At 46.4% G+C, this 284,999-nt stretch overlaps 10 protein-coding genes, 2 long non-coding RNA genes and 2 other non-coding genes across 16 annotated transcripts; 6 read left to right on the forward strand and 8 right to left on the reverse strand.

The window, feature by feature from the left end:
• Positions 1-43,359: 43,359 nt before the first annotated feature.
• LOC135371373 (zinc finger protein 391-like) lies at positions 43,360-58,280 on the reverse strand. The gene is made up of 5 exons (XM_064605443.1): positions 58,235-58,280; positions 54,865-54,965; positions 53,805-54,013; positions 52,221-52,373; positions 43,360-44,474 (listed from the first exon to the last, which is right to left on the reverse strand). The coding sequence occupies exons 3-5, from the start codon at positions 53,941-53,943 to the stop codon at positions 43,360-43,362; spliced, it is 1,407 nt and encodes a 468-aa protein (XP_064461513.1). The 5' UTR covers positions 53,944-54,013; positions 54,865-54,965; positions 58,235-58,280.
• LOC135371368 (zinc finger protein 845-like) lies at positions 48,402-50,904 on the reverse strand. Its single transcript, XM_064605439.1, has 2 exons — positions 50,196-50,904; positions 48,402-50,151 (listed from the first exon to the last, which is right to left on the reverse strand). Exons 1-2 carry the CDS (start codon positions 50,902-50,904, stop codon positions 48,920-48,922), a joined length of 1,941 nt encoding a protein of 646 aa, XP_064461509.1. The 3' UTR covers positions 48,402-48,919.
• Positions 58,281-59,620: 1,340 nt separating the features above from the next.
• On the forward strand, positions 59,621-82,991 carry LOC135371372 (zinc finger protein 107-like). Of its 2 annotated transcripts, XR_010415575.1 has the most exons (10): positions 59,621-59,957; positions 60,030-60,188; positions 61,043-61,124; positions 61,254-61,444; positions 65,680-65,832; positions 67,431-67,577; positions 76,582-76,734; positions 77,287-77,439; positions 79,483-82,424; positions 82,505-82,991. XR_010415575.1 is itself a non-coding variant. In XM_064605442.1 (9 exons), exons 4-9 carry the CDS (start codon positions 61,339-61,341, stop codon positions 82,314-82,316), a joined length of 3,546 nt encoding a protein of 1,181 aa, XP_064461512.1. In that variant the 5' UTR covers positions 59,621-59,957; positions 60,030-60,188; positions 61,043-61,124; positions 61,254-61,338; the 3' UTR covers positions 82,317-82,991. The 2 variants fall into 2 exon arrangements, 1 of the variants encoding a protein (XP_064461512.1); XM_064605442.1 differs by having other exon boundaries at positions 79,483-82,991.
• Positions 82,992-95,956: 12,965 nt separating this feature from the next.
• On the reverse strand, positions 95,957-98,421 carry LOC135371382 (zinc finger protein 235-like). The gene has a single exon (XM_064605451.1). It carries the CDS (start codon positions 98,238-98,240, stop codon positions 96,753-96,755), a length of 1,488 nt encoding a protein of 495 aa, XP_064461521.1. The 5' UTR covers positions 98,241-98,421; the 3' UTR covers positions 95,957-96,752.
• Positions 98,422-107,091: 8,670 nt separating this feature from the next.
• LOC135371374 (uncharacterized) lies at positions 107,092-109,542 on the reverse strand. The gene is made up of 2 exons (XM_064605444.1): positions 109,468-109,542; positions 107,092-109,382 (listed from the first exon to the last, which is right to left on the reverse strand). The coding sequence occupies exons 1-2, from the start codon at positions 109,475-109,477 to the stop codon at positions 107,092-107,094; spliced, it is 2,301 nt and encodes a 766-aa protein (XP_064461514.1). The 5' UTR covers positions 109,478-109,542.
• Positions 109,543-115,147: 5,605 nt separating this feature from the next.
• Positions 115,148-121,833, reverse strand: LOC135371375 (uncharacterized). The gene is made up of 5 exons (XM_064605445.1): positions 121,716-121,833; positions 121,395-121,505; positions 117,937-118,169; positions 116,002-116,154; positions 115,148-115,329 (listed from the first exon to the last, which is right to left on the reverse strand). Exons 3-5 carry the CDS (start codon positions 118,091-118,093, stop codon positions 115,148-115,150), a joined length of 492 nt encoding a protein of 163 aa, XP_064461515.1. The 5' UTR covers positions 118,094-118,169; positions 121,395-121,505; positions 121,716-121,833.
• A 1,296-nt stretch (positions 121,834-123,129) lies between these two features.
• On the forward strand, positions 123,130-138,083 carry LOC135371384 (zinc finger protein 436-like). Of its 2 annotated transcripts, XM_064605452.1 has the most exons (5): positions 123,130-123,145; positions 123,247-123,324; positions 125,174-125,372; positions 126,797-126,940; positions 135,821-138,083. In XM_064605452.1, exons 3-5 carry the CDS (start codon positions 125,198-125,200, stop codon positions 137,368-137,370), a joined length of 1,869 nt encoding a protein of 622 aa, XP_064461522.1. In that variant the 5' UTR covers positions 123,130-123,145; positions 123,247-123,324; positions 125,174-125,197; the 3' UTR covers positions 137,371-138,083. The 2 variants fall into 2 exon arrangements, with proteins under 2 accessions (XP_064461522.1, XP_064461523.1); XM_064605453.1 differs by having other exon boundaries at positions 123,134-123,324; positions 125,144-125,372.
• Positions 138,084-141,874: 3,791 nt separating this feature from the next.
• On the forward strand, positions 141,875-149,558 carry LOC135371376 (zinc finger protein 664-like). The gene is made up of 6 exons (XM_064605446.1): positions 141,875-141,936; positions 141,984-142,659; positions 143,707-143,835; positions 144,101-144,161; positions 146,169-146,278; positions 149,412-149,558. The coding sequence occupies exons 1-6, from the start codon at positions 141,875-141,877 to the stop codon at positions 149,556-149,558; spliced, it is 1,185 nt and encodes a 394-aa protein (XP_064461516.1).
• Positions 149,559-151,737: 2,179 nt separating this feature from the next.
• LOC135371378 (zinc finger protein 208-like) lies at positions 151,738-183,354 on the reverse strand. The gene is made up of 17 exons (XM_064605447.1): positions 183,255-183,354; positions 183,062-183,182; positions 170,744-170,827; positions 170,394-170,655; positions 165,866-166,018; positions 164,569-165,336; positions 164,205-164,504; positions 161,432-161,542; positions 157,077-157,328; positions 156,657-156,740; positions 156,489-156,572; positions 156,298-156,404; positions 155,893-155,940; positions 153,785-155,422; positions 153,467-153,656; positions 152,207-153,346; positions 151,738-152,129 (listed from the first exon to the last, which is right to left on the reverse strand). Exons 4-17 carry the CDS (start codon positions 170,527-170,529, stop codon positions 151,738-151,740), a joined length of 5,403 nt encoding a protein of 1,800 aa, XP_064461517.1. The 5' UTR covers positions 170,530-170,655; positions 170,744-170,827; positions 183,062-183,182; positions 183,255-183,354.
• Positions 163,572-163,643, reverse strand: Trnas-gga (transfer RNA serine (anticodon GGA)). The gene has a single exon. It is a non-coding gene; the product is annotated as a tRNA-Ser (tRNA).
• Trnas-gga (transfer RNA serine (anticodon GGA)) lies at positions 164,071-164,142 on the forward strand. The gene has a single exon. It is a non-coding gene; the product is annotated as a tRNA-Ser (tRNA).
• Positions 183,355-187,897: 4,543 nt separating the features above from the next.
• On the forward strand, positions 187,898-192,707 carry LOC135371387 (uncharacterized). The gene is made up of 3 exons (XR_010415580.1): positions 187,898-188,303; positions 192,116-192,219; positions 192,641-192,707. It is a non-coding gene; the product is annotated as an uncharacterized LOC135371387 (long non-coding RNA).
• On the reverse strand, positions 190,910-194,513 carry LOC135371386 (uncharacterized). Its single transcript, XR_010415578.1, has 3 exons — positions 194,228-194,513; positions 194,054-194,129; positions 190,910-191,130 (listed from the first exon to the last, which is right to left on the reverse strand). It is a non-coding gene; the product is annotated as an uncharacterized LOC135371386 (long non-coding RNA).
• Positions 194,514-221,039: 26,526 nt separating this feature from the next.
• Positions 221,040-233,550, forward strand: LOC135371379 (keratin-associated protein 4-8-like). The gene is made up of 8 exons (XM_064605448.1): positions 221,040-221,101; positions 229,900-229,972; positions 230,042-230,092; positions 230,517-230,564; positions 232,634-232,828; positions 232,902-233,096; positions 233,170-233,364; positions 233,438-233,550. The coding sequence occupies exons 2-8, from the start codon at positions 229,936-229,938 to the stop codon at positions 233,548-233,550; spliced, it is 834 nt and encodes a 277-aa protein (XP_064461518.1). The 5' UTR covers positions 221,040-221,101; positions 229,900-229,935.
• The last annotated feature ends 51,449 nt before the right edge of the window (positions 233,551-284,999 follow it).

Consider the following 284,999-nt stretch of genomic DNA (forward strand, 5'->3'; position numbering starts at 1 on the left):
GGCTTTTAGTTGAATCTCACGCTCTGACAGGAGGATACCACGTTCCACTTCACGTTCCTGACGACACCCACTGAAATGCCTGTCCACCAGCGCACTACTGAAGAGGCCACAAGGAGGCCCAAAACAGCTGTGCGTGCTGGTGTGGAGACGTTTGTGACCTGTAAGCACATGTCGTACTGCAGGTCAATTGAGTTTCGACTACCTTTTTTCCTCCTGTATATGTGCTTCACTGGCTTTCCACTGGGCTTTCGGTGGTGAGTTTTTTCACTCCTACGGGTGGACTTGACGTTTCACGTGGCCTTCTTGCGATACCTACTCAAGCGCTGCTCGCCTAGGCAATGCTGATGAGGCCCAATGAGAGCGAAACAGCTGTGCAGTGGTAGTTGTGGCAAAGTCTGGACTTGTAAGCAATGTTGTACATGCTCCTGAACTACTTTTTCCTCCTGTATATGTATTTCACTGGCTTTGCTGCCTGTTTTAAGTCGTACGTGTGCAACACCTGGCATCCCCTTGAGCTAACACGTTCTCCACGTCGGTTCTGAGTGCTCCAAAAGTAGACACTTGTATTCATAAGTCCAATGCTTCCGCTGCTATCCACATAGTGTCCTTGTTGCATGTCCTGAGTCCTACGTGTGCAACACTTGGCAGTTCTCTTGAGCTAACACGTTCTCCACGTCGGTTCCGAGTGCTCCAAAAGTAGACACTTGTATTCATCAGTACAGTTCTTCGCCATGATCCACCGGCTGTGTCCTTCCTACATCTTCTGGGTACTAAGTGTGCAACACTTGGCATCTCCTTGAGTTAACACGTTCTCCAAGTCGATTCTGAGTGCTCCACAACTAGAAACTTCCATTCACCAGTACAGTTATTCCGCCATGATCCACACCGGCCGTGTCCTTGCTACATCTTCTATGTACTACGTGTCCAGCACTTGACATCCCCTTGAGCTAACACGTTCACCAACTCGATGCCTAGAGTACTCGAAAAAGTAGACACTTCCATTAATGAGTACAGTTATTCCGCCATGATCCACACCGGCCGTGTCCTTGCTACATCTTCTATGTACTACGTGTCCAGCACTTGACATCCCCTTGAGCTAACACGTTCACCAACTCGATGCCTAGAGTACTCGAAAAAGTAGACACTTCCATTAATGAGTACAGTTATTCCGCCATGATCCACACCGGCCGTGTCCTTGCTACATCTTCTATGTACTACGTGTCCAGCACTTGACATCCCCTTGAGCTAACACGTTCACCAACTCGATGCCTAGAGTACTCGAAAAAGTAGACACTTCCATTAATGAGTACAGTTATTCCGCCATGATCCACACCGGCCGTGTCCTTGCTACATCTTCTATGTACTACGTGTCCAGCACTTGACATCCCCTTGAGCTAACACGTTCACCAACTCGATGCCTAGAGTACTCGAAAAAGTAGACACTTCCATTAATGAGTACAGTTATTCCGCCATGATCCACACCGGCCGTGTCCTTGCTACATCTTCTATGTACTACGTGTCCAGCACTTGACATCCCCTTGAGCTAACACGTTCACCAACTCGATGCCTAGAGTACTCGAAAAAGTAGACACTTCCATTAATGAGTACAGTTATTCCGCCATGATCCACACCGGCCGTGTCCTTGCTACATCTTCTATGTACTACGTGTCCAGCACTTGACATCCCCTTGAGCTAACACGTTCACCAACTCGATGCCTAGAGTACTCGAAAAAGTAGACACTTCCATTAATGAGTACAGTTATTCCGCCATGATCCACACCGGCCGTGTCCTTGCTACATCTTCTATGTACTACGTGTCCAGCACTTGACATCCCCTTGAGCTAACACGTTCACCAACTCGATGCCTAGAGTACTCGAAAAAGTAGACACTTCCATTAATGAGTACAGTTATTCCGCCATGATCCACACCGGCCGTGTCCTTGCTACATCTTCTATGTACTACGTGTCCAGCACTTGACATCCCCTTCAGCTAACACGTTCACCAACTCGATGCCTAGAGTACTCGAAAAAGTAGACACTTCCATTAATGAGTACAGTTATTCCGCCATGATCCACACCGGCCGTGTCCTTGCTACATCTTCTATGTACTACGTGTCCAGCACTTGACATCCCCTTGAGCTAACACGTTCACCAACTCGATGCCTAGAGTACTCGAAAAAGTAGACACTTCCATTAATGAGTACAGTTATTCCGCCATGATCCACACCGGCCGTGTCCTTGCTACATCTTCTATGTACTACGTGTCCAGCACTTGACATCCCCTTGAGCTAACACGTTCACCAACTCGATGCCTAGAGTACTCGAAAAAGTAGACACTTCCATTAATGAGTACAGTTCTTCCGCCATGATCCACACCGGCCGTGTCCTTGCTACATCTTCTATGTACTACGTGTCCAGCACTTGACATCCCCTTGAGCTAACACGTTCACCAACTCGATGCCTAGAGTACTCGAAAAAGTAGACACTTCCATTAATGAGTACAGTTATTCCGCCATGATCCACACCGGCCGTGTCCTTGCTACATCTTCTATGTACTACGTGTCCAGCACTTGACATCCCCTTGAGCTAACACGTTCACCAACTCGATGCCTAGAGTACTCGAAAAAGTAGACACTTCCATTAATGAGTACAGTTATTCCGCCATGATCCACACCGGCCGTGTCCTTGCTACATCTTCTATGTACTACGTGTCCAGCACTTGACATCCCCTTGAGCTAACACGTTCACCAACTCGATGCCTAGAGTACTCGAAAAAGTAGACACTTCCATTAATGAGTACAGTTCTTCCGCCATGATCCACACCGGCCGTGTCCTTGCTACATCTTCTAGGTACTACGTGTCCAGCACTTGACATCCCCTTGAGCTAACACGTTCACCAACTCGATGCCTAGAGTACTCGAAAAAGTAGACACTTCCATTAATGAGTACAGTTATTCCGCCATGATCCACACCGGCCGTGTCCTTGCTACATCTTCTATGTACTACGTGTCCAGCACTTGACATCCCCTTGAGCTAACACGTTCACCAACTCGATGCCTAGAGTACTCGAAAAAGTAGACACTTCCATTAATGAGTACAGTTATTCCGCCATGATCCACACCGGCCGTGTCCTTGCTACATCTTCTATGTACTACGTGTCCAGCACTTGACATCCCCTTGAGCTAACACGTTCACCAACTCGATGCCTAGAGTACTCGAAAAAGTAGACACTTCCATTAATGAGTACAGTTATTCCGCCATGATCCACACCGGCCGTGTCCTTGCTACATCTTCTATGTACTACGTGTCCAGCACTTGACATCCCCTTGAGCTAACACGTTCACCAACTCGATGCCTAGAGTACTCGAAAAAGTAGACACTTCCATTAATGAGTACAGTTATTCCGCCATGATCCACACCGGCCGTGTCCTTGCTACATCTTCTATGTACTACGTGTCCAGCACTTGACATCCCCTTGAGCTAACACGTTCACCAACTCGATGCCTAGAGTACTCGAAAAAGTAGACACTTCCATTAATGAGTACAGTTATTCCGCCATGATCCACACCGGCCGTGTCCTTGCTACATCTTCTATGTACTACGTGTCCAGCACTTGACATCCCCTTGAGCTAACACGTTCACCAACTCGATGCCTAGAGTACTCGAAAAAGTAGACACTTCCATTAATGAGTACAGTTATTCCGCCATGATCCACACCGGCCGTGTCCTTGCTACATCTTCTATGTACTACGTGTCCAGCACTTGACATCCCCTTGAGCTAACACGTTCACCAACTCGATGCCTAGAGTACTCGAAAAAGTAGACACTTCCATTAATGAGTACAGTTATTCCGCCATGATCCACACCGGCCGTGTCCTTGCTACATCTTCTATGTACTACGTGTCCAGCACTTGACATCCCCTTGAGCTAACACGTTCACCAACTCGATGCCTAGAGTACTCGAAAAAGTAGACACTTCCATTAATGAGTACAGTTATTCCGCCATGATCCACACCGGCCGTGTCCTTGCTACATCTTCTATGTACTACGTGTCCAGCACTTGACATCCCCTTGAGCTAACACGTTCACCAACTCGATGCCTAGAGTACTCGAAAAGAAGTAGACATTTCCATTAATGAGTACAGTTCTTCCGCCATGATCCAGACCGGCCGTGTCCTTGCTACATCTTCTAGGTACTACGTGTCCAGCACTTGACATCCCCTTGAGCTAACACGTTCACCAACTCGATGCCTAGAGTACTCGAAAAAGTAGACACTTCCATTAATGAGTACAGTTATTCCGCCATGATCCACACCGGCCGTGTCCTTGCTACATCTTCTATGTACTACGTGTCCAGCACTTGACATCCCCTTGAGCTAACACGTTCACCAACTCGATGCCTAGAGTACTCGAAAAAGTAGACACTTCCATTAATGAGTACAGTTATTCCGCCATGATCCACACCGGCCGTGTCCTTGCTACATCTTCTATGTACTACGTGTCCAGCACTTGACATCCCCTTGAGCTAACACGTTCACCAACTCGATGCCTAGAGTACTCGAAAAAGTAGACACTTCCATTAATGAGTACAGTTATTCCGCCATGATCCACACCGGCCGTGTCCTTGCTACATCTTCTATGTACTACGTGTCCAGCACTTGACATCCCCTTGAGCTAACACGTTCACCAACTCGATGCCTAGAGTACTCGAAAAAGTAGACACTTCCATTAATGAGTACAGTTATTCCGCCATGATCCACACCGGCCGTGTCCTTGCTACATCTTCTATGTACTACGTGTCCAGCACTTGACATCCCCTTGAGCTAACACGTTCACCAACTCGATGCCTAGATTACTCGAAAAAGTAGACACTTCCATTAATGAGTACAGTTATTCCGCCATGATCCACACCGGCCGTGTCCTTGCTACATCTTCTATGTACTACGTGTCCAGCACTTGACATCCCCTTGAGCTAACACGTTCACCAACTCGATGCCTAGAGTACTCGAAAAAGTAGACACTTCCATTAATGAGTACAGTTATTCGGCCATGATCCACACCGGCCGTGTCCTTGCTACATCTTCTATGTACTACGTGTCCAGCACTTGACATCCCCTTGAGCTAACACGTTCACCAACTCGATGCCTAGAGTACACGAAAAAGTAGACACTTCCATTAATGAGTACAGTTATTCTGCCATGATCCACACCGGCCGTGTCCTTGCTACATCTTCTATGTACTACGTGTCCAGCACTTGACATCCCCTTGAGCTAACACGTTCACCAACTCGATGCCTAGAGTACTCGAAAAAGTAGACACTTCCATTAATGAGTACAGTTATTCCGCCATGATCCACACCGGCCGTGTCCTTGCTACATCTTCTATGTACTACGTGTCCAGCACTTGACATCCCCTTGAGCTAACACGTTCACCAACTCGATGCCTAGAGTACTCGAAAAAGTAGACACTTCCATTAATGAGTACAGTTATTCGCCATGATCCACACCGGCCGTGTCCTTGCTACATCTTCTATGTACTACGTGTCTAGCACTTGACATCCCCTTGAGCTAACACGTTCACCAACTCGATGCCTAGAGTACTCGAAAAAGTAGACACTTCCATTAATGAGTACAGTTATTCCGCCATGATCCACACCGGCCGTGTCCTTGCTACATCTTCTATGTACTACGTGTCCAGCACTTGACATCCCCTTGAGCTAACACGTTCACCAACTCGATGCCTAGAGTACTCGAAAAAGTAGACACTTCCATTAATGAGTACAGTTCTTCCGCCATGATCCAGACCGGCCGTGTCCTTGCTACATCTTCTAGGTACTACGTGTCCAGCACTTGACATCCCCTTGAGCTAACACGTTCACCAACTCGATGCCTAGAGTACTCGAAAAAGTAGACACTTCCATTAATGAGTACAGTTATTCCGCCATGATCCACACCGGCCGTGTCCTTGCTACATCTTCTATGTACTACGTGTCCAGCACTTGACATCCCCTTGAGCTAACACGTTCACCAACTCGATGCCTAGAGTACTCGAAAAAGTAGACACTTCCATTAATGAGTACAGTTATTCCGCCATGATCCACACCGGCCGTGTCCTTGCTACATCTTCTATGTACTACGTGTCCAGCACTTGACATCCCCTTGAGCTAACACGTTCACCAACTCGATGCCTAGAGTACTCGAAAAAGTAGACACTTCCATTAATGAGTACAGTTATTCCGCCATGATCCACACCGGCCGTGTCCTTGCTACATCTTCTATGTACTACGTGTCCAGCACTTGACATCCCCTTGAGCTAACACGTTCACCAACTCGATGCCTAGAGTACTCGAAAAAGTAGACACTTCCATTAATGAGTACAGTTCTTCCGCCATGATCCAGACCGGCCGTGTCCTTGCTACATCTTCTAGGTACTACGTGTCCAGCACTTGACATCCCCTTGAGCTAACACGTTCACCAACTCGATGCCTAGAGTACTCGAAAAAGTAGACACTTCCATTAATGAGTACAGTTATTCCGCCATGATCCACACCGGCCGTGTCCTTGCTACATCTTCTATGTACTACGTGTCTAGCACTTGACATCCCCTTGAGCTAACACGTTCACCAACTCGATGCCTAGAGTACTCGAAAAAGTAGACACTTCCATTAATGAGTACAGTTATTCCGCCATGATCCACACCGGCCGTGTCCTTGCTACATCTTCTATGTACTACGTGTCCAGCACTTGACATCCCCTTGAGCTAACACGTTCACCAACTCGATGCCTAGAGTACTCGAAAAAGTAGACACTTCCATTAATGAGTACAGTTCTTCCGCCATGATCCAGACCGGCCGTGTCCTTGCTACATCTTCTAGGTACTACGTGTCCAGCACTTGACATCCCCTTGAGCTAACACGTTCACCAACTCGATGCCTAGAGTACTCGAAAAAGTAGACACTTCCATTAATGAGTACAGTTATTCCGCCATGATCCACACCGGCCGTGTCCTTGCTACATCTGCTATGTACTACGTGTCCAGCACTTGACATCCCCTTGAGCTAACACGTTCACCAACTCGATGCCTAGAGTACTCGAAAAAGTAGACACTTCCATTAATGAGTACAGTTATTCCGCCATGATCCACACCGGCCGTGTCCTTGCTACATCTTCTATGTACTACGTGTCCAGCACTTGACATCCCCTTGAGCTAACACGTTCACCAACTCGATGCCTAGAGTACTCGAAAAAGTAGACACTTCCATTAATGAGTACAGTTATTCCGCCATGATCCACACCGGCCGTGTCCTTGCTACATCTTCTATGTACTACGTGTCCAGCACTTGACATCCCATTGAGCTAACACGTTCACCAACTCGATGCCTAGAGTACTCGAAAAAGTAGACACTTCCATTAATGAGTACAGTTATTCCGCCATGATCCACACCGGCCGTGTCCTTGCTACATCTTCTATGTACTACGTGTCCAGCACTTGACATCCCCTTGAGCTAACACGTTCACCAACTCGATGCCTAGAGTACTCGAAAAAGTAGACACTTCCATTAATGAGTACAGTTATTCCGCCATGATCCACACCGGCCGTGTCCTTGCTACATCTTCTATGTACTACGTGTCCAGCACTTGACATCCCCTTGAGCTAACACGTTCACCAACTCGATGCCTAGAGTACACGAAAAAGTAGACACTTCCATTAATGAGTACAGTTATTCCGACATGATCCACACCGGCCGTGTCCTTGCTACATCTTCTATGTACTACGTGTCCAGCACTTGACATCTTCTTGAGCTAACACGTTCACCAACTCGATGCCTAGAGTACTCGAAAAAGTAGACACTTCCATTAATGAGTACAGTTCTTCCGCCATGATCCACACCGGCCGTGTCCTTGCTACATCTTCTATGTACTACGTGTCCAGCACTTGACATCCCCTTGAGCTAACACGTTCACCAACTCGATGCCTAGAGTACTCGAAAAAGTAGACACTTCCATTAATGAGTACAGTTATTCCGCCATGATCCACACCGGCCGTGTCCTTGCTACATCTTCTATGTACTACGTGTCCAGCACTTGACATCCCCTTGAGCTAACACGTTCACCAACTCGATGCCTAGATTACTCGAAAAAGTAGACACTTCCATTAATGAGTACAGTTATTCCGCCATGATCCACACCGGCCGTGTCCTTGCTACATCTTCTATGTACTACGTGTCTAGCACTTGACATCCCCTTGAGCTAACACGTTCACCAACTCGATGCCTAGAGTACTCGAAAAAGTAGACACTTCCATTAATGAGTACAGTTATTCCGCCATGATCCACACCGGCCGTGTCCTTGCTACATCTTCTATGTACTACGTGTCCAGCACTTGACATCCCCTTGAGCTAACACGTTCACCAACTCGATGCCTAGAGTACTCGAAAAAGTAGACACTTCCATTAATGAGTACAGTTATTCCGCCATGATCCACACCGGCCGTGTCCTTGCTACATCTGCTATGTACTACGTGTCGAGCACTTGACATCCCCTTGAGCTAACACGTTCACCAACTCGATGCCTAGAGTACTCGAAAAAGTAGACACTTCCATTAATGAGTACAGTTCTTCCGCCATGATCCAGACCGGCCGTGTCCTTGCTACATCTTCTATGTACTACGTGTCCAGCACTTGACATCCCCTTGAGCTAACACGTTCACCAACTCGATGCCTAGAGTACTCGAAAAAGTAGACACTTCCATTAATGAGTACAGTTATTCCGCCATGATCCACACCGGCCGTGTCCTTGCTACATCTTCTATGTACTACGTGTCCAGCACTTGACATCCCCTTGAGCTAACACGTTCACCAACTCGATGCCTAGAGTACTCGAAAATGTAGACACTTCCATTAATGAGTACAGTTATTCCGCCATGATCCACACCGGCCGTGTCCTTGCTACATCTTCTATGTACTACGTGTCCAGCACTTGACATCCCCTTGAGCTAACACGTTCACCAACTCGATGCCTAGAGTACTCGAAAAAGTAGACACTTCCATTAATGAGTACAGTTATTCCGCCATGATCCACACCGGCCGTGTCCTTGCTACATCTTCTATGTACTACGTGTCCAGCACTTGACATCCCCTTGAGCTAACACGTTCACCAACTCGATGCCTAGAGTACTCGAAAAAGTAGACACTTCCATTAATGAGTACAGTTCTTCCGCCATGATCCAGACCGGCCGTGTCCTTGCTACATCTTCTAGGTACTACGTGTCCAGCACTTGACATCCCCTTGAGCTAACACGTTCACCAACTCGATGCCTAGAGCACTCGAAAAAGTAGACACTTCCATTAATGAGTACAGTTCTTCCGCCATGATCCAGACCGGCCGTGTCCTTGCTACATCTTCTAGGTACTACGTGTGCAACACTTGGCATCTTCTTGACCTAACACGTTCTCCAAGTCGAATCTGAGTGCTCCAAAAGTAGACAGTTGCATTCATCAGTTCAATGCTTCCGCTGGGATCCACAGTGTCCTTGCTAGATGTTCTAAGTCCTACGTGTGCAACACGTAGCATCCCCTTGAGCTAACACGTTCTCCAACTCGATTCCTAGAGTACTCGAAAAAGTAGACACTTGTATTCATCAGTCCAATTCTTCTGCTAGTACCCATACTGTGTCCTTATTGCTGGATGTTCTAGGTGCTACGTGCACAACACAGTCCCCTTGGGCTAACATGTTCTGCACGTCCGTTCTGAATCCTCCAAAAGTAGACACTTCCATTATCAGTCCAATAGACTGTGAACGAAAGAAAGGCTCCTGCATCAGGGCGGCATATCTTTTTGTGATCGAGCGAATGACTGAGCGCGTGATTGACAGTGATATCAGTGATGTCGATGAGTGAAGTGTTGGCCAGACGGCTTCCTTCTCTTTATATCCACAACACACTCCCGGCGACAGAAATGGTGAAACAATTTGATGAAGGCATGCGAATTCAGACAGAAGGTAATGATCTCGATGGTCATTTGGTGATGAATTCATGAGGCAGTCATCCGCGTCGATGTTTCACGACTGGCGACAGTAAATAATGCCGGAAGTTCTGAAATTTTGGCCTGGTTGGGTAGATATGTTTATGTCACCATCCGGATCCGTAAGCAGGACGTCGCAAGAGGTATCGGTCTCTTCTGGGTCAATGGATTAAGGAGGACGAACAATGTGGCTGACCTCTTCAGGAATTACGACAGCACGGATGGTTCCAGGTTGTTGTTGTCCAGGTCATTCCATCCAATAGATAGCAGGTGCGCCAGGATCGTGAGGTGTCCTTTTCTCCAATCCGACGGGGTTCTCGGGTTTCGGCACCAAAATGAGAACGAAAGAGAGGCTCCTGCATCAGGGTGGCATATCTTCGAGTGATCGAGCGAACGACTGAGCGCGTAATTGAGGGTGATATCAGTGATGTCGATGAGGACGGTTGGCAGATGCCTTCCTCCTCTTTATTTCCACCACAAAACCTATGCCAGAGAAATGCCGTCATGACGTTGGTAGACAGAATGAAACCGAAACAATGCGGAAGGGGAGGGCTGGGTTCCACGAGCGGGCACTTGTTCACTGCCTCCCATTGGAAGAAAAGTAGGAACGAAAGTCGCGTCAAATCTATCAATCGTATCTATCTATTCTGCAAGGATCCACGCCGTGTCCTTATTGCTGCATGTACTAGGTGCATCGTGCGCAACTCTAGACAGTCCCCTTAAGCTAACAGGTTCTTCTCGTCGGTTCGGAGAGGTCCAAAAGTAGACATTTCCATTCATCAGTCAAATTCTTCCGCTAGGATCCACACCGTGTTCTTAGTGCATGCTCTATATGAACACTTGACAATCCCCTCGAGCTAACACGTTCCCCACGTCGGGTCTGAGTGCTCCAAAAGTAGACACATCCATTAATGAGCCCAGTTCTTCTGCTAGGATCCACACTGCGTCCTTGCAACATGTTCTATGTACTACGTGTGCAACACTTGGCATCCTCTTGAGCTAATATGTCCTCTAAGTCGGTTGTGAGTGCCCCAAAAGTAGACACTTCCATTCATTAGTTCAATTCTTCCGCCAGGACCTACACATTGTCCTTGCCGCATGTTATGGTACGTACATGTGCAACACTTGGCAGTCCACTTGAGCTAACACGTTCTCCACGTCTGTTCTAGGCGGTCTAAATTTGGTGCTTCAGTAGTACACTCTTTCATATATGAATCCAGTTTTTCTATCAAGACCCACACTGTGTCCTTGTTACATGCTCTAGGTGGTACATGTGGCACATGTCGCAATCCCCTTTAACTGGGACTTCCTCCACGTCGGTTCTGGGTAGTTCAATAGTAGACTGATTTATCAGTTCAATTTCTCTGTCAGGACCCGCACCTGTGTCCTTCTTACATGTCCTTCTTGAGTGTCCTAACCGATACGTGTTACACACTTCGCGATCCCCTTGAACTCAGACGTTCTCTATCGTCGGTTCTGCGTGTGCCTCAGCTAAATGCGAACATATCTTTTCAGCTTTTTAATGCAGGGAAAAAAGCCATTAAAGAAACAAGTAGATGACACTAGACGCGTTTGAAATTCAAAATTACATATTAAGATGGCTTCTATGGCTGCACGCAGAGAAACAGATAGTCATGGAGCGATGCGACATCACCTGAGGACACGTGTTTCGCCGTGTTTGCGGCTCGTCAGCTCTGGGTAGCTGCGCATCGTTCGGAATTGGCAAACCAGGGGTCGCTCAGCGAGCGATACATACCTGTGAGGGTAGGGTGACTGAGCACTCCTCAATGCCACAATTTCAAACACGTTTAGTGTCATTTACTTGTTTCTTTAATGTCTCTCTAATGAATTTATAATTCACTTTCTTGCACTGTGGCATTGAGGAGTGCTCAGTCACCCTTCCAGGTAATAAAGATATTCAATAAGGATGAGAAGCGGAGACAGTGCTTTTACAGGACAAAGTATAAAGGGGGAACGTTATTAAAAGCTATGAGGGGTTATTCGACGTTTCGACAGCAGCGCTGTCTTCAACAGGAATGGGATACTATGGTGACGCAAGACAATTCCAAAGAATGAGAGGGGAATATGTACAAGGGGAGAGCACGTGCTTGTCAAACAAAGGTAAAACGGTACAATGAATCGCTCCATGCCCGTCAGACGGCTATTATATCAGACGGCTACGAAGTTGAATGAAAGTGAAATAATAAGACGTGGACTACAGAACAGGATTACAAGAACGTTAACAAAGACTAATTTATTTAATGGGTAATTTAACACATAGATTAAAAAAAGAGAATGGTCGACGTTTCGACAGTGGCACTGTCTTCGTCAGGACAAACTTTTGTCCCGACGAAGATGTCTGCGTTTTTGTCTGAGGCCCTACTGGTCTTCACAACATTGCCATTTACATTATTCTCACTTCAGAGTTAATACATTACAACTAGGGAGCAGGCCCGGTGCTAGGGGTGTCCGGGGCCTGTTTCACACCAGCAGTAATGAAAAGATAAGAAATGATAAGATTTTCGCAGTGGGATATTTTAGCAGTACGGGAAATGGTAGCAGGAGAGAAGGGTCTGAGGAGGGGGGTCACGTGACGCTGATCGAAAGAGGAGGAAATGGGAGAGGTGGCTTCTTCCTTCTTGTGTTCTCAAGTTTTCTCCAAGGTCGGAGCGGTCGGTTGGGTACGTCACGCGGGGCTCCGCTAACGGAGTGCAAAAAGTGAGCCCTCCGGAAGACGCGAAGGGCAACAACGATGCCAGGTGAGGGCCGGACGCTCCGTCGGAGCATAACATGACTTCACAAACGATGAAAGAAGAAAGTCACTGAAAAGGTTAGCCAACTGTAGGACTGTAGGAACCCACGTCTTCTGGATTGGCGATCCAAGGCTCTACCACTTGAGCTAAGCTAACACACCACCCCCAGCGACTTCCAAGGGAGCGTCATCTGAAGGGACAATTGTGCCATTTTCTCCTCACTTATTCTGCTTTCACTCTTACATTTTTGCTCACCCATACACACATTTATAAGACGGGTCGACGCAAGCCCCAACTGTTGAACATGAGAGAACTGATGTCCTAGAGCCCTGGACCGGTAATCCAGAAGCTGTGGGTTCGAGTCCTGCAGCTGGTTAACCTTTTCAGTGACTTTCTTCCTTCATCGTTAATTCCTTAGGCAATTTGAGGCTTTGTATGTATTTGTCCCTTCTGTGTTGTTCCCTGCCACATCGGTTCTCTCATGTTATGACGTCACAGTTCTCAAAAATAAAAAATTACTTTACTCTAACTTTCGCAATACGTAGAGCCAAAATATTTTGCAGGAATGTAAAGTGAGACGAGAAGATCTTAGTAACAGGACTTTGGTAGGATTCTGAAGACACGAGATTTAGTCCGTAGTGGCACTTTAACGTTGTCTTCGTGTCACCTGTTTTGTCGTCAGGGGGAGGGGAATATGTTTATTAAGAAAAAGAAAGGAAAGGTCGGCTTGCTATTCCAACGAAAAAGGAAAAGAAGGGAAGAAGGCAAGAAAAAGAGACGAAAAGGAAATGAAAAGAAGAAAAGGGAAAGGGAAGAAGAAAGGATCAAAGGCGAACAGGAAGGAAAAGGAGAAGAAAAGAAAATGCGAAGAAAAGGGAGAAAAGGGGAAGGACAAGAAGAAAAAATGGTAAATAGTTAAAGAAAAGGAAAGATCAGCCAGAGGATGTCGGCTTGCTATTCCGAAGAAAAACGAAAAGAAGGGAAGAAGGCAAGAAAAGGAAACGAAAAGGAAAGGAAAAGAAGAAAAGGGAAAGGGAAGAAAGGAAAAAAGGCAAACAGGAAGGAAAAGAAGACAAGAAAATGCGAAGAAAAGGGAGAAAAGGGGAAGGAACAAGAAGAAAGATGGTAAATAGTTAAAGAAAAGGAAAGATCAGCCAGAGGATGTCGGCTTGCTATTCCAAAGAAAAAGGAAAGAAGGGAAGAAGGCAAGAAAAGGAGACAAAAGGGAAAGGAAAAGAAGAAAAGGAAAGGGGAAGAAGAAAGGAGAAAAGGGGCACAGGAAGGAAAAGGAGAAAAAGAAAAGGTAAAGAAAAAGGAAAGGGGAAGAAAGGAGAAAAGGGGACTAAAGAAGAGGGCAGAAAAGGAAAAGAAGCAAAGAAAGGAAAAGAAAGAGAAGAAAAGGAAAGGAGAAAACAAGGGAGATAAGGAAAGGAAAGGCAGAAAACAAAACTGAAACTGAAAAGTCACACGCACAGTCACACAATCAGAAGACGTTGACAAAGTTCGAAGCGGGGAGAAAGGTCTGTTTGTCATCATGGTTCTGAATCGTGGTTACGGGAGAGTGGCTTATGGTTCTGCAAACTTGACAGAGTCGAGCTTGCCTTATGGATTCCTACAAAAGGTACACACGAGTCTTCGTGGTGTTGGGGTAGTGTTGGGGTGGTTGGGGTTAGGTTCCCTGAGGTTGCGCCAACAAGGTCAGGGGTTCGTCTACGCTGTTTCTGTGCTTTTTTTTTCACATGTCCTGCTCCCCTCAATAATGATTCTGCCCTGAGGGTAATAAAAATCATGATTGATCGGCCATTGGTGGATTTAACAGAAGTGCGTTCATTAAAACTTGAAAACCCTTTGGTGACTCCCCTTCACCACGCTACACAACCCTTCACACGACCGTGCACAACGCTAACGCAAGACAGCATCCGCAGGCAAACGAGCCTTTCGGGCTTCCTCCGATTCAACTTGGCGGCGCCGCCTCGCAGCCTCAGGCTTCTTTCGCCGCCGCTCCTCCGCACAGCTTTCATGACCCATGGCACGCCCACGCAGACACGTCTGAACTTGTCGACCACTACAGCTGCACTGCCGACGCGTCGCGTGTCGTGTTCTCCACGCGCCCTCTCCTTCCCTCCATCCCTCTCCACTCACCGCGCTTGCGCACCGCGGCTTGGCTACAGACAGACCACGCCGCGATTCTTTCGTAGCGAGGACTCTAATGCTATCATTAATAGGTAATTTCTTAGTGGGCAGTCAAGTTCCCGGGGTAGTCAGAGACAAGCGATGTGGTATCGGAGGGTTTCCGCCGTCCACACTGTCAGAGGCTGCTGAGGTATACCGCAGGTAGTTCAGAAGCTCTGCAGTAATATCATGGCTGTAATTTTAACGCGTTCCTTCAAAGAGAGAGAGAGCAACATTTATTTAGCAATCGGACAGCAGCGAGGAGTCGTATTTCTTCTGTTATTCCCTGACGACTTCTTCAGAACCTGAAGAGCGGAACGTCGCGACCTGTGAGAGGACGATTCAGATTTCTCTGCATTGACCTTTTTTGACGAGTTCAAGCTACTGACATTGTAATATGAAGTATAGTTCCTCTCGATTACCAGTTTCCAGAGTGAATAACCGTGTGAGTAACCGGGTTCGATGACCATTTCAAGTGCCGACGAATTCAGGGATTTCCCTACGCCCCCCTCAGGGTGGTGTCCACCCTCCCTGCATTTTTGCAACACCCTCCCCCCGAAATTTCTCAGGTGACCTCAACCAGCCCGGGCACCAGCACGTTCTAGCTTGTAGTGAGCCCGGCGCAGCAAATTACATCCTGTACTGTCAAACTTGGGCTGTAGGACCACAGCCATGCAGATGATCGTACCGTGCATTTGTCCAAAATCTTTTGAAAGGGACTGTTTCATTGCATATATTGCGCGCATATACTAGCAAAAATCTGTGCTGGTACGCAAACTCAATGTAGATCATCAAGAACCATTTGCGCCCAACTCAATCGAGCGAGGTATTCTGCTTTTTTTCGTCTAAGGTTTTCACCGTTGGTTGCTACGTATTCATTGAGCTTCGTGAGACAGGGTGCCAGTACTTTTTCTTTGTCGATCGTGTCATTATGCATCTTAATGTTGAAATGCCGTTCATAATGAATATGTGTTCTAATGTACTGTGTTCTAACATGTACAAATAAAACGGGAAAGCTGTACATATATATCACCATTATGCCACGATTCTTTCCGTGTCTAATAAAAATTCCGTAAATGGAACCTTTACCAAGCATACCACACCCCCTTAAAAGCTTGGCACTCCCCTCCAGCAGTGAATTTCTGGGGAAATTACTGCCGACGATGAGCAGTCCCAGGGAACAACCGAGGCCAGGCAAGTCACCTCACTCCCTTATCCGTGTATTCGCACGAGTAACATTCCCTCAGAAGCGGAAGATGCGAGAAGCGGTATAACTTTCTGCTGTCACGTGATCGTGAGCGCTCAACGTCGTGTCTAAATGTACACCGCTAGCAGTGGGGAACATCTTGCTACACAGCCACAAGATATTCCGTAGCAGACGACAGGGAAACATGCTGGCGGTGTCGTCTGCTAAGCGTCGTCTGCTAAATGCGCAGTTCGCCACTCCCGATATTCCGCACCGTGTGAATGCTCAAATAACACAGGTCGGAACTTGGCCTATGTGAGCAGTGTTTTCGTTTTTTCTTCCACTAGAATATTCCGTGGGGGTGTCGCTCGTGTGCAGGAATTCGTGCACTGGCTATAAAACACACGTACATCTCCGAAAACAAGGAAAAGTAATAGGAACATGTGGGCTCAAATCCGCAGCGGGAACCATGGTCGTTGGATGTGCTTAAAGGATTGAAAGGTTAGCGCTCCGGCCTCACAAAGTTCTATTCATACCCAAGTGGCGAATACAGGGGTCGCACGCCAGTGGCGCTGCTATGGGTTACCAGCTATGAGTGCGATAAATCGCGATATCCACACTCACAATCACCGAAGCGAAGAGTCTAACGTGATTGTAATCATTTTGACAAGGCACTTGCGATTATCTTAAACAAGGTTGATGGAACATGAATGAGGTGGGAAGTTCTTACGGTTGCGCCCAGCTGTCATCTTATCTCGCTGGTTCGAGTATTACGATCACACTGTGGCGCCCCACGGCGGCGCGAAAAAAGCAATCTCAATACAACCGGACTACGTGATGGCGCGCTTCATGTAATGATTTCGTAAGTGCGCCATCACAAGCTGCGACGCTTTGAAGGCCGGTGCTCTTTGCTTGAAACTGAAACAGCTCGGGCTTACTTTATTTTCTTTTTTTTAAATCTTTTTGTGGCATGGTCTATTCTTCTGCATTGTATCCCGTATCGATGCCGATGCGCATTTGTTGTACTGGGGGTACAATTGCACAATTGGTTCTTCGTTAGATCTACATTGTTATGTAGCCTCACGTTTTTATTATAACGGCTTTCACCAGACCTTCAAGCAAATCACAATTTGTCCTGTTGCCAGAACACTAGTTTGCGTGTGCACAAACTCCCCTGCATGTCCCTTGCGGAATGCAAATCGCTATTGAGCGTTTGAAGCGCAGCATTTCCGGAGCCGGCGACAAAGTCGTGGCACGAGTTATAGTGCATCGTACGCTATCGTCTTTGCGTACGTAAGGGACAGCATGATGGTTCTGTGCACTGCGCGAAACTCTCTTTATGTATTTCGCGTGCCCAAAACCGCCAACGCTATCCCTTACGTACGCAAGGGCGATAGCGTATGATGCACTAAACCCTCCAATGTCTTTGTAGTTTGCTACATGAAACGTCGTTCTACATTGCGCACGTTTTGGTCATCAACGGCCTCGGCGGCTCATCGGTGTAGCGTGTTCGCGTATGATCACAAGATCGCGGGGTCGAATCCGGCCGAGAAACTTTGTAGTTGGGTACAAATTGGTTGGAAACGCCGTCTTCCGCAAGGGACGTTACATACGAAGTGCCGTGTGGTGAGCCTTCATCACAGGTGACCCTCGGGTGAGCAAAAGCAATCTTCAGACCGACCACTGTGGCGCCGCTCATGATCTCAGCTGCCTCGTGACGTAGACCCCTACTACTACTAATAATAAAAGACCCACCAATTATTATTGTTACTATTATTATTATCGTCGTTTTCTTCTTTTACTTTCTTTTTTTTTTTTTTGTTCCTGTGCAAAGGACTGGAAGCCCGCTTTTATTGTAGCCCCTCTACGCCAGACTTTACAACCAACAGATTGTCGCTATTTATGATAACATACCCTCTCTCCCCTAAAAATGAAGTGTTTTTTTTCTCTCACAAACCACTCCTGTACCATATCACAACAATCACAGCAATCACAACATCATAAATATCCTGCTTGGTTTTCTTTGGAACTGAAACGATTATCACCGTATGTTTAGAAAGAACCTAACACAGTACTGGTATGACAAGTTCAGTGTGGCACGTGCGTTGTCTAAGAGGCTCTTTGCAAGAGATAACCCAAGCAGCAAAATGTACTGAAAGTCGAGTGCAATAGGGGTGGACGGGTAGGTGGATGGCCTTGAACAGGCTCGTGAAACTGAAGTACTCTGATAAGACGAATACCGACCACCCCTATTGCACTCGACTTTCAGTACATTGTGCTGCTTGGGAAGGCTTTGTATTTGGAATGAACCGAACATAACCCTCGTGACTTCTGGAAATATGTTAAGCAGCACAAGAAGCACAATTATCAGGATAACATTACACTGAGAGAACAGGGTGGTCTAGTATCTGATGCCCGCAGTGTGAGCAATTTATTTGCTGCCCATTTCAGCTCTTGTTTTTCTTCTTCAACTGTATCTGTGCAGCCTTCAGTTATACAATGTAATGACTGCCTTCCTTCGAAGGAAGTTGATGATGATGAGGTTCGATGCGCAATTAAGAAACTTAAACCGAAAACTACGTCAGGAGTTGACAGTATTCCCAGCTTCATCGTCAAGGGTTGCACGGATTTACTGTTACCGAGTCTTACACATATTTTCAATATTTCATTGTGTTCTGGTCACTATCCCATCACTTGGAAATCAGCAATTGTTGTACCTGTTTTCAAGTCTGGCGATCCTTGTATTGTTAACAATTATCGTCCAGTGTCTTTACTTTGTGCGTTCTCGAAAGTATTTGAGATTATTCTCTATGAACGTTTCTATAACTACTTTTGTAGAAAAATTGAGCAATGTGGATTTATGAGAAATCGATCTGTGGAATCGAATCTGTGTACGTTTATGAGCTATACGGTCCCGTTCATTTGTAACCGTGAGCAAGTGGACACAATTTATTTCGACCTTACCAAGGCGTTTGATAAAGTTAATCATGAGTTACTTCTTTCGAAATTACAACTGTATGGTTTATGTGAAGAGTACTGCGCGTTATTGAAGAGCTATGTTTCGGACCGAGGTAACATTGTACGAGTTGGCACTGCGTCATCTGATCCATTCATTTCTGTCTCTGGCGTACCTCAGGGTAGTAATTTAGGACCGCTCCTGTTCTTAGTGTTTGTTAATGACCTTGTAAATGTTGTTAAGCGGTCTCGTGTACTCTTATTTGCGGACGATGTAAAAATATTTCGTTCCGTCTCAACTATGCAGGATAGTTTATTGCTGCAAGAGGATGCAGTAGAGATTAAGAACTGGTGTAAAGTTAACGCATTGTGTCTGAACGTGTCCAAGACTAAAATCGTATCGTTTACACGGAAGAAGACCCGAGCAGCACAATTCAATTATGTTCTTGATAACTTGTCTATAGAGAGGGTTGAGGTTATCCGTGATCTTGGTATCTTTTTCGATAGTGCATTGAAGTTCAATCACCATGTTTCGTATGTGTACTCTGCCAGTATGAGGTCTCTGGGGTTTATTTCTCGTATCTCTAAGGTATTCAAGAATATGCATTCACTTCTTAGTCTGTATTATAGCCTTGTGAGAAGCAAATTGGAGTTTCCTTCTGTAGTTTGGAACAGCTTATCGAAATCATCGTCGGACCATTTGGAAACTATACAAAAGAGACTTGTTAGAATTGTTTACGACAGATTTGTGAGTCGGACGTGGTACTTCAGCTATAACAATATTCTATCTAAGCTGAGCATGATGCCCCTAAGTAACAGACGACAGCTGCGTGATATGATATTTTTTCACAAGCTCGTTCATGGAACAATGGATGCTCCTGGACTTTTGTCTGAAGTTTGCTTTTACGTCCCTCCAAGGCTAACTAGGTTTCCTTCTACATTTTACCCTGGTTTCCCTTATATATCCTCTCCGATTGTTCGAATGCAGTGTTTTACAATGACTTACAAAATAATGATGTTGATATTTTTTCTAATTTTAAGGTTTTTAGAACTGCTGTCTATTCTTGTTTGTGCGTCTAATGTTGCTTAGCGCTTTTCTGTTTTATCTGTTGTATTTACTGTATTGGTGTTCTGTCAATTAGAGCGCACCACCGTGTAGGCTTCAGCTGTTGGTGGGCACTGACAATAAATAAATAAATAAATATCAGAGATGATACAGCGTCAGCAGCTGGCGCTGCGGGGTGGCACGTGTGTTGTTATCGCTATCGCACGAATGCACTCGTAATGCCCCATGATCACGCTTTATAATAACGCCAACGTGTGACTGCAGTCACCAGTGTCACCGTTTTTTTCTAGAAGCGTCTTAGCCTGCGGTAACCAGCGATCCTCGGCTGAGTAAGTACAGTATCGCACCGGCGCTGCAATTAGTTTCCCGTGAGTACGAGATGACGGACGCCATAGCAGCCACCGCTGATTACGCGTGCGACTGAAATGGGCGCACACTTTATCAGATGATTGTGATCGTCAGTTAGCGTGAGTCAAAATGCCGAGCGCTGTGGGTTACCCACTGGATTAAGTGATTGCACGCTTTCCCTGATGGCAAATGAGGTGTCATACTTGGTTTTTACCATATGCTTTTCGATGCGCTGTCAAGATTGCTAGCAAGAATAACACACGCACACAAAGACATCCGAACAAACAAGGACACGTCCGAAGAAGCACAATTTACTGAAAGTCGAGTGTAATAGTGGTGGACGGGTAGGTGGAAGACCTTGAACAGACTCGTGAAACTAAAGAACATTGATAAGAGGCATATCGGCCACCCCCATTGCGCTTGACATCTTGACAGCATTTCTGGCGCTTGCGATGGCCCGATACGTCGCGCCTGATAACGATAACAATTCCCCCTTTCTTTCTGAAGTTTTCCTTCAATCCCTCATCGACGCCCCCTTACTCTGCACCTTCTGCCGATTCATATGATATTCCTAACCGATCATCGTCATTTGTCACTGAGGCTGGTGACGTCGAACACTCCTGGGTATACCAAGGTTAGGCGTCCAGTCCAAAGTCAAGCCGTGCAAAGGTTAGGCCACTTCATCTTCAGCTGCTTGGTAAGTTGATGCTCGCTGTTGTTCTTCCTGAAGGTGTTGTACGTCTTAAAGGGGGTTGCGGCAATCTTGAGGTGGGCTGTTGACGGTAGTTTTTGCTATAATTTCGCGGCTTGTTTTGTACGTTGAAAACTAGCGAAGTGAAAAGAACCGACCCTGTTTCAAACTTTACAAATGCCGTAACAACTTGGCGTTCCCGATGTTGCATATTTGGGATAACGGGGCAAACGGTAAAGGAACATTAGGATTGCTTAAAGCCTTGGTCTTTTTCAGGATTGCTGGTTTATCTTCAGTGTGTGTCACCACATGGATCTGCGCTGGATGTGTTGTCTGTGTGCTTTGGAGGCACTACGGTGACGTCGCTGGAGTTACTCTGCCTATGGTGGACAGCCGTTGACGGACGGGCAGAGATTCCTTTCTTAGCCAAATACGGCCAAGTTCCTCGCACATTCTGTAAGAAACTGTTTAATCTCCGTTAGCGAATATTGGTTCCAGTGGTTGCGCCCCGAGTTCCAGTGGTTGCGCCCCGAGTTCCGGTGGTTGCGCCCCGAGTTCCGGTGGTTGCGCCCCGAGTTCCGGTGGTTGCGCCCCGAGTTCCGGTGGTTGCGCCCCGAGTTCCGGTGGTTGCGCCCCGAGTTCCGGTGGTTGCGCCCCGAGTTCCGGTGGTTGCGCCCCGAGTTCCGGTGGTTGCGCCCCGAGTTCCGGTGGTTGCGCCCCGAGTTCCGGTGGTTGCGCCCCGAGTTCCGGTGGTTGCGCCCCGAGTTCCGGTGGTTGCGCCCCGAGTTCCGGTGGTTGCGCCCCGAGTTCCGGTGGTTGCGCCCCGAGTTCCGGTGGTTGCGCCCCGAGTTCCGGTGGTTGCGCCCCGAGTTCCGGTGGTTGCGCCCCGAGTTCCGGTGGTTGCGCCCCGAGTTCCGGTGGTTGCGCCCCGAGTTCCGGTGGTTGCGCCCCGAGTTCCGGTGGTTGCGCCCCGAGTTCCGGTGGTTGCGCCCCGAGTTCCGGTGGTTGCGCCCCGAGTTCCGGTGGTTGCGCCCCGAGTTCCAGTGGTTGCGCCCCGAGTTCCAGTGGTTGCGCCCCGAGTTCCAGTGGTTGCGCCCCGAGTTCCAGTGGTTGCGCCCCGAGTTCCAGTGGTTGCGCCCCGAGTTCCAGTGGTTGCGCCCCGAGTTCCAGTGGTTGCGCCCCGAGTTCCAGTGGTTGCGCCCCGAGTTCAAGAGTTCTCCCCCCCCCCCTCGAAGCAGCCGATTGGGCACGAGTCACTTCCGACAACCTCAAGCTAAAAGGTCGGGGAGTTCTCTCGCTTTGATCGTGTCGATGTCCATCGTGTCGGCTTGATGTTCGTAGCTTCGCACCTTCGTAGCGGCGGGCGCCATAGCATCGCCGGCTCTTGCAAGCAGGTACAAACAAGGAAGTTATGGCGTACGCGCAACTATTCCTCCTAGGGTAGGAACCGTAACCATAGAAGATACGTAGCATCAAGGAGGGCTCTCCAGCAGATATATATTGGATCGTCAACGTATAATCAAGGTACGAACAGTTACTGACTGCTCTTTTTTCGGATATGCAACGCACAAAGACTGTACAGCTACAACTGCGGCTATGTCCTCTTCGACATTGAGCACAGCGACGCCAAAAACTTATGTGGTGACACCAATTTTACGGACGGTTTCGCAGACGCGTATTACATCAAGAAGTTTGCAAAAGTGATTTGGGGAGTGCAGTTCGCTTTGAAGATCTGTGAATACTCTCTTATATGTGAGACTGTGCTGTGGTACCATAAAGGTCAGAACGTACATATATGTTCAGCATCTTCCTCTCTACCCCAACGAGATCACGTTTCATCGCTGTATATTTATGTCCACACAGAGTATCGAAGCAACCCGCAACAGACATGTTACAGTAAATTACAAAAGTAATCACATGTTACTTTTACTGACATTACTCATAACTTTTACAAAACTATCGTGTGTGTGTCCTGTGCTGGCACTTGGCAGAAAGAGAGTTGCCGACTGGCGAGTTAAAAGATGTAGATGAGGATGATGACTATGAGTACAACACCGCGTTGCCAGTGTCCGCATCGACACCGAGAATCTTCCGCATGGCTGAAGACGTGTTTCCTCATAAGAGGGGGTAGCCCAAAGACTGCCACTTCGAGAGTCCGTTGCTTCTATGCTCCAAGAAGAACTTTCTTTGCAATAAGAGAGAGTGACAATACCTGTGATGAACAGAATAAAATGTCTTGTTGTTACAACATAGTGCTCTTTGACAATTATTTTCCACATCCTCAATAGCGGTGCGATTAACTTCGCAGTAATGACTCTGTAATGTAGTTACTGTTTCGTAGTAATTCTAATATAATTTCATTACATTTCAAGTGCAGTAACGAGTAATGTAATATATGTATAATTAAATTCTAGCTGGAGTAATGAGTAATGTAATTTAATTACATTTTAGAAGTAATTTACTCTGGTATGTTCCTGATGTAACGCAGAGAGCCGTCCCAATGAAGAATACGCCATTGCCGAATTCCGTAAACTCTTGTTCCAAGCTGTACCAGCAAAGGCTGTACAGCTACTTCCAATTCCCAGTTTCTCCTGCCTTCCTTTAGCCAGGTTTAACAGTAAAATGCTATGTGCCTCATTACAAGCGGACTTTCCAGGGAAAAAAGAATGCCATTCATAATGTTTCAACGTTACTGTCCAGAATTAACATCGTGCATTGTGTATAACCATTGTGCAGCCATTATTGCGTTTTATTTCGCTCGTAGAAAAATGTGGGATATCCATTCCTTTAATGATTTTTGGACACATTGAGTGCGAAACTCGGGATTGCAGCATGTTAGCTCTACAAAGCATGCCATGAACAGCATATTGCACCATGTACAACGAAACAAGCGAGAAGAAATAATGTTTCATCGCATTCATCCACACATATATGTTTTTAACACATATAAACTTTACTGTTCACAGTGCTGAATTCTTTATGCCAGGGTAGTTGAACTGTACAGGGCTAACGTTTGGGGTCCGTCTTCTTTTCCAGCAAGTACACTTCTCCTGTTTACTGTTGGTGCTGACACTAACAACCGAAATGAGAACATTTTTTACAAGAAGTCAAATCGAACGCTCGCAATATAGAAGGAGTAAAAAAAAATGAGGGAAAATTTCCTTTTGGAATGTGCCACATGGTCACGCGGTACGTGTTACTAGCTGTGGAATGAAATGTTGAGATGGCTGTCCGCTTATACGCGTTTTCTTCTTGTTATATCACGGCGCATATCAGACCTACTCGGTATGTTGATTGGTTCATATTTCCTGTGGGAAGACACTGTCGGAGACCCTGTGTCGTAACGCCACACATTGAGTAACCAGAACACATGGACACAGGAGTAATGCCGATGATGAGCTGTGCTCACATCAAAAGCTTCCACGGAAACCCACAGAAAATCACGGAGGATGATTAAACGCAGTCTTGACAATGTATACACTGGAACAGTTTTCACACCTTTAAGGCTACGGTTTCACGGTAGCCATCTTGAATGTACTTACGGGCTTCCTACGACGGGGCGCCACCTTCGCGGTTTCCGTGGATGACCCCGTTACGCGTGGAGCAGCTGGGGACTGCATCGTTTGACCTTGGGTCTCTCCTCTATGCTATTGTACCCGGTGTTTATGCGTGTGTAGAAGGGACGATTGTCTCGTAAGTCTTTTGAAACTGTTGTGCAAGACGGCGAGTTGATTTTCGTGCTTTCGTGTTTTGGGTAGAGCGCGTAGAGTGTGACGAAGACTATGCAAAATGTAATATATTTGAGATACATAAAAATATATATCTCAAATGCAAAATGGTCAACCAACAGTCATAAAAAATTGACTAAATAATTGCAGTCAACTGTAAAGAGTGCAGTCAGCAGTGCCGATCGGTAACAGTTGTTTGGTAACAGGTGCCCCAAGAACCCACCACATTAATGAGATTATCTGGACAGTTGATGTCCCTCAACACGGAGCGTATCCTTTGTTCCTTAACCATCCCGAATGTGTTCGAAACATCCATAGACAATAACAGCCCAGAGTTGTCTTCCATCCACGCTTTCCTTAATTTGCCAATAATTAGATGTAATGCTAACGTACCTGATTGTCCATGGGAAAATCCAAACTGTCCACCTCTGAAGAATTTTGCTGTAGTTAAGACCCTGTATAGCCCTGTATAGTAATTTTTCCAAAATTTTCCCCATAAGGAAAGGAATACAGATCGGCCTATAATCCCGATTAAGAGTTTATTAAGTTATTAAGAGATTAAGTCGATTTAAGAGTGACCGTTAATACGATGAAAGGTACACAGTAAATCTTTTTGCACCCTTTAGGGTGTAAAAGGGGTGTAATTTGCGGATGACACCCCACTTTTTTCAGTTACACCCTTCGCTACACCCTTGTCAAGCTACAAGGGTGTTTCATGGGTGTAAAATGGGTGTACATTATTATTCCATGCTGAAAGGGTGTCCACGTTAACACCCTTAAAGGTGTTCGCCATGGGAAAGCTTAAAAAACACTCTTAAGGCTGTGAAAAGTTTTACTGTGTAGATAACCCTCCGGGCACATTTATAACGCTCAGGTCATTAGCGAAAATGAAGTCCACCACTTCGTCCCCCTACTATCCCCACGATGCCCCCCACACACGGCTTGCTTTTAGCATGCCACTCATCCAAGCCAATAGACCACACCGGACATGTTCGGCAGGAGTTGGTCTATAGAAAAAAAGCATTGGGATGAAAAAAGTAGTCAACGGCAGAAACAGGCATAGAGACCAAACAGACAGGCACACGGAGAGTCGAACTCGGATCGCTAGATTCAGAGTCCAGAATGCTGACCATTACACCATGAGACCTCATATTCCGATGCCGGGCCTCCTGGGTGAAAGTTAGGTATCCTAGCCACTAGACCACACTGCACATGTTAAGCAGGAGTTGGTCAATAGAAAGAAGATGAAAAATAGTCAACGCCTGAAACAGGTATACATGCAAGAACAGACAGTTCCCATGGAGAGTCGAACTTAGATCGCTGGATTCGGTGTCCAGAGTGCTCACCATTACACCATGGGACCTTATATTCCGATGCCAAGAATCGATCCCGGGCCTCCTGGGTGAAAGCCAGGTATCCCAGCCACTAGACCACACCGGACACGTTAGGCAGGGGTTGGTTTATAGAGAAAAGGAATTCAGATGAAAAAAGTAGTCAACGCATGAAACAGGTATAGATACAAAAACCGACACGTCCCACCGAGAGTCGACCTCGGATCGCTGGACTCAGAGTGCTCACCATTACACCGTGGAACCTCATATTGTGACGACGATAACGAAGACTCATGCCACGCGACTCATGTCTCACGCATTCTCATTCTGTCCATTAAACCATTGCCATCACCACGCTGTACTGCCCGTATCATTTTGGTGGAGGTGCTGGCTCGCCCCGACGGAACTGCTGCCGCCAGGGTCATCGACACCCCAGCCCGACCTGCCAACAGACCTATGAGACCCAAGATGACCCGACCTGACCAGAAGTCCCCATCCCCGTTGAGAACCGACGCCCATGACAGCAGCACCCCGCGATGGCTCAGCTCCCGCCCTCGGACCACTGACCCTACAGCGAGCAGCACAGCGTCCCCATCGCCTCATCACCCCATGGTCGCCGAACATCGTTCCCCTGTGCATGCTCGTCCTCATCGTCATCACCCTTCAACCCGTTAGCATCCACGCCGTCGACGCCACCTTCCACCATCCTCGTGTCTTTTGGCGCAGCCGCGTTGCGCGCCGACTGGAGCACTTCAGAAACCAAGAATTTGAGCACGCCTACGACAGAAAACCGGGTGCCTGCTCCCAGAGTTTCAACAAAATTGGCCTTCAGTAAGATGCGATAAATACGACCTCACTGTTCTGATGGCCCGGGTCGTCCTCTTTCACTTGGTAGTGTCAGCCATTCCACGACTTCATATGTTGACGCTTGAGAGGTTAACGACAAACTGCCAGCATAGAGCGGCGAGCCCGAGGCGGCGATGGGGGATGATCCTCGTCTCTTTTGGGGCAGCCGCGTTGTGCGCCGACTGGAGCACTTCAGAAACCAAGAATTTGAGCACGCCTACGACAGAAAACCGGGTGCCTGCTCCCAGAGTTTCCACAAAATTGGCCTTCAGTCAGATGCGATAAATACGACCTCACTGTTCTGATGGCCCGGGTCGTCCTCTTTCACTTGGTAGTGTCAGCCATTCCACGACTTCATATGTTGACGCTTGAGAGGTTAACGACAAACTGCCAGCATAGAGCGGCGAGCCCGAGGCGGCGATGGGGGATGATCCTCGTCTCTTTTGAGGCAGCCGCGTTGTGCGCCGACTGGAGCACTTCAGAAACCAAGAATTTGAGCACGCCTACGACAGAAAACCGGGTGCCTGCTCCCAGAGTTTCAACAAAATTGGCCTTCAGTCAGATGCGATAAATACGACCTCACTGTTCTGATGGCCCGGGTCGTCCTCTTTCACTTGGTAGTGTCAGCCATTCCACGACTTCATATGTTGACGCTTGAGAGGTTAACGACAAACTGCCAGCATAGAGCGGCGAGCCCGAGGCGGCGATGGGGGATGATCCTCGTCTCTTTTGGGCAGCCGCGTTGTGCGCCGACTGGAGCACTTCAGAAACCAAGAATTTGAGCACGCCTACGACAGAAAACCGGGTGCCTGCTCCCAGAGTTTCAACAAAATTGGCCTTCAGTAAGATGCGATAAATACGACCTCACTGTTCTGATGGCCCGGGTCGTCCTCTTTCACTTGGTAGTGTCAGCCATTCCACGACTTCATATGTTGACGCTTGAGAGGTTAACGACAAACTGCCAGCATAGAACGGCGAGCCCGAGGCGGCGATGGGGGATGATCCTCGTCTCTTTTGGGGCAGCCGCGTTGTGCGCCGACTGGAGCACTTCAGAAACCAAGAATTTGAGCACGCCTACGACAGAAAACCGGGTGCCTGCTCCCAGAGTTTCAACAAAATTGGCCTTCAGTAAGATGCGATAAATACGACCTCACTGTTCTGATGGCCCGGGTCGTCCTCTTTCACTTGGTAGTGTCAGCCATTCCACGACTTCATATGTTGACGCTTGAGAGGTTAACGACAAACTGCCAGCATAGAGCGGCGAGCCCGAGGCGGCGATGGGGGATGATCCTCGTCTCTTTTGGGCAGCCGCGTTGTGCGCCGACTGGAGCACTTCAGAAACCAAGAATTTGAGCACGCCTACGACAGAAAACCGGGTGCCTGCTCCCAGAGTTTCAACAAAATTGGCCTTCAGTAAGATGCGATAAATACGACCTCACTGTTCTGATGGCCCGGGTCGTCCTCTTTCACTTGGTAGTGTCAGCCATTCCACGACTTCATATGTTGACGCTTGAGAGGTTAACGACAAACTGCCAGCATAGAGCGGCGAGCCCGAGGCGGCGATGGGGGATGATCCTCGTCTCTTTTGGGCAGCCGCGTTGTGCGCCGACTGGAGCACTTCAGAAACCAAGAATTTGAGCACGCCTACGACAGAAAACCGGGTGCCTGCTCCCAGAGTTTCAACAAAATTGGCCTTCAGTAAGATGCGATAAATACGACCTCACTGTTCTGATGGCCCGGGTCGTCCTCTTTCACTTGGTAGTGTCAGCCATTCCACGACTTCATATGTTGACGCTTGAGAGGTTAACGACAAACTGCCAGCATAGAGCGGCGAGCCCGAGGCGGCGATGGGGGATGATCCTCGTCTCTTTTGGGGCAGCCGCGTTGTGCGCCGACTGGAGCACTTCAGAAACCAAGAATTTGAGCACGCCTACGACAGAAAACCGGGTGCCTGCTCCCAGAGTTTCAACAAAATTGGCCTTCAGTAAGATGCGATAAATACGACCTCACTGTTCTGATGGCCCGGGTCGTCCTCTTTCACTTGGTAGTGTCAGCCATTCCACGACTTCATATGTTGACGCTTGAGAGGTTAACGACAAACTGCCAGCATAGAGCGGCGAGCCCGAGGCGGCGATGGGGGATGATCCTCGTCTCTTTTGGGGCAGCCGCGTTGTGCGCCGACTGGAGCACTTCAGAAACCAAGAATTTGAGCACGCCTACGACAGAAAACCGGGTGCCTGCTCCCAGAGTTTCAACAAAATTGGCCTTCAGTAAGATGCGATAAATACGACCTCACTGTTCTGATGGCCCGGGTCGTCCTCTTTCACTTGGTAGTGTCAGCCATTCCACGACTTCATATGTTGACGCTTGAGAGGTTAACGACAAACTGCCAGCATAGAGCGGCGAGCCCGAGGCGGCGATGGGGGATGATCCTCGTCTCTTTTGGGCAGCCGCGTTGTGCGCCGACTGGAGCACTTCAGAAACCAAGAATTTGAGCACGCCTACGACAGAAAACCGGGTGCCTGCTCCCAGAGTTTCAACAAAATTGGCCTTCAGTAAGATGCGATAAATACGACCTCACTGTTCTGATGGCCCGGGTCGTCCTCTTTCACTTGGTAGTGTCAGCCATTCCACGACTTCATATGTTGACGCTTGAGAGGTTAACGACAAACTGCCAGCATAGAGCGGCGAGCCCGAGGCGGCGATGGGGGATGATCCTCGTCTCTTTTGGGGCAGCCGCGTTGTGCGCCGACTGGAGCACTTCAGAAACCAAGAATTTGAGCACGCCTACGACAGAAAACCGGGTGCCTGCTCCCAGAGTTTCAACAAAATTGGCCTTCAGTAAGATGCGATAAATACGACCTCACTGTTCTGATGGCCCGGGTCGTCCTCTTTCACTTGGTAGTGTCAGCCATTCCACGACTTCATATGTTGACGCTTGAGAGGTTAACGACAAACTGCCAGCATAGAGCGGCGAGCCCGAGGCGGCGATGGGGGATGATCCTCGTCTCTTTTGGGGCAGCCGCGTTGTGCGCCGACTGGAGCACTTCAGAAACCAAGAATTTGAGCACGCCTACGACAGAAAACCGGGTGCCTGCTCCCAGAGTTTCAACAAAATTGGCCTTCAGTAAGATGCGATAAATACGACCTCACTGTTCTGATGGCCCGGGTCGTCCTCTTTCACTTGGTAGTGTCAGCCATTCCACGACTTCATATGTTGACGCTTGAGAGGTTAACGACAAACTGCCAGCATAGAGCGGCGAGCCCGAGGCGGCGATGGGGGATGATCCTCGTCTCTTTTGGGGCAGCCGCGTTGTGCGCCGACTGGAGCACTTCAGAAACCAAGAATTTGAGCACGCCTACGACAGAAAACCGGGTGCCTGCTCCCAGAGTTTCAACAAAATTGGCCTTCAGTAAGATGCGATAAATACGACCTCACTGTTCTGATGGCCCGGGTCGTCCTCTTTCACTTGGTAGTGTCAGCCATTCCACGACTTCATATGTTGACGCTTGAGAGGTTAACGACAAACTGCCAGCATAGAGCGGCGAGCCCGAGGCGGCGATGGGGGATGATCCTCGTCTCTTTTGGGGCAGCCGCGTTGTGCGCCGACTGGAGCACTTCAGAAACCAAGAATTTGAGCACGCCTACGACAGAAAACCGGGTGCCTGCTCCCAGAGTTTCAACAAAATTGGCCTTCAGTAAGATGCGATAAATACGACCTCACTGTTCTGATGGCCCGGGTCGTCCTCTTTCACTTGGTAGTGTCAGCCATTCCACGACTTCATATGTTGACGCTTGAGAGGTTAACGACAAACTGCCAGCATAGAGCGGCGAGCCCGAGGCGGCGATGGGGGATGATCCTCGTCTCTTTTGGGGCAGCCGCGTTGTGCGCCGACTGGAGCACTTCAGAAACCAAGAATTTGAGCACGCCTACGACAGAAAACCGGGTGCCTGCTCCCAGAGTTTCAACAAAATTGGCCTTCAGTAAGATGCGATAAATACGACCTCACTGTTCTGATGGCCCGGGTCGTCCTCTTTCACTTGGTAGTGTCAGCCATTCCACGACTTCATATGTTGACGCTTGAGAGGTTAACGACAAACTGCCAGCATAGAGCGGCGAGCCCGAGGCGGCGATGGGGGATGATCCTCGTCTCTTTTGGGGCAGCCGCGTTGTGCGCCGACTGGAGCACTTCAGAAACCAAGAATTTGAGCACGCCTACGACAGAAAACCGGGTGCCTGCTCCCAGAGTTTCAACAAAATTGGCCTTCAGTAAGATGCGATAAATACGACCTCACTGTTCTGATGGCCCGGGTCGTCCTCTTTCACTTGGTAGTGTCAGCCATTCCACGACTTCATATGTTGACGCTTGAGAGGTTAACGACAAACTGCCAGCATAGAGCGGCGAGCCCGAGGCGGCGATGGGGGATGATCCTCGTCTCTTTTGGGGCAGCCGCGTTGTGCGCCGACTGGAGCACTTCAGAAACCAAGAATTTGAGCACGCCTACGACAGAAAACCGGGTGCCTGCTCCCAGAGTTTCAACAAAATTGGCCTTCAGTAAGATGCGATAAATACGACCTCACTGTTCTGATGGCCCGGGTCGTCCTCTTTCACTTGGTAGTGTCAGCCATTCCACGACTTCATATGTTGACGCTTGAGAGGTTAACGACAAACTGCCAGCATAGAGCGGCGAGCCCGAGGCGGCGATGGGGGATGATCCTCGTCTCTTTTGGGGCAGCCGCGTTGTGCGCCGACTGGAGCACTTCAGAAACCAAGAATTTGAGCACGCCTACGACAGAAAACCGGGTGCCTGCTCCCAGAGTTTCAACAAAATTGGCCTTCAGTAAGATGCGATAAATACGACCTCACTGTTCTGATGGCCCGGGTCGTCCTCTTTCACTTGGTAGTGTCAGCCATTCCACGACTTCATATGTTGACGCTTGAGAGGTTAACGACAAACTGCCAGCATAGAGCGGCGAGCCCGAGGCGGCGATGGGGGATGATCCTCGTCTCTTTTGGGGCAGCCGCGTTGTGCGCCGACTGGAGCACTTCAGAAACCAAGAATTTGAGCACGCCTACGACAGAAAACCGGGTGCCTGCTCCCAGAGTTTCAACAAAATTGGCCTTCAGTAAGATGCGATAAATACGACCTCACTGTTCTGATGGCCCGGGTCGTCCTCTTTCACTTGGTAGTGTCAGCCATTCCACGACTTCATATGTTGACGCTTGAGAGGTTAACGACAAACTGCCAGCATAGAGCGGCGAGCCCGAGGCGGCGATGGGGGATGATCCTCGTCTCTTTTGGGGCAGCCGCGTTGTGCGCCGACTGGAGCACTTCAGAAACCAAGAATTTGAGCACGCCTACGACAGAAAACCGGGTGCCTGCTCCCAGAGTTTCAACAAAATTGGCCTTCAGTAAGATGCGATAAATACGACCTCACTGTTCTGATGGCCCGGGTCGTCCTCTTTCACTTGGTAGTGTCAGCCATTCCACGACTTCATATGTTGACGCTTGAGAGGTTAACGACAAACTGCCAGCATAGAACGGCGAGCCCGAGGCGGCGATGGGGGATGATCCTCGTCTCTTTTGGGCAGCCGCGTTGTGCGCCGACTGGAGCACTTCAGAAACCAAGAATTTGAGCACGCCTACGACAGAAAACCGGGTGCCTGCTCCCAGAGTTTCAACAAAATTGGCCTTCAGTAAGATGCGATAAATACGACCTCACTGTTGTGATGGCCCGGGTCGTCCTCTTTCACTTAGTAGAGTCAGCCATTCCACGACTTCATATGTTGATGCTTGAGAGGTCTATGCATTTGACAATAACGAACAGCGGAAGGCGTACATCGTCCTTTTCTCTTGTGGCGTTACCCGCGCGATCCACCTCGGATTGGCGACCGGGATGTCCACTCAACACTTCCTCGGCGCATTTAGGCGTTTTGCGTCCCGACGCGGGGTCCAGTCACTGATCATGTCAGACAATGCTCGCACCTTCCATCAGACGACACGGATTCTCACCACCGTGTCCTCAGAAGTGCAAGACTTTGTCGCAAGGAATCGCATCAAATGGAGGTTTATTGTCGAAAGAGCACCCTGGTGGGGCGGATGGTGGGAGAGGGTGGCCAGATGCGTGAAGGACTCCCTCAGGGGTTGCTTAGGAAGGCGCCATTTGACCTATGAAGATCTTACAACGGCCTTATGCGAAGTAGAATGCATAGTGAATTGCCGGCCGCTGACGTATGTGGATTCCGATCCCGCCGCCCTGCACCCTTTGACTCCTGCAGACTTCCTCGTAGGGAAGCGCTTGACTGCCACCCCAACACCGGGCGAAGTTGCACAGCCGTTGGACGCAGGGAGACTCAAGCACTACCTGAAAGCACAGGATAGTCTTCGCCAGCAGTTCTGGAGCAGGTGGCGCAAGGAATACCTCTTCCAGCTGAGATCCGCGCATATGGCGAAACGGGACCCGGAGAGTCAACTGAGGGTCGGAGATGTGGTCGTTATCCACGAAAAAGGACCGCCGCTACTGTGGAAGCTCGGCCGCGTAACTCAGACCATTCCCGGACGCGACGGTGTTGTTCGTGCCTGTGCGGTCATGCTGGCCAACAAGACCATTCTTCACCGTCCCGTGCAGTTGCTGCACCGCTTGGAAGGGGATATCGCACCACCCGGGAGGATGTGGAAGAAAGAGGAGGAGGAGAGGGCTTTTAGGCTCAGTGGTGGACGAAGACGAGGAGCGAGAGGAATAAAAGTTCAGTTTGTAGAAGGCATCAGATCTGTCGGTGACGAATTCTTGGGTCCGATTCGAAACAATGATCACAGTTCCCCAACAAGTTTTAATTCCTGAGGGTGTATACTGTAGAGGTGGGCTAGATCTACAACAGTTAATACAAGGTATTATATACTATGAATACCTTTAAAAATATCATGTGACACATATGCTTTTACTTTTTGGAGGTGCTGCGGTGATCGAAGTTTGTGGGCACTGCTCAGGTTTTGCACCCATTTCTTGAGTATGTCGAGGCAGCTGTGAAGGAGAGAACACTGGTTAGGATGCAACTAGTTAAAAATAAATATGATGTTTAGCAAAAGCATTGCATAAATGTTTAAAACATCAGTTTAAAACGGGGTTTACAATCCCGATATCTTTTAGAAATTGCAACGTTTAAACGCCGTTTTAAAAAGAATTATAGCTTCATCACCAAGACAATGCTGGGTGAAGGGGCCTAAGGTGCATATAAAACTCTCTGAAGTGATGTGATCCATGATGTGAACATGTAGAGAGAATGTGCAAAATTGAGAGAGGCTCACCACAGTGCGTGCACTGAGGTGATTCCTCCCCATAAAGTAGGAACCCGTGGATGAGGAACACATGATACTTATCTGCAAGCTCGATCGCATCACACTGCACAGACGATCCTCTGGGTAGCCCCCGTGAGGAAACCTGTATTGAGAGACCACTTTTGCCTTAAACACAGCTACAAATTATTATTAACATTATTAATTATCAATAAAAATTATTATTATCGCAACAAGCTTACAACATAGCTCAGACACAAAGGTGGTATCCATAAGTCACACCACAGCACCGTTACGTAGGATTCTTTGTCACAAATCAAACCAAGGCACAAAACAATACCAATACATGAAAAAGATCGACTCTCTTGGTCTCATTACGTCGTAATACTGAACTTGTGCGCGAAAGTGATTCAAAGAAATGACTGTGCACTTGCTTCCGTAGAGAACACCGTGTACCGTGCTAGCAATGCATGCAGAAAAGCGCTCCAGTGCTCGCACATATTGATGACGACACTATCAGTGTAGTGTAACATGTTCTCTCCAGCAAATTATGCACTCAAACTGTATTTGCCGGGTAAAATGGAAGTGTGTTCGATTGAACCTCGGAAGAGCGATCAAACAACTTGCACCCAGTGCTGGTTCTGGGGAAAAAACACTTGGTAATTGTCAAATAAATGTACAAAATGGACGCCTATTTATTCCTTGATAAAGAATGACTCACCTGTAGAAATTTTGGCCCTGTATCCTTGCCGGTACGGTTGGTACGAGCGTAATTGCAAGAAGTTGCCATGATCGCTGCAGCGACTGTTTTGGGTACATTAAGATGGCGGCCGGTTGCCGCACGCTCGCGCTCCCTATCCGCGATCCAGCGTTTTACAATCGAGATCAGTGGCACGGACGTGTCGGTTTACTGTGTGTATTCATCTTTGGACTATTGTTGTCTTCGGAAATACGTGCCTACATTTGTTACGATGGATAACGATTTATTGATTTCGCTCGCAAGGCATACAAACGCCACTTCAACACGCCATAGGCGGTAAGCATCTTCATGTGTGTTAGTCGAAAGCGAAGGGATGGCGGTGTTGCATGTAATCTCATAGATAAAATATGATTCACGTTTCATATGACAACGTTTACCTTGCGATTCCGGTAGCACTACTGAATTCTGCACGTGTTGCGAAGGTTCATACGTACTCAACGTAATTACACGGGTTGCCTCGCTTCCTACGCTGGGCGTTATTCCCTCCATCGGCTTGTTTCCCCGTTTGTTTCCCACGTGGCTACACAGGGTTGGCAACAAATGGAGCAGCTCCGCAGTAGCTAAGGGGTAGAAATTCGTCCACTAACACTGTCCATGACCAATGGATGGCTGCGCCCGGGAGGTCACGCTCGGGGCTAGGAGAATACCATTGACGGCGCGACAATTACGTTCTCTAGCGTCTTCCTATATTAACTCTATGGTTTTAAAACTGAATCGTCGTTGTCGTCACCGCTGCGTGCCGCATAGCGTCGGGAGTGGCGAACACTTTCCTTCTTAAAGCTTATGTGACACCGGCAAATTTGGATAACAGCCAGTGATTATATGGAGCCGTGGTCGATCTTCAACTCAGTTCTTATAGCGATATTCGCAGTAACATTTCAAAATTTCGAAGTTCGTAAAAGACGAGTCAACAGTAGAAATACAAAAACAGTACAAAACAGTACATAGAAACAGTACAACAGGATATAGGGAGTGGTAGGCTAAAAGATAAGGAAGATGGCTCACTAATTTTGTGACTCATCTAATCAGTCAACAATACAAAAACAAAAAACAGTACAAATGTTTCGGTCTCTCTCCTGTCTCAATTGCTTCAAGACATTTATCTCCTCGAAAGAATGGAGAAACTCTGAATTAATCTCCATTTCTTAAAACGATCGACCATAACCAGGCCGCCGAACATTTCGCATCTAATGGGACTCCGTAAAAGAAAACTCTGGTCATAATACGCAAATATGCATTTCGTTCGGTTCATACCAGCTCGCAATGACCCATATAACTGAACTTTCAAAGATGAGTAGCCAGCGCGCCTCTTTCCATCATGCGTACGTCAAATGGCTACGTAGCCTTTTGCCGTCCAATCGCGGGGCCGAGCTTCGAACATGACGTTTCAAATTACCAGCCAATAAACGCGCTTCATTATCAGCTGTGAGCATAGGGCTCTCATAATAACTAGAAACAGCCAGCAGAGAGGGGTATCTCAACATGTGGACCGCCGTGATCGATACGGTAGGCCTAGCGTGTTACGAACGGTGGCTCCTACGAGTTCTCTGCGCTGCTCTTTCATGTCGCAGCGCAGGGTTTAAACTGTGCGATACTCGTTCCCTAAACAATTCAAACGCACAGGTGATGACAGACAAAACAAATACACTTCGCACAGGGCGTGGCACACGGAGCCCAGCGGAAGTGACTTGCATTGGATTGGATATCATTGCACCGAACGCACCCTGTCTTCACACTTGGAAATGCTGTGGCAAATCCGACTGAATCCAGAATCTCTATCAATGCGCCTCCCGGACTTGGACATTGGGAGAGGGTCTCGGCCCTGTACAAATACCTTTGCTCTTCCCCATTACTCTCTCTCTCCTAGCTTTTCTTCTAGCCTCTCTCCTTATGATTTCTATGGCTGTAAGGCGGAGCGCTTCGTTTGTTTTCTATGGAACTTGAGTCTGCGCTCCGCGGTTCTGAAATTGAGCGTCATGATATCTCCAACATTTTCGCCTGGAGCAAACGCCAGCAGATGGACTGCTGTCGTTGGACGCGGTTCGAACCCGGGTTCCCAGGAGGAACCCGTGTGTGACATGGCGACATGGTCCTGGGTGACATGGCGAGCACGCTAACCACTGTACCAGGCGAGCTGGAGACGCGATGCCGCGTGACTCAAACCAAAGTACGACAGCGCCCTCGTCGGAACCATTCGAACATGACGAAGACGGCCCATCGCGCTCCTACCTTAGATTCCGTAACTGTAGTGACGGATCCATGCGCGCTCGCGGCGTGCTGCGTGCTACTGCGCGGAAAACGTAGTGCGCGTGTGATACCTAAATTAAATGCATTTCTTTTTCAGTTTGAGATTGTAACTGTTTTGGTATTGAATAGAAGAGGACTCGCATTCATCTAGTCCATTCCCCAGGGGGAATAAAATCATACGTGGAACCCTTGACCGTAATTGGTGAGGAAAGTGCGACATCAAAATAATGGGAAGTTAGAGCGCAGGGCGGAGCTAAAATGCGAAAGAGTGCAGCGAATATTTCATTCGCATGCAAGCTCCTTTTTGTTTTGAGCGCTAGTAACTTTCCCTGCTTAAGTTGCAATAATATAACGCAGAGAGATGCGCACCTTTTATACCTGTTTACGGCTCCTTTAATGTCTCGAAAGGCCTTTGTAAGCGACTCTCTGCACGATGCCCATTATCTCCCTTGCGGGCCCTTTATCAGGAGTCACCCGACGACGATCCTCTTTTCAGCCGAGAGTGTCCGCTGCTGGCATAACAGCTCAGGGTTGCTCACCCAAAATGAAGCATTTGCGCCTGCCTCCTCAATGACGAGCGGAAAGGTGCCCCGGCATTTTCGACCTTCAAGTTGAGTTCTAAAAGTCCTAAATCTAAAGTCTAAAATAGACTCTTGCATGACCCGGGTTTTTTACATCTGCCTAGCTAAGGGGTTGCTATGCCCTAGCATGCAGAGTCGTGTTGTTTTCCTCCTGTGCAAAGATAAGTCTCGAAAACTGGACCCAGGTTCTTATCGCCCGATTACTTTACAGACGAGCGATTATAAGACACTAGCTACAACTCTTCTGTTGCGCGTTTCACCTCTGTTGGAGAAGGTGTTATGGGTTCGCCATTGCTTGTATAAGGTACGTGGAAAAGTTGTATAGGGGGCACTAGAAGCGTTGTCACTGTCGCTGGCGGCCTGTCGCTGCACTTTAATCCAACTTGTGGTGTCCGTCAAGGATGCCCTCTCTGTCCTCTTTTGTACGCCATCGTCATCAACACTCTATTCGAGAGACTGTGTTGGATTCCTGTTACTCTGACACTGCCCAATGGATGCCTCCACCTCTTCTTTTTCTGTACGTGGATGACATCTCTGTGATACCTTCTGGCGAGTGTTCCCTAGAGCCTGTTTAGAAGGCGTTTGAAGATTACGGAGCTGTTTCCGGCCAGACTGAAAAGATCAAAAAGTGTAGCACTGTTTTTGAACCTGCAGCGCTCCTGCGGGGCTCCTTTACGTGTTCCAGAGAGACCAGATGTCAAGACTCTTGACGTGACTTTTAATTGCACTGGCATATCTAGAGTAAATTGACCACATGTTTTTAGAGCTGTCCTGCAGAATCTTGAAAGGACCGATCCCACGATCATTTCGAATTCGTTCCCCTGTATTAGTAAGATAGTAATTAGTAAGATAATAATCAAGCAAGATAATTCACTCTGTGAAATACGAAGTTTAAAATGGTTCAAATAGAAAATATATTGTATATTAACCACGGGATGGAACGGTAGGTGTTACGGCCCGCCTTCGATGTGAACTGGGAGTGACACCATGCACAGAACGTGGTGAGGACTCGTGGACGGGCTTTTGGGAGCAAACTGCAAAATTTGCAAACAAGCTTGCAAACTTCACCATGAAATGTGTTTTAATTTCACCTAGATTGTATCTAACCTTTGACACAGGATTCTAAGACAAACAACAACAACTTTATTTCGGGATGACCGATGGGGAGTTTCATCGCCAGGCGGCGACACTCTTCCCCGTTGCTGGAGGTGAGGCGGGGAATGAAATAATGAGTCCCATCTCAATAAGGAACGAAATCTTGTGGCGTCCAGAAAGGTGAAGAGCACCTTGAGGGCAGAGCGTTGGTGAGCTGAATGCGGCCAGGGGTCAAGCAATTTTGTGAGAGATGGGGGTGGGAGTATAGCTCGTTGAGGGATGCGGAGAGTGGGGATCGGGAAAATTGGTAATGTGGAGAAAGGAGAAGAATGTGCTCGAGATCTTCAACAGCACCGCAGTGGCTGCAGGGGGGAGAGGCGACTTGTCTCAAGCGGTAGTGCCACTGTGCTGTGAAAGCCACGTCGAGGCGCATTCGATGCGGCATCTCGCCGAGAGATATGTGCTGGCATGCGGAAAGCGAGCGCTGGGTCACCTCTGCTCAGCATGGCGGGGGGTAGAATGTCAGCGGTGCGTTGGCGGGTAGCCAGAGGAGTCACGAGGCGTCGAAGTATGAATCGCCGATCTTCTCTCAACAGCGTAATACGCGTCCGTCCCCGAGACGAGAGAGCTGCTTCGGCGGCGCTGTCAGCTTGTTCATTGCCTTCGACACCGCAAGGGGATGGAACCCATTGGAAAACGACACTGTGCCCTGCATCGTAGACAAGTTTGTAAGACGTTAGCACATCCATAACCACTGGTGCGGAAGAGCCTCGTATGCCAGAACTTTCAGTTGCTTGCAGCGCAGAGGTTGAGTCAGTAAAGACCACCCAATTCCGTGGGGTGAAGGGAACGATGTACTGCAGAAAGAAAAGTATGGCGTAGAGTTCCGCAGCTATGAATGAGGTATAATGCCAAAGGCGACGTCCTTCAACTACGTCGTAGGGCCCGTAGAAAACTCGAGTTCTCCAAGGGCATGTCCAGCAAGAGTTTTCTACAGGCCCTACGACGGTTCCTCTCATGGAGAGAGGACTATGCCGCATTGTGCATTCTTGGTTCGAGTATCGCGAGACATGGTCGCAAATAAATGATGCTACGATGGAATGCTTGAGTAACTGCCTTTAAGCGAAGCTCCACGACGAAAGATTGGACATAAATCCTAAGACAACTATAATATAGCCGTTGACTGTCAGCATGGTTACCGGAGCACGTTTTTCTCTCTGAACTTCTTCGTCAGAACATACATGACATACATCGGGGACATTTTACGAGCTGCTGAGTACCGAACGATCCATAGACACTGTGTCTGTCGCATAATCTCTTCCTCCGTTTCTGATGCTTGCCTTTCGCCGTATTTCGTATGATTTCGACGCGCAGATATATACCACGTCGTTGCTGTCCAAATCAAAACCATCCACCCACATGGTCCCGCGGCGTCTGTCATCCTCGTCGTTCACAGTTGGCTCAGAGAATTGGATAGCTATGACGTAAGCCCATTTCAAAGGCAATTATCCAACAGTCACGTCCTGCTATTTTTGTCAGATAACTCCTCCCCAGTTGTACTGAATACAGTTAGAGGTCGATGTGTGTACTCGATAGTGAAGGATCATGAGAAAGTTGTCCTGCAGAGTGCTCGCTATTCACGGAAATCATCATGGTCCCTTTAAGTTCGTTAATTTGCCCATCACTTTCCCGCTTACCTGGTAGTGGCCTGGTACTACAGTGACTTGTGGTTCCTATAGGAGTCGTGGCCACGCCGACATCACTGATTCAAACTGCCACCGCAAGGCACGAGTTCCTAGATGGTGGTGGTAAAAGGGCTCGGCGTTGTCGGCCTCACATGGTCGCGTTCCTGGGCATGATCCTAGCCAGAATATTTCACAGGATTGTGTCACCGGCACCAGTTAACTCAGGCGTCGCCGTCATCGCGTTCCGCTATACATTTTTATTATGAACGCATCCGTCACACCAGCGAAGTTGAATGACTGGCGTTGATGATAGCAGTCGCCGGACCCGAATTTCGCGTTAGCGGTGATCACCGCGGTAACAATACACAGACTTTACCGTGTTTTATATGCTCTTCCCGTCCCTCCCCGTCAAGCCGTCCCTGTGTGGTAGGAGTCATCTTAACACAAGTCCCAAAAAGATGACAAAGAGATACCACGTAACTCCACTAAGTATATGTAACCTAGAACAAAGCAAACTTCTAGCAGGTCCTTGCTGTGCGAGGTCAGAATTTGGCGTCACCACGTCAGGGCACACATACGTAATAGAACCCTTACTCCGCCACGCTGAGGGTGAGTGGCATATCATGTTCTAGCCAGCCCGTAGGACTGTACTGCACTCCGCAGCGACACCTCCGTGTTTGGATTGTTCGCTTGGTATGCCCAGTACGAAAAGCAAACTATCCTAGAGAGTGTTGTTATCTAGCTTGTGGGACTGTAACGTAAAGTTAGTGTCTGTCGAAAGGGGACTACCTCCATACGTAGGTCTGCTGCTTGATGATAATACATGCTCTACTGTTTGATGACAATACACGAAGGAGCCCCCATAGGTAATTCTCCTGCTTGATGAGAATACAACGGTATATGAATACGACGAGGTGGCAAGACGTGCACTGCTCTTCGCTTTAGGGCGAGAGCAGTACTGTTTTTGAAATGTGATGTGAGCAAGCTTTCATTTGTCCCATCCTACAGTTGGCAATACGAAGGCATGCACTGTCGCTGCTCTGTTAGGCCTGGTGGAACTATTTCCTTTAAATTTTTTCACGTTCGTTCCTTGTAACTGCAACTGTTTTGTTGAATAACTGGGTGCGAAGCCGTGCCTCCCGTTTGAGACAACGGGTCTATGATAAAATGTGCGACAACAAATGCGTGTTGGTGTTCAAAGTGCGAGCACCTCAGCGTTACTTTGGAAAAGATGTATTGGATGAATTTAAACTCGCCGCGCCTGGTAAAGTTCGTGGTGGGCAGAATAAAAGGTACGGTTATTATGAGGTGGTAATGAATGATTTGGAAGCAGTGAGGTTGCTTTAGGAAGAGGGATCGGTTGTGATTGGAGAGAGGTGACGTTGATGTGTTTGATTTGGGAGTAAAGACGAAGAGGGTCACGGTGTTCAGGTACCCGATTGATTATCCTCACACAGACTTAGAGAAGGAACTGAGGCGATACAGAGTTGTAATGGGTACGGGATTCCTTCTCATGGAGCTTAGAGGGGAACTACCCAGCTTTTTGACGGTGAGAGGGACACGCATTGAATGTCTGTAACACGGGGTTCCGCGAAGGTGTGCTGAGTATGATTGTAAGACCCTTAGATGACGGTGGTATCTCTCCCTCTATGAAGGAGAATGTGGGAAGCGTAAGGCAGAAAAGGGAGAGGAAACGGAACGTCCCAGCCGACGTTAGAGTTTCGGTGTGGGGAGGAGCTTCTGATCCTGCTCACACTCCGTGGATTTCCGACGAGAATGTTCCTTGTTTTGGAAACACGGACATGGAGGGGAACAACGGTGTCGCTGAGGATGTGAAAAATTCGGCGGATGCGCATGGTGGCGATAAAAATTCGGTAGAAATGCGGGAGAATATTGCGGGAAAAGCAGATAAGGAAATGAGCGGGCACTTGAGGAAGAAAGTGCAGTCTTTCATCAGGTTCATCATGAGAACAAGCAGGATGCTGAAGATGACGAAAGCCAGGTTAGAGGAGGAACCGGAGGCAGTATTTGGAAGGGTGTAGTAGGGTGGACATCAAGAAAGTTTGAGGTGCTCAAAAGTCTCTCTAGTGATGAATATGTCGAATGAATATGTCGGTAGTTCCGGTCGGTCGTTCCGGTAGTCGGTCGTTAGTTCTAAAAATAATAGAAATAAACCGGCACAGAATTTCATAAAAATGTAATTCTGTGTCGCTTTATTTTCCCACCCATCATGTAAAGCCCTCGAGCATATGAGGTAAGTAATTAAATAAATAGATAAAATAAATAAAAAAGTGAAGAGCGTGTGAGTGACAGTAGTAACAGGAATGATAGAGGCATGACGATGAAAAAGGAGGAGGATATGGATACCTTATGGATTCTTACATGGATACGGAACTTTTTAAGTAACAGAAAGCAGTTCGTGTTTGTTAACGATTTCCCGCCCTCATTAGACCGAGTAACTTCCAAAATCTTCCAGGGTTCGGTTATTGGCGCCCTGTTATTTCTAATTTAAATTAATGACCTTCCATCTGGATTGACATCTCGTATTCGCATATTTGCTGATGATAGCGTCATTTATCGTCATGTATCAAGTTCGTCAGAACAAATTGCCTTCCAAGATGACCTTCATAAGATCGTTTCCTGGTGCTCCTGTGTGTGTCCGTTCATGATGCTGTAGGGTCGAAATTTCACCGAACTTAGCATGGCAAACACAGCACTTGTGCGGCTTCTCGCCCGTGTGTGTCCGCTTGTGTCGCCTTAGGTTACTGCTCTGGCTGAACTTAGCAGGACAGACATCACACTTGTATGGCTTCTCGCCTGTGTGTGTTCGTTCATGACGCTGTAGGGTCACAATTTCACTGAACTTAGCATGGCAAACACAGCACTTGTGCGGCTTCTCGCCCGTGTGTGTCCGCTTGTGTCGCCTTAGGTTACTGCTCTGGCTGAACTTAGCAGGGCAGACATCGCACTTGTATGGCTTCTCGCCTGTGTGTATCCGCTTGTGCTTCCGTAGGTTAGTGCTCTGCCTAAACTGTGCTGGGCAGACATCGCACTTGTATGGCTTCTCGCCTGTGTGTGTCCGTTTGTGCTGCTGCAGTTTCCCTCTCAGACTGAACTCCGCAGGGCACACATTGCACTTGTACAGCTTCTCGCTTGTCTGTGTCAGCTTGTGAAGCCGCCGATGCGTGATTTGGCTGAGCTTCGCGGGGCAGATATCACTCCTGTCTGGCTTGTCTCCCGTCTGTGCTTGCTTGTGGCACCGCAGGCTCTTCCTTAGGTGGGACTGTCCAGGACAGAGATCGGACTTACATGGCTTCTTGTTAGTATGCTTTGACACGAGGCTTTCATCACTCCCAGTCGGTGCGAATGCAGGGGGACAGATGTTGTACGTAAGACTCTCATCTCCCATCTGATCATTCGGTGAAGAAGTAACGGCACACATTTCAGACTCACTGTGACACTGTGCAAATACGTCCTGTTTCAGGCTGTCTTTCGATGTGTATGCAAGTGCACATGGCTCGCTCTGGTCTGAAAGTCGCTCAGTGGGTCCACCGTTCGTAGTGCCTGGTAGAGCGTTGTCGAACTGTGGTTCAACAGTCATTGTGCTGATCTTGAACTGTGCCTCTGGAGAAGTACAATCCGAAGAGTCTTGATCACAAATGCCTCTGGGCTGGTCCTTTATGTGGAGCAAACCAGTGCTTGCTCTTGCTCCTGGAATTTCGGAAATCGGAAATTAAGAGGGCATACAGTACAAGTGCATCTCTGATTGACGATTTTTGGAAAAACTTGATCGCGCTGCATTCCCTGTCACGCTGCTCGCTTCCGACTGCGCAAATAGTCCACCTTGTGCACTACTGAGGCCCCATGTTTAAAGTGGCTTGCCCCCTTACTCTGGCACTTCCTGCGAGTTAAAGAGTCGGACTTTGACACGGAAGACCCAGAGGTCGACTCAGGACAGTCACAACCTTGTCTTTCATCCCTTTTTTAATGAAATTTTTCGTAAACCTTCGTATTGTTTGGACACCTCAAAGCTCTACTCCCTGTCTCTCTCTCTGTTGGGGATTACTTTTGCTCCAATCAATTCTCAGTACACCACGTGACACTGAACCGGTTTCAAACAGTCATTTGTTTTTGCTCAGGAGCTCAACAAGAACCGAACCGTTTTCTTCGAACCGAAAACACCTTTTACGCTTCGACATCCTGGCCAGGAGTGACTTGTGTTTTTGTAAGCAGAAAATGAATAACAAGGATTGCCTTTTTCAGCTGGATTTGCCCTTCCAAAAGTGAACTGTCTTTTCCAATGTCGAAAGGGATCCTTCATTCTCAGATGCTTGCAACAGCCATTCTCACTGAATTCAACAGACAGTGGATTTCACACGACTGCGAAGAAAACACAGAGAAACAGGAACCACAGCGTGCGCTTCGTGACGAGCCCAATTAATGAAAGTTCCTGAGAGTAGACTCTGTTCGAACGACACAATAAACAATCTAAATGTTAAACCTCAAACAAAGAATCACAGTCAGGGGACTAAGTGACAGATGGGAAGAGTAACTGTAGTCAGTGTACAAAATAAAGCACCACCTACCACTGTCTCTTTGACTTTCGTAATAACACCAAGCCCGTGCTAACCCTGTAGATCTGTACGACAAATTCTTATGCAAGCGGAAATTCTTTCATTCAGCATCCACAAATGCAGCCTAATTTACGGAATGCTACATAACGCTTTTCCCTGCAAATCCATGCTCGCTCACGAATGTCCACTTCATGGCACACGTGATCCACAGGCAAAAGCTGTGCAAATGATATGTAAATGTGCGTTCATGGCACTCAGAATGCCACAATGTTCATTTTATAGCAGACGGGTGTGACTGCTGTGTGCTTCCGTGCGTCGTCTTGAGTGATGAATTGAGAATACACCATATAGTAGTGTCTTATTATGGGTCGCCTGAATCCAGCGTTGATTAATGCAATCGATACGATGTCGCCGTATATGTATTGCATCATTAACTTTCATTTGGTTGCCACGAACTTGTGCACGGTTGCGCAATCTCGTATTGATGTTTCCTTTGTTTGTAGAAAGATTCTTGAATGACGTACAAGAGGGTATCAGATGGGTTGAGTTTTAATAAGTGATGATACGTCAGACCTTGTACAACAATATTGAACTTCTGCTCATTCGATATTGTTGCAAGAGCTGGTAGAAACTAAATGCATAGCCGTGGTAGTGGAACATATCACGTGATAAGGCTTTTAGTGTACTTCCCATGTCAATAGTTAGATGTAATTTTAGCATATCTACAATGAGTCGTGCGATATAGACCACTTGTATATGATAATTTGATCTCACTGCTTTCTTGATGAATGCAATGCCCCTTTGTAATGATTACGATTCCACTTGATGTCCAGTATACTTCAATTCCCCGTCAGCCGACCTCAAAACTTCCAACAATGAATCCTAGTGGTCCTTCCGATCTTGAAGCTCAGATATTTTTACAACGATTGTAGATTCGGCATACAAATTCTTGCACCTTCAATTCTGTAATTTCTACCATATCTCCGAATACAACCATGTCTATGATGTATCGAAATGCAATGCAATGAAATGCAATACAGTGGAATCACTTCAAGGTCTTCATTTTCGAAGTAGTTTTTTTATCACATCCTACCACAAAAAGTCCGTCCATCTCTTCAATGACGACTCCTTGTTTGTTCTGTTTTCTAGTGTGGTTCTACACTTCATTAAAGCATACATGTGCTCATTTTATCGTTTAAAAACCTGTCATGCTGTCAGGTCTAGAATGCTATTAATATCCTGCCCATGACACCATGAGAATTATCGCAACAGATTTACAAAAATATATGACCTGTATGAAAAAACGTGCGCTTTCAATTGTTCTACGACCCTGCGAGAATCCCCCCCCCCCTTCCTTGTAGGCATAACTTTAACGGGAGTGTATGGAAAGTTTATTGGTCAGCGTCTTCCCTCTCTTACTTTACTGTTCGAATCTAATAGTTGACCCTGTTTGTTAACTAGAAAAGACAAGTTCCTATACTGACTCTGTGGTGTATTCACGCTGCTTGCTTAGAAGATGACAGCCCGAATTAATTGTTGTTTTGACTTTGTTTCAGGTGTTCACTCGATTGGTATGTATTAATAAAAATATTCTCTTGAGTTGGTAACTATGTATGCAGGATGTATGAGTTGTGTCCGTTGATTTCCTCTGTAGAAAACTTTTAAATATTTCTAGCCTGTCTTAGAAAATGATTGCTCGAAATAATTATTGTCTCGTATCTGTTTCAGTCGTTCACTCGATCGACATCAATAAAAACAATGATCTTGAGTTGGGGTTTTCAGGGAACTTTTATTCCTGGACACGAGGACATATGCGACACAACAGAACTGACACTCAATTGGATAAACTCTTTCACGCATACGCGTACATGGCCTCTGTACTTTCACGGTTTCATTGTCTCTCGGGGCTACGTGCGAAGCCACAGGCTCCTGGTTCCTGCAGCTGTTTTGTTCTCTGGTCTGTGTCTGTTCATCAAGTGAATGAACTCTGCAGGACAGATGTTGCGTTTATATGGCTTCACACCCATGCACACCCTCTGGTAACACTGCAGGTTTGTGCTGTCCTTCGAGGCTGCAGCACAGAGAATGCTCCAGTATGGCCTCGCACCTGTCCTAGGCTACATGTGATGCCCCAGGCGCACACTGTCGCTGAATTCTGCAGGACACACACACATCAGACTTATAGAGGTCCTCAGTCGAACGCGTCTGCTTGTGACGCCACAATCCATCTCTACACACACAACTTTAAGCGCACCCTGCAGCAGAGGAGGCTCACCTATTCGGCTTCTCAGCCATGTGCGTCCAGTTATGATTGTTCAGGTTCGTCAGCTGGCCGAACTCTGCGCGGCAGACATAGCACTGGTGTATAGCTTCTAGCCCGCATGCAGTGCTGTGGGTTCCTGCCATGGCCCATCCATGCAGGACAGAGTTCATGCTTGTAGGGCTTTTTGCGCACGTGTTTTCGCTCGTGATACGACAGACCCTTGCTCTGTCTGAGGTCTGCAGGACAGATATCGCACTTGTACGGCTTCACGCCCTCATGTCTCCACCTATTGCTCTGATTCCACAGCTTCCTGCTCTTGTTGAACTTCGCAGGACAGAGATCATACTTGTACTGCTTCTCGCCTGTGTGTATCCGCTTGTGATATATGACCATAGCTCAACATTTTAGGCTGCCGAACTCACGATTGCAATCATCTAATAAGCCATGAGTGCAGCCGTGTGTGACTCATATGAAGGCCCACGTGGCGCATTACTGAGCTCGATCATGCCACATATTAGCAAGCCCATCAGATAACGTTACGCTTGTGACCAGATATGGGCAATAATAAAATTTACTCAGGCTTTTGTGGCAAGTATGATGTTATCCTGTGAGTGCGCTAACAAGTAGCACGATGGTGAGTAGGCTACGTGGACCCCTGCGATAGTTCATAGCCCGCGGCTGGCCTCACTTATCAGATCGTTGTGGTTGTGAATTCTGCAGCCCAAAATGACAACCGATGGATTCAACAGGCTCACACTATGGCTAAACACTGCAGCACAGAAGATCACACTTGTATGGCTTTTCAACCGTTTGTGACTGCTTGCAAAGCTGTAGGTTCCTGCTCTGGCTGAACACTGCTGGGTGGACATCGCACTTGTCTTCTCGCCCGTGTGTGTCTGCCTGTTATTCGACAGGCCCGGGCTGTGCCTCAACTGTGCAGGACGGAGATCGCACTTGTAGGGCTTCTCATCTGTGTATGTCTCCTTGTGCTGCTGTAAGCTCCCGCTCTGGCTGAACTCCCATCGCATTTGCATGGCTTCGTGCCCGTAGGTGTCGGCTTGTAAAACTGTAGCATCCCTCTCTAGCTGAACACTGCAGGGCAAACATCGCACTTGTATCGCTTTTTGCCTCTGTGTATCCAATTACAGACCTGCAGGTGCTTACTCCAGGTTTAACTCTGCAGGACAGAAATTGCACTTCTACGGCTCCTTTCCGGTGTGCTTCTGCTTGTGCTTTCTCAGGGTCGTGTTGCGGGTGAACTTTGCAGGACAGAGGTCGCACTTGTATGGCTTCTCGCCTGTGTGGGTCCGCATGTGCTGTTATAAGTGCCCTCTCTGACTGAACTCCGCAGGGCAGACATCACACTTGCATGGCTTCTCACCTGTGTGTACCCTATGGTGCTGCTTTAGGCTCCCGGCCTGGCTGAACACTGCAGGACAGACATCGCACTTGAATGGCTTCTCACCCATGTGTACCCTCTTGTGCTGCTTTAGGCTCCAGCCCTGGCTGAACACTGCAAGGCAGACATCGCACTTGAATGGCTTCTCACCCGTGTGTACCCTCCTGTGCAGCTGTAGACTCCCGCTCTGGCTGAACTCCGCAGGACAGACATCACACTTGTATGGCGTTTCACCCGTGTGTACCCTCTTGTGCTGCTTTAGGTTCCCGCTCTGGCTGAACTCCGCTGGACAGACATCACACTTGTATGGCTTCTCGCCCTTGTGTACCCTCTTGTGCTGCTTTAGGCTCCTGCCCTGGCTGAACTCTGCAGGGCAGACATCACACTTGTATGGCGTCTCACCTGTGTGTACCCTCTTGTGCAGCTTTAGGTTCCCGTTCTGGGTGAACACCGCTGGACAGACATCACACTTGTATGGCTTCTCACCCGTGTGTACCCTCTTGTGCTTCTTTAGGTTCCCCCTCTGGCTGAACACTGCTGGACAGACATCAGACTTGTAGGGCTTCTCGCCCGTGTGTACCCTCTTGTGCTTCTTTAGGTTCCCCCTCTGGCTGAACACTGCTGGACAGACATCACACTTGTATGGCTTCTCGCCCGTGTGCGTCCACCTGTGATATGACAGGCTCGAGCTGTTCCTGTACTCTGCAGGACAGAGGTCGCAGTTGTACTGCTTCTCACTCGTGTGCGTCCGCATGTGCTGCTGTAGATTCCCGGCCCTGCTGAACTCCGCAGGGCTGACATCGCACTTGTGCGGCTTTTTGCCCGCGTGCGTCCACGTGTGCTGCTGTAACTGCCCTCTCTGACTGAACTCCGCAGGGCAGACATCACACTTGAATGGCTTCTTGTCAGTGTGTATGCTCTTGTGCAGCTGTAGACTCCTGCTCTGGCTGAACTCCGCAGGACAGACATCACACTTGCATGGCTTCTCACCCGTGTGTACCCTCTTGTGCTGCTTTAGGTTCCCGCTCAGGGTGAACACCGCTGGACAGACATCACACTTGTATGGCTTCTCACCCGTGTGTACCCTCTTGTGCCGCTGTAGGTTCCTGCCCTGGCTGAACACTGCAGGGCAGACATATCGCACTTGTATGGCTTCTCATCCGTGTGTACCCTCTTGTGCTGCTTTAGGTTCCCACTCTGTCTGAACACTGCTGGACAGACATCACACTTGTAGGGCTTCTCGTCCGTGTGTGTCCGCCTGTGATATGACAGGCTCGAGCTGTGCCTGAACTCTGCAGGACAGAGGTCACACTTGTACTGCTTCTCACTCGTGTGCATCCGCATGTGCTGCTGTAGATTCCCGCCCCTGCTGAACACTGCAGGGCAGACATCGCACTTGTATGGCTTCTCGTCCGTGTGCGTTCGCTTGTGAAGCAGCAGTTGATCGTTCCGGATGAACTCCGCAGGGCAGACGTCGCACTTGTGTGGCTTTTTGCCCGTGTGTGTTTGCTTGTGATATCTCAGGCTCCTACTATGGCTGTACTTTGCAGGACAGAGATGGCACTTGTACGGCTTCTCGCCCGAGTTTCTCTCTTTGTGACGCTGTAGCTGGAAGCTCTGGCTCAACTCTGACGGGCTGCCGTCGCACTTGTGTGGCTTTTTGCCAGTGTGCGCTCGCTTGTGAAGTTGCAGGTGCGCAATCCAGCTGAACTCTGCCAGGCAGAGGTCACACTTGTGCGGTTTCTTGTTTATATATGTTCGCCCGTGACACCCCAGACTCGTGCTCTGGCAGAGATCGGACTTGCTTGGCTTCTTGTCAGTACGCTTTGACACGTGGCTCTCGTCACGCCCAGATGGTAAGACTGCAGGGGGACAGATGTCATACGTAAGACCCTTCTCTTCCATCTTATCATTCTGGTGAAGTAATGGGACACTTTTCAGACTCGCTGTGACATTGTGCAAACATGTGCTGTTTCAGGCTGTCTATGGATGTGTACGGAGGTGCACATGGCTAATGTGTTGGTGTGTGCGTGCAATACGGAGTATAATTGCCGTCTTGGGGACTAGAAGCTGCAATTACTCCCCATTTGACTCCTTTTTTTCCCTTAGAATGTACCAGTCTCTTTAGTGTAAATGCTGCTTGGCAGGCAAGGTGTGCACGGCCCTTACTCTGGCACACAACCATCCTGGTGATGGAGGCTTAGAACGGGAAAAAAAAGAAAGACTGGGAAGATGAACATTCAACATCTCAGCTGGCTGGGCTCATATGGTTGTAATCGATCGAGGCTTTCTTAAGTGCCTCAAAGCCGCTCAAGATCATCTACCTGAGCTGACGGGCTGTTGAAGGGCTTCTTCCTAAGGTACTGAGCTAAGAGCGGGGTTACAAAAAACGAGCAAAACTGAAACCTGAACAGAAAACAAAAAGAAAAGTTAATTTTTGGACGAACCGGAACAAAATGAAAACTGAAACAAAATTACGTGATTCGGAGGGAAACCGAAAACCTATTTTCGATATTTTGTGTATGTGTGCTCATGGTCAGAGCACTTTGCATGTTCTTTGGCCCATATCAGCTGCTGTGTTTCTTTTCTTTGTGGTAGACAAAATGGCATTCTTGACGATCTGTGGATGAGGCCGAACTTTTTTTCAGGCTAAATCTTTGTGACATTTTCTTTCTATAAAACTGCTAACGAAAAACTTTAAGGGGCGACTCCCCCCCCCCCCTCTCTCGCGAACTTCTTGGTGACAACTCGGAAATGCGCCGAGAGCTTCCATAATTCAGAGCTGCGATTATCGCATTACCTACAACTTTTCTGGGTTATGTAGCAGTCAAATCAAAAGTCGTCAGAGCCGAATCATGAAAGCAAATACAGACGCGTGATTTGGGTCGTGTACCCCTGGGGGATCAGGTACAACATACAGAATAAGACTAGTCGAGGCCCATACAGGAGCATGTTGCTTTCTCCAGAAAACATCTGTCCTTTTTGTGCAAACAGCAACTTGGTCATTTACTATTTCCTTAGGTTCAACAGTGATGCAAAACTGGATCAAGAATCTCCGTGTCTACTTTGCCCACTTTCAGAATCTTTCGTAGAACAGGGCGTGTGCTAGAAAGTCGATGCATGTCTGCCAGAAAACTAAAATGCATTTCTGTTGTATCCCTCTTTTTGTCACGCTATCGAGTTTGGTGTTGATTAAAAGTCCTCGACCATTTTGTATTTACCTTCTGATGTTGAATCACAGTTGTGTTCCATTTGGTCCTGTTCTGTCGAGATTGCAACATTGTAAGGCTCCGTTTTCACTTCCGTAACCGGATGTTCCTTCGAGGATTCCTCTCGAGGTTCTTCTTTAATGTCACGCGTCCCAGCTGTCACTCCTGTAGTAAAACAAGAAAGGAGAGAAGTAAGCCACACTACAAATCATCAAGTCACATGATGACCCCGTCTGTACCCAACCCAACTCGAAAGTAGGTTGCAAAATGAGCATCCACACTCCCACACCATTCGTAACAGCCACCACTACGGTGCGCATATGCGCCGCATGTTCGGCGGATGGATACGGTCAAAATGTTCCGCACGATTTTTCCTGTGCTACGGCTAGAGGGCGACACAGAATGACGCGGTTTACGGAGCTTTGAGACGGTATTTATCCGTACTCACGTTTCATGCTTTTTTTATAAAAACGGAAATTGATACACATATAAATTTGATGTCTATCGATTCCTGAAACATTTCCAGTGAAAGTAAATTGAAAGTTTTTTTTCGAAACGGCTATAGAAGTTTAATAAAACCTGTTCAAAGAGGGAGGAGAAAAATTGGGTATTTTTTTCGCAGTCGTGACATCGCCGTAAAATACATACGACATGTATGAGAAATCTAGTAGCGTAAATATCTTCATCTCGCCTTCCTCTTGATGATGAAACCACTCGCGTCAAAGTCTGAGCGGCGGTTACCAAGAAAAAGCATAAAAGCTGTTCCGTAGGAAATACATTGGGACGGAGAGCTGGTATGCCCTCTTAACTATATTCCAGCTAGTGGTGTGCCCTGTCGCCAGTAACAAAAAGTAGGGGCGCCGCCACAGCCAGTAGTGCACGAAATGAAGCGTGGGAAAGGGCTGTTGGATGAAAGGGTTTTGGACTTGGAACGGTCATGGGCCTCGTGCAGCACCTATAGGGGGCACCACAAGCGAATCCCCTAGTGGGAGGAGTGGGCACTTCTCCCAGGGCTCGCAGCACACTCTGCGGTGTTGCCTGTATGCGGCCTGCTGCATCGCGTCTACCGTAAGCACATCGATCTTCAGAACACAGAAGCAGTAAGCTATGGACGGTACGTGGAGCAATGTGCCATCATCCAGTTTGGGAACGGCTACGACTGTAGAGTGCAGAGATGTGGCACACGTATAATACCAGTGCACCAATCATGGCTGTGTGTTTTCAGTGTGGTTTTCTTCTACATGGCAGCGTCGTGCTGATTAATTTATTTTGAATTGTCAGATTAGATTCCTATTGCAAGAAGTGCTAGCACCTGCGGGTTTGAAACTACGCATAGTTCAAAACCGCAGATAAGTGGAATTTGCCCAACCAGCTCCGCGAGAATAAAAGGGTGCGAAATCCAGGGTTTTCTAAACCTTCAAAATTGCATTTTCAAATTCTAGACCGATGAAGCGTTTCAAGGACCAGTGGGAACCGTGACAGCGGACAATTTTTTTTTTTGCATCCCGAATTTGTTTTGGGGCATTTAACCCAAAAGAGTCATACTTTATCTATAAAGCATTCCCCACTTGACTGTATAATTTACCAGGGCCTTACCAGATGCATCACCCCCTGATGGATACTCTTTGCAGTGCTGTTGATGTACCTGGCCCTCTTCTGGTAGGCATGATGCTACATCAGGTGGTTCTGATTTCACCCTCACGGGCTGACCGCTGAACACCTGGGAGAGCTGCATTTCTTGGAGTCGTGATTCCAAAGGGGCTGGCAGGTGATGGCTCGTAGACACAAGTACCTCTTGCTTCCTCCTTATCCCGTATAAATTACAGGAAAGAGAAAATTGAGTCCGGGATTTAAACAAATACAGCGACGGTTTTCGTACACTCACAGAACATGAAAACCACCAACCAGTGATGGCCGCTAACTACTTCTACAGTACTACTTGTAGTTCAACTACTTTTCAGAGGAGTAGTTAACTATTTTTTAACTACTACAACGTAGCTTAACTACATCTATAACTACTTAACATTGTCCATGAACTGCAATCCCTTGGTTTCTTGCACACCTAACTATGAATCACGAGCAATGATAAACTTTGGCTCAAGCCATTGCTACGATTGTCAAATACAAAGGCTGCGGCGGGATTCTTTCTGTGCCTACGCGATGAACTAAGCTGCAGAATTACTTCACAGCAAATGAGGCTTCACTAGACAAGCATTAAAAATGAAGATTTAGTACACATAACGACACAATTGCTGTGCACCTCCATTATCATCAAACAAGTAGCTCGAGGTAAAAGTCGGAAGCACAATAGTGCCGTAAAGCTTGCGGCTAAACCGGAAGTAGTTGGCGCTTTCAGTACCCTAACTACTGTAGTTAACTACTCGAAATAGTAGTTTAACTAGTAGTTGCACACTACAATAGGAACAATCCGGGGTAGTTGGTATAAGTTCATGATGACGAATAGTAGCAAGAAGACAAGGACGGGGTAGAAGTAGACAGGACGAGTGCAGAAATCGGACTGCACACGGGTTGCACACTACATTTCTGCAAGTAGTTGATAACTACTTTTTAACTACAATCAGGTAGTTTAACTACATGTTGTTAACTACTGGCCATCACTGCCATTAACGGGGTACTGATGGAAGCTGCGACTCACTGTTCCTCAGAGGGTCGACTACGTCCAAATGGGTTCCCAGTTGAGATGTGAGAGCTGTCAGTGAGAAGTTCTTGGCGGAACTTGCTTAGACGTTTCCCCTTCTGAAGAAATATAATACTCACTGTTCGACGTAACTCGTTTTACTGCAATTACTGTAACCAAGTTCTTTTTTTTTTTTGGTAAGTTGGAACTTAACTCGGCACTTTTGCACCGTGGTAACTCTTAGAGGAACCTTCCCGAACCCTACTCTCCGCATCTCTCAATGAGCTAGACTCCCCCCCCCCCACAAAATTGCTTGGTCCCTGACCCACCCTGGGTTCATGAGCATGTTGTCTGGCGTTGCGTTCATAACATGTTGTTTTCAGCAGTTTCATGAAGATGAGGCCGCGTGTGTTTGGGGAGGTACCGCGGATTACGCAAGAACACTGCAAATACCCACAAAAGTCTTCGGATGAGCTCTGCGAAAGTGACGTTGCTGAGGGGGATATCATCTATCCTGGCACACATGGATAGTTCTTCAAGTTCTTGTCAGGGAACTGATGTTCCTGTGCTCTGGATCATCGGCTATTAAAATTAGTCTTTGCACCAGTTAAAAAAAAAAACAGCCGGTTCATTCCATGCCAAACATCCCAGACATTGCGTTTGACCATCCCCGATTTCTTTCAAATAAATTGTGGTTGATTGTTCCCATGCAGCCAATGTACTCCCAGCTTATTTTTGCCGCAAAATTTTTTTTCGCGCCATGGCCGCCTCTTGAAGATTGTGATTTGACATGTACGCTACCTGGCGAAAAAAAATTCTAACAAAATAGCTTTTGCGCGAATTTCAACCAAATCTCTTCTGAGTGAAGACAAAGCATAATACTTTCGTGCCAAGACCAGTTGAAGGTTGATGGACACTTTTCATTGAGAGTTTATGCCCCGAGAAAACTGAAAAGTTTTGGGAACTTTTGGATTTTTCCACGCAACTCTGCAATATTTTCAGAGCTATTTAAACTGTTCAGCTCTGCAGTGTAGGAGGCATAGAACGTGTTAAAAATATCTTGAGGCGCGCAGACTCGGAAGAGTACGCAGAAAGAAATCATGAATTTCTGAAATATTGCTTTTTACCACATATTCAGCCGTCAATTGCGCACTGAGGTGGTCCCGATAAAAATATGAGACAAATTGCATTTGATTGTGTGCCCCTTGAACATTTATTTTACACAGTATCATTGAAACACTTTCTGTTTTAGCAGCGAAAAAAAAAATTTGACTTGACCACCCCCGCACTCATCCGGCATGGCTCCTCAAGCCTGCTTCCCCCGAAGACGCATCGCCGCCGCTGCTGCCAAACGAATACAGGAGCTGCCCAAACCGAAATGCGTTCTTCAGCAAAAAAACAAACGAACAAACAAACGGAACACTAAGGAAATTAATCTTCCAAGCTTCAGGTTCTCACGAGAACGGCCTACTGCGGCGACCCAGTTCAGTAGGAGCACTGGGCCCAGGGATGTACTTCGGTGACAACGGGCACTGGCGGGCTATTGAATAACCTAATTTTTTCGAGCGATGCCGCACACAGTGCTTACTAACACCGACTCTACAGCGCCAGGCAATGATGGGTGTGGGGGGATATGTTTAATGATTATTAAAAAAAAAAGAGGAACGGAGACGATAGTCATGATGGAGGCTCGCTATTCCCAAAAGCAAACAGAAACAAACAAAGAAGAAGAAGAAACAGAGACACAGAAACTTATGGAGAAACACAGGAAAAAAAACAAAAAAAAAAACAGCTACTTCGCTAGTCAACAACAACGATAACTTCACTCTTCTGGCTATCACCAAAGAACACAATAAGAGAAGGGAATCCGATCAAAGTGAGCCAGATGTAATAGGTGCAGACCCGTCGTTGTGGAAGTACATCCCTGGCTCCAGTGCTCCTTGTGTACAGCAGCACCGCAGAAGGCCGTTCTCATGAGAACCTGAAGCTTCGAAAGTTAATTTGTACATAGAACATGTTTTTGCAGGCAACGCATTTCAGTTTGGGCAGCTCCTCTATGCGTTTGGCAGCAGCAGCGGCGGCGGCGATGCGTCTTCGGGTGAAGCAGGCTTGAGGAGCAATGCCCCATGAGTGCGGGGGCGGTCAAGTTCAAACTTTTTTTTTTTCGCTGCTAAAACAAAAAGTGTTTCGATGATACTTTGTAAAATAAATGTTCGAGGGGCACACTATCAAATGCAATTTGTCTCATATTTTTATCGGGACCACCTCAGTGTGCAATTGACGGCTGAATATGTGGTAAAAAAACATTTAAGAAATTCACGATTTCTTTCTGCGTACTCTTCAAAGTCTGCGCGCCTCAAAATATTTTTAACACGTTCTATGCCTCCTTCACAGCAGAGTTAAATAGTTTAACTAGCTCTGAAAACATTGCGGAGTTCCGTGAAAAAATCCAAAAGTTCCCAAAACTTTTCAGTTCTCTCGGGGCATGAACTCTTGATGAAAAGTGTCCATCAACCTTCAACTGGTCTTGGCATGAAAGTATTATGCTTTGTCTTCACTCAGAAGAGATTTGGTTGGAATTCGCGCAAAAGCTATTTTGTTAGAATTTTTTTTCGCCAGGTAGCTTACATGTCAAATGGCAATCTTTAAGAGGCGGCCATTGCGCGAAAACAAATTTTGCTGCAAAAATAAGCTGGGAGTACATTGGCTGCATGGGAACAATCAACCCCAATTTATTTGAAAGAAATCGGGAATGATCGAGCGCAATGTCTGGGACATTTGGCATGGAATGACCCAGCTATTATGGGACACAGGAGTGGTGAGGGAAGATATGTTCACTCTTGATTGCAATTTTGAAAATGAGCAAAAAGATGGAACCCTCCTCATGTGGGAAATGTTACAACACCCACTGTGGCTAGAGGTCCGCCGGACAGTCCGTGATATGAGGAACTAAACTCAATTACCTCAACTAACGGAACCTATAACCTAGAGATGTACTAACTTGCTACCTCATTTGGAAAGTAACGACGAAAAATGGAGGTCACTGAAAAGGCTAGCCAGCTGCAGGTCCCAAACCATAAATAAATAAATGAGCCGACATCTTCTGGATGTGCATTGGGTTCGAGTCCTACAGCAGACTAACCTCTTCAGTGGCTTATCCATCTTTCATCGTTAATTTCTTAGGCACTTTAGGCTTTGTATGTATTTGTCCTTTCGATGTTGTTCCAGCCTCGGAACATCAATTACTGTCTCATGTTGCAAACCAAGCTAACTTGCACTAACGAAACCTAAACTAACTTAACCTATAAGAACTACCACACTGCGTGAATAAAGGCGACTTGCGGAACGGTGACGCCAACGTGCCCAGCCGATGTCACTCGGTACGTACCGTATATTAATAACAAACTTTCTTTAAAACCGTTGTTGCCGTCATTGTTACTGTGGCTGGATAACTGCCACAATTTAAAAGCGATAAAACCCCAGTGCTGGAGATACAGACGGACGACACACACACGAAGCACCCCTGCACTGGGGTTTTATCGCTTTTTAAAATATACCGCCAAACGGCAGGGTTTTTTATCGCTTTTTAATTGTCACACTCTCGCACTAATGTCAAGTCACATGAGAATGTCGTGTCACATGGCGGCATTGTGACATTCAGTAGAGCATCACATGGGACACAACAAGTCAGGACAGGAGAGAGAGAGAGAAAGAAAGAGAAAATGCATTATTGCGGCGAAGGGACCCTGACTCCTGAGAGAAGAACACAAGTTCCGAGACTAGGGAACACGAAAGGACGGACACAACACGAAGTCTCGTGTTCTGGTCTCGGGGTTTTACATTATGCATCATCTTCACCAGCTCGCTTGCTTCTTAGCCATTTTTTTCAGTGACAACCTCCCAGATATTCCAGAACTCACAGTCACAAACATCCGCATGAAATTTCACGTGTAGCATGCTCAAGAAAGCGTCGTCTAACGTAACATAGCGCAATATAAACAGCGTTATATTGCATAATGTAAAAAACCCCGAGACTAGGGAACACGAAGGGACAGACACAAACACGAAGTCTCAAACACAGCTGTGTTTGAGACTTCGTGTTTGTGTCTGTCCCTTCGTGTTCCCTAGTCTCGGGGTTTTTTACATTATGCATCATCTTCACCAGCTCGCTTGCTTCCTAGCCATTTTTTCAGCGTTATATTGATCATTTTTTATTATGTGTCGTAATTTTGAAACTTTTGTCGACGGTTTAAGCCTTACCTTGTCGGGGCATAAGCACCTGTCTGACTCCGGCTTCATGTGATTCGAAACTTTTTTAGGTTGCGCGTCTGAGCCCGTTAGTGTGTTTCGTTGTTTCGCGCTTCATTTGCACACGACAACAAACTCAACCAGTCTCTGGGGTTTCAATCAGTAGAAAGTCATCTTTTCGCTTCGATATTCACCGTGTCACATTCGCAGCCTATACCTTTTGAATGCATCAAAGCATGCACCAAAATAAACAGCGCTTTGTTTCCCATTTTTGTATTCAAACTTTTCGCAACTGAGGGCCCGGCATAGAGATGCGAAATGCTGCTGCCGACGGTGTTGGATGGCGCTAACTGTATAATGCCGTCCGAGCTCTGAATGCCGTAAAATATAGAAACATTGTTCCAGGTTAATAAGATCCTTATTTATAGCACACATATTAAAGAACCCAAGCTTGACTTTTAGCTGCATCCAACGTCCAAGAACCAATTAAATTAAAATAACTTAGGTGATCAAGACGTTTTTGTTTTGTTGCGTGCATAAAAATTAACGCGATTTTAATGTTATCGAAAATTAAATTCTTCAAAATAAGTTATAAAGACAGCAATTTTATCGTTCACAGGCTATTATTATATTTCATCCCTTTTTTTACCGCCATACAGAGTAATTTTATTATTCTTGGACCTATCATTATTCTTTCTTACAGTTAGCGCCACGCAAGGACATCGGCACCATTCTTTCCTCCTCCTCCTTTCCTACATGGCGGCAATCAAACACGTAAACAAACATGCTCGGCACAGCGCGGTTCTAGTAGTGGCAAAATAGCTTCCGGTGTTTACTTTTCACTTCGAGCCATTTGAAATGAGGTACTCCGTCAGTTAAGGGGCTATTGGGATCTTCGTTATTTTGACAACACCATTTGTTCCGTGCTCTCTTAGTGCACCAGCATTGTACAGGACAACAAAACAATTTTGAGAAGAATCGACAACAGAGAGAGGGCGCAGACAAGCTGGAGAAGAACCCAGAACAGGACCTGGAGGAGCAAGACACAGGCCACATGCTCGAGTGAGAAAAACGGGACTAATCTACGGAAAATAGTAAGTTAGACCTCGGCGTATAACATTAGCCCGCATAATTCATCTTGGATGAGTAATGAAATGTTGTGTGGGTCTTAACAACTATATGCTCGCTTTTGCCAAATGGGCGCCTAACTTGATGCATAATGATGAAGCATAATGCATCGGCTGGCATTCTTTTGTTGGTGTCACCGTTCCGCAAGTCGGCTTCCTTCATGCAGTGTCGTGGTTGTTAGATTAAATTAGTTTAGCATTCCTCATATCATGGACAGTCCGACGGACTTCCCTGCATAAACAATTGGGTCTATCCGGCAGAGGCTATACGTCCCCGTCATTTATCAGGAACTTGAGTAAATTTGGCAAGTGCTTCACATTGGTGGGGTAAAAGACAGATCTTTAAGTGACAAATTTTTTATTTCCATTCGTAATAATTTGCATAATAAAACCTAATTGAGGTGACAATCACTTCAGCAGGTGGCAAAAAGCTAGTAAGAACAAATTCCGTTGACCGTGTGATTTCTAGGTGGCGTAGTTTTTTAAAATTGTAATTCAATTAGACATTTTCTTGGACACCCTGTATGTGCTCTTCCTACTTGGATGGTACTTTGTCATACACTGCGAATATATAAATTAATTAAGCGAGTCTTCATGCACACACACGCACATTGAGAATTCTATTTACATAACCATTGTTATAAAATTGCCTGCCAGCTAAGCAGATGTTGTATACTGCACAAAACTGCCCATGGCTTCCTGGTGTGTAAGTGTTCGAAAGGGGGAAAATGTTAACCTTGTTCATCACACTTTACGCCTTCCAAATGTTACATCTTGAATCTGGAAAGTAGTTAAATACGTGTATCATGTTTCTTCGGAAGGAAAAAAGTCCACGCAATATTTCGTCGGGAACTTCTCACCGGCACCTCTTCTGTCTGAACGTAGCTGACCCCCTAACAAACGGTGAGTCGCCGTTTTCATGAATACACTGTTCAGGGACTTCATGTTCTGTGAGCGTACGAAAACCGTCGGTGTATTTGTTTCACTTCGGGACCCAATTTTCTCTTTTAAATTTACGTGGGATGAGGACAGCACTCCGCATTAAAGAAGAGGCAAGAGATTCTTGTGACTTCGAGTCATCACGTGCCAGGCCCTTTGGAATCACAACTCCAAGAAAATGCAGTTCTCTCTGGAGTTCCGCAATCAGCCCGTGAGAGTGAAATCGGAACCACCTGATGTTGCATGCCTGCCACAACAGGGTCAGGTACATCAACAGCACTGTGGTGAGTATGCTTCAGGAGGTGATACTTATTGTAAAGTCCGTGTAAAATTTACACTCAGGTGGGGAATGTTTTATAGATAGTGTGTGACTTTTTCTAGTTAAATACTTTAAGCGAATTCGGGAGGGAAAAAATCGTCCACTGTCATGGTTCCCACTAGTCCTTCAAACACTCGAATGCCCTAGAATTTGAAAATGCAATTTTTCGAGGTTTGGAAAACCTGGGAATTTTCCACAGTCCTTGAGAACTCTCAACTTTGCATCTTTTTTTTTTTTTTTTTCATATTCTCATGGGGCTGGTAGTGCAAATTCTACTTATGCTGAGCTATCCGTCGTTTTGAACTATATCATAATTTTAAAATTTTTTTCCCCACGAGCGCTATCTGATGACTTTTTTTCTGGTACCTTCCCCACATGCTGGTTTTAACGAAAGGGCCAACAGTGTCTCTGGAACAGCACTGCCCTGCCGATGCACATACAGTGCGTAACAGGGATGGGTCCAGATTCGAATAGATTGGTCTTCCTGGTGCATTCCCCAAAGCAGCTTTAACGAAAGTGGTGACAGTGATTCACTTCTTCTGGAAAACAACTGACCCATCAAGCCATGAAAAACACACAACAAGGGCACAATCCGATCTTGGTAGAACTCTAGAGCTGACCTCCTTCGTTGTACACCATGACGACCCCAGAGTATGGACCACAGGGTTTATGGCCTCCTCTATGGTCTCCTTTGTCGCACAAATCAGTCGTCTCGTAACGCCCGTGGCTTATCTGCCAGAAAATTTTCAAAACGTCCCTAAAGACGCGTCCTGCGGCTTATCTGCGGTGCAGCTTATATGCGTGAAGTTACGGTAGTTTCAAAACCATGGGGTTTAGCACTCTTTGCAGTAGGAATCTAGCCTAACAATTCAAACCAAATTAATGTGCGCAATGTTACCACTTAGAAGAAACACAAATGAACACAGCAACGAGTGGGATCCCAGAAAGGATACAAAGAGTGACATCCAATGAGACAGCAGAAGACGAGCACGCTTCCCTATCGTGACTGTGCGCGCCGCGGGGTGTCTGTACATTTGGTCGAACACCTTGTGATTGGATACGTCTGATTGAACTCCGCTTGGTCGAAAGCCTTTTGACTGAAAGCCGGTTGATCGACACTGTTTGCTCGAAATAATTTTGTTCAGTCGGAGTTCAGAGGGAGTTCAGTGTGTTGTCCGCACCTATTTTCCTGTAACTTTTGACTCTGTTGTACTCTGTTTGAGCGTACGGAGCAGGCAACCAGTGTCCCCTGCTTTCTTTTTCTTTTTTTTTTCTTTGCTTTTTCAGTTGAAGAGGGGAGACCACGGGTTATTTCCATATATTTGTCATTCGCGAACAGAACAGTTGAATAGAACAGTGCGGAACAATCCGGCGGACCAGTAGGACACATCTTGAAGAAAATGGCCTCATTTTGAGCACAGCCGATAATCCGTGCTTCTTATGGGCACCCTTCTCATTACTGGTGGCATATCTGGAATGGGATATCCATATGTGCGCGAAAGCCACTCGAAGTCTGTGGATGCTAAGAAGGAAATTTCGCCATGGTACAACGAAAGATATTGAATTACCAGGCATATAAAACCTTCGTTCAACCTTGTTTCGACGATGTGTCTGCACTGTGGGTTCCATACATGCATGTTATCAAAAAAAGAAAAGAAAAGACAGTACAAAGATCTGCTCCCCGGCTTATATTGTCTAGGTTTCGAAGGGCTTCTTCGGTAACATGCACGTTTGAAGAACCAAATTTAGATTCACTTGAACATCGGCACAAAGTAAATAAACCAAAGCTATTTTTTCTCCTATACAATGGCCAGTTAAATGCAAACATTAATAATACATTGCTAAAATTTGTCCACATGTGACGCGAATAAATCATCCAAAAATGTCATAGATTTATTTGATTGATTTATAAAAATGTTTATTATTTGACATCAGTTTTTATTTGACAAAGTGTTGGGGAATAAGGGTGAAAAACATATATGGCATGTTTAGTCATTATGTGTTAGAGCAGAAAAACCTATCAAGTTGTCGAACGGGCTAGGGTGAACAACCCAGGCTCTTGGACCGCTTTTTGGACGTGAAAAAGTGGGTTAGCATGAGGAGTCTGTTTATGGGCAAGTGGATTACACACGGCGCATGTTCCTTAAGATAACGGCAAAGAAATGTGGAACGAGGTCCATGAAGGTCTAGTATACTTTTACAAGGCAGCAGTCGTACCAGGCACATTAAACATCTAGGGTTTCTGTACACAAAATGGGCAGGGTGTGTGCCCTTTCAGCGGTACAAGAATGGCTTTTATGTGGTTGACGAGCAAAAACAACCCATCAAGCTGAAGATAAGAAGGCTAAAATTAGGCACCTAAGAACTACATGCACTTGTGCAACCAACGGCAACGCATCGGGCATTTTTCACACGGAATACGCGAACCAAGGGCACCCCGGCCGTGCTATTCTGACCACCGAGAGCCACCAAAGATGATGGCGGCGGCGCGGCGCAGCTCGCGCATGCGTAGCGCGTCCACCTGAAAAAGGTCCATTTCGTTGAAGCTGATTGGGGGAAGGCACCAGGAAGGTCAGTCGACTCAAACGCGGACTCTCCCCTGTTTCACATTGTTCGTGCCCCGGCAGGGTGTAGCATTTCCGGAGACACAGTCGGCCCTTTCGTTAAAACGGGCTCGGCCACCAACACGTTCTGGTAGAGTCCGGCGCAGGGAATTACTATATCCTGTACTGTCAGACTTGGGCTGCAGGACCACAGTCATGCAGATGATCGTTCCATGCACTTGTCCAAAATCATTTGAAAGTGACTGTTCAATGCATATATTACGCGCATATACGAGCAAAAATGCGTGCGGGCACGCAAACTCAATGTGGATCATCAAGAACCATTTGCGCCCAAATCAATCGAGCGAGGTATTCTGCTCTCGTCTACGATTTTCACCGTTGGTTGGTAGGTATTCATTGAGCTTCGTGAGACAAGGTGCTAGTCTTTTTTCTTTGTTGGTCCTGCGATTATTCATCTTAATGTTGAAGTGCCGTTCATAATGAATCTATATTCTAATGTACTGTGTTCGAATGTAATAACATGTACAAATAAAATGGGAAAGCTGTGAGGATGTATGTCACCATTGTGACACGAATTTTTCCGTGTCTAAGAAAAATTCAGTATGTGGGACCTTCACCAAGCATACCCCCCCCCCCCCCCAAGAGCTAGGCACCCCCCCAGCAGTGAATTTCTGGGGAAATCACTGGTTTGCTGCACATTGTATGGTGCAGAACAAGATGAAGAACAATTGTTGCGTGGTGAAATGTGCGTTCACCTATGAAGTGCTCCGCCTGGAACGAAATTTTCTTTGTTTCCTTTGTAGCCTCGTGAAAAGGAGAGAAGACTGAAGCGTAGTTAAACGTACAGTAAAAACGTTGCAGTGAAACGTGTTCACTTGCAGTGACGTTAAACACTGTCGGGAAGCTATGCAAACTTCATTCATTGTTTCTTTTAGTAAAGATAGATCGCCGTGGATGCCCAACAAATAACACCGTTATATGTAATCACCATTTTGCTGATGGTGCTAAGTCAAATGATCCGAGAAGTACTTCGTATGTTCCGTCTATGTCCATTTTTGCACGGGAGCATGGACCCTCCAGCTGTACATGTAGACGTCATACATCATTGTCTTTCACGATAACACCATTGGGCATGCAGAACAGCCATGACTGGTGCTCTAATATTACACACGTGCCACATCTCTGCGCTCTACAGTCGTAGTCGTTCTCAAACTGGATGATGGCACACTGCTCCACGTACAGCCCATAGCTTACTGCTTTTGTGTTCTGAAGATTGATGTGCTTACGGTGGATGTGATGCAGCAGGCCGCATATAGGCAACACCGCAGAGTGTGCTATGAGCCCTGGGAAAAGTACCCACTCCTCCCACTAGGGGATTCGCTTGTGACGCCCTCTATAGGCGCTGTACGGGGTGTATGCCCCTTCACCCTTCCGAAACCCAAATCCTTTCCCCCAACAACCCTTTCCCATGCTTCCATTCGCTGTGGTGTAGTCCTGACTTTTCGTTATTAGCGACAGCGCACACCTCTAGGTGCAATATAGTTAAACTAGGTTCAGAAAAGGTACGGAGGTGGTCGTCATGTGACCCGAAGCCTTGCAATGTGGCTTACTTCTCTCCTTTTTTGTTTTACTTCAGGAGTGACAGCTGGGACATGTGACATTAAAGAAGAACCTCGAGAGGAATCTTCAAAGGAACATGCAATCGTGGAAGTCAAAACGGAGCCTTATAACGTTGCAATCTTGACTGGACAGGACCAAATGGGACGCAAGTGTGATTCAACATCAGAAGGTAAATACAAAATGGTCGAGGACATTTAGTCAACTACGAACTTAATAGCGTGACAAAAAGAGGGATACAACAGAAATGCACTTTAGTTTTCTGACAGACAGGTATCAGCTTTCATGCACACGTTCTGTTCAATGGAAGATTCTGAAAGTTACGGAAAATAGACGTGGAGATTCTTTATCAAATTTCATGTTATCGTTGCATCTCAATATAATGAAATAGATAATGACCAAGTTGCATTTTTTTGCGGCTCCACTGTAATACAGTAGAATCTCGATGATACGAATCTCACAGGGTCGCGGAAAAAATTTGTATCATCAGAAATTCGTATCAAACGAATTAAACCAAAATAAAAGTTGGGGCAAGAAAATAGACAGTGACTGTTCATTTTCTGTTACTGTCAATGAAAGAGGTCGGTTGTAACGCTTTTGTGTCTCCGTTTTTGTCAAATGCTGCCCAAATACGCGAGATGATTCAAACGATGTAGCGACGTGCTTATCACCAGTGAGTCGTGTGACAGTGGTCTAAAGCGAGCTTCTCCTAAAGCAAGCAGGCGTTAGATGAAACCGACTTGCAGAATGGTGACACGTAATGTTGCCACTAGTTGTCCTGATATTTTCCCTCCACGTGTTCTGGGGTTCTGGTAGCTGTTTTCCGCCAGAGCGATGTCACACAGCTTTGCGGTTTATTGTTGCGAGGGTGGTAAAAAGGTCAGAACAGAGATAAGGTGATAAGGTTCCGTGTTGTTCAATCCCCTTGATCTTATTTCCACCACCACCACCAAAAGGAAAGTCATTGCTTGCATTGCGCTACATGATGTAAGGGAGTTCGTGGTGAGGATCGCCCAAGCAGCACAATGTACTGAAAGTCGAGTGCAGTAGGGGTGGACGGGTAGGTGGAAGGCGTTGAGCATACTCCTGAAACTAAAGGATATTGATAAGACACTTACCGTCCACCCCTATTGCACTCGACTTTCAGTACATTGTGCTGCTTGGGCACCCTCCCTTTTCGAGAGACGCAGCAGCATGACTCGCGCGCTCTCGCATCACGGGGGAACGACCTCTGTCGCATCCTCGGCTCATTCGTAGCATCCGTAAAGGGAAGATAACGCGTTCGTATCATCCGAACTCTAATACATGGGAAGAAAAGGCATTCTGGCCGGGACCGGAAAAGAATTCGTATCATCCGTGATCTTATCATCGAGATTCTACTGTAGATGTCTTCCATGTGTTTTGCCTCTCTTTCCTGGTTAAGCAGTTGTTAGGAATTCCTGTTAGTAATTAAGTATTATGTGTAAAAATCCGAGCTTTGAAAACTGCAGTCGATTCTGAAGCCATTCCAGAGGTGTTCAGCTACGTTAGCTCTTCCGGATTTCTGATGCGTTTGAAAAATCCGCATTTAAAAAAGGGATTTCATTTGGTGTGCTGAAAATAAATCTGGATTCAAAGTGATTTGATTTAATCAAATTTAAAGCGGGACCTGATTCGGATTTGATGTAAATCCGTTTTTGTCTCCTCAAATCCCCCACACTGTACGGAGGTGGTTGTGACTCGAAGCCTTGCAATTTGTCTTACTTCTCCCCCTTTTTGTTTTACATTCAGGAGTGACATCTGGGACGTGTCCTATTAAGGAAGAACCTCGAGAGGAATCTTCAAATGAAGATCCAATCATAGAAGTGAAAACAGAGGCTTACAATGTTCCAGTCTTGGCAGAAGAGGAACAGATGGGCTGTGACCCGACATCAGAAGGTAAATACAAAATGGTCGAGGGGATTTGGTCAACACCAGATTGAATGGCACGATATGGACAAAAAGTGGCATGCATCGGAAATGCTTTTCAGTTTTCTGTTCATTACATGTCAGCTTTCAAGCATGTATGGAAGATTCTCAAACCAGGCAAAATAGACCTAGTGATCCTTTATACAATTCCACACTACTGCAACTATTGCAGATTTTGACCGCATAAACAACTGCACATAACGATGTTTGTGAGCGAGAAGATAAGGAACAGTAGATGCAACCAGAGGAATCAAGTGCAAAATAATCCATGGTGCACAGTGTGTCTCCCTTCATGTGCTCCCACAATGTTTAGCCCTAACAAACACACTCCACATCTTCTGGTGCTACTGCATTGAAAAGTACAGCACTAGACAAAATTTTACTAAACATGCTTCGGTGCATTCCTTTTCCAGCCCTAGCAGCGAACAGGACCATGCGGACTTGCAAACAGGTGACTGGGTTACCCAGGCACATGTCTGTAACTCTGTACAGTCCAATAGACCTTATGCATAATAGCATGACCCATCGATATCGACAGGAGCAACCCGCCATTTTACGTACTGCTCCTAGGGATGCTATACGGAGCCCCATTCCAAGTCAAAGCTAGCTTGTTTAGCGCCTCTGTCCTCATCGTGTGCATGGTTTCGTCTGTTTCATTTCGTGTTGTCCCATCGCACTTTTGTCGTTGATGACAGCATGTCAGACACTCGGCTCATCCTTTCTCATGATGAGAACTGGACGAAGAACTTGTTTCCGATACCCTTAATAACCGAGGTCACAATAAGGGAGTACTATGCTGGAGGATCAAGTTCACTGCGACAGCTGAAAAAATCGCACAACTTCGCTGTTGAATCTTACGTCGATTGCGGCACTGTCATGACGAACACAGCGGATATCAGGTGAGGACGCTCGTAACGTACTTTCAAGCGCATAGTGGTATGGAGTGCATTTGCTTCCCAAACGTAAACCATAAACATTGCATAGTGCGACCGAATATTCTCGCGTGTTCTTCAATGGAGCTGAATGCATGTAACTGGTGAGTGCAGTACAGCTCGATGAAAATAAGCCTGAGCTCGGGGTACTGTATTACCCGGTAAACCAAAACGACGACGTACGCATTTGGTTAGGTCCCTGCACCGCATTCGGGTGAGGTCGTGATACGTAGTTAATCTGCTTGTCTCCGTTAGCATAAGCTCAAGCTTATTTTCGTCCTGAACTGTAGGATTTTGTCCACTAGATTTGTCTTTACTTACTCAGGAGTACCTGGAACTTCCCAGCACTGACGCGTAATGCGGCTGTAACATGAGTTCGGTACACTGGCTTACAGTGTTGGTACTTGCAGCGAATAAATGGAAACAAGAAATGTGATATTGATGCTTGTCTAAACTAGAAGTATTTACCTTACAGGTCCGACAAGGTACATGTGCGTGCCATGTGCTACAGAAGCCTAAGCAAAAATGGACGACCATCCGTGACCCATCTGGTACTGCAGCCAAGCACTGGAACCGTGGTAGACACCCGGTGCCAGTGCCCTGCAGGTGCTGCAGCGGCCTGCAGTCATGCCATGGCACTTTTTCGGGTAGTGTCCCTGCTAAAGATGAATAGTTTCGATGAATCTCCCCCTCAACTTGCATGTACAGAGCTTCCACAATGTTGGCGACGGCCGCTGCAGTGAAAGCGAGAATTGTGCAGGAGGTTGCCAGGTGGAAACCTCGAGAAGGTGGGAAGAACACACTGACATATTCTCGCCTATTTGACCCACGACGGGAAGAAGAGAGTGCAGATAGTGTGCAGAGTGCCTTTAGAAGACTTGCTGGGCGTTTGGGGAGCCAAGGACAGCTCTTTGCTTTTGCCCTTCAAGAAGGATCCAAGCTGCCATTTACTGAGACAAAGTTTGGTTCAGCCCCATACGATTCACCTCCGACATATTAGCAGTCAGGAAGGCCGGCACACCGCGAAGTTTGGCGATCTATGAACATTGCACTGGAAACTGCAACGGATGAACCAGCAGTGCCCACCCGTACGAGCCTGTTTTGTGACAGCATCATTCCATTCCAGCTGCCGCCACTTCTTGACAAGTACCAGGTACCAAGAGTACCAAGGTAGCGTGGCTGCTCGATTGTTTTTCTGCGTGTATGAAATTAATGAGACCATGTGTATATTTCATGCACAGACTCTGAAGTTTTCGGGTTTTATTTTTTCCAAATTCGGGGGGTAAAATTCAGGTCAATCACTTGATGTCGAAAATTCGTGCAAATTCGGGAGGAAAAATTACCATCAGACTGAATTTGGGATAAATCGGGCTCTATTGTCGAATAAATGATTCGTTGTACAGCCTATCCAGAGTATCAGACATTGAGATCAACCGTGTATTTTGTGAAAAATTAGTATGTCATTGCCGTGAGGTGCCTAGCTTAGCTTAGTTTTGCGGGTAGAAATCCATTTGCGGGTGGGTTTAACCCTAAACCGGCGAACCTCCATTCGGGGTGCAAATTCAAGGAAAAATCGGGTTTAACCCTAAAGCTTCAGGGTCTACTCATGCACACACGACAAGGTCATCTTTGCCTGACACTGTCAAACCTTTTATTTTTGCGTGTCCTTGATTTTCTCGATTTGAAAATTTTGCAAAATTAAAGGGTGTGCAAACATTTTCATTTGCATATGATACTACGTGAAAAACCCTTGACAAATTGCTATGCAGCATGATTTGTACTTGACCTATCCTGTCTATTGTTTCTCTCCGACTTTAAGGGCATTATTCTCACAAGTGAGGCGGCCATGGCTCTGGAGAGAAACACCCGGCTAGGTTTTATTGAGTGGACTGAAAAGGGTCTTAGTAATTTGATTGCCCAGAGTGATGTGTCAAAGGTACGAGCTATAGCATATGGCAGCAAACACGAAAATGTTGCTGCACAGGCCTACACTGATGCGATGACGCGCCTTGGTCATTCTGTCCCCGGCTGGGAGCCTCCCCGGACAGATTTATAGTATGTGACCCCACAGAGTATACACCAAACGGAGTGCTCGAGATAAGATGTCCCTATTCACTGAAAGATAGCGAGCCGCAGTTCGCCAAAGACAACATACCGTACATGGCTATTGATGAGGAAGGGCACCCAAAACTGCAGTAAGTGTTCAGAAACGGATGCATCTACATTGTTTTAATGTCAGTGTCATTGTCTACATAGTTCTACTTATACAGGGTGTTTCACCTAAAGTGGTATGAAATTATTTTTAAAGAGTGCGATAAAAGAAAACGAGCACCACTTTTATGCTACTTGGGTTACAGACTGGCCGTACATCAAAAGTACTACCTGCTTGTGTTGTGAAAATTTCTGACCTTAGGTGAAACACGCTGTATATTGTCTGTCAGTCAGTCACGCACCACTAGTCCCTTATCTCAAGTGCAATCGGGAAATGTGCAATGACACATCATAAGCTGCGATATGATAATGGTCAACTGTGATATTATACATGATGCAATATTTTTATGTTATACTCTATACAGATCTTTTCCTATACATACACGATGTGCTGTTTATAACAGTGTCATTTGTTAACTTGCTCCCATGGTTTGACAGCAGTCTTTGCATTCCATAGACAGTGGCGCTCAGAATGTAGTAGGAAACAAGCTCAGTGACGCCCAGTGTGTCAAAATGTGTTTTGTAATGCGGTGAAAGTTTTGAAATGCAGCTTCAATATACTGACGAGGCGAAAGAAAATAAAAACATTTCTGCAATGGATTTCTCATTATCATACATTTGCACAGTGCACTAGTTCCTGTCTTCAACTAAGGGGCGTTGAAAGTTGGTTAAGATGACGGCAACTGTCCACATTTGGTTTGATACTGGCCCAAGGCTCATGGTTTACAGGTCTGTCAAAAATGTGAAATGTCTTCACGTGCTGGGTCCTGCGCTCAACATGAATTCGTAAGGAGGCAATCTGTTTTGTTTGTTGTACTTGTACTGCAGGGAACTCTTCATTTCGGAGGAACGGTGGAATGTTCAGCCTCGCGTTTTTTTGCTCCAGAAGATCAGCAATGGTGAAACCCTTATCTGCCATGACAGAGGTGTTATTCCCCCTTCTCGAACACTCACGCGAATGAAATATGTCAGAACACCTAACCTAACTGACCCTCGTGCCGAACTTGCTCAGCGCGCCCGCCAGCCATCCCCAAACGTCTCCAAATGTGTGTGAGTGCACGTGTTAAATCCAGACACATTACACGAAATAAGCATGATCACATATAATAAAGTGATAGTTCTCAGATGAGAATACCATGATACATCACACTCAATGAAAAAAAAAAAGGTGATCTCCCAATCTCGCCAAATATGTTGGCGTACATGCCCGACCATGGTCGGCGTTGTCAAGCCCGGCCCAGGCCCGCATAAGAAACGCAAAGCCCGGCCCACGGGCCGGGCACGGGCTTTCTGGTAAGCCCGTGCAGTGCTCTAACTCCACATACAAAACAAACCGGTTCTCCGGACCGTGCGTATAATGGCGAATAGAAGGAGCTCAGCACCAGGTGGCGCTTTCATTTTGCATAGGGTCTATTGGCTACTAGCATGGAGAAAAGAATGTGACAGAGTGGGTTTCAAAGTCCAGCACTGTATGAGCGAATGATTATGTGTTGTCAAGGTTTGTTTATGGAAAAAAAAAATTATAAAATTCTCACTTCGTATTTCGTTTGTGCTTCTACCATACAAGTGGGATATCTGTCCTGCAGAGTTCTTCCAGAGCACAGACCTGCAGCATCACAAGAGGACCCGCACAAGCCAGAAGCCATACAAGTGTGATGTCTGCCCTGCAGAGTTCTGCCGGGTCTCGAATCTACGGGATCACGGGCGAGAAGCCACACAAGTGTGATGTCTGCACTGCAGAGTTCCGCTGGATGTCGGATCTACGGGATCACAAGCGGACGCACACGGGCGAGAAGCCACACAAGTGTGATGTCTGCCCTGCAGAGTTCTGCCGGATCTCGCATCTACGGGATCACAAGCGGAGGCACGCAGGCGAGAAGCCACACAAGTGTGATGTCTGCCCTGCAGAGTTCTGCCGGATCTCGGATCTACGGGAACACAAGCGGAGACACACGGGTGAGAAGTCACACAAGTGTGATGTCTGCCCTGCCGAGTTCTACCGGCTCTGGAATCTACGGGAACACAAGCGGACACACACGGGCGAGAAGCCACACAAGTGCGACCTCTGTCCTGCAGAGTTCAGCTGGAGCCGGGGCCTACTGCATCACAAGCGGACACATATGAGTGAGAAGCCATACAAGTGTGATGTCTGCCCTGCGGAGTTCAGGCACAGTGTACGTCTAAAGGTTCATAAGCGGACACACACGGGTGAGAAGCCATACAAGTGCAATGCCTGTGCTGCAGCGTTCAGCCGGAATGACTGCCTACAGCAGCACAAGCAGACACACACGGGTGAGAAGCCGTACAAGTGCGATGTCTGCCTTGCAGAGTTCAGCCAGACCAGGTACCTTAAGCATCACAAGCGGACACACATGGGTGAGCAGCCATAGAAGCGCGACCTCATCCGGCAAAAATCAGCCACAGCGTCGAGTGACAAGCCATACAGGAGCATTCTATATGTTCCGCAAACTTCAGGCAGATCACAAATCTGCCCCTTTGCGAGGGGGCTTTCATGGGCGTGAAGCCATACAATTGCAACCTCTGTCCTGCAGAGCTCAGCCACTGTACACACACACACACACAAGCCATAGAACAAGCTGCTAACAGAACAGGAGCTAGTTCAGCCAGTACATGACTGTGTGGTTTCACAAGTAGCCACGAGGTGCCTGGGATAGCAACAGTACAAGTGTGGAGACCATGTACACAAGAAAGAGGCCACCCAAGGATGAATTCTGTTGTCCTGAGTGCGGAGGCCTGAAGAAGCACATGGTCGACGCGCGCAGAGGGGGAAGGCTGTACAGACGCAGTTTGTATCCCACATCATGTTATTTCTGTCCGATGTTGTGAAACTCACTCGCATGAACGGACTGAGGTTGAAAAAGAGTTGGACTGGTGTTGGATTGGGTGGTGATGCATGTGAAATGTCAGGAAACCCAGCGTCAGGGGAACAATATATATGGAGGGATCACAGTGAGGCAATCCTGTGTGCCAAAAGAGATTAAAAGCAGTCGTGATGTTTGGTGTGTCAGGTAGCGTTTGTGTTATATGCAATGTGCGACAAACTGGTGGCGCCATGATGTGACCTCTAGAGAAACTACCTTGCGTGATAGCCGCTGAATCTCCAGCGTGCGAAGTGCGAGCGTCTTTTGCTTACCACACTGGAACTGTTTCACCGCTAAGTCTGCAAGCACCTGAAAGAACCCTTAATTAGGGAAGAGATGTTTCGTTTCTCGTGATTTCTAAGCTTCCAATCGGGGCTCGGAACCGTTATTTTCTTGGGTTTGGTTCAAGTTCTGTTTCAAGGTTATTGGTTTGGTTTGGGTTCAGTGCAACCAAAATACTGGTTTGAACCGATATTAATCGGTTCGAACCGTCTTACCTGTGCTGTTCTAGTCAGTGTAATCGTTCCTGGTTGGCTATCGCCGTTGGAGACACAATTCTGATTGGCCAACTCTTAGTAGTTAACGTCACGTCGACAAATATGCAGACTTTCTCTGTGTAGGTTGCATTGGCCACATTGATTTGTTACATAGCACGAAGCGTCCTAAAAACAGGTCCCAGCTTATGTCTAAGTTTTGGGTGCATGACCTCGTTTTTGAAACAACCTGAGCAAGGGCCCAATACCAAATTTTCCTGTCTCCCGTTCCACCTCACTCACTCAACCAGCTACTTTGATGGCCAAAAGTGGCGACAAAATTTTAAAATCCTTGTACCGCGACTATTTCTTTATTAAATGCGTTAGAATTGGGAGTGTCAAAATGGGAAAAGCTGTATGTATGTATGTGTGTCTGTCCGGGTGTGAGATGGTGAAGCCTCACTGAGAAAGTGGAATAAGTGGATATGCAAAACGGATACAAGGGGGTAAATATATATATGGAGGCAAACTATTTGAAATTGAGGTAGTCAAAAGTAATTAGGAGTAACAGGTCAGAGTGATCGAAGGTGATTAGGGGGAATTAAAGCCAAAAGTTTCGTTTAAAGGTAATTAATGTAGGATATATGTAATTAAGGGATAAGATTAAATGAAACTGAAGAATACTGTAGGTGACCCGAGGTTTTAACAGAGCTAACGAAGGGCGGTTAAAGGTAATTAAAAAGGAATTGAGAGTGATTATGGAAAGTAAACTTAAATGTAATTAAGGGAATTCAAGATTACCTCGTTTAAGCTGCCGATATCAAAATTAATTAAAGGAGAATTGAAAGTAACCGAGGGGAATTAAAGGTTAATTAAATGGACTTGCATATAGTAATTGGGAGTGCCAAATCAGAAATGAAGCAATGGCTAGAGGTGGGCAACCGGAAGTGGATGCCCGGAAGTTAAGTATGGCCAAGAAAAAGACTGTTAATTTTGCTAACGTATATCTCTCGCATTAACCGCTAAATCGCCAGTGAATTTATTTATTATTTATAAATACTGTTACTGGAGAGATGCAATCCTCGCATATTCACTACGGTAAGGCTTTAAGTACAATAGCTACAGTGTGAAACGCAAAGTCAAGAGGAGACCTGCAGTTCCTGCATACGCCAAGAACACTCACCCGTGCAATGTAGAAGAGAAGAAACAGCAAAGGAAGACCAAGAAACCAACAAATGAAACATGAATCTCATGGATGCAGTGTTACATACAGCCCTCTAATGCCCTAATAAAGACTGGTAAATCGTGTACGTGTTATACACTATTGCAATCTTCTAGAGTACAAGGAAAATGTACTAAAAATACTTTTGTCGAATTTCAGTTGCAAGCCTAGACAACCTAACGTTTCTTTTTACAGAATAAGGAAGCCCATGGCGAACTTAGTCTAATACACGGGAAGGCGCAGTCTCTAATGCTATGGGGAGTGCACAAAATCGGCCGCCAAGATGCGATGAGAGGAGGACATGCCCCTGCCCACATGATAGGACGAGCATTTAAAAATACAAGGAAAGGGGAGCTGCTGCTTTGGTTGCTTTTGTTAACACTGATCAGATTATTATTGCGATTTCATTCCTTGCCTTTTCCTTTCCTTTTGTTTTTTGCAGTGTTCTGTCTATCCGTAAACAAATGTTCTGTTGGCTAGGCAAATTTCAAGTTATTGCAATTGAAATTCGACAATAGTATTTTTCAGGGTGTCTACCAACCTGGAAAACAGGGAATTGTCAGGGAATTTGGCCAAAAAACAGCTGAAGTCAGGGAAAACCGCAGAGTAGTGCCGTGATGATGCGCGGCGAATCGCGATCGAGCGCCGACTGGTGGTTGAGAGGCGATACCGCAGCAACGTGACCGTGACTGGCAGATCGCCAGTACGACAAACTCTGAGGCAGAAAACTAAAAAAGCCTCACTAATACTTAAAAAAATGTATCTGTATCAAAACGTTGGAGCAGGCACCAAGTTTCCTTTTGTTTTTCTCAGGGAATTTGATTGAGGGAATTTGAACACTGCAGTTTGGTATGCATCCTGATTTTTTGATGATGGCAAGCTTAACTACCGCACGAGAGTCGTTGACCGCATATTTTTTCGTTCTTCCGTTTTCTCATCAACCCCAATTGAAATGATTCGTGAATCACGCCTGTATAAACCTCAACGCACGGTATTGAATAGTCCCAATTTTTTCCCACATGGATCATCCTATATGAGTCCCAGACATCACCCATACGCGAGACTTGGCCTGGCAATTGATTTATGAGTCTTATGCTGAACAGGGGTTTTGTTCAGCCCCCTCCTTAACATACCCAATTTCCTCATCGCTGAAGAGCATATTTTATACACTGGGTTCAGAACAGGTACCGAGGTGGCCGTCACATGACTAGAATCCATGCAGTGTGGCTTACTTCTCTCCTTTTTTGTTTTCAGGAGCAACAGTTGGTATGTTTGACATTAAAGAAGAACCTCGGGAGGAATCTTCACAGGAAGATCCAAACATAGAAGTGAAAACAGAGGCTTACAATGTTGTGCTTTTGGAAGGACAGGAACCAATGGGACACAGATGCGACCCAACATCAGAAGGTAAACCGAAAATGCTTGAGGGGATTCGGCCAACACCAAATTGAATGGCACGATATGGACAAAAAGTGGCATGCAACGGAAATGCTTTTCAGTTTTTTGTTCGTTTTGTATCAGTTTTCCAGCATGTGTTCTCTAGTATGGAAGATTCTCAAACTGGACAAAATAGACTTGGAGATCCTTTATACAATTTCGTATTACTACAACTGTCGCAGACTTTGGCCGCATAAACAACTGCACATAATGTTTGTGACTGAGAAGATAAGGAACAGTAGATGCAACCAGAGAAATTAAGTGCAAAATAATCCATGGTGCAGAGTGTGTCTCCCTTCATGTGCTCCCACAATGTTTAGCCATAACAAACACACTCCACACCTTCTGGTGCTAGTGATTGAAAAGTACAGCACTAGACAAAATTTTACTAAACATGCTTCGGTGCATTCCTTCTCCAGAGTGATGCCCTAAAACTGGGTTCAGAAAGGCTATGGGGGTGGCCGTCACATGACTTGAAGCCTAGTGATGTGGCTTATTCTCTCCTGTTTTGTTTTGCTTCAGGAGCAACACTTGGGATGTGTCACATTAAAGAGGAACATCAAGAGAACTCTTCGAATGAACATCAAATTGTACAAGTGAAGACGGAGCCTTGCAATGTTGCACTCTTGGCAGAGAAGGACCAGATGGGACACAGCTGTCTGTCAGCATCAGAGGGTAAGTACAAAGTGCTCAAGGGTACTTATACCCAGGCTGTCATATGGGTGTTCTTCAATGACCATTAAAACCATTGGTAATTGAACTCAAGTTAAGTAATTTTCGTTTCCGTTATCCGTTTCTGATACCAGCTTTTTATTTCGTTTCCGTTACTGTTCCTGGTAATGGAACGGCTGTTGCAGAGCTGCGGGAGGACGATCTCTGTCAGCTCTCTGTCAGCTTTCTGTCAGCTCTATGTCAGCTATATGTCAGCTCTATGCCAGCTCTATGCCACTGTTTTCCCCCAGTGCTGCTTCGGTATGCCACGCGTACACACTGCACAAGTAATTTTATGCTGTTCAGATGCGCACATCTTGCAAGGTTTCTAAAGAAGTGCAAGAACATGTCTTCAGTCGGTCTTCTGTCATTCTGAGTCCAGCAACCCAAGATGGGCGTAAAGTTTATCCAGTGTCGCATTCACTGGCAGTTGCTCTCAGTAGCAAACAATACTGCCGTGGCCACGGCGAAACGCAGAAAGTAAAAGTAAATAAATATAAAACTCATATGCTGTCATCCAAGTGCTATGGTAGAGTAGAGTGCAGTGCGTGGAGCCTGTTGTGTAAGTCTCATGTCTTGATTCATCATAGGTAGGTAATGTCATGAATGATGCACCCTCGACATCCAGTATGTGGTTCCAGGTTTGGTTTGGTCCAGAAGTTCATTGCTGTCGTGCAACATTTAGGGCATTACACGGAATGAAGTAATAAAAATAAAATGAAAAGTCACTGAAATGTCGTCGCACAACAGTATTAGCCATTACCTGAATTCAATACCGGACGATAATTTTCCTTTCCGTTTCTGTTTGCGGTAATGGAGGACAGTGGTACGCGTTTCCATTTCCGTTATCGTTACTATCTCCAATTTCAGTAATACATATACTGTTTCTGTTTCCGTTACCATTACCGTTACATGTCCCTGCTAAAAATTACACAACACTGAGTACAGATGCCAGTGGCTTGTGAAAACAAGGAGCATGGCTTAAATACCGTATTTGCTCGAATGTAAGTCGACCCCCTTTTTCCAAAATCGACGATCGAAAGTAGGGGGTCGACTTATAATCGTGGTCTGCGCAACCACGTTGCTCTGCGGCCGATGCGCTTGTCACGCGCGTTCGCTTCCTCACATGGAGTGGGGGGAGAGAGAGGGAAAGGGGTGAAAGGGATTTGAACGTGTGACGAACGACAGCAATAAAAGCAGTCAAAACGAAAGTTCCTTCTTCCTTTCTCTCCCATGGTTAAAATGCGTCGTTTCTACGCGGCGTCATTGAAGCAATGTGCGATACTCTTTCCCGATGAATACATCTTTTACGTTTTTGTTACCACAAAAGTTTTTTTTTTCATTTTCATGAATTTCGAAGAGGGGGTGTCGACTAACATTCGGGTAAATACGGTAATTTAGTAAATGGATCTTCCGATAAACGGAACATATTTTCCAGGTTCCTTGAGGTTCCATTTAAAGGGATTCCACCTTTTCTTTTTCTTCAGACACTGCAGTGATTTTCGCAAGTTCCTCATCAATAGGGCCCGGATTTTCGGGCACTAATAGGTGGCGCTCTTTGCTGGCAAAATCATTCTAGGCCAACCAACCTTCAGAACCGTATTGTTTTATCTTCCGATTGGGAGGAATGTTGATACATAAAACGGTGCGCACCCCCTTTCTTAGCTGATCCGGAGACAGAGCAATATCATCTGCGATGATGATTGGCATACTGCGTGCTATGCGGTCAAGAGCGCCCCCGGTTAGGAACGAAGAAAGGAAGGAAACAAAAGGCTCTCACTGTCCCGTATCGAGCTCTGGGCCTTCTGCCTGAAAGTACGACACTTTGCCTCACAGCAAATACCTGGAGGAGAGGAGGGGGCAGTCGCTTTAAACCTAGGACCTCAATAGTGTGCAAGGGAGATAATTTGCTGAGTCAAACACGAACAGCCTGAGGGCAAAGGCCGTGCCATCAGAGGTGCGCCTGTGCTGGTATGCCCACCTAATCTCCAATTTCCGAAATTACAGGAGCAAGAGGAAGCACTGGTTTGCTCCACATTAACGACCAGCCCAGAGGCACTTGTGATCAAGCATCTTCTGGTTGCACTTCTTCAGAGGCACAGTTCAATATCAGCACAATAACCGTTGAAGCGCAGTTCGACAACACTTCACCAGTCCCTATGGACAGTCCTCCCATGGAGCAACCTCGAGACCAGAGCAAGCCATGTGCACTTGCGTGCACGTCGAAAGACAGCCGGAGATGTCACATGCTTGCACAGTGTCACAATGAGTCTGAAAAGTGTCCAGCTACTCCATCAGGGGATCAGATGGGAGAGGAGGGTTTTAGGTACGACATCTGTCCCTCTGCATTCTTGCCGTCTGGCAGTGACACGAGTCACGTGTCAAAGCGTACTGACGAGGAGTCATGCAAGTCCGACCACTGTCCTGCACAGTTCCACCAGAGGAGGAGTCTGCGGTGTCACATGCAAACGCACATGAACCAGCAGTTGTACAAGAATGATACCTGCCCTGCGAAGTTCAGCCGTATTGTGCACCGGCGGCTTCGCAAGCGAGCACACACTCGCGAAAAACTATACAAGTGTGATGCCTGCCCGGCAGAGTTCAGCCGGACCTGGCACCTACAGCGTCACAAGCGGACACACAGGGGTGAGAAACCGAATAAGTGCGATCTCTGTCCCGCTGAGTTCAGCCAGAGCAAGAGCCTGTTGGATCACAAACTGACGCACATGGGCGAGAAAACACAGAAGTTCAATGTTTGCCCTGCGGAGTTCGGTCGGAGAAGGAGCTTTCAGAAGCACAAGTGGACACACACGAGCAAGAAGCCATACAAGTGCGATGCCTGCCCAGCGAAGTTCAGCCATAACGAACATCTCCAGCGTCACAAGCGGACACACACCGGCGAGAAACCATACAAGTGCGATGCCTGCCCAGCGGCGTTCAGTGAGAGAGGGAACCTACAGCAGCACAAGCGGACACACACGGGCGAGAAGCCATACAAGTGCGATGTCTGCCAAGCGAAGTTCAGCCAGAGCGGGCACCTACAGCGTCACAAGCAGACACACAAAGGCCAGAAACCATATAAGTGCGATCTCTGTCCTGCTGGGTTCAGCAAGAGTAAGAGCCTGTCAGATCACAAACTGACGCACACAGGCAAGAAAACATACAAGTGCAGTGTTTGTTCTGCGGAGTTCGGTCATACAGGGAACTTACAGCAGCACAAGCTGACACACACGGGCGAGAAGCCATACAAGTGCGACGCCGGCCCAGCGAAGTTCAGCCATAACGAACATCTCCAGTGTCACAAGCGGACACACACTAGCGAGAAACCATACAAGTGCAATGCCTGCCCAGCGGAGTTCAGTGAGAGAGGGAACCTACAGCAGCATAAGAAGACACACACGGGCGAGAAGCCAAACCAGTGCGATGTCTGCCCAGCAAAGTTCAGCCAGAGCGGGCACCTCCACCGTCACAAGCGGACACACAGGGGCGAGAAACCGTACAAGTGCGATCTCTGTCCTGCTGAGTTCAGCCAGAGCAAGAGCCTGTCGGATCACAAACTGACGCACACGGGCGACAAGCCATACAAGTCCAATGTTTGCCCTGCGGAGTTCGGTCAGAGAGGGAACTTACAGCAGCACAAGTGGACACACACGGGCGAGAAGCCATACAAGTGCGATGCCTGCCCAGCGAAGTTCAGCCATAACGAACATCTCCAGCGTCACAAGAGGACACACACCAGCCAGAAACCATACAAGTGCGATGTCTGCCCAGCGGCGTTCAGTGAGAGAGGGAACCTGCAGCAGCACAAGCGGACACACACGGGCGAGAAACCATACAAGTGCGATGTCTGCCCAGCAAAGTTCAGCCAGAGCGGGCACCTACAGCGTCACAAGCGGACACACAGGGGCGAGAAACCGTACAAGTGCGATCTCTGTCCTGCTGGGTTCAGCCAGAGCAAGAGCCTGTCGTATCACAAACTGACGCACACAGGCAAGAAAATATCAAAGTGCAGTGTTTCTGCTGCGGAGTTCGGTCAGAGAGGGAACTTACAGCAGCACAAGCTGACACACACGGGCAAGAAGCCATACAAGTGCGATGCCTGCCCAGCGAAGTTCAGCCATAATGAGCATCTCCAGCGTCACAAGCGGACACACACCGGCGAGAAACCATACGAGTGCGATGCCTGCCCAGCGAAGTTCAGTGAGAGAGGGAACCTACAGCAGCACAAGCGGACACACACAGGCGAGAAACCATACAAGTGCGATGTCTGCCCAGCAAAATTCAGCCAGAGCGGGCACCTACAGCGTCACAAGCGGACACACAGGGGCGAGAAACCGTACAAGTGCGATCTCTGTCCTGCTGAGTTCAGCCAGAACAGGAGCCTGTCGGTTCACAAACTGACACACACGGGCGAGAAAACATACAAGTGCAATCTTTGCCCTGCAGAATTCGGTCAGAGAGGTAACTTGCAGCAGCACAAGCGGACACACACGGGCGAGAAGCCGTACAAGTGCGATGCCTGCTTGGCGGAGTTCAGCCAGAAAGGACAGCTCCAGCGTCACAAGCGAGCACACACCGTCGAGAAACAATACAAGTGGGGTGCTTGCCCAGCGGAGTTCAGTGAGAGGAGCCTGCAGCAGCACAAGCGGACACACATGAGTTCGAAGTCATACAAGTGCAGTGCCCGCCGTGCTGCGCTCAGCCCGAGGAGGAACCTACGGCAGCGTAAGCGGACACACACGGGCGAGATGCTATACATGTGTGATGTCTGCCCTGGTAATTTCAGCCTGAGCAGGAACCTACGGCAGCACAAGCGGGCATACAAGGGCGAGAAGCCATAAAAGTACCACGTCTGTCCTGCAGAGTTCAGCCAGAGCAGACACCTACAGAGCCACAAGACAGACAGTCTCGAAGCCATACAGGAGCATTCCCTGTTCTGCAAACTTGAGGTAGTGCCAAACCTGCAGCGTTACAGCTGCATGCAGGTACATGGGTGTGAAGCCGTACAAATGCCACTTCTGTTATTCAGGGATCATTCACAGGACCAGCAGGCACGAGCAAGCGAACCAAACAGCTGCTGGCTGAGCATGAGCTAGTTCAGCCAGAGCAGGAACCTGTGGCTTCACATGTCTCCACAAGACACTTGAGATTTGAAACTGTGGAAGTACAGATGCCATGCACAGGCGAAAGAATCCGTCCAATTAAGTGTCACTTCTGTGCTGTTGTATGTCCTTCATGAACACATGATGATGCGCAGGGAGAAAAGGCTATGCAGATGTGGTGTATATCATATCCCATTTTATTTCTGCTTTTTTTTCTTGTGGAATGTTTCAAAACTTGCATGCATGAACAAACTGAGGTTCAAAAATAGTTGGATTGGAGCTGGATTTGGTGGTGATGCATTGAAGTGTCACGAAACCCAGTGCCGGGGAGACAAACAGACATGAAAAAGACATCCTCTCACAGGCTCTGAGCTGCAGAGAACGGTTCATTTCCTTGAGCAACATGCTCTTATATTGCTCCCATCCCTCTTTTTCTTCCCCTCGTGATGAATGCGTATCTTCTTTATCGTTGACTACTGAAGCGCGGAAGGAACATGGACACGAGAGGTAAGGGAAACACAAGCGCTTGTGCTTGTTTTACATCTCTTCTTCATACTCCTTTGGCACTTCGTTAATCAGACCAGGGATAGTCATCAAACTAGCCCAGCTATCTACCATTGTGCTTCTCTTCAGGCTTCCATTGTTTTACGCCGTACGTCTCGTCTGTTTGTGAAGTGAACAAAGAAATCGACGTAAAAAAATAAAAAAATGATTTCCAACCACTTACATATACCAACTTGATACCAAAATCCAGAGAATTCCCTTTTGTGTCACGACCAAACTAAATAAATGTACACACTAAAAGTAAGTTTGAACACATTCTGTTGTAGTGCCTTTCGCAGCGTATAAGTGCGATCTTTGCCAGCAGAATTCGGAGAGAGCACAAAGCTGTGGGTTCACAAGCTTACCCCCTTTCGTGAAGGCCATACAAATGCGATCTCTGTCCTAAGCAATTCAGCCAGAACACAAGCCTGGTGCGTCACAGGCGAGAAGCCGTATAAGTGCGATTTTTGCCCCGTAGAATTCGGAGAGAGGACAAAGCTGTGTGTTCACAAGTGTACACACATGGGGGAAAGGTCATACAAGTGCGATCTCTGTCCTAAGCAATTCAGCCAGAACACAAGCTTGGTGCGTCACAGGCGAGAAGCCGTACAACTGCGATCTTTGTCCCGCAGAATTCGCAGAGAGCAGAAAGCTGTGGGTTCACAAGCATACACACATGGGGGAAAGGTCATACAAGTGCGATCTCTGCCCTAAGCAATTCAGCCAGAACATGAGCCTGGCGCGTCACAGGCGAGAAGCCGTATAAGTGTGATCTTTGTCCCGCAGAATTTGGAGGGAGCACAAAGCTGTGGGTTCACAAGCGTACACACATGGGGGAAAGGCCAACAAGTGCGATCTCTGTCCTAAGCAATTCAGCCAGAACACAAGCTTGGTGCGTCATGGGCGAGAAGCCGTATAAGTGCGATCTTTGTCCCGCAGAATTCGGCGGGAGCACAAAGCTGTGGGTTCACAAGCGTACACACATGGGGGAAAGGCCATACAAGTGCGATCTCTGTCCTAAGCAATTCAGCCAGAACACAAGCTTGGTGCGTCACGGGCGAGAAGCCGTATAAGTGCGATCTTTGTCCCGCAGAATTCAGAGGGAGCATAAAGCTGTGGGTTCACAAGTGTACACACATGGGGGAAAGGCCATACAAGTGCGATCTCTGTCCTAAGCAATTCAGCCAGAACACAAGCTTGGTGCGTCACGGGCTAGAAGCCGTATAAGTGCGATCTTTGTCCCGCAGAATTCGAAGGGAGCACAAAGCTGTGGGTTCACAAGCGTACACACAAGGGGGAAAGGCCATACAAGTGCGATCTCTGTCCTAAGCAATTCAGCCAGAACACAAGCTTGGTGCGTCACGGGCGAGAAGCCGTATAAGTGCGATCTTTGTCCCGCAGAATTCGGAGGGAGCACAAAGCTGTGGGTTCACAAGCGTACACACATGGGGGAAAGGCCATACAAGTGCGATCTCTCTCCTAAGCAATTCAGCCAGAACACAAGCTTGGTGCGTCACGGGCGAGAAGCCGTATAAGTGCGATCTTTGTCCCGCAGAATTCGGAGGGAGCACAAAGCTGTGGGTTCACAAGCGTACACACATGGGGGAAAGGCCATACAAGTGCGATCTCTGTCCTAAGCAATTCAGCCAGAACACAAGCTTGGTGCGTCACGGGCGAGAAGCCGTATAAGTGCGATCTTTGTCCCGCAGAATTCGGAGGGAGCACAAAGCTGTGGGTTCACAAGCGTACACACATGGGGGAAAGGCCATACAATTGCGATCTCTGTCCTAAGCAATTCAGCCAGAACACAAGCTTGGTGCGTCACAGGCGAGAAGCCGTATAAGTGCGATCTTTCTCCCGCAGAATTCGGAGAGAGCACAAAGCTGTGGGTTCACAAGCGTACACACATGGGGGAAAGGCCATACAAGTGCGATCTCTCCTAAGCCATCAGCCAGAACACAAGCCTGGTGCGTCACAGGCGACAAGCCGCATAAGTGTGATCTTTGTCCTGCAGAATTCGCAGAGAGCAGAAAGCTGTGGGTTGAGAAGCGTACACACATGGGGGAAAGGCCATACAAGTGCGATCTCTCCTAAGCCATTCAGCCAGAACACAAGCCTGGTGCGTCACAGGCGACAAGCCGTATAAGTGTGATCTTTGTCCTGCAGAATTCGCAGAGAGCACAAAGCTGTGGGTTCAGAAGCGTACACACATGGGGGAAAGGCCATACAAGTGCGATCTCTGTCCTAAGCAATTCAGCCAGAACATCAGCCTGGCGCGTCACAGGCGAGAAGCCGTATAAGTGTGATCTCCAGAGTCAACATATAAAGTCGTGGAGAAGCTAGCACTACCAAGTGAAAGAGGACGACCCGGGCCATCAGACGAGTGCTCGGTCGTATTTATCGTGTCATACCCTAGGCCCGTTTGCCGAACGTCTGTGATGAGCCGCCCGGGTTTATGTCGTAGCCGTGCTCAAATTCCTGGTTTCTTAAGTGCTCCAGTAGGCGGGCAACGCGGCTGCCTGAAATGAGACGAGGATCATCCCCCATCACCGCCTCGGGCTCGCCATCCTCAGCTGGCAGTTAACCTCTCCAGCGTCAACATATAAAGTCGTGGAGAAGCTGGCACTACCAAGTGAAAGAGGACGACCGGGGCGATCAGACGAGTGTTTGGTCGTATTTATCGCGTCATACCCAAGGCCCATTTGCCGAACGTCTGGGATGAGGCGCCCGGGTTTATGTCGTAGCCGTGCTCAAATTGCTGGTTACTTAAGTGCTCCAGTAGGCGGGCAACGCGGCTGCCTGAAATGAGACGAGGGTCATTCCCCATCACCGCCTCGGGCTCGCCGTCTCAGCTGGCAGTTAACCTCTCCAGCGTCAACATATAAAGTCGTGGAGAAGCTGGCACTACCAAGTGAAAGAGGACGACCCGGGCCATCAGACGAGTGCTTGGTCGTATTTATCGCGTCATACCCAAGGCCCATTTGCCGAACGTCTGAGATGAGGCGCCCGGGTTTTTGTCGTAGCCGTGCTCAAATTCCTGGTTTCTTAAGTGCTCCAGTAGGCGGGCAACACGGCTGCCTGAAATGAGAGGATCATCCCCCATCACCGCCTCCGGCTCGCCGTTCTCATCTGGCAGTTTGTCGTTAACCTCTCCAGCGTCAACATATAAAGTCGTGGAGAAGCTGGCAGTACCAAGTGAAAGAGGACGACCCGGGCCATCAGACGAGTGCTTGGTCGTATTTATCGCGTCATACCCAAGGCCCATTTGCCGAACGTCTGGGATGAGGCGCCCGGGTTTATGTCGTAGCCGTGCTCAAATTCCTGGTTCCTTAAGTGCTCCAGTAGACGGGCAACGCGGCTGCCTGAAATGAGACGAGGATCATCCCCCATCAACGCCTCCGGCTCGCCGTTCTCAGCTGGCAGTTAACCTCTCCAGCGTCAACATATAAAGTCGTGGAGAAGCTGGCACTACCAAGTGAAAGAGGACGACCCGGGCGATCAGACGAGTGCTTGGTGGTATTTATCGCGTCATACCCAAGGCCCATTTGCCGAACGTCTGGGATGAGGCGCCCGGGTTTATGTCGTAGCCGTGCTCAAATTCCTGGTTTCTTAAGTTTCTCCAGTAGGCGGGCAACGCGGCTGCCTGAAATGAGACGAAGATCATCCCCCATCACCGCCTCGGGCTCGCCGTTCTCAGCTGGCAGTTAACCTCTCTAGCGTCAACATATAAAGTCGTGGAGAAGCTGGCACTACCAAGTGAAAGAGGACGACCCGGGCCATCAGACGAGTGCTTGGTCGTATTTATCGCGTCATACCCAAGGCCCATTTGCCGAACGTCTGGGATTAGGCGCCCGGGTTTATGTCGTAGCCGTGCTCAAATTCCTGGTTTCTTAAGTTTCTCCAGTAGGCGGGCAACGCGGCTGCCTGAAATGAGACGAAGATCATCCCCCATCACCGCCTCGGGCTCGCCGTTCTCAGCTGGCAGTTAACCTCTCTAGCGTCAACATATAAAGTCGTGGAGAAGCTGGCACTACCAAGTGAAAGAGGACGACCCGGGCCATCAGACGAGTGCTTGGTCGTATTTATCGCGTCATACCCAAGGCCCATTTGCCGAACGTCTGGGATTAGGCGCCCGGGTTTATGTCGTAGCCGTGCTCAAATTCCTGGTTTCTTAAGTTTCTCCAGTAGGCGGGCAACGCGGCTGCCTGAAATGAGACGAAGATCATCCCCCATCACCGCCTCGGGCTCGCCGTTCTCAGCTGGCAGTTAACCTCTCCAGCGTCAACATATAAAGTCGTGGAGAAGCTGGCACTACCAAGTGAAAGAGGACGACCCGGGCGATCAGACGAGTGCTTGGTGGTATTTATCGCGTCATACCCAAGGCCCATTTGCCGAACGTCTGGGATGAGGCGCCCGGGTTTATGTCGTAGCCGTGCTCAAATTCCTGGTTTCTTAAGTTTCTCCAGTAGGCGGGCAACGCGGCTGCCTGAAATGAGACGAAGATCATCCCCCATCACCGCCTCGGGCTCGCCGTTCTCAGCTGGCAGTTAACCTCTCTAGCGTCAACATATAAAGTCGTGGAGAAGCTGGCACTACCAAGTGAAAGAGGACGACCCGGGCCATCAGACGAGTGCTTGGTCGTATTTATCGCGTCATACCCAAGGCCCATTTGCCGAACGTCTGGGATTAGGCGCCCGGGTTTATGTCGTAGCCGTGCTCAAATTCCTGGTTTCTTAAGTTTCTCCAGTAGGCGGGCAACGCGGCTGCCTGAAATGAGACGAAGATCATCCCCCATCACCGCCTCGGGCTCGCCGTTCTCAGCTGGCAGTTAACCTCTCTAGCGTCAACATATAAAGTCGTGGAGAAGCTGGCACTACCAAGTGAAAGAGGACGACCCGGGCCATCAGACGAGTGCTTGGTCGTATTTATCGCGTCATACCCAAGGCCCATTTGCCGAACGTCTGGGATGAGGCGCCCGGGTTTATGTCGTAGCCGTGCTCAAATTCCTGGTTTCTTAAGTTTCTCCAGTAGGCGGGCAACGCGGCTGCCTGAAATGAGACGAAGATCATCCCCCATCACCGCCTCGGGCTCGCCGTTCTCAGCTGGCAGTTAACCTCTCTAGCGTCAACATATAAAGTCGTGGAGAAGCTGGCACTACCAAGTGAAAGAGGACGACCCGGGCCATCAGACGAGTGCTTGGTCGTATTTATCGCGTCATACCCAAGGCCCATTTGCCGAACGTCTGGGATGAGGCGCCCGGGTTTATGTCGTAGCCGTGCTCAAATTCCTGGTTTAAGTTTCTCCAGTAGGCGGGCAACGCGGCTGCCTGAAATGAGACGAAGATCATCCCCCATCACCGCCTCGGGCTCGCCGTTCTCAGCTGGCAGTTAACCTCTCTAGCGTCAACATATAAAGTCGTGGACAAGCTGGCAAGTCGAACAAAACGACCGATCCGTCTGACTGCCAACATCTAGCTATAATTGCAATGCCTGGCAACCACCACACACTTTCCATTGGTGACGGCAATACAACGTCATAGCCACGGAGGAGGGTGCTTGCGTTCCGTGTTGTGGGGGCCACCAAGCAGAAGACGATTACGTTGGACCACAAAGTACGGCTCACATGTCATGTCTGCCAGCGCAAGTGTAGGAAACGATTCACACATAGAAAGCTGTTCATCGTTGCGGGTTATCCGAAGGCCTGCAACGTAGAGAAAGGTAATGCTTCGGCCTTCAGGCACGACTAGACACCTTGTGGCGTTGTGGGTGCGACTGGCAGGCGCCATCGCGCTCACAGCTGGCGATAGTTATGGTGACCATTGCCTGGCATTGCACAACACCGCTGACGTAGCGGGGGCCAGCAGCACAGCCCGCATAGTTGCTCCATCCTCTGGAGAATGCGCCTGGGACCACGTGTATGAACGCGCGTTTCTGGAGCGATTGTGGAGCGAACGTGGAGCGATTTGCCTCGCAAGACATATTAGTTTCTCGGCACGAAGAGAGTTTCCAGAAAAAAAAATATATATAGGAGTTCTACAAATTTCATAGACCCTTTAAGAAAGCGCTAAAAGACGGCACAGAAGAAAACGCGGGCAAGAGGCTTTGGAGTCTCTTTCCGTCCACCTCGCATACTATCTGCACGTGCCAAGCCAGGTCGGTTTACATTGTCTGAGATTTCTTGAGGATTTTTTTTTTTCATACATATGTAACCTTTCTTCGACAAGCACTTTTACCCACCCATATACTGCATTAGAACAAGTATTGCCAGCATTTTCTCGAAGTGTTGATAAGGCTCTTCACTGTAGGATTTCAACACTTCTTCACAAACATACTATTTTGTGTGATTTTCAGCATAGTTTCGGCAGCGGCCAGCCCCTGAGGCTGCATTGCTACAGCAGGAAGTCGCTGATGATGACAGTCCGAACACCTAGTACTCTCGTCATACGGACAGTCTTAAATGATAATTGACAACGACCACTGAACATGTGCCCGTATGCCTGCCAGGGACCATTGGATCTAATGCACTTGAAGGAGTTGACACATCACGCGCTCGGTGTCACTACGTACATTCTCAATTGTCATTGGTTCCAGTGATCTTGTGATATAGATAGCAGCGGAGCAGAGTAAAATAATGCAGCGCAGAAAAAGTAGGCTTACATTTCAGAATGTATCCCATTCCCTGCTTACCGTACGAAGTTCCAGTGGCGCACAAAGACGTGACGGACGAAAATCGAAAAAAAAAAAAACTGAGTTAACGAAACTCCGGAGGATGAAAAGTTACCAACGCAAACTTTATTTTCCGTGCATCCCGAATTGCCTACAGAGAAGGCAACATGGTGGCAGGTCACAGTTCCGTCCAGCTACCGCTAGATGTGCCAACTGGCACAATCTGTTGGACGCAGAGTGAACTTATAGGGCCTCCTTCGTTCGAGAGTGTTTGGTTAGAACGCTCTTGAAATATCGCAGTGGTTTCGCTTGCTTCTTGCCGTCCGTCTAGCTGTTTCTTTGGGTGTTTGTCCGCCAGATCGAGAAGAGTGAGAATTTCTGTCCATGATCGAGAAAGACGGCATCCCGTTTCCGTTCTTGATGTTCGCGTGGACAGTATTTTTTTAGCATGCTCTCATCCCAGAACTTCTCACAAAACGCAGCCCGGGAACCCTGGGGAATTCTATCTCGTACAAAAAGTATAGAAATGGCTACTGTGTCGTAGACAGTATCAGGGAGCTGAAGATCCGTCTAAGGAGGCTCCAGTTGTGAAGTGCAAAATGAATGTATATATTGTAACTTGTATTGCATACAGTGCAACAAACATTTCCCCCAGATGCGGTTCTCATAACTGAGTCATTTTTATTACTTTTTTCATAATAAGGTCACTTCATAGATTACATTATGATAATACGATAATACATGTACAGTTGTTTAATACCTTCCCTGTGTCGTGTTAGGCCTCATTTAAGGCATTTGGAAATTACTAAGGTAGCAGCATACATAAAATATCTATCAAGCAATGTCCACCATGCTGATTGGAAAGGCCCGATCAAGAATGTGAAATTCTTTCACACGTCGGATCACACCTTCAACATGGACTCTTTCACTGGCAATTTCTCTTGTACTCTGAACACTTCTCTTGGATATCGGGGCTTCTCCTCTCACCCTCAATGGTGGATTGTACACTTCAGTTCCTTGGGGACACATGGAACATTGGAGCCCTTATCTACCATTAATGCATCACCCTCTTCGAGGCGATCTAACAATATCTCTAACTCTGCACCATGTCCACATCAGATACGGACCAACCCAAAAGCCGGGAAACAAACCTGATGTAACCGCCCGGCGTGCAGACTACAACTGCCTTCTAGGTGTTGTAATGTTTATAATGCGAAAAAGTTTGTCTCTGTGCATTTAGTGAGGGTGGCCTCCGGATTCTGACTTGAGTCGCATCGAGTACTAATCTTGTGTTGGGAAGCTTGCGAAAAGCTTTGGGCAAATTCATTTGTGTTTCCTGGACGGTTGGAAATGTTGTCATGTCTCGCAATTCTTCTTGTCTTTTCACAGGCCAAAGCCACCGAACCCGTTTTTGAGGATATAACATATCACATGGAAACCTGAAAAAAGAAAAACGTAACTTCTTGCCCTGCACATAATAATTCGTACAGCCATAAGAGATGCATTTCACAGGCATGGCTTGCAGCAGCGGCGAGATGGCGTGTTTTTCAGCCAGTTCGAAACCCGGCGGGAAGCACTAGGGAGAGTGGGATGTGCGCCTGCGCCGTTTTTTTTTCGCAAGTGGCGGATTAACATTGACCATGTGAGTTCATTTTATTTGAGATCCTCAGAGTAGCGAGTTGCAGACTAAACACAATTTTGTAAACGGTAATGATTGGTGCCACTAATATAATAAGCGATAATTATACTTGATTACCATTCTCGTGTAGAAAGATATTCTCTAGAGAGACGACAATGAGTGGGGATGACGATGTACTACAGAGTGCGGCTCGTACTCGGGAAGGTATTCGCACTAGGCCCTGTGTGGCCACTGTTCCTAGTGGTGGAAGAAGAAGAAGGTAATTTGCACTAGTCACTGACAGCATCGCCTTAGTAAATCTATTGAATGTATAGTCAAGTACAGTTACACGGACATTACCTATATATGCACCCCTCCTGCTACCATGAGCCACCATCCGAATCAAGATATAACACACATTTCCTCGTAACTGCGTTCTTGTAATTCGATTGAACAGTTACTCACCTGAAAGTGAAATGCCGAACCACCGTATCACCATAGAAGATGAGAAGTAGATACCGTTTTGTGTTTCGCATACCCCGATTTATCCCTTTACCTTGTCTGGCTGGAATCCCTGCTCGACGATGAAGCGTCTCCTCGCTCTTCTCTCTGCCATCATCTTCGGGCGCCTGCCAACGCCCGACGCAGTGCCAATCTTGTTATTGGTACTGCACTACCGGCGCATCTTGTCGCGCCTCCCGGGGCCTTTAACAGCCTCCAGAAAGAACTGGTGACCTGCCACCGCGTTCACGAATACCTGACGGGGGCCATAAACCTCGTCTGCGATGTCCTGCAGGGCGAAGACCTCGACTTTGTGAGGTTTCTCGTCAGCCACTACCACAGGCACATGACGACTGGCGACGCCACATGCCGCACCATCACCCTCGTCCTCCACACGCCCACCAATTCTTCCGTCGCCCAAAGATCTCGTGGTGTGCGTGAAATGCCACATATTCTCCTGGTGATGATGAGGAGGAAGGAAGCTTTCCAGCAATAAATGTATGTCATGGTGTCTCGTATTGCAACAGCATTCAGACACTCTTTCGAATGACAGATCCATAGATGTGAGAATCATCATTTACCATGATGCTGATGACACATCCTTAGTTACATAAGAACTTTGTGACCGTACTATGCCCATATTCTATTCACCCTCCACTCACTGCTCTACAGTTAGGGCTAGAGTGCGAGTCAAGGCAGAGGAGAGCTGGTGTGAAATGAGAGTACCTGTCACAAAGAAAAAAAAAACGTGGATGCTTAGCATGCATCTGAGCGTGTGTAAGGAGCCGTGGTAAGGAGAACAAGTTGTAATACAATTGAAAGTGCACTGAAGTACTATGCTTATGTATATTAGAAGTGGTGACTCGTTTGGTTTACTACCATTTTTGAACTCAGCTATTCAGAAGACGTTCAAGACAGGCACAACACAGCCGAAGTAGAGGCATTCTGGCATTCGCCATAAATAGGGGCATAATTGCAATGTGGATGCAGGTGGATATGATAAATCATGTGGCATGACTCCACAGGGGTGTGTTTTTCCATTCTTAAGGTTTACCGATACAGCATATGAAGTCGAGTAATTTTTAACACTCCTACTCACAAAAGGATGCAGAACAGCATGCATACATTTTTGTTTGAAAGAAAAGCCTTGAGCTTCAGGAGACACAAAAAGGACACTTTTTTGTTGTTGTTTAGCGCTATATTCACACTGAACACATGAGCACATGAACAAACTCTGTGGCCATATGACAGCTATCAACAAACACGCTATCAGCTATCAACGGGTGCTTGTTTAGCTAGTTTACTACTGTTGTCTATATCCACACTAAATAAATGAGCACAGAAAAGCAATGCAGTCACACGGCAGCTGTCAATAACGCAAAAGCACGATAGCTACTGCTAACATATGGGTGCATGTTCTTCCACGTGCTTGTGTGCTCAGTGCACTGTAAACTTTTTCACACCTTTAAAGGTGAGCGCTATGCACATTCAACCTGGTTGCGTAACATTGTACCCCCAGGATGATATTTTAAAAATTCGGAAAGCATTAGAAAAGGTCAAGTGTCAGTGCAAATCTTGCTTTCATTATTTCTTGGTGCTAATGCATATGTGCATCGCTACCGATAATCGAGCACGTGTCTACAATACTGTTCAACAATGTTGAGACATTGCAAGACTGAATTTTTGGAAAACACGCAACATTTGAGTAAAGAAAATTAGTGCGAAACCGTGCTCCATTATGATCTTACCAAAATTACACCGAAAAAGGTATACGCACTGCACGTTATTACACCTTTCAAGACATGAAAACAGTTACAGTGTGTATATAAACTGCTGCACTGTCTGGACAAATCCGTACTCATGTTAACGTAAGTTAACTTTCTTTTAAGTAGTTGACATGGTCATGTGGCCATGTACAATTTGTTCACGAGCTCATGCTACAGTATGGCAGAACCACACTTCCGTTTTGATGTTGCATGCACCAGCTGACTTCTATTATATTCAGGGTGTCGAACCGAACCCGAACCGAAAACAGTACCCGAACCGTTCTTTTTGCCGGAACCGAACCCGAACCGCAATTTTCGTGACACTGTTGAACCCGAACCGGAGCAGAACCGGAAAAAATAATAGAGGTAACCGGTTCGCAACAAAACGGTTCGGACATAAAAGAAATCAGCATAAGTGTTCAAGTGCCTCTCAATCCCTGAACGAGGACACATTGGTGTCCTCGTTGGACATTGGGACGAATCATGGATTTCGCAAATTTTCAGCTAGCAGTCAAACGAGGACGTATAGTAAGTATGCTTTCAGAGTCGTTTTTAACACGTTGAAACGCAGTTGTCCTTGTGAGCGCCGCGGCTAGCGCCCCACGCACGCGCTGTGGCGTCGGCTCTTCACAGAGGAGGCGCCACGCGGACGAATGAAGCATGAATGGAGTAGGCCAGTTGTGTAGCTCTATAGGACGAATATGTGATTAAGCAAGCGCCCAACATTTCCCTTTACACGTGAGCACCAAAAATTAAACAAGTCAGAAACATGAGAAGTGGAGAAGGAGCGTACGCAGAACGGTGCCTGTTTGATTGGTCGTGGTTTGAACAGTAAATGTGGTTCTGCTTACTGGTAGTGCAGTCGTGTCGTGACACATTGCGTTTGCGTTGTGGATTAACTGGTACACGGCTGTGAGCTCGGACAGAGCAAGGCTGGCAGACTTATTTTCCACATGCTTCAGTACGGTTTCAGATCGATTCACGCTGCGAATGCAGTGTGCCGGCAGGTACCGTCGTCTATGTAAAATGCTGTCAGGGATGGGCAGTATTTAAATACATTGTAATTAAAATACTATTTAAAATATAAATACATGTATTTATATTTTGTATTTAAATACACACTAGAAAAATGTATTTATAATTATATTTAAATGCCAACTTTTGGGTACTTATTCTTGTAAATAATTTATAAATACTCCTATATACAGAATGTACTGACTCATATCCGAAAATTGCCCTGCATTTGACCTTTCAGGAAGACGGGCGAGTTTCGGGCGCAGTTATGCCGTGTTTGCGCCAGCATGCGCATGCGACAACCATTCTAGATGACGAGTTTTTCACTGCTGTTGCGGATAACGATCGCGACTACCCAATTACCTTGTTGTACGAAGCATCCTCGTCAAATTTAGTACAAGCCTTTGTTCATCGGCACCTGTGGAGATGCTGTTCTCCATTGCGAATCTGATTGTCCGGCCGAACAGAGACGCCTAAAAGATGCAGTCTTCGAGAAATTTATAATGTTAAAATCGCCATGATAATCTAACAAATAAATGTTATTGTTACTTGCTGATTTGTTGTTATAATCATCATTATTTCTGTAATTCCAGATGCCATCCAGACGCCATCTTACAGCATTTATGGTACTAGTAGTTACAGTATTTAAATACTGTATTAATATTTTGTATTTAAACACTCACATTGAAAATTATTTATGAAGAGTATTTAAATACCCCTTTCAACAAAGTATTTTGTATTTATATTTAAATAAAAAAATGTATTTATGCGCATCCGTGAATGCTGTCCATCTTATTAGGCTTCATTTAAGTGTATCTTGCTGGCACTGTGCGTGTGAGGTTTAGGAACAGAAAGTAGCAGGACTACAGCACTTCATCAGCGTGGACGCTATGTGCAAGTGTTGATACATTTCTCCTTCCTCTCGCTAAAGGGAGTACCTGACCACTAACAACGTCAATGCAGACAACAGCAGTAAGTTATTAGCCACGCATTACCTGATAAAAGCAGTTTTATGGGAGATATAAAATGGAAGCGTTGAACCGGTTCGCGAACCGGTTTGTGAACCGGTTCGATTTTTGGCGTGGCCGAACCGGAACTGAACCGGAACGAAATCCAAGCAACGCGAACCCGAACCCTAACCGAACCCGTATCTTTTGCGGTTCGACACCCTGATTATATTTGTCAATACGATCTATTGATGAGTCTAGCCTATGTTTTGTTATATTTGGACATTTCCACCATCACGATCACATTCAGCATCGCCCCCGCAGCTCCGATCATTCCAGTCACCTCTCATCGTCACCACTTATCATTGTCACCACTCATATTAGACACCCTAGCTATGGAAAACCTCCCCACTTCATCATCAGAATATGTATATATGTTGTTTGTTATCTTCATCTGTTCTTTAATAAACACATCCCCCTTGGAAGGTACTATACGCAGTAATTGATTCCATTCAACTTTAAGCGTGGTACAATGGGAGCAAGGGATCTTCAAAGTTTCTGTGCAATTCAACTCTATTGCGGCACGACATTTCAGATGGAGTCAGCATGCGGAATGCTATGCCAAGTTTGTAGAACAGAGAATACTTCTGTATAGTTTCACATATCTGTCTGTCTGTCTACTTGTGATGCCACAGGCCCACGCTGTGGCTGAACTCTGCAAGACGCACATCCCACTTGTAGGGATCCTCTGTCATATGTGTCTGCTTGTGACATCGCAATTCGTTCTGTGGGTGACCCTGCAGGTCAGAACTCGCACCTGTATGGCTTCTGGCCCGTGTGTGCGCATTTATAATTGTTCAGATTTGTGTTCTGGCTGGACTCTGCACGGTAGACATGGCACTTGTGTATGGCTTCTCCCCTGCACATAGTGCCGCAAGATCATTGCCATGGCTGAACTTTGCAAGAGAGGGGACTGCACTCGTACAGCTTCTTACACGTGCGTTTTCCCTCATAAAAAGACGTACTTGTGTTCTGGCTGAAGTCTGCAGGAGAGACATCGCGCTTGTATGGCTTCTCGCCCTCGTGCCTGCACTTGTGGTTCCACAGCTCCGTGCTCTTGCTCAACTCGGCAGGATAAACATCGCACTGGTACGGCTCCTCGCCCGTCCGTGTGTGTGTGTCCACTTGTGCTGGTGTAGGTTCCCGCTCTGGCTGAACTCTGCAGGGCAGACATCGCACTTGTATGGCTTTTCGCCCGTATGTGTACGCTTGTGCTGCTGTAGGTTCCCGCTCCTGCTGAACTCTGCAGGGCAGACATCGCACTTGTATGGCTTCTCGCCCGTGTGTATCTGCTTGTGCTGGTGTAGGTTCCCGCTCTGGCTGAACTCTGCAGGGCAGACATCACACTTGTATGGCTTTTCGCCCGTATGTGTACGCTTGTGCTGCTGTAGGTGGACACTCGTGTTGAACTGTGCAGGGCAGACATCGCACTTGTACGGCTTCTCACCCGTGTGTGTCCACTTGTGCTGGTGTAGGTTCCCGCTCTGGCTGAACTCTGCAGGGCAGACATCGCACTTGTATGGCTTCGCACCCGTGTGTGTCCGCCTGTGATACCGTAGCTGGAGACTCGTGCTGAACTGTGCAGCGCAGACATCGCACTTGTACGGCTTCTCGCCCGTGTGTGTCAGCTTGTGCTGGTGTAGGTTCCCGCTCTGTCTGAACTCTGCAGGGCAGACATCGCACTTGTATGGCTTCTCACCCGTGTGTGTCCGCCTGTGATACTGTAGGCTCCCACTCCGGCTGAACCCTGCTGCGCAAACAACGCACTTGTATGGCTTCTCGCCCGTGTGTGTCCTCTTGTGCTGGTGTAGGTTCCCACTCTGGCTGAACTCTGCAGGGCAGACATCGCACTTGTATGGCTTCTCACCCGTGTGTGTCCGGCGGTGACGCTGTAGGCTCCCACTCCGGCTGAACCCTGCCGCGCAGACATCGCACTTGTATGGCTTCTCGCCCGTGTGTGTCCGCCTGTGATACTGTAGCTGGACACTCATGCTGAACTGTGCAGGGCAGACATTGCACTTGTACGGCTTTTCGCCCGTATGTGTACGCTTGTGCTGCTGTAGGTTCCCGCTCCTGCTGAACGCTGCAGGGCAGACATCGCACTTGTATGGCTTCTCGCCCGTGTGTGTCCGCTTGTGCTGGTGTAGGTTCCCGCTCTGGCTGAACTCTGCAGGGCAGACATCGCACTTGTATGGCTTAGCACCCGTGTGTGTCCGCCTGTGATACTGTAGGTGGCGGCTCTGGCTGAACTGCGCAGGGTAGACATCACACTTGTATCGGTTTTTGTCTGTGTGTGCTCGTTTCCGCAGCTGCAGGTGCGCAATCTGGCTGAACTCCGCAAGGCGGAGATCACTCTTGTGCGGCTTCTTGCCCGTATGTGCTCGCTTGTGACACCATGGGCTCGTGCTCCGCCGGAACTGTGCAGAACAGAGATTGGACTTGCATGGCTTCTCGTCTGTATGCTTCGACACGTGGTTCTCGTCACTCCCAGACCATGAGAACCCAGGAACAGAGGAACAGATGTCGCACCCAATACCCGTCTCTCCCATCTGAGCATCCGATGGAGGAGTAGTGGGACTCTCTCTTGCTGCTGAAATTTCGGAAATGGGACATTCAGAGGCCTTATCATCACGGGCGCATCTCTAATTGACAAATATTGGAAAAACCCTACGGTATCACTTTTGCGGTCACACTATGCGTGTCCGCCACAGCAAATAATCCTCCTTGGGACTCCCTGCGGTATTTGCTGTGAGGTAAAGTGAGGTGAGGAAAAACATCTGGGACAAAAACTGAGGTGAAGGCAAATATTGTGAGGGCTTTGGCACACCTCTACCTGTGTTCACTGGGTGCCGACATTTTGGGGAAACTAGATTGGATTACATTGAATAGACCCTTCCGCCACGCCAGGGTGCGTCAACGCGCGACAGCTGGATGTGCGTCCCATTGGACTTGCGGTTACAGCTGCTTTTGCGAAGACGCTTTTGATAGCTCCACGCCACCAGGTAGCACCAGCGCACGTTAACCTGTTTTGTTCCCCGTTGGTCTTCCAGTTTGCGTCGTTTGTTTGTGAATGGTGAAATGGTCTATAGGATATTCCCATACGACGTGCGAACATGACAGATTTTGCATCCGCCTCTATGGGCGACGTATGGATGTAGACGGGCATGTCGTGAAGATCCAGAACGGCAGAAGTGCTTGCTAGCAGAAATGATTGACCGCAGAACCGAGTGTTGAAACAGACTCCAGGTATCACGGAAATCCCTGTATTATATATATATATACAAGGTTCGCCAAGATAAACTTCGGGGTTTGTAACGAAGATAAAACAAATAAGAACAGTGTCGGGGAGCAAAAGTAGATGTTAGAGGATGTATAATGCCCCCAAATTTTATGTCGATACTGCCATTTGGTCCGTTCCTTTGCTGATAAATCGTGAAAATTACAAAACTGCCGCTGCCAAGTCCACTATACCTGTGTTTCAGCTCATTTCCGTCAGATGGCAAAACGGTCGAACGCGGCGTTGCAGACGACATCGAAATCTGAACAAGTGGAACTGAATGCAGAATCGTACTCTGCAACTCTGCGTTCGACCCTTTCGTCATCTGACGGAAAGAAGCTGAAACACAGGTATAGCCGTTTAGGGTAGCTATTTTTGAATTTTCACGATTTATCCGCAGAGAAACAGGCCAAGCGTCACTATCGACATAAAAGTTTGGGGCATAACACGTCCTCTACCATCTACTTTAGATTTCCGACACTGTTCCTATTTGTTTTATCTTCGTTACAAGCCCCAAAGTTTATCTTGGGGAACGTGTACGAGACATAACAAGGTTGAATCAAGAGCGGGCAAGAGTGTTCATGGGGAGGTGTGAGTACAACGTTCTGTTATAGCATGATAATTTTTGACCGTCCATTGCAGTTTTCTTGATATTTGCTCACGATCGCTGTCTTTCCTAGGCCTAACAAGGACGACAAAACATTCTCTTTTCGCCTAAAAATCGACGCCGAAGTACAATTTAAATGTGGTTTGCAAGACAACTGCAAGAGAACGTATACTAAGAGGGACTGGATTGATGCCCCTATCATAAAGTGTATCACTGGACTGCCCTTTGTTCAAAATGGGATACTGCAAATTTACCCGGCAAAGCATGTCACAGCTATTAAATAACCGGATTAAAGTGATAATATTGCAGAGCATGCCACAATCTGTATTTACAACAATGAGAATGGCTACGTTGCCCTGCGGGAAGGTCTGTGATAGGATGCAGAAATCGTCTGCTCTTGCGAGTGTTGATTTTCAGAAGCGACTGGGGACCGCGTCATCTCTCGTACATTTTCACTCGGCTCTCATACGAACAACGTTCTAAGAAATGGCTGACACGGTGGTTTAGAACAACCATATAAATCTTCAGAGACAAGTTAGAAGTCGCAAGACGACCTCCTCACCCCCATCACAAATCTGAAGTGCCAGCCATCGGCGCGCACAGTAGGATTACAGCTCAGACCAACAATTTCCATTACACTCCCCATTGCACACTGATCATGTTTCAAAATGAAGTGTCGCTGATGATGTACATCGAGAAGGAGTGAGTGTTTATTTAAAAACCGCATTAAATACTCCCAGAAAGAAGATGCACGATTTGACTTCCACGTATCCGATTATGCGCCACATTATCTGAGACCGCCCAGAGTCAATGCATGGACTACATTCTCCGATGCGGCGGGGATATATGTTCGAGTGTCCCCATTTCGAGAGCAAGGGGGATGACTCAATCCAAGGTCCTTCTACAGGTTCCAATTTCCATGACTAGTTGGTGACTATTTCTGGTTGACTGTAACGAAGCGTCAAAGGAACACGAACAGCAGATGTAAGCCGGCACGAGCGCTTGTGTCTTTCTTAGTTCTCTTGTCCATGTATCCTTTTGTGCTGCATTAGTCAACCACAATAAGCATTCATCACGAGAGGAGTAAAAAACAAAAGAGGAACAATATAAGAGCACGTTGCTTATGAAAATAAACCATGCATGGTTAGCAGTTCTGAGCCTGTCAAATGATGTTCCTTTCGTGTGCGTTTCCCAGACAGTGGTTTTTCTTACATTTCCCACGCATCCCAACCCAACCGACCTCCGATGCAACCCTTTTTGAGCCTCAGTCTCTTCCGCGATCTACTAGATTATAACCATGTCATAGGCACCCCTTCCCAGCGCCGCATTTTTTGGAAAGTAGCGGTGGCACTGCTCATCAGTCATTATCCCAGCTATTGCTTCCTCAACTTCCACAATACTTTGTACTTCGGCTTACCCCAGTATTTCTGTACAAGTGGTGGATATTCCACAGGTGTTTCATTCTCGGGTTAGTTATCATCATTATTCTACGCATTTTCACAGGAGCTATAGGGTTTATTTACTTGACGTCATCCGTAGGAGACCGCAACTGTTGCTAGCAAGCAGGTGTTCTGCCGTCGGCCGCCCTATTGTAGGTCCTTTCCAAGTCATTACCCACATCGCAGTCACCGTATATTTGGAGTTTCAAAATTATTGTGCCATGTGATTTGTAGCATATCCAAGTAATTTCCATGTTTTCGACATTAACAGTCATCCACAAAGCATATGGCAGCGTACGAATGCGGGTAAATAACTTTGAGAGACCTACAGTATGCCGGCGAGGTGACTTCAGTGAATAAACCCTATTGCTGTCGTCTGCTACGGTAGTCGTACATACGCTTCTGCGTAGGGTTACCACCTTTCGTTGCGAAAAATACTGGCTGAGGGAGAGGGCGTGGAATAGAGGGAAAGGAGGAAAGGCTCATAGAAAAGGGAAAGTAGGTGAGGGGTGGACGAGACACACACACATAGAGAGAGAGCACGTGCTCGCTCAATGAATAAGAATGAATAACTAAGAAAACGACTGGTGACTGCGGAGCTGGGTGTGTGTTCCAGATTTATTCAGGCTGTAGTGGAATGTTGAAGGGAAAATCCCGTAAAAGCCCTTATGAAAGGTCTTGAGCCACAAGTACCGGCAAAAGGCTGCCTGTATCACCTTCCTACCGGCAACTGGCACAGCACCCAAATACCCGGCCGTGCTGGTATAATACCGGCCTGGTGTATTCTACTAAGAGCGCTATGTCCTCGACCATCAGGACAATACAGAAGGCTCAAGAGTTCTGTTTTCTGCAGTGTTGCATGACAAATGAGAGACAGAAGAAATGGTCCGACAGAAAAGATATTTCATGTGATCGAAGCTCACTTGGTCAGTTCCTAGGAGGCTCTCAAGTCGCTGTCCCAGCGACTGTATAATACGCTACAGCACATTTTGCTATGTGTGTTTGAAGTGCCCGCACTATAGACCTCTCCCTGTTTGTAAAGAAATGACATCGTAGCATTCGGCAGAGCCACCAATTCGGTACACTTGAACTACCGTAATTTTACGCGTATTAGCCGTGGCTTAAGCACGATTTTTTTTTCTCACGGGCGCTCTGCAGCTTATCCACCACTGCGGCTTATCTCACGACTATTTTTCCCTGGTATTTTCCCCATACGCCGGTTTTAACGAAAGGGACGACAGTGTCTCTGGAACAGCACCGCCCTGCCAATGCACGAACAATGCGTAACAGGGGCGCGTTCACATTCGAGTCGACTGACCTTCCTGGTGCATTCCCTTAAGCGGCTTTAACGAAAACTGGTGACAGTAATTCACGTCTTCTGGAAGGCCACTGACCCATCAATCCATGAAAAACGCCCAACAAGGGCACAATCTGATTGTGGTAGAACTGTAGAGCTGACCCCAGAGTATGGACAACTGGGTTTATGGCCTTCTCAATACATCCTTTGTCACTCAAATCAGTTGCGTCGTACTGCCCTCGGCTTATTTGCCCAAAAAATTTTTAAATGTTCGTAAAAATGGGCCCTGCGGCTTATCTGCCGTGTGGCTTATACGCGTGAAATTATGGTACATTCGAAGCTAGGGGTGAACAAGGTCGTGCCCGAAAGCAACGGTCTTGATGGGATTACGATGGTCCCTGCAAGGGACGAGACCTTCAGTCCTACTTGTCTTTCAATAGGAGGCAGCGAACAATTGCCCATTCGTGGAGCCCAACCCTCCCCTTCCAATTTGTTTTGGTTTCAGTCTGTTTACCAACATCATGATGACGTTTCTCAGGCAGAGATCTATTTTGCCAAGAAAAGAAATACAAGTTATTCATCTCGTTCATTTTTACAGCGAAAACTGTTCGTGCCTCCTCTCCAGATGTCACATCGCCTGTGTTGCCCGTAGAAGCTCTTCCCATACATAGCAACAAAAAGAGAGAGAGAATGCTCGTCATCTTACACCACTTTTTCCTTTTCCTCAACGATGCTGGCTTTACATTTCCAACAGATCCTCCCTCCCAATAACGGAGTCAATTTATTCACCGGCCACCTCCAAGGAGAACACTAACTGGACCAGTCTTGGGTAAGTTACTCGTAAAACAAAAAGTAACGGGGCTATAGTTACAGTTGATGGGTCTGGGGTCGCTACGTCCAACGAGACGTTACATCCAACACGGCGTTACATCCATCTGCGGACGTATCGGCGCACTGGATGCAACGGCTCGTTGGCTATAACGGCACGGTATGGATGTGACCGCACGGTGTACTTGGTGGCCCTTTGGACGTAACTGCTCGTTGGATAAGCGGCTTCAGGATATGTCGTGTCCTAACTAATATGGCATCAATGCAGTTTTGGAATCGGCCTCTCCGTAACAGATATTTCGTGGCGTATCTTTGGAATGTTTTTGTTTCTTTGTTTGTTTGTTTGTTTGTTTCCGTGAGAGTCCGTCAAATTGCGCTGTTTTATGATTTGGTATGTTCACAAGTAACTGACAGAGTTGCCGTCGTAAGAGAATAAATTAGGTGAGGTTCTGAATTACAAGGTTGGTGCGCAAGTTGAAATCCTCAAATCTCAAAATATTCACGAAATAATATACCGTATTTTCACGCGTATTAGCCGCGGCTTATGCGCGATTTATTTTTTCGCGGACGCTCTGCGGCTTATCCGTGGGTGCGGCTTATCTGGTGACTATTTTCCCCTGGTACTTTCCCCATACCGCGGGTTAAACGAAAGGGCCGACAGTGCCTCATGTTTTTCAGAACAGGACCGCCCTGCCAGTGCACGAACAATACCGAACAGGGGCAGGTCCACTCCACATTCGAGTGGACTAACCCGTCAATCCACGAAAAACACACAAGGGCACAATCCGATCTTAGTAGAACACTAGAACTGACCCCCTTTGTTATACATCATGCCGACACCGGAATGTGGACAGGGTTTATGGCCTTCCCCACGGTCTCCTTTGTCGGCAGACCCACAGGAAGGGTTCAATACACCTGTCATTGGGATAAAACGTGGTCAGCTAAGCGTCAGTTCTCATTTGACGAGAGCAGCAGCATTCGTGGACACGGGCACGGCAGTTAGAGGTGAGGCATGGCTCCAACGCTGAGGCATAGCCACGACAGCGGCTTCAAACTAAAAGTCGTCGACTTCGCGGACAAGTACGGGAACAGGGCAGCTGGCAGGGAGTACGGCGCTGACGAGCGTTGAGCGTCTCTGTTGATTTTGTATGTGCATCACTGGTGTAGCGCACAAAGCAGTTGCGTCGTATTACCCGCGGCTTATCTGCAAAAACATTTTCAAAATGTATCTAAAAACGAGTCCTGCGGCTTATCTGCGGTGCGGCTAATACGCGTGAAATTACGGTAGTTGCGCATTAGGTAAAAAAGCTGCTGGTGTCATATTCTGTTTGCCGTAGTTGGCCTCGCTGAGGGTGGGCCGCTCGTCACGACCAACGCAATGCGCCATTTAATGGGAGCAGCGCGCGTCCTAGGCCGACTTCCAAGGAAACTGTCGGGGGAAACCCAGGCAAAACCTCCTGGCAGCATGGCCGGATTGGGCATAAGTAAGAAAGCAACCAACACTGCTTTACGACAACGAATGGCGTGAAGACAGCGAACGATAAAGGTGACAGCAAAGCAGTGACAAAGATAACTTCCCGGAATGCAGACGCAGCATTGCGATTTTCTATATTTTCGAAGTGCCCTCCGTTGACAATACAAAAAGCCATCTGCTGTACACCTAACATTTTATTAATATGCACGTTGCGCCACAAATGCGCGTTGCTTAGAACTCAGTAACCTGCCTCACAGTCTAACGACCTTGGTTTTGTGGTTGTACCAATATAGCAGCTGTCAATGAACTAATCAATGTCAATCCGTATTACAGGTCACTTCTTTTTATTTAGTTAGTTAGCTTTTTTCCTATTCAAAGAAGTACCCGTGATGTACCGAGTTAGCATCTAGGTTTGACACAGGCGTCTATGTTCAGCTACACCTGCGTTCTTTGCGCTGGCATTGGAACCATAACCACTGTCCCACACTTTCCTATGTCTGTGGATGTAATGGCCCAATGGACGTAACAGCTCGTTGTGTATGGTTTTCCATTGGATGTAACGGCTCGTTGTATGCACTGACTTATGGATGTATCGGCCAGAAATGGACGTAAAGTCTCGTTGTATGTAACGGTCGTTTGTGTGTAAGAGCAGGGTGGATGTAACAACTCGTTTTCGGATGTAAAGAGCATGATGGACGTAACGGCGCGTTGGATGTAGTGGCACGGAATCCAGTTGATGTGCCAAAAATAGCAGCTAAGTTGCAGTTATAGTTACTTTCTTGCTCAAGTTACACAGTTTGAGAGCAAGCAACTTAGTTACATTACGGCTACTCTTTTTATGAAAGTGACCGTGAGGATGATACAATTGTTGAAGACGTACATTAATTTTCATTTACTTAAAGTATCGCAGAAGTATAATTTTTAACACCTTCTTTTCATCCTATAAAACTGTTAAGTAGGCCAGTAAGATGCACTGTGCGAAGTAATTTACGCCACAGAGTCATGATTATCGCAGAAATTGAATTTAAAGTACGCCGCAAAAAGCAACTGTGCGCAACAGCGGTGAAAAGCAGTAAGAGCCTGCGATCTGCCTAGAACCTCGTGCTGACGCTACCAGGAGAACGCTCGCTGATTGGTCTAGAGAAATGTCTGCTACTCCTCTGTCGTCTGCTACTCGGGGTTCCGAAAAAGCCTTTCTCCTGGCCTGGTAAACAAAAGAAAAAAGAAAGCTTCATTTTGGGGCAAACCTGAATGAAATGAAAACCTAAACAATACTACATGATCCGGAGGGAGACTGCAAACATATCTCAATTTTTTTTTGTTCAAAAGGAAAAGGAAGGTCCTTAGATCACTCTCCAGGTTCTTTGGCCCATTTCAGCCGCTGTGTTTTCATTTCTTTTTTTTTTCTTTTTTTGTGGAGGAAGAAGTGGCATTCTTGAGGCTCAAAAGTCTTTCAGACTTAACTCCTACGACATCTTCTTCCTACTGAACTGTTACGTAGGCCAGTAAGATGAACCATGAGAAGTAATTCACGCCACACAGCCATAATTGTCATAAAAATTGATTTTAAAGTATGCCACAAAAGGCAACCGTAAAACACTGACCAAACATGCCATATACGTTTTTCACCCTAATCCCCAACACTTTGTCAAATAATAATGAATGTCAAATAATAAACATTTTAATAAATAAATCAAATAATTCTATGACATTTTTGGACAATTTATTCGCATCGAACGTGGACAAATTTTAGCAGTGTATTATTAATGCTCGTATTTAACTGACCATTGTATAGGAGAAAGAGTTTTGGTGTATTTACTTTGTCCCTACATTCAAGTGAATCTAAATTTGCTTCTTCCAACATACATAGGGTCGTCACGACCGTTCTGGGGCACCAATAAAACATTATCAGGGGTGGAAGTGGGTCCTGAGCCTGCGGAGCTATAATTGGAGCAGGAAAAAACTGTTTTGGGAGCAGGCTTGTATCACCCAAAATGGTGTTCCGTAGCACTGTTGTAGCAGTGTGCAACGCCCCAAGATAATTACAGAATCAGTTTAGTGTAGTACCAACACAAAGGTCATGCCCTATAGACATATTGAATGATAACTTTATTCAATACATATTTATCTGGAAAAATACTAAAAATATCACAGTAAAACTCAAAACGATGAGCACGTGCTGCATGAAGACAGGGTTGACTAGAGTTGACCTGGTACGATAAATACAATAACTTTGCTTCTCAGCCATTGTGCAGCACTACTGACATGAATGGAACTCCAATGACGTACAGTTCAAAGGAAGAAAAATTGGCGAACCTTTAGGTATGGTATTTTTGATGCACATATCCCAAACAAACAAAGAATATGGGGTAACACACCACGAAGACAAGCCATTGTCCCTTGTTTGGCAAAAAGACTATGAATATGTAAAATATTACACTCGCTAGCACACACACAATGGTTCCTCTAGCAAACACATCACCTCTTTTTCTGCAAGACATTGTTGACCTTCTCTATACGGGAAAGGAGACTGGGAAGTTTAGAATTTGCATCCAGCAGAAGAACATTGCCACTGTGCACTTTTCCCATGTCTTTTTCTTCAATTCCCCGGTTGATGAGGCCCTGGGCATTGGCCAGTAGTGCTTCAAGGGATCGTACCTGTGCCTGCAATCTCATTTTTTCTTCTTCAAGTCTTTTCTTCTCTGTAACCTCTGTGTCCGGAGCAACATCAGCATCTAGCCTTCTCTTTTTTGCACTTTCTTTGTCGGCCTCTTCCCTTTCTAGTCGTTCCTTGTATGTTCTGTAGGAGTTTTTTACGCATTTCAGGAGCTCTCTGGTCAACGGCACCTTCGGAGCATCATTGTCATACCTCTTCAGAAACATCTTTGTCTGGCGAAGGGCACTTATGCTTTTAATGCTGATTGAGCTTCGATGCTGGAGGGCGTGCTTGCTTTCACTGAACCCCCTTTCACAGTCTGAGTTCCCGTGGGGAAGGCAAAGGGCTGCTTTCACCAATTTCCCAAGCAGTGGGAACTTCGGCTCTGCAGAAGCATGTCGCTTCAGTACGAATACATGGTTCCAGTAGCTAGTTATATCTGGGAAAGATTCTGAGTCCAAGTTTTCTGATGCAAGCAGGTGCCATTCATCTGTGAGGGATGAGACTTCATTACCAGCCACAACTTGAGGCAAAGAGCTTGCCACATATCGAAGTGATCGCAGAGGACATTGGCCTTGCGCACCAGGCTTCAAACAGTTCAGATGGTGTAGTAGTTTGTTGGTTAGTGGGAGCCTTGTCAGCAAGTACTTAGCACATGATATGTAGAAGGACCGTGCTTTCAGGATAAATGCCTTTTTCTCATCAGCAGTCCAAGAGATCATCTCTCTTTCTGTGTCGAGACCAAGTTCTGGCTTTGATCTCCAGCTGCCAGAGTCATCAACGTTCAATTCAACAAGCTCAAAGCCTGACAGGTGTAAAAAAGCACTCTGCAGCATGAACCGTCCAAGTACTTGCCTTATCATGATCACCATCTCTTCATAGAGCACATGGATAAGAGGCTCACGACTTTGAAAGAGTGTCTCAAACCTCTGAAATAGCTGTGCAGCATTCTTCACAAACATCAGCTTTGCCTTGAGTGCCTTGTTGGAGAAGGCGCCTGCTAACTGTGTCCTCCTTGCTGCACTAGAAATCCTTGTAGAAGATGGCTTTGTGAAAAATACTTTCAGGGCTTTAAATGTGTCCAAAATTCTTTCAACTGCAGGCAGTAGTGTGAGCCACCGGCTGCTCACGTGCCTAAGAAGGCTGTGCTCAGGCAATCCAACTTCCTGTTGCAACTGCTTCAAGTCTGCGTTCCTAGTTGCGTACTTGAAGAAGTGGTAAATATCTGTCACAAAAAGCTCTACTTCATCAAATGAAGACTCAAGTCCAGCTGCAAATGCATTGTGCACTTTGTGTAAAGCACAATCAGAAATATCGATGGTATTGGGGCACAGTTTTTCCTTGAGCTTACGCTTCAAGCTTTTCATTACATTTGGGCCATCGCTGTATACACACAACAGACGTCCCTTGGGGAGCTCAGAGAGCGCATCTTCAATGCATGACAACAGCACATCAGCAGTTGCATGGCCAAGGCTGTAGGACTCAAGATGTTCAACTACGACGCGTTTTGCGTTGCTGGAGTAGTAGCGAGCAAGGACATCAAGTTGCTGCACTTTAGCTTCTGGCCTTGGAGTGTCGTCAATCATAATTGCGAAGAACACATTTGGCCGGGTCAGTTCGTTCACAACCTCAGTCTTAAAATATGGCCCAATTCCATCGGAAATAATGTAGGAAAGCTTTTTCCTTCCGCACTGGAAATTCGACGCAACTGTTGAATCAGGAAACATGGATGGGTAGAGCATTGTTGCCACGTCTCCCCATGTGTATGGAATGGAGTTTCCGACAACCGCAAGCGCGAAGATTGTTTCCGCCTTCGACGTGCTTTCTTGCACATTAGTCCTGGCCTCTAAAGCCTTTAAATCAAGAAGTCCTTGCCTTGAGGTTTGGATAACACCGTCACTCCTTCTGTGCTTCTTCGCATTTTCTACGTGCTTTTTAGACGAAGCATGACGCATCACAGCCGAAGCACCATGCTGTGCGCAGGATATCACCACACTGCACAGCGTGCAGTACCCATCAGTTTCTCTCACACTTGGCTGACACCACGAGGAAATAACGTCACCATTTGAATCGGTCTGTCTTAGAATGTCGCCGTTGAACTTTGTGTTTCGTCCTGAAAAGTACAAAACTCACGGCATGTACCTCTCTGCTAGCCGAAAAAGACGTTGTCACAATCTGTACTATTGAGTTTTACTTACTTTTACTCATGGTTCCCACTCTGTCTGCAGGACGCCCATGGGAAACCGCCAAAACCTCACGACCAGTGCGGCGAAAGTACAGTGGACTGTAGCCAAAGCCGAAGCGCGCCGACACGCCGAAGCCGCCGCCGTTTTTTCAAAAACACGCAAAGCGGCGCACCTCTTTTCAGCTGAGAAAACGCGCATTGGAACGCTCTCGTGAAGTCGCAAATAATACGAGTGACGACGCAGATACATTTTCCTCCCGTCACGTACTAATCGCAGATCTAATGATCACGACCACGGCGTAGTTTGCGGTTTTGTGGTTCTTCCTACTTGCCGTCGTTTTTGGTAGAATGGCTATGACGCCGCCGGCAGTCGAACTTCTTGAAATTGAACTTTTGAAAAATTGAACTAGTCAGCGCAGTCTGCTCTAAACTGAACTCTGAACCAGTCTGCTCTAAACTTGGCTTGGCCATAGCCTATGACTTGGCACTTGGCCAGCAACCTCAAGGTTTGCAGCAAAATGCTAAAATTCGCGGAACGAACGGCAAAGCTTACGAGAACCCCGACTGTCCGCGGTAAATGATGTTTGGGTGCAGGTTTCGCCTCTTGGGCGTGCATTGGCGCAACAAATCGGTTGCGGCGCAGCATGGCGCAATTGGCGCAGTACTTCCACCCCTGCATTATTATTACTGTTATTATTATTATATGTTAGCAAAGATGTCCTTCGAAACCTAAACAATACAAGCTGAGGAGCAGATCTTTGTAGTGTCTCTTCTTTTCTTCTTTTTTGATACTATGCAGATGCATACTCTAAACAAGGTTGAACGAAGGTTTTATATGCCTGGTAATTCAATATCTTTCTTTGTACCATGGCGAAATTTCCTTCATAGCATCCACAGACTTTGGGTGGCTCTCGCGCGCATATGGCTATCCCATTCCCAGATTATTCCCTTTAAATATACCGCCAGCAATGAGAAGGGTGCCAGAAGAAAGCACGGATTATCGGCTGTGCGCCGAATTGTTCCGCACTGTTCTGTTCAACCGTGCTGTTTCTGAAAGACAGATATGCAAATAACCCGTGGTCTCCCCTCTTCAACTAAAAAAGCAAAGAAAAGAAAAAAGAAAGCAGGGGACACTGGTGGCCTGCTTTGTACGCTCAGAGAAAGTATATCGTCAAAAGTTACACAAAGATAGGTGCGGATAACACACTGAACTCCTTTTGAACTCCCTTAACGGTGTCGATCAACCGGCTTTTGGTCAAAAGGTTTTCGACCAAACGGAGTTCGATCAGATGTCTCCAATCACACGGCACTCGACCAAATGTGCAGACACCGTGTTTTCGACTCCTCCCGCTAGAGGCGCTTCTCTGTTCTGGAAAATGCCCATTCTCTGGGAGAACTGGCAAAACTGGATTACGGCCGCAGAGGGACAGAGCGCTGACACTCAATGACTAGCGAACAAGAATGCTTGGACTGTGTCGCGTCATCGGTGACGTGGCATCATACTTTCATACTTAGAGCCTGAAGTTTTAGGGTCTTACCTGATTCTTCCCCGAATTTGCACCCCGAATTGAAGGTTGCCTCTTTAGGGCGAAACCCGATTTTTGCCTGGCAAATTGCCCTCACTTGGATGTCTGCAAGAATGCGCTACCTTACTTGTTTAGCAGCAAATGCAGTTACATCACCGTTTGTACCAAACCACTACAGTTACTTTGTGTAACTGAGCCCGATTTCCCCCCGAATTTAGCCTACTGGAAGTTTTTTCGCCCGAATTCGCACAAATTTAGCGCACACGTTTATTTGCCCGATCTTTACCCCCCCGAATTTAGAAAAAAATATTTCCCGAAAACTTCAGGCTCTAATCATACTTCTCGTCACTATACACAGAGTGGCAGGTTAATGGGGAACACGCGGAGCCATGTTTATGCGTGTCTTTTTTTTTTTTTTTCGGGAAGCAAATTGCACGCATCGAGACCTTTCGTGTTATTCGGTAAATTGACATATACTTTCATCAGACCTCTTAATCTGAAAATTTCTGGATGTCCCTCTGTACGCCTCGAAGTATTGACTCTACCCAACGCACTCGATGCACTCTGTCCCTCGTACTCAAGTGCTTCTACTAAACTGGTCTTTCAGTGACGCGCACCACGTGGGTGCGTGTATACGCCTCAGTGAAGTTTCCAGGGCATCTCAATGGTTTTTCGGCATCTCCTTCCTCCATACATCGAAGAGCAAGAACAGCACTTATGAGCTCCGACATGGAAGCTAGAGCACGAGATACAGCTAGGAGCCAGGCAGCCGTAGGATGTTTTCGTGTTTGTTTGTTTACATTGCTCTAAACTGAAAGAGTTGAGGCAGGAACTGTAACATTGCAAGTTTAAAAGTCTTACGGTCTTGTTTTTGATAGATAGTTAGTTTTACGGAAATAATTCAGACTCGAGAGTTTATGTGTACTGTAGAATAGAGCCCTGCGCGGATGAGGTTTTTGGCATCCGCATCCGACCCGCATCCGCACCATACACAACAGTTTACATCCGCATCCGATCCGCTGAGCAAAACGCACCATCCGCATCCGATCCGCAAAAATCCGCACGTTTCGAAAGACGCGTAAGGACCGCCGGAAGCATGTTGGTATAATTTCAGATGCCTCCATGCTGTCACGGAAGGACTCAGTCATGACGACAAGCAAAGGTAAACCTTTCAACAAACGCGATATGGAGAGACTTCTGGAACGCGTGGAACGCTACCTCGTCGGCGCTCGCGCGGTTCGAGACGCCTAAATGCCTCCTCTCCCGTCTTGGCGCCGTGCATGGTCAAAGGTGAACCAGAGCATGCGCTCGCTGTCGGCTGTCGGCGCGCAATACAAATAAATTGTGGGTGGAAAAATTACAGCACGCGGTATATCCGCATCCGATCCGCTACCCATCCGCTGCCTTCGTATCCGAATCCAATCCGCATCCGACCTCGAGCCATCCGCATCCGATCCGCACACCGCAGAAAGTGCTAAATTTTCATCCGAATCCGCAAGTATATTGCGGATATCCGCGGATATCCGCTTCCATCCGCGGATGGTGCAGGGCTCTACTGTAGAAGTGTTTTTTTTTTTTTGTGCGTGGAAAATATTTTCGCGTTTTCGAACAAAGCTGGTTTGAGGAGTAATTTGCGAGAACTTAAATTCGCAACACAGGTTTCCGGGAGGGCTTTGCTTTTGCATATCGTGCCGCAGTCAATACTCGGGCATGTTTCGGCACGTACCGAGACATCCATTGTTCACGAGGATGGTGGTGTTCTAGGCCAATCCTTTTCTTCTCCTCACAGACATGGGAGGAAAGGCCTTCTACAATGCCTTTATGGACCCTGCAGGAGGCCGTATCACTTGCCGTGTGCAGGTCAGCAAGTTCATTTCAGCAGTTCTCATTCATTATCACTTAGGGCACTGAACAGTTCGGTTGAGACGTCGTACTATCATACAAGCTAGTTTTAAGAAGAGGGGGAAAGGCATGTTGCGGCTTCGTGGTATAATTGTATATAGTAGGTACAGTGCCGTGCGCTTGTAGGAGTAACAGAAGTGTGATCAATTTTCATTTCTTTACATCTTGCTCTGATGGGATGGCCAGAGCTATTCGTGGGAACTTGAAATCGCGATTTTGGAGGAATGCGCCAAAAACGCGAAAAATAATTCTGCAAAAAAAAAAAAAAAAACTGCTACAGCATATTGTAGTTGTTGAACAATGCGTTAAATAAATTACATTTAAGAAGAACAATAGGGGTATATTTTTCTCCTGAAACTGCACTATGATTTAATTTGTCTTTAATTAAACAAATGTATATCACATAAATCCATAACTTAAAAACCCGAGACTAGGGGACAAAAAAACGACAAACACAGACAAGGTCTCTCTTGAGACCTTGTCTGTGTTTGTCGTTCTTTTGTCCCCTAGTCCCGGGTTTTTAAGTTACGGATCTATACCAAAAGCTCTCTTGCTACCTCTCTATCCTCTCGTTGTATATCACATTCTGCTTCAAAGCACTTAGTATCAGTAGAAGTTTTTTTTTTGCTTGCTTTTTACACTCTTTTTAAAGAAAGGATTTGAAAGATTCGAGATTCGTAAGATTCATGGAATCGCAGAACCTTCCTTGGATTCGGATTCGGATTTGGATTCGTACAATTCTAGATTCGTCCCATCTCTAGTTAAAACCAATTTATTTTTCCCTTACTGTACTTTTGCGGAATGGAAACCAACTCTGTTTGGATAGGCTCGTGGATTGGATAGGCATTTGGATTGGATTCTTGGATAAGCTTGTGACCCGAGTTATAACGTCTCGCAGAAGCAGTAGATCTGTAAGCTATGAGTGAACACTGACTGAAGGCTGGATGAATCCATTTAGAAGCAATAAAACCTCAGTGCTGGGGTAAAAAAAGGACAAAGGACGAACAAGTATGATGATGACCACACTACCTAGCAATGGGGTTTTATCGCTTTTAAATGGATTACCAACCTGCCCAGATTTTAACGCCAATCAGTACGGGTAAGTGCAGTAGGATATCTTTCAAAACATTCCTAAAAACGGGCCCTGCAACTTATTTGAGGTGCAGCTTATACGCGTGAAATTACGGTACTCCTGAGCCATTTGAAACGTATAAATATGGCAGCCGTCGGGGATAGCAACCTGGTTCTGACGGTCAATGAGAACTGTCCATCTAAACTTCATGAGAGATAAGTTTCAAGCACAATTTTCCTCCCATCATCCAAGGAAGCAACGACTCCCAGTGAATCCTGCATATATACGTGACCTTTTTTAGACACCTGGAAGGATTCTGATGCACTTGCGACATCCCGTACTTCCCTGAGAATTCATTGTATACTCTATATAGATGTGGCTGTTTATGCAAACGTAGGCTTAACGGAAACCTCTTTTTTAACGTATTATTTCCATTGCACGCACAATTCCACATAAACGACAATGCATATTTGCACTCAGTTTAACAAAGTCCTTTCGTTCAATACGTTCTATTTAACGAAGCCCGTAGGTAACTGACACCTATTTACGGCATCCCATGTGCTGTTCCCACGTGCGTGTGAGAGAGGAGGAATCATGCTCCCCTGGAGAGGGAGGGAGAAGTCACTTTGCTGTAACACTAACGGTGTGATCGGTTATTGGTGTTGTCATATGAAATGATGTAATTGCTGGATCGCGCATGCATAACCGCTGCTGTGAGAACTTTGCAATTGCTCCTCAATTACATTCGTTCTCGACTGTTTTGCTGCGGTGTTTTGTGATTACTGTGGTCCAAAAAATCGAGCTTTCTTGAACAGATGACAAATTTGCCATAATCACTGCCGTGTCCAAAAAGACAAACGACATTTCGATCCGTAACCTACGAACATTCAGTGCTCGCCACATCGGAATGTACGCTTCGCACAAATATTAACTTTTTTCTTTTTTCGTGCTTTTCAATGGCAAGTACGGCAATGACGTTTGTACTCGAAGGTATCCCGACACTCGAGAGTAGGCACGACGTGAAATATGACAAAGAACATCCGCGTCTCTTTTGCCCCCTTTGAGAATCTCCCATGGAACAGAGTGTCTGCACTGGAAAGTTGATACGTGTCTGTCTGTCTGTCAGAAAACTAAAGTGCGTTTCTGTTACATCCCCATTTTTGTCCATATCCTGCTATTGACCTTAGTGTTGACTAAATCTCCTCGACCATTTTGTATTTACCTTCTGATCTTGAACCACAGTTGTGTCCCATCTGGTCCTGTTCTGTCAAGACGGCAACGTCATAAGGCTCTGTCTTGACTTCTATGATTGGATGTTCATTCGAAGTGTCCTCTTGACGGTCTTCTTTAACGTCACATATCCCAGCTGTCATGCCTGAAGTAAAACATATTGAAGTAAAACATTATTGAGGTAAAACATTATTGAAGTAAGCTACATTGCAAAGCTTTGAGTCACGTGATGACCACCTCTGTAGAGAGTGAGGGATTTCAGGAAACTAAATGGATTTAAATCGAATCCAAATCGAGTCCGGATTTAAATTTATTCGAGTAAATCAAATTATTCTAAATCCAGATTTATTTTCAGCAAGCCAAATGAAATTGCTTTTTAAATGCGGATCTTTCAAACGCATCACAAGGTCCGGAATAGGAACTAACGCAGCTGAACACCTCTGGAATGGCTTCAGAATCGACGGCAGTTTTCGAAGCTGGGATTTTTTTTTATACACAATACCTAATTAATAACAGGAATTCCTAACAGTTGTGTAACTAAGAAAAAGAGGCGAAACATACGGAAGACATCTATTATTGTGGAATCGCATGAGCACAAAAAAATGCAACTAGGTCATTATCTATTTCCTGATATACTGAGATTCAACAGTGACGCAAAATTTGATAAATAATCTCCACATCTATTTTCAGTAACTTTGAGAATCTTCCATTGAACGGAACGTGTGCATGAAAGCTGATACCTGTCTGTTGTATCCCTCTTTCTGTCAGGCTATTGAGTTTGGTGTCGACTAAATGTCCTCCAACATTTTGTACTTACCTTCTGATGTTGAATCACAGCTGTGTACTATATGGTCCGGTCCAGTCAAGATTGCAACGTTATAAGGCTCCGTTTTGACTTCCACTATTGCATGTTCCTTTGAAGATTCCTCTCGAGGTTCTTCTTTAATGTCACACGTCCCAGCTGTCACTCCTGAAGTAAAACAAAAAAGGAGAGAAGTAAGCCACATGGCAAGGCTTCGGGTCACATGACGACCACCTCCGTACCTTTTCTGACCCTAGTTTGACTATATATTGCACCTCGAGGTGTGCACTGTCGCCAGTAATGAAAAGTCGAGGCTACGCAACAGCCAATGCTGCACGAGTTGAAACTTGGAAAGGGTTGTTGGGTGAAGGGATTTGGGTCTCGGAAGGGTGAAGGGGCATATGCCCTGTGCAGCACCTAAAGGGGGCACCACAAGCAAATCCCCTAACCGGAGGTGGAGGAACTTTTCCCGGGACTCCTAGCACACTGCAGGGATGGGCAACTGCTTAGACACGTCGTTTCAGGACTTTGCATTTCACACGGCCGCAGCCATTTCACCGATGATGGCAGTGGCCTTTGTCCGTCCACACCTCCGTCCACGCTCCGTCACTTTTTGAGAACATCTTCCGGAACAGCGGTCGCACGTGGTCGCTTACGCTCCGCGGCTGGTTGCGCTGGACCAGAAGACCTGTGGAAAGCAACTTGGCACGTATGAGGAACATGGGCAGGTATTTCTCCAGTTTGGAGAATGCCATCGCGGAGGTGAAACTACTGTACAAGACTGAACTGATGATAGGACAACAGCGCGTCTTCTCGAGAAACACGGACAGAATGAAACACGCTATGTGCCACCACCTCCAGCCATGGATGGTCATGCCACGAAACACGTGTTACGGGCTCTCTGATTCTTCAGGAATACGTGCGCGCAGGCCCCAATTTTCCGGGAGATTGGAGCGCTTGTCCATGCAATCGGGAGACTGAACGAAATTCGGGGGTCTCCCGGATAATCTGTGAGAGTTGGCAGGCATGGTATTGAAATATAAATGCAAAATACTTGGTTGAAAGGGGTGCGTATTTAAATCCTCTTCATAAATACTTTTCGATGCGAGTATTTAAATACAAAATATAAATGCAGTTCCATAACTTAAAAACCCCGAGACTAGGGGATAATAAAACGACGGCACAGAAAAGGTCTCAATTCGTCTCAAGGTCCTTGGTCACCATCTCTTGGTCATCTCAACGTCACCGCCAGCTCGCTCGCTACCTGTCTATCCTCTCATTATAAATGCAGCGTTTAAATAGCTGAACTACTACCATAAATATTGTGAGGAACATGGCATCTGAAATTACGGACATAAGGATGAACGCAACAGCAAGTCAGCGCGCAACAGTAACATTTATTTCTTAAATTACCGGGACGATTCTAATATTATTCGAAATATTATACATAATTCAAATTCGAGTTATTCGATATATTCGAATCACGCATGGAACTCTCATAATAACTAGACACCGAGCCAGCCAAGGGGAGAATCTCAACTTGGTCATGATCGATACGTTAGGAATATTGTGTTACGAACGGTGTCTCCTACGAGGTCTGTTCTTTCATGTCACAGCAGAAGGTGGAAACCGTACGATACTCCTTCCATACAGAATCCAAGAGCACATATGATGGCAAGGAAAACAAACACCCTTTGCACACTGCATGGCAGAAGCGACTTGCATTGGATTGGATACCACTGCTCCGAACGCACCTGCGTCTTCACACGTGGAAAGGCTATTGCCGAATCTGGCTTTTCAAAAAAAAAAGGTAAAGAAAGAAATACTTGTCTCGCAATCAAATTCGAATGTGAATCGGACATTACTTACTGCAACCTCGCTGCGATACGTTCCCGCTGTGAACATACCGTAAAACACTCACCACCTTATATAATTTACAAAATAATTTACCGTAACTATCGCTTCTTAATGGAGACTCGCTGCAGTACTGTTCCTGTATCTGGCCCTGTTCGTGTAGACATGCAGCGTCAGGAGGTTCCAGTTTTACTCTCGAAAGCCGAACACTGCACTTTGGGGCCAGCAGCATCTCTTGCAGCTGCGGATCCATAGGGCTGGGACTCGACAACTCAAACACGCAGGTATCGCTTGGATCTTGTTTAATGAGAAGTAAACACCCCTGGTCCCTGAAATGACACAAAAAGAGACACGTGGGTGACAAAATATAAAAAAATATGCGAGGTTGTTTCACCTAATACGGTAACAAAATGCAATGAAAAATCTACTCGTCCAAATATTATGAGCTCAATGCTATTTAGGGCGCATCACGAAAAATTAGCCAAAGTTTAAAAAAAATGGTTCATCGTGCACCAAAAAAAAATAATAATAAAGGCCGGACTGTATGGTGTTACCTTACCAGTGGTGTTAGGATACTCCAACCATTTTTGTAACTAATTAATGAAGTGAAAACAATTAGCCAGTTTTTTAATTGTAAGAAACAGAGCCAAAATGTCAATGGGAAAGTTGTAGTGGGTGATACAACAACAGGTAACCTGTTGATTGCAACTTTGTACCTGTAAGGGACCCTTCTTGTGCCGGCTCCAAAGACTAACTTGAGGTGAGCAAAAAACGAAGTCTGACCCATGGACGGAGAGTTTTCAATCTGCCAAAGGGGGCTGGGGCACAACGTCCACCCTGCCCCATTCATGCACAGAGGTCAGGCAGGGTGTCCGAATTCCTTGTTGCGACGTCGTGAGACAAATTTCTACAGGATTAGCATGATCACTCACACGGAACATGCGGTTCCTAGGAGATCCCTCGAAACTTTCATCTCAATTGTCACCTGGGTAGACTTTCTGGAAGGGGCCTTGCCCCAGGGAAAATTTCGGTGGGAGCTCAGGCCCCCAAGCCTTCTCCCCCGCGGTCGGACCTGTCACAGTGCTCTCAAGCGTCCCCTTATTGAACAAGGACTACTCATAGTTTGCATTGACATTTTCGCTTGACTCCTCGCCCTCCCGCTACGGGTCCCACATTGGTGGTTTGAAAACCCGAAAGTAAGTCTTTGGAGACAGGAAAAGTTTCACGAAGGTCATGTTGCCGAAGCAAGGCCGCGTTCCTTTGCCACAGCAAGATTCTTCTTCAAATTTTTTTTCGGAGGATCTAGGTTCTTCCGTTCTGATAAGTTCTAAAAGTTTCTTTTTTATACTGAGTTCGAAAAAATAACTGCAAAAAAGGGGCACCATTATGAAATGGGCGGCAACCGTAAGGGCGAACTACAAGGAGGCCAAAAAGCCAGAACTACCAAAAGTAAAAAAAAAAGAAGATAGCTCTAAGCTCAATTAATCGCGATAAAATAAAGTTGTCTGTGTTTGCCAAAATAGATCGTTTAAAAAATGAAACGCCGAAAACAATTGCTGTGGAAATTCACTTTTCCGGATAACTTTTCGAAAATAAACTCTCTCTGTATCAACGGTGGCAAGATTGACGTTGAAATAAACTTCACTGCTGACACGGCCGGAAGAAAGTTGCCTGTGAGAGGGACAGGTTAGGGTTAGTTCATTATGACACGCTGCCAACTGATACGGGCGGGTTGCTATTGATTTACTTCATAAATTATTGAGGCGATGGGATGCTCACGATTCCTGTCTGCTGGTTTATTGAGGTCTCACCGTGTTCAATAAACGCATAACCCATAGTGCTTTAAAAAAAAATATCTCTCCTTAGCACATTATTTCCCAAAGCCTGTCCCAAACTCTACTTTCTTGCTCTACTACTTTATGTAGCAGTTCGAACTTTTCAAAATACACTTTTCATTTCTCGATGGCTCGTGATTGTTCATTGGCCCTTTCGACTTTTCCGCCTTCTGAGTGTTTGGTATATATAAATTTTTTGGCCTTTTTTAATGGTCTTCTTTATGGAACACCAGAGTGGATAAGTGAAGAACGAATGAACATGTTTCACGAAGCACATCTTTTACACGTGGGGCCCTATCCTCGTCAAAAGTAATCGACCTCGATTACTTTACGTCACAAGCTGTAGGGCGGGGCTGCCACGAAATACTCCGCCCTTAAATCCCGCCCGTTTCAATCGAAATTTATACCTAGTTTTCCTTCGCAGCCTCTGGGCCCTAATCTCGGACCGTGACCCTACGTGATTTTGACGTAACAATGACGTAAAAGATTAGTTTCAAAGCTGAAAAGTAATGTAGCGAAAGAGGGTCGATTACTTTGAGCGGCGATGGGTTTCGTGATGGGTCCGCGTGTGCATTTCCGTTTATTGTGTTGTATAAAGTCTGTATGTGCTCATCACAACAAAAAATTCGTGTCTTTCTTCGTTTGTGTTTAATGATGAGAAAAAAGCACCGCGTAACACCGTTTCTCTGCGCCGATAGCGGCATCGTATGCGTGAAAGCGGCGGGCTTTTCGAAGCGTCGTCCGAGCCGTACGTCGTACAATCAATGTTATTGCAACGTAGCGGTGTGCACACAAAAAACTCATCGATCAAAGTTCACTGTTTCTTGAGTAAACTATCAATGCTCATTTGCGGCACCCCCACGGCTCAAGAGCAAAAGAAGCATATTGCAATGCAAATTATCATTCCGCATATCGAGCACACGAACACACAGAAAAATATAAAGAAAAGCTCATAAATAAAGCTCAGGATTTAAAGCACGAACCAATTTCTCATAAACGCGTTTACGGCTCGCGAAACACTGTCCGTTCGACACTTTGCAATGATCCTTCGCGCTTTTACCGTTTTGTCAGTTTTGTTGCCTGCTATCAGCGCCATCTCACAGGTACATACCGAATTATAAATGCCAAGTACAAGCACGGTGTCACACAAACACTGCCGTCTTGCACACCTGTGCATCAAGAAAAATGACAAACAGCAAAAAAGGAAATTACGAGCGTGCTTTTCCACGCATTTTCCACGAAATTCAGTTTTACGCCGGTAGAGTTTTCTGCTTCCGACACCTAAGAACCGAAGCAACAAGGCAGGGCAGGCGAGGCAGGCAGATCACAGGTGTGGCCTTCGGATTCTCAGGAGGAAACACCGATAAGGCGGGTCGCTTTCCAAGATAATACGTGGGGCGATTGGTTGACAGAAGGTGTCAGCCACTTTTAATATTCACGCCTTTTTTGATTGTGCACCAATGGCAGAAGAAATTTCAAGTAATCGAGGTAGGTTACTTTGACCAGGATAGGGCCCCAGAGAACATGTCACCATGTGCACCTTAATGTTGATGCAGTTGTTTCTGCTTGTATCCACATAAAGATAACCAGTTCTGATAGCTTTCCTTTCAAAGGAACATGTATTCAGGCTTCATTGTAGTTTTGAAAACTAGCAGAAAAGTTAGAACACCCGTTGAAACATCAGCAGGCCGATGTCACACGGCTAGATATAGAACTCACTGAACTGAAGCCTGGTTTTTCACACTTGCTTGTGCATGGGTGTCTCTGTCCTGTTCCTTGAGGTTCTTCTGTTCCGGGTGCTTCCCCGATTGTTGTTCGTCCCAGACGATCCTGGAGCAGTATGTTAGCACTGAAGGATCGCATAAATAATAATAACAAGGAGTACGTAAATTCACACTTTAAAAGCGATTTAAAAAAAAAACGTGCCGGGAAACAAACAAAGGACGACACAACACACAGCGCAGCACACATGTAGATTTACGCGCGTCATGTCAGTCAGTGAACAGTGAAGATCCCCATGCCATCTCCATTGACAGATACCCACGTTGCTTTTGCCTCGAAGTGAACAGTAAAGGCTACTTCTAAGTGACACTCGAAGCTACTTTGCCATTACTAGAAGCGTACTAGGAGCTTTAAAGTTTGTACCGATCTTATTTGCATGATTACTTACCGCCATTGAAGAAAGGAGGAAAGATTGGTGTCGATATCGTTGCATGAGTAAAAAATGGATGAAATATAATGATACGCCCGAGAACAATAAAATTTCGGTTTCTGTAACGTATCTTGGAGAATTTAGTTTCTGATATCATTGAAACTCATGTACGCAACAAAACAAAACAGTGTTGATCACGGCGGTAGACGTCGTCTGCTACGGCTACGGCGATGTGCTGGATCAAATAAATAACGCGAGTCAGTGATATCGAGGAATAAATTCAATATACGTGCTAGAAAAAGTATCATCATATTTTATTTCTTGTTCTTTATTCATGCAACGACTTCGGCACCATTCTTTCCTTCTTACCGCTGTTCCGCTGTGGTGGCGGTACATGTTTTTAGTAATGTCATTAATTAGAAACAGCCTTTAATTTTCGCTTCGAGGCATTAGAAATGTGGTGTTCTGTCAATGTAAACGATATTCGGATCTTCACCGTTTCCATACCATAGATCTAACCTAAATTATCACCAAACTAACCTAGGACACTACAAACAAGTGAGTTAGCGTACAAGGAACGGAGACAATCGCGCGCTCGGGGCAGCTCAACTGGCTGGGTTGGGAGGGCCGGGGGGCCCTCCCAACTTCATTATCGAAGTGGATTTAGGGGGACAGGCAAGCTCGCATGGCCCCATTAATCTGACCTTAGAGCACCATACATCATAAGCTCGAACGTCGTCCAAAGGGACAATGCAAGAAAAATTACAAGATGAGACGCAGACAAGAAACGAAAACGCATTCGCTCTCGCTTGTTCTCGGGCTTGTCGTTTACTTTTTATCGACACCGTTTAGAGAAGAATGTGGAACAGAAGTGGATCATTTCTGCACTGATTAGTTGGTTTCGGTTTACATATTTTTGTCGCGGCGAAGTGCAAAAGGACGTATTTCACTGGTGTGGTTCATTGAAGGGTAAGGGAGTGTAAGAGCGTCGTTTCGCGTTTCACCGCTGGCGTCAGTCAGAAGTTCAGAACTTTGACGTAGAAAATGAACTCGAGTGTGCTCCAGCAAACGGTCATAGCAGACGACGCGTGGACATGAAATGCTATCATCATCATGCTTTTTGTGTTGAGCGCATGAAACTAAATACATTCAGTTGTATCGATAATTAAATTCTAATCTGATAATGAAGTGCATTCCACACACCGCGATTTTCTTACTTATAGGCTCGTAACCATATTTTTATTTAACCCATGCAACGACATCGCCATCATTCTTTCCTTCTTTCCTTCCTCTGTACATGGCGGCGCGCACAGCGAACGTAAATATTGCAGCGTTGAACATTGAAAAGTGGTGCTCTGTCCGCGGAGACAATATTGGGATCTCCACCATTTGACGGGACCCTTTGTTTCTTGCCGTTAGTGTCGATTCTCCAAGCCAATTGGAACCAAAGAACCCCGAGCAGAAGTTCTAGGAGGAAACCGAGACCCCCATGCTTAGGTAAGTGACAAAAACCAGGCTTTGTCTGCAAAACACTTCTTGTTTTGTCTAAACGTATTGGGCTGCATAACTCGCAGTGATAGCGACGCAAAAATATCAAGTTTCTAAAATTTCATTTTATAGTATACTATATCGAAGGATCACAGTACATTTTGCGGGCATGCTGACGAGCCTTCCACACATAATGTCATTGTCATTTCTAGTGTGCAAAAAATGTACTAGTTCATAGGCTGGCTATAGCCCTGCCCTTCGGTCACGAAACCTATCGTTCAGAGTTCACCACGGCCGCGTGACAGTGTGACCCTGCCCGTTTTTCGTGCGTGAACAAGTACCACGCAGAACTCTTGCCCTACAGGACCAGAGAAAAGTTTACCGAACACCAGGGTGACATATTTCTCGATTGGGTCGACACGTTAGCAGGGAACGCAGGTGGGCCCAGAATACCGAATAGAATAGCGAGCCACCTGTCTGTAAGTGTGTGTGTGATCCTCTTTGCTGCAGGTGTAGCGATAATGGAAATGCATTCCATGGTCCTCCGTTGTTGGAAGCGAAAATTATGGTCCAGTACTGAATTCGGGTAATGACTGTTCCTGTTGTGCGATATCATTTCAGCGACTTTTCAGTTTATTTTTGTATTTCGACGGCTTTATTCTCTGTAATTCTCTAAATATACTAGAGGAGATCGTGGGAACAAAGAGAAATATTGGATCTCTAGAGTGCATCGCTCGCTTACCTACTCCTCCTAGTCCTCATAACTCCATGACATCAACACATATACGTTTACATATCTCTTTTTTACATTTTTTTTTTTTCATTTTGCCGTGGTTATGGCAGTATGGTTTGCTACCGAAAGGGTCGGCCTATGAGTGTGACATTGGATGAAGGTTACGCCCATCTTGGGTTGCTGGACTCGGAGTGACCGAAGACATGTTCCTATGTTTCTTTGAAAAATCTTGCAAGATGTGCTTGTCCCAACAACGTAAAATTACTTGTGTACGCGTGGCAGCGAAGTAGCACTAGGGTAAAACAGGGTGTTTTCAGCAGCTGACAGCTGTGTAACAGCCGTTCCATTACCGGAAACATTAACGGAAACGAAATTCAAAAGCTGGTATCAGAAACGGATAATGGAAACGAAGATATAGCAGTAGCGAAAATGGAAACGGTAATGAAAATACGTCCGTTATCCTTCCCTGGGTGTCTCGCCAATATAGATTATTTATTTATTTATTTTCAGATACTACTAACGTCCTCTGGACGTCATTGTAGGAGTGGAAACATTAAGAAACAACATGTATCATCGAGAAAAAAAAACAGAAAGATAGAAAAATCATCAACAACAACACACGACATCAAAATATATACATTATACTTGGCTAAGATGGCCATTCACAGATTACGCAACTATGATTGAAGCTCTGAAACAAAAGCAGATGCCGTTTGGGACGTCACAATACTGTCCGGTAATTCGGTCCATTCATTAATAACCCGTACAAAGTAAGAGTATCTGAAGCAGTCATTGCGATAGCTTATGGGTGTAATATGCCAAGAATGTTTGTTTCTTTGAATTCTTCTTGAATGGTAAGATACATATTTGTGCGCTTCGAGCTTACTGTTTTCTCCCAACAACGCAAAAAAGAACTTTAATCTAGCAATTTGAGATCTCTCCGACAGAAGAGGAAGTTGCGAGCGCTCCAAAAGTTCAGCTGTACTTTGATCGCGGTTAGATATATGCCACACTGGTGTTGCATAAAGCTTACATCTCCACCATTTCTGTGAGCGTGTGACAACTGTTTATGTTCTTTTTTCTTTTTTTGGAAAGGGTGGCAACAGTTTGGCTTCTCTTTAACAGAAACCCGAAGAGACAGAGATCTGCATGTTTGGGACGTCAAGTTCCAGCCCTCTGGATTTTCAACCCCGAGAGATGGAGCTCTCCCTAAAGTTCGGTGGTCAACTCACAAAAGTAAAATTGGAGCCTCTTGACGCTAGCCTACCAGAACTGGGCCAGCAACAGGAATGCAACGACTCTTCATCGGGAGACAACAACTATGGTAAAATTTTTGTAGACATTGTACTCGGTTGGTGCATGCTTTCTGGAATATTCCTGAGGAACATGGAATAGTGTAAACTATGTACAGTGCTGGACAAAAGTTTACGAAACACGCTTCAGCGCATTCCATCCCCAGAGCGACACGCTAGCAGTGAATGGGACCGTACGGAGTTTCGGAGATTTGCCCAGGTAACAGGGTCACCTGTTTGCAAGTCCGTACGGTTCCATCCTCTGCTGCCGTATCACTTTGAAGAAGGAAGGCGACGGAGTGTTTTCCGTAAACTTTTGTCCAGCATTGTACTGCTCAGACTAAATGTTCTGGGGAATGTCTTGCATCTGGCTGTCTCGCATCATTTAAAGGGGCCGTCGCATCCGTCCCGGTTGATTCTAAAACCATAGTGCAGTTTTACTCCGCGTTTGTTGTTGATAATAACGGGAAAAATCAGACACAAATTGGTGGTGTCGTTCCTATGCAGTTGGACTGGCTGGAGTACTAGTGGAATGCGTCTGCTCTGTGATCGGCTCGCATGTGTATTGTTGTTTGTGTATGGTGTCGGGCGTGTTCATAAAAGCCAGGAGCGTCACAGCTTGTTCCACACAGCAAAGTCACTTAAGGGGAAATCACTTCTTCAGAAGTCCGTTTGCACAAGACACGTGAACACTCTAAACTATCATCGTAAGATTGGTACTGGCGTGTTCTCTTAGCTTTTTTCTAGTCAATGATGTATTTTTTATTTGACAAGGTTGAGCCGTTGATTTTTAATAAATTAAAGTTTGGCGCGTCTCGAACATGTGCTGCCATCTCGGTAGAGTGTCCCGAACTAAAATATTTGCAAATTCGGGCTCAATACAAATCGACGGATAGTCCCGGAGTTGTACAAAATGCGTCATTGACAAGGGCAAAGCAAGGAGAACACGCTTCTGTTTTGGCGATATTTTACGTCGTTTCTGAGCGCTGTACGAACAAACGTTCTCTATTGTCTCGCGCAGAAGTGATACCCCTTAAGAACTCGCAGTGGTGAGCGAAAGTCGGCATATTTACTGACGTCTCTCCACTTAGTATATTGTGAAGCAAAAGCTGAGCAGATGACTTGAGAGATAATCGCCTGCTCCTATTTGTGTGCCTAGCTGCGGGGGGACACGTTTTTAAGACTCGTTTGTTTAATACTATTGAAGTTGTTTTCGGAAGAGAGACACGACCAAGCATTACCGTATCGGGGTTTTGCGTACGTTCTCATATCCGATAGCCCCTTTAACAAAAGGATTCAAGGAAGGTTTTCCAGACTGGTGTTTTTGTGTGTGATGTGTACACATGAGTTGTAACAGAGCATAATGAGATTCAGAAAGGGGACAGAGATGACTACATATCACGTGGCTTGAAGCTTTGCTGCGTGACTTACTAATACCTTCTTTGTCTAACTTTAGGGGCAACTCGAGGGATGATTCAAATTAAAGAAGAACCTCGAGAGGAATCTTCGGACGAACATCAGATCATTGAAGTGAAGACAGAGCCTTACAACACTGCAATTTTGGACCAGGTGGGACACAGCCATGACTCAACGTCAGAAGGTGATACAAAACGATTAGTTAACTTAGTTACAAAAAAAAATCTACAAAAAGTGTGATGCAACAGATATGCTTTGAAGAGATTCCTCTCAAGCACGTATCATCTTTCCTGTCATGCTTGCTCATACTTGGGCAGTGAATTTTTCAGTAAAAATCTGGCGCTGTCTTCAATTTGGGGAGAAATCGGCATCACTTGGGCATCCGTGGGCTATCGGGTGTTTTTGTTTCTCATCTTGTGTTTTAAAGGTGCACTAAAATGCAAATGCAACTTGTTCTCAAATGAGAGCCAGTGTTTTAATTAGTATGGTGTAAGCAAAACTAGTTCACGCAACGCTACCGCTTAGAAGAAAGATGCAGTGAAAAGAACATGAGAGAACTGATGTTCTGAGGCTGGAACAACATAGAAGGAACACATACATACAAAGCCTTATTGAGGCTTTGTATGTATTTGTTCCTTCTATGTTGTTCCAGCCTCAGAACATCAGTTCTCTCATGTTCATCAGTTGCCGCCTGCGTCGATCCCGTCGTATGAATGTGTGTATGGGAGAGCAGAAATGTAAGAGTGAAAGGAGGATGAGTGAGAGAGAGTGGCTGGTTTGTCCCTTCAGATGACGCACCCTGGAAGTCGCTGAGAAGGCGTGTTAGCTTAGCTCAATTGGTAGAGCCCTGGACCGGCAATCCAGAAGATGTGGGTTCGACTCCTACAGCTGGCTAACCTTTTCAGTGACTTTCAACTTTCATCGCAGTGAAAAGAACTGTCTTTGGCGTCATCCAATGAGACTGTACGAGAAACACGTGTCTGTCTGTTGTGCACATATGGATTTGTAATGGGGCCTGTTGTACTGTTCCGTACTTGCGCCACATGCTTTAGTCTCACATTTTTCGATACGGATTTACGGAATCCTCACGACAGTTATCACAAATCTTCCACTGGCAACGTCTTTTGGACAGCGACGTAAGTCCGCTTTGGAACTCACGCCATGTTTTTCTCCGAAACTGCTCCACGGCGTGGCGCACTCAGCGTGGACTAAGAGCACCCGATGCGCGAGTTAAAGGAACGTTGACTGCTTAGCGGCGAAGCAAAAAATAATCTGGTAAAATTATTGTTGTTGGCTTCGTAACAGAATCCTTAGTAAGGAAATTGCTTGGAATCCAAGCTTCTATTTATGACAAGTATGAAGTTAACGTGGCATGTAACTTAATTTAAAATGAACTTGTTCTCACATTTTAGTGACCCTTCAGGTCCTTTTATAAGCTTTTTTTTGTGGCCTCCCAGCAGTCATGGCCACTAGCTACTTCTACAGTAGTTTAACTATAACTACAAACTACTTTGCAATGAAGTAGTTTAAGTAGTAGTCCAACTACTTTTCAGTGAGGTAGTTAAAACTACTGCTTTAACTACTACAATGTATTTTACAATGTAACATCTGTAACTACTTAACGTTGACCATCAACACCAATCCCATTCTGTAGTGTTCTTGGACACCCGAGTGTGAACGACAAGCAGTGATAAAAGTGAAGATTTAGTAACCATGCATGGCACAATTGCACTGCACCTCCGTTCTCATCAAACAAGTAGCTCGAGGTAAAAGTCGGAAGCACAATCGTGCCGTAAAGCTTGCGACAAAATCGGAAGTAGTTGGCGCCTGCACTAACCTAACTACTGTAGCTGTAGCTGTGTAACACTGTAGCTAACTACTCGAAATAGTAGTTTAACTAGTAGTTGCCACTACATTTCTGCAAGTAGTTGATAACAACTTTTTAACTACAATTGCCTCCCAGCGCTAATCCTCTCAGGCAGCGGCAGTGCTGACACACCTGGGTGTATTTCAGGGAACGCAAGTGACTCACTCTTACATGTGTTACGCGTGGCAACCTCTGCTCGTCTTCAGTGGAAATGTCACTTGAGGATTACGTGGCGACTGGAATTCGGGGAGAATTCGAGTTTAACCGGAATTGGTCACAGGTTTGTTTGGGGGGGAGAGGGATAGCCGGGTTTAACCCGAAAAAGTCACTCCCTACTTATACTGAAGGCTGTCACAGAAGACAAAGCGATAATGGCTCCCGAATTCATAGATGTGTCTGCACCAAGACCTCTCCTTGCTAGAGACATCTTTCGTGAACCCTTCCGCTGGCTTACCACGTCTAGCTTACTACGCTGGCTTACTACGCTTACTGCATTGTAGAAGATGGGGAATTTCGAGATAAGGGGGGACATTGAGATACAGTAAAAGCTAGTTAATTTGCACCTCATTAATTCGAATTGCTGGATAATTCGCAAAGTCATCATGGTCGACTTCAAAGTCTGCGAGGACTGCGAGGCAAAGTCGCAAATTGGAGGAGGCAAAGTTATCATGGTACCGCCATATACATCAATGTATATCACACTCAAATCACCTCCGCTACGGATAATTTGAACTGCGCGCCCACAATTGCATGCTGCCGCTGTCAGCTTTCCAGGTTCAACCTGTGCACCAAGCTACTATTTGTGCCAATCAGCAGACACCACAGGAATGCATCTTCTCCTCCTCTCCTTTTCTTTCTTCGGAATCGTGCCTGCATTGCTGTCATCGTTCCACGTGCACAGTGTCGCTTATTAGCTCACGAGTGGAGTATCGAGTGCGGAGACAGTGCTCATTGCGTTGCACATGCTGGTGTGTGCGCATGAGAGCAGGTCAGCCCGTGCATAATATAAAACCCCGAGATTAGGGCAAAAGGGGACATACACAACACGGAGTCTCAAAAAGTCAGTCCAGCAACGATTACGAACTCTTTTTCCCCATTGTGGATTTGTTGCCAAAGTGTGGATGAACACACCCAACAGGAGTCCGACATCAAGGCAGAAGGGATAGTTGCTACAGCCATGCGCGACGTGTTCCAGGATGCTTGGGAACTGCCTGTTCTAGACTACCATAAGAAGTCCTAAACTGTCATGAGATGGACCCGCGGACAGCGCCACGGATGAGGAAAGGGAGGTGTTGCGAGTGCGGCCATTAAGAATGGAGTTGCACTGACCTTCATGTACTTTTTTTTTAGCTTTGAGGGAGGTCAAGACTAAGCACTACAGCACGTGCATGCAAACGAAGCTTGACTGTGCTTTGTTTTAACAGTCAAAGAAGAAACCCACTAACTGGTTTATTTCGCAAATAAAATTCTGGAATGTTCATCGTGCACTCCTGCTTTATCTAGCACATAAACTTCCGTTCTAGACAGTTGGCTGGTGCATGGTTGCCAAAACATGGTTGGTAGAAAATGTAGATGGTCCACCTATTTGTTTTGTTGTGCCTGCTTCTATCTTCCAGTTATTTGAAAGCCTCGGAAGCGGATTGCCTCTTCAATTTTGAGGTATTGACGTATTAATTAGTTCACCTTCACTCGAGCGATACCATCTTGACGGCACAAAAGACCGCATCAAAACCAGGCCTTCCCTAAAAGTACATTCGTGCGCGTTGTGCTTTCTCCAGTTCGTCAGCGTGCACTGAGTTAAAAAAAAACAAGCGCGGCTACGAAGCGTAGAAAGTTTACCAGGTGGTATTCAAAATGCGCAGATGATACATGATGTTTTTCGGACCTCATGCTGTTAGGAAAAAGAACAGCATGGAGAGAGGAAAGACAGATGAATGGAGAACATCTTCATGGAAAAGCGTGACAAATGCAGCGAAATGGTTCTTAATCTTGCAGCAAGAGCACGTGAGCAAGAGAAACAGCAGAGAAGGTTTTTCCTCGAGACTTTTCTTCCACCAAGGAGAGTGCAGGCGAGAGGGGTCACTGATTGCACCAAGGGATTGAATTCGAAGCAAGCAATCAGCAGTGCTGCCGTCCCCTGTCGGGAGTGGGCGGGATTCGGTCGAAGGACTGCCTTGAGGAATGCTTGAGCTCTGTGCGTGGCTGAACGAATTGGTAGATGACGGTTGGGTTTCAGTCATCCATAAATAACGCCACCTCCAGCGCACGCGCCACATTTTTGTACGACGTTGCTGCGGCCTGAACTCGTTGATACAACAAAGTCCGTTCCCGCAGATTTTGGTCGCAGAGAGAATTGTCGCGCAAACGAGGAACAGCCGGAAAATGCTGTTCCCCTCCTCCCCCACCCCCCATGTTGCATGTGTTATCAACTGCATATTCTGTCCGTTTGCTCTTCGTTCCTGCCGTGCTCAGTCTGCTACCTGCGTCGATGATGACCACAATAGTCAAGTGTCCGACGGTCCTGCACTCTTAAAGGGGCATTAAAATGCAAAAACTTGCTATCGAAAGAAAGTCCGTGTTTCAATTATATATAATGCCAGCAAGGTTAGTTCACACGGCGCTACTGTTTAGAAGAAAACACAACGAAAGCAGAACCGTCTTTGGTATCAGTGAATGGTATCCCCAGGAGGCAAGGATTGGCAGCGGGGCAGCAGGAAAAGCAGGCGCATACGTGTTGTAGTTGCGTGTATTTGGAACTGGTCCGGCCGAAGTGTTGTGTATATGAGTAGCATGGTGTGCACTGCTCATTTTTCAGTACCGATTCTCTGAATGGTACCCGCAACAGTTCTCGCAAATGTCCGACTGACGACATTTATCTTCGGACAGCGACGCCCGTCTGCTTTTCAATGCGCACCACATTTTTCGACGGGACTGCTCCATTGTGTGGCAGACACTTGCACGTGCAGAATGGTCTGAAAACACTGATGCATGGGCTGAAACGAGGTTTGGCACTGAACCAGTAAAGAGTCCGGTGGAATTTAGTTTGTGGCTCCGTAGCGTAGTAACGTGCACGAAATCAGCGTAGCGTGCAACCTTGTTCTTGCATTTTAGTGTCCCTTTAATACACGCTGGTTTCCGTGCAAGAGCTGTGTCTCACAATGGGCTCACCTGAAAATGGGGTTGTGCTGTGGATGATGCTATCCACACACGCATTGCATAGGCCCCCCAACTGTACTCTGTGTTACACAGTGACTGGAAGGTCAGTGATCATTAGAGAAGCACAACGCGAGTGTTTGCACCCTGATCGTCCTCAAGACTCTGTTCATAGCCAGTGAGATCGACACTCAGTGGTCAACATTTTGTTTAAAAAATTCCGCGTCAGCGCATCAAAGCAACTGTGGCCATGAGCGATGAAACAGACGTGGACAGATGGAGAGACGACAGCAGGGCAGAAAGGAGTGTGTGGGGGTTAGTGTGCATCCTGGGCCGACTTCGGGGGGAACTGTGCTGACATTCGTCTAGAAAGTCAGTCAGTGGTCGTAATGACGGGGACAGAATATATACGTTCAACCTGGTCCGTCCTCAAAAGTTTGGTCACAGTCAGTTAAAGGTTTTATTATGTTATATTACCTTTATTTTACGTGTATTTATTTGCAGGTCTGTGTTGTGGGCTTGACCTTTCAGTCTCAATGTAACTCTGAAAGAAAAAGGTAAAACATAGTAGGAGTTAAATTTATCTTATCTGACCTTTACAAGTTGTCATGATAACGAGGGAGAAATACACAGTGCGCCTGTGGGGAGGAAATCGTTCCCTAGAAAAGCAGTCACAAAGTGAGGACGTCACCTTCATTTCATTTTTCATTTCATTTCATTTATTCATCAGGTCTCACTTAGTACACAACATTATATTAACAGGCCCGCCTCAGTCTGTGGGGCTTGTGACACAGGGACCGACATCAGCCGCGCTTACCTGGAGCATGAAAACTATAATACGTGATATTGCTGTATGTTACATAAAATATATGAAACCGGCACGATTGACCTCATATGTTCCAGATGATCAGGAGCGAAACAAATTAAATGAAAGCAAATTGAAGCACCCAGCAACTGTCTTCAGACACGGGAAACAAACTTCACAAAGGCTACCTGAAATGGAGATTTCTTAAACGTGCTGTCAAGTCTTGCTTACGTTGGGTGACGAAAATTTCATTGGGCAGCTCGTTAAAAATCAATCCTAAAATCATACTAGCGAATGGCATAATAACGGCTGTGGACTGTATAAAACTGTCCGCGCTGTTAATGCCCGAATTCTGCAATTTCAGTAGCAAGAGAAAGGAGTGGTAAGCTCCATATTAAGGTCGAGCAATTTCGATCAAGCATCTTCTGGTTGCACTTCCTCGAATGCACAGTTGGAGATCAGCACAACCACAGTTGGATCACAACTCAAAAATGCTGTACCGATCACTACCAACGATCGACACACTGAGCAACCTTCAGACCAGAATGAAAGTCAAGAGTCAGGCAAATCATCAACATTAGACCACAAGAAAAACATGCTGTATAAGTGCAGCATTTGTTTCGCCACATGCGTGGACACTCGCCACATGGCATTTCATCACAAAACTCGTAAAACAAACAGATTTACTTGTGACGCGTGTTCCGTGAAATTCCGTCGTGCATCAACTCTGCGGGTGCATGCAAAGTGTTGAGCCGGAGAATGGTTGCACGATTCCACGTTATGTGTACTTGCATTCACATCTAGCACGCACAAGTGCAATCTCTGCCCTGCAGAATCCAGCCACAATATGCGCCTGCGGTATTACAGGCGCATGGGCAAGAAGTTGTTCAAGTGTGATCTCTGTCCTGCACAGTTCAACCAAAGCGTGGGCTTGTCACATCACAAGCGAAAACACACAGGCATGGGGCCATACAGACGTGATATCTGCCCTGCGGAGTTCAGCAAGAGCAGGAAACTGCGAGACCACAAGAGAACACATGCGAGTGAGAGGCCATACAAGTGCGATCTCAATCCTCAAGCACAATGCTCAAGTATCACAAGCGAAAACATACAGGGGAGAAACCCTTTAAGTGCGATCTCTGTCCCACAGAATTCAGTCATAGGACAGCTCTGACGTGTCACAAGCGAAAACACACGGGTGAGAAGCCCTACAAGTGCGATATCTGTATTGCAGAGTTCAGCTTCAGTGCGAGCCTGTTGTATCACAAGTGAAAACACATCGGCGAGAAGTCCTATAAGTGTGATCTCTGTACAGCGGAGTTCACCCAGAGTTTTAGCCTGTCGCGCCTCAAGTGAAAACACACTGGTGAGAAGCCCTTCAAGTGCGACTTCGTTCCTGCAGAGTTCAGCTGTAGCGCGAATTTCGCGTGCCACAGGCGGACACACACAGGCGAGAAGCCATACAAGTGCAATCTCTGCCCTGCACTGTTCAACCGCACGACGGCACTGTCACATCACAAGCACGCACACATGGGAGAAAAGCCGCACAAGTGCGACCTCTGTCCTGCAGAGTTCAGCACAAGGGCAGGCCTGCGGCGTGACAAGCGGACACACATGGACGAGAAGCCATACAAGTGCGACCTCTGTCTTGCTGAGTTCACCCAGGGTGAGAGGCTGTTGTATCACAAGCGAAAACACACTGGCGAGAATCCCGGTAAGTGCGACCCCTGTGTCGCAGAGCTGAGCCAGAGCGCAAGCCTGTCATGTGACAAGCAAGAACGTGTGGGCGAGAAGCCCCGCAAGTGCGATCTCTGCACCGCAGAGTTCACCCTGAAGGGCAGCCTGACTCGCTACAAGCGAAAACACACAGGTGAGAAGCCCTACAAGTGCGGTGTCTGTAGTTCAGAGTTCAGGTGTAGTGGGAAGATGTCACGCCACAGGCGCACACACACGGGCGAGGGGCGACACAAGTGCAATCTGTCCTGCACAGTTAGTCGATAGCAGGACGCTGTGGCGTCACAAGCAAAAACACGCAGGCGATAAGCCCTAACCTCTGTTCTGCAGAGTTCACGCACAGCATGAAATTGCAGTGTCACGAGCGGACACACACGGACGAGAAGCCACACAAGTTCAATCTCAGTTCCTGCGAGCTTGACCCAGAGCTCAAACCTCCAGGGCTACCACAAGGGGGACCTACGTGGATGTTCAGTGGTGCAACCTCTGTCCTGCAGAGTTCAGCCATAGCATACATGTACGCGCAGCAGTGATTCAGTGATTCCTTTGATGAAAAATTTGGGAGTGACACTGCTGTTGTCCCGGGCAGCCTGCATCTCCGCAATTCTCTCCATTTCCCGCAACTCACTCTAGATAGTCATGCAAGTGAAGTCAATAAACCTATTGTTTTTCCTCAACACCCACTCAACCATCGTGACCCATTCCACATACATCAAGTGCCAGTGTGCAAATTTTTGTTTGTCCCTGGCGGAGGAAATGTCTCTGATGGAGAGGTGGACACGTTGATCAACGTGTTTTTATTAACATCTAAAACACAAGGTGCTCCTTTTATGCTGAGAAATATTAGATGCTGCACTGCCTTCATGTTGACTGCCTTCCTTGAGCGTGTACATTGCTATAGGAGCGTTACTGATGTATAGCGGTAGGTAAATGCCCCTTGTGTGGCATGAGATATTGAATAAATTTTTAAAGGATCCCGAGGGAGCCCTGCCTTGGGCACTCTCGTGCGTATTGTTTGTTTGTTAAGGGTGGATGGCCTCGTCAGAATTTCTGTCGGCAAACGTTATTTTGCATGAGGCATAGCAGCAAGGTAACTACCACCACCACCTAGCATCAAACCTGCAAATAGGGGAAGTGAAACCCCATTTCAAACCATGCTCACAGGCAGCCTAACTGTTGCCGGCATACAGCAGCGATTGACCACCCACTCAAAAATCACACATTTGGGCTAAGTCTTGGTGCTCAGCTGACGGAGTGTAAAAACTGGGTCCTCCACAATGCAAGAAAGACAAATTTTTGACGATGCTGCCGTTCGTTGCTGGGAGAGGGTGGGATGAATGGTAGATGACTGTTTGGTTTCGCTCTCTCGTAAATAATGTGGCCTCTGATATCGCTCTATATTTTTGTGCAATATTGTGCCTTAGTTCTGTGAGCAAACTCTATGCTTACGTCAGTCAACTACAAAAACTGTCCGCGCTCTCAAAGTCCACATTCTGAAATTTCAGGAGCGAAAGAAAGCAGTGGTGGGCTTCACATTAAGGACGAGCTCAGAAGCAGTTGCGATCACGCATCTTCAGGTTGGACCTCTTCCAGTGCACAGTTTGAGACCAGCACAACAACAGTTGAACCGCTGTTCGAAAACGTTGCACTAGTCACTCTTGACGGTCGACCCACAGAGCAATCTTCAGACCAGAGCGAGACCCAAGTGGCGGGCAAGTCATCGACGTTCGGACATGAGAAAGACAGGCTTTATAAGTGCAGTGTTGGTTTGGCTACATGCATTGACACTGGGCTCTTGGAAGATGATCTCAAACCTCACAAAACAAAGACATTTACCTCTGACATGTGCTCCGTGGCAATCAGTCATGCATCAACTCTGCAAGTCCATGCAAAACATTCCATGGGAGTAAGCTTGCACAAATCCAAGATATGTGCATTTGCATGCGCATCGAGCGCATCCAAGTGCAATCTCACCCCTGCAGAGTCCAGCCACACTATGTGCCTGCGGCATCACAAGCAGACACACATGGGCAAGAAGCGCTACAGGTGTGATCTGTGTCCTGCAGAGTTCGGCCATTACACGAGCCTGTGCCGTCACAAAAGAAAGCACACAAGCGTGAAACGTTACAAATGCAATCTGTGCCCTGCAGAGTTCAGCAACAGTGAGAAGCTGCATGATCACAAGAGAACACACACGAGTCAGAGGCCATACAAGTGCAACCTCTGTCCTGCACAGTTTGGGCATAGCACAATCCTGAAATGTCACAAGCAAAGACATACAGGCGAGAAGCCCTATAAGTGTGACCTCTGTTCTGCAGAATTCAGCCTTAGCTCTAGCCTCTATGACCACAGGGGGACGCACAGAGATGTGAAGCCCAATAAGTGCGATCTTTGTCCCGCAGAGTTTAAGAAGAGGGACACCCTGCAGTGTCACAGGAGATCACACACGGGAGAGAAGCCATATAAGTGTGACGTCTGCATTGCAGCGTTCAGCCGTAGCTCAAGCCTGTTGCGCCACAAGTGGACGCACATGGGCAACAAGCCCCATAAGTGCGACCTGTGTCCTGCAGAGTTCGGCAACAAGACGGGCCTACAGTGCCACAGGCGAACACACACGGGAGAGAAGCCATACAAGTGCAATGTCTGCCCTGCGGAGTTCAACCACATTACGAGTCTGTCATATCACAAGCGAAAACACACAGGCGAGAAGCCCTATAAGTGTGACATCTGTACAGCAGAGTTTAGCCGTAGCTCGATCCTATTGAGTCACAAGCGGACACACACGGGAGAGAAGCCCCATAGGTGCGATCTCTGTACTGCAGAGTTCAGCAGTAGCGGAAACCTATCACGCCACAGGCGGATACACATGGGCGAGAAGCCCTACAAGTGTGATCTCTGTCCTGCAGAGTTCATCGAGAGCACGAAGCTGCGGTATCACAAGCGAAAACACACTGGCGAGGAGCCCTATAAGTGCGACCTCTGTCCTGCAGAGTTCACCGGCAGCACGAAATTGCGGTGTCACAAGCAGACACATATTAGCGAGGTGCACTGCTAGTGCGATCGCTGTCCGACAGAATTTAGCCACAGTCCAGACCTGGGGCAATACAAGTGGACACACATGGTCGAGAAGCCATACAAGAGCATTCTGTCTTGCGAACTTGAACCAGAGCACAGACGCCCAGTGATACCATAGGTGGACTTATATGGGTGTGAAGAGGTGGAGCCTCTGTCCTGCAGAGTTCAACCACAGCACACACATACACACACAAGCCAGAGGACCAGCAGAGCATGGACGTGTGGCTTCATAAATAGGCATGACACACTTGGGATAGAAGCTGTACAACTGCAGTCAACACGACCACATGAAAGAGAGAAAGCATCCAAGTGTCTGTTCTGTTGCATGTCCTTAAACCTTTCGACCTAAAGGAGCACATGGCATGGCGCAGGGGGGAAAGGCTGTAGAGATTCTATCTGTATGCCCAGCGTATCTTATTTTCTTTTGTTTGCTTCTCCTGATTCTTCTCTTTGGATGTTTCACTTGAGACTCGAGCACATGAACAGACGGAGGTTGATGGGAGTTGAATTGGTGCTGGATTGGGTGGTGATGGATGTGAAATCTCAAACACCGTACCCAGTGCCAAGGAACAAACAAACAAACATGGAAAGGACATCACACAGGTGTGAAATGCCAACCCAGCTTTATATCCTTTATTTCCACGAGCAAAATTCCTGTTCCCTTTTCATTATCCCTGTGACAGACACACATTTTTTACTTATTTTATGGCCTCACTTTGCTAAACCATTGAAATAAAAGAGTAATTTTGCAAAATGTAACAACTTTTAACTAAAATCCTGAGAATTACCTTTTCGGTCGCGATCATCTGTTCTGGAATGCATTACAATTTGTTAATGACATCACTATATAGTGATCATTGAGAGACGCTCGTGTAGGGGTACGAGAGATCAAAACTTGCGAAAGACGATGGCCCTGGGTGGCTATGCTTCACTACCTGACGGCATATCAGCACACTTCCCCTGTTGTTGACCTCGGAAAGTGCATGATGTTTTTGTTGCCGATGGGGGTATAATTCATCATAGATGGGATTCAGCTACTTCAACATCTGGATCACTTGAGAGGGAAGGAGGAGAACTGTTTGTGCTGTGTGTGAAGCACTTTCGCATGCACACAATATTTAGTTGCAAGTTGTTGGATCGTATAGACAGGGTGTCTTTTTTCTTTTTTTTTCAATACAGTTTTCATTAAAAAAAACTAAAGGCTATAGACATCCTGTTTTCACTTCTGTCGTCTCTGGGCCGGTGGACGTTCTTAGCCATATGTTGCTCAGCCGTTGAATGACCAATTACCTAAAAATCGTTAACTTTTTAATTATGAAAGCTACGAAGTTGTCCCAATTTTCCAAAATTCGTAAAGGAACACCGTTTTTTTTTCTTTAATTTGTTCATTGCGCACCTTCTGAGACGCGTCTTTCCTTCACCCCCAGTGTGAGAAGGTGAAGGAGCACAGTGCCACCTCATGGGCGTCAAAGATGAGCTTTCTTGGCGGAAACAAACCAAAAACAAATATATCGGGTGACGCTATCGGAACTCCCTTATCTTGGGTTGCATTTTCTGTTTCCCTTTAATCTTTTTTTGAGGATGCAAGTGGCGATAGTGTGCCCTTTCACCCTCTCACATTGGGGGTGAAGGAAAGACGCGTATCCGAATATCCGCCAATGAACAAAGTAAAGAAAAAATGGTCTTCCTTCACGAATTTTTTTCGGAGAATCTATCGAACGGATTTCCGTTCGGGAAACGGCGGTGATATCAGGTGACCGAATGGAAGAGATGTTATCGTTGGGGCAGCTTCGTAGCCTTTGTAATTAAAAAGTTGACTAACGATTTTTAGGTAATTAGTATTTCGACGGTTGAACAACAGATGGCCAAGATCTTCTGCCTACCCAAAGATGATGGTAGTGAAATCTGGATGTCTATAGCCCTTAGTTTTTTTAATGAAAAATCTGAATCGAAAAAAAAAAACCTATAATAGCAGGTATGTCAGGGTGAGGTTGCGCTGCCACACGGCGGCGTCTGTACAGCCACCTGTGAGCATGCTGTTAGTTTGGTGTCCCGCATTAAATTGCTTCAATATGTCTACACCATCATGTTACCTGTCTTGTACTGTATATCCCAGTGCTGCAAGCATGCACCATCTGTGCGGACCGTGAAAAGAGTGAAACCGGGAATTTTTTTTTTGCTCACTTCCGCTCTTTGTATTTTTGATTATATGCAGTGGTACTGGCATACTGTGTACAGGAGCAGTGTTTCTCGGTTCCAAGAATCGCATGTTCTACTCCACAAATTATGTCGACAAGAGCGAAATGGTGCTGACAAGATGGGGTGCCTGACGAAGTAAGATCTCAGACAAGGTGTACATACACATTCTCGTTTTCATGCAGCATCTGGTTTCTGGTTTGGTGCTTCAGAAGCAGATTTTTTCAACTCTTATTCTTTGTCGGTGACGGAGCCCGCAACTATGTTTGGGCGAGGCTGGGGTGTCACGACGTAAATGACCAATAGAATATAGAAGTGATTGACCAATGCGAATATGCAGAAAAATGTGCACAACGGACACTGGCTTGGCGTTCGTTAGGTTTTCCAGAACTGGAGATGTTCCGATCTGAGCTGTTCGGAGAATTCCCATGAGCGTACCACGAAGAAATAGTGCTAGGTTTCGAGGCAGATGAAACTCCCCAAGGCAACGTATACGTGTACTATATCCATCTCCAAAATAGATGTTCCACAGCTGTGTCAGTGTGGCACCAGCCTGCGAGCGGTCCGTTGATTCCAAGAAATTTGGGAAAGGATTCCTTGAAGGATCACTTTGGGAGTGTCGCTGCAGTTGCCCCGGGCAACCCGCATCTAGCCAGCGCCTTTTTCGCAACTCGCTGTTGATAGAGTCATGCAAGTAGAGTTTATAATCCTGTAGCCTCGTCAACACCCTCTTATTCTTCATGACCCATTCCACATACACCTAGCTATACCTTAATGCCAACGTTACTTGTGTTTTAATTTTTGCTTTTGTCTCTGGCGGAGAAAATCCAACATTAACATCTAAACACGATCTACATCTAAGTCATCAGCATCTAAAACACGAGGAGTACTTGTTGTACCGAGAGTTAGTACATACTGCACTGCCTTCATGCTGACCACCTCCCTCCAACATGTACTTTGCAGAGTGCGAGCCATGCCATTAATATAGTAACTGGGATTGAACTGGGAACATGCCATTAATATAGGAACCTAACCTAAATGTAACTGATATATGGTAGTACGTCCCCTGGGTGGCATGGGTGTGGTATAAATCTTTAAGGAACACTGAGCAGCCCTGCCTCGGGCACTGTCGTGGTTGTTGCTTGGTAAGGGTGGGTGGCCTCGTTAGAATTTCGGTTGGCAAACGTTGTTCCGCGCGAAGCAAAAATAGAAGGGTTACCACCACATAGCGTGAAACCTGCAAATAGCGGAAGCGAAACGCCGTTTCATACCAACCCTGCTGGCTCTCGTAGACGGCTGAACATCCGCCAGCGTGCGGTAGAGACTGCCCACTCAGTGTCGAGTGATAGACCCGAGTCGTTGGGGCTCCGCTGACGGAGTGTAAAAACTGGGCCCTGCACAATGCAAGAAAAACAAATTTTTGACGATACTGCCGTTCTTTGCTGGGAGAGGGTGGGATGAATGGTAGATGACTGTTTGGTTTCGCTCTCTCGTAAATAATGTGGCCTCTAATATAACCCTACATTTTTTGGAGTGTATTGTGCCTTAGTTCCGTGAGCAAACATTATGCTTACGTCAGTCAACTACAAAAACTGTCTGTGCTCTCAATGTCCACATTCTGCAATTTCAGGAGCAAAAGAAAGCAGCGGTTGGCTTCACGTCAAGGACGAGCTCAGAGGCACCTGCGATCACGCATCTTCAGGTCTCTCCTCTTCAAGTGCACAGTTCGAGATCGACCGGCCTCGGTGGCTCAGTCGGTAGCGTGTTCGCCTTCTGATCCCGAGATCGCGGGTTCGAACCCGGCCGAGGACGCCAGCAACTTGGTGGCAGGGTACAAGTTGCTTAGACACGCCGTCTTCCGCGAGGGACGTTAAATCGGGGTGCCGTGTAATGAGCTTTCATTGCACGTTAAAGAACCCTCAGGTGGGCAAAAGCAATCCACAGACCGACCGCTGTGGCGTCGCTCATGATCTCAGTTGTCTCGCGACGTAAACACCCAATTATAAAAAAAAATAAAAAAAAGTTCGAGATCGGCACAACAACAGTTGAACCACAGTGCACAAACTATGCACTAGTCATCACTGACAGTCGACCCACAGAGCAATCTTCAGACCAGAGCGAGACTCAAGTGGCAAGCAAGTCATCGACGTTCGGACATGAGGAAGACAGGCTTTATAAGTCCAACATTTGTTTAGCCGCATGCATCGACACTGGCCACTTGGAGGTACATGCCAAAACTCACAAAACAAAGACACTTACCTGCGACAAGTGTTCAGTGACATTCCGTCATGCATCAACTCTGCGAGTGCACGCAAGACATTGCACGGGACAAGGCTCGCAGAAGTCGAACGTAAGTGCACCTGCATGCGCATTGAGCGCACACGAGTGCAATCTCAGCCCTGCAGAGTCCAGCCACAGTATGTGCCTGCAGCGTCGCAAGCGCACGCTCGTGGGCAAGAAGAGCTTCAGGTGTGATCTCTGTGGTTTTGAGTTCAACAAGAGGTACAAGCTGCGCAATCACAAGAAAGCACACATGAGTGAGGGGCTATACCAGTGCACCTTCTGTCCTGCACAGTTCAGGCAAAGCGCGATGCTGAAGTATCACAAGCAGAAACATACAGGCGAGAAGGCCTATAAGTGTGACCTCTGTCCTGCAGGGTTCAGTCATAGCTCTAGCCTGTATGTCCACAAGCGGACACACATGGGCGATAAGCCCCATAAGTGCGATATCTGTCCTGCAGAGTTCAACAGGAGGCACGACTTGCAGCGTCACAGGAGAACACACATGGGAGAGAAGCCATACAAGTGTGACGTCTGCCCTGCGGAGTTCAGCCGCAGCGAGATGCTGTTGCGCCACAAGAGGACGCACATGGGAGGCAAGCCCCATAAGTGTGATCTCTGTCCTGCAGAGTTCAGCGAGAGGGCGGGCCTGCGGTCTCACAGGCGAACACACACGGGAAAGAAGCCATACAAGTGCAATGTCTGCCCATTGGAGTTCAGCCACATGAAGAGGCTGTCATATCACATGCGAAAACACACAGGCGAGAAGCCCTGTAACCCTGTATCCACACGAGTCAGTTTTCTGCCGGCTGCAAGTCGGGAAGGAGTGAGAGGATATCCGAGATAAACGAGGTCACTAGGCGTCTGAAGACGCCCGCTCATTCTCTAGCATTCACACGAGTCCTTTTCCCGGCGGCTGTCAGTTTTCCGATCCCTTCTGTATTCGCGATTGCATATCGTCTGTGTCTAGCGTAGGATGGACCGGATGGGACAGGATAGGGGACAAAGAATAGATTCCGAAGAAGCGCTACGGAATGTAAAACAGCATTAACCCAAATCTCCATGTGGACGACCCAAACGCCTGTTGGAGTATTTTGAGAATAGGCGCATCAATATAGGCGTGACAGCGTGCCGACAAGTGATGGATTGGCGATGAAGCTGTGGTGTCGAACTACAGGTAGTCAATAATTAATTAAATTAAATCAGATCAACTTTTCTTTTCCTTTCGGTAGGACGAGTAGCTTCCAATTATTATGTTTTTATACATGTATTGGAGACGTGCATGCGAACGATTATGTGTAGTCAACGCCTGTCCAGCGAAAGAAATATACGGGTTTATAAAATTCATGCTTGTATTCCGTGCCTGTTTCGTCTCACGTAGAGAAAAAGCTTACTATGCAACACTACATTGTAGGTATCTATCTATATATTGCATAATTGTTCCGAAGCTGCTGCGCCAGTGTGTCATTGCACCACTTTTGCGGTAAAGCCAAGCATCGTTGGCGTTTCAATTCAGAATTTGCCATAGTACAGTGAATGCCGTTGTATGGGACACACGCAGAACAATCCTGATGAAATAAAAAGCAAGCACGATAAGTATCCGTTGCGTCACCTTCTCCTTCTGCCGGCAGCAGACACAGTCGGTCGTCAGAATCTGTGCCGGGAGGACAAGATATCTGGCTGACTCCGATTGCCGCTCCGGAGATCAGAAAATGGTGACGTGGCGAAGAGCGCCGGTCACGTGGCACCAGAGAGCGGTGACGTTCCCTGATGCCCGAGCGTCAGCCGGCAGAAAACTGACTCGTGTGAGTAGAGAGTAAGTGTGATCTCTGTCCTGCAGAGTTCAGCTAGGGCACGAGACTATATCACAAGCGAAAACACATGGGCAAGAAGCCCAATAAGTGTGATCTCTGTACTGCAGAGTTCACCCAGGGGTCTCACCTGTCGTTCCACAAGCGAAGACACACAGGTGAGAAGCCCTATAAGTGCGATCTCTGTCCTGCAGAGTTCATCGAGAGCACGAAATTGCGGTCTCACAAGCAGACACAGAGTGAGGTGCCCTGCTAGTGCTACCTCTGTGACAGAATTTAGCCACAGTCCAGACCTGGGGCAGTACAAGTGGACACACACAGACGAGTGTCTCTGTGCTATAAACTTGAGGTAGAGCACAAACCTCCAGGGTTGCTGTAAGTGGACCTTCATGGGCATGAGGAAATGCGACCTCTCTCCTACAGAGTTCAGCCACAGCACAAACACACCAGCCGGAGGACCAGCAGATCACGGACCTGTGGCCTAGTAAGTGAGCACGACACACTTGGGACAGGAGCTGTACAAGTGCTGCAGGTTCTTTTCTGTTGGGTGTCTTCAACTTCAACGCAGATAGAGAAAGGACAGCAAGAAGGAGTGAGGGGCAGAGGGTTATTATACGTCCTGGACAGAGTTCAGGGCCCAGTAGAGCACAGATGTCCTTTAGACGTACAAGGGATGATTTGATTAGGACATTTAGTGTGTCCATAAGATGTCCGGATATGTCCACTATATGCTGAAAAGACGTACGAATCAAATGCTTGTCAAGATCACATTGCGGAGGTGGATGTTTTCCCCTCTACTGGGTGTATGTCTGAAACACATGTAGAGATGTCCGTCGGACGTTCTGTATACGTCTGCCTCAATACAGTGTAGATGCCATGCATTATGACACCACGCAGGCTCCAAACTGCCAACTAGGGTTTATTTCGATGAATAAATTGTTATTCCCCTTTCTTTCATTATTATTGTGACAAACACTGATCTATTTTTACTTATTCTTGCCCTACGTCTGCAAAACTGATGAAATAAATAAATCAACCCGACGAACTTAAAAATATATGTGTATATTCTGCAAGATGTAACAACTTACATAACCAACATGAGAGGACAGATGTTCTAAGGCTGGAAGAACATAGAAAGGACAAATACGAACAAAGCCTCAAATTGTGAAGATGTGGGTTCGAGTCCTACAGCTGGCTCACTTACTTTGTCAGTGACGTTCATCTTCCAACTTATAACGAAACTCCCGAAAATTACCTTTTGTGTCACGAGCGTCTGTCGTAGAATGCATTACAATTTGTTCAATACTGCTCCGGACTCTGGAAAACACAGTTAATCCTATTTAGTCCATGAAAAAAATCGGTGCCTCAAGGATTCTATAGGCACAATTTCAATCCTGTGCATTTCCGTCAGCTTTTCAAGATCTGCTGAGCCTCCACAAGTTTCGATGACACGAGGAGCGGGTGCAGTAATCATAAGCCCACAAATTGCAATGATGTCATGTTCTGGAGAGGGCACTCGTCTCCTAGCAACAACGCCGGCGTCTGGGGGAGGTTCACATGGTGAAGTCACGTGACGCTGATTGAAAGATGGAAGAGATGTCTTCTCCCTCCTTTGTGTTTTCACGATGGTCGGAGCGGTCGGAGGATATGTCACGTGGGCCTCCTGTGAGTGAAGAAACTGTGCCCCCCCGCGGAGTACGCGAAGTGCAACAACGTTGCCAGATGAGAGCAAGGCGCTCCGTTAGAGCCTAACATGACGTCAGAGTCCTTAATTATAACCATTTTCTCTAGCTTTCGGCTCACGTAGAGCCAAAACATTTTGCAGGAATGTAAAGTGTGACAAGAAGATTTCAGCAACATAACTGATAGGATTTTGAAGGCACGAGATTAGGTTCGTATAGTTGGTAGTGGCACTTTAATGACATCCCAGGAGTGGACACTGGAAGACACTCGATGGGCTCCCGATCCAAGATGACGACCCTACGCGGCACGCTGCAGCAGCTCGATGTAGAGTCACTAAACAGGGAGCAGAGTAGCGACACTCAGCCACGCCGACCAGCGAGTCCGCCATTTTGTATCAGGCGCGGCTGCGTCGCCTAGCAATGAGACGCTGATCTCCCCCTTCTCAGGTGAAGAATGCGCAGTCAATCTAACTCGCAACCCAAGAAATCGGTTTTGCGTGGTGGTGACCCAACATGAACGGCGCGTTCTTGGAAGGAGAAACCACGTGACACGATCGGCCCAATCACGGACACCGAACGGCGGCTCCGGCGAGGAAAAGGAATCCGATACTCTGTACCTCTATTTATAGTGACTCTAGCTCGATGCTGCATGATACTTTTGTTGCCGACGGGGTACGTCAGTGGGGTACAGTCAGTTCAGCATCTGGATCACTGGAAAGGGAAATATGAAAACCGTTTTTGCTGCATGCGCGCTATCAAAGCTCTTTCATGTAGTCACCCAATGTCTCTAAAACCTCTCGTAAACCAAGCTCTGGATCAGGGTTCTTACGAGAGCATGGTTACGCTCACATCGGAGGTCAAGGCGAACCTGGAGTGGGGAGCAAAAGTTCTTCTGACGCTCCAGGCCCGGCCGGATGGGGTTTGTACGAGAGTACAGTAGTACAAGATATTCAGATGGACAGGCCGCTCCAAGGTTTGGGAGGCCCTAGTCTCGGGTCTATGTAATCGAACACCATCTCAGGGCCCCTGAAGCTGTGCGTTATTCCATAACTCACAGTTAATGCGCAACCTGACCAAGGATCGCCACGAGCTTCCGTGCCAAGGCTAATCGTAAACTTTATTGGGAACCTTGGCCTACCAAACATCTTTCACATCGGTAGCTGCGGTTCCTCTCCGACTGGATAACAGAGAAAGAGAGAGAGCAGTCGCAGATACCATTCGAATGAGAGATGCAGTCAGTCCATTCGCCTGAATAAGGTAGAACTTCAGTGGTGGTCATGGTGTCCCGCAATGCGATCCCAGGCAATTGGTAGTGGAAGACCCCGGTAAACCATAGACATCCAGGAGATGTCCGCCTGATATCCCAAATTGGATGTTTGGATATCTATCCCATGGATCATTGCAGAGAGCCCGTAGACGTCGCATGTATGTCCTGGCGACTATGGTTTGTCCCACTTTTTCCACATTCCACGAACGTCCCAGAGACGCAACTTCGGGATATTTGGATATTCACAGGATGTTCTCAAACCTGCACATATTATTGCTATAAATCTGTAAATGTGTTCTTTCAGAAATGTGATATGCTATGCAGTGGGGTGCCATAGATTCTCATAAGATATGTAACAATGTTTTATATCTCTATCGAATCTTTTAACGCTTCAAAAGAAATTCCTGCGCACTTTAGAGAATATACATTATACTCAACTAGGGACCTATTTGAAAAGCACGAAATAATTAAAATCCACAACTTGTACAACTACAGACTGTCGCTATGTTATACGAGAGCCGTAAAAAACAACCTCACATATTTTCTAACTATGATCGATCTACATTCTAAAAGCCACACGCACAATTATCGTCACCCAATATGTTATGTGGTACCACAATTTAGAACATCATATGGCCACCAAACATTACAATATAATGCAGTCAAGCTGTTCAATAGCATCTACGCGCTATGTTTATTACCGAAAGCGGAATTGTTTGACTACTAATGAACTGGTTTGGAGACTATACTAGGGTATATTTTAACTCGTCCGACAAGGCGCTAAGGGCACTTGAAGACTTTTTGCATGCAACCGGGCTTATGGACATCCTATGACACGGTGAATGTGTGATGTGTCCTGTGTGTGCCCCCGGTGATTCCGCCACTTTACTCTAACTTGGGCGCAGCTCTTGAACTTTTGACCTACATGTTGAACTCAATTATCATCTCTGTTCGTCTCTGGACATCTCATCATCAGATTGAACTTTCTGTATTAAGTGTACTGGGGTAGCCAGTTTGACTTCGTCGAAACTTACATCCCCATTTTTTTTTCTTTACTCACATCACATCACACTAGGGTATATTGGTACATGGTAAATGGGGGTATTGGTAGGGTAGGGTATATTGCTCGTATAATTGCGGAATGTCTTTTTTTGTGCCTTTCGGTCTGTTCTTTTTGAGTTGTACCCTATATGATTTGTACATAGGTTTGTAAATGTGTTTTTTATTGGTGTATTTATAATGCTGCCGGGGGTTAGGGCCCTTGTGTAGTCCTTTAATTTTTTTTTTGTCCCAACTCCCATCCACGAGAGTTGTGAATAAAGGTTCTTATTATTATATTAAGCAGTGATGGCCGCTAACTACTTCTACAGTAGTTTAACTGTAACTACTAACTACTTCGCAATGGAGTAGTTTAACTAGTAGTTCAACTACTTTTCAGTGGAGGTAGTTCAAACTACTTCTTTAACTACATCTATAACTACTTAACGTTGCCCATCAACAGCAATCCCATTCTCTAATGTTCTAAATATGACATCTAGTGGACACCTAGATACGAATCACAAGCAGTGATAAAAGTGAAGATTTAGTTACACATGCACGGTACAATTGCTCTGAACCTCCGTTCTGATCAAACATGTATAGCTCAAGGTAAAAGTCGGAGGAGTCAAGCTTGCGGCAAAATCGGAAGTAGTTGTTGCCTGTAGTAACTTAACTACTGTAGTTAACTACTCGAAATAGTAGTTTAACTCGTAGTTGCCACTACATTTCAACAAATAGTTAATAACTACTTTTTAACTACAATCAAGTAGTTTAACTAGTAGTTTAACTACTGGCCATCACTGATATTAAGCATATATTATGGCGAGTTTTTTTTGCACCATGCGTATTGTAGTACGGTAAATGGCAGCCATAATCCAAGGCGAATGCAGACTACAGTTCGCGTTTCACCGTATGAGAGCACGAGTGGTGGAAGTCTCGATGAACATAGTAGGAGCAGGCAAGTTAAGCTCAAGGCAATGTTAACATCAGTGGAAGTCTTGTACAAAAGGGATTTTATGTCACTTTGACGAGAAACGTGGACAGTAAATTGTGTTTGAATTTGCGCGGCATTTCGTAAAGCGCACGGGCATATAGCCTCCAATATACTTTCATATATAGAAGGCTATGGCACGGGTCACTACCGTCTGCCTCCATGGACATTCGTTTGCGCTGTCCGGACCTTGGGAAAACTGATATAGCCTGAAGGCACACGAGGGCACGTACAAATAATACGGTGACAGAAATCCGGGAGACTGAAGAAAATGATGTAGGACCAAGTGAACAGAACACAAAAGTGTGTCAATCCCCATTTACAGCATAGCATAAGTTTGCAATGGCGTGATGAGTGAAAACGACTGTTCATTTGTATTCATTTCACTGAAAATAGAATATATGAATAGCCGTCAACAGCCGCCTCCAAACACAGTGTCATGAACACTGCATTGCGAACGGGCCCATTCTCAGGTTTCTCGAGCGACGGTCTAAGTCCAACCCACGACCTACTAGATTATAACGACAATGTCATAATCAGCAACCCCTATGAGAAGCCCGGTTCAGGTTCGCCTAATCTCTTTCGACACAGGGCAGACACCTTGAGGTGCCACAGGCGAAAAAGAAACGAAAAGAAGAAAATAAAATTAAAGAAGAAAAAAAGAACTTGGCTGCCGCTAGGTGGTTTCCCGTGCGCTGCTTCCTAGTCACTTTCGCTGGGGTTTGGATTTGCTTTTCTTTTCTTGTGGGAAAACAGCTGGTCAAGGAAGACACTGTCTTACATATACCTTCAAAATATTGGCACTCGGTGGGGGAGGAGAATGAGAATGCTTACAGCCAGATATCTTACACGCACCAAAGAGGAGGAAAAGAAGAGTACGAGAACCAGGGTCATGGAAGCTGAGACAAGAAAATGACAGGAACGTATCAAGGGGAAACCAGCACTACAGATGTACAGTGAAGGAAAGACCCAGATGGAGAAACTGTTTGTAATAATTCGTACGGGAGCACTTTATTGTTTGAGGCAAGAACGGGTCTGTTACGGACCAAAACTCATTACGGCGAAATTCCAACGGGATATCGACACAAGATGTAGCTGGTGAACAGAGGGGGAGGATGAAACAGCGGAACATGTCATCTTGAGATGTAGGGGACTCAACCCGTCACCAAAAGAGGGCGTTGAGCTGTGGGACACGCGAGACCTTCGGTTTTGAAAACAACGGGGAGGGGTGGACCAAGACGCGGTGGCGGCGACCGAATCTCGATTGAATGACTGGTGGCATAGGAAGAGAAATAACTAATAGGATTTTATTAAATACTAAATACAAAAAATGCCAAATACTTTATGACTCAACCAATTTGTAACTTTATTTTTATATTAACGGGCTAGGTGGCGTATGCTACCGCCCGATGCAAAGGGAAGGCCATTATCCATCCAGCCATCCGTATCACGATTGGACGATGGAAATTTGAATTCTGAACGCGCAGTAGCGTATGTACGACTCCCGTAGCAGACGACAGCAATAAGTCCTACGAAAACGTGTAGAATGATGCACCTCAGCATGAAACTTGTACAGCGCTTGTACAGAAATACTAAGGCAAGCTGAAGTACAAAGCATTGTAGAAGGTGAAAAGGTGAAGAAGCAATAACTGGGACGATGAGTAGCACCACCGCTACCTTCCAAAAATGCGGCGCTAGGAAGAGGTGCCTACGACAGGGTCGTTATAATCTAGTAGGTCATGGTCCAACTGCGGGAGTAATGCAAAGTGACGTCACACTCACGAACCAATGCAGCATCCAGCCATTCCTGGCTTCAAGTGGCGGCCCATGTGACGTAACAACCAAGAGTCAGCCAGTCATCAGGACTGTGTTTTCAACGGCGGCAGCCAATCACGAACGTGCTTTCAGCGGTCGTAACCATGGAAACGAACCACCGTCGTCTCTGAGTTGTGATTGAAGGTCCTCGTGTACTAGATGGGGAAAACTTCTAGCAAAGCGAAGAGCTGTCTAACATCTGTCTTTCTCAAAGACTGATTTTCTGGAAAGCATGTTTTTTTACTACAGTCTCAGGGCCCGCTTGCATGAAAGTTCTGCTAGGATCCTACCCTTGAGGCATTTCCTTCGGCACAGCGCTTTCGGCACAGTGCTTTTCGCTGATAGGAAAGTTTACGTCAGTAGCAAGACACACAAGAATTTCCTTTAGCACAAGCAAGTGCTAAAGGAAATTCCTCACGATTAGGATCCTAGCGGAAGTTTCGTGCAAGCGGGCCCAGGTCAATAGGTTCCAAGTGAGTTCTTGAATTCGCAGAATGGAGAATTGCAGACTAATTCTCACTTTATACGTCCACATAGCAGGGAGAGAAGGCAATAAGTAAGACTTGTGTATCTACGTCAAGTTGGTTTAGCTGGCATCACTAGCATACATATCTGCCCCAAATAGAATGTACAACAAATACTCAGCGAGCAAAAAAATAAATATATATAAATAAATAAAGCTCATAGGTGTGACCATCATTTGGAGCATATCAGGCTAGTTGGGTGGCTGCAGTGTATGAGCACCAATTTGGTTGTGTTGCAACCCATGCAGACCTTCCGCAAAAAATGACATTTCAGAATATTTTCAGCAAGAGTCCCACACATTCCAAACAGACACAACAGCACCTATCGTGTTGTGTGTATACAGTGCTGGACAAAAGTTTATGGAACGCGCGAGCAGTGTATTTTCTCTCCTCGGCGCGACTGCCTAATGGCAGATGGAAGTGGGCTAGTGCACTTATTGTGACTTGCCGCAATAGTTCCAGTATTATCCCCCAACAACACCGAAGAAAACGGGAATCATGGTGACAACCCTTTCAAGAAATGTTGCATTACGCATACGCTTGACGACACAAAGGCAGTGGCAGATCCAAGGGGTGCGGTTGGGCCCACTCGCAAAGGGGCAGGTTTGTGATTTCCATCAAGTTTGCGCAACAGAGAATGCTCCTATATAACTTGTCATTCGACGCCGTGGCTGATTTCTGCGGGACAGGGGTCGCCCTCCTATGGCTGCTCGCCCCATGTGTGTGCGTTTGTGATGCTTAAGTTACCTGGTCTCCCCGAACTCTGCAGAGCAGGCATCACATTTGTACAGCTTCTCGCCTGTGTGCATCCTCTTGTGGTGCTGTAGGTTTCCCTTCTGGCTGAACTCCGCAAGGCAGACATCACATTTGTATGGCTTCTCGCCCGTGTGTGTCCGCTTATGAACCCGTAGGTACCCGTGTCGGCTGAACACTGCGGGGCAGACATCACACTTGTATGACTTCTCACCTGTGTGCATCCTCTTATGACGCTGTACACCTGCACTCCGGGTGAATTCTGCAGGACAGAGATCACACCTGTATGGCTTCTCGCCCGTGTGTGTTCGCTTGTGCTGCTGTAAGGCCTGGCTCTGCCTGAACTTTGCAGGGCAGACATGACACTTGTATGGCTTCTCTCCTGCGTGTGTTCACTTGTGATTCTGTAGGTGGCAATGCCGGCTGCAGCACAGACCTTCCACTTGTACGGCTTCTCACCCGTGTGTGTCCGCTTGTGATGCGGTAGGGCCTGGCTCCGTCTGAACTCTGCAGGGCAGAAATTGCACTTGTATGGCTTCTCACCTATGTGCGTCCGCTTGTGGTGCTGTAGGTTCCACTTCTTGCTGAACTCTGCAAGGCAGACATCACATTTGTATGGCTTCTCACCTATGTGCGTCCGCTTGTGGTGCTGTAGGTTCCACTTCTTGCTGAACTCTGCAAGGCAGACATCACATTTGTATGGCTTCTCACCTATGTGCGTCCGCTTGTGGTGCTGTAGGTTCCACTTCTTGCTGAACTCTGCAAGGAAGACATCACATTTGTATGGCTTCTCACCTATGTGCGTCCGCTTGTGGTGCTGTAGGTTCCACTTCTTGCTGAACTCTGCAAGGCAGACATCACATTTGTATGGCTTCTCACCTATGTGCGTCCGCTTGTGGTGCTGTAGGTTCCACTTCTTGCTGAACTCTGCAAGGCAGACATCACATTTGTATGGCTTCTCACCTATGTGCGTCCGCTTGTGGTGCTGTAGGTTCCACTTCTTGCTGAACTCTGCAAGGCAGACATCACATTTGTATGGCTTCTCACCTATGTGCGTCCGCTTGTGGTGCTGTAGGTTCCACTTCTTGCTGAACTCTGCAAGGCAGACATCACATTTGTATGGCTTCTCACCTATGTGCGTCCGCTTGTGGTGCTGTAGGTTCCACTTCTTGCTGAACTCTGCAAGGCAGACATCACATTTGTATGGCTTCTCACCTATGTGCGTCCGCTTGTGGTGCTGTAGGTTCCACTTCTTGCTGAACTCTGCAAGGCAGACATCACATTTGTATGGCTTCTCACCTATGTGCGTCCGCTTGTGGTGCTGTAGGTTCCACTTCTTGCTGAACTCTGCAAGGCAGACATCACATTTGTATGGCTTCTCACCTATGTGCGTCCGCTTGTGGTGCTGTAGGTTCCACTTCTTGCTGAACTCTGCAAGGCAGACATCACATTTGTATGGCTTCTCACCTATGTGCGTCCGCTTGTGGTGCTGTAGGTTCCACTTCTTGATGAACTCTGCAAGGCAGACATCACATTTGTATGGCTTCTCACCTATGTGCGTCCGCTTGTGGTGCTGTAGGTTCCACTTCTTGCTGAACTCTGCAAGGCAGACATCGCATTTGTATGGCTTCTCACCTATGTGCGTCCGCTTGTGGTGCTGTAGGTTCCACTTCTTGCTGAACTCTGCAAGGCAGACATCGCATTTGTATGGCTTCTCACCTATGTGCGTTCGCTTGTGGTGCTGTAGGTTCCACTTCTTGCTGAACTCTGCAGGGCAGACATCGCATTTGTATGGCTTCTCACCTGTGTGCGTCCGCTTGTGGTGCTGCAGGTTCCACTTCTTGCTGAACTCTGCAGGGCAGACATCGCATTTGTATGGCTTCTCACCTGTGTGCGTCCGCTTGTGGTGCTGTAGGTTCCACTTCTTGCTGAACTCCGCAGGGCAGACATCGCACTTGTATGGCTTCTCACCTGTGTGCGTCCGCTTGTGGTGCTGTAGGTTCCCATTCGGCTGAACTCCGCAGGGCAGACATCGCACTTGTATGGCTTCTCACCTGTGTGCGTCCGCTTGTGGTGCTGTAGGTTCCCCTTCTGGCTGAACTCCGCAGGGCAGACATCGCACTTGTATGGCTTCTCACCTGTGTGCGTCTGCTTTTGGTGCTGTAGGTTCCCCTTCTGGCTGAACTCCGCAGGGCAGACGTCGCACTTGTATGGCTTCTCACCTGTGTGCGTCCGCTTGTGGCGCTGTAGGTTCCCCTGCTGGCTGAACTCCGCAGGGCAGACGTCGCACTTGTATGGCTTCTCACCTGTGTGCGTCCGCTTGTGGTGCTGTAGGTTCCCCTTCTGGCTGAACTCCGCAGGGCAGACATCGCACTTGTATGGCTTCTCACCTGTGTGCGTCTGCTTTTGGTGCTGTAGGTTCCCCTTCTGGCTGAACTCCGCAGGGCAGACGTCGCACTTGTATGGCTTCTCACCTGTGTGCGTCCGCTTGTGGCGCTGTAGGTTCCCCTGCTGGCTGAACTCCGCAGGGCAGACGTCGCACTTGTATGGCTTCTCACCTGTGTGCGTCCGCTTGTGGTGCTGTAGGTTCCCCTTCTGGCTGAACTCCGCAGGGCAGACGTCGCACTTGTATGGCTTCTCACCTGTGTGCGTCCGCTTGTGGTGCTGTAGGTTCCCCTTCTGGCTGATTTCTGCAGGGCAGACGTCGCACTTGTATGGCTTCTCACCTGTGTGCGTCCGCTTGTGGTGCTGTAGGTTCCCCTTCTGGCTGAACTCCGCAGGGCAGACGTCGCACTTGTAGGGCCTCTCACCTGTGTGCGTCCGCTTGTGGTGCTCTAGGTTCCCCTTCTGGCTGAACTCCGCAGGGCAGACGTCGCACTTGTATGGCTTCTCACCTGTGTGCGTCCGCTTGTGGTGCTCTAGGTTCCCCTTCTGGCTGAACTCCGCAGGGCAGACGTCGCACTTGTATGGCTTCTCACCTGTGTGCGTCCGCTTGTGGTGCTGTAGGTTCCCCTTCTGGCTGAACTCCGCAGGGCAGACATCGCACTTGTATGGCCTCTCACCTGTGTGCGTCCGCTTGTGGTGCTGTAGGTTCCCCTTCTGGCTGAACTCCTCAGGGCAGACATCGCACTTGTGTGGCCTCTCACCTGTGTGCGTCCACTTGTGGTGCTCTAGGTTCCCCTTCTGGCTGAACTCCGCAGGGCAGACGTCGCACTTGTATGGCTTCTCACCTGTGTGCGTCCGCTTGTGGTGCTGTAGGTTCCCCTTCTGGCTGAACTCCTCAGGGCAGACATCGCACTTGTGTGGCCTCTCACCTGTGTGCGTCCACTTGTGGTGCTCTAGGTTCCCCTTCTGGCTGAACTCCGCAGGGCAGACGTCGCACTTGTATGGCTTCTCACCTGTGTGCGTCCGCTTGTGGTGCTGTAGGTTCCACTTCTTGCTGAACTCTGCAGGGCAGACATCGCATTTGTATGGCTTCTCACCTGTGTGCGTCCGCTTGTGGTGCTGCAGGTTCCACTTCTTGCTGAACTCTGCAGGGCAGACATCGCATTTGTATGGCTTCTCACCTGTGTGCGTCCGCTTGTGGTGCTGTAGGTTCCACTTCTTGCTGAACTCCGCAGGGCAGACATCGCACTTGTATGGCTTCTCACCTGTGTGCGTCCGCTTGTGGTGCTGTAGGTTCCCATTCGGCTGAACTCCGCAGGGCAGACATCGCACTTGTATGGCTTCTCACCTGTGTGCGTCCGCTTGTGGTGCTGTAGGTTCCCCTTCTGGCTGAACTCCGCAGGGCAGACATCGCACTTGTATGGCTTCTCACCTGTGTGCGTCTGCTTTTGGTGCTGTAGGTTCCCCTTCTGGCTGAACTCCGCAGGGCAGACGTCGCACTTGTATGGCTTCTCACCTGTGTGCGTCCGCTTGTGGCGCTGTAGGTTCCCCTGCTGGCTGAACTCCGCAGGGCAGACGTCGCACTTGTATGGCTTCTCACCTGTGTGCGTCCGCTTGTGGTGCTGTAGGTTCCCCTTCTGGCTGAACTCCGCAGGGCAGACGTCGCACTTGTATGGCTTCTCACCTGTGTGCGTCCGCTTGTGGTGCTGTAGGTTCCCCTTCTGGCTGATTTCTGCAGGGCAGACGTCGCACTTGTATGGCTTCTCACCTGTGTGCGTCCGCTTGTGGTGCTGTAGGTTCCCCTTCTGGCTGAACTCCGCAGGGCAGACGTCGCACTTGTAGGGCCTCTCACCTGTGTGCGTCCGCTTGTGGTGCTCTAGGTTCCCCTTCTGGCTGAACTCCGCAGGGCAGACGTCGCACTTGTATGGCTTCTCACCTGTGTGCGTCCGCTTGTGGTGCTCTAGGTTCCCCTTCTGGCTGAACTCCGCAGGGCAGACGTCGCACTTGTATGGCTTCTCACCTGTGTGCGTCCGCTTGTGGTGCTGTAGGTTCCCCTTCTGGCTGAACTCCGCAGGGCAGACATCGCACTTGTATGGCCTCTCACCTGTGTGCGTCCGCTTGTGGTGCTGTAGGTTCCCCTTCTGGCTGAACTCCTCAGGGCAGACATCGCACTTGTGTGGCCTCTCACCTGTGTGCGTCCACTTGTGGTGCTCTAGGTTCCCCTTCTGGCTGAACTCCGCAGGGCAGACGTCGCACTTGTATGGCTTCTCACCTGTGTGCGTCCGCTTGTGGTGCTGTAGGTTCCCCTTCTGGCTGAACTCCTCAGGGCAGACATCGCACTTGTGTGGCCTCTCACCTGTGTGCGTCCACTTGTGGTGCTCTAGGTTCCCCTTCTGGCTGAACTCCGCAGGGCAGACGTCGCACTTGTATGGCTTCTCACCTGTGTGCGTCCGCTTGTGGTGCTGTAGGTTCCCCTTCTGGCTGAACTCCTCAGGGCAGACATCGCACTTGTGTGGCCTCTCACCTGTGTGCGTCCACTTGTGGTGCTCTAGGTTCCCCTTCTGGCTGAACTCCGCAGGGCAGACGTCGCACTTGTATGGCTTCTCACCTGTGTGCGTCCGCTTGTGGTGCTCTAGGTTCCCCTTCTGGCTGAACTCCGCAGGGCAGACGTCGCACTTGTATGGCTTCTCACCTGTGTGCGTCCGCTTGTGGTGCTCTAGGTTCCCCTTCTGGCTGAACTCCGCAGGGCAGACGTCGCACTTGTATGGCTTCTCACCTGTGTGCGTCCGCTTGTGGTGCTGTAGGTTCCCCTTCTGGCTGAACTCCGCAGGGCAGACATCGCACTTGTATGGCCTCTCACCTGTGTGCGTCCGCTTGTGGTGCTGTAGGTTCCCCTTCTGGCTGAACTCCTCAGGGCAGACATCGCACTTGTGTGGCCTCTCACCTGTGTGCGTCCGCTTATGAACCCGTAGGTACCCGTGTCGGCTGAACTCTGCGGGGCAGACATCACACTTGTATGGCTTCTCACCTGTGTGCATCCTCTTATGACGCTGTACACCTGCACTCTGGGGGAATTCTGCAGGACAGAGATCACACCTGTATGGCTTCTCGCCCGTGTGTGTTCGCTTGTGCTGCTGTAAGGCCTGGCTCTGCCTGAACTTTGCAGGGCAGACACGACACTTGTATGGCTTCTCTCCTGCGTGTGTTTACTTGTGAAAAAGCGATAAAAACCGGGCTGTTTGGTGGTACATCTAAAAGCGATAAAACCCCGGTGCAGGGGACACAAAGAGACAAAACAGTCGAAGCACTGACTGACGAACAACTTTAATGGCAGGGGCACATCTTAAATATACCAACTGCACACCCGACCCCTAGTGGCAGCCAAGACCGTCATGCTGTAATCACAAAATTATCACAAAGTTATCAAAAAGCTATCACGCAAACAAGGTACCAAGTAAACGCCCCCCCGGAACAGAATTCGCGTTAGTTATCAATGAATTGCTGGATTGTATCCGTTACCAACACGGAAGGCACGCTAATGCAACTATCTCCAGCCTGTTTTATCAACAAGGCTTCCTTATAAAGAAGAACACCTAACTTATGACTTTTAAACAACACTTTTGTGTTTTTGAACAGCGGCTCGCACCCGGAACAGGTTCTTAAGTGTTCCGCCAGCTTAACATACCCCTTTCCTCTCGAAGCTCTATGTTCCATCAGACGTACGTTAACACGACGTTTAGTTTGACCAATATACTGGCACCCACAAGACAAGGGAATTGAATAAACAACACCAACAGTGCAAGTCACAAAAGGATCTACGTGTTTTACATGACAACCCCCAGTTTTTGTCCGGTTAACCCTAGCCATCAGAGACCTGAGCCAATAACCCCTTTTGAAAACTACATCAACACCATGCCTACAGGCTACATTTTTTAGGCGATGGGAGGCCTGATGAACATACGGGATCACCCCAACCCCCCTCCAATCTCTCTGTTCACAACGAATGTGAGAATCACAAGGTTCCCTTACCAACCTATTTACGACATCACTGGTTAGATTCCTTGGATATCCAGCGTCCTCAAGCCTAGTCACCTGCTCCATGCAGCTCGACCCCACCTTATGAACACACGACCTCACCAAAGCGTTTTTTTATCAAAGATTTTGCAACTCCAGCTTTTACAGTTTTTGAGATATTGGAGTCAAAAGGCGTTAACGGTTTTTTACATCGCTGGCAATATTCCCAACATACTCCACTCCCATCAGAGGAAATCCGAAGATCCAAGTACTGAATTTGACCATTTTCTTCCCTTTCCACAGTAAACTTTAAACCTAAACCCTCTCCAACAAACAAACCCTGTATACCCGATTCATCTCCTTCCATACCCACACATACCAGAAAGTCATCAACATACCTAGTAATAAATTCAACCCCAAATCTCCCACCCCCCAAGTTCTCAGAAACAGCCCTATCTACCTTAGCCAAAACCAAATCACTAAGTACCGGAACAATTTTTGATCCTATACACACACCATCCCGTTGTCGGAACACCCCACCCGACACCTGCACAACAGTAGAATCTAAATACAATTCTAGAATATCCATGAAAACACTAGCTGATACACCCACAATATTTTGAAAGGACACTAACCCAACAGATATTGCTTCCTGTACACACGCAGAAATGATATGCAAAGGCAAACTATAGAACAGATCAACAACATCCAAAGAGAAAAACCGAACCTTCTTACTTTCAACACACCTTAACTTTTCAATTACACCGCATGAGTTTGTAATTCTATACGGGTCTTCAAACTTCAGCTCATTGAGACCTTTCAATAAAAAGGTACTGACCAGAGTTGTGCCTAACTCGTTACAAGTAACTCGTTACTTGGTAACGATTACTTTTTTTGGTAACGAAGTAACGATTCAGTTACTTTTTTAAAAATTGTAATAGCAACGGAATCAGTTACAAAACTTGGTAACTCGTTACTGACGTTACTCGTTCCTTTTCTTCAGCGCGGGCGAGCACATTTCGGCACTCCGCGTGGCGCAATGCGTGCCGATTTGACCTGCGTGACCCACGACAACTTGTGACTCAAAGTCCCTCGCTGGATGTGTTGTTGTCTTTTCTCTTGTTTCCGTAATCTCCGACCATCACTCCTTCACAAGAATGGGCACCAATTGTGCTATCGCAACAAAAAACACGTTTCGACTTCTAGACCTTTCTTGTCTTTGCTAAGCTTCTGAGCCCCCTAAATTATGACGCAGCCCCTCGTCTGTTTTTGGGAACTCTGGTGATTGGTGGCACGAAAAGTGTTTTTTCTTGTGTTTTCATAATCTCCAATCACCCCGACTTCGGAAAGGAGGGAGAAGGTCCAGGCAAGCTGATATAGAGTCATGGTAAGGGGCCGAGAGACACGGAACACGAAGGACAGACGACAAATTTCGAGTGTCAGCTTCTTCTGAAGTGTAATTCCTCATTAATAAAGGGTTGAAGGCAAATGACGGCATGTTTGTTGGCTCCTTTAACTATGGGGCGGTAACGTAAAAGTAACTCGTTACCTGTGAGTAACGAGAACTCGTTACTTTTGTATGTTGGTAACGAGTAACGTATTTAGTTACTTTTTTCTGAAGTAACAGGTAACGGTATTTAGTTCCTTTTTTTTGGTAACGGGCACAAGTCTGGTACCATAAGCGTAGAAAACGGGGGGGCAGTGGGGCTCGTGCCCCCCCCCCCCCCGGGCTGATCTATGGGGGGGGGGCAGAGCCCCCCCCGGGCTGTGAGTTCATGAAGCCTCCACCTTTCCTTTGCCAGCGGCGTGAGCTTAACCTAGACGCTTCTGAGGTTCCAGAGCCGGGAGCCCCCTCCGCCGTTGCCATGCGAGCAACCAGTGAAGGCAAGCGCCGCGTCTGTTAGTGACCTTGCATGCTCGCGCGACGCTGCCCTCCACCGCTGGACTCCTCCCGTCCCCTCCCGTGTGCCAGGCTCGCCCCCCCGGGAAAATTGGCGTGCTACGCCTATGTCTGGTACTGACCACCCCTTGCCATGTGTTTCTTTCCGAAATAACAACCCGAAAAGGGTATCCCTCCTTATGAAGTTTGACCAAATAAAACACTTCCAAAAACTGCCCAACAGCCTTCCTGATTGCATTACACAAACCCTCCCGATCATTCTTCCTAAACAACTCTATAATCTTCCGCTTACACTCTTTAACATGGCAACTCCTAACAAGAACAAAGTTCTTTTCTAAGGCTGCCTTCTCCCTACATGAAAACTCATCGCGACTTAGTAGGACAAACTGCCCGATTTTGTCAGCCTCAAGAAGAGACACCCCATGCCCTTTAAATTCACTAACCAAAGTCTATATGATCTGTTCGACGTTGCACCTCTTCTCACATCCCTGAACAGCAGACACAGCTTCATCTAGGGCTTGACGACTCCGGTCTTCTCCGAACAATTTTCCGACTTCATACACCATCAAGGAATCTAATCAGTGATGTCGTAAATAGGTTGGTAAGGGAACCTTGTGATTCTCACATGCGTTGTGAACAGAGAGATTGGAGGGGGGTTGGGGTGATCCCGTATGTTCATCAAGCCTCCCATCGCCTAAAAAAGGTAGCCTGTAGGCATGGTGTTGATGTAGTTTTCAAAAGGGGTTATTGGCTCAGGTCTCTGATGGCTAGGGTTAACCGGACAAAAACTGGGGGTTGTCATGTAAAACACGTAGATCCTTTTGTGACTTGCACTGTTGGTGTTGTTTATTCAATTCCCTTGTCTTGTGGGTGCCAGTATAGTGGTCAAACTAAACGTTGTGTTAACGTACGTCTGATGGAACATAGAGCTTCGAGAGGAAAGGGGTATGGTAAGCTGGCGGAACACTTAAGAACCTGTTCCGGGTGCGAGCCGCTGTTCAAAAACACAAAAGTGTTGTTTAAAAGTCATAAGTTAGGTGTTCTTCTTTATAAGGAAGCCTTGTTGATAAAACAGGCTGGAGATAGTTGCATTAGCGTGCCTTCCGTGTTGGTAACGGATACAATCCAGCAATTCATTGATAACTAACGCGAATTCTGTTCCGGGGGGGCGTTTACTTGGTGCCTTGTTTGCGTGATAGCTTTTTGATAACTTTGTGATAATTTTGTGATTACAGCATGACGGCCTTGGCTGCCACTAGGGGTCGGGTGTGAAGTTGGTATATTTAAGATGTGTCCCTGCCATTAAAGTTGTTTGTCAGTCAGTGCTTCGTCTGTGTTGTCTCTTTGTGTCCCCTGCACCGGGGTTTTATCGCTTTTAGATTCACTTGTGATTCTGTAGGTGACAATGCCGGCTGCAGCACGGACCTTGCACTTGTACGGCTTCTCACCCGTGTGTGTCCGCTTGTGATGCAGTAGGGCCTGGCTCCGTCTGAACTCTGCAGGTCAGAAATTGCACTTGTATGGCTTCTCACCTATGTGCGTCCGCTTGTGGTGCTGTAGGTTCCACTTCTTGCTGAACTCCGCAGGGCAGACGTCGCACTTGTATGGCTTCTCACCTGTGTGCGTCCGCTTGTGGTGCTGTAGGTTCCCCTTCTGGCTGAACCCCGCAGGGCAGACGTCGCACTTTTGAGGCTTCTCGCCCGTGTGTGTCCGCTTATTAACCCGTAGGCTGCAGTGCCGGCTGAACTCTGCAGGGCATACATCTTACTTGTATGGCTTCTGATTTGTGTGAGTAATCTTGTGACGATCCAGGTCCGTGCTGTGGAAAAACTCTGCGGGACAGATATCCCACTTGTACAATTTGGCCCATACTTGTATCGTAGAAACAGAAACGGAACACAAAGTGAGAATTTTATGAAAGCTTGTATTTCTTTCAGTAAACAGACCTTGATCATGCATAATCAGCTGTTCATACGGTTCTGGACGAAAGTTTAAGAAACATGCCCTCGTGCAATCCTCCCTCAGAGTGACATGCCAGTAGCCAATGGGACTATAGAGAGTTGCAGCCATGTGCCTGGGTAACCCAGTCACCTAGGCTAGTTGCAAGTCTCCATGGTCTTATTCGCTGCTAGGGAATCAGTCTGGAGAATGAATGCACCGAAGCATGTTTAGTAAAGTTTGTCTAGCACTGTACTTTTCAATACAGTAGCACCAGAAGATGTGTAGCGTGTTTGTTAGGGCTAAATATTGTGGGAGCACATGAAGGGAGACATACTGTGCAGCATGGATTATTTTGCACTTGATTCCTCTGGTTGCATATGCTGTTCCCTATCTTCTCACTCACAAACATCATTATGTGCAGTTGTTTATGAGGGCCCATGCTCAGGTTGTTTCAAAAACAGAGGTCATATGCTCAGAACTTGCATTTAAGGTACAGACGTAAGCTGGGACCTGTTTTTAGGATGCTTTGTGGTACGCAAAAAATCAATGTGGCCAACACAACCTACACACACGAAGCCTGCATATTTGTCGACGTCATGTTGACTACTAAGAGTCAGCCAATCAGAATAGTGTCTCTGACAGCGGTAGCCAATCAGGAATAATTACACTGTTTAGAACAGCACATGTAAACTGGTTCAAACCAATTAATGTCGGTTCAAACCATTATTTTGGTTGCAATGAACCCAAGCCGAACCAATAACCATCAACCGGAACTTGAACCGAACCCCCTAAAATAACGGTTCCGAGCCCTGATTGGAAGTGTACAAATCACAAGAAACAAAACATAAGAGTTCTTTTAGGTGCTTGCAGACTTAGCGACGCAACAGTTCCAGTGTGGCAAGGAAGAGATGCACTTCACATGCAACCAAAGCAAGAGACCCATCAGCTATGACACAAGCTACTTTCTCCAGAGGTCACATCACAGCACCACAAGTTTGTCGCACATTCCCTAAAACACTAAAGCTACCCGACACACCAAACACCACAACTGATTTTAATTTCTATTGGCACACAGAATTGTCTCACTGTGATTGTTCTATAGACATCGTCCACCTGACGCTGGGTTTCCTGATATTTCACATGCATCACCACCCAATCCAACACTTTCTCCATCCAATCTTACATCCAATCCAACACTTTCTGTGGCTTGTGTGTGTGTGTGTGTGTGTGTACAGTGGCTGAACTCTGCAGGACAGAGGTTGCAATTGTATGGCTTCACGCCCATAAAGGCCCCTACACAAAGGGGCAGATTTGTGATTTGCCTGAAGTTTGCGGAACATAGAATGCTCCTGTATGGCTTGTCACTTGACGCTGTGGCTGATTTTTGCAGGATGAGGTCGTGCTTCTATGGCTGCTCACTTATGTGTGTCCGCTTGTGATGCTTAAGGTACCTGGTCTGGCTGAACTCTGTAGGGCATAAACAACGAGATTTGGCCGAGGCAGACCAACAATTAGGGACGACACAGACAAGTAAGCCTCAAACGCCCAGAAATTAACGAATGGAAACAACTCAGGGAAAAGAGGTGCTGACGCCAGGAATCGAACCTGGGTCTTCTGATTTCCGGTCAGATATGCTAACCGCTACACCACACCAGCACCCCGTTTCCCTTGAGCCATTGAGTGCCTCAAGTACGGGGGGGACGGACAACCAACTACACTATTCCCATTCTCTCTTACATCTTTCTCATTCACTCTCTCATTCAGACACGAGGCAGGGCGATTGTAAACGACGTAAACAACGAGATTTGGCCGAGGCAGACCAACAATTAGGGACGACACAGACAAGTAAGCCTCAAACGCCCAGAAATTAACGAATGGAAACAACTCAGGGAAAACTGTCTGTGTCGTCCCTAATTGTTGGTCTGCCTCGCCCAATCTCGTTGTTTACGTCGTTTACAATCGCCCTGCCTCGTGTCTGAATGAGAGAGTGAGTGAGAAAGATGTAAGAGAGAATGGGAATAGTGTGGTTGGTTGTCCGTCCCCCCCGTACTTGAGGCACTCAATGGCTCAAGGCAAACGGAGTGCCGGTGTGGTGTAGCGGTTAGCATATCTGACCGGAAATCAGAAGACCCAGGTTCGATTCCTGGCGTCAGCACCTCTTTTCCCTGAGTTGTTTCCATTCTGTAGGGCAGACATCGCACTTGTACAGCTTCTCACCCGTGTGTGTCTGCTTGTGCTGCTGTAGGCTGTCATTCCGACTGAACGCTGCAGCACAGACATTGCACTTGTATTGCTTCTCACCCGTGTGTATCCGCTTATGAACCTTTAGATGCGTACTGCGGCTGAACTCCACAGGGCAGACATCACACTTGTATGGCTTCTCGCCCGTGTGTGTCCGCTTGTGTTCCCGTAGATCCCAGAGCCGGTAGAACTCTGCAGGGCAGACATCGCACTTGTACAGCTTCTCACCCGTGTGTGTCTGCTTGTGCTGCTGTAGGCAGTCATTCCGACTGAACGCTGCAGCACAGACATTGCACTTATATTGCTTCTCACCCGTGTGTATAAACCTTTAGATGCGTACTGCGGCTGAACTCCACAGGGCAGACATCACACTTGTATGGCTTCTCGCCCGTGTGTGTCCGCTTGTGTTCCCGTAGATCCCAGAGCCGGTAGAACTCTGCAGGGCAGACATCACACTTGTGTGGCTTCTCGCCCGCGTGCCTCCGCTTGTGATCCCGCAGGCTCGAGACCTGGCAGAACTCTGCAGGACAGACATCACACTTGTGTGGCTTCTCGCCAGTGTGTCTCCGCTTGTGAGCTCGTAGATCCGAGATTCGGCAGAACTCTACAGGGCAGACATCACACTTGTGTGGCTTCTCACCCGTGTGCCTCCGCATGTGATCCCGCAGACTCGAGATCCGGCAGAACTCTGCACTGCAGGCATCACACTTGTGTAGCTTCTCGCCCGTGTGCCTCCGCTGGTGATCCCGTAGATCCGAGATCCGGCAGAACTCTGCAGGACAGACATCACACTTGTGTGGCTTCTCGCCCGTGTGCCTCCACTTGTGATCCCGTAGATCCGAGGCCCGGCAGAACTCTGCAGGACAGACATCACACTTGTGTGGCTTCTCGCCCGTGTGCCTCCGCTTGTGAACCCGTAGATCCGAGATCCGGCAGAACTCTGCAGGGCAGACATCACACTTGTGTGGCTTCTCGCCCGTGTGCCTCCGCTTGTGAACCCGTAGATCGGAGACCCGGCAGAACTCTGCAGGGCAGACATCACACTTGTGTAGCTTCTGGCTTGTGCGGGCCCGCTTGTGATGCTGCAGGTCCGTGCTCTGGAAGAACTCTGCAGGAGAGATATCCCACTTGTATGGTAGAAGCACAAACGAAATAAACAGACCTTGACCACTCATAATCATTCTCTCATATATAAACATTGTTATGTGCAGTTGTTTATGCAGCCAAAGTCTGCAATAGTTGCAGTAATCTGGAATTGCATAAAGGATCTCCAGAGGTCTGTTTTGCCTAGTTTGATTATCTTCCATACAGAGGCGGATCCAGGGAAGATCCTGGGGGAGGGGGGGGGGGCGCCCACTGAAAAAAAGAGAGAAGACGGGGGGGGGGGTCGCTATGTAGCATGAAAATTCGCCGTGCGGCAGGATAATCTGCCGGAATGGGGGGTAGAGGTATGTCTCGAGGGGGGGGGCGGCCCCCACGGCCCCCCCCCTGGATCCGCCCCTGCTTCCATACAAGCTGGAAAGCTGACATGTAACGAACAGAAAACTGAAAAGCGTATCCATTGCATGTCACTTTTTGTCCATATCATGCTATTGAGTTTGGTGTTGACTAAATGTCCCTGACCATTTTGTATTTACCTTCTGATGTTAAGTCACAGTTGTGTCTCATTTGGTCCTGCCCAGTCAAGATTTCAATATTGTAAGGCTCTGTTTTCACTTCTACGATTGGATGTTCCTTTGAATATTCCTCTAGAGTTTCATCTTTAACGTCACATGTCCCAGCTGTTACTCCTGAAGTAAAACAAAAAAGGAAAGAAGTAAGGCACATTGTAAGGCTTCGGGTCACACGACGACCACCTCTGTACTTTTTCTGGACCTACTTTAACTATATATTGCACCTAGAGGTGTGCACTGTCGCCAGTAACGAACAGTCGGGGCTACACCACAGCCAATGGTGCACGAATGGAAGCGTGGGAAAGGGTTGTTGGGGGAAAGGATTTTGGTTTCGGAAGGGCGAAGGGGCGTACGCCCTATACAGCACCTATAGGGGGCGCCACAAGCGAATCCCCTAGTGGGAGGAGCAGGCACTTTTCCCGGGGCTCGTAGCACACTCTGCGGTGTTGCCTGTATGCGGCCTGCTGCATCACATCTACCGTAAGCACCTCAATATTTGGAACACGAAAGCACCGTAAAGCAGTACAGTAATTTCACACGTATTAGCCACGACTTATGCACAATTCTTTTTCTCAGGGGCGCTCCACAGCTTATCCATCGGTGTGGCTTATTTGATGACTATTTCTTCCATATGCCATTTCTAACGAAAGGGCAGTGTCTCTGGAACAGCACTGCCCTGCCGATGCACGAACAGTGCGTAACAGGGATGGGTCCACATTCGAATAGATTGGTCTTCCTGGTGCATTCCCCCAAGCAGCTTTAACGAAAGTGGTGACAGTGATTCACGTTTTCTGGAAGACCACTGACCCATCAATCCATGAGAAAGCGCCCACCAAGGGCAAAATCTGATATTGGTAGAATTCTAGAGCTGACCCCGGAGTATGGACCACAGGGTTTATGACCTTCTCTATGGTCTCCTTTGTCGCACAAATCAGTTTCCTCGTATTGCCCGTGGCTTATCTGCCAGAAAATTTTCAAAACGTTCCTAAAAACATGTCCTGCAGCTTCTCTGCAGTGCAGCGTATACTCGTGAAACTACGGCAAGCTATGGGCTGTACGTGGAGCAGTGTGCCATCATCCACTTTGAGAACGACTATGACAGTAGAGTGCAGAGACGTGTATAATATTAGTGCACCAGTCATGCCTGCTTTGCATGCCTGATGGTGAAAGACAATGACGTATGATGTCTACATGTACAGATGGCGGGTCCATGCTCACTTGCAAAAATGGACACAGTGAAGCGCAATAGAAGGACATTATATATATTCCTTATATCGCTTTCGACCAGGCAAAAATGCAAGTCTAAAACTTCACAATGCGTTCAATGGCATTTGTCCTTACTAGGTTTATGCCACCTCCTGATGCGAATCTCGTGTAACGTAAGTTTTATTACGTATTTTTTCGCGAACCGAACTCGGAAATTGCCAAGTAAAGGTCACTTTTTTAGCCCTTCAATGCAAACAGCGTGCCCAGTTTACTGAAATTCATGGTAATTCACAGGGATATTGGGGAGCTATCCCTATATTGAGGAGAAAAAATAGCCAAACAAATACCTTTCGTGGCATCAAGAGCGTAACGCTCGAAGAGTGCGATCGTTGTCAGTGCGATGAAAAGAGGCCGCAAGCCCAGCCTACAGAGTGATAGTAAAGAAAGTGACAGTTCTTCAAATTGGGAGAGGGAAGACAGCAGATCTCAGCAGAAGCCAGATGAGATGAGCCATGTCTGTTTTGTCTCTTTCTACTATCCCTCTGTGGGCTCAGTTTGCAACCTCCTTTCGTCTGACTGACGATAACTGCGATCAAAGAGTTGCCGAGCGATATGCTCTTGGTACCCCGAAAAGCACGATGTTCGGCTATTTTTTTCGATGGGATAGCTCCTCAATATCCCTCTCAATTATCGTGAATTCGAGTGAATTGGGCACACTGTTCACATTGGCGGGATCAAAAAAGTTACCGTTACTTAGTAAATGTCCAGGTTCAGTTCCCAAAAATTTACATAACACATCTTACGTTACTTGACATCCACATCAGGAGGTGGCAAAAAACCTGGCGAGCACAAATGCCTTTGGCCACATGATCCTAGGTGGCGCAATTTTTTTTATTATGATTCAAGGACACGTTTTCTAGGACACTCCGTATGAGCATGGGCTCAAGAAATGCTCTTTTTATGTGTATTCGACAAAACAGCAAGTCGGTATTCAAGGCGTGCGAGATGGCAGCTTTCTTTGTGAAGCTGTTCCCAGATTCGAAGAGTTTTATTTTACGTGCTTTGTGCACATCCTTAGCGAAGCTGCTATGCAACTAAGACTACTGCTGTGTTGTTAAAAGTGCTCGTTGTATTTTATATACACGGCGCAATTTTGCTTTGTGATAAAATGCAGCCTTCTGAAGACCTTGGAAACTGCTGCAATTGTTTCGTAATTAATAATGTTTTGGGAAATAGAAAATGTGATGCAAGGTTTCTAACTTTATTCTAGAGTGTAACATGACTGCGTGGGACTCACAGGGTTGAAAAAAAAAATTGGGATGAAAAATTCAAATAAACTCGATTGATTTGATTCAATCAACTCCTTTAAGTCTCCCTCCTAACTGATGATTTACCTCATAACCGTGAAGTACGATGATGTAGTAATAATTTCTAGTATATTGTACACAGCCTCGAATTTACACCCCATGACACGTAAGTTTCCTCAATGATGTATACTGCCGTGAGTTAGACAACGGGGCTTGGCCGATGATGATGGCGGACTCATGAAGAACCCGCAACAAGGGAACAATCCGATCTTCCTTGAACACTAGAACCCCTTTGTCGTACACCATGCCGAGCACAGAATATGGGCCGCAGGGTTTATCGCCTTCCCTACGGTCTCCTTTGTTGCACAAATCAGTCGCGTCGTATTTCCCGTGGCTTATCTACTGGCAAAATTTTCAAAATGTTCCTAAAAATAGGCCCTGCGGCTTATCTGAAGTGTGGCTTATACGCGTGAAATTACGGTACATCTATAGAATATTACCGTGTCATGTTCCCCAAGAGCATTCTATAAACAGGGTCTTACTTTTTCGAGTTAGACCCGATTAGCCCCAATGATCCCCTTGCGAGAATCACTTTATGGCTGGTTCCCGTTGAACCAGATTTCTCCCTGCCCCGAATTCCAATCACGTGTCAGATTGGCAAAAAACAATGCGCGTTGCGAAGTGGCCTGGCGTCCTTGTCCCAAGGACAGGACGATAATTGTTGTCAGTAGAAAATTTATGAGAACTATAGTGGGCTGCAGTTGAGTGAATCGCTATTGAAAAATGCAGCGTCATGCCGTGCACATTCAGAACACTACGATCGGACCCATTCCAAACGCGCACAGTCACGATAGGATGCGTGCTCTTCTCCTGCTGTCTCATTGGATGTCGCCCTTTGCATCCTTTCTGGGATCCCATTCGTTGTTGCCAGATGGCTCTGTCTTCAGTGTGTTTTTCTTCCAAGTGGTAACGTTGCACAAATTAATTTGGTGAATTGTAAGGCTAGATTCCTATTGCAAACAGTGGTAACCCCCAAGGTTTTGCAACTAATGCAATTTCACGCGTATAAGCCGCAGGACGCGTCTTGGAAAGTTTTGAAAATTTTCTGGCAGGTAAGCCACACTCCCAGATAAGCCGCAGGATGCGTCTTTAGGAATGTTTTGAAAATTTTCTGGCAGATAAGCCGCACTGCAGATAAGCTGCAGGACGCGTCTTGGAACTTTTCGAAAATTTTCTGACAGATAAGCCACGGGTGTTACGAGACGACTGAATTGTGCAACGAAGGAGGCCATAGAGAAGGCCATAAACCCTTTGGTCCATACTCTGGGGTCATCATGGTGTACAACAAAGGAGGTCAGCTCTAGAGATGGGATTGTGCAATTTTTTGGCATTTTTCATGAATTGATGGGTCAGTGGTCTTCCAGAAGACGTGAATCACTGTGACCACTTTCATTAAAGCTGCTTTGGGGAATGCACCAGGAAGATCAATCTACTCGAATGCGGACCCACCCCTGTTACGCACTGTTCCTGCGTCGGCTGGGCAGTGCTGTTCCAGAGACACTGTTGTTCATTAAAACCAGCGTATGGTATAGGTACCAGAAAAAAAAGTCATCAGATAAGCCGCACTGCTGGATAAGCCACAGAGGGCAAGTGGGGAAAAAAATCGTGAAATTCAGGCATAGTTCAAAACCACGGATAGCTCAAGATAAGTGGAATTTGCACAACCAGCCCCATGACAATAAGAAAAAGATGCAAAATGGAGGGTTGTCAAGGACTGTGGAAAATCCCAGGGATTTCCAAAATGTTGAAAATTGCATTTTGAAATTCTAAGGTATTCGAGTGTTTCAAGGACCAGTGGGAACAATGATAATGGACATTTTTTTCCCACCCAAATTTGCTTTGGGCACTTAACCCGAAAAAGGTCAGACACTATCTATCAAACATTCCCCACTTGAGTGCATAGTTTACGAGGATTTTACCATAAGCATCACCTCCTGAAGGATGTTCGCTGCAGTGCTGTTGATGTACCTGGCCCTGTTGTGGCTGGCATGCAACATCAGGTGGTTCGGATTTCACTCTCACGGACTGATCGCGGAACTCCAGAGAGAACTGCATTTTCTTGGAGTTGTGATTCCAAAGGGCCTGGCATGTGATGACTAGAAGTCACAAGAATCTCTCGCCTCTTCTTTAATGCGGAGTGCTGTCCTCATCCCACGTAAATTGGAAAGGGAAAATTGGGTCCTGAAGTGAAACAAATACAGCGACGGTTTTCGTACGCTCACAGAACGTGAAATCCCTGAACAGTGTATTCGTGAAAACAGCGACTCACCGTTTGTCAGAGGGTCAGCTACGTTCAGACAGAAGAGGTGCCGGTGAGAAGTTCCCGACGAAATATTGCGACGACTTCTTTTTCCTTCCGAAGAAACATGATACACGTATTTAACTACTTTCCAGATTCAAGATGTAACATTTGGAAGGCGTAAAGTGTGATGAACGAGGTTAATATTTTCCCCCTTTCCAACACTTACACACCAGGAAGCCATGGGCAGTTTTGTGCAGTATACAACATCTGCTTAGCTGGCAAGCAATTTTATAACAATGACTATGTAAATAGAATTCTCAATGTGTGTGTGTGTGTGTGAAGACTCGCTTAATTTATATATTCCCAGTATATGACAAAGTACCATCCAAGTAGGAAGAGCACATACAGGGTGTCCCAGAAAATGTCTCATTGATTTATAATTTAAAAAAACTAAAAAAAAGTTAAAAAACTACGCCACCTAGAAATAACACGGTCAATGGAATTTGTTCTTACAAGCTTTTTGCCGCCTGCTAATGTGATTGTCACATAAATCAAGTTTTATTATGCAAATTATTACGAATGGAAATAAAAAATGTGTCACGTAAAGGTCTGCCTTTTACCCCACCAATGTGAAGAACTTGAAAAATGTACTCAAGTTCGTGATAAATGACGGGGACTTATAGCATCTGCCGGGTGGACCCAATTGTTTATGCAGTGAAATCCTCGGACTGTCCGTGACATGAGGAACGCGGTAGAGCGCCTGAAGCCGGCACCGTCCAGAAGGTGCATAGGAAGGCATAGGACAAGCTGCACGAAGGTAACTTGGACTTATCCAAAACCAGACTCAGTTACCTAAACTAACGGAACCTAACCTAGAGCTGTACCAATTTGCAAAGTAATGACGAAAGATGGAAGTCATTGAAAAGGTTATCCAGCTGTAGGACTCGAACCCGCATCTTCAGGATTACCGTGGGTTCGAGTCCTACAGCTGGCTAACCTTTCCAGTGACTTATCCACCTTTCATCATTAATTTCTTAAGAGGACATACCACCCCCTGTTTTCTATGTGAACTTTGCATAGGTTTTGTGGCTGAACTACGAGACAGATCGTATTGCGGAAACCTTCATTGGAAAGGTGACGTCAAGATCTCTTAACTCTGGGAACTGAAATATCGCTCTAGCGTTGTAATTTTTTTTTACGGACCCCTGAAGGTGGGAACCCCTCTGTTTTCTATGTGAACTTTGCATAGGTTTTGTGGCTGAACTACGAGACAGATCGGAATGCGGAAACTTTCATCGGAAAGGTGACGTCAAGACATCTTAACTCTGGGAACTGAAATATCGCTCTAGCGTTGTAATTTTTTTTTTAAAAAGAAAAAGAAATGAATTTTGTCGCTACAGCTTCAAAAAATCCAAATAAATAAATGAAAGCAAATAAAAACAATCCGCTTCTGAGGTTAACCGGGGACATGTTTCAGGATTCAAATGACGCGTTTTTTGTGTGTTTTTAGCATTCTGTTTTTCCGAAAAAGAATTAAAAGTGAGTACAGGCATGCATCCAAGGCGTTTACCACTGATTCCGGAAGGTGGCGCCGTCCGCTCGCAGCGCCCGAACGTAGTCCGCTCGTAACCATCCGCGTATTGCGCAGCAGCTGATCGGCGTCCGTGGTTTCGGCGGTTCGTCCTGAAGTGACCAATTCGTGGCTAAGTTACGCATTTTTTTCACTTTCTTGTCCTCTTCATTTGCTCTCTGTCCTTGTGTGTTTTCTGTGTGTTCATAGTATTTACCCATTATGGCTCGAAGTCACGTCTACGGACAACGGAAACGTAAGAAGAAGGACTTTGCGAATTTACGTGGTAGAGGCAGGCATGTGACGGAGCCTGCGGATTTGAGAGATTTTGGTAATGCAGGATGCTCCAGCCGTGCTGTTCCCAGTGATCGTTGCACTTCGACGACTCCACATCGCGCAGATACCCTTGTAGGCTCAACCTTTGGTGGTAGTGTTGTTCCTCAAACTGTAACTGATGCCGGTCGGAATGCTTGTTTCGCTTCGAGCACAAGCGAAATTCGTCCTTCAAATTCGTCATTTGCTGATTCAGCTGAGGTAGATAATGTAGTCCCCTGCAGTTCAGGTTGTGACGAGCTTGCCGGTTCCAGAGCAAGTCCCGTTCCAATCACTGCCGCTGTTACACCCAGTCGATCTTCATCTTTCGATACTGGCAATGTTCACCAGACACAGAGTCAGCGCACAAGCAGTGTGAATGGTCGGCGTATAGTGGAGATTGATCACTTCTTCTCGTCTTTGCAAAGTTTGTCGGTACATAGTCCGTTTGGTTGCGGCCTGGCTGACATGGAAATTGTATCAGAACATCGGCGAGGTCTGTGTAGCTCTTTCAGTTTGAAGTGCAGGATGTGTCTGAGGAAAGATGTAGTCACAACAGAGGCACCAGTTGATCAACTTGTTCAACAACGCATGGACGTCAATTCCTCAGCAGTGAACGGTATCGTGTCTATAGGTTCTGGCTTCTCAGGCCTTCGCGAGCTCCTAGGTGCTCTGGACATACCCGGCATGGCTGGTAGCACGTACAGTAAGTATCAGGATATTGTTGCTAAAGGAATCGACGAAACAGCTTGGGAAGAAATAAGAAAAGCAGGCATTGAGGAAGCTCGGTTAGCTAGGGAGGCTGGGGACGTCGATGCTGACGGTTTTCCTATAATTACGGTCGTTGCCGATGGTGCTTGGTGCAAACGTTCATACAAGAACAAGTACGACGCTCTTTCTGGCTTGGTAAGTAAAAATTTTTATCTACACTTAATAAAGGTGCCCGAAAAAGGAGGATTTATCTTGCACACCGCTTGGCAGACGGGATATACAGGAAGTCTGTGCCCACCATTTGTGGAAAGAACACTATGAGCATTTATTTGGAGGAAAAAGTTGACCCCTCTGGTGCTATTAGTGGCACTGCTGTCTTTTGGTAAACACACTTTCTAGAGTGGTATACATCCTGTGGCATTAATTCGTATGATACGCGTACAAATGCATAATTCCTCGAAACATTGTCATTGGGGGTAGAGTTTTGTGGAATACAATCCTGACATTTTTTCGTTTTTGCAGGCTGTAATTGTTGGGTACCGCACAAAGAAAGTACTGTTCCTAGGCGTCCGGAACAAATTTTGTACACTGTGCGCAAGTTCCAAGGCAGGGTCGAGCCCAAAAAAGCATCTGTGCTTCAAGAACTGGGACAGCAGCTCTACCAGTATGGAGAAGGATATCGTCGTTGAAGGCTTCAGGCGCAGCATTGAGTTGCACGGGGTAAAGTACTTGCAGTTGATCGCTGACGGTGATTCGAGCACATACAAGTCAATTCTTGAAGCTGCACCGTACCAGCATCAGGTAGTTCAGAAGGTAGAATGTCGCAACCACCTTCTTCGAAACTATGTAAGTCGTCTTCGAGATGTTGCTTTGGCAAAGAGAACAACCCCCATTCCCCCATCGTTGAAGAAGCTACTTCTGGATAATGCTGTTCGACTAAGAGTTGGAGTTGCTAGGGCTATTCACTATCGCAAAGAGCAGGCCGAGTTCAGCAAACAAGATCAGATTCGGAACCTGGTGGCTGATATCCGTAATGGGCCACTCCATGTGTTCGGCGACCACGCAAAATGTGCGGGTTACTTTTGCAGTGGTCCAAAAGAAGGGGAAGTCAATCATGTCCCAGAGCTCAGGAAATGCGGACTTTTCAATGAAATCCTTGTAGCGATGAGTCGTTTGGCAAACAATGGTAGCAGCTTGATCCTTGACGTTAACAATAATGCTGCAGAACATTTCAATTCTCTCGTTGCAAAGTTTTCTGGCGGTAAAAGAATAAACTTTTCCCAGAGGGGATCATTCGGAATGCGGGCTTCAGGAGCTGTCGTGTCTTTCAACTCTAAGCAGTACCATCGTGCTCTACATAAGGCAGTGTACAACACCAGCCCTGGGAAGTATGCAAAAATTATGCTGAAGCGTAAAGCAGCTGTTCGTGCTGCTTGCATAAGGCATCGGAGTTCTGGGGCTGCTCGCTGTAAGCGTTCACTTGAAGGTGCGCCTTGCAAGCGTGCTTCCAGCGACAACCACTATGGTTCCATAGTGGATGCTCCAGACATGAACCACGATGACTATGTTGAAGCTGCTGCGGCGTACAAGGATTCCCTTGTGCTCTCCCAACCAGATGCAGAGCAGCTCGAGGCTGATACTCGAGGTCAAGAAGGGAGAACTTTGTGGATGCAGGAGAGGCGAAAGCGACTCACCGCTTCTAATTTTGGCAAGGTATGCAAGATGCGAGATGCAACGAGCAGTGCAAGTACTGTTCGTTCCTTGCTCTATGGTCATTTTGACACTGAGGCTCTCCGATATGGTCGCGACACTGAGCCCATTGCAATTGCTAAGCTGCAGGATGAGTTAGGGGTGACTGTTTCACCATGCGGCCTTGTTGTTGATCAGGAGTTTGCATACCTTGCTGCAACACCTGATGGGCTTGTCGGTGATGACACTGTCGTGGAAGTGAAGTGCCCTTATTCGGCTCGGCCCCTTACCCCTGTGGAGGGAGTGCGGGCAAAAAAAATCACCTTTTGCACTATTGATAACTCTGGTAATATTTCGTTGAAGGAAAACCATGACTACCACTATCAGGTGCAGGGACAGCTCCACATCACTCGACGTCAGTTTTGTCTTTTTGTGGTATATTCTGGCGAGGAAATTTTTGTCCAGAAGATCGAGAGAAATGATGGCTTCTGGAGCAAAATGATTGGCCACCTTCAACTGTTCTACTCGCATAGCCTTCTACCGGAGTTGGTTGACCCTCGTCAGTCCCGTGGGCTGCAGCTCAGAGATAACAAGAAGAGTGACCATCAGGTTGCCTCGCTCTGTGATGCCGCCAAAACAACTTCCAATCAGGGCGATTCATCCAGAAAGAGACGGAAGACTGGTAAAGATAACTCACCTGCCGCTGTTCTGTAATTATGGCTAGACTGTGGATTTACGTGTCATTTAGTTTGTGCGGCTCCACCTTTGCCAAGTGTTTTAATGCATACTCATCCATTTTGCTTCATAATTTACTGAATGTTTTTCCATATACATGTCTTCGACTTTGGCTCAGGCTGCATATCTTCACGTTTGTGTTTCATATTTAAGTTACCTTTTTCCATTTTTACTGTGCATATCTGTGCATATTTTTCAATTTTCCTAAATATTTATATTAATATATTTCTATGTATAAATCCACAGACTAGTCGTGCGATGCTTGTCATATTTTAAACATGGCGTAAGAGTGTGAAATCTGAATCCAGCCATCAGCACGTGAGGATCTAAGTATGAGAATGGTGCACAATCTCCCAACCGTAGAACCGTCTTCCCCGGCATTGTTGAAACACGTCCACACGTTGATGCTATATGTGTGAGGCCATCATGGTATTCTACCTTGGCTTGAGTGTATGAAGATATAGCAAAGCTGTCCCCAAACCGTCGTTCTTCCCAGGCATGGTTGAAACACGTCCACACGTTGATGCTACATGTGTGAGGCCATCATGGTATTCTGCCTTGGCTTGAGTTTATGAAGATATAGCAAAGCTGTCCCCAAACCGTCGTTCTTCCCAGGCATGGTTGAAACACGTCCACACGTTGATGCTATATGTGTGAGGCCATCACGGTATTCTACCTTTGCTTGAGTGTATGAAAATTGTGGAAAGAAACATGAATGGCATTCCTAGCACTTTTGAAGCTCCACCAGCCTGTTCAGATGTCGACATCCTGAGTATGAATCCATTTTGATATTTTGACAAGGTCGGTAAGTATCATTGTGCAGAGCTGTCTCCCAACTGTCGCCAGTTCCCCGCATTGTTGAGCACGAGCAACATCCCAACATGTCGCTCTGCGTTACGTCCTCTTGCCATCTTGCCTTTACTTGGGTGTCATTTCAACATATGAAAATTGTATTTTCAGATTCAGGTATCCAGTACTACTGCAAATATGATGGCCAGACGCCCAAAGGTCAAACTTCCTAAGTGTTACTGTCTTTACCTGTCATTTGAAAATTTCCTACTCTCTCCCTGATTATGAAGCACCTGCCCTTGCCAGTGTTGTACCTGGTTCAGCATTATGTGGCCAATGATGAATGGTGCCCTGTTGGACATTTTTTTTCCATAAACACACACTCTGAGGCTTTAGCTGCCAACTGACAAGCATGGCAAAAGCAACTATCAGTTGCTACTTCATTGCTCAAAAAGGAAACTCGTTGCTGAGTAACACGTTCCAAGTTTTTACTATTCCCATATTATGAACCTGGCTCTGTCCACCAGGATGCTATATGTTGATGCCGTATGTGCGAGACCTTCATGTCAAAGTGCGCCTACATGCAGCGGACTGTATGGTACTTCATTATGTGTGTATGCCACATCGCCAATGATGAAATGTGCTGTTGGATACTGTATCCACGAATGAACATTCTGAGGCTACAAGCATGAGCTGATACGCATAAGTAATGCAGAAAACGTGACGATGTATACATGCTGCGTTCTTCAATAAAATATCTCCAATCTACCAATAGTGAACACGTGCTACTGATTTCTTTTTAATCTTTCGGGTGCTGGCTGTCTAGGATTTTCTGCTTGCAGTAATCTGTGAACCAGTGGTTACTAACAATGGCTATTGGTCACCTTGACCAGATTTCATCTGAAGAAAAACTTGAGACCGGGGGAACACTGCAAACACATCTGTACGGACCACAATACGAATTTGAGGAGAAATACATTTTTTCTCTTGAAAAGCTTGCTATGAAGCATAATATATTTTATTAACCAAAATATATTGCACGAGTTGCACCCGTAGGAAAATACCCAGCCATCTCATTCAGGCTACAGTGGGCATCAGTGACTCGCACTCATAGTGGCAAGCAATGCAGTAGTCTTTCAATTTCAAATTTCACACGCATTATCATGCACCACCTCGCTGTGTTTAGAGTTTCTGCTCCAGGAAATATCACGGGGAGGGGGGCATATGTGCCCTGGACCAACTTCTAAGGAAACTACTGGTCTCAGGGTGCCTAGGGTAACGAGCAGACAGCCCCGCCGGAAGCTGGCAGACGGCATGAAGCCATTACAAAATTTCCATCGGAATGATGATAGTTGTTTACAAAATTTTATCGGGCAGGTCTTGTGTATGATGTGGGCCATTTGTACACTAATCATGGGACAAAGTATGCGATGGCAGGAGGAACAGGTTAGAAAAAGCTTTGACTACGTTGCTGCTGCTGACAGAAGTGAGCATAGGATTGGGGATCAGATGACGTGGTTGTTATAATACAGCAGGTAACAGTGGTAACATCGTTCTGTGTCGTCATGACATGGCGGCTAAAATGGTGAGCGTTCACCACGGTGAGCGCACAGGCCTGCATGCACTCGTGGGGTGTCCCTTAGCACGACACTCTTCACACGACTCCATTGGCTTGAGTACGATGCCACGACGCGGACCCGGTGCTTTCAGCCATGGTCCGTAGCGTTTCACGAGGGCTGTGCGGAGGATGCCCGCTAGGCACGATAACCCCCGTCCCGTCGAAATGTGATAGCCATCCCGTGAAAGCATCCCCTCTTTCACCTCCTTGTTCCTGGTAAAGACCTTGTGCTGGAAAAGATATTTGAACATATATACGGAATGTTTTTGCAAACAGCACTTCACAAAGACAGCAATACAAATAAACCGGAATTCCTGGTAGGCATGTGCCAGTACTTCGTACGCATTTTATTTTCGGAAAAATTGCGCGATAAAAAGCAACTGGAAACTAGCTTTGTGATACTTGAATTACAAACAGGTACCGCATCAAGACCATCAACTGTTTGTAATTCAAGCACCACAAAGGTAGCCCCAGTTACTTTTTGTCGCACTGTTTTTCCAAAATTAACGAGCATTATAAAATACCTGCCATGACCACCAGGAAGTTCCAGAGTTAGCGTTCGAGAAGCGACTACTCACGTCAATGCTCAACACCGTAGCGTCACCGGCACGGACAGCTGGAATCGTGCGCAGCATCGCGTTATATCCCTGAATTGTGCCAGAAAATTCAGGCCGCCTTGTCTGTGGCATCAGCTTATACAGGAATATATGCTCCGCGTAGCCTTTCGCCACCTCAACGGTATCCTGTGAAAGAAGACCATTCATGGAAATGAATCTTCCCTGGCGTGTCAGAGGAAATGGGTTTTAGCAGCACAGAGATTGAAATCGTTGCAATCTGTACTTACTGAGACTTCCCGCAAAATAGCTGCGGCACTCTTCCCATCCTGGATATCGTTGCCACCGATATACATGACGATCCAGTCTACTGCTAGGTGCAGTCGATGGATTTTTTCTCTCAGACGGGCCGCTGTAGCTCCGGGATAGCTAAAAGTGACGATTTCCACGTCAGAGTCTACGAACAGCCTGTCGCGCGTCATAAACTTCAGCTGGCTACTGCCAACCAACGCGCCTTTCATCGTTTACGTTTCTCTGGGATCACAATGCGTTGTGCGGCGAACTGCAAAGTCAGTTGATCTCCGAAGAAGCTGCAAGGGAGAACCATGCGTGCGTCTGTGGCGTGCGCGAGACGCAGTTGGCGCCGTTGCGTAGTCCTCCTCTCCACAGCTGTCTGGTCGTCTGCTCGCTGAGGTCGACGCGACCACCAAGCCTTTGGCAGCCCGCTCGTGCAGACGCGGATGTTATGTGACGGGGCCCACACAACAAACCCATCGCATGCAAAAATATAAATAAAATCAAATGCGTTTGTGGTGTTTTGCACATTGGTTTAGGGCCTTATGGACCAGCAAAACCAAATATAGTGGGATGACCGTGAGGGTGGGGACGTTTGCCACAAGATTTCGCGGCACGCTACCCAAACCCGGATTTATTTGTCATGAGCATTCTGCATGTATTCCTAAGAATCCTTCGCTGTAGTGGGACGATCATATGTTTAAACACTAAAAACAACAAATTATTTATCGAGCGGTCAAAAGCTTCCTTTTATGAACTGTATATGCACCGCGGAAAGGATGGAAATTCGCCTGCGATCTCTGACGGTGAAAATGAAATCATAGTTCGATTGCCGCGGAAATAAACACTTTCTTTTATTTTTGAATCGGATAGTCCGCAATTGATGCAAACTACACTATGATAAACAGTCGCGTCCGAAATATCGAATATTCAGACAAACAATTCAACACGTCAGCCTGAACAGACTGGAAGACAGGTTGCTTTATCTTGGAATTATGAAATTTTTATCGTGGTTGAGGAAGGCCCGGCTAGCATTAAACCCCATAAAAAAGTAACAACAATACAGTGAAGGAAGTAACAAATCGATACCTGCCGTCTGCACGCACACTGTATCACGAAATTGGCCAAATCCGGCGGCCATTTACTCAAAATCGCCGCCAAAATTTTGGCACGATTTTCGGGTATGTTATGGAGCTATCCTTCCCGAGAACACAGAAAGAAAATTGGAATGGACAAATGGGACTGGCCATCGGGCCCGCTGCGAGCCTGGGGAACACTTAGAGCAGAGGTGGGTTTGGATAGGGCCTCAGTATAGAAATATTGGTGTATGGGCAGGGCACGGGCCTAAAAATCCGGCCCATGCAGTGCTCTACCCCTTCTCAAGAGGCAACTACAGTGCCAAAATGCGCATGACCTGTGCATACGTGCACTGTTTGGTTTGTTTGATAGCTGAAGAAACTCGGGACGGGGGACAAGACAGCCGTTTCTATAGAAAAGCGCTATCACGCATTTTGTTTTCCCAAATGTTCGCGTAAGCCAGACGGACACTTGGTAGTTCGACGAAATGGGCACTTGGACCGTATGACGTGCAACCCATTATTTGAGGGTGAAATCCATACCCGACCCCTAAATCCTCTGACAAGACCCGCCACCCGCGCTCTACCAGAAAATGAAATCCACACCCAACCGGACCCGACCAGCAGGGGCTGCGGCGCCTTTGTTTACTTATTATTTGGTATGATCTTTTCTCTTCGTTGTTGTTGCTGTAGCCGTTGCTTGTTCGTGGCCGACCCGCCAGCAGTGCTTGTGCCAAAAACGCTGCCCGCAACAGTCTCGCTACCCGCGCGGGTGTCAATAATATCACCCGCAACCGACCCGCTACCCGCGGGAAACTCCAAACCGGGATCCGCACCGCAGGATAGAGCGTGTCGTGCAGAACCCTGCCTGCACTACGCCTGAAAACTCCGCACTTCGGCTTTCCTCTTGATCAGCGTCTCACTCTGCTTCACGGAGAGAGCGGTGTCGTGTACGCGGTTGCTCCTCTCTGGCTTTGTTGAAGGACGCTCCTTCTGCTGTTCAAACGCGCCCACCACGCCTGTGGGCCCCAACGTGTGTGAGTGCATGTGTGTGGAATTTTGAGTAGCAAGCCGTAGCCATCTGGCTGACATCTCCTAACCCCTATGTAGAAGAAGAACCGAGACCCGACACAAACATTCAGCTGTCGAGTCTCATGAAGTCTGTTGACGTACATGCCGCACCATGTGTTGTCGAATCCGAACCTGGCACGGGCACGTGCGAAAAACGTAAAGCCCGGCCCGACAAGGCCCGCGCAATGCTCTAAAGGGGAGTGCGAAACCCTATCGAAATTTGCTAGCAGTCCTGTGCGAGCGCACCGGCCTTGAGTTCTACTATGAAATAATGGGAGCGCTTTCACGACACCAATCGACAGCAACGAACGTCATGGTTCAACAGCGTAAGTGTCACTGGCAAGAAAAGCAGGGATGTTTTGCAACGGGATGTTGCAGTGTCATATGACCGTCGACAACCCCGCGTCCTTTCTGGATACTGCTGCCTCTGACAAAAATCGCTATTCAGCTCAACTGGAGTCCCCCGATACTCTCAGGGACACGTGATCCTGTGACACCACGAAAACTGAAAACTACGATTACTATATCACGAATAGACACCTCCACGGACAGTCTCTGCGTATCGGGTGAAAAGCTTTAGCCCGCTGCTACCGATCAGAGCAATCTTCATCCACGAGAAAGCGAGGTGGTAACGGCGGTACGCGACAGTCACACGGCATGTTCGAGAAATGCCAGTAAAACGTAAACAGCAAACGCGAGACAACGAAATCCACCGCGCAAAAGCAAATCGGGGAAAGGAGAAAATCTAAAAATAAAGGAAACACAACCCAGCTCATAGGTCTCCGCCTGTCACGTGGGCTTGTCGTGTCCTCCAATCAGAGACGCGATGGACTTCTTACAAAGTCGGAGGAGTGAGGGCCCTCCTCACTCCTCCGACTTGTGGCGCCATCTATCGCAGAAAAAAGTTCATTTTTGAGTTGAGACGTATGTGATATGTCCTCTTAAGCACTCGAGTCTTCGTATGTACAGGGTGTGTGCAGAAAAACATGACCCGCATTTCTACATGTAACTCCTTGTTTACTTAGCCGAGGAACTTCCGGTGGCGCACGACGGCGTATTTATGCGTGCGAAAGCTACAAAAAAATCCTGGAAGCCATACTCAGTGTAAAAAAATAAACAGAGCGCGAAAACATGGGCTTCCATGCATTAGAATAAGGCGGTCATGATAGTGCATTGTAGTGAATTTCCGTCTCATGAGAGTTATGTGTAGGCACCGCTAGGGGTACTGCCGATGAGCATCCATGTGGGACATCGTTTCGATTTATGCACTGATAGCTCCCCTAGCGGTACTTGAACACAACTCTCGTACGTGCATCATTTTGCCCTTTCACATACACCCTGTTGTCCACCATGTTGCCCTATTCTGATGCACGGAAGCCGACGGTTTCGTTGTTCCGTTTACTTTTTAAGCTGGGTATGGCTTCCACAATTTTTCTACAGATTTCGCACGCATAAATGCGCCATCGTGCGCCACCGGAAGTTCGTTAGTTAGGTAGGCAACAAGCTATGTGCCTAAATGCGGGTCATGTTTTTCTGCACACACCCTGTATTTGTCCTTTCTATGTGTTCCAGCCGCAGGACATCAATTGTCTCACGTTGCAAACGAAGCTACCTTACACTACCCTGACTAGAATAAGCTGAACGCTAACGGAACCTAAACTAATCTAACAACCACAACACTGCATGTAGGAAGCCGACTTGCAGAATGGTGACGCCAACAAAAGAATGTCCAGACGATGCATTATGCTTCATCATTATGCATCAAGTTAGGCGCCCATTTGGCAAAAGCGAGCATATAGTTGTCAAGACCCGCACGGGAGTACCGTGATGTTGAAACACCACTCTGGACACTTCCTCCAACATTTCATTACTCATCCAAGTTGAATTATGCGTGCTAATGTGGTTATACGTCGAGATATAACTTACTATTTTCCGTAGATGAATCCCTGTTTCTCTCACTCGAGCATGCGGCCTGTGTCTTGCTCCTTCAGGTCCTGTTCTGCGTTCTTCACAAAACTGTTTTGTTGTCCTGTACAATGCTGGTGCACTAAGGGAGCACGGAACAAAGGGTGTTTTCAAAATAATGAAGATCCCAATAGCCCCTTAATTGACGGAGTACCTCATTTCAAATAGCTCGAAGTGAAAAGTAAACACTCGAAGCCACTTTGCCACTACTAGAACCGCGCTGAAGCTTTGAGCCGCCGAATCTGCCCTGTGTGCGCGCGGGGAAATTACACAAGTTCAACATAAGAAAAGCAACTGGGAACGAGATTACAGGAAGTGACGTCATTTCTCAGCGTGAGGCAAGGCGGGTCGTTTTTTTGAATAGATGGCGTAAGTTTTTTGTCTTTATTTGAAATAATTTAGCGTTTTTATTGAAAATAACTGCTTAATATCGATAGATTAGTCGTTCCTCTACCTGCTGCAACCGTTTTTCTTTCTTTATACACGATTAAACTATAGTTAACACGATTTTGCTGCATGTCGTCCCCAGCGACGGATTATTATGCTTTTGTCATTTTTCCTAGTCTAGTCCTCATATCACGGAACACACTGACGCCAAATATCAATTGATTAGTGCATTCTGCGTCTAAATACATCTACTTCTCTTCATATATCCGCTGTTTTATTACAGGATTCCCCCTTCACGTTTGCTGAAGGAGCACAGAATCCACGGCTACATGCGCACACTAAGCAATGCTATATTGTCCCTAAATACGTTACCAAGACCATTTCAGAAATTGAACTCATTTAATTTGACTAATGAACTACCTCACGCGACACACCTCCTGGCCGAAGCATTTCTTCGCATTTCAATGTAAAGCTCACAAGAGTGTTTTTTAATCCAGCCTTAATATAACTCTACTAAAGTAGTAGGCATTATGGTATATTCCAGAAATCAGTTTCACCTCCTTTCCCCAATTTTTTTCAGCACTCCACTCTCACACTTAACGGCATGACACATCTCCCATCCACTTACCGATGATTCTTTCCAATCTTAGAAATTTTACTCCCCCACTGAGTCTAAATATATTTATGTTGTCTGTAACTAGAAAGCATGCCCTGCCCTAGAAATGAATTTCATGTCATTTGTTCAATTCTTTATTTCCAGAAATTACATGGTTTGTCCTACATTCCATCCAAGCCGTCAGCAGAAATTATTGCATGTTTTAAAAATATTTCTTCACTGCTCAGACTAAACATATATAGAGCCTACAACTAGAAATCAAGCTGTGCTCTAGAAATGCATTTAATGCCATTTGGTAAATTTCTTATGTGCAGAAATGACACGTTTGATCCTGCACTCCACCTCCCAAGTTGTCATCGGAATGTTTTGCGTATGTTAAAAATATTCCTCCCGCACTCAGACTAACCATATTTATATAATATAGCGTCTCATCAACAACTAATCAACATGCCTTCCCCTAGAAATGAATTTCATTTCATTCGCTTCATTTTTTATTCACATAATGACCACATTTTAAAAACACTGCAGAAGTTTGCAAAGTTTCTTTCCATTTCTCCCCACTGATATTCAATAGTCAATTCAATCAAATTCCATATCCTATAGGCAGACATTCTGAAGCATTCTAGAAGCAAATTTCATGTCATATGTTCATTGCTTTACCACTCAACTCAACTTGCACGTTCCAGGGCGTGTCATCTCTCCGAACCACCTGCCGATGTTTCTTTCCAATGTTCAAAATATTTTTACCTCACACACATTCAAGGTAAGTTCATACTCTATACATGGGTTGCACGTGACGTCACACCATAGCTTTCCTAGTGCTTTTTCCCTCTTTCTTTAGGGCCGTTGCAACCCATCTATAAATATACACATTCTAAACCCTTCCAGAAATCAATTTCACCTTACTTCCCACTGCTTTATTCACTCACCTCATGCATTTTGCTGCACGTCCCATTTTTGAAGCACTTGCCTAAGTTTCTTTCCAATCTTAAAAATTTCTCTAAGATTAAATTAAATTAAATTAAATTTCTCTTCTCTGTGATTCAGTTGAAGTCTCTATCCTTCAAATACGCACTCTGATGTCCCCAGAAACCAATTTCACCTCATTTACTCAATGCTTTCCACGCACACCACTGACATTTCGCTGAATGGCCCATCTCCGAGGCACTTGCCGACATTTCTTTCATATGTTAAAAATATTTCCACCCCAACTGGATGCAATTTACGTCCATATCCTATAAGTAGACACTCTGTAGTTTTCCAGAAACCAATTTCACCTCCTTTGCTCAATGCTTTCCCTACCAAACTCTTACATTTCGCTGCAGTACGCATCTCCGAGGCACTTGCCGACATTTCTTTCATATGTTAAAAATATTTCCACCCCAACTGGATGCAGTTTAGGTCCATATCCTATAAGTAGACACTCTGTAGTTTTCCAGAAACCAATTTCACCTCCTTTGCTCAATGCTTTCCCTACCAAACTCTTACATTTCGCTGCAGTACGCATCTCCGAGGCACTTGCCGACATTTCTTTCATATGTTAAAAACATTTCCACCCCAACTGGATGCAGTTTAGGTCCATATCCTATAAATAGACACTCTGTAGTTTTCCAGAAACCAATTTCACCTCATTTGCTCAATGCTTTCCCCACCAAACTCTTACATTTCGCTGAACGGCCCATCTCCGAGGCACTTGCCGACAATCTCTCATATGTTAAAAATATTTCCACCCCAACTGGATGCAGTTTAGGTCCATATCCTATAAATAGACACTCTCTAGTTTTCCAGAAACCAATTTCACCTCATTTGCTCAATGCTTTCCCCACCAAACTCTTACATTTCGCTGAACGGCCCATCTCCGAGGCACTTGCCGACATTTCTCTCATATGTTAAAAATATTTCCACCCCAACTGGATGCAGTTTAGGTCCATATCCTACAAATAGACACTCTGTAGTTTTCCAGAAACCAATTTCACCTCATTTGCTCAATGCTTTCCCTACCAAACTCTTACATTTCGATGAAAGGCCCATCTCCGAGGCACTTGCCGACATTTCTCTCATATGTTAAAAATATTTCCACCCCAAATGGATGCAGTTTAGGTTCATGTCCTATAAATAGACACTCTGTAGTTTTCCAGAAACCAATTTCACCTTCTTTGCTCAACGCTTTCCCTACCAAACTCTTACATTTCGATGAAAGGCCCATCTCCGAGGCACTTGCCGACATTTCTCTCATATGTTAAAAATATTTCCACCCCAACTGGATGCAGTTTAGGTCCATATCCTATAAGTAGACACTCTGTAGTTCTCCAGAAACCAATTTCACCTCATTTGCTCAATGCTTTCCCCACCCACCTCTTACATTTTGCTGAACGGCCCATCTCTGAGGCACTTGCCGACATTTCTCTCATATGTTAAAAATATTTCCACCCCAACTGGATGCAGTTTAGGTCCATATCCTATAAGTAGACACTCTGTAGTTCTCCAGAAACCAATTTCACCTCATTTGCTCAATGCTTTCCCCACCCACCTCTTACATTTCGCTGAACGGCCCATCTCCGAGGCACTTGCCGACATTTCTCTCATATGTTAAAAATATTTCCACCCCAACTGGATGCAGTTTAGGTCCATATCCTATAAGTAGACACTCTGTAGTTCTCCAGAAACCAATTTCACCTCATTTGCTCAATGCTTTCCCCACCCACCTCTTACATTTCGCTGAACGGCCCATCTCCGAGGCACTTGCCGACATTTCTCTCATATGTTAAAAATATTTCCACCCCAACTGGATGCAGTTTAGGTCCATATCCTATAAGTAGACACTCTGTAGTTTTCCAGAAACCAATTTCACCTCATTAGCTCAATGCTTTCCCTACCAAACTCTTACATTTCGCTCAAAGGGCCATCTCCGAGGCACTTGCCGACATTTCTTTCATATGTTAAAAATATTTCCACCCCAACTGGATGCAGTTTAGGTCCATATCCTATAAGTAGACACTCTGTAGTTCTCCAGAAACCAATTTCACCTCATTTGCTCAATGCTTTCCCCACCCACCTCTTACATTTCGCTGAACGGCCCATCTCCGAGGCACTTGCCGACATTTCTCTCATATGTTAAAAATATTTCCACCCCAACTGGATGCAGTTTAGGTCCATATCCTATAAGTAGACACTCTGTAGTTTTCCAGAAACCAATTTCACCTCATTAGCTCAATGCTTTCCCTACCAAACTCTTACATTTCGCTCAAAGGGCCATCTCCGAGGCACTTGCCGACATTTCTTTCATATGTTAAAAATATTTCCACCCCAACTGGATGCAGTTTAGGTCCATATCCTATAAGTAGACACTCTGTAGTTCTCCAGAAACCAATTTCACCTCATTTGCTCAATGCTTTCCCTACCAAACTCTTACATTTCTCTCAAAGGGCCATCTCCGAGGCACTTGCCGACATTTCTCTCATATGTTAAAAATATTTCCACCCCAACTCGATGCAGTTTAGGTCCATATCCTATAAATAGACACTCTGTAGTTTTCCAGAAACCAATTTCACCTCATTTGCTCAATGCTTTCCCTACCAAACTCTTACGTTTCGCTGCAGTACGCATCTCCGAGGCACTTGCCGACATTTTTTTCCAATGTTAAAAATATTTCTAATGCAGCGATAATCAATTTTAGTCCATATCGTATATGTGGATAATAGGAATCTATCCAGTAATTGAGCATCAAGTAAAGAAAATTTATGCATGCCAGGAAATTCATTTCCTTCGCCATGGCACGTTTTCTTTTTTTTTCTTTTTTTTGTAAGTTTGCATGTTTCCTGGTACAGCATACCTCTCAACCTTCGAAGAAATGCTTTGAAATGTGAGAAAATATTGCTGTCGCACTGCTGCAAGACTTAATGTGCTACTTTTACGAGTACAGGTTCTCGAGTATTGTACATGTTGTTACTGTAACTGTTTCCGCTTCGGTTTTTTTGGCAGTTACATTTCATTAAATGTATGCTGTACAACTTCTCGTGTTGCTGTACTTTGCTCTTGGTATTTTCTTTTTCACACCTCTGACATTTTTCTCTGAACTTCACGTAGGTGGAGAATGGGTGCTTTGACAGACCACCTTCCAAGCTGGATCGTCTAGCAAAGGAACTAGGACAACACAGCCATCTAACCAAACAATTCCTGCAGCTCTTGTGAATTCATATGGTAATGTAATTTCTAAATCTAACCAAAATAAACAGCTGTTGCCACATTTTATATCATATTTATTTTGAACTCCAAAGTATAATATCATGTCTACATACATATGTAACATTTTTTACATTTCACAATCTCGAATAGCACTTTCTTTTCTGCATTACATCCTGTAGACTGTAATCGACAATATCACAATTTTGTCAATCCAGCCAGTATTCAGAAAATGGTGCATTTAACGCATACCAATTAACGATGTAGTGGTGTGAGGCTAAAGTTGTACCTTCAAAGACGTCAAGGTAGAGAAACGGAGGAGTTGTTAGACAAATAAGTCCAGTACATTGCATTCACCAATTTTTCGATGAATCACTGTAGAGTCGCTCAAGAAGTTGCATTGTAGTACAGTAGCCATGCTCACATCTCTTTTAACCCATTTAAAGAGGCACTGCTTAGTATCGGGTGCTTGCTTTATTCTGGCTTGCGTAGACTTGAAACAGGCTTACGAACTCGACTCTTCAATGTTGCTGCTGTCAGAAGAAGAGCATCAGGGAAACGGGGACTTGGATGTGTATATCTTCGATGGGCGTTACCAAAGCTCTGTGCACCCATAGTGTTTCTCTTTATCATAGTGTGGACAGATCACGTGACGTTCGCACATGAAGGATAGTTCACGGAAAAATGATGCTCAGCAGGTGGAACGTTCTCGATGGCATTGTGTCATGTGTTCTTGCTCTTGTGGTAACCAAAACTAGAGGACGTGGTCTTCCTCAACACAGACAGTGATGGAATGTCCAAGTGGCACATGTTTCTGGCCCCTCGCATGGGCACTGCTGTTACAACTTACTGCCTGGCACGTTGTTATTCTTGCAGTCTGCAAAAGGTCTTTTTTTGTGGCCACGTTGCCTAAATCGTGAATCAGTTGAACCATTTTCCTGGATCACAGTAACGTGGCGAAGTCCTAGAAGTGGCAGTGCTTGCTCTACATGTCCTGCTTGATGCATGTGGAAATGATCTGCATGTATACTTGCTGTCTTGTTTCTGGCAACAGATACATATAACTGATCTTCGTGCCCTCAATTTCATTGAAGTAGTGTGGTATATTTGGACATCTTGATTAGCAACAATTAGTTTCTGTCTTTCATACTCTCCGGTTTCCTTTTCCTGGATTGACGAAATTGTTTGGGTTGTCTTCTTTTTGTTTGTTTTTTTCTTCTTCCCTTTTTCGTAGATTGCGCTGCGTTTCGTCTGATAGTTGCAGGAAGGTTAGCACACCATTTCTTGTACCTGTCGTGCATAACATTGCAGACTCTTTCACCATGTTTTGGCTTTCGTACATGGAATATTTACAACCTTTTTACATTCCCACACTACCTTATGTGACTGTGCTTATAAACATCGCTTTAACATTCTTGGTGCCCTTTCTTCATCACATGCTCTTGTTTTTCCTTTTTCTGCAGACACTTCATGCCACTTCAACTTTATATGCTTCTCTTATGGCACATGTGTACTTTGTTCTCTGACTGGCAAAGCACATAATTTCCAAGCATTTCAAATTTTTGAGAAGTTTATGGCTTCATCTCACCACATGTTGTCTCTTTTAATGAATGCACCGTTGTCTGAAGCCTACTTGCACTGACAAATTGTACTGTTCATTGCTAGGTTTTCAGGACTGCTTTATGCCATATGTGGTACTAGGCCGCTGAATAAGTAACTTGTGTGTATGCTGTTTGTGGAAACTTAAAAGAATTGTGGACGAAATATACTGTTTTTTAATTATGCTGTCTCCTTGATAATCTCCACTGTGAAGATGTTCTTTTTTTTTTTTGGTACTTCACCTTTGTGCACTGCGACCATAATAGAAATCAGGGTGGTAATCTATTCTTTTGTAGGCATATGTTTTTTTTTTTTCTTATGTTTGAATAGAAAAGGCATGCTTAACCTATTTCGAGATATATCCAAATACAGTTTTAAGAAATGTAAAGGAAAAACTGAATGTAGAGCTTTACATTACAAATTATTTTTCTTTTACCCTGTTTCATTCCTATGGCAAAATTTGTAAGGTATTATTTTGTGCGCTGCCCTAGCTCCACATCTTCGAGATGTTTCATTTAATTTCAAAATTCCTTTATGCACTAGCATGAAATACTAGTTTGTTTAGTTTCTAGGACACGTACTTGCCTATACAAACTGCACTGTTGCGGAATGATTTGTTATTACAGTTTAGTGCTACACGCTTAACCCAACTATGTGCTACCACTTATGGTAATGCCAAACCCTTTCATTTCTTTTTTCTTTATAAACATATCCCCCCAACCCCTCAAATCTATCAAAGGAGAAGCTGAGCCAACTGTGGTCAGCCTGCCACTTTAATACAGTCAAACTCCTTTATAGCGATCACCTTTTTAACTAAAATACCACTACAGCAAATTTTGTTGTGGTCCCGCTAGAGCCCTATAGGTCCAATAATGGACATCCTTTTTAACAAAAATACCTTTACTGCGAATTCTTTTTGCTGTCCCCTGAGTTTCGTTGTGAAGGAGTTTGACTGTAAGTGCCAGAAAGATTTTGAGGTGGAAAAATAAATACGAGCACAAATGAGACGCTGAAGTGACCATAAGTGACATTGAAATGATAATTTATTTTGCACAGTTGAAATACTGAGAAGAAAAGAAAGTAAGCTCACTCAGCCTGTGTATTGGCTATTAAACGGTCCATATGACACTGTGCTCCGTGTTGGCACTGCAGCAAGTGCGATTGTTACCTGCAATGAGATATGTAGTTGGTGGACTACATATTTTGTCCTTCTTAAGCTGTAGAAGACTAAGAGTGCATTGCTGAGCTGTGGAAGAAAGAAAGAAATTCAGAATTGACGAAGCATGTGGCGACATTTCGGAATGTGTACAGTTCTCTGATACAACTCTTTGAATTACGTATGTTAAAGTAGCGACACAGTGGTTAAGACTTGAAGCTGAAGCGACTGCAAGATTACCCTGATGCATGGGCATAGTTCAACTCCTTCCTCAACTTTTACAGCTTCTTTAACTGTGAATTCTCAATTCATTAACAGTATTGACTGATTTGACTTGTTAACGCATGGTCTGTTTCGTTGAATTAACAAAACCGAGGTACATGTTTCAACATACAGCACACCAGCTGGCTTTGCAGCACTTATCTTTCTTCACGAAGTTACGTTGAATGTATGTGGAGTAGAAATATTTTTAATATCGGAAAGAAAAATTGGCATGCATTTGGTGATGCACTGCATGCTGGAAGGAGGAAGTTCAGTGTTGCCAAAATGCTTGAGTTTGTCTACTTGAAGGAAAAACACTTATATCGAGCATGAGTGTGGCACAAGTATTTTTAACATTGGAAAGAAATTTCTCAAACTACTACAGACAGGAGTACTGTTTTTAAATTTTGGCCAGCGTGTGAACATAAGGAGTGAATGCGATGAAATTGATTTCTGGATTGCTTCAGGATGTCTGAAATTGAATCTCAGTGAGGTGAAAACATTTTTAACACTGGGAATGAACATTTACAAGTGCTTTGGAAATGGGCATTGCAGCTACAGACAGGATGTGGGTGGTAAAGCATTGAGCAAATGAGGTGAAATTGGTTTCTGGAGAGCTACAGAGTGTCTACTTATAGGATATGGACCTAAACGGCATCCAGTTGGGGTGGAAATATTTTTAACATATGAGAGAAATGTCGGCAAGTGCCTCGGAGATGGGCCCTTTCAGCGAAATGCAAGAGTTTGGTAGGGAAAGCATTGAGCAAAGGAGGTGAAATTGGTTTCTGGAAAACTACAGAGTGTGTACTTATAGGATATGGACCTAAACTGCATCCAGTTGGGGTGGAAATATTTTTAACATATGAAAGAAACATCGGCAAGTGCCTCGGAGATGCGTACTGCAGCGAAATGTAAGAGGTGGGTGGGGAAAGCGTTGAGCAAATGAGGTGAAATTGGTTTCTGGAAAACTACAGAGTGTCTACTTATAGGATATGGACCTAAACTGCATCCAGTTGAGGTGGAAATATTTTTAACATATGAGAGAAATGTCGGGAAGTGCCTCGGAGATGGGCCTTTCATCGAAATGTAAGAGTTTGGTAGGGAAAGCGTTGAGCAAAGAAGGTGAAATTGGTTTCTGGAAAACTACAGAGTGTCTATTTATAGGACATGAACCTAAACTGCATCCATTTGGGGTGGAAATATTTTTAACATATGAGAGAAATGTCGGCAAGTGCCTCGGAGATGGGCCTTTCATCGAAATGTAAGAGTTTGGTAGGGAAAGCATTGAGCAAATGAGGTGAAATTGGTTTCTGGAAAACTACAGAGTGTCTATTTATAGGATATGGACCTAAACTGCATCCAGTTGGGGTGGAAATATTTTTAACATATGAGAGAAATGTCAGGAAGTGCCTCGGAGATGGCCCTTTGAGCGAAATGTAAGAGTTTGGTAGGGAAAGCATTGAGCAAATGAGGTGAAATTGGTTTCTGGAAAACTACAGAGTGTCTACTTATAGGATATGGACCTAAATTGCATCCAGTTGGGGTGGAAATATTTTTAACATATGAGAGAAATGTCTGGAAGTGCCTCGGAGATGGGCCTTTCATCGAAATGTAAGAGTTTGGTAGGGAAAGCATTGAGCAAATGAGGTGAAATTGGTTTCTGGAAAACTACAGAGTGTCTATTTATAGGATATGGACCTAAACTGCATCCAGTTGGGGTGGAAATATTTTTAACATATGAGAGAAATGTCAGGAAGTGCCTCGGAGATGGCCCTTTGAGCGAAATGTAAGAGTTTGGTAGGGAAAGCATTGAGCAAATGAGGTGAAATTGGTTTCTGGAAAACTACAGAGTGTCTACTTATAGGATATGGACCTAAATTGCATCCAGTTGGGGTGGAAATATTTTTAACATATGAGAGAAATGTCGGGAAGTGCCTCGGAGATGGCCCTTTGAGCGAAATGTAAGAGTTTGGTGGGGAAAGCATTGAGCAAATGAGGTGAAATTGGTTTCTGGAAAACTTCAGAGTGTCTGTTTGTAGGATATGGACCTAAACTGCATCCAGTTGGGGTGGAAATATTTTTAACATATGAGAGAAATGTCGACAAGTGCCTCGGAGATGGGCCTTTCATCGAAATGTAAGAGTTTGGTAGGGAAAGCATTGAGCAAATGAGGTGAAATTGGTTTCTGGAAAACTACAGAGTGTCTATTTATAGGATATGGACCTAAACTGCATCCAGTTGGGGTGGAAATATTTTTAACATATGAGAGAAATGTCGGGAAGTGCCTCGGAGATGGCCCTTTGAGCGAAATGTAAGAGTTTGGTAGGGAAAGCATTGAACAAATGAGGTGAAATTGGTTTCTGGAAAACTACAGGGTGTCTACTTATAGGGTATGGACCTAAATTGCATCCAGTTGGGGTGGAAATATTTTTAACATATGAAAGAAATGTCGGCAAGTGCCTCGGAGATGGGCCATTCAGCGAAATGTCAGTGGTGTGTGTGGGAAGCATTGAGTAAATGAGGTGAAATTGGTTTCTGGGGACATCAGAGTTCGTATTTGAAGGATAGAGACTTCAATTGAATCACAGTGGGGTAGAGAAATTTTTAAGATTGAAAAGAAACTTAGGCAAGTGCTTCAAAAATGGGATGTGCAGCATAATGCATGAGGCGAGTGAATAAAGCAGTGGGAAGTAAGGTGAAATTGATTTCTGGAAGGGTTTAGAATGTGTATATTTATAGAGTATGAACTTACCTTGAATGTGTGTGAGGTAAAATATTTTGAACATTGGAAAGAAACATCGGCAGGTGGTTCGGAGAGATGACACGCCCTGGAACGTGCAAGTTGAGTGGTGAAATAATTGAGTGACTGACATGAAACCTGTTTATCGAGTGCTTGAGAATATCTACTTATGGGATATGCACTTACCTTGGCCTGAGTGTGGTTGAAATATTTTTAGTAGAAATTTCGCATGTAAGACTGCTTAGGACAGGAGCAGTATTTCCAAAATGTGTCCATTATGTGAACAAAACATGGAGTGAGTAAGATGAAATTCATTTGTGGATTGCTTCAGGGTTTCTACTTATCAAAACGTGAACTTATCTTGAGCCAGAGTGAGGTAGAGATATTTTTAACATTTCAAGGAAATGGGCAAGCGCTTCGAAAATGAGCCATGCAGCGAAATTTGTAGGGTGAGTGATGAAAGGAATTGGGAAATAAGGTGAAATTGATACATGGAATGCATCAGAATGTCTATTTATAGATTATGAACTTACCTTGAATGTGTGTGAGGCCGAAATATTTTTAAATTTGGAAAGAAATATCAACAGGTGTTTCGGAGGTCGTGCCCTGGAATGTGCAAGTTGAGTGGTAAAGCAATGAACATATGACATGAAATTTGCTTCTAGAATGCTTCAGAATGTCTGCTTATAGCATATGGAATTTGATTGAATTGACTATTGAATATCAGTGGGGAGAAATGGAAAGAAACTTCGCAAACTTCTGCAGACGCGCGCTGTATTTTCAAAATGTGGTCATTATGTGAATAAAAAATGAAGTGAATGAAATGAAATTCATTTCTAGGGGAAGGCATGATGATTAGTTGTACGCTATATTATATAAATATGGTTAGTCTGAGTTCAGGAGAAATACGCAAAACATTCCGATGACAACTTGGGAGGTGGAGTGCCGGATCAAATGTCTCATTTCTGCACATAAGAAATTTACCAAATGGCATTAAATGCATTTCTAGAGCACAGCTTGATTTCTAGTTGTAGGCTCTATATATGTTTAGTCTGAGCAGTGAAGAAATATTTTTAAAACATGCAATAATTTCTGCTGACGGCTTGGATGGAATGTAGGACAAACAATGTAATTTCTGGAAATAAAGAATTGAACAAATGACATGAAATTCATTTCTAGGGCAGGGCATGCTTTCTAGTTACAGACAACATAAATATATTTAGACTCAGTGGGGGAGTAAAATTTCTAAGATTGGAAAGAATCATCGGTAAGTGGATGGGAGATGTGTCATGCCGTTAAGTGTGAGAATGGAGTGATGAAAAAAATTGGGGATAGGAGGTGAAACTGATTTCTGGAATATACCATAATGCCTACTACTTTAGTAGAGTTATATTAAGGCTGGATTAAAAAACACTCTTGTGAGCTTTACATTGAAATGCGAAGAAATGCTTCGGCCAGGAGGTGTGTCGCGTGAGGTAGTTCATTAGTCAAATAAAATGAGTTAAATTTCTGGAGTGGTCTTGGTAACGTATTTAGAGACAATATAGCTATACTTACTCTGCGAATGTAGCCGTGGATTCTGTGCTCCTTCAGAAAACGTGAACTAAGGGGGGAATCCTGTAATAAAACAGCGGATATATGAAGAGAAGTAGATGTATTTAGACGCAGAATGCACTAATCAATTGATATTTGGCGTCAGTGTGTTCCGTGATATGAGGACTAGACTAGGAAAAATGACAAAAGCATAATAATCCGTCGCTGGGGACGACATGCAGCAAAATCGTGTTAACTATAGTTTAATCGTGTATAAAGAAAGAAAAACGGTTGCAGCAGGTAGAGGAACGACTAATCTATCGATATTAAGCAGTTATTTTCAATAAAAACGCTAAATTATTTCAAATAAAGACGAAAAACTTACGGCATCTATTCAAAAAAACGACCCGCCTTGCCTCACGCTGAGAAATGACGTCACTTCCTGTAATCTCGTTCCCAGTTGCTTTTCTTATGTTGAACTTGTGGTTCAGCCTGCGCGCGGCCATATTTCCCAAACTTTCCATGATGATGATAACGATGTAACCGTAAAACTAGCGCAAGATATGGCTCGAGAGCACCAAGAGCTTCAGGAAGAGAGTCTGTCACCGCTTCAAGGAAGATTTAGCGGCATTACAAAACGATATGCCCGTTCCCAAATGGGAGAGTCTCTTTGCCGGCTATCAGCCTACCCCACGTGACTCTTCAACTCTTCTTCTTTTTTTTTTTTTTATTCTCTCCCCCTCCTTTTACTCGTCCTCCTCGTGGACGCGCGCTTTTCAAACCTCCGTCAAAGTGATCACGATCAGGGCCGGCGAAAGAAATTACGGGCCCCGGCTGCTCTACCGTTTCGCCGGCCCTGGGTTAGATCATAACATGCAGCTACTCCCATTTACTTTTATGCTCTTTGACGAAATATTGCATAATTTTGGGGGATCGAGAAGGGTTAAAAATTGGCAATGAAAAAATGGCTAGGAAGCAAGCGAGCTGGTGAAGATGATGCATAATGTAAAAACCCTGAGACTAGGGAACACGAAGGTTCGTGTTGTCTCTGTCCCTTCGTGTTCCCTAGCCTCGAGGTTTTTACATTATGCATTAAAAATTGGGCTGTTCAGTTTTCTTGGATCATGATTAAAAGCGTTAAAACCTCAGTGGCGGGGAGCTAAAAAGACAGACACAGACACACAGATGGGGGGGGGGGGGTATGGATACACCCCTGCATCTGCCACTTGGTGGGGGGGGGGGGGTCACGCGAAATCTTTTTCAACAGTCACTGATCTTAGCCAGTGGATGGCAAACCGTGCAGATTTGAGTCGGTTTAAATCATTATCGAAAGTGATCACACAAGGTGTCCAGAGGAACATTTTAGGAACTAGCCTAGAACATTAATTAATTAGATGCGATACCTTCATCTACGCTCCTTGAGGCAGCAGTGTCAAACAGGAAGAGGGGCCGTAGCAGGAAACTGCTGGGAACTCAGACAACCCTTAGGTATAGAGACTACGTCAACTACGTAACAGAGAAAAGCGAAAACGGTTGAGAGCATTAAACAGTTTAATTGAACAAAAGTCTCATTTTTCGTAATTTAACTGTTTAGTGCTCTCAACCATTTTCACTCTACCTGTGAATCGTTCTTGCGGGAAGCTTGCACATTGTTTTTCTTTCACGTTATACGATACATAATGGAGAAATTAACATACACTCGGAACAAATTTCTTCGGGGAAGAAACTGCCGAAATGGTGAATAAGACACTCAAAAAGCGTGCAGTTATATGGGTTGCCCTTTAATATCTGCAAACAACGTTGGACTTTCACCAGCTCCAGTAGTGTGGGGGACGAGATGTAGGTTCTACGGACATTCACACAACAACCTGCTAAAATATCGGTGCAAACAACACATTGTCTCTTCCTTTCATGAAGCACGAATGCATACTTTGTCTGTTGCTCGCAGCGTAAACGGTAAAGGCCACGTAGCACTTCCTAATTGCAGCTGAGAATGCTGTGGTGTACGGTTTGGATTACGTGCACTCTCTAATGGTGGATGCAACAATCTGTAACACTATAACTACAGTCACTATATACGCTTAAGCTATATTAAGCTTAAGCTTATATATAGTGACTGTAACTATAACCTTGCAGGTCTCCTATGAATCAGACGGACAGTTTGAAAACTTCTATGCCGATTCCGCACGCATTTCTTCATCCATGCGTGCTGGATACACCATGCGGCTTCGCGTGCGATAACGCTCAGGTGATACAGTCGCAGTTCCTCTATGTGCATTTTACAAGCGTCTGCAAAAGAGTTCGGAAAATCCGAGACGGCCTAGCAGCATTCTGGACTGTGGCACTTTATTATCAGAAAGGAGAACAAAGTCTATAAAAATAATCACTATTAAAATCGCCAAAACCCGCAGTGGCGGGGAGCTAAAAAGACAGACAAAAACACATTGCACTGACTGGCAAACCAAGAACTTCATTATCTTTCAATCCCGCTTAAACCTGACCTTCTCAAGGTTGCCGCTCTTCCAACTGGTCTGCCTTATCCCGAGTTCTAACAAGGTAGTAGCTCATAAGCACCAAATGCTCATAACCTCCAAACGCTCATATGCACCGAAAAAAAGTTGGTGGTTTTGAGCGTTTGGTGGAAATGAGCAGGAGGGGAGAACCCGCTCATAAGCATCAAACGTCCAGAACATCCGAATGCTCATATGCACCGAAAGGCGGGAGACCACAAAGGCCGGGTCTTCCTCTCCCGCATTTGGAACAAGGTCATAGGGTGAGAAAGGTGGAATGAATGGCGACTACCAAGGCCGCTTAACGTGTCAGTTTGAAGTTTATGTAACATCTTGGTCCTGCTTGTATGTAGTCAGAACGAATTTTTATGGAAGTTTATTTTTATCTATCGTGAGTCAATTGGTGTTTGAACGCCGTAGTGTCCGCCCATTTGGTCGAACGCCGTTTGGTCTAATGACGTTTGATCGAAGGCGTTTGATCGAACGCCGCTTGGTCGAAAACCGTTTGATCGAAAGCCGGTTGATCGATGCCTTTTGTTCGAAAGACGTTTGTTCGAAGGGAGTTCAAAACTGCATGCACTGTGTCATCCGCACCTCTTTTTCTGTAACTTTTGACTCGAGCATACGGAGCTGGCAATCAGGGTGCTCTGCTTTTTTTCATTTTTATTATTATTATTTCTTTTCCTTTTTTTTTGCAGGGATACCGCTGGTTACTTGCAGACGTTTGTAATTTACGAACCAGTCGGACACATGTTCAAGAAAGTTGCCCCAGGTTGGGAGCAGCCGATAGTCTGTGTTTCTTCTGAGCACCCTTCTCATTGCTGGTGACATATTTAAAGGGAACGGTCTGAAACGGGATAGCCATATGTGCGCGAAAGCCACTCCAAGTCTGTGGATGCTAAGAAGGAAATTTCGCCATGGCACAACGAAAGATATTAAATTAACAGCATATAAAACCTTAGTTCAACCTCGTTTAGTGTATGCATCTGCAATCTGGGTCACTACACATGCACGCTATCCAAAAAAAATAGAGAAAGTACAAAGATCTGCTGCCCTGCTTATCTTGTCTAGGTTTCGAAGGACTTCTTCGGTTACATGTCTGTTGCAAGAACTAAATTTAGATTCACCTGCACATAGGCATAAGTGCATTACATAAGCACCTGCATAAGTAAATAAACTAAAACTGTTCTTTCTCCTATACAATGGTCAGTTGATTGTCAGAAACAATAATACATTGTTAAAATTTATCCACATTCAACAGGAATAAATAATCGAAAAATGTCATTAATTTATTTTTTATTTATTTGCCAAGAATGTTTAATACTTGAAATCAATTATTATTTGACAAAGTGGGTTAGCATGAGGAATATGTTTACGAGCAAACAGATTACACGCAGTTAAATGTTGCTTAGGATAACGGCATTTAGAACTCCGGCGTTCAACACTCCAAGTGAACCAATAAAAAATCGATAAAACGACCGCTGCCGTTTCGATCTTCGATTAAATGTCTTTCGACCAAATCATATGTCGGCACAGTTCCTATAGAAGTCGACCAGGATGCACATTCCCCAATGCCGTCAGTCGTGACGTTGCCCACCTCTGTGAGGCCAACAACGGCGAGACCTTTCATCGTCACCACAGTGAATTAAATTCGCCTACCTGAGGTAGAGTGTGGTTGACAAAACGTGCAAGAGAAAATGTGGCCGATGAACGGATATCAACATGGAACGCCGTCGACTCCATAGCGCCTTAAGCTACATAAACGAGTAAACACAAGAGAAAACGAGTAGTAAAAATAAACTGAAGAAATAACATTAAACTGAATATATGTTAGAGGTTCAACGATAACACCCAGTGAGCTTGAACTAGCGGTGCAGGAAGGAGGATTGACGCTGCACAGCGTCGCAGTCAGGCACTGGCGTCATCGAATGGTTCTGTAGCATTCGCTACAGTTCCACAGTATAAAGTCTGCATCGTGAAGCGTACATTAGAAGTAGTTTTGGCATGTGCTACAACGTGTCTGTTTTTGCATGTTCTTGCCTGTTTAGGTATTTTTTTGGGTCTAAATATCTGTCTACTTTCATGGTTTAGGCACGTAAATTTCCGAGTTCTACTTATAAGAGGAAGTAATGTTGTTCTTGAATGCCTAAAACGGTGGGCAAACAGAAATGAGTTGAAAACCAATCATCCAAAGAACCAAGCGAGTCATCTTCAGACCGAAGGTAGAATAACTATAGGAGCGAAAATGTGTAGAGCATGTTGGATGGAGTTTCGGAAAAAAATAGTCCCGGAAAAATTGGTCCCTGGTTGTGTGGCGGAAGAAATGGTCCCGCGCGGTTCCGTGCGCCCAAAAATACAGGAGCGTCGTTGTGGACATCTGATAAACCGAATCATAGCCAATCAAGTGCTATCATTCGCACTCCTCATTTGTTCGAAATTGGAAGACATGCTTTTTTAAAATAACATTAATCTTAATGAACAATAAATGCTGCACGCCATTTAATGAGGAACATAAAAGCGGTTCCATTGCTACACCGCTTGTATTGTACAAATTGCGTCTGTTCTTTCTGTTCCTCTCTTTATTTTGCGGAGTACAGACAACGCGACAAGATCATGAAGCAGTTCTGCAATGTCTGCTACCTTCTCCTAAAAGTGAAAAAAAGAAAAAGTAAGAATCGTCTTTCTGCAGAACGAAAATTCAAATCTCAGTTCTTTCTTATTCTCACTGATCAGGCCATATCTTCTGTTTTGTCGACCAACTCGTGGAGTGGTAAAAGTTGTTTGGATTTCTGTAAAACGCTAACAACTTGGGGCAGTCTCAATGGGAACTTGAACTGGAGCGCAGCAAAAATTTTGAAGTAAAAATGGTACACATCGATGCCAGCGAACTTATAATGGAATATCGTTTTGTGTCATTGAGAAAAAGAGAGGACGCCAAACAATTTTTAACGTACACCTACAAGAAAGCCTCCAGGATCTGAATCCTTGCATTTGCGTCAGGATTCTATTTTCTGACCACACCAGCTACTGTCGCTGATGTTGAAAGAAGCCTCAGCACAATGAAACTGACCGATCAAGAATATCCTGCGCTCAACCATAAGATATGTCAGGCTTTCTGAGTTCGTTGTCAACCGAAAACATGATTATCATATCTCTAGACTATGCCGCATTGATTAACCAACTTGCGAAGAACAAGGCTCGAAAGAAGGGTTTTCCGCAAATGTTCACTGCAGGCCTATGTATGCATAATATAAACCCTATATAAATATCGTATTCCAGCTTCTGCACTGTAAGTGAACCCGAACATATGTTCGGAGGGGACAACGCTCTTTGTTGCTACAGCCCTGGGAGCCGAGTGCCTTTCGAGCTAGAATCAAGTCTTTTGTCCTAGGCTGTTTACGAACATAAAGCTCAAATTGAAATCCATAAACAAGAAGACGCTATTCGTTCTGGCTACATACAAGCAGGACCAAGCTGTTACATAAACTTCAAATTGGCACATTAAGCGGCCTTTGTAATCGCCATTCATTCCACCTTTCTCACCCTATTACCTTGTTTCAAATGCGGGAGAGGAAGACCCGGCCTTTGTGGTCTCCCGGAGCACTTCAGAAACCAGGAATTTGAGCACGGCTACGGCATAAACCCGTGCGCCTCCTCCCAGACGTTCGGCAAACGAGCCTTGGGTATGAGGAGAAAAATAGGACCGACCGAGCACTCGTTTGATGAGCCTGGTCGTTCTCTTTCACTTGGTAGTGCCAGCTTGTGCACGACCCTATATGTTGACGCTGGAGAGATTAACGACAAACTGCCAGCAGAGAACGGCGAGCCCGAGGCGGTGATGGGGGATGATCCTCATCTCATTTCAGGCAGCCGCGTTGCGCTTCTACTGGAGCACTTCAGAAACCAGGAATTTGAGCACGGCTACGGCATAAACCCGTGCGCCTCCTCCCAGACGTTCGGCAAACGAGCCTAGGGTATGAGGTGAAAAATAGGACCGACCGAGCACTCGTTTGATGAGCCTGGTCGTTCTCTTTCACTTGGTAGTGCCAGCTTGTGCACGACCCTATATGTTGACGCTGGAGAGATTAACGACAAACTGCCAGCAGAGAACGGCGAGCCCGAGGCGGTGATGGGGGATGATCCTCATCTCATTTCAGGCAGCCGCGTTGCGCTTCTACTGGAGCACTTCAGAAACCAGGAATTTGAGCACGGCTACGGCATAAACCCGTGCGCCTCCTCCCAGACGTTCGGCAAACGAGCCTAGGGTATGAGGTGAAAAATAGGACCGACCGAGCACTCGTTTGATGAGCCTGGTCGTTCTCTTTCACTTGGTAGTGCCAGCTTGTGCACGACCCTATATGTTGACGCTGGAGAGATTAACGACAAACTGCCAGCAGAGAACGGCGAGCCCGAGGCGGTGATGGGGGATGATCCTCATCTCATTTCAGGCAGCCGCGTTGCGCTTCTACTGGAGCACTTCAGAAACCAGGAATTTGAGCACGGCTACGGCATAAACCCGTGCGCCTCCTCCCAGACGTTCGGCAAACGAGCCTAGGGTATGAGGTGAAAAATAGGACCGACCGAGCACTCGTTTGATGAGCCTGGTCGTTCTCTTTCACTTGGTAGTGCCAGCTTGTGCACGACCCTATATGTTGACGCTGGAGAGATTAACGACAAACTGCCAGCAGAGAACGGCGAGCCCGAGGCGGTGATGGGGGATGATCCTCATCTCATTTCAGGCAGCCGCGTTGCGCTTCTACTGGAGCACTTCAGAAACCAGGAATTTGAGCACGGCTACGGCATAAACCCGTGCGCCTCCTCCCAGACGTTCGGCAAACGAGCCTAGGGTATGAGGTGAAAAATAGGACCGACCGAGCACTCGTTTGATGAGCCTGGTCGTTCTCTTTCACTTGGTAGTGCCAGCTTGTGCACGACCCTATATGTTGACGCTGGAGAGATTAACGACAAACTGCCAGCAGAGAACGGCGAGCCCGAGGCGGTGATGGGGGATGATCCTCATCTCATTTCAGACAGCCGCGTTGCGCTTCTACTGGAGCACTTCAGAAACCAGGAATTTGAGCACGGCTACGGCATAAACCCGTGCGCCTCCTCCCAGACGTCCGGCAAACGAGCCTAGGGTATGAGGTGAAAAATAGGACCGACCGAGCACTCGTTTGATGAGCCTGGTCGTTCTCTTTCACTTGGTAGTGCCAGCTTGTGCACGACCCTATATGTTGACGCTGGAGAGATTAACGACAAACTGCCAGCAGAGAACGGCGAGCCCGAGGCGGTGATGGGGGATGATCCTCATCTCATTTCAGGCAGCCGCGTTGCGCTTCTACTGGAGCACTTCAGAAACCAGGAATTTGAGCACGGCTACGGCATAAACCCGTGCGCCTCCTCCCAGACGTTCGGCAAACGAGCCTAGGGTATGAGGTGAAAAATAGGACCGACCGAGCACTCGTTTGATGAGCCTGGTCGTTCTCTTTCACTTGGTAGTGCCAGCTTGTGCACGACCCTATATGTTGACGCTGGAGAGATTAACGACAAACTGCCAGCAGAGAACGGCGAGCCCGAGGCGGTGATGGGGGATGATCCTCATCTCATTTCAGGCAGCCGCGTTGCGCTTCTACTGGAGCACTTCAGAAACCAGGAATTTGAGCACGGCTACGGCATAAACCCGTGCGCCTCCTCCCAGACGTTCGGCAAACGAGCCTAGGGTATGAGGTGAAAAATAGGACCGACCGAGCACTCGTTTGATGAGCCTGGTCGTTCTCTTTCACTTGGTAGTGCCAGCTTGTGCACGACCCTATATGTTGACGCTGGAGAGATTAACGACAAACTGCCAGCAGAGAACGGCGAGCCCGAGGCGGTGATGGGGGATGATCCTCATCTCATTTCAGGCAGCCGCGTTGCGCTTCTACTGGAGCACTTCAGAAACCAGGAATTTGAGCACGGCTACGGCATAAACCCGTGCGCCTCCTCCCAGACGTTCGGCAAACGAGCCTAGGGTATGAGGTGAAAAATAGGACCGACCGAGCACTCGTTTGATGAGCCTGGTCGTTCTCTTTCACTTGGTAGTGCCAGCTTGTGCACGACCCTATATGTTGACGCTGGAGAGATTAACGACAAACTGCCAGCAGAGAACGGCGAGCCCGAGGCGGTGATGGGGGATGATCCTCATCTCATTTCAGGCAGCCGCGTTGCGCTTCTACTGGAGCACTTCAGAAACCAGGAATTTGAGCACGGCTACGGCATAAACCCGTGCGCCTCCTCCCAGACGTTCGGCAAACGAGCCTAGGGTATGAGGTGAAAAATAGGACCGACCGAGCACTCGTTTGATGAGCCTGGTCGTTCTCTTTCACTTGGTAGTGCCAGCTTGTGCACGACCCTATATGTTGACGCTGGAGAGATTAACGACAAACTGCCAGCAGAGAACGGCGAGCCCGAGGCGGTGATGGGGGATGATCCTCATCTCATTTCAGGCAGCCGCGTTGCGCTTCTACTGGAGCACTTCAGAAACCAGGAATTTGAGCACGGCTACGGCATAAACCCGTGCGCCTCCTCCCAGACGTTCGGCAAACGAGCCTAGGGTATGAGGTGAAAAATAGGACCGACCGAGCACTCGTTTGATGAGCCTGGTCGTTCTCTTTCACTTGGTAGTGCCAGCTTGTGCACGACCCTATATGTTGACGCTGGAGAGATTAACGACAAACTGCCAGCAGAGAACGGCGAGCCCGAGGCGGTGATGGGGGATGATCCTCATCTCATTTCAGGCAGCCGCGTTGCGCTTCTACTGGAGCACTTCAGAAACCAGGAATTTGAGCACGGCTACGGCATAAACCCGTGCGCCTCCTCCCAGACGTTCGGCAAACGAGCCTAGGGTATGAGGTGAAAAATAGGACCGACCGAGCACTCGTTTGATGAGCCTGGTCGTTCTCTTTCACTTGGTAGTGCCAGCTTGTGCACGACCCTATATGTTGACGCTGGAGAGATTAACGACAAACTGCCAGCAGAGAACGGCGAGCCCGAGGCGGTGATGGGGGATGATCCTCATCTCATTTCAGGCAGCCGCGTTGCGCTTCTACTGGAGCACTTCAGAAACCAGGAATTTGAGCACGGCTACGGCATAAACCCGTGCGCCTCCTCCCAGACGTTCGGCAAACGAGCCTAGGGTATGAGGTGAAAAATAGGACCGACCGAGCACTCGTTTGATGAGCCTGGTCGTTCTCTTTCACTTGGTAGTGCCAGCTTGTGCACGACCCTATATGTTGACGCTGGAGAGATTAACGACAAACTGCCAGCAGAGAACGGCGAGCCCGAGGCGGTGATGGGGGATGATCCTCATCTCATTTCAGGCAGCCGCGTTGCGCTTCTACTGGAGCACTTCAGAAACCAGGAATTTGAGCACGGCTACGGCATAAACCCGTGCGCCTCCTCCCAGACGTTCGGCAAACGAGCCTAGGGTATGAGGTGAAAAATAGGACCGACCGAGCACTCGTTTGATGAGCCTGGTCGTTCTCTTTCACTTGGTAGTGCCAGCTTGTGCACGACCCTATATGTTGACGCTGGAGAGATTAACGACAAACTGCCAGCAGAGAACGGCGAGCCCGAGGCGGTGATGGGGGATGATCCTCATCTCATTTCAGGCAGCCGCGTTGCGCTTCTACTGGAGCACTTCAGAAACCAGGAATTTGAGCACGGCTACGGCATAAACCCGTGCGCCTCCTCCCAGACGTTCGGCAAACGAGCCTAGGGTATGAGGTGAAAAATAGGACCGACCGAGCACTCGTTTGATGAGCCTGGTCGTTCTCTTTCACTTGGTAGTGCCAGCTTGTGCACGACCCTATATGTTGACGCTGGAGAGATTAACGACAAACTGCCAGCAGAGAACGGCGAGCCCGAGGCGGTGATGGGGGATGATCCTCATCTCATTTCAGGCAGCCGCGTTGCGCTTCTACTGGAGCACTTCAGAAACCAGGAATTTGAGCACGGCTACGGCATAAACCCGTGCGCCTCCTCCCAGACGTTCGGCAAACGAGCCTAGGGTATGAGGTGAAAAATAGGACCGACCGAGCACTCGTTTGATGAGCCTGGTCGTTCTCTTTCACTTGGTAGTGCCAGCTTGTGCACGACCCTATATGTTGACGCTGGAGAGATTAACGACAAACTGCCAGCAGAGAACGGCGAGCCCGAGGCGGTGATGGGGGATGATCCTCATCTCATTTCAGACAGCCGCGTTGCGCTTCTACTGGAGCACTTCAGAAACCAGGAATTTGAGCACGGCTACGGCATAAACCCGTGCGCCTCCTCCCAGACGTTCGGCAAACGAGCCTAGGGTATGAGGTGAAAAATAGGACCGACCGAGCACTCGTTTGATGAGCCTGGTCGTTCTCTTTCACTTGGTAGTGCCAGCTTGTGCACGACCCTATATGTTGACGCTGGAGAGATTAACGACAAACTGCCAGCAGAGAACGGCGAGCCCGAGGCGGTGATGGGGGATGATCCTCATCTCATTTCAGACAGCCGCGTTGCGCTTCTACTGGAGCACTTCAGAAACCAGGAATTTGAGCACGGCTACGGCATAAACCCGTGCGCCTCCTCCCAGACGTTCGGCAAACGAGCCTAGGGTATGAGGTGAAAAATAGGACCGACCGAGCACTCGTTTGATGAGCCTGGTCGTTCTCTTTCACTTGGTAGTGCCAGCTTGTGCACGACCCTATATGTTGACGCTGGAGAGATTAACGACAAACTGCCAGCAGAGAACGGCGAGCCCGAGGCGGTGATGGGGGATGATCCTCATCTCATTTCAGACAGCCGCGTTGCGCTTCTACTGGAGCACTTCAGAAACCAGGAATTTGAGCACGGCTACGGCATAAACCCGTGCGCCTCCTCCCAGACGTTCGGCAAACGAGCCTAGGGTATGAGGTGAAAAATAGGACCGACCGAGCACTCGTTTGATGAGCCTGGTCGTTCTCTTTCACTTGGTAGTGCCAGCTTGTGCACGACCCTATATGTTGACGCTGGAGAGATTAACGACAAACTGCCAGCAGAGAACGGCGAGCCCGAGGCGGTGATGGGGGATGATCCTCATCTCATTTCAGACAGCCGCGTTGCGCTTCTACTGGAGCACTTCAGAAACCAGGAATTTGAGCACGGCTACGGCATAAACCCGTGCGCCTCCTCCCAGACGTTCGGCAAACGAGCCTAGGGTATGAGGTGAAAAATAGGACCGACCGAGCACTCGTTTGATGAGCCTGGTCGTTCTCTTTCACTTGGTAGTGCCAGCTTGTGCACGACCCTATATGTTGACGCTGGAGAGATTAACGACAAACTGCCAGCAGAGAACGGCGAGCCCGAGGCGGTGATGGGGGATGATCCTCATCTCATTTCAGACAGCCGCGTTGCGCTTCTACTGGAGCACTTCAGAAACCAGGAATTTGAGCACGGCTACGGCATAAACCCGTGCGCCTCCTCCCAGACGTTCGGCAAACGAGCCTAGGGTATGAGGTGAAAAATAGGACCGACCGAGCACTCGTTTGATGAGCCTGGTCGTTCTCTTTCACTTGGTAGTGCCAGCTTGTGCACGACCCTATATGTTGACGCTGGAGAGATTAACGACAAACTGCCAGCAGAGAACGGCGAGCCCGAGGCGGTGATGGGGGATGATCCTCATCTCATTTCAGACAGCCGCGTTGCGCTTCTACTGGAGCACTTCAGAAACCAGGAATTTGAGCACGGCTACGGCATAAACCCGTGCGCCTCCTCCCAGACGTTCGGCAAACGAGCCTAGGGTATGAGGTGAAAAATAGGACCGACCGAGCACTCGTTTGATGAGCCTGGTCGTTCTCTTTCACTTGGTAGTGCCAGCTTGTGCACGACCCTATATGTTGACGCTGGAGAGATTAACGACAAACTGCCAGCAGAGAACGGCGAGCCCGAGGCGGTGATGGGGGATGATCCTCATCTCATTTCAGACAGCCGCGTTGCGCTTCTACTGGAGCACTTCAGAAACCAGGAATTTGAGCACGGCTACGGCATAAACCCGTGCGCCTCCTCCCAGACGTTCGGCAAACGAGCCTAGGGTATGAGGTGAAAAATAGGACCGACCGAGCACTCGTTTGATGAGCCTGGTCGTTCTCTTTCACTTGGTAGTGCCAGCTTGTGCACGACCCTATATGTTGACGCTGGAGAGATTAACGACAAACTGCCAGCAGAGAACGGCGAGCCCGAGGCGGTGATGGGGGATGATCCTCATCTCATTTCAGACAGCCGCGTTGCGCTTCTACTGGAGCACTTCAGAAACCAGGAATTTGAGCACGGCTACGGCATAAACCCGTGCGCCTCCTCCCAGACGTTCGGCAAACGAGCCTAGGGTATGAGGTGAAAAATAGGACCGACCGAGCACTCGTTTGATGAGCCTGGTCGTTCTCTTTCACTTGGTAGTGCCAGCTTGTGCACGACCCTATATGTTGACGCTGGAGAGATTAACGACAAACTGCCAGCAGAGAACGGCGAGCCCGAGGCGGTGATGGGGGATGATCCTCATCTCATTTCAGACAGCCGCGTTGCGCTTCTACTGGAGCACTTCAGAAACCAGGAATTTGAGCACGGCTACGGCATAAACCCGTGCGCCTCCTCCCAGACGTTCGGCAAACGAGCCTAGGGTATGAGGTGAAAAATAGGACCGACCGAGCACTCGTTTGATGAGCCTGGTCGTTCTCTTTCACTTGGTAGTGCCAGCTTGTGCACGACCCTATATGTTGACGCTGGAGAGATTAACGACAAACTGCCAGCAGAGAACGGCGAGCCCGAGGCGGTGATGGGGGATGATCCTCATCTCATTTCAGGCAGCCGCGTTGCGCTTCTACTGGAGCACTTCAGAAACCAGGAATTTGAGCACGGCTACGGCATAAACCCGTGCGCCTCCTCCCAGACGTTCGGCAAACGAGCCTAGGGTATGAGGTGAAAAATAGGACCGACCGAGCACTCGTTTGATGAGCCTGGTCGTTCTCTTTCACTTGGTAGTGCCAGCTTGTGCACGACCCTATATGTTGACGCTGGAGAGATTAACGACAAACTGCCAGCAGAGAACGGCGAGCCCGAGGCGGTGATGGGGGATGATCCTCATCTCATTTCAGGCAGCCGCGTTGCGCTTCTACTGGAGCACTTCAGAAACCAGGAATTTGAGCACGGCTACGGCATAAACCCGTGCGCCTCCTCCCAGACGTTCGGCAAACGAGCCTAGGGTATGAGGTGAAAAATAGGACCGACCGAGCACTCGTTTGATGAGCCTGGTCGTTCTCTTTCACTTGGTAGTGCCAGCTTGTGCACGACCCTATATGTTGACGCTGGAGAGGTTAACGACAAACTGCCAGCAGAGAACGGCGAGCCCGAGGCGGTGATGGGGGATGATCCTCATCTCATTTCAGGCAGCCGCGTTGCGCTTCTACTGGAGCACTTCAGAAACCAGGAATTTGAGCACGGCTACGGCATAAACCCGTGCGCCTCCTCCCAGACGTTCGGCAAACGAGCCTAGGGTATGAGGTGAAAAATAGGACCGACCGAGCACTCGTTTGATGAGCCTGGTCGTTCTCTTTCACTTGGTAGTGCCAGCTTGTGCACGACCCTATATGTTGACGCTGGAGAGGTTAACGACAAACTGCCAGCAGAGAACGGCGAGCCCGAGGCGGTGATGGGGGATGATCCTCATCTCATTTCAGGCAGCCGCGTTGCGCTTCTACTGGAGCACTTCAGAAACCAGGAATTTGAGCACGGCTACGGCATAAACCCGTGCGCCTCCTCCCAGACGTTCGGCAAACGAGCCTAGGGTATGAGGTGAAAAATAGGACCGACCGAGCACTCGTTTGATGAGCCTGGTCGTTCTCTTTCACTTGGTAGTGCCAGCTTGTGCACGACCCTATATGTTGACGCTGGAGAGGTTAACGACAAACTGCCAGCAGAGAACGGCGAGCCCGAGGCGGTGATGGGGGATGATCCTCATCTCATTTCAGGCAGCCGCGTTGCGCTTCTACTGGAGCACTTCAGAAACCAGGAATTTGAGCACGGCTACGGCATAAACCCGTGCGCCTCCTCCCAGACGTTCGGCAAACGAGCCTAGGGTATGAGGAGAAAAATAGGACCGACCGAGCACTCGTTTGATGAGCCTGGTCGTTCTCTTTCACTTGGTAGTGCCAGCTTGTGCACGACCCTATATGTTGACGCTGGAGAGGTTAACGACAAACTGCCAGCAGAGAACGGCGAGCCCGAGGCGGTGATGGGGGATGATCCTCATCTCATTTCAGGCAGCCGCGTTGCGCTTCTACTGGAGCACTTCAGAAACCAGGAATTTGAGCACGGCTACGGCATAAACCCGTGCGCCTCCTCCCAGACGTTCGGCAAACGAGCCTAGGGTATGAGGAGAAAAATAGGACCGACCGAGCACTCGTTTGATGAGCCTGGTCGTTCTCTTTCACTTGGTAGTGCCAGCTTGTGCACGACCCTATATGTTGACGCTGGAGAGGTTAACGACAAACTGCCAGCAGAGAACGGCGAGCCCGAGGCGGTGATGGGGGATGATCCTCATCTCATTTCAGGCAGCCGCGTTGCGCTTCTACTGGAGCACTTCAGAAACCAGGAATTTGAGCACGGCTACGGCATAAACCCGTGCGCCTCCTCCCAGACGTTCGGCAAACGAGCCTAGGGTATGAGGAGAAAAATAGGACCGACCGAGCACTCGTTTGATGAGCCTGGTCGTTCTCTTTCACTTGGTAGTGCCAGCTTGTGCACGACCCTATATGTTGACGCTGGAGAGGTTAACGACAAACTGCCAGCAGAGAACGGCGAGCCCGAGGCGGTGATGGGGGATGATCCTCATCTCATTTCAGGCAGCCGCGTTGCGCTTCTACTGGAGCACTTCAGAAACCAGGAATTTGAGCACGGCTACGGCATAAACCCGTGCGCCTCCTCCCAGACGTTCGGCAAACGAGCCTAGGGTATGAGGAGAAAAATAGGACCGACCGAGCACTCGTTTGATGAGCCTGGTCGTTCTCTTTCACTTGGTAGTGCCAGCTTGTGCACGACCCTATATGTTGACGCTGGAGAGGTTAACGACAAACTGCCAGCAGAGAACGGCGAGCCCGAGGCGGTGATGGGGGATGATCCTCATCTCATTTCAGGCAGCCGCGTTGCGCTTCTACTGGAGCACTTCAGAAACCAGGAATTTGAGCACGGCTACGGCATAAACCCGTGCGCCTCCTCCCAGACGTTCGGCAAACGAGCCTAGGGTATGAGGTGAAAAATAGGACCGACCGAGCACTCGTTTGATGAGCCTGGTCGTTCTCTTTCACTTGGTAGTGCCAGCTTGTCCACGAGGCCATATGACAAACAGGGCAGTATTTTTCCGCAGGACGGTTTTCCACATGTCATGACCAAAAAATGGAAAACGCGGCCGGGTCGTCATCGTAGACCAGACAAACACAACGCACGTTTACCGGAGGTTCGACACAACTAAGATTGCCGACGAAGCCTCAGGGCTAGTTGTTGCCTGATGCCAAGTTAATTTGGCATAACACCTATTCTAACTTTGCGCAGGTCTCGCAGTATTCGCAGCATCCCGCAGCTCCTCGCGCTGAATCGGCAGCAACACGGTTTCTCTCCTTGCAATAAAACACGCTGTCAAACATGCCATTGCATAAACCCAATCCCTAGTAACGCCGATTCCTCTACATTCAAAACCCGACATTCTTTGCACTGCAATTGGTTTAATTCACGGCATTTGATTATGTGCGAAAAACGCAACATTCAGTATATTGGTGAAGCATGAAACTCCATGCGAGAAAGAATTTGTGGCCACAACTCCGATATAGCCCCGCCCCTGTATCAATGCATTTTAAAGCATAGGGACAGGAATTTAACACTCATCTATCCATTGTACTCCTTGAACACGGATGTGAAAATGACATTAAATGAAAAAAAAAAAAAAATTGCGAACACTACCATCTCTAAACGTTGCTCCCTTCAGCCACATAGGTTAAACATATACACCATACCATTAAAGTTGTTCAGTTTCCAATTATCCATCAAATAAGTCGTCCTTCAGTAGTCCAGGAAATGCGGATGTTGAGGGAGGGGGGTCCGACAGCGCTGTAGGGCGGCGACCGCAGGGCGATCTTGTGCCTTCCCCGAAACTCCGGACCCAGGCAGCACAATGTACTGAAAGTCGAGTGCAATGGGTGTGGACAGGTAGGTGGAAGGTCTTGAACAAACCCGTGACACTTAAGCGCGTTGAGAAGACACCCACTCGACTTTCAGTGAATTTTGCTGCCTGGAGGATCTGGAGGGTCGCCTTGCGTTTTTCGGCTGTCTGCGCTGTAAATCCTCCCCTGTTCTATCTCTGTGACACATGTGTTGTAGTTGCTGATCTGATTCCCCCCTTTACTTATTATATTTTCAGCCTCCTCGGCTAGCTAGAACAGTGTCTTCGTTAGTGTTTTGTTTCACTTAGATATTTCCATCTTTCCCTACTCCTCTACTTGTGTCCAGTTGTATGGCTACTCTTTGACCTGACGAACGGTACAGGTCTTGTTTGTGTTAATTGTAATAAAGCTTCTTTCTTTCTCTCTGTGTAAATAGTGTATATGTCGTTTCTCAGAAACATCCTTTCCAGCAATATCGTTAACCGAAATACCGTTTATCCTGGAAGAGGCGGCACTCGGATGAGTAGATTTCAACGCGCGTGTCGTTGGTTATGATTATCAGTATGAGAACATGCCCTGACATTTGTTGGAACAGATTACGTGAAAATACTTATAACTTCCGGTTGCCCGTGTTTATTGCTATGGTGGAGCTGGAAACACGGCGGGATACTGCACACGATTAGCGAGGAAAGTATTCTGAGTACCGAAGAAAGTACGTTAAATGCCCCAAAAATACTTGTCGCCAAAAGTATGGAGTAGATACAAAAATACCGGAAAAGTATTTAAAATACCGTGTTTCGAGTACGAACTCAAGACTCGTGCAAGCATGGTCATATACGCTTGCAATTCTGACGCAGCTTTTCTGTGGCTAAAATCAAGCATTATAGAGGATGAGTGTTTCCTGTGTTTACGTTGCGGGATACTTGTTTCATAGCAACGACGCTCCCGCTGCTCAAGTAGCTTGCCGCCTATATTTTTATACAGGACGGCTTTTGTGGCGTTCTATAAGATTCGACTCTAAACGCAGCAAAGTTTCATGTACCGACAATATTGAACGTGCGGCATTACGTGCACTAAAATGTAGGGGTAATTTTGAATAAGACAGCAAAGCCGGAGGGTTCTCTCTATACAGCACACGTGGCAGTCATTGCACCCTTTTGCGCCAATTATCTCGACAGCGGTAGTGGGAGTGCACAATCTGTTTCCTTTAAAAGCAAACTTCTTCTCATTCACACAAGATGTCCTTCCAATACATGACCTTCTACAGTAATAATGAGATATGGAGGAAACGGAAGCAAACGATACTTTGTACAAATTGTTTCCGAAACCCTTCGAAAGGAAATCGATGTCGTTAATCTTTCAATAACATTCACCATGTGGGCGAGGACTTCCCGGATGCGTTTGCCTACTCCGCGCGTTGTACTACATGCTCATAAAGCGAACAAATCTTCTACCGAACAGAAATGTAATGAAGGATCGCTAAACGTGATCGAAATACTTCAATTGAATGCGTTCCAGAGAAAGTAACAATATTTACGCGTTATTATTAATGGAGAAGCCGTCGACACGAGTGTTGTTTATTGACACGAGCTAATCATGCATTCTGAGCCTTGTGTTGAGGCAAACACGCAGCCTTCTTGAGAAATAACCTCGTTACCTTTATGTCCTGCAGACGGGGGGGGGGGGGGGGGCAGTGGATTAGAAATTAGAAATAAAATGCATCAACAACCAACGACGAGATTCTAAGCGTAGAAAATGCAACGAAACGGTAAGAGAATGTTGAAGAAAGTACCTCAGTATATTTTGAACAGAAGATCATTTTCTGTTGGAACAGTTTATCGACGTCCACTTCCCTTTACGTTAGATTTTAATTTCGAAACATCGGACAATGTTCTGAGGTGAGAAAGAATAGTGTCCTTACTTTTAACAGGTCTTTGAGAATACGCAACAAGTATATAGCCACTAAATATATGAGTCCTCGCATTTTTTATAACCCCCGATTATTTCGATTGGTCGGACTCAAGCAGACTTGTACAAGTATTGTATTTTGAAGTACTGTGTTTTATGTACTTTTATCGGTATTTAGTATCTTACTACAATCATTCTGTTGTGGCGGCCCGGTGACGACGATGACGACGTGCCTCTGCTGCCACGCGCTACGGCGCTGGCACAGCAGTTCTACCGGCAGGGTGAAGCCACGACCATCTGAACGCTGGGACATTCGATCATCGCCGGTCAGGACTCGTGTAGAGGAACACCACCTCCTCTACATTTGGTGACCCGAACAACGAACTCCATGTTCGGCGTAATTCTGCCATTCACCATCCTAAATTTTTCGGCGGCAAACCAGCAGCGAACCACCCTCTAGCAGGCAAGGCGCACCGGGACCACTGTTCCACCGGGAACCCGCAGGGAGACCACAGTAAGCTGACTTTCCGGCCTCCACTTGCTTCATGATGCTCCTCCCTGGCACTTCTCTGGCAGCAACCGGCATTCACGCTGTCGTACCGATCGCGGTACTGTCGCCCACTCATCAACGCACTCACCCAGCAACAATCAGCACTCAACAACTCACTCAGCAACAATCAACGCTCGGCAGCAATCTCTCAGCAAGCACTCACCAGCTCAGCAGCACTCAGTAGACAATCAGGAACCACTCAAGTGCCCAACCACTCAACCAATCGGAATTCACATCTCATCACTGGAACCCGCCCGGATCGCAGCGCTCTTGTTCCCGTCAATAATAGTGAAAAATATACCCATCGGGGACCTCACCTCACTCTGGATTTTTTTAAAGTATAGTAGTGTAGAAAGTGGTGATCTCACATTCATAGTCTATGCTTTATTTGAAAGAGCAGAGATGACGTCATCACATATAGTTGCTTTGGATCGAGTATCTTAGTGAATGAAAGTTGGTATAATGCGATCGAAATTTAATAGAGGAGAGGATATTGTTGCCACTTTCCCCCACAGTGAGAACGAGATTCCCCCCTTTTAAGCCTTTTTCTTTAAGTTTCTAGATTGAAGACATTACGTAATCGCTTTGGTACAATCCCTGATGTCTTCCCAGACTCTTTGCACCTCTGTTCTTCCCTTTCTGGACTATAGAAGGCAAACAGATTTGCAGCTCCTCTGGCGTTATAGGGAAGATTGGAGTGAGTCGATCTGCTCGATTTGGCCGATGAAAGCTTCAGACGAAGATCGCATATGACACAAATGCGAAAGAGACTCCACTGCGAAGGGGATTATAAATTAAGTTAAGGGTTCCACACACGTAGGTTATTCCTTTGTAGAATGGAGAAGGTTCGAAATGGTGACGCTAGATTTGCCTGGTCTCGGTATGATTTAAGACGGAAATGTTCCTGAAATGAGGATGAAGTGATGATATTCCAGGTAAATATGTTTGTATAGTGGGTATTATAATAGAACTGCGTTAAAACCTTCAGGGTATTTGCTTCTCCCTACAATATGTCTTCTGTTGTCCATCATTCGAGACAACTTCGAGAATATGACTGCAGAACAGATGTCTTCAACTGCCCTACGTCATGGTGGAAGAGTTTGTCAAATAATGTTGCCTGTGAATCGAATAGCGCTCTCTTTCCTGCGAAGGAATGCTGTTGTACGACTAGCGTTTGTTTACATACATACATTTATATCTGTATGCGTGTGAGTGTAAGATGTGTTTCATTTTTTGTTTCGTAAATTCTTTCCTCCCTGCTCTAAAGTCTTCGACGATGGAGATATATTAATAAACTAGACAGACATTGTAGCCAGTCCTACTGTCCCTCTCTAGTTAAAACCGGTAAAACAGTGCAATCCTTCTCTCTAGTTATCGCTGTTTGTTCCCCGTAATGGCAGCGGTTGTCTTTGGAGTTGTCAGGAAATAATGCAAAAATACTAAAATGTGGGGGTAACTTTGAATAAGACAGCAAAGCCGGAGGGTTCTCTCTATACAGCACACGTGGCAGTCATTGCACCCTTTTGCGCCAATTATCTCAACAGCGGTAGTGGGAGTGTACAATCTGTTTCCTTTAAAAGCAAACTTCCTCCCATTCACACAAGATGTCCTTCCAATAGATGACCTTCTACAGTAATAATGAGATATGGAGGAAACGGAAGCAAACGATACTTTGTACAAATTGTTTCCGAAGCCCTTCGAAAGGAAATCGATGTCGTTAATCTTTCAATAACATTCACCATGTGGGCGAGGACTTCCCGGATGCGTTTGCCTACTCCGTGCGTTGTGCTACATGCTCATAAAGCGAACAAATCTTCTACCGAACAGAAATGTAATGAAGGATCGCTAAACGTGATCGAAATACTTCAATTGAATGCGTTCCAGAGAAAGTAACAACATTTACGCGTTATTATTAATGAAGAAATCATTGACACGAGTTAACCATGCATTCTGAGCCTTATGTTGAGGCAAACACGCAGCCTTCTTGAGAAATAACCTCGTTACCTTTATGTCCTGCAGACGGCGGGGCAGTGGATTAGAAATTAGAAATAAAATGCATCAACAACCAACGACGAGATTCTAAGCGTAGAAAATGCAACGAAACGGTAAGAGAATGTTGAAGAAAGTACCTCAGTATATTTTGAACGGAAGATCATTTTCTGTTGGAACAGTTTATCGACGTCCACTTCCCTCGACATTAGATTTTAATTTCGGAACATCGGACAATGTTCTGAGGTGAGATAGAATAGTGTCGTTACTTTTAACGGGTCTTTGAGAATACGCAACAAGTATATAGCCACTAAATATATGAGTCCTCGAATTTTTTATAACCCCCGATTATTTCGATTGGTCGGACTCAAGCAGACTTGTACAAGTATTGTATTTTGAAGTACTGTGGTTTATGTACTTTTATCGCTATTTAGTATCTTACTAGAATCATTCTTTTGTGGCGGCCCGGTGACGACGATGACGACGTGCCTCTGCTGCCACGCGCTACGGCGCTGGCACAGCAGTCAAGATATACCTTGCAGCAGTTCTACCGGCACCGTCCTAGTGTGAGGCCACGACCATCTGCACGCTGGGACATTCCATCATCGCCGGTCAGGACTCGTGTAGAGGGACACCACCTCCTCTACACTGTCTTCAAAATACTTACTTTTGTATTTTCGGCCTTTCGCAGTTTTCTTCTCTTTTTTCCTCGTTGTCCTGCCCCCCTTCTTGTTCCGGAGAAATATCGCGAACACCCTCCGACAATTTCTTTCGGGGAAATGCTGCCCCAGCATCATCATGTAAAACTTACTTAGTAGCTGTGATGTACGATCTTCTCGCTTTGTGCGCCAACAGTTGAGATGTACCTATAGGAAAAAAATTTGCCAGTCACTAGTGCTATCATTTTTGATACCGTATAAGCTACTTCCGGACATTTCTGTTGTGTACAAAGCTATGATACTTGTAGATACAGAAGCCGTCGATATTTCGAACAGAGACTGAACAGTCTCTGTTCGAAATATCGGCGGCTTCTGTCCTGAGGCAACTCCCTTCCTACATCTCTACCGGTTCGCTGGATTTCTACCCATCTATGATACACGTACTGCGTTATTCAGGTTGGGTCTAACGCTTCATTCATAGTCATCTTTCATACGAGGGATGGTTATTTCAGAGAAACGTGGGTGAGCGTACGAGGACATGCACATTTATACTGCTTGCCATGTGAAGACACTTCAGTGTATAAGCAAGAACATAAAAATGACTTCAGGAAGATCTGGGACTTTTCGACTTGTTCCTTGGCTTAGATCTTGACATTTGCAGTCAAACTCACAAAAAAAAGAAAAAGAAAAAAACGCTAACTGTAACACTTGTTTCAGTTGTTTCATGGTGGTGATCAAACTCCAAGGAACAAGGCGAAAAGTTCCAGATCTCCGTGAATTCATTTTTAAGGTCAGGCTCACACACAGGAAGCAGTATAAGTGTGCCTGTCCTCGTGCCCTCGCCCATGTTTCTCTGAAACAACCAGCCCCGTATTAAAGATGACTATCAAAGAAACGTTATACTTGACTGAATAACCCACTATCATAGCTTTGTACACAACAGAAATGCCCGGAAACAGCGTATCCGATATCGAAAGTGGTAGCACCCGTGACTGACAAAATTTTTCTCTTATACGTATAGGTCTCTTCTGTTGGCGCAGAAAGCGAAAATATCGTACGTCACAGCTACTAAGTAAGTTTTATATACGTGCAAGAGGAGTGGACAGCTAAAAGGTTCTCTTCCGAGTACTGGAATGAGCTAACACACACATGCAAAAAAATAAATAAAGAAAGAAGAATGAAGAGAACAATGGCACATACAAGGAACTTGGTCGTGAAAACATTCTCCGCTTGTGTTCTGTACAGGCAGTATACTTGATCAGTGTTCATGTCGTGATTACCCTAGTCATGTCACAGACTCGACTGACCGCAATGCCGGATTCCACACGGCCAAATATCAACCATATGGTAGCATGTAGCCTAAATGGACACCTATCTCCATATCTTTCCTTATCTGTCACTTACCAGCACCGCGATCTGGGTAAAAATTGTGCAAGATGGCCGGCTTGATGAGCGCTCACTGCACAACCATCGGGTCTCTAAGGAGGCAAACACGTGTTTCCAACCGTTATTTGCTCTTCAATAATGCGACTGCCTAGTGGTTTCTTTCCGTCTAGTGTTTTGTGAGTGACCCGTTCAGTTGTTCATTCGGTACGATGCGCCGCAGTGCACATACACGTTTCCGCAGTTAACTTCAATTAAACAAAAAATATTATTTGAGTTTAACAAAAAGTACTTCTGAGATTTTTTTGCTACACCTTGCTAGGAAGACGGTGCAACGAAGGACACTTTCTTCACGCTTCTACCCCGACCTCCTCACACGGAACTTTTCGGTCAAAAATGTGCATTTTGTCGAATTTTTACAACTTCCCCGATTTTTTAATGCCGCTTACATTGCACCGGAGGGGTTGAATTTTTTTGTGTGTTGAAAGTACAATACAGGGCTATATGACAAAAATTTTTGACAAGAAGACATTTTCAGAACGTGATATTACAAAAAAAAATTGGTAAACTTGCACAAACTCTGCAAATTTCGTGCACGCCGCACGCGTCGAGCCCGTCGAGTGCGGTGGTGAAAATTGGTTCATACGGTAAAATGAACTCTCAAATAAGACGCTTTTTAACACGCTCCGTGCCTTACGTGGGGCGTAATGCTTGCTTAGAACGACATACGTTTTCGCGAAGCACTGCATCTTTGAGGGGCTCCGCACCCCATACATTTCAATTTTGTTAGAAAGGACCAATGTTCTGTTGCTTTCGGAGTCATAAGGAACCACCAAAAAAATTCACATAAAATTCTAGTTGGGATCGAGAGGCACTTCTGGGTCGCTTAACGTGGAATGGCCCATTTGCCTTTTAAAGCGTATTGTCCTTTACTGGGAGTCCGGGAAACCAACAAAAAGAAACGCTGCATGATAAAATGAAATGTGTGGTGGCAGAGGTTGAAAAAAAAAAAAAAGAAATGGCAGGAGGAAGAATGCTGATTTCTACTGAAAATCTGTAGTTTATTGGCTCTGGTGGATATTCCATCGGGCGAGAACTGATTCTCAAGTATTTTTTTGCTACTTTGAGCACACCCTTACTGTCAAGCACATATATGTACACTGTCTGAAGTAAATCTGCACACTTTGTATAGAATGTCTGTTTACTAGTTGAATAGACTTTCTATAGGATGTGGCTGGCCAATTGTGTATAGAATGTCAATTCAAATTTTTTAGCAAGCAGTGAGGATCTCTATGCACATTTTATCAACACCTTCTATAGAAATTGTATAGACAGTAGACGAGACTTCTTCTTTCTGTAAGGGTTTTCTGTTACAAAAGTGGTCAATTCTCTTTGAGCCTGGATACTTTTCTTCTCTCAATTCCTTCCCTCTGCAAAACACAGCAGCGACTACCCAAATTCTAGAAAACGATAGTCGTAAAATATAGAAAGCACTGTGTTATTGTAACAGCGCTGGCGCATGGGCGAGTGACCGGTGGCAACTTCCTTGTCCATGGGTGTCCCCCTCCCCCAGAAATGGTACATTTGGCATACTTTTGGGAGGGGTAACCGAGGGGAAATCCTCCCCCCACAAAAAGTCCCCACAGAACCCCTCCGAAGTATTTTTCTTGCTCATGAGCGAGCATCAATCTTCAGAGTCTTCACTCTAAAAACTCAACTTCACCGCATAGCACGCTCTGCTCGAATACTTGCCACGAGGGTTATCGCTTCTGATTCGAAGAGAGAGGGGGGCGTACGACACAAAAAGGCGTACGCTTCCCTCTCTCCTCGAATCATAAGCGAAAACCCTATCATTCGTGGCAAAGGTTGGCGCAGAGAGTGCTATGCGGTCAAGTTCTGTGTTCAGAGTGTTCAGCAACATGAGCGGGGAAGTACAGGAATGTGTTTTCGAAAATGATCTACGACTTGGAGTATAGTATTAGGTATACCGGAGATAATGGTCTGTGTGCTATACGCGAGTTCTCAAAAATGTGTACAATTAGCCAATAACATGCATTAGGTGTGACATTCTGAAGCTCACGCCCACATTTTGTCTGGTATATCCATCCAACCGAGCTAGGCTTCTGTCGATGTTACATAAACCGGCGTAGTGTTCACAAGCGTATCAGTACGTACATGGTAGAAGTTGGCCTCCTCTAACCAATCAGCTCAGCCTACGCCGGATGCATGCCCGATACATTCCTCCCGGATATATCGGGGGTTTAAAAACGACAGCCTGGCCTAACAGAAACAACGGTCGTCTGCGAAACTTGTGCTGTCTTCTGCAAGTAGTAAGTCCCATTCTGTTCCTTGTCTACGTGTCCAGTGTTAGTTGGCTATCGATTTGGCTATGGATATGGCTATCTAAAAAATTAGCGCTCTCCCAGCTGGTGCAACGGGGAGTAATTTCGTTCAGCTTCTAAGAAAATGCGGGGATAATTTTTAAATTGCGCGTAATGCCTTGCAGATATGGGTCAAATGTAGGAGCATAACTGCAATGGGTTATGATTAGGGTTTTTCGTTTTCGGGGGGTGGGGGGGAGCGGGTGCTATTTATCGGGCGCTTGGATCACCGTCTGATATGTTATCGGGGAATTTTCGGGTGAAACGAAACGCATATGAAAAAAGACACTGCAGTGACACTGGGAGGAGACACAAGATTCTTTATATTTCCGCTTAGTTAATGACAGCGGTATTCAAACACTTGCCTGAGCTCCATAAAAGCTCGTCTTTGACCCCAGCATGAGGGGATTGTCAAAGGAGGACAAATAGGTTGTCACAAATAGCTCTCTTTGTTGATATTATAATCTACTTTTCCGACGATTTACCGAGAAGGACAAGTTGAAGGACCGCAAGGATTTCGGGTAGATATCGGGTATTAGCAGAATTAATAACTTGTTCGGGGGGGAACTATGGTGAGAAATCGGGTTTAAGTCGAAAACGAAGAACCCTAGTTATGATGTACCACTGGATGGGATAGCGTGCGATAACGGGTTTGGCGTGAAGAAAAACATTTTTGACTGGCAATGAGTACCTTAAGTAGCACACATAAATACCTCGCAACCTATAGTTACCCGATGTGAAAGAGTAAGAGATGTGACATATGCAGCTTCCGTGTGACGTACTGATCAAGCACCAATTCAGCAGAACCAGTACAAAACTGGGCATCCCGATCAATATTCGGTAATTACAACGGCCAGAGTAGTGTCCGGAATACTGGGCAAATGCCCATTGTTTTCGTGTGGTTTTAATAATGCATTTTCAATATTTGAGCACGAATCGGGTGATGAGAAACGTCCTCTATCGTTTTGATACTGTTTATAAATGCCGGCGTTCGTGCCTGTTTTCGCGTAGGTGCCGGAAACTCTGATCGCCCTTATCGAATCGAAACATCGCCTACATCGAAAAATCGCCCTTAAGCAGTGGTGCATGCAGGAGAAATTGACATCGGTCACCGCGCACACTCTTAAAAATGATGGTGGTGATGGCGAAAGGGCTTGCCGTTGTCGGCCTCACGTATGTGGGCAACGTCACGACTGACGCCCTGGGGAAATGTGCGTCCTGGGCCGACTTCTAGGGGAACTGTGCCGACATATGTCTGAAAGCGTCTGAGGAAAACCCAGGAAAAACCCCAGACAGCACAGCCGGCGTGACGTGCACTCTTAAAAATGAACTTCACCGCGTTGCACGCTCCTAACCAACCACCATCTCGAATGATATCGTTATCTGCCCTGATTTGCTGAAAACGGGAGGCGTACGCCTTTTCTGTGACAATTATGAACAGCATAAGTGTCACAAAAAGGGCGTACGCCTTCCGTTTTCAACAAATCAGGGCAGATAACGATATCATTCGAGATGATGGTTGGCTAGGAGCATGCTATGCGGTGAAGTTCATTTTTAAGAGTGCACGTCACTTTGAAGCCATCGATCTCAAAGGTACTGGAACGTACTCACGTAGAGCACGCCCCATTGCGAAGTAAGCTCAAGAACACACGTTTCATTCGTGGACATGAGAGTGGAAGAGCGTCCTTTTGCGCTTCACCAGCCGCGATAAAAATATGTAAACCGAAACCAATTAATTACCGCAACAAATGACCCGCTTCGCTGGCAGATTTTTCTCTAAAAGGTGTCCACTGAAGGTTCCAGAAGGGGTAGTACCCATTTTAATGCCAACGACGCCCTGCTTTAGAAGTTATGTTTTTCAAGAAACTCATTTGAATTTTTATTTAAATAACGAGTACCTCTCACTCACTTACACGGTGAGCAGCTTGAAGGTGGTAAAGGACAGATACTCGTAAAAAAGAAAGTTTGTCGATTGGTGCACCCGTTCGCGAATTATTTAGCCCGGGGATTTAACTGGGACGCCTTGTATGTCGCTGGGGTGGAACCGCCTTCCTGATACCATGCCCTCCATTACCGACGCCAGGCAGTTTAAGAAATGTTTATGCGACCGTTCAGCTGCCGTAGTCATTTTTCAAGCTCCACGTTGTACACGTGTGATCCCTGCATTGTTCGTCTGATCATCCGAAATGTTTCATTTACTTTATATTTAGCTCCACGTATCAGCACAATTTGTTCTTGCGGACTCGGAAATATTTTGTATGCTGCTCATATTAACATTGTTATTAAGTGTTGGGCACTCCCCGCCGTACTTCCCACGGCCCAGAGGACAAATAAATAAATACGTGCGTTTGAAGGCAGCACAACACGGCAACCATCCACCTTCCGCCTGCAAATCATTTTAGGGTGCCGTAAACGAAATGCGTTCGCATGGCATACGATGGGCGTTAAAGTCAAACCGGGACTTTTCTTTTTTCGCAAAAGTAAAATGAACTTAGAGGCGAGAAATTAGTTATATTTTTGAACGTAATCTCCAGCTGCACTAACGCAGTTGTCCCAGCGTTTCACGAGGGCTTGGATGTCAGCAGCGTAGAAACAGCCATGATCGGACCGTATTCTTGACCTCGTCGTCGCAGCTGAAGTGGCGGCCCCCAAGGAACGCCTTCAGTGGACTGAAGAGATGCAAATGGCTGGGGGCGAGGTCTGGACTGTAAGGGGGATGTGGCGGAAACTTCCAGCCAAGTTCCTGTAAGGTGCCTGTCGTGAGATGGGCGGTATGCGGGCGTGCATTGTCCTGTAGGAGGATGACTCCTTTGTTGATAAGGCCCGGCTTTCCGAAACTGGAGGTGTTCATAACTGATAGTGTTCAACGTTCCCACAGAAAGGTCCGTCTTTCGAGCCAGTTCGAGACATGCTATCCGTCGGTTCTTGAGGATCGGGCGCTCCACAAGTTGGATGTTCTCAGGAACTCTGACACTTGGCTCTGAGCCGTCCCGGCCGGGATCGTCCTGCACTGATGTACGGCCGTCTCGAAACCGTTTGCTCCACTCAAACGCTTTGCTGCGGCTAAGTGTATCGTGGCCATACTGAGCCTGCAGTCTTCCGTGAATTTCAGATGACTTTACGCCTTCATTCACGAGAAACTTCATGACAATTCGCTGTTCCATGTGCGCGCTCACCTCGTTGTTGGCCATCTTGTCCAGCACGTGTCTTCTGTTTTGCAAAAACTTTGGAGCACCACGTGGTGAACGCGGAGGCCTGTCGCGTGTGAAAATGACGAAAAAGAAGTAGCGCGGCCATTTGAACACTCAGGAGACAGAAAGTCCTGGTTTGAGTTGAACACCCCTCGCACATTCGCGTGGCATGCGCGACAATTGAAGTTTTTTTTTTTTTTTTCCTTGCGATGGCGCGTTTCAGATGGTTGGCTGTTGTTTGACTTGGATGCAGGGTTGAGAGGTCCGGAAACGAGACGCCGCGCTCTCAGCCAATTACGCAGCAGGAGGGGAATCACGTGGAACGCCGAGGGTATTAAAAGGAAACGACGAATTAGCATAGATTGAGAAGAAAAAGAACTGGTTACAAGTTAAGTTACCGTGTACAAAATGTAACTAAGTTAATAACGAAGTTCCTCAGCCTGAAATGTAACTCGTAGTTACTGAGTTACTTAACAAAAAGAACGAGTTACTTCCGAGTTACTTCGGACACAAAATAACATTACGCAGGTGCAGCGCGCGTGAGCATTTGTGTTAGACATTGGGTTGCCTGCGGAGGAGTGCAACACACTTAGATCGTTTTCGTTTTTGTCCAACAATAGGCCTCCCTGTTTGTAAACAAATAACGTCATAGTGTTCGCCAGCGCCACAAATTTGGTAGAATTGAACTACGCTCGACACTAGAGGTAAACAAGGTCGCGAAAGCCCCGGTCTTGAGGGGATTACGATATGGTCCCTTAAAGAGACGCGACCCTCGGTCCTGCTTTTCTTTCAATGGGAGGCAGTGAACAAGTGCCCGTTCGTGGAAACCAGCCCTCTTCTTCCGATTTGTTTCGGTTTCAGTGTGTCTGGTAGAGGTCTATTCGAACGCTTTGCATATTACTCCGAACCTTACTCCTAACTCTTACTCCCTTTGGGCGCACAATGGTTCAGCTTCATTTCAATGGCAGCGGTTCTTACTTCCTGAACAAAATACTGTCATTGATTGATTGAATATCACGTTTTATGGCGAAAAATGCCATGAGGGAACCGGAGAGACAGCAAGAAAATATGTGGACGTGAGTGAAAAGCGAGTTAAAAGTAACTTGGAACTTAACTCAAGTTACTTTGACAAAGTTACCTGAAAAAGGAACGAGTTCCTCTGAAAGTTACCACGGCGCAAAAGTACCGAGTTAGTAGTTACAAGTTACCAAAAAAAGGAACTTAGTTACAGTAACGAGTTACCTCGAGCTCTGTAAGTTAGAGCGTTAACCATGGAGCAAAAGTGTCGCGCTTTACGCCAGAGAGAGAGAGAGAGATGATGATGACGATGATATGGGGATGACTTCCGCTCATTGAGCATAATGCAGCTTTTCGCCAAACGCACGCACAACCAATATGAAATCAATCTGCAGTTCATGATCGACCACCGCAATTTATTCGTGGGCATATTGTTGCCGTCCTACACATTATTAGACAGGCAAAAGCAGTGGACAGAATTAGCCGCAATATTGAACTGTGTTAAGAGCGTTGACTGGGCCTGCTGAGACAGGTGATTTTTTTTAGGCAAATCTCCGCGTATGGTTCGTGTCTGATAGTGAAGCGCGGCCTCTGCGGTGAAGCATGTTCCTATTTTGCTCACAGTGTATAAGTTACGGCGCTCAGTTTGTTAAGTATGGCGCAGAAGAAAAATGAAGAGCTCCCACCCACAAAGCATTGTGCATGCCTGGTTGTGCGGGTCAGTGGCGACTGACCAGCTGATTTGCTAGTTACAAGCCATGTTCAACGGGACTTTTGGACATGGATGGAGTGGATAAAGTTAAAAGCAGCGCCCTCGGAGAACGGGAGGGGGTCCGTATCCGAAGGAACATATGAGCGTGGCAGTTTGCCTCGCGATGATTGGTCAAGCTGCAACGAGTGGCATGCAGGGCACAGAAGAGCATGGTCTAAGCAGGCCACCCTGGAGCACTGCACGGGCTTTCGGGTACGTCCGGCCCGCTTTCTCTTTGCGGGCCGGCCATGCACATCGCCTGGCCTAGATTCAGCTCGAACCTGTGTAACCCCACTTTTTGCGAGCCACGGTCAACTTTTACAGTCCGCTTCATTGGGTCGGACTGGGTAGGCTACAAATTGGTCGGGGCCGGAAACCTAGAAATTAATCGGGTTCGGGCATCGAACATTCGTAAACCAACGACGCTTCTCAGATGTGCTCATGTGACGGATGTGAAGGTCATAAGCAATACGCATGTTTCTGACAATCTTCAAAGTGCGACTGATAAAACGGCATAGATAGAGGCAGGCTGGTAGACGAAAGGGACTTAAGATGATGTTGAGATTTCGGGAGATATGTTTGGCCAAAATACGCCAAGATCGAGGTTGGTCGCAGCTATGAGGAGGGGGAGAAAGGGGTCGCCGTTGTCACAGAGGTGGACAACGTCCTGGGCCGACTTCTAAGATGTCTGAAGGAGTCTGAGGAAAACCCCGGGCAGCACAGCCGGGGTTCGAAGCCGGGTACTTCCCTGTCTGCAGTTTATGACACAGTTATGAGGACTTGCCCATTCATTTGGAGGGGTGGTGGCTGGTGATGCTATAGTGAAAGAGTAGCAGTCAATCAAGAGAAACCCAGTCCCTGTCCGTCAGGAATCGTGGTAGAGCTCTAATGGCAAAACGCTGGGTTGTTTCGGGGCCCTAGAGGAATTTTCAGATTTAATCGACCTGAGCTTGGGTTTGCATGGAGGGACAAAAGACAAACACGAAGCGGCTCAAGTCATCAAATGGCTCTTTCTCAAAAGACCACATAAATTGTTATGCGAGTACAGACCGTGGGAGAAAGGGCAAGTGACGAAGAAACCAAGGGCAGCTTCAAGGGCTCCTCACTGACGCAATACCCTGACGACTAAAAAATGACTAAAGCTTCCCTCATCTGACGTTTCCTTTTTGCTTGTTGCAGTCTACGAATAACCCAAGTTTCATTCCACACGAGTTCACAATTTTATTACAATACGTTTTTCTATACTGACCTACACTCTTAAAAATGAACTTCACCGCATAGCACGCTCCGAGCCAACCATTATTTCGAATGATTTCGTTATCTGACCTGATTCGCTGAAAACGGGGGGCGTACGCCTTTTTTGTGACAATTATGACCAGCATAAGTGTCACAAAAAAGGCGTACGCCTCCCGTTTTCAACAGACCAGGGCAGATAACAATATCATTCGAGATGATGGCTGGCTAGGAGCGTGCTATGCGGTGAAACTCATTTTTAAGAGTGTAGTCTTTAGAACTGATCCAGGCGTTACAAGTATAACTAAATAAATGAATACCTTTGGAGGCTGACAAGGAGCTCGGAATAGCTGACGCACTTCAGTTGAAAGAAGCAAGGAACACATCCGTGCAAGAAGCGAAATACAGGAGACGGATGAAGTACTACTTCGACCGTCGCCACAGTGCCAGTGCCCTGACATTCAAATAGGTGACCTTGTGTTTGTGCACACTGGACTTCCCGGACCACAATCAGTCTTACATGGTCCTGTTCCTGTTGTCCAGACAACCCATAAGCAGGGCATACTTAAAACGATTGGGTACACACACACCAACGGACAGTTTAGACTTGCCACTATTGCCAATGTGTTTAGATGCCATCCCAGGAGGGATGAACCCGTGACCCCCCCGCCCATGTAGCCACCCGGGAGAGACGAGAAAGAAGAGGAGTAGGTAGAATAGAATAAAGGAGAAGGTTCTGAGACATCTGAAACTTCTCTCTACCATTTGCTCCCTAAGTCAGCGAAGAAACCTAAAGAAAAAAACGCATGTTCTCTCAGTGTTGCTGAAATCACGTCTTGTTGTCCCACCGAAATCCCCCGGCTGGATAATTCGTGAAGAGGTGGCGCCATCGAAGAAATTTCTTTTTGGTAGAGATCTTTGGGACATCGGCCATGAACTGAGTAGTGTGCGGCTCATTTGCATACACTCACTAATTAAATAAACATGCTAACTTTTAACTCTTACGTCGCACGCTTACGGAACCTCTGTTTTACGTATCGGGACCTTCAGCGAAAAATATTCCAAGAAAAAAAAAGGCGTCGACACTTAGTGATTTTTCCGAGTAATTAATTGGTTTCGGTTCACATATTTCTTGCGCGGAGCAGTGCGCCAATGCGCTCTTTGGATCAGCTATCCGGCTGTCAATTTCGTGTTCATTCGCCTGGTTCACCCAGGGGGGCGACGAAAGATTATATAGGAACAGCCGCAAGAGACGCTTTGGTATTCGTTCTCAAAGCAACTGATAAACAGCGCTGGCGGTTCTGTCGTTCCGTAGGCGAGATAGCGTGCTCTTATCATGGATGATGATGAATGCGCCACGAGCGCTGTGAATGTGGAGTAGTGGGGTACACGCTTAAAAATTAGCTACACCACATTGCGTGCTCCTTAACCATCATCCCGAATGACAACGTTCTCGCTCGATTTGTTGAAAACGGGAGGAGGAGCCTTTTTACGCTTATGTTTACAAAAAAAAAAAAAAAAAAAAGCGTACGCCTCCCATTTTCCTCACATCAAGGGACAGACCGTTGTCATTCGGGATGATGGTTGGCTACACTCTTAGAAATGAACTTCACCGCATAGCATGCTCATAGCCAACCATAATCTCGAATGATATCGTTATCTGCCCTGATTTGTTGAAACCGGGAGGCGTACGCCTTTTCTGTGACAATTATGAACGCATAAGTGTCACAAAAAAGGCGTACGCCTCCCGTTCTCAGCAAATCAGGGCAGATAACGATATCATTCGAGATTATGGTTGGCTATGAGCGTGCTATGCGGTGAAGTTCATTTTTAAGAGTGTAGGAGCCTGCTATGTGGTGTAGCTAATTTTTAAGAGTGTACCCCACTACTCCACATTCACAGCGCTCGTGGCGCATTCATCATCATCCATGATAAGAGCACGCTATCTCGCCTGCGGAAGGACAGAACCGCCAACGCTGTTTATCAGTCGCTTTGAGAACGAATACAAAAGCGTCTCTTGTGGCTGTTTCTAATCTTCCTTCGCCCCCGTGCGTGAACGAGGCGGATGAACACGAAATTGACAGCCGGATAGCTGATCCAAAGAGCGCATTGGTGCACTGCTCCGCGCAAGAAATATGTAAACCGAAACCAATTAATTACTCGGAAAAATCACTAAGTGTCGATGCTTTTTTTTTTTCTTGGAATATTTTTCGCTGAAGGTCCCGATGCGTAAAACAGGGGTTCCGTAAGCATACGAAGTAAAAGCTAAAAGTTAGCATGTTTATTTAATTAGTGAGTGTCTACAAATGAGCCGCACACTACTCAGTTCATGGCCGATGTCCCAAGGATCTCTACCAAAAAGAAATTTCTTCGATGGCGCCATGCACCTGTTCACGAATTATTCAGCCGGGGGATTTCGGTGGGACACCCGGTACGTAGTTGTAATTGTGTCTTGTCGTAACAAGACAGAAAGGTGGGTGAACAACCTACTTCCCACTGGCCAGGCGTGTTCTAAAATTCTGCTAATATATAGCATGTCCATCTTTCCAATACAGCGCTGTCGCTGACACAGTGAAGAGCATCAACCAATCATGAAGGTCCTTCTCCTGTTACTCGTCGTCATTGGATGTGAGTATCCATGTCAACGTTACCGAAACATTTCCAAATGTTTACGATGCTGTAATAATTCTATTGCAGTGGCAGCAGCTGATGCCTGGCCTGGGTGGGGACGTAGAAGTGCTGATCCCGGTAAGAATATCATTTTACACACCCATCGTCGATGAATATTAGAAATATGATGGATAGATTATAATGAAAGAACATCAATCGACTGAGTCCACCTTTATAGGGTTTAGGACCCTCATTGGGTAACAATAATAATAATCGATGAAATATCCAAGTGGTTTTAGACCTACAACATAAGAGGGTAGTCAGTCAGCACAGATTGTTCCATAAGAAGATATACAGCAGACTTATATCTATTAAAAAAAAAGAAAACAGTCATACTGCACCGTCTCGCGTTTTCTCGATGTGGATCTATAGACTGTCCTAGGCACTACTAGACCATGTTGTTCCTGCTCACGTCCCGTGTATTTACGTCGAGCGTAGTAACCACGTCCACGTTTCCGAAACATGTCCAAATGTTTACGATGCTGTAATAATTCCATTGCAGTGGCAGCAGCTCTCTGGCCTGGGTTGGGACGTAGAAGTGCTGATCCTGGTAAGAATATCATTTTACACACCCATCGTCGATGAATATTAGAAATATGATGGATAGATTATAATGAAAGAACATCAATCGACTGAGTCCACCTTTATAGGGTTTAGGACCCTCATTGGTAACAATAATAATAATCGATGAAATATCAAAGTCGTTTTAGACCTACAACATAAGAGGGTAGTCAGTCAGCACAGATTGTTCCATAAGAAGTTATCCAGCAGACTTATATCTATTAAAAAAAAAAAAGAACGGAAAACAGTCATCCCGCATCGTCTCGCGTTTTCTAGATGTGGATCTAGACTGTCCTAGGCACTACTAGACCATGTTGTTCCTGCTCACGTCCCGTGTATTTATAACGAGCGTAGTAACCGTGTCAATGTTTCCGAGCAATGTCCAAATGTTTACGATGCAGTAATAATTCTGTTGCGGAGGCAGCAGCTGGAAACGTGTTTCCGTTTGTTCGTAGAAGTGCTGATCCCGGTAAGAATATCATTTTACACATCCATCGTCGATGAATATTAGTAATATGCTGGAAAGCTTATAATGAAAGAACATCAATTGACTGAGTCCACCCTTATAGGGTCTAGGACCCTCATTCGGTAACTATAATAATAATCGATGAAATATCAAAGTCGTTTTAGACCTACAACATAAGAGGGTAGATGGGTAGAAATCCAGCGAACCGGTAGAGATGTAGGAAGGGAGTTGCCTCAGGAAGGGAGTTGCCTCAGGACAGGAGCCGCCGATATTTCGAACAGAGACTGTTCTTCTTCTGCCCAGAAGAAGAACAGTCTCTGTTCGAAATATCGGCGGCTCCTGTCCTGAGGCAACTCCCTTCCAACATAAGAGGGTAGCCAGTCAGCACAGATTGTTCCATAAGAAGTATTCAGCAGACTTATCTATTTAAAAAAAAAGGAAACAGTCATACCGCACCGTCTCGCGTTTCCTCGATGTGGATCGAGACTGTCCTATAAGATGTACTAGACCATGTTGTTCCTACTCACCTCTCGTATATTTACAACGTGCGTAATTAATCACCTTGGACTGGGCGTGTTTTTTTTTTTTTTTTTTTGCGTCCGTAGAATCCTTGTAAGAACGTAATTTTACTCTCCCAAAACGCATCGATTGTTGTTGAATAATAATAATATGCTCGACAACTTTTAATGCAAGTACCTCAGTCTGTTGACTCGGCCCTTCGCTTACACCAATCACATCTTTGCTGCGTCGGACGCTGTACTCATCTTGTCATACCCCCAAGAACACACACGGTCCTCAGGATGTCCCCACAGTATCATCGTGTCCTCGTCCTTCAAGGTGTATCCCCAGAACATCCTGAGGATGACACTCGCGGACAGTCCGTGAAGAGTCATTCAAGTACGTCCTGTGCCCGTCAGTGTGGGTAGATAGTGGGACGAGAAATATTATTTGTTTAGTTTACCAGCTCAGACTCCCTAAACACTTTTTTTTCCCGGCCGAAGCTTGGACCCGATTGACATTCTTCTGAAATAAAGGGTGGTCCAGCATAAAATTATCTGCCTCCGAAAAGGATGATTGTCTATGATACATGGAGCATTTCTCGTGAGGCCGACAACGGCAAGCCCAATCACCATCACCACCACCTCGTGGAAAGGACGGAAACGTGCGATTCTGTCCTACTGCTTTTGACTTGCAAAGGCCCCACCTGAATTTCTCAAACCAGAATGAGTAAGAAACATAGACTTTGCAGTGATGTAGAGCTAATACGTACTTCAATTAATTATATGCTTTTAGTAGTTTTTCCTCGCGTAATCGAAACAAACATGGACAGCTCACCCTTTGTTTTGTGTCGCAGACGAGCATGGCTCTCGAATGTACGGAGAGTCGCCGTAAATAATCTATAATATTCGCCGATGCCCAGAATGCGTGTGCGAAGGCAAGTCCTAGCTTGTTGAGATAGTTATATGGGAGCCAGTCCTTGTGACTGGTCTTCCGCCTCGATGCCAATACACGTGCGAAGGCAAGTATACGAAAACATCGTTTTACACGTTCGCTATTCGTATTATACCGTATACCTCGCACATCCAAACTAGCGGAAATGCAAAGGGTGCATCCACTGCAATGCGCGACTCCGATGTGCGCACGGAACTGCACTCTGGTTACCGGTGACCACGGATGTCCGGACTGTGAGTGTCCACCGACTCACTGCCCGAGGAAGAAATGTCCTCCGGGATGTCACAGAGAAACGGGTATCCTCCATGACCGATGCCCAGAATGCGTGTGCGAAGGCAAGTATACGAGAACCTCGTTTTACACGTTCGCTATTTGTATTATACCGTATACCTCGCACATCCAAACTAGCGGAAATGCAAAGGGTGCATCCACTGCAATGCGCGACTCCGATGTGCGCACGGAACTGCACTCTGGTTACCGGTGACCACGGATGTCCGGACTGTGAGTGTCCACCGACTCACTGCCCGAGGAAGAAATGTCCTCCGGGATGTCACAGAGAAACGGGTATCCTCCATGACCGATGCCCAGAATGCGTGTGCGAAGGCAAGTATACGAGAACCTCGTTTTACACGTTCGCTATTCGTATTATACCGTATACCTCGCACATCCAAACTAGCGGAAATGCAAAGGGTGCATCCACTGCAATGCGCGACTCCGATGTGCGCACGGAACTGCACTCTGGTTACCGGCGACCACGGATGTCCGGACTGTGAGTGTCCACCGACTCACTGCCCGAGGAAGAAATGTCCTCCGGGATGTCACAGAGAAACGGGTATCCTCCATGACCGATGCCCAGAATGCGTGTGCGAAGGCAAGTATACGAGAACCTCGTTTTACACGTTCGCTATTTGTATTATACCGTATACCTCGCACATCCAAACTAGCGGAAATGCAAAGGGTGCATCCACTGCAATGCGCGACTCCGATGTGCGCACGGAACTGCACTCTGGTTACCGGTGACCACGGATGTCCGGACTGTGAGTGTCCACCGACATAACAATAAAACATAAAAATACAATATAAAATAACATATAAAATAACAATAAACAGTATCTGTTTCAGCTTCGGAAGAGAATACCTTTCGGTGTTGTTTCCGGGAAGGTTTTTCCTAATACCTTTCGGAGTGCGTCTGCGCTTATTGTCCATTATGTACTAGAAAGGAACAGTCAGGCTTCATTCTGGCAGTTAACCAAGATCCCAAGATGCATGGAGTCAGAGTCAGTATGCAACTGTTCTCTGTGCAATAAAAAAAAAAAAACATTGATATAGGTTCTCTGACGACTTGGGGGGTGTTTTATAAGTGCGCATTCTGAAAAAGGGATATGAATATTAAAAAAAATTGCATCCTAGAAATGCTCTATATTCTCATGTGGTCCTTACGTAGGATCTGTGGATGATCTGAGGATGCCATAGGGACGCTATATAGTGCCAAAATGACATGTTGAGGATGATTTGAGGATCAGATTCACCGTCCTGCAGATGTCACCCCCGTCCATGCACGATGCTCTTAGGATATCCCTGGGATGACAGTGTGTTGTTGGGGATACCCCCACGCAATGCGATAGATTAAGATCCAGTAAAACATTCAACGCATCAGCACAGACATGTGTCTCCTGCTATGAAGACGATTATCACATTCGTGTCACATCAGCTTAGTGTCCGTAGCGGACGCTGATATGCTGGGTAACCACGAGGGTCAGCACACCGTCATCATGTCCGGCTGCCGGCACGCCCTCTATGTCTGTGATGATGAATCTGAGAAGAGATCCTTCGACCTTTAGATTAAAAACCTAGGACATTGAAAGAAGGGTGATACGTGCTCGTTATACTCATGTTGAGAACACACAACGAAGGGTAGGTTACATGCAGGTATGTGCCGTTGACTAAGCGGTGGTTGTGCTGTGTTCGCTGACTGAAGTTGGCATGGAGGAAAGACGACAAGGAGGCGCGCTCTTCTTCAGAAAAGAGAAGTGACGTGAGGATGGGACATGAGCTGTAGCTTCTTTAGAGGCACGCGGGGGTCACGTTACCTGAATAGCCCAATAGGGTCGCTTTGCACACGACACTTTGGGGGGCACTTTGACGTGCTAGACCGCACCTCTCCAAGTATTCCGAAACTATGCGTTGAGGTCTCCCGTAGAGATGTGTGTAATCGAAAGCGAAAAACGAGCGGTGATGTCACTGGAGTGGCCACCAATCTCGGCTTCACTTCTCAGAGCAATAGGACTCCTCCTCTCTTTTCTTCCTCCATGGAAGTCGGTCTCACGTTAGTGGTCAGCGTCTCTATGTGCATGAAGATGAGGATGACGATGGTAAATGATGATCTGGATGAAGAGACGATGAAATAAATCTAGATCAACAGACGATTGCCTCTTCTTCGAGTCTAAGATACGTCTTTTCCTCTTTTAGTTGTCACGACATACAATATGTTGTACGAATGAGATTTCCTCCATGACAGCAGACATTAAAATGACGTTCCCCATGTTCATGAACTCTCTTGAAGGAAACGGAATCGTTTTCGTGTATACCTATTGGTCATACCACAAACTATGTCCGTTAGCCAATCAGATACTACAGCCCAAATTCAGCCAGGTAAATATTGCAGAACTTGCAATGTTTGCAAAACACGAAGAGTACCTTTTGGTAATTTAGGACATAAGAAAAAAAAAAAACTCGAAATGAATAATGTAATCAGCACAAAGTAACCACAGCATAACTTTGGCTGCCTTTATGATAACACTTTTCCGCCATTAGTGAGCAGTGGCAGTGCAAGACGCATCGTGAACACAGGAGCTTGCTTGGAAGCCCCTCTAGCAACGTGGACGGAGCGTGACGCTCCACCTTGAGGGTGACGTTGAGGACGGGGTGTATGCAATCTGGGCGACTACCTTTGACGAGAACAGGTCTCCTCTACACTCTTAAAAATGAACTTCACTGCACAGCACGCTCCTAGCCAACCATCATCTCAAATGATATCGTTATCTGCCCTGATTTGTTGAAAACGGAGGCGTACGCCTTTTCTGTGACAATTATGAACAGCATAAGTGTCACAAAAAAGGCGTACGCCTCCCGTTTTCAACAAATCAGGGCAGATAACGATATCATTCGAGATGACGGTTGGCTAAGGACGTGCTATGCGGTGAAGTTCATTTTTAAGAGTGTAGTCAAAGATAGGAAAACAATACTATCATGGAGAGTGGTTGGTCCGCTTGCGGAAGACACCTTTCCCTTGCCCAATAATAAGATGGATGTGCTTCGTCGCTTCGGGTTCGTTACAACCTAGCAAGGGAAACCAATAAGAAACCAAAAGAGAATCCAATATAAACGAACGAGTGTTTGCGAACGCCGCCGCCTGCGCTTTTAACACACTCTAAAAAAAGAACTTCACCGCATAGCAAGCTGTGCGTCAACCATTGCCACGGATGATAGGGTTATCGCTTCTGATTTGAAGAGAGAGGTAGTCGTACGCCTTTTTGTGACAACTTTCACGTATTCAAATTGCCACAAAAAGGCGTACGCCCACCTCTCTCTTTGAATCAGACGCGATAACCCTACACTGTTAAAGCAGAGCTTCACCGCATCAGCACGCTCCTAGCCATCCATCATTCCGAATGATATCATTCTGTGCATTGATTTGTCGAAAATGGGAGGAAGCGCATATCTGGGGCAGATTATCTTGTCCCAGATAGGCGCCTCCCCCTGTTTTGAACAAATCATGATACAGAATGATATCATTCGGTGTGATGGTTGGCTAGGAGCGTGCTATGTGGTGAAGTTCTGTTTTAACAGTGTAGTCAAAGATAGGAAAACAATACTATCATGGAGAATGGTTGGTCCGCTTGCGGAAGACATCTTTCCCTTGTCCAATTATAAGATGGACGTACTTCGTCGCTTCGGGTTCGTTATAGCAAGGGGTTTATGAACGAAAGCGGTATTCCAAGCAGCACAATGCACTGAAAGTCGAGTGTAATAGGTGTGGACGGTATGTGTCTTCTCAACGTTGAAAGATGAAAGTCACTGGAAAGGTTAGCCAGCTATAGGACTCGAACCCACATCTTCTGGATTACCGCGGTCCAAGCTCTACCGATCGAGCTAAGCGAACAGTGATGTGGGTTCCAGTCTTGCAGCTGTTTAGCCTTTTCAGTGACTTTCATCTTTCATCGTTAATTTCTTAGGCAATTTGAGGCTTTGTATGTATTTGTACTTTCTACGTTGTTTCAGCCCAAGAACATCCAGTTCTCTCATTATGAACGTTCTTTAGTTTCACCAGTCTGTTCGAGGCCTTCCCGTCCACCCCTATTGCACTCGACCTTCAGGACATTCACCGACGACGCCTGCGCTTGTAACAGGGTTGGGGACTTTACGAGATTCAGAGACGATATTCGCCTCGTTAGACATAAGAAATTTGAAGAAAAAGCTACTGCTGTGAAAACATATACTCGCGAAAACCATCAGAAGCTGTCTTACCGAAGCTCTTACTGTCATGCACCGAGTAAGAACTCCGGAGCACGGAGCATCCACGGAGCATGTACTCCGTGCTCTCAGGCAACACACCTTGCGGAACAGACATCTGTATTACTCGTGCGAACGTCTGGTGACGTGAACATCTTGAAATCGAAATTTCCTCGATGTATTTGCGACGCAACTTTTGCTCGCGCACTATCTTCCTGCGTTGCAAAAACAGCTGTCCCTCTAATCAGACGATCTACATGCCCTGGTTTCCCTGTACAGTTTGAGGAGGACGCGAACAGCTATTCGCAGAAAAACAGGAAGAAAAACCGCAGGATATCCCCAAAGAAAAAGGTCCGAGATGTCGTCATGTGGAATACAGTGATCTATGAGTTATACCGGCGTACCTTGGAGAAAAATAAATATAACGTAGGCTGCTGGCGAAGGGTCAAGATATCGTTTGTCGTGGGGGAGAGTAACTCACTCGCCGCCATAAAGGCGATTAACGAGACCTCAGGATATGACTTTTCTTGCTGACCTCTCCTGGACGCTAAAGAGAGGAGTACGTTTTTTCTTTTTTTCCCTCTTTTTTTTCTCAATCTGAAGATCCCGGAAGCCTTAGCTGTAACTTAGTTCTTCAGATTATTTTTTGAGTGGCCGTGAGTAGTATATACTCTTCCCAACACAAAGTCCAATATATACTGATGACTGTTGAGATAACCGTAGGGTGGGTTCAACAAACCTCTTTAATAGAAGACTGAGCAGGAAACGGACATGGCTTCAACAGCCCAAGAACTCAAAGAATAACTGGCACACGCCAGAGTAGAATATGGTGCTCTCGCGCATCTTCTTCTTGGTAGCCGCGCCACCACAATACCTCCCCCTTTAAGTCGGTTGGAACCGATCTACAACTATATTCCATGCAGAGAATTCAAAGTTCAAGGCACGTGAAGCATCTCCTGGCTATGGTAAGTATTGCAATGGAATTCACTTATTCTGTTCTCGAATTAACCGCGAAAAATGCAAATTTCGTTCCCACATTTGGTGCCCTCCAATTGCGCAATACTTAAAATTTTTCGTTTTCTTCTTGTCTTTTTTTTTTTCATTTGCCCCATTGTGTCTGCACTGTTTTCCGCCCTTGCGAGCAGGATATTGTGTATTACCTAAGCCGTTGTCCACGAGCGACTGGGGCACATTATAACTAGAGCTGAGCGCGGGTGCAGGCATACCTGCGGGTACCCGCAGTTACCCGCACATCGTCACGATTTGCGGATTGGAATTCGCGATAGCTGCGGGTAGTGGGCAAAATGCGGGAGTACCCGCAATGCACTCCATCGCCAACTAAGTAATCCCTCTCTGTCGCACGCGAGCTCAGCAGTGCGCCATATCGTTGGCCGTATAAATCCATGTGCCAGACAACAGCAGGCAAGTGCTGGCGGGTGAGTTCGGTTACTAATGCAGACATATATGGCTCTCTGTTGGATTGCAGTTTTATTGGCATATGATTGAAGCCGTCCGACACACGTAGCCAACACTCAGAATTTCCTTCGTTTTAAAATAGAAACAGCGGTAAACTGGAAGAGGAACATTTCCCCCTGTGGGGCCGAATGCGGGTATGCGGATATACAGACAGAACTACGGGTGCGAGTCACCCGGATTAAATTCCTGCGCGTGCGGGCGCGGGTCACACATGCGATGGTATAGTGCGGGTCCAAGTTTGCTTACCCGCACTCACCCTCTACTTATAACAGTCATTAAAAAAGTTGAATTATACAACATTTAAAGTTGAGAACATGGAATAAGAAACTGTAACAAACCCGCGAAAACTGTCCGTGCTTGAAAGCTGAAGAAACTCCTCCAGGCATCGATCGCCATTCCCAATGAAACAATACAGAGTTTTAGTGCGTCGTGTGCTATCCTGTTTGCGCAAGTAAGGGATAGCATAGATGGTTCTGCGCATGCCCAGAATAGCGAGAGACATTCGCGCAGTTGGAGGAACCACCGATGCTACCTGTTATGTACGCTACCGCCTTTACGTACGATGTACTAAAACTCTCTAATGAAGCAAGTAAGCTGTAGATAACGAACGACACATGAATAATGATATGAGAAATAAGAAGACAAGATTGGGAGTGCGAACTCTCAGAGCAGATAAGTGACTACAAAGCAGACGACAGCGTCGCCCCTGACACTACTCTGTTAAACAATGGCATGGGCACTCATTTGCAGGGTGTCTTTTTTTAGGCGATACAGATTTGTCATAAAAAAACTATAAGGGCTCTAGACGTGCTGTTTTCACATCTGTCATCTCTGGGTCGGCGGACGTTCTTGGCCATATGTTGCTCAACTGTCAAATCACTAATTACCTAAAAATAGTTAAAAGCTACGTAGCGTTCCAGTCTCCGAAACCGACCTCCTGGTCCGGACACTAAGCCTAACATTATTGTTTTCCTAATGTCCCGTGCTTTTCCTCGTCCTCGTCTTTTCCTACGTTACATGCTCCCACACCATCCCTCCGTGGATGGTACAGCAAGACGTCTCCTATGGTGGCCATCTCGTCTCCCCCCGTGCACCGTTATAACCAATAGCCTTCAGTAGACCCCTTTTGTGTACTGCCTTTTGGACTTCATACGGCCCACTGAAACTGGTCTTGCTTCCCGGGACACCCCGTCGCACCAGTATCGCGCCACCAACTCTAATTTCAGTAATCTTTCTGCTCTTGCGCCTGTCAAAGTTCCTCTTCATTCTGGAGCGGTACTTGTCAATCGCCTCCGGCGACTTACGTTGCTCTTGCTGTGTGACGTGATTGGTTACGTGCAAGCGTTCATCAGCAGGGAACAGCGCCGGTGTGTTAAATGCTGCAAAGTGTGGACTGCATCCGAGAGCAGTGATGTGCGATCTGTTATGGTGCCGTACCGCCGCATCTAGTGCTCACTTCTAGCCTCCTCAGAATTGGGTGTACATCGAGATGTACTGTTTTATGACTCTAATTACTCTTTCGGCGAGGCCATCTGCAGTTGGGTGGTATGGTGTTGTCGGTTGGAGTCGTATTCCTCGTTGCTGGACCCAACTGCGTAACCGACGACTCCTGAATGCCGGTCCATTGTCCGAAACTATTGTTTTGGTGTTCCGGAAGGTGTCTCGGTCCATTAGAGTAATCACGGCGTCCTCTCGCCTTGGACGCGCAGCGAGTACATTGGTCTATGGCCACCAGGAACGCCTGTGTACGACTAATGCCCTCCCCTTTCTTTTTGAGGTCGGCAGCCCCTCTCTCTCATGAGGATGAGTGAGAGAGAGTGGCTGGTTTGTCCCTTCAGATGACGCACCCTTGGAAGTCGCTGGGCAGGTGTGGTAGCTTAGCTCAATTGGTAGAGCCCTGGACCGGTAATCCAGAAGATGTGGGTTCGAGTCCTAGAGCCTGGCTAACATTTTCAGCTAACCTTTTCGCCGAATTCTGACCTCGCCGAGCAGGGGCCTGCTAGAAATTTGCTTTTTTCTGGGTCACATATACTTAGTGGAGTTATGTGGTATCTGTTTGTCATCTTTTTGGGACTCGTTTTTAGATGACTCCTATCTAGGGTTGCCACCTTTCCTAGTGAAAAATACCGGCTGAAGGAGAGGAGGTGGAGTAGATGGAAAGGAGGAAAGGGGAAAAGGAAGCGGGTGAAGGGTATACACGCAGAGAGAGAGAGAGAGAGAAAGAGAGAGAGCTCAAGATAATATGAGGAAACATATGTTCCTGCGTCTGGCTGTATGATTAATGCTAGAAATTTCTCTAAACAAGCACGAACGCTACACTGGATCGTACTGGAGCAACCGAATTGGACTGCCACTTACTTTGAAAAACACATCGACGCAGACAAACCCTTCTTTGCAGGCGGATATCTCATCGTGTACGGTATCGGTCGTGTACGGCCTAAGTTCTAGCTGGCTCGACACAACCACCAACAGCTTCGCACAGCCACTGATCTCGTTCCCTCCGAACACAAGACTCAATGAATAACAATGATAATAATAATAATAATGAATAACTAAGAAAAGTACTGGTGACTGTGGAGTTGGGTGAGCGATTTATTCAAGCTGTAGTGGAATGCTGAAGGGAAAGCCCCGCAAAATCCCCTGTGAAAGGTCACGAGCCACAGATACCGACAGCCTTCTGCCGGTATCACCTTCCTACAGGGAACCGGCAGAGCGAGCAAATAACCGGCCGTGACGGTATAATACCGGCCTGGTGGCACACTCCTATCACACAGCGAGGTTTAGGCGATTCATGTCACATAGCGGCCACATGACCAGTAACCGGTGACTTTTTGCGTTCAAGGATAAATGCTATATTCATTGTATTTGAAATACGTTTTGGAGTATTTCCTACTCTCTTAATTACTTTAATTTTTGTGTATTTATACTTTGTCTTAATTACATTCTAACGTCAGTATTTATTATCTGATCTTAAATACATTTTTGAGTATCTTGTACATGTCTGCTTACAGCCAAACGAGGCTTGTTCGACCCGCCAAAGAAGATTCCAATTGGAAATGGTCTGTGTTATTATCTAGAGATCATATTACCGTGTTAGCAGAAGAGTCTACAACGGTAGGTGTGTTTTCTACTTTTTGTCTCTCCCCCCCGCCCCATGTAACAACAACAACCTAAATAAATGAATGAATGGATGATGCTGATGATATGGGATGTTTCCCTGCGTTGTGTGCACGACCCTACCCCTTTCCAAAAAGGCTCACATGAAGAGATGAAGTGGGAAGGAAAACAAAACAAATCCCTACAGTTCTTGAAGGAGGCCCTCAGAAAGGAAAGACAAGAGGGCGAAGTGCACGGCAGTGATGTGCGGGGTTACACCATGGGCCGACAACTTTGCGGATGTTGAATGGCATCCAATCCAGCAGTTCAGGTTCCGTCGCCAGGCTGAAGCCAACTCGCTATTCCTTGCAAAAAAAGAAAAAGAAACAAAAACAGAAAAGGAAAAAGACGCCAGCGGCACATGGGCAGCGGGGGGCATTCGGCTGGTGGACAGTAGCCCGCCTATACGTATGGTCCACGACCCGCGGTCAGAAAACTTTTCAGAAGCGAGTAATACCTGGACATCCTGGAGTCCAGCGGCGTCCGGGTGCGCCGCTAAAATGGCCTTGAGGACGGCTAGAATTATGGGGACCAGCACAGCTGCCGGGGCACCATCGGCTCACTTGTCGCCTCAGGCGCGGAGGGGAACGGTGTGCTTGTATGTGCACCAATTTGTGGAACCGCAGCGCCCTCTTGACTACTAGAGGTGTGCGCCGCCTCCGATACTGCAATAGCTGGCCGTGGCAAGAGCCCATACAAGAGCCCGTTCACGTTCTTTGTATTGGCTAAATCCGAAATATAACTTTGCTTTTTCCTACAGTCGTCTATTCAGAGCATGCTACGAATAACTTGTACCTAAAAGCGTCGAAACCTAATGCTTGAAAGACTATAAAACGCCGGCATCGTGTTCACCCCGCACTTTTACATAACACTTGCAGAAGCGGGACAGGGGCGGAGAAGGGTCACGCCGATAGAAGCAGGTCGGCGTGGCGCCGCCGCAATATAGTAAATAGTAGATACGCCGCCGCCGACAAAATTGCGTCAGCGCACACTTCTATTGACAACATCCATAGGTCTGGCGCAAGGGAGGCGAAGACGCCAAGGGGTGCTGGGCATCCAGGCTATAACCGTTGGCTCTCTCATGGACACTCTTGGGCGCTTTGGATCTCGCTGAATCCGATATGGAGGCGGCGGGGGTGGGGTGAGACCGCTGTATCACCGACCGCTTGCGCGGACACAGAGAGCGGGAAGCCGCATGCGGACCTCCACAGTTGGAGCATCTTGGTTGCCGCCGCGAAGTGCACTCCTTCATAGAGTACGGTCCCGAGCACTGTGTGGGCCAACGACAGTTGCGCGAGAGATGCCCGAAACACTGGCAGTTGGAACACTGGGTTGGGCCATTCAAGTCCCCATATTGAAACATTTTCCTCTTTACGTGTACTCCTCACATAGTATTCCTCAGAACGAGGTTAACGACCACAAGTGTCTCCATAAAAGTAGGAATACTACACTCCTAAGAAGACAGGTAGAATTTTCTACCCAAGCTGGTAGAATGACAGTTACTACTGTATAGTAGTTTGTTTCTACTCTGCAGCTATACCCAAAAGGTAAAATTGGTTTGAGTAGAAATGTGGTTGCAGTACAGTTCTACCGAGATGGGTAGCCTTTTTGTCTTGAAGTGTACAGCTGGTAGTTTTCCTCACTTACGCGTTAGCACCGCGAAACAGGGATTTCCCTACGCCCTCCCTCCCTGCATTTTTGCAACCCCTCGAAATTTATCAGGTGACCCCACCCAGCTCAGCCACCAACACGTTCTGATAGTGTCTCCAGCACAGCGAGTTACATCCTGTACTGCCAAACTTGGGCTGTAGCACTACAGTCATGCAGATGGTCGTACCACGCATTTGTCCAAAATCATTTGAAAGTGACTGTTCAATGCATATATTGCGCGCATATATGCAATGTGTGCGGATACGCAAACTCAATGTGGATAATCAAGAACCATTTGTGCCCAACTCAATCGAGCAGGGTATTCTGCTTTTTTCCTCTAAGGTTTTCACTGTTGGTTGCTAGGTATTCACTGAGATTCGTGAGATAAGGTGCTAGTCCTTTTTTCTTTGTCGCACGTGTGACTATGCATCGTAATGTTGAAATGCCGTTCATAATGAATCTCCATTCTAATGTACTGTGTTCTAACGTAATAACATGTAAAAATAAAACGGGAAAGCTGTGCAGATATGTCACCAATGTACCACGGTTCTTTCCGTGTCTAAGAAAAATTCCGTAAGCGGAACCTTCACCAAGCTACCCCTGCCCCTTGAAAGCTCGCCCCCCCCCCCCCAGCAGTGAATTTCTGGGGAAATCACTGCCACGAAACAAGACACAACAGGAGGGCTAGTCAGTACGCATATATGGGCCGGTCTTCATGACGGAGACTATCGACATCTAGCTGCAAAGTCCGCCATAACAGAGAGAATACCAGATACCGGGGGAAGGCAGGAATTAGAAGCATGTTCAATAAAGGACGAACGAATACGATGCTGTCTTCGCTAGTCGTTCACGATGTCGGTTAGCAAACTAGCCCAAATTTGTGCTACCAGCGTCTCGGCCGAGCGGGTTAAAGGGATAGCTCGTTCCCCACCGAAAAAAAAAAGTGTGCTGGACAGTACACTAGCCCCTTTCGTTCGACATATTTTCCTGTGGGCATCGGCAGCGTCGCGTTCAGTTTAGAGCCCTGCACCATCCGCGGATGGAAGCGGATATCCGCAAGATACTTGCGGATTCGGATGAAAATTCAGAACTTTCTGCGGTGTGCGGATGGCGCGAGGTCGGATGCGGATCGGGTACGAAGGCAGCGGATCGGTAGCGGATCGGATGCGGACATACCGCGTGCTGGAATTTTTCCACCAGCAATTTATTTGTATTGTGCTGCGACAGCGAGCACATGCTCGGGTTCACCTTTCACCATGCACGGCCAAGACGGGAGAGAAGGCATTCTGGCGTCTCGAACCGCGCGAGCACCGACGAGGTAGCGTTCCACACGTTCCAGAAGTCTCTCCATAACGTGTTTGTTGAAATGTTTCCCCTTGCTTGTCGTCGTGAGTCCTTCCGTGACAGCATGGAGGCAGCCGAAATTATACCAACATATGCTTCCGGCGGTCTTTACGCGTCCTTCGAAACGTGCTAATTTTGCGGATCGGATGCGGATGGTGCGTTTTGGTCAGCGGATCAGATGCGGATGTAAACTGTTGTGTGTGTTGCGGATCGGATGCGGATAACGGTTGCGCGGATGCGGGTCGGATGCGGATGCCAAAAATCTCATCCGCGCAGGGCTCTAGTTCAGTTATCGCTTTGCCGTTCACATTCATACAACCCCGAACTGTGTCACTAGTGAGCTGTTCCTGGGATGGGCAGTAATAGTAATACTTCGTATTATAATACTATTACTGTAATACTTTTGAGTATTTGTATTATGTATTATAATACTCGTTTTTGAAATGTATTTGTATCTGTATTATAATACACAAAACGAAGTATTTCATGTGTTATAATACTTTTGAAGTCGTAATACTTACCCAGAGGTCGTAAGTTCGACGTGCAAAGTGTCACTGGTGCACCGTTACCAGTAATTTTTCGTGTCCCACAAACATCTGAACACGAACAAGGCTCCCATTACAGTGTTCCCCTGCCCCAAATTATCCAAAAGCGAGTGACATTGGCGCCAGAGATTACTAGAGGTTTCCTGACATTCCTTCCAGTTGAGCATCCGTAAGGATAAGTCACACCAGTGCAAGCCCTTTGTCTTATGAAAGAGTGCATCCAGTGCAGCCAGTCACCCCTGTACGTGGTTGCACTATGGGTAGTCACAGGTTTTTGAACGGCCCACATAGTACAGAGTGGATTAAATCAGGGCTCTACCACAGTGAGAGCAAGTTGTTCACTACGATCGAATTGATCAGCGCTGTCTGATCGTATTCGGAAAGATCAAGCCACGTGCAAGAATGTAAGAGTGAATACGACGTTATTGGAGAATGATTGTCTCGATAAGTAATGGGCATATGTCTAAGTATTTCTTCTGTTCCTTTCTCCCCAAGTTAAGTATCAATGTATTACAAGTATTACTCGTGTAATACAGAGAAGTATTAGTATTATGTATTATAATACTCATTTCTGAAATGTATTTATATATGTATTATAATACTGATTTCTAGGGAGTATTATGTATTAGTATTATAATACAAAATATGAGTATTACTGCCCATCCCTGAGCTCTTCGGCAGAAGGAAGGAACGGTTGCATTGAAGCAACGAAGATTAGGCCACTATTTTGCAGTGATGACCACTAACTACCTCTACAGTAGTTTAACTATAACTACTAATTACTTTGCCACTGAGTAGTTTAAGTAGTAGTTAAACTACTTTTTGGGGGAGTAGTTAGAAAGTACTTCTTTAACTACTGCAATGTAGTTTAACTACATCTATAACTATACTTAACGTTGTCCATCAACACCAATCCCTTGTAGTGTTCTCAGACACCTATATATGAATCACAAGCAGTGATAAACTTATGCTCAAGCCATTGCTACGATCGTCATATATAAAGCTTGCGGCGGGATTCTTTCTGTGTCTACGCGATAAACTAAGTTGCAGAATTATTTCGCAGCAAATGAGGCTTCACTAGACAAGCATTAAAAGTGAAGATGTAGTATACATGCAGGGAACAATTGCTCTGCAGCTCCGTTCTCATCAAACAAGCAGCTCGAGATAAAAGTCGGAAGCACAATCGTGCCGTAAAGCTTGCGGCAAAATCGGAAGTAGTTGGCGCCTTCAGTAACATAACTACTGTAGTTAACTACTTAAAATAGTAGTTTAACTAGTAGTTGCACACTGCATTTCTGCAGGTAGTTGATAACTACTTTTTAACTACAATCAGGTAGTTTAACTACATCTACGCCTCACCATCGCCGCTCAGCAGTCTCCATCATACTTTCGAATGGAGATAGGCGCTCCCTCTTGTCCGCGTTGACGTCGCCCTGGGCCCATCAGGAATGGTGTCATGACATCACCCGGTGGTCGCTCCTGTATGCTGTTGACCCAACGCTTTCATTTGAAATGCCAGGCGGTTTCCCTCGCCTCTTTACGTCCCTAGTGCGTCGTTTACGACTTAGCGTCGCATTCACCCCTGCTCTCCGGTATAGGCTGGGCCACAGCACCACGGCGCTGTGTACAACTTGTGGTTTCCCGGCAACAATTCGACACATACTCGAAGACTGCAGCCAGTAAGTACGCGAGCGACGGGCCTTTAAATCTCAACTTGAAATGCTGGATCAGAGGCCATTCAACATCCTCAAAGTTCTCGGCCCATGGAGTAACCCTGGACACCAGTGCCGTGCACTTGGCGCTTTTCTTTCCTTTCTGAGGGCCACCGGCCTCCTTCACGAACTGTAGGGATTTCCTTCCCTCGTCATCCTTTCATGTGAACCTTTTTGGAATGGGGTAGGGTCCTGCACTCAACGCAGAAAAACACCCCACATCATCATCATCATCCATTCATCTATGTTGTTGTTGTTGTTAACTACATCTAGTTAACTACTGGCCATCACTGCTATTTTGACAGGCTGCATATGATTTGTTTTCCTAGAAAAGATCATATATTGAATAGCAGTCAACGAGGAAGAGCTCGCCATGCTGATTTTTCAAACCAGCAGACGATTTTTTTTCTAACAACGAATGAGAAGACCCTCTCTCACAGACGTCAGACAAGAGAGGGTGTGGTCTGCTGTTCGGACACTCGAAGCTCTAACTGCGGCAGCGATTTTGTAAATGAAATTGCGCCTCACTTAAAAAGCTTTGGGCAGAAGTATTCTTCGGAAATGTGAAGATGAGAGCGGGTTTTCTCCATATTGGACATCACTTTCACGCTCCATTAATTGGATTGGATTGAGCTCGTGCATTTTAACAGCCTCGGGTACACATTTGGAACGATAAGCGAGCTATCTTATCGACATGGGTATCACATAAGAGGGCACATTGTATATTTCAGACTTTTACTGCAAAGTGAAAAAAAAAAAAAAAAGATGGAGTGGAAAGAGCATTTTTTAGGTTGCAGCAAACCATAGACTGAGAAGTTACCCATCAAAAAGAACTCTTTACGAGTTAAGCTACCGTGTGAGAAACGTAATTAAGTTAGGAACGAAGTTCTAAAGCACGAAATATAACTCGCAGTTACTGAGTTACTTAAAGAAAGAAAAAGTTACTTCCAACTTACTTCCTACACAAAATAGCATTACGCAGGTGCAGCGCGCGTGACCAGTTGAATTAGATCTTGAGTTGCCTGCGGAAGAGTGAAACACGCTTAGATCGTTTTTGGTTTATGTCCAATAATACCCCTCTCCCTGCCTGTAAACAAATGACGTCATAGTGTTCGACAGCGCCACCAATTTGCTAGAGTCGAACTACGCTCGAAGCTACGTAGATGTGAACAAGATCGCGCCCGAAAGCCAAATGTCTTGAGGGGGTTACGAATGGTGTCTCTGAAAGGGACGCGACCTTCGGTCCTACTTTTCTTTCCATGGGAGGCAGCGAACAAGTGCCCGTTCGTGGAACCCAGCCCTCTCCTTGCGATTTGTTTCGGTTTCAGTGCGTCCACCAACGTCATGGTGACGTTGTGGGCGCATAATGGTTCAGCTTCATTTCAGTGGTAGCCGTTTCTTTACTTTCTGAATAAAATACTGTCACTGATTGAATACCACGTTTTATGGCACAAAAAAAAAAAATGTCGTGAAGGAATCGGAGAGAAAGCAAGAAAATATGTGGACGTGAGTGAAAAGCGAATTAAAGGTAACTTGGAACTTAAAGGTACTGTAAAGCAGTAGACAAGCATGATATGCCGGTGATATGACTACAGACTTTGTTGCTTCTAAATACCATATGCGGAACCATACGACCGACAACGCGCTATAAATATTTTTAATTTGCCATGAAAGATGCGGCGTAGTGGAGCGGTGCGACGCATGGTGTCAAACAACCCCCTGTACAGCGGGCAACACTGAAAATTGGTATTACACACTGTGACATCGGAACTTCGTTATTTTAGTAACCATATTATTAGTTTTCTTGTTTACCTATGCATTCTGAAACCCCTGTTAACCCCCGTTTTTGCGAAGTAACCCAGTGCTGGCCGCTGTTCGATGGGGGCTCTCCCTACTTCTCTGCTGCGCCTGCGCGCTCCTTTTGTTCGCGGCCTCTTTCGAACGAACAAACTCTCTCTGTGAACCTCTGTGAACAAACAAGTCCCGACGCTGTCTGGTTTCCTGAACGTCTGACACATTTTTTTCAACGGCTCAGCATTTAATTTCAGTTCGCTTATCCGTTTATCCTCAGATGTGGATCGTTGTGTGGATTGCAGGACCGGATTTCATGGTGGATTGTGGTGGATTGTTGTGCCGGGCCCAGTGTTATACGCATGCAATGTGGTTGCCGCCATATGTGTCAGAAGTACGGATTCATTTCGAATACCTAGTACAGTGTTGCCCGTCATCTGTAATTGTAATTTTCTAATTAACTGCACCGTCGATTGGAATGAAACTTGCACTATTTTTGTCCTGGTGGCTTGGACTATCGAATAGCCACACTAAATGACATTTGATCGGGGCTGCTTTAGAGTACCTTTAAGTTACTTTGGCAAAGTTAGTCGACAAAGAAACGAATTTCTCTTAAAGTTGCCACGTCGCAAAAGTACCGAGTTAAGTTACAAGTTACCAAAAAAAAGAACTTAGTTACAGTAACGAGTTACCTCAAACCCTGCAGCAAACTAAAGGCTTTACTCTCTCTCTTACAGGTACGTGACGAGGTGAAAGAAAAGACTCTCGCAATAAAGCTGAAAATATGAAGCTCGAATTTGTGTATGTGTGTGTTTTCCTGCTCTTCATGTGCTCCAGGTCATGGGAGCACGCACTTATCGAGCGAACCCACCACACTGTTCCCCGATCCTGTCAAGGCAGGGGTAACGTACTTATACCGGCAGGTTACGAGTGGACTCGTGCGCAGAATCATTGAAAGCACAAGCATCTTTCTTGCACAAAAACGAGTCATATTTTTCGTAAATCAGTTTACATAATTCTCAACCATCAAGATTGGGTGATCTTAAAAGCACGAAACGGGCAGGAACTGAATTTTTAATTCAATTCCTAAGCGTTAGGTGACACACAGCACACGGAGGTAATCCTCAATTTGAACGATTCAGGAAGCGCCACCAGAGAATTAGTAAGGGCACAACATTTGAACCAATGAAATGAGTAGAGGCATACCTTTTATTAGGTGTTGAAGCACACTGGAACACAGAACAAACCGTTGCTCTACAACGGAAATATCATCGAAGAGATGGACAGGTTTTGCATACGTCACTATGAGTCATACGAGGATATCATAAAAACAGGTCTTAGGCATTTTGAAATATGGGTGAAATTACACACTTGTAGTAGTCAGAAAAGCTAGTGTATCTAGCAGTGCCTAACTAGCAAAACAATTGCTAGATACGCTAGCTAGCGTATTTAGCATCAACAAACAAGACCGCCCCCGTCCCCGCCCCATCCCGCTCTTGCGAATGTTAATTAGGGCTAAACCACGTGAGCGCCAGCCCACAGATACCGACCTCACTGTATCATCTGAGGAATTAACCACGTGGGCACCAGCCCACTTTCACGACTCCATCTGGTAAGCCATCCCTGCAACATGCCTTTCTTAATATTATAATTAGGTGCACGCCTTACTGTGTTGGAGTAAACCACGTCAGAGTGATACCGACCTCACTGTGTCATCTGAGGAATTAACCACGTGGGCACCAGCCCCCATATCGTAAGCTGGCCTCCAGCAAGTCCCTCGCACGCGCAACACGCGCTTCTTATTATAATTAGGTTGCATGCCTACTCTAGATTAGAAGGAACTACATAAAAAGCACAGTTGCAAGATCGTATTTTAATCATGACTGAACTACCCCCCAGTCCCACTACAGCAGCACCCCATCATCTCACGAAGGTTGAACCAGCCCACGAAGCTGTCGTTATACCCTTCTTAATAAGTTTACCTCCACCCTCTCGCAGATTTTAAACCTGACCAGTTGTGGCTGACCACGTGGGGGCACCAACCCCTTTGCTTGCCTGTAGGATGCACTCACTGAATGTCATCTTAATTGTGTAGTTCCATCAGAATGATATACCTCTTGTTTTAAACAAACTACGTTAACAATGAATAATTAGCTTAGTTATGAAATCAGAAATGTGCCATAACCGTTCATTCATCTAAGGATCTTAGTAAAAAAAGAAATAATAATAAGATTACGAAGATTAATTTTTTATGGATAGTTGCACAATTCTTACTCGATCCTGCAAAAGCGTATACGAAGAGGGGAGTCAAGTCCTGTAGATCTCATAAACAAAATACAGAGGAAGCGTGGACCTCCACGCGAAAGCTTGTACAAATTAACTTAAACAAAAATCTTCAGTGTCGGCTTCTGTATTTTGTTTATTGGATCCCTGCAAGGATAAAACGATAGCTCGATTCATACATGGCACAACATTGTTCAAATATTTTTTTTTCTTATTACGTTTTAAAGTCGACAAGTAGGACACCTCGCTATCGTCTGCCTAATGGAAATGGTTGATGAGCCAATCGACTCCTTCCGAAGTGCGAAGAGACAGTATATACTTAAACTTCAGAGCGCTAAGAGCGTAACCGAAAAAAAAAAGGCCTACAGCTCTGATCTTCGACAACCGATCGAAAAAAGAAAAAAATGCACCGGCCGCCGCCACAACATCGTTGCGAATTGCAAGGATATGGCATAGCTAGTATTGAGAAGTGATTATGGACAGGGTGCTAAGGGCGTGTAACCGACAAAAGGCTTACCGCTTCGAAATTCGACATCCGACGCATCATGGGGGAACATCATGATATTCATTGTAGAGATTTCATTAAACACGCTTGGACTTGCAGTCGACCAGGCAACCTCTCCCCATTAATCCGGTTTTGTGTACGACACGGATTAACTCTCGAGGAATGATAAGATCACTTTTTCCGTATTCCATTAAGATGTTGTTGTGTTAGCGACGCTTTGCATATTAGACGACGGGATGGCTGAAGGTCACGCTGTTTCCACTCAGACTGTGATATCTCTTCTGCTGATTTGCATGAGCACGCGAGCAAGTCGAATAAACGCTCGAAGATACACGATGTTATTGCAATAGCAAGCATTTGCATATAAGACAACTCGTTGGATAAAGGTCGTACCTTTTTACTCTAGCCGGTGTCGCCTTTGCAACTCGAAGACAGGAAAAATAATTACTATGCGATACATGTTGCGCCGCAGGAAAAAGAAGAAGAAAAAAAGACGCAGTATACTAATGACAGCTACCTCCATGCTGACTGCTTTGATTTCTGAACAGAGCGAGCCAGCCCGGATAAAGCCGTAATTACCTCTCAAGGATAAACGATAATATCACTTTCCTCATCACGTCTTTGGGGCGAGACGGTCGACGCTGCAGTCTCATAGGCAAACGAAGCGACTTCTATATAAGACGGTTCGTCCGCAACGCTTTCCGGACTGAGCTGGAATGCCAAGTGAATGCCACTTGATTGTTTTCAGGTGGATTCACTTGACATTCCAGCTCAGGTTTCTCCGTGCGGGTGTTTGACTGGAAAAGCAGACTAAGGTGAGTACATGCTTTTTTCTTTTCTCTTGTTATAAGTTCTTCCCCTGTGAGCGTGCAAGGTCACAGCCATTTATGGAATGCATGTACGTGAAAGAAAAAAAGAAAAGAGGTTCATTCCTTCCCACTGCCGACATGCAAATCTTTGTGATTTTAAAGTGCACCTTCTTAGATCGTCGCAGTAGATGAAATGAAAAATAAACGACTGCAAACAGTACAACATTATTTTTTTATTTAGGACATTGCATTGCGTTGTATGTTTTGGAGGACATTGCTAATTTACAAGTCGGCTTCACCTAACTTCTACGTGCGTTGCGGGAAGTCAACGTTAGGAAATGCTCAGTCTTGCTGGATTGCTTGTTTCTTTGCATTTCAATTCAGCGGAACGGTGTTTTCTTTAATTGTTTGACTTTGGTTCTTCATAAAACATATTTTCCAGTTCATCGTCTTTGTTGTAACTACTCCGACGAGGTTGAAGGGCCATCTCACATTTTGGGCTTGTAAGATCGACTTCTTCTAAGCATTTTTTAGCTTCTCTCTTTCATTTCATGTTCGGGTAACAACAGAACACTTCGCCTGCACGTCAATGGCAAACAGGTCAGAAAGAAAGGAATGTGTCTACCTTCATTTGTGAGATGTAGCTAGTCTTCACCCAACTCCTACGTGCATTGGGGGAAAGCCTACTTTAGGAAATGTTCAGTCTTGCTACTGCATGTTTCTTTGCATTTAAACTTAGCGAAACGGTGTGTTTTTTTTTAATCGTTTGATTTTGGTTTGACATAAAACATATTTTCCAGTTCATCTTCCTTCTTTTGCTGTAACTACTCCGAGGAGGTTGAAGGGAGGAGTTTGAGATCTTCCTTGACAACAAGGCAAAAATGTGTGCTATACAATGGAGAAGAGGTGGAAAACTTTTTTTTTTCAAGTTAATCCACTCGGAATTCCAGATGAAGATTTTTTTTCTCCGTGAGAGTGTTTGACTGGAAAGACAGACTGTGGTAAGTACATGGATTTGCCCTCCTCTTTTGCAATACATATATATATAATGCTTTTCTATGAACATGCAAGTCATTTATGGAAATGCAAATATGAGGAACGACAAGGTTTCATGCCTCCCGCTTTCAGTGGCAACATGCAGGTCTTTGTGATTTAAGGAATGCTTTCCTAGTCCATCACAGGAAGTGAAAACGTTTGCAAACAGTTACATTTTTTTTTATTTAGATACAAGGACAGTGAGATCACAGCCCTTTTAGATAGTGAGATTCCATAGCCAGAGTGATGTCGACCAATTGTTCTGCCAAGAGAGTAAATGTTGCCTGGGCAGCGGCGAAGTTTTAACTCACGTTCTAAGCACAAACAGCATACATCTGAGCATTCGTTATCGTAATAGGTCCTTGTAAGATTGGCTGTCTCTAAGCATTTTTGCAGCTGGCGTGTTTCATTTCGTGTTAGGGTAACACCAGAACGCTTCGGTTTACCGTTTTCACTCCAAATGCGTACCACAAGCAAGTCAGAAGGGCACGAATGTACATAAACATATTTTCCAGTTCAGCTTCTTTGCTGCAATTGCCCTGATGAAGCTGAAGGGAAGAGGATGGAAGCTTCGTTAGCTCGATGATCACCACAACAAGCAAAAACGTGTGCCACACAACGGAGAAGAGAACACACAAACATCTATCCATGTCTGTTCACTCACAATGAAATGAGAGGGCTTAGTACAAATGTACATTTTTATTTCCCTGATACACGAGCGGTGATTATTTTTTTATGCTCCATTGTGCACCAGTCGATGTTTGAAGAGGTCAAGTGTTAGCTTGCTGATGTAGCCTGTTAAGTAGTGCCAACCTTCAGACTTGGCTTGTTCCATGAAACATAGACTCTCGGCAGCAAGATGCATAGCGTCAACCTCGTCAGCATATGTCAAAATTTCGTCCACGTGACGTGACCATTCAGCAAGTAAGGCGAAAGGTGATTCCGAGGCAAACGTACAGGCGGTGTGAACTCTGGCATACATTGTTTTTGCAGTTTTCCAAGTAACCCTGTCAGGAGGTTGATCTGGCAACGCTTGAAACAACACCATATCCGTCACAATTTTAAAAGCTTTCACGAGCGAAGTTTTGCCTACTTGTGTTAACCCACATTCCAATATCTCCTTGTAGGAGACGTGTTTGAGACGACACACAGGCTGCATCCAAAATTCGTGTGTGTAACCTCTTCTCCATCTGCCACACACATCTCTACCTAGCACAGGCTGCTCTTCATCTGCGTCTGATGATGACGACCATGCGCCATCAAGCCGAGGATCAACCTCAGGCCATGTTGTGTCATCGGCGGCTGACTTGTCTTGACTGGTCATTACAAACCAAGGTAATTTTCTGCGATCCACTTCTTGTCCAGACTGTCAGTGAACTGAACCAAGTACTGAAGCTTCCCATTTCTAACTCATCGTTTTATGATCTTCTCTACTTTTGGAACCTCTCTCACTCGTACAATTTCACTCTCATAAAACCCACCAATGATGTCTTCATTTTAAGATCACATAATAGGTACGTGTTAGGATACCCTAACTTGATCGCTCTCACCCGAAGAGTTCTGACGTAAATGACCCTAAATAACGTTTTATTAGCTGATGTCTGTATTTTGCAATTCTCACTACGTCTCCAACACTGTAGCGCGGCTTTTTTGGTGGTCCAACCGGGCTGGGGTACAGTCTCTCTCGGAAAATGTGCTCGTTTTCTTTCTTTACGTCCACTGGTCTGGCAGAAAGCGATCTGTGTACGCGATTGTTGTAAGCTTTCACTACTTGAGGTAAAATGTTCACATATCGCTTGTGACCCTGCAATGTGAAGATACGGTACAGTGTGGTCACAATTGTTCGCTGAGATCGCTCACAGATTGAGGCCTTCATAGGTGACTTTGTATGGATGAGCCGGATCCCCCTTGCTTTCAGAAACTGTTGTACCGCCTTGTTTGTAAATTCTGTTCCACGATCTGTGTGCAAAAGCTTGGGTGTCCCAATTCTTTTAAAGGCAAGTTTAAAAGCTCGAATAACCTCGGGAGATCGTTTATTACGAATAGGTACAATGGCAAGAAGCCGAGAGAAAGCATCTATACAAAAGAGCAAATAGCGAAAACCATCGTTCTGGTTCTTTAGACTTTGCAAATCCTTTAGGTCAGCCTGGAATAGTTCACGAAGTCCAAGTGCAATGGTTTTTCGAAACTTCGTGGGTCGCTTGTATTCCTTATGCAAACTGTACACATCACTTGTCTCCAGAAATTTAGTGACTTTGTCCTTCTTTTCGCCAATGGCTCGAGCAAGTCTCTGCACTCCACCAAAGCTTCCGACATGTTGCGGGTCATCGTAGGCTGCCATTAGTACTTCTTCCTACTGCAAACTCTAAGAGCATCGAGTGATAGATAAGCGTTGATTGTAGCTGAAACGTCTCCTCTCATCCAGGGAGGTTGCCTGTTGTGAAGTTCGTACTTCAAAAGCTCAACAATAGATGAGTGTGGCACCACCTTTCCGTGACAGATAACTCTTCCGTACTCGTCGTAAGCCAGAACCGTTGTCATCAGCTGAAGCATAGCTAATATCTTTTTATGATGTCTTGGAGGGAAGTGTGACAGTATTTTTTCTTCTTCGAAGTAGCCTCTCTCCTCGGAGTTCAGTACGGTGTCCATGTGAGCTGTCGTGCACGCTTCGCGGCTCGTGTGAGCGGTGGTGACGCACGTCGAGGTGTGGAAGCTTCACTTACGGAATGAGGTGAAGGAGTGGCCAGAGTTCTCTCTGCTGTATGTTTTTGAAGACGAGATGGGTGCACAATAAGTGCTGGTAAGTTTAGCTTGACCAATAGCGGCAAAATCCGATCAAAATAGGGTGGTCTTTGAACATTTCTTGCTTTCGTCACGAGATAGTATACGAGGTCAATTATATTAGTATTGTCTAGTCGCTCACCGTCGACAATTATCTGAAATGTTTTCCTATCCCATGAGATTGTTGGTTCTAGAAGACGTAATAGGTTTTGTGATCTGATTTTATAGCCACTGCTCATGAAATCAACGACAGTATTACTTTTTTCCTCGGTCTGTGTTTCCTCTTCTCTCGCTGTTGTTGAACCCAGTGTAGGTGTGCTCTCACTCACAGTGGGATGTAGCAAGGAGTGAAGATATTGGATTATCTCTTTTGCTTTGATATCCTCTGGTTCATCTTTCTTCAATATCTGTGGGATGGGGGTTTCCCGGTAAGGCACAAGCTCGTATTTCTGCATCGACTACACTCCTATTGCTTTTGCTATCGCCCTTCCACCTAAAGTCGAGAGGAGACCCAGCAAAGGTGGCAAAAGGAACTGTAGAAAACCACCAGATTGTTGCAATACCTTTCGAACTTTCTTCACTCCTGTAGTGTCTCGTTTTGCCAAAAAGCGGATAGGTGTTGCATAAGGTTGCAACTGATTTCTCACTCTTGGAGCTACCTTAATGTTTCCTTTACAAAGATTCATACAAATCTCTCGAATAGCAGTTAGTTGCTCTCTCGTAGCATGTTCCAGGAGAAAATAACGTTGCTCCGGCAACTTTGCATCAGCAAGTAACTGAAGAAAATGAATATTCTTCTTGACACATTTCATGTTTTATATACTATTTGTCGCTGGTCGTCTGGAAATATATTAGTCCACACCCTAAATTGGTCTGAACAGTTTTGGGATAGGTCAATTACAAGGTATGAATATGGTTTCTTGCAAGCATCTTTATATATACTTGGCAGTAGTTCACTTTTCTTTCGACCAAACAGTTGTCGTGAAAGTATTTGCATTTGGTCCGCAGTGCGGGCGGAACGGCATAAAATTAAGGCACTGCTGTTAAACTGAATGCATCTATACAGAGGATCATTAATAAATAAATATTGTGTTATGAAAATAGCTGAACAGTTGAGGTGGTGACAGCCAGCTACATAAAAATTGCAGATTTCTTTGAGCCTTTGTTTGTCGGCTAAGCAATCATCAAATATAATTAAAGAATTTCTTACAGTATCAAGATTAGTAGGAATATCCTGACTGAAGGTACCTCTGGAAAATTATCGAAGATTGGTTGTTTGTACAAGTATATGTACAATATATGATCAAATGGTTTGTCGAAGACAGCAGCTCTATGTTTAATTAGACGTGTAACAAGTGTCGTCTTTCCACTCTGGCTTTGACCTGATATGGTCATTGAGACCGGAGTGGTAAACCTATAAGGTCCAACCTCAGCCATCTTTTGCAAACGAATGAAGCATGTTATGAAATCACAACATTACATAAAGGAAGGTTACAGCAAAGACGAGCCTGTACATCACTCTCAGATTGGCTAAACTGAAATACAGACATTCAAGGTTGTAGACATTCAAGGTTGCGCACAGCCGTGTTAGTTATCAGACCAGGAGCATTCTATAATGGAAGGTTACAACAAAAAGCAAAGACAAGTCTGTGCTCTAAGCTTGCCCAAAGTCGAAGTACACACGTTCAAGGTTGTAGACATTCAAGGTTGTGCACGCAGGTATGTTAGTTACCAGACCAATGAAGTTAGATAGGACACGCTGAAACATGTCTTCACGTATAACGTTGCAAGGATGTAGACGTTCAAGGCTGTGCACACATGTTAGAGAGCTGCATGCAATCGCTATATAAGAGCGGACATAGAGAGTGGTTCTTCATTCAGAACGTCAGACTGAGGAGGTGCGTTACATATTCCTGTGGAAGATGTAAGAGTTTATTTTCTTTCAGTTCATTCTATACAGCAAGAGGAGAAAGCAAATTGTCATCATAACAGCGAAGTCTCCATAACACAAGTAAGCTATGTCATCCGTCATGGAAAAGTTGGATAAACTGAAAAAATGTGGTGACGGTGAAATTCAGAAAATGAGCAACATGCCCAAAAACGAAAAGTTCGAAGTGCTGGACATTCAGAAAATTGACACTATGTATGGCGAGGCAGTATACGTGGAGCTCCGCATGAAAACGACAAGCCAGTGAAAGTGTATCTACCTGGACGCTTCAAAAAATTGTCGGAGGAAGAGCTAGAGGAAATGCGACTCCTTCCAAATCTCAAAATGGAGAAGAAAGAACGGTTTACCAAAGATGGTAAAAAAGTCATTTCGCCAGATATTATCTTCACCAATTCGAAGAGAAAGTGATGAGATATGGTGACGTGTCACTTATGCTCCCAGCACGAACGGCAGTATTATGCAACAGCATTAGGTCTTCAGATTCACTTGGCAAATGTTCACAATCTTCAAGCCCCCTGCATTCCTTTTTGTGAGACTTTGTGCACACTGCGAAACTATACTAATCGGTTCGAACTACATTTACACGACAGGGACGTTAGCGGACATGATGTTACAACCTTTTTTCACGAGTACAGATAGTACATTGCTGATGTCTTACGACACTTTGGTTTCCCACTGCGCTATTTTGTTTTGCTTAAAGTGGAACTTGGTCGTCACACGCCAGACGATGAGTTACAGCTCGAAATTAGTTTCGTGCCTTCCAAAGTAGTGACAGTATGGTCAGAGGCAGATGTAGAACCTTCTATCACTCAAGTGACTGCTGAAATAGCACAAAATTTGGAAAACCTCGAAGTAGAAGGTTCAGGTTTTTTTCTCTTTCGCATTCATGCCTGTATCATAAACATTGGACGTTTGATGCCTCAACTGATTGGATGTGCCCAGTTTGAGTTACCACAAGAATTGAAGCATAAGTTTCGTTCTCTGTTGTGTGTAGACTTTGGTTTGCATGAAGATGAGCAGAACATGTGTTTTGCCTTCTCTGTAATAGCTGCACTGCATCCTGCTACTGGTTATCGCAGGCGTAGGGCATCTTCATACAGACCATATATTTCTGAGTATGTTTTTCCGAAAACATTCCCGGTAGCTTTCACAAAAGAGGTTGAAGCATTCGAAAAAAATAATGGTACCAGTATCAATGTGTACGCCTACGAAAGGGAAGACAAATCTCTGTACCCCATCAAGGTTGTCGATGACGAGCGAGAGAAACATGTGGATCTGTTGCTAATCGACTCTCATTTTCTGCTTATCACAAATTTTAATGGATTATTTCAACCTAGTGGATGGTTTCATTGCAAGAGGTGTATGATGGGCTTCTCATCAGACAGAATCCTCAGTGATCATTTAAAAATGTGTTTGCATCAGAAGGTTGCTAAGACAATTTACCCTAAGAAGGGAGAGACGGTAGCATTTGCCGGGGAACATCTCATGTCGGAAGTCCCTTTCTACTGTGTATATGATTTTGAAAGTGTTTTGTCACCTTGTTTGGAGGAAACAAACGTGTATGAGGATCGCTGTCCTTCCTCATTTTGCTTTTTGGTTATACGTGCATCCAACTCACACGTGTTGCAAAAGCATCTTTTCCGTGGTCCTAATTGTGTCACAGTATTTATGGAGCTGCTGCGGAAATTGCATGACGAAATTTTAGGATGGATACATGCTTTTGCACCTCTAGAAATGACCGAAGAGAATGAGCGTCAACATACAGCAGCCACTCATTGTAATATCTGCAAAGAATCCTTTGCTAAAAGACAAAAAGTTCGAGACCATGACCATGTAAGCGGAGAATTTCGACGAACACTATGTCAGACGTGTAACCTGAAACTGAGAGTGCCACCCAAGATTCAAATCATTGCACATAATGCTAACTATGACATGAGTTTTCTCCTGTCTCATTTACATCTGCTTAAGAAGTCAGACATCAACGTGATTGCCACCAGCTGTCAAAAATTTAAAGCAATTGACATCGGCTCTTATCGATTCTTGGACAGTTTAAGTTTTCTGAATGCAAGCCTTGAAACACTGGTGAAAAATCTACGTGATAAAGGTGAATCCAACTTTCAATGCCTTCGCCAGTTTTTTTCCAAATGAGGAACACTTTCAGCTGGTTGTTCGTAAGGGGGTCTTCTGTTATAACTTTGTCACCAGTTTTGAAGCCTATGATGAGCCTTCGCTACCACCTCGAGATAAGTTCTTTAACATCTTGAATGGAACCGAAGTAAGTGAACAAGACTACAACCACGCGCAGAATGTGTATGAAAAATTTTGGCTCACGAGTCTTAGAGAGTATTCGGACTTATACCTTCTGACAGACACACTGCTTTTAGCAGATGTGTTTCAGAACTTTCGAAAGTGGACACTCGATGTGCACAAGATTGAACCGTTTCATTTTGTATCACTTCCAGGATTAAGCATGTCTTGTGCACTAAAAATGAGTCAGGTAGAACTAGAACTAATTAACGACCCCAACGCGTACCTGCTCATCGAGAATGGCTTACGAGGAGGTGTCACACAGTGCTCCCTGAGAAAAGCAACTGCGAATGTGCCAGGAAGAGAACAGTTTGATCCCGAAAAAGAAAAAAAAAAAAATTAACTACATTGATGTAAATGGCCTGTATGGAGCAGTCATGAGAGAACCATTGCCTTACGGAGGATTTGAGTGGCTCACTGAGGAGGAAATTGTTAACTTGGATATAGCTCAGATACGAGATGATGCCTCTGTGGGTTACTTTCTTGAGGTAGACCTAGTGTATGACCGAGCAACTCATGAACGCCACAGAGATCTTCCCATTGCCCCTGAAAAAATGTCCATTCGTTATGAGCTATTGTCAGACTATCAGAAGGCGCTCATGAAGAAGTTCAATCTTCCGCAGAAAGCTACCGAAGCAAAACTGTTGCTAACATTATTTGATAAAGAGAGGTACTTTCTCCACTATCGCAATTTGCAACTGTACCTGCAATTGGGGTTGCGTCTCACTAAAGTTCACAGGGTTCTCAAGTTCAATCAAAAGCCGTTTCTGCGATCCTATGTCGACTTCAATCACGAACTTCGGAAGCGAGCTACAAATGCATTTGAGAAACAGCAATCAAAGCTAATGATTAATAGTGTATATGGGAGGACATGTATGCAAATCAGGAAATTTGTAAATTGTCGCCTCACAGTAACAGACGAGCAAGTGTTGAAGCTTCTACGTAAACCAAACTTGAAACAGTTCCGCCCTCTGAGCTCTCATGTCATCTTGTTCCAATTTAGTCAGTCTGTTCTTCGCATGAAGCAACCGCTGTACGTGGGCTTCACAATATTAGAATTGTCGAAGCTGAAGATGTTTGATTTTTATCATAACCATCTTCTCCGTGTAGCCCCTGATACACGACTGCTATACATGGACACTGATTCTTACATTGTGATGCTGAGTGACGATAAAGTACTCCACGAACTAGCTGACGAGCATCTAGACAACTCTGGATATGACCCTGATCACCCACTCTATTCGACAAAAAACAGGATGGTACTGGGAAAGTTTAAAAATGAGCTTCCTCGTGATCACATTCTTGGCTTCTGTTGTCTGAAGCCAAAGCTGTACGCCCTCGATCTGTGCAGCAAAAAGCAGTACAATTGTGCTAAGGGTGTTAAACAATGTGAAGCACAAAAACTCCACTTCTCTATGTACACGAATGCTCTCGAGCAGGGCACAATGCATAAAGTTAAACAGAACCTCATTGTGCACAAGGACAATGTCAACAAAAGTGTGTCAGTGACAAAAATAGCCCTCAATCCACTGGATACGAAACGCTTCATTTGTGATGATGGAATTGACACACTACCTTTTGGCTATGGTTGAATTTTTTTAATGTGTACGGATTGGTCTCTAATGAAGCGATGGTGTTGGGGTGTGCACCGTCATGAGGTTTCAGAGTTACAGAGTTACAGAGTTGGCATACGGGAGTAGGAGGGAACTCATCTGTTATCACCCCCGCAACAGATGTTGCCCTTCTATTCCTGGTCCCACAGAAAAAAAATTGTAATAAAGATGTTACATCCATATAGCTATGGTTTGTCATATATTAGAACGATGTCATGTTAGAACCATGAACTAAAGCTATTGCATTATTCCACATCTATGGTTGTCAGTGTGGGATTACTTACAATGGTGAGTTAGGAGCTAGAGGATATTTGTTAGCCACGAGTGATGACTAAGCTAAGACCTGGTCTGATGAATTTCATGTCTTCCTGAAGTAATGTGTAGCTCTTGATGTGAGTGAAAGAGACAGTTTGCTTTCCCATATTGCTGCATGCATTTGCGATGGAAATAACAACTGACTTTGTCTGCAAGTCACTGTTTGTAAATAGACCGTCTCAGACGAATTTGATTATATGTGCGTGAAATAACCTATTTTCTAAGAATTTGATTATAAGAGTATGTGATAACCAGTTTCTAATAGCATGTATGTAATCTATAACAACGTCTTTGTTTGCAAGTCAGTGTTTGCAAATAGCCTGTCTCAGATGAGAGTCACTGTTTGTAAATGATCCGTGTCAGAAAATTTTTGATTATACAGTCAAACTCCTTTACAACGAAACTCAGGGGACAGCAAAAAAAATTCGCAGTAAAGGTATTTTCGTTAAAAAGGATGTCCATTATTGGACCTATAGGGCTCCAACAGGACTGCAAAAAAATTTGCTGTAGTGGTATTTTCGTTAAAAAGGTGTTCGCTATAAAGGAGTTTGACTGTATGTGTATGAAATAACCAGTTTCTAATAGCATGTATGTAATCATCAACAATGTCTTTGTTTGCAAGTCACTGTTTGTAAATAGCCTATCTCAGATGAGATTTTTTTTATTACCAATGATTCATTATACAGTGTGCAAATTAAGTTGACAAATAAAGCTCTTTTCAGGCAAACTGAAATTTTATTGAATGCTCATAGTACACTACAGCATGACATATCCTCTTGTTTTTCTTGGGAAATTTTTTTGAACAAGTGTTTCTATCAATCTGTCATTGTGTCTGAAGTTGGTTGGTGAAAACTTCTGAGTGCACTCTTGAAGAGAGAAACCACAGGCTAGAGGACTACCTACATACAAGCAGTACAGTCCACATGTAGCAGATCCATATCCCTGAAGTCGTTTTGCATTGTAGTGAAAGGAAGATGTTGGGTGAATAAACTGGTAGATTTCTTTGCAAACTGGTCATATGCCGTAGCTGTCAAAATAAGAAATGCTGTTGTTCTTAGAGATGTAACATAAGGTCCAGTGTTCTCCAGAAGAGGATCTAGGAGCTGTGTTTACAACATACAGCCCTGGTTCAGCTTTTTGACTTGCAATTTCATTGCATGCAAATGTTCCACGAAACAGTGGCCTTGTGCAGTGATTTCGAGCAAAGGCTGCATAAAATTCCCATTCCTCCATTTTTTTCTATACGAATTTGACTCGTCTGTCTTTGTTGATTTCTAGCACACAAGATGTTTCTGAAACAAAGAGAACTGTAACAGCCTCTGTAAGATTTCCACCAAATGTTAGGGTGAGACAAACATTGGCTTGTACCACAGGACTCAGCGACTGCACTTCCACATCTGGAGTGAGATGGTAGTAGAGCATAAACGTTTCTTTCTCATATGCAGCCGGAGCTAGAGGTATGTCTTTCCGCTTCAGCTTGTGAAGCAAATTCATATATACTTTAGAGTAGATCGATCGTTGAAAGTCAAAGTCATCGGTGTACTGTTGTCCACCAACATCAAGCACAGCTCTCTTAAGCTTGAAATTTTCAAGTTTAAATGGATTCCTTTGTCTGTTACCCTGGTAGGCTTCACTTCTAACCATCAATACTGTCAGCTTTGAGGGAACTCGTTCACTGTAAAGGTCATCGAAAATCACTTGAAATTGATTTGGAGCAATTGTCCTGTACTTAATCTCTAATCCTCGAAGGAGGTATGATGCTGGAGTTGTCTGAAATCTTCGTTCGATGCCGACGAGTACACTTGGAGAAACTGCACACGTCTCAGGTACAACACAATTCGTGAAAACTCTATAGTGTGTTTTTCAGTCTCGCTGGCAGGTGCAAGAAGTCGAAAATCATCTGTGTTCTGACGAAGGACAACTCTTATGTCGACTCCATTGAGAAGAAACTTTTCCTGTTGACATATATCACTGAAGATAGGGGAATAAAGATCGCAGAGTGTCGAACCTTTGGTCCGTTTGTAGCTTGCAAAAATTCCTTTTGCCTCAACAGGAGCGGCAAAATTTTCAGATTCTCCCACTGGATCTGGTTCGTAGACCATTGCAGAGAGGATGTGAGTTTGAGTAACATTATTAGCATTTGTTATTATGTCCAAGTATGAACAATATGCATAATTTTCGAAGTTAGAAACCAGTGTCGAATTAAGGTAGACGTGGACATGATGAAAGAGCGAGGATGCAAATGCTTGCACAGGTATCACACTATCTGGTGTCACTGTACTGCCAACTGTACTTGATGCTGTATCTCCATTTTTCCGTACAATTTTGCATTGAATGTGTAGAAAACTAGACTGCAAGTCAAAGAATCCACCTCCGAGACCAGGAACATTATATTCGATTACACCACTTGCTGTAGGGGCAGAAACTGGAAAAAACTCCACATATTCTGACTTCTCCAAGGAAAAGTTTGTTGGAGGAAGAGAAAACAGTTCCAATTGGTTTGTGGTGCAGAGGCAGGAATTCTTATGTACTATTGCGATGCTAGACATTTTCTGTAGTAAAAAAATCGACCTTTCTTCGCTTCTTCAGGGATTTTACTGACCGACCCACCCTCTTACGTTTGCTTTTATTGTTGACAGATTGTTTTCTTTTCCTTCCTTTTCCTCTGAGCCTCTGAAGCAACTCGTCACGTGTTGAATGGATTGTACGACCAACTCCTTTCCTTAGAGCTTCTCTAAACGTTGATCCCTGCTTAACTTCTTCTGCTATGTGTCGTCCAGTGTCGAGGAGCTTTCGACTCACGTAGGCAGCTACCTTCTTCGTTAGTATAGGTATAAACTGCTGCACTAAATCAGAGAAATAACCAGATCCGACTTGATAAAGAGGAGCTGAATAATGTGGCAGTGGTTGATCACGTTTGCCCGTACCATAATGTGCTATGCAACAGGGTACCTGTGTTATATACATTTTCGAAAATGCAGTGTCACTCCAACACGTCCTGAGCCGGCAATGAATGGAATGAAATCACCTATCTCGTTTGCCAGTTCGATTTGAATGGTGGTCAGTTCTTTTGCTATCACATATTTATAGTAAAGATTAGTGAAAGAATATGAAATCACTTCATTCCGACTCTGCACTCTGAAAGGGAGTAAATGGAGAAGAGGTGCCGTGATATCACCGACAGCTTCATTCTCGATGATGTCACTGTAAATAAAGATATAATTTTGTGCTGGAAAAAGACAGACATCTCGCTGGGCTACAGCAAAACTTGAGAAGGTTGCCCTTTTTCCGAATCCAAGCATCAGAGCCAAATATGGATGAAATGTGACATAACCCTCGTTACGACCTTCCAGCTGACAAACTCCATTGTATGGATTATAAAACAAAACACGTGCACTTTCTGGTAGCCCTAGCTTTGTTCGGTATGCATGATTTATTGCATCAACTAGGTCCTTTCCCGACTCGTAATACCCTTCTGGAATTTCATATTTTGTTGTACGTGAGCGGTACATGATTAAAGTAATTTTTTCTTCTGTATCCTCTTGATACTTCAATACTTTTACTGGTTGACCTTCATCCACTTCCGAACATCCAATAATCTTTTCAGGAAAACCAAGCTTTGCAGAGAGGGCTAGGCTCAACTCAAGTCCGGTATTGAGTGGCAGTTGTAGCTCATAATGTCCAGTGACACGTAGAATCCTTGCTTGGCTTTTTAAATGTTTCGTTAGGAATTGTCGAATTGGTAAGATAATGTTTTCTCCTGCGCGAAACTTAATTTGCTCTGTTGTGAGTATAGGAGAAAAGAGACTAGTTTCAGATATAGTGTTAACAGTGTCCGTGACGTTCTTAAGTGCAAACGGGACATTCACCTCTGTCAGGGCAACTTCCCACTTCCCATCTAAGTGCACGGGATGAGCAAGTTTAACTCTGAACTTACTCATCGTGTTATTAGGAAATACATCGGTGGAAGCGTTTGAGAGTAAATTGATGTAGAACTGGTCTGCCATTTTTTATTGTTCTGACTAATCTCCGTTTGCATGCACCGTTTTTATAAGACTGAGGCGCGTGCCCAGTCTTAGTTATTTACATAGTAGGTGTGCATGCAACCTAATTATAATAAGAAGCGCGTGTTGCGCGTGCGAGGGACTTGCTGGAGGCTGGCTTATGATATGGGGGCTGGTGCCCACGTGGTTAATTCCTCAGATGACACAGTGAGGTCGGTATCACTCTGACATGGTTTACTCCAACACAGTAGGGCGTGCACGTAATTATAATATTAAGAAAGGCATGTTGCAGGGATGGCTTACCAGATGGAGTCGTGAAAGTGGGCTGGTGCCCACGTGGTTAATTCCTCAGATGATACAGTGAGGTCGGTATCTGTGGGCTGGCGCTCACGTGGTTTAGCCCTAATTAACATTCGCAAGAGCGGGATGGGGCGGGGACGGGGGCGGTCTTGTTTGTTGATGCTAAATACGCTAGCTAGCGTATCTAGCAATTGTTTTGCTAGTTAGGCACTGCTAGATACACTAGCTTTTCTGACTACTACAAGTGTGTAATTTCTCCCATATTTCAAAATGCCTAAGACCTGTTTTTATGATATCCTCGTATGACTCATAGTGACGTATGCAAAACCTGTCCATCTCTTCGATGATATTTCCGTTGTAGAGCAACGGTTTGTTCTCTATGCTAAATACGCTAGCTAGCGTATCTAGCAATTGTTTTGCTAGATAGGCACTGCGAGATACACTAAATTTCTAGACTACTGAGCACTCGTTTATGAGCCTGGTCGTTATCTTTCACTTGGTAGTGCCTGCTTGTCCACGACCTTGTATGATGACGCTGGAGAGGCTAACGACAAACTGCCAGCAGAGAACGGCTAGCCCGAGGTGGTGATGGGGGATGATCCTCGTCTCATTTCAGGCAGCTGCGTTGCTCGTCTACTGGAGCACTTCAGAAACCAGGAATTTGAGCACGGCTACGGCATAAACCCGTGCGCCTCCTCCCAGACGTTCGGCAAACGAGCCTTGGGTATCAGGCGAAACATACGACCGACCGAGCACTCGTTTATGAGCCTGGTCGTTATCTTCCACTTGGTAGTGCCAGCTTGTCCACGACCTTGTATGATGACGCTGGAGAGGCTAACGACAAACTGCCAGCAGAGAACGGCTAGCCCGAGGTGGTGATGGGGGATGATCCTCGTCTCATTTCAGGCAGCTGCGTTGCTCGTCTACTGGAGCACTTCAGAAACCAGGACTTTGAGCACGGCTACGGCATAAACCCGTGCGCCTCCTCCCAGACGTTCGGCAAACGAGCCTTGGGTATCAGGCGAAACATACGACCGACCGAGCACTCGTTTATGAGCCTGGTCGTTATCTTCCACTTGGTAGTGCCAGCTTGTCCACGACCTTGTATGATGACGCTGGAGAGGCTAACGACAAACTGCCAGCAGAGAACGGCTAGCCCGAGGTGGTGATGGGGGATGATCCTCGTCTCATTTCAGGCAGCTGCGTTGCTCGTCTACTGGAGCACTTCAGAAACCAGGACTTTGAGCACGGCTACGGCATAAACCCGTGCGCCTCCTCCCAGACGTTCGGCAAACGAGCCTTGGGTATCAGGCGAAACATACGACCGACCGAGCACTCGTTTATGAGCCTGGTCGTTATCTTCCACTTGGTAGTGCCAGCTTGTCCACGACCTTGTATGATGACGCTGGAGAGGCTAACGACAAACTGCCAGCAGAGAACGGCTAGCCCGAGGTGGTGATGGGGGATGATCCTCGTCTCATTTCAGGCAGCTGCGTTGCTCGTCTACTGGAGCACTTCAGAAACCAGGACTTTGAGCACGGCTACGGCATAAACCCGTGCGCCTCCTCCCAGACGTTCGGCAAACGAGCCTTGGGTATCAGGCGAAACATACGACCGACCGAGCACTCGTTTATGAGCCTGGTCGTTATCTTCCACTTGGTAGTGCCAGCTTGTCCACGACCTTGTATGATGACGCTGGAGAGGCTAACGACAAACTGCCAGCAGAGAACGGCTAGCCCGAGGTGGTGATGGGGGATGATCCTCGTCTCATTTCAGGCAGCTGCGTTGCTCGTCTACTGGAGCACTTCAGAAACCAGGACTTTGAGCACGGCTACGGCATAAACCCGTGCGCCTCCTCCCAGACGTTCGGCAAACGAGCCTTGGGTATCAGGCGAAACATACGACCGACCGAGCACTCGTTTATGAGCCTGGTCGTTATCTTCCACTTGGTAGTGCCAGCTTGTCCACGACCTTGTATGATGACGCTGGAGAGGCTAACGACAAACTGCCAGCAGAGAACGGCTAGCCCGAGGTGGTGATGGGGGATGATCCTCGTCTCATTTCAGGCAGCTGCGTTGCTCGTCTACTGGAGCACTTCAGAAACCAGGACTTTGAGCACGGCTACGGCATAAACCCGTGCGCCTCCTCCCAGACGTTCGGCAAACGAGCCTTGGGTATCAGGCGAAACATACGACCGACCGAGCACTCGTTTATGAGCCTGGTCGTTATCTTCCACTTGGTAGTGCCAGCTTGTCCACGACCTTGTATGATGACGCTGGAGAGGCTAACGACAAACTGCCAGCAGAGAACGGCTAGCCCGAGGTGGTGATGGGGGATGATCCTCGTCTCATTTCAGGCAGCTGCGTTGCTCGTCTACTGGAGCACTTCAGAAACCAGGACTTTGAGCACGGCTACGGCATAAACCCGTGCGCCTCCTCCCAGACGTTCGGCAAACGAGCCTTGGGTATCAGGCGAAACATACGACCGACCGAGCACTCGTTTATGAGCCTGGTCGTTATCTTCCACTTGGTAGTGCCAGCTTGTCCACGACCTTGTATGATGACGCTGGAGAGGCTAACGACAAACTGCCAGCAGAGAACGGCTAGCCCGAGGTGGTGATGGGGGATGATCCTCGTCTCATTTCAGGCAGCTGCGTTGCTCGTCTACTGGAGCACTTCAGAAACCAGGAATTTGAGCACGGCTACGGCATAAACCCGTGCGCCTCCTCCCAGACGTTCGGCAAACGAGCCTTGGGTATCAGGCGAAACATACGACCGACCGAGCACTCGTTTATGAGCCTGGTCGTTATCTTCCACTTGGTAGTGCCAGCTTGTCCACGACCTTGTATGATGACGCTGGAGAGGCTAACGACAAACTGCCAGCAGAGAACGGCTAGCCCGAGGTGGTGATGGGGGATGATCCTCGTCTCATTTCAGGCAGCTGCGTTGCTCGTCTACTGGAGCACTTCAGAAACCAGGAATTTGAGCACGGCTACGGCATAAACCCGTGCGCCTCCTCCCAGACGTTCGGCAAACGAGCCTTGGGTATCAGGCGAAACATACGACCGACCGAGCACTCGTTTATGAGCCTGGTCGTTATCTTCCACTTGGTAGTGCCAGCTTGTCCACGACCTTGTATGATGACGCTGGAGAGGCTAACGACAAACTGCCAGCAGAGAACGGCTAGCCCGAGGTGGTGATGGGGGATGATCCTCGTCTCATTTCAGGCAGCTGCGTTGCTCGTCTACTGGAGCACTTCAGAAACCAGGAATTTGAGCACGGCTACGGCATAAACCCGTGCGCCTCCTCCCAGACGTTCGGCAAACGAGCCTTGGGTATCAGGCGAAACATACGACCGACCGAGCACTCGTTTATGAGCCTGGTCGTTATCTTCCACTTGGTAGTGCCAGCTTGTCCACGACCTTGTATGATGACGCTGGAGAGGCTAACGACAAACTGCCAGCAGAGAACGGCTAGCCCGAGGTGGTGATGGGGGATGATCCTCGTCTCATTTCAGGCAGCTGCGTTGCTCGTCTACTGGAGCACTTCAGAAACCAGGAATTTGAGCACGGCTACGGCATAAACCCGTGCGCCTCCTCCCAGACGTTCGGCAAACGAGCCTTGGGTATGAGGAGAAAATACGACCGACCGAGCACTCGTTTGATGAGCCTGGTCGTTCTCTTTCACTTGGTAGTGCCAGCTTGTCCACGACCCTATATGACAAACAGGGCAGTATTTTTCCGCAGGACGGTTTTCCACATGTCTTGACGAAAAAATGGAAAACGCGGCCGGGTCGTCATCGTAGACCAGATAAACACAACGCACGTTTACCCGAGGTTCGACACAACTAAGATTGCTGACGAAGCCTCAGGGCTAGTTGTTGCCTGATGCCAAGTTAATTTTGTATAACACCTATTCTAACTTTGCGCAGGTCTCGCAGTATTCGCAGCATCCTCGCTCCTCGCGCTGAATCGGCAGCAACACGGTTTCTCTCCTTGCAATAAAACACGCTGTCAAACATGCCATTGCATAAACCCAATCCTTTTTTTCTTAATAAACATATTCCCCCCCTAGTAACGCCGATTCCTCTACATTCAAAACCCGACACTCTTTGCACTGCAATTGGTTTAATTCACGGTATTTGATTATGTGCGAAAAACGCAACATTCACTATATTGGTGAAACATGAATCTCCATGCGAGAAAGAATTTGTGGCCACAACTCCGATATAGCCCCGCCCCTGTATCAATACATTTTAATGCATTGGGACAGGAAGTTAACACTCATCTATCAATTGTACTCCCTGAACACGGATGTGAAAATGACATTAAATGAAAAAAAAATTGCGAACACTACCATCTCTAAACGTTGCTCCCTTCAGCCACATAGGTTAAACATATACACCATACCATTAAAGTTGTTCAGTTTCCAATTATCCATCAAATAAGTCGTCCTTCAGTAGTCCAGGAAATGCGGATGTTGAGGGAGGGGGGTCCGACAGCGCTGTAGGGCGGCGACCGCAGGGCGATCTTGTGCCTTCCCCGAAACTCCGGACCCAGGCAGCACAATGTACTGAAAGTCGAGTGCAATGGGTGTGGACAGGTAGGTGGAAGGTCTTGAACAAACCCGTGACACTTAAGCGCGTTGAGAAGACACCCACTCGACTTTCAGTGAATTTTGCTGCCTGGAGGATCTGGAGGGTCGCCTTGCGTTTTTCGGCTGTCTGCGCTGTAAATCCTCCCCTGTTCTATCTCTGTGACACATGTGTTGTAGTTGCTGATCTGATTCCCCCCTTTACTTATTATATTTTCAGCCTCCTCGGCTAGCTAGAACAGTGTCTTCGTTAGTGTTTTGTTTCACTTAGATATTTCCATCTTTCCCTACTCCTCTACTTGTGTCCAGTTGTATGGCTACTCTTTGACCTGACGAACGGTACAGGTCTTGTTTGTGTTAATTGTAATAAAGCTTCTTTCTTTCTCTCTGTGTAAATAGTGTATACGTCGTTTCTCAGAAACATCCAGCAATATCGTTAACCGAAATACCGTTTATCCTGGAAGAGGCGGCACTCGGATGAGTAGATTTCAACGCACGTGTCGTTGGTTATGATTATCAGTATGAGAACATGCCCTGACATTTGTTGGAACAGATTACGTGAAAATACTTATAACTTCCGGTTGCCCGTGTTTATTGCTATGGTGGAGCTGGAAACACGGCGGGATACTGCACACGATTAGCGAGGAAAGTATTCTGAGTACCGAAGAAAGTACGGTAAATGCCCAAAAAATACTTGTCGCCAAAACTATGGAGTAGATACAAAAATACCGGAAAAGTATTTAAAATACCGTGTTTCGAGTACGAACTCAAGACACGTGCAAGCATGGTCATATACGCTTGCAATTCTGACGCAGCTTTTCTGTGGCTAAAATCAAGCATCATAGAGGATGAGTGTTTCCTGTGTTTACGTTGCGGGATACTTGTTTCACAGCAACGACGCTCCCGCTGCTCAAGTAGCTTGCCGCCTATATTTTTATACAGGACGGCTTTTGTGGCGTTCTATAAGATTGGACTGTAAACGCAGCAAAGTTTCATGTACCGACAATATTGAACGTGCGGCATTACGTGCACTAAAATGCGGGGGTAATTTTGAATAAGACAGCAAAGCCGGAGGGTTCTCTCTATACAGCACACGTGGCAGTCATTGCACCCTTTTGCGCCAATTATCTCAACAGCGGTAGTGGGAGTGTACAATCTGTTTCCTTTAAAAGCAAACTTCTTCTCATTCACACAAGATGTCCTTCCAATACATGACCTTCTACAGTAATAATGAGATATGGAGGAAACGGAAGCAAACGATACTTTGTACAAAATGTTTCCGAAACCCTTCGAAAGGAAATCGATGTCGTTAACCTTTCAATAACATTCACCATGTGGGCGAGGACTTCCCGGATGCGTTTGCCTACTCCGCGCGTTGTACTACATGCTCATAAAGCGAACAAATCTTCTACCGAACAGAAATGTAATGAAGGATCGCTAAACGTGATCGAAATACTTCAATTGAATGCGTTCCAGAGAAAGTAACAATATTTACGCGTTATTATTAATGGAGAAGCCGTCGACACGAGTGTTGTTTATTGACACGAGCTAATCATGCATTCTGAGCCTTGTGTTGAGGCAAACACGCAGCCTTCTTGAGAAATAACCTCGTTACCTTTATGTCCTGCAGACGGGGGGGGGGGGGGGCAGTGGATTAGAAATTAGAAATAAAATGCATCAACAACCAACGACGAGATTCTAAGCGTAGAAAATCCAACGAAACGGTAAGAGAATGTTGAAGAAAGTACCTCAGTATATTTTGAACAGAAGATCATTTTCTGTTGGAACAGTTTATCGACGTCCACTTCCCTTTACGTTAGATTTTAATTTCGAAACATCGGACAATGTTCTGAGGTGAGAAAGAATAGTGTCGTTACTTTTAACAGGTCTTTGAGAATACGCAACAAGTATATAGCCACTAAATATATGAGTCCTCGCATTTTTTATAACCCCCGATTATTTCGATTGGTCGGACTCAAGCAGACTTGTACAAGTATTGTATTTTGAAGTACTGTGGTTTATGTACTTTTATCGCTATTTAGTATCTTACTAGAATCATTCTGTTGTGGCGGCCCGGTGACGACGTGCGTCTGCTGCCACGCGCTACGGCGCTGGCACATCAGTTCTACCGGCACCGTCCTATAGGGCGAAGCCACGACCATCTGAACGCTGAGATATTCCATCATCGCCGGTCAGGACTCGTGTAGAGGACAGTGGGGTAGCCACGGGGGGCTAGGGGGGGCCCCGAGCTCCCCTTACCTGCCACTGACCGACTCACGCAAATCGTGCAAATCCAGGAGAAAATAATATATGGTGGGGGGGGGGGGGCAGTGTGACGATCGCGAAAGTTCACGGCGTCTATCTAAGCGGCACACTTGAATGGTTTCCAAAATCCTTCCAATCTCGTGATACCACCTCATTGGACATCACAGTATAATCGTATTGTGAATGTCCAAATCAATTACTTTCGGTTTTTTTTTCGTCGCATGCTGCGGTGTGCACAAGTATTGTGTGTTGTCACACCCAGGATCAGCGGGTTTTCGTATAGAGCCCCCCCTACCTTGGACGTCTGGCTACGCCACTGGTAGAGGAACACCACCTCCTCTACATTTGGTGACCAGAACAACGAACTCCATGTTCGGCGTAATTCGGCCATTCACCATCCTAAATTTTTCGGCGGCAAACCAGCAGCGAACCACCCTCTAGCAGGCAAGGCGCACCGGGACCACTGTTCCACCGGGAACCAGCAGGGAGACCACAGTAAGCTGACTTTTTGGCCTCCACTTGCTTCATGATGCTCCTCCCTGGCACTTCTCTGGCGGCAACCGGCATTCACGCTGTCGTACCGGTCGCGGTACTGTCGCCCACTCATCAACGCACTCACCCAGCAACAATCAGCACTCAACAACTCACTCAGCAACAATCAACGAGCGGCAGCAATCTCTCAGCAAGCACTCACCAGCTCAGCAGCACTCAGCAGTCCACAAAGGCTCAACGCACTCAGTAGACAATCAGCAGGTGGTGGTGGTGATGGTGAAAGGGCTTGTCGACCTCACGTATGTGGACAATCAGCAACCACTCAAGTACCCAACCACTCAACCAATCGGAATTCACATCTCATCACTGGAACCCGCCCGGAGAAGAACGCACGAAGCCCACACGTGCAATACCTCTCGAGGGTGGTCTCCTTGTTGAATCTTTTATAATGGACAGCAACTTTCAAACTGTCCACAATAGCACCAACTAAAACAAGGACGAGGACAACAACGAGTAAATTAGGGTAAAATGATAATATGGGGCCAAACTTAAGACTCAAAAAGCAAACTAGTGGTGAGAAAGTATAAATAGGTAACTATTAGGGTAAAATACCCATACTTAAATTACACAATCCCATACTTAAATTTCACAAACAAATCTTCTTTGTTCATGATGATATTTTGTTAATTGCTGGGGATTCCAGAAAGGTGAACCTTCCGAATGGACCACTTGTGGCGGTAGACTATGTTTCTCTACACTTAGGGTGAAAGCACCGCTTGCGCTCATAAAGGTTACTTCCACTGTTGTCTAGAGGTGTGTGCGGGAGCGTTTATTCCGGCGTACCCGCACGTATATCCGCGTTACATCGTGGCTGCGGCTAGGAACGTAACGTATGGAAATCCGCACGGATGAAGTGTGAAACCAGGTTACATTGCATTGCACAAACATTGAAAAATGAGATTGCCATATTAGTGAGGTGGGTATGTTCCTTACCTCAAGAGTTATAAATGGTTTAAAGACAAACATAAATTCGACGTGAATGAGGGGTGAGGTCGACATGACAAAGGGACCCTTTTCTTTGAACTACTTTCTAAGCTGCGATAGACAGAATACATGAAGTCTTGTACTGTCTGTCAAAAAAGTAAAACTGAGGCATATGTGTAAGGCTGAAGAAGACTTTACTTACCATTAGATGAGGTACTTGGTGTTGTTATTTTAAAAATATGTCTTACTTCGACCAAGACAATTAAAAATACGCGAAATGTAAGAACATAAAAATAGTAAAAAAATAGTAATCGTAAAAATAGTAAAAATTGCAAGACTTGTGCCACAAGTATTCGACATCTATGTGGAGACAAAACATCAAGAATGGAAAGCATCGCAATCACGCATTATGGAAACAAACTGTACACTATTTATTTATTTAGTTATGATACCCTCAGGGCTTATTAGTATTAGAGAGGGGGGGGGGCGTAACAGTAAGTTCAAATATAAGTGGATGGATACAGAGATACAAAACAAACAATGAACAATTAGACAAAAACAATCGCTATGTGGCGTTCAGATGATCACAAAGGGCTTTCTTGAATAACGAGTGGTCAGTAATGGATGAAATAGAGCCGGAAAGGTGGTTCCACTCGAAAGAAGTTGTGGGCAGAAATTGCCGAGAGCATGTATTAGTAGTGCGAAAGGGAATGCCAACCTTCTGTTCATGGTCCAGCGGTGAAGAGATATGTGACGGAAGAGAAATAAAAGAGCGTCCGAAGATATCGTTATGATACAAAAAAAAATTGTGAAATATACAAAGTCGAGTAACACTGCGTCAAAGTGAGAGATGAGATAGGTTAAGATGAGCTTTCATGAACGTAACACTGGCTGTCCTGGAAAAGGCTAATCACCATTCCTTCAGCGTCCACATGTGAAACTGATGTGGTTGAACTGATATCACCTCATCGCCGTCTTTCCCTCGCGTGTGTGTTCCAACGCACTCCCATTGGTATAAGGCAGATAATAACAATTGGAAATAAATTTACACGTAAGGCGGGTTCGCCAACACTTATATGGCTACATGCTATATGTGCCGCGGGGCAAGACTGCTGATAATTTCGACCGCCTGTCGTTCCTTAAGGTGCGCCGGAAATATCGCACATACGGTGTCATATCTGAGACAGATATATCATCGTTGCCGGTGCCAGCCGGAAAGGTCAACCTTCGGTCATATGAGAATCATGAATTGATACCACTGTCGGTTGAGAAGTAACCTCTGGACATCAGCGACGAAGTATAAAAAACAGATTAAAACGAAAACCGAATCCGCGCAGCGACAGTCTACTGTACTGTGACACTGTGAGACAGTTCAATGATGCGTCCCTTATCTAAACTTTGATCCCAAAATGGGAAAAATGTATGTTTCACGGAACATTGTAGACTGAGGTAATACGAGTGCCTAAAACGCACGTACACCACGCTGTTTATACGCAGCGGAAATGAATCAATCAACTACACAGAAGCGTGTGTCTTTGAGCCAAGAGTCGGTCTGCAGCATTCAAAGGGGCTGCGACGGTCTGACTATTATGCACCATTGCATTCATTATATTATGCTCATTACGCTATACTTATTCATATTAAGCAGTTGTCCTGTGTAGTGCTTTTCGTATCCGTCTAGTGCGCTGCCTCTAGATACACATATTATTGTATTATGAGTGCATTGCGATACATGCCAGCCATCTTCCATTAAAGCCATAACGAGTATAAAAAAATATTGTTCTACATGTTGGTCAGATACAAGCTCTAGAAGGACTTCGCCGTCAAGCCCTGACTTTAGGAGAGAGAGAGGGCCTAGGTTATCACTATTGGCTCTCTAAACACTTTTCCCGTCTTCGTACCATATAATACCTCCCGTGACGTCACGGTCATATGACTTTCGGTATTACGCGTACAGACTTTCCTCGCCATTATTGCCCCCTTTCAAGAAAAATTTGAATACAAAATGACGTCATAAAAAGAAGACTCATTTACATTTATCCTACATAAGTTGCGCTGAAGTATCAGAACTTCTTTAGCATGCGTCCTAACTCTTCAAAGTGTGACTCCGGACTCAGAAAACAGCGCTTATGTTATTCAGTTCATGAAAAGAAGATGCCTCAAGCATTTCATACACAAAATTTCAAGCCTGTTCACGAAAGCTGTGCATTTCGGTCAAATTTTGAAGACCTGCTGAGCCTCCACAAGTTTCGATGACACGACGAGCGAATGAGGTAATCATGAGCTCACAAATTGCAATGATGTCAAGTTCTGGAGAGGACACTCGTCTCCTAGCAACGACGCTCGCGTCCGGGGAGGATCACGTGGTGAAGTCACGTGCCACTGATCGAAAGAGGGGAAATGGGAGAGATGTCTTCTCTCTTTCCTTTGTGTTTTCCCCAAGGGCGGAGCGGTCTGATGATATGTCACGCGGGACTCCGCTAGCGCAGAGCAGAAAGTGAGCCCCCTGGAAGCCGCGAAGGGCAACAACGTGGACAGATGAGAGCCGGCGCTCCCTCGGAGCATAACGCGACGTCACAGTGCTCAAACATGAAAATTAAATTTTCTCTCGTTTCCGTGTCACATAGAGCCGAAATATTTTGCGGGAATGTAAAGTGCGACAAGACGTTTTCAGTAACATAACTTTTGTAGGATTCTTAAAACACGATATTTAGTCCGTAGTGGCACTTTGAACCGTTTTCTAAAGCTACACTACACTATTTATTTTTATCAATTTTGTCTCGTGTATTTGCAGTAACCAACTGGAATGCAAGGGACACTGTCATTGGGAGAGATGACGTTTTCCTTAGGCTCTGCGAAATAAAGGTGTTTTGCAAAACCACACTGGTTCATTCATTTTGTAGTATTTCGCAATAACATTCACGAGCCGCCCGATTGGTTCACGTTCAACAGAACTCTCGATCGCAGCATAAATGTGCTCCTTCGTCGTCGTGAATTGAGGAAAGCTGGAACAGGGCGCTGCAGCGTACAAAATGTTCCGTGAGAAATACGGCCATCGCCAGCCATCATCACTCGTCTTGTGAGTTAAGAAGAAAAAAAAAACAAAGGAAAAATGCAGTACGGTATGCTGTGCAGTTATAGCGCATATTAAACGAAGTCCACTTAAGGTCTATCCGGACAAATTATTTAGATGTTGAAACTGCACTCCGCAGCGTTTTATACCATAAGGCGAGGTGTACGTATCTCGTTGATGCACAAGGTAGACCATGAGAGAACTACGGCGTACCTACACTCTTAAAAATTTACTTCACCACATAGCACGCTCCCAGCCAACCATCATCCCGAATAATATCGTTCTCGCCCCTGATTCGTTGAAAACGGGAGTCTGAGCCTATTTTGTGTCCATTATTCACGCACAGAATAGGCTCCGCCTCGCGTTTTCAACAAATCAGGTGCGAGAACGTTGTCATTCAAGATGGTGGTCGGCTAGAAGCGTGCTATGTGGTGAAGTTCATTTCTAAGAGTGTACGTCCTTCCAGCTGCAGCACAGTCAGCATAGGCTACATTTGAATATCCAGTACAGGCCACGACTCTCACATTGGGTTGGAAGCTCTGCTTCCCATCACTCTAAGGAACTTAACGTCGTAGAACATACTGAGCACACAGCAGGGGTGTTAAAGACACGCTTTGGCACGTCCGGACGCATCACCTTCTCATGCTGCTAATGTTTCGGATTGTTTCTGGAACGCAACAAGTGGCTGTGCTCCAAGCAGCAGTGAAGTGTCCCGAAGCAAGCTGACAGCAGTATTTTCTGTTCAGTCGAAATCAATTCTATCAAACGATCAACCCGGATCATCCAAAGGTGTGAAACAGTATTTCCTGTAGGATGTTCAACTTTTCGACGTTGCAATCGAACAGACATTATTGCTGAGGTGTAGTATGACACATGCTTAGCCTGATAAACTTGATTGAGCGGACTGTAAAGTGAAACATAACTACCATGTTTTAAGATACCGCCATGCAGAAGTTATTTTCATCGCGTACACAAGTCATCGCCTCAGTTTTTCATATTTTTCGCACTAATTAATTCTGAACACTTTTAGAAACTTGCATGGAGGCGATTTTGTACGTTCGCCGAGGAGAATTAAGCCCGGGAGCCCGTCCGGGAGTGGCGGACAGGTAGGACGTCATATTGAAGTACTACACATAACGCATTTGAGACGGGTTACTAATTACTATCAGACAGTTTTGGAAGAATAACAGCAACCCTTCAGAAGTTCATTTTACATTTTCGTAACCTGTAACAATGTCTGCGCGATGCGGGGCGATCTCTCGGCCTTCTCTCTCAGCGTCTCCGTGTCGTTTGCTTCTCCACTGTGACCCACGGACCCGGTGTGCTACAGCGATCAGAAGACAGGCGCCGAATGCTACGACACTTAAGGGACTGAGCCCCGCCGTCCTCCCCGCCGAAACGTTCCCAGGCTGCGTCAGGATCTCTACGAGAAGTCTACCAAGCTGACGATCAAGATGAACACCTCGAAAAAATGAAAATCCCGTAGAAATTTGCCACACAACGTAGGGACATGAAATCCTCGGCATCCTGCCCGACCTCTGTGTATGAAAAAGAGAGAGAGAGAGAGAGAGGGGGGGGGGGCGTTGTGCCCGGGTCCCCTCCTGCAGATTGAAAAACTTCCGCTTATACACCAGAAGATGGAAGCTGTGAAAGTCGGTTGGCATCGTTGCTGCGTAGGAAACCTCGCGATTTCTGCGGATGTCTGGTTTACGTTCTGGTGTTGCGGGAGGCACCAACCGTGCTCCTTTGACCACGTCCCGCGAGATGGCCGGCCTTGTCGCTCGCGTTCTCAACAAATGGGGCGCGAGTACACAAATTTTGCTTGGCGTACCAACCTTTAAAATTGGATTGCTAGAAAAAAAATGCTGAATGTACGAGTACACCAGAATTACAAACCATTTTCACATCGCTCCTGCGCATGCTCTGTGACCCTGACGGCGCCGAAGAAGGTTCCCTATATATTCATATATTCCCTGCTTTGGCGCGTGCCGATTGTGTTTCGCTGGACAGCAGCTATAGATGAAAGATGCTACAGGATACGACGCGAGCGTGAAAAACGTTCCTTACCTATCAGAACCCTTCAAGTTACAAGTTTTCAGGGACACACACTTTATATATACCTTGAACATTCGCTTTACAATCCCTTTATGGGGTCGACCAAATTACAAGTATTGCCCCATCTACACTCTAAAAACCGAACTTTATCGCGTAGCATGCTCTGCGCCAACCACTGCCACGAATGATAGGGTTATCGCTTCTGATTCGAGGAAAGAGGGAGGCGTACGCCTTTTTGTGTCAATTATCATGTATCGAAATTGACACAAAAAGACTTACACCCTCGTCTCTTTTCGAATCTGAAGCGATAACTCTATGATTCGTGGCAACGGTTGGCGCAGAGCGTGCTATGCGGTGAAGTTCAGTTTTGAGAGTGTACTATACAGGGTGTCTCACGAAAGTCCCGGCTGAATAATTCGTGAACGGGTGGCACCATCGAAGAAATTTATTTTTGGTAACTATCTTTGGGACATCTGCAAAGAACTGAGTAGTGACTGGCTCATTTGCATACGCTCACTTATTAAATAATCATTCTACACTTTTAAAAATGAGCTCCACAACATAGCACGCTCCTAGCCAACCACCATTCCAAATGACAACGTTCTCGTCCAACATTTGTTCAAAAAGAACGCCTTTTTTGTGACAATTATGAACAACATAAGTGTCACAAGAAAGGCGTACGACTCCCGTATTTAGCAAATCAGGGAAAATAACGGTATCATTCGCCATTATGGTTGACCAGGCGCGTGCTATGCGGTGAAGTTAATTTCTAAGAGTGTAACTTTGAACTATTACTTCGCACGCTTACGGAACCACTGTTGTACGCATCGTGACCTTTAGCGAAAAATATTCCAAGAAAAACACCGCGTCGACACCTAACGATTTTTCCGAGTAATTAATCGGTTTCTTGTACATATCTCTTGCGCGTAGCAGTGCACCAATTCGATCTTTGTATCAGCTATGCGGCTGTCAATTTCGCGTTCATCTGCATGGTTCTCGCACAGGGGCTACGGAAGATTACGAACAGCCACAAGAGACGCTTTGGTATCCCTTCTCAACACGACTGACATTTAGACGCTGACCGTTCTGTCGTTCCGTAGCTGAGATAGCGCGCTCTTATCATAGATGATGACGAATGCCCCGGGAGCGCTGTGAACTAGTGGGGTACACTCTTAAAAATTAGGTGGTGGTAGTGGTGGTGATGGTGAAAGGGCTTGCCGTTGTCGGCCTCACGTATGTGGGCAACGTCACGACTGACGCCCTGGGGAAATGTGCGTCCTGGGCCGACTTCTAGGGGAACTGTGCCGACATATGTCTGAAATCGTCTGAGGAAAACCCAGGAAAAACCCCAGACAGCACAGCCGGCACCGGGATTCGAACCCGGGTACATCCCAGTCTCCCTCTTAAAAATTAACTGCGACACATAGCACGCTCCTAGCCAACCATCATCCCGAACGACAACGTTTTCGCCCGATTTATCGAGAACGGGAGCCTTTCATTTTACTTTTATTTTCTGTCCTTATGTCGTGCATAATTGATACAAAAACAGACGCTCGCCTCCCATACACATGCTATCAAGGGAGAGGACGTTGTCATCCGGGATGATGGTTGGCTGCACTCTTAAAACAAAGCTTCACCACATAGCACGCTGAAAGCCAACAATTGTACAGAGAGACACCTCTATCACTCTTGATCTGCGGAAAGCGCGGGGCGCACGCCTTTTTGTGACAATTAACATTTCTGCATAAGTGTGTCTCCGTTTTCAACAAATCAGGGGAGAGAACGATGTCATTCGGAATAATGATTGGCTATAGGAACCTGCTATGTGGTAAGTTCATTTTTAAGAGTGTAGGATGGTGCTATGTGGTGAAGTTCATTTTTATGGGAGCACCATGATCAACATTTATTTCAGTCCTCAAAAGTGGAACGCCGTCTTCATTGCGTGCCGCTCAGTGGCGTGAGAGGCACACTTTTATTGTTAAGCTTCCGCCACACCGGCAAACTTGGATAACCATCACTGACGATACGTGGCCGTAGGCAGGCTGCAAAACACCGTTCGCGGAAGTCGCCGCACTAACAATTCATTGCCGAACTGAGCATCATTGTACATACCACTGTTCATACCACATAGCATTTGTAGATATCTGTCACCTGTCACCTCCTCTCGCCTGTATATGAACATTTGGAAGTGAGCCTAGGTCACCCATGAATAAATTTTTCCCCACAACAACTGGGTATGTTTTGGGTCTGTGGAGTGCTGTCGCCGCTGGCTTACAGCGACTCGGCTCTTTGATCATGATCAAGGTGACTGACATATGAAGTTCTAGTAAGCCCACTAGGACTGTACTGCTCTCCCGTAGCAACTCCAGGATTGTTCCAGGGTACGGCACGTACAAAAAGCAATCTCCCTTTGGAGCGTTGTTATCTGGTATATGTAAGATAGACTTTGTGTAAAAGAGGCTACCTCCATAGGTAGTTATCTTGCTTGATGACAATACACACCCTTTATTCAATGTGCCTACCTCCATAGGTAGCTCTCCTGCTTGATGACAATACAGTCAATGTGTTCATGTTCTAGCCAGCTCGCTAGGACCGTACTGCACCCCGCAGCGGCTCTCCCGTGTTTGAATTATTCGCTTGGTATGGTCAGTACGAAAAGCAAACTCTCCTAGAGAATGTTGTTATCTAGCGTGTAGGACTGTAACGTAAAGTTAGTGTCTGTCCAAAGGGGACTACCTCCATAGGTATCTCTCCTGATTGATGACAATACACACGCCCTTTATCAATATGCTTTCGTCTCCCTTGAAATCCGCGTGTTGATCTTTCGTGAGCTTGCTCTTCTGTTTGGTAAGAGCAGAACGCGGGCAGCCATTACAGTCAGTGGGGTACTGAGGCAAGCTCCTCTGATTCAGTTGTTTATTCTTTCAATACTACTTTGCCAATTCTACAGTCTGATGAAAATGCACGCTGTTAGGCTTCATCAGTTCCAGCCAGAAGCAGACTTCCCGATGTGGTCTGCCCTTCAGATCTACCGAGCCCTCTGCGGCATAAGCCTTCCAATTAGGGAGCAGCAACAACACGACCGAAGTCGACGCTCATCCACGGAAGGCTCATCGACGGAACGAGGGTCGACATCCTATGGCAACATACGCACGACATCCTTCCTGTACGAGCAAGACTGTACCAGTTTGGGTTAATCCGGTCGGATACGTGGGTGCTGTGTGGTGAGAGGGAAACTCACCGCCACATCTTCTACGATTGTATCAATGCGGCGGATTTGTGGCGTCGAGTGGCTTCTGTCTACCGGATTCCCCGAGTGTCCTATGACACGGTCCACTACCTGGACGACCCCCCAGTACCATCGATTAAGGAACCCGCCCTTCTGTTGCTGGCAGCGGAAATATGTTTTCAGTTGTGGTGTGCGCGGACGCGTTCCGTCTACTGAGCGTCACTGGCTACACTCGTGAACCTGACGCTTGCGACACGCCTGGCACTCAAGACCCGTCTACAGGCAGAACTTCGTAGACTAGGCAGGGACGGCTTCCGACGCCGATGGCCAAGTCATCATGACGTCTTTGTGCTCTCCCAGGGAAACATCTTGGTCACTTTTTAGACAATCTTGTGACGTTTTGTCTGTCCTTTTCCCCTTCTTTGTGTAGGTCACTCTGAGCTATGTGGCTATTTGTGGCTTAAGCAAGTGCACCAGGTCTTTGACGTATATTATTCTCAATGAACAATTTACTAAAGTAGGCATACTCGCGTGACTTTTGTGTAGTGTTGTATAGTGTGTTGCATATCGTACAGTGTAGTATAATGTACAGTGTAGTATAATGTAAGGTATACTGTAGTGTACAGCGTGTGTGTACAGTGCAGCATAGTGTGCTGTAGTGTATAGCCTTGTATAGTATTTTTATAGTGTATTTTTGTACAGAGACGCTTGTCGAGGGTTGCCTGATTTTTTAAGCCAGAGGCATTCATGCGCTTGACTGCTGTATGCTATTTTGCGATGTGTGTTTCCTTTGTGCATGAGAGTTTTGGTATCTGTGAAATGTGTTTTATGTGTATGTCTATGTAATGTGTGTGTAGTGCGGTCTGGCCTTGAGGCCTTTGTTTACTCTTTCAATAAACATTTTTGAAGCGTGATGTGGGCAAGCTAACGCTTGTCCCATCCTACAGTTGGCAATACAAGCTCTATAAGCCCACTAGGACTGTACTGCACCCCCGTAGCAACTCTTCAGGAGTTTCAGGATTGTTCGCAGGCTATGGCAGGCACAAAAAGCAATCTCCCTTTGGAGCGTTGTTATATAGTATGTAAGAGGTTACCTCCATAGGTAGTTATCTTGCTTGATGCCAATAAACACCCGATTGTCCTGTATTTGATGCCAATACACCCCTGTAACTCGTCGGTTTTGCAGTACACTCTTGAAAATGAACTTCACCGCATAGCACGCTCCTGGCCAACCATCACCTCGAATGATATCATTATCTGCCCTGATTTGTCGAAAACGGGAGGCGTACGCCATTTTTGTGAATCTTAAGCTGTTGATAATTGTCACAAAAAGGCGTATGGCTCCGGTTTTCTTTTTTTTTTTTTGCGGGAATGTAAAGTGCGATAAGGAGATTTCAGTAACACAACTTTTGTAGGATTCTGAAAGCACGATATACACGATAAGCCGTAGTGGCACTTTAAACCGTTTTCTAAAGCTACACTACACAATTTATTTTGTATCAATTTTGTCTCGTGTATTTGCAGTAACCAACCGGAATGCAAGGGACACTGTCATTGGGAGACATGACGTTTTGCTTTGGCTCTGCGAAATAAAGATGTTTTGCAAATTGACACTGGTCCAATCATTTTGTAGGACTTTGCAATAGCATTCAGGAGCGGCCCGATTGGTTCACGCTCAAGAGAACTGCATTGCAGCTGCCCGATTGCAGCGGCTTCGTACGTAGCTGTGC

Source organism: Ornithodoros turicata, unplaced genomic scaffold, assembly GCF_037126465.1.
Source record: "Ornithodoros turicata isolate Travis unplaced genomic scaffold, ASM3712646v1 Chromosome106, whole genome shotgun sequence".
NCBI classification, from domain to species: Eukaryota; Metazoa; Arthropoda; class Arachnida; order Ixodida; family Argasidae; genus Ornithodoros; species Ornithodoros turicata.

Bases quoted from the DNA above. Each gene is read 5' to 3' on its own strand.
- LOC135371368 (XM_064605439.1), bottom strand. From the start codon at position 50,904: ATGGAAGAGAAGGGTCTTACGTATGACATCTGTCCCCCTGCAGTCTTA. The intron at 50,152-50,195 runs GTGGGAACCTAA...ACGGATGAGAAG, and splicing joins TCCAGCAGTGTTCAGACAGA to CCATACAAGTGCGATATGTC.
- LOC135371373 (XM_064605443.1), bottom strand. From the start codon at position 53,943: ATGCAGCTCTCCCAGGTGTTCAGCGGTCAGCCCGTGAGGGTGAAATCA. The intron at 52,374-53,804 runs GTAAGGCCCTGG...GTTTTACTACAG, and splicing joins ATCAGGGGGTGATGCATCTG to GAGTGACAGCTGGGACGCGT. The intron at 44,475-52,220 runs GTAAATACAAAA...CCGAAATTCCAG, and splicing joins CTGTGATTCAACATCAGAAG to GAGCAAGAGCAAGCACTGGT.
- LOC135371372 (XM_064605442.1), top strand. From the start codon at position 61,339: ATGCAGTTCTCTCTGGAGTTCCGCAATCAGCCCGTGAGAGTGAAATCG. The intron at 65,833-67,430 runs GTAAATACAAAA...TTTTACATTCAG, and splicing joins GTGTGATTCAACATCAGAAG to GAGTGACATCTGGGACGTGT. The intron at 76,735-77,286 runs GTAAACCGAAAA...GTTTTGCTTCAG, and splicing joins ATGCGACCCAACATCAGAAG to GAGCAACACTTGGGATGTGT.
- LOC135371382 (XM_064605451.1), bottom strand. From the start codon at position 98,240: ATGGGAGAGACGGGTATTGGGTGCGACATCTGTTCCTCTGTTCCTGGG.
- LOC135371375 (XM_064605445.1), bottom strand. From the start codon at position 118,093: ATGGATCCGCAGCTGCAAGAGATGCTGCTGGCCCCAAAGTGCAGTGTT. The intron at 116,155-117,936 runs GTAAATTATTTT...GTTTTACTTCAG, and splicing joins ATTAAGAAGCGATAGTTACG to GAGTGACAGCTGGGACGTGT. The intron at 115,330-116,001 runs GTAAGTACAAAA...GTTTTACTTCAG, and splicing joins CTGTGATTCAACATCAGAAG to GCATGACAGCTGGGATATGT.
- LOC135371384 (XM_064605452.1), top strand. From the start codon at position 125,198: ATGTTTGGGACGTCAAGTTCCAGCCCTCTGGATTTTCAACCCCGAGAG. The intron at 125,373-126,796 runs GTAAAATTTTTG...GTCTAACTTTAG, and splicing joins ATCGGGAGACAACAACTATG to GGGCAACTCGAGGGATGATT. The intron at 126,941-135,820 runs GTGATACAAAAC...CTGAAATTTCAG, and splicing joins CCATGACTCAACGTCAGAAG to GAGCGAAAGAAAGCAGTGGT.
- LOC135371376 (XM_064605446.1), top strand. From the start codon at position 141,875: ATGCATCAACTCTGCGAGTGCACGCAAGACATTGCACGGGACAAGGCT. The intron at 144,162-146,168 runs GTAAGTGAGCAC...TCGTAAACCAAG, and splicing joins GATCACGGACCTGTGGCCTA to CTCTGGATCAGGGTTCTTAC. The intron at 146,279-149,411 runs GTTTGTACGAGA...GTGGGAAAACAG, and splicing joins TCCAGGCCCGGCCGGATGGG to CTGGTCAAGGAAGACACTGT.
- LOC135371378 (XM_064605447.1), bottom strand. From the start codon at position 170,529: ATGCAGTTCTCTCTGGAGTTCCGCGATCAGTCCGTGAGAGTGAAATCC. The intron at 166,019-170,393 runs GTAAAATCCTCG...GTTTTACTTCAG, and splicing joins TTCAGGAGGTGATGCTTATG to GAGTAACAGCTGGGACATGT. The intron at 152,130-152,206 runs GTGAGAAGCCGT...GAACACACGCAG, and splicing joins TCACAAGCGGACACACACGG to GAGAGAAGCCATACAAGTGT.
- LOC135371379 (XM_064605448.1), top strand. From the start codon at position 229,936: ATGAAGGTCCTTCTCCTGTTACTCGTCGTCATTGGAT. The intron at 229,973-230,041 runs GTGAGTATCCAT...ATTCTATTGCAG, and splicing joins GTTACTCGTCGTCATTGGAT to TGGCAGCAGCTGATGCCTGG. The intron at 232,829-232,901 runs GCAAGTATACGA...CATCCAAACTAG, and splicing joins CCCAGAATGCGTGTGCGAAG to CGGAAATGCAAAGGGTGCAT.